The 288358-nt window shown below is 39.2% G+C and overlaps 2 protein-coding genes and 1 pseudogene across 3 annotated transcripts; 2 read left to right on the forward strand and 1 right to left on the reverse strand.

Moving 5' to 3' along the window:
* The first annotated feature begins 16394 nt into the window (after positions 1-16394).
* On the forward strand, positions 16395-232397 carry VEPH1 (ventricular zone expressed PH domain containing 1). 2 transcript variants are annotated; one of them, XM_078069976.1, is made up of 15 exons: positions 16395-16532; positions 34217-34432; positions 46579-46753; positions 70853-71019; positions 84428-84637; positions 114067-114280; positions 131787-131821; positions 132783-132788; positions 133036-133211; positions 134032-134429; positions 182618-182757; positions 185642-185776; positions 209146-209263; positions 226304-226440; positions 230830-232397. In XM_078069976.1, exons 1-15 carry the CDS (start codon positions 16395-16397, stop codon positions 231064-231066), a joined length of 2502 nt encoding a protein of 833 aa, XP_077926102.1. In that variant the 3' UTR covers positions 231067-232397. The 2 variants fall into 2 exon arrangements, with proteins under 2 accessions (XP_077926102.1, XP_035978293.2); XM_036122400.2 differs by lacking the exons at positions 131787-131821; positions 132783-132788 and having other exon boundaries at positions 114067-114287; positions 133002-133211.
* On the reverse strand, positions 56397-62772 carry PTX3 (pentraxin 3). Its single transcript, XM_036122398.2, has 3 exons — positions 62497-62772; positions 61643-62044; positions 56397-57587 (listed from the first exon to the last, which is right to left on the reverse strand). Exons 1-3 carry the CDS (start codon positions 62624-62626, stop codon positions 56974-56976), a joined length of 1146 nt encoding a protein of 381 aa, XP_035978291.1. The 5' UTR covers positions 62627-62772; the 3' UTR covers positions 56397-56973.
* LOC118554667 (large ribosomal subunit protein uL24 pseudogene) lies at positions 215148-215672 on the forward strand (annotated as a pseudogene).
* Positions 232398-288358: the final 55961 nt, after the last annotated feature.

Raw genomic sequence — 288358 nt, forward strand, 5'->3', positions numbered from 1 at the left:
AGAAATGATACAAAAATATCAGTGAATAACATTTTAGTACAATCTCAGGGCATGTAGACTAATTTTCTAATCTTATGAAAAAAAAACAATACATTTTAGAGATGAAAACTTAACTGTTTTAGGCTTCTACTTTCTTGGTCTAGGTAAATCTGATCAGTCCACCTGCTGAGAACAATAAAATCTGGACAAAATATATATTTTTAGGTATTTGGAAAAAAAAGTGTTTCAAGGCATTGAAAAGACACTAAGAGAATAAAGAATCAAGGTGTGAGCTAAGATGTGGAGGTACACACATGCACACGCGTGCACACACACACACACAGGCATTTTATATATATATACGTATATATAATAGTACACAACTATACTTATTATACTCTCCACAGAAGAGTAAAAAATAGTATGTGAGTATATAATTTCCAAGCTTACTGAGGAGAAAAGAGGAATAAAATATGCTCCATCAAAATAAGAGCAAGGAAAGAGAATCATAAAACAAATAGAACAAATAGAAAACAAATACTAAGATGATAATTTTAAACTCGTATAATTAGATGAAATGAAAATGGTGTACATGTTCCTATTAAAGGACAAAGGTGATCAGACTGAGGAGGAAAAAAGCCATACGATGTAAAAAAGACATAGCCAAAACATAAGGATAAAGAGAGGTTGAAATTAAAAGAGATAGCGCCTGTCTTCTGACCCAGAAATTTCATTTCTGGTATATATCCTAGGCAAATCCCTGCAACTATGCACCAGGAAGCACTTTCAAGGATGTTCCTTTTGTGTGTATTTAACAAACACTCATGTAGCACTTACTACATTCCAGTCATGTTTCTAAGCACTTTACAAATATTACCTCAGATAATCCTCATAACAACTCTAGGATGTAGGTACAATTAATACCCTTATAGATCAGGGGAAAAAAAAAAAAAAGCCTGTTCATAAAAAGGTTAAAATTGTCGCCCGACGTCACGTGGCTAGTAAGTGCTAGGACTGTATGTGAACCCAGGCAGCCTAGCTCAAGCGTGTTCTTCCAACCCCAACCCAACAGTCTCTCAGTAAATTCATGCTCAGCACTGACAACTTCATCAACAAGAGAATGGATTAACAGAAAATGCTATATTTGTTGGATAAAATGCTACCAGCCACAAAAGGGATACATATCTATATATTTATATACCTATAGATAATATATATACAAATAGCTTCAAAGCATCTTATTGTGAAATAAAATTTCTGTAAAAATTTGTATACAGTTAGTATTCTTTACTTTTTCATTTTGAGAGAGAGAGAGTGCTGTGAGCAGTGGTGGGGAGTGGCAAAGGGAGAGGGAAGGAGAGAATCTTAAGCAGGCTCCACACTGGGTGTGGATCCTGAGATCATGACCTGAGCCAAAATCGTCAGATGCTTAACTGACTGAGCCACCCAGGTGCTCCATTATTATTTACTTCTTTTTTTTTTTTTAAAGATTTTTATTTATTTATTTGTCAGAGAGAGAGAGAGCACAAGCAGGGGGAGCAGCAGAGGGAGAGGGAGAAGCAGGCTCCTCACTGAGCAAGGAGCCCGATGTGGGACTCGATCCCAGGACCCTGGGATCATGACTTGAGCCGAAGGCAGACGCTTAACGACTGAGCCACCCAGGCGTCCCAATTATTATTTACTTCTTAAGTGCTTCGTATAATGTACCAGTGAAACTATCTGGACCTTGAATTTTCATCATGTGAATGTTTTTAACTGTGATTCCAATTTTGATTTTAATAATTTATTTACTTTTATCCAAGTATAATTAACATACAGTATTATATTAGTTTCAGGTATACAACATAATGATTCAACAATTCTATACATTTCTCAGTGCTCATGAGGTGTGAGGTAAGCATACTCTTAATTCCCTTTATTTTACATATTCTTCTTGCCCCCCGCCCCGACAACCATGTTTGTTCTCTGTATTTAAGAGCCTGTTTTTCTGCTTGTCTCTTTTTTTTTCTTTGTTTGTTTGTTTGTTTTGTTTCTTAAATTCCACATATGAGTAAAATTATGTGGTGTTTGTCTTTCTCTGACTGACTTATTTCACTTAGCATTATACTCTCTAGCTACATCCATGTTGTTGCAACTGGCAATATTTCATTCTTTTTTATGGCTGAGTGATATTCCATAGTATATAGGTTATATAATATATAATATACATGTATAGATATCACATCTTCTTTACCCATTCATTGATAGACACTTGAGGTGCTTTCATATCTTGGCTACCATAAATAATGCTGTATAAACATAGGGGTGCACATATCTTTTCGAATTAGTGTTTTGTATTCTTTGGGTAAATATCCAGTAGTGGAATTACCAGATCATACGATAATTCTATTTTTAATTCTTTTGAGGAAACTCTGTACTGTTTTCTACAGTGGCTGCACCAATTTGCATTCCCACCAACAGTACACAAAGTTCCTTTTTCTCTACATCCTCACTAACACTTGCTATTTCTTGTGTTTTTTATTTTAAGCATTCTGACAGATGTAAAATGGTATCTCACTATGGCTTTAATTTGTGTTTCCCTGATAATTAATGATGTTGAGCATTTCTTCACATGTTTCTGGGCCATCTGTCTATCTATATTCTGTCTGTATGTTGGAAAAATGTCTATTTTTTTAGATCTGCCCATGTTTTAATTGGATTATTTGGTTTTTTTGGTCTTGAGTTGTGTAAGTTCTTTATATATTTTGGATATTAACCCCTTATTGGATATATCATTTGCCCATTCAATAGGTCACCATTTTATTTTGCTTATGGTTTCCTTTACCATGCAGAAGCTTTTAATTTTGGTGTAGTCCCAATATTTAATTTTGCTTTTGTTTCCCTCGCCAGAGGAGAGATATCTAGAAAAGTGTTTCTATGGCTGATGTCAAAGAAATTACTGCAATTTGTTTTCTTCTAGGAATTTTATGGTGTCCAGTCTCATGTTTAGGTCTTTAGTCCATTTTGAGTTTATTTTTGTGTATGGTGTAAGAAAGTGGTCCAGTTTCACTCTAAATTCCAATTTTTAAGTAAGTAAATATAGGGCTATTCTGATGATCTATGTTTTCTTGAATGAGTGGTGACATTCAAGAAATGGTGGTCCTTCAAGGAATTTATTCATTTCATTTATGTCATCAAATTTATTGACATAAAATTTCCACAATATTTCCTTATTCTTCTTTTATTATAGCTGTAGAATCTACAGTAATGTCAACTCTTTTATTTGTGATATTGGTAATTTGTGTCTTCTCTCTGTTTTTCTAATCAGTCTTGTTAGAGTTTTTCAGCAAAAGGATACGCCCCTTTCTTCTTTACTAGTACTGGGAAATTAAAAAAAAAAATTTGTTACCAACTTAAAAAGAAAATTGTATCTCAGCCAAGTGGATTTCTTTGCCATCTAGCTCTTTATTTCTGAATTCTTTTCAATTGTATAATTTTTTTATTGATGCTTTTCAATTGTATAATTCTTTTCAATTGTATAATTATTATTTTATTGATGCTTTTATAAAGAAAAGCTTCATTCATGTAATTTTGATTGAATTCCCCCTTTGTGCCAGACAATAGCCTCATAGCCTAGTGCTGGAGTTCCTCAGATGAATTAAAACCTTGTCCCTTTGTAGCTCCAGTGTGGCTGGAGTGGTAGGAGATGAAGTTGATGCCATGGAGGGAGAAGGGAGAAGCTATCTTATACAGGGCTTTGCTGATCTTGAAAGAACTTTGGCTCTGACTCAGGTGAGATGGAGAGTCCTTCCATTGCAGAGAACTGGGCAGAAGGGAGTCAGTTCTGACTTGTATTTTCATAGGATTATCTGGATGTTCTGCTAAGACTGCATTTTAAAAAGACAAGAGCAAAAGCCAAGGAGCTATTGCAATTATCTAAATGAGACATGAGATGATGGTGTTTTGATCACAGTAGTAGTGGTAGCAAAGATCGTAAAAGGTGATGGGCTCCTAGATATGTTCTGAAGATATTGACCCAGCTGCACAGGGTTGTATGTACATGAGTGGTGGAAGCAGAGCTGGAGAGGGCTGGGGGCCACATTACAAAATCCTTTGTGTGCCAAGCCAAGAATTTTTTATGACATCCTCAGGCAATGTGTTGCCACCTATTAATTTTAAGTAAAAGAGTTACATATCATATTTTATTTTAGAAAGCTGATTTTTTTTGGGCGCCTGGGTGGCTCAGTTGGTTAAGCGACTGCCTTCGGCTCAGGTCATGATCCTGGAGTCCCGGGATCGAGTCCCACATCGGGCTCCCTGCTCAGCAGGGGGTCTGCTTCTCCCTCTGCCCTCTTCCCTCTCGTGCTCTCTGTCTCTCATTCTCTCTCTCGCAAAATAAATAAATAAAAAAATCTTAAAAAAAAAAAAAAAAAAGAAAGCTGATTTTTTTTAAAGATTTTATTTATTTATTTGACAGAGAGAGACACAGTGAGAGAGGGAACACAAGCAGGGGGAGTGGGAGAGGGAGAAGCAGGCTTCCCGCTGGGCAGGGAGCCCGATGCAGGGCTCGATCCCAGGACCCCGGGATCATGACCTGAGCCGAAGGCAGGCGCTTAACGACTGAGCCACCTAGGCCCCCTAAAAGCTGATTTGATGGCAGAGTTGAAGGGGCTGTGTTGGAGGCAGTGAGACCTGCTAAGAGAGTCCTGTCAAAATCCAGACAGGGGAGAATGAAGAATTTAACGGAAACAATAGCTATCTAGCTATCCCAGTGGAGAGAGGGGAAGAGTCATGTATTAGTTTTCTATTGCTGTGTGACAAATTATCATGAGCTTAGTGGCTTAAAATGACACACATTTATTATTCCACATTTTCTATGGGTCTGGAGTCCAGGTAGGCTTAGATGGGTCCTCTGCTCAGGGTGTCCCAAGTTTGCAATCAAGGTGTTAGTTGGGCTGTGTTCCCATCTGGAGGCTTAACTGGGGAAAGAATCCTCTTCCAACTTCATTCAGTTTGTTTGAAGGATTCATTTCCTTGTGTTTGTAGGACTGAGGACCTTGGCTTCATGCTGGTTGTTGGCTGGAGGCCACCTTCAACTCTTACAGGCCGCCCCTAGTTCTTGGTCATGTGAGCTTTCTCAACATGACCAGTTATTTCGTTGAACCAGCAAGGAGAATCTCTAGAGGGCATCTGTCAGCAAGATGGCATCTTATATAACATAAGGTGATCACAGGAGTAGCATTCCATCATCTTTGTCATATTCTATTTGTTAGAAGCAAGTCACAAGTCCCACCCACATTGAGGGGGACAAAGCCCCAAGGTATAAACACCAGAAAATGGATCCTTGAGGATCACCTTAGGATCTATCCACTGTAGATCATGAATAATGCTGAGGACACAGAACAGACAGGATCTAAGATGTTCCGGGATCATTGGACATGAGTGGGAAAAGAAAGGAGAGAAATGGAGGATAATGTGCAACTTTCTAGTTGGTGTGCTTGGTGGATGGTGAGGGCCCTTCACCAAGATAAGAAACAGAAGGAGGAGCTAATTTAGGAAAATAATGAGTTCTCTCAAATTTGCGAGTAAAAGATATTACTTTTACTATCATATTTTTTAATCAAATTCTTTATTATAGTGAATCAAACTGAATAACTCTTAGCCACAGGTCTCTATTTCCCTGTTCTTAAACAACAACAACAACAATAACAACAAAACAAACAACACTTGATTCTCACAGTCCAAGCCATGTGCTATTTTGTTGAGCTAAAAGGGAGTTCCTGGATATGCCTAGGTATTTCTGTGCCTATAATGAACTTTTGCAAAGCTGGAAGGCTGAACACAGAAATGGTGTACCTGAAGGAGTGTCATTGGTTTCAGGTAGAAAAATCATTACAGAAAATGAAATCATCTAAAAATTCTGTGCTTATATGTAATTTACCCATTTAAAGTTGCTTTAAAATGTATGTATTTTCTATAAAGGAAGCATCTTAGTCCAACTTTGTGGTTAGAGAGAATGTTCTTTATTTCAATTTTATCAAAGAGGACTGGGGAGGGTAGTGACGAGAGTTGTGCAGAAACAGAATGAAAAAAAAAAAGATAAAGCTATATTCTGTGCAACTAATTACCCAAAGGAATTTATGAAAATTCTGCATGGATGGATGGATTCCATGATCAGGTTCATTGAGGTCAAACAGAATGTGGCTGGGAACTACCAGACAAGTCTAGGTGGGTAAAGTGGAAGTATTTGGGGAAGTGAACATGTTGGTTAAGAGAATCACTTTGGAAAGTCACACTTTCAGTTACACTGAATGACTACGGTCTTTCCCAGGCCTTTCCTGCCTCTACTGGCTGTCCGTGAAAGCCTGTGGTTGTCATTAAAGGGACTCATTTGTCATAGTTGGTCCCTAATGCACCTCCTAGTCCACTTCCTTTGCAAGGAGCTGCACTGGGGGGACCCAGAAGAGCCCTCTCACAAACGGGGATTCGGCTAATTTAGCCAAACAGAACTTTTTCAATGGCAAATGGTAGAAAACCCAGCGTAAAATCACTTAAGCTATTAAGGAATTGGCTTACGAGAAAGTGTGGGTCTTGTCAACTTCAGGGACAGCTGGTTTTAAGTGGCCCAAACAAAGTCACTAAGGTTTGGTTTCTTGGTGGCAATGTGGCAAGGGCAGCCATACCTTATATCATCTTGTCATCAAGTCTAACAGGAAAGACTCTGTCCTCTCAAAGCCAAACATCCATCTTTCTCATGACTCCCACTGGCCTGGAAGGGGTCATCGCTCATTCTCTAAATCAATCACCATGGTCAGGAGAATGCGGTCTTTCTGATTGGCTAAGACCTAATGTGTTTATGTGAGTGAACTCTGCCCAAAGAACATCGCCTCCAAAGAGAAATTTGGGTACAGTTTTTACCAAAAGTGGGATAAGTGGATGTTAGGTAGTAAATACAGGAGAAAGTCCCCTTCATCCCAGGAGAATGCCTTTTAATTGAGCCAGCAATTTATTTACATGGCAGCATGATTGCCAACGACATAGAAATACTAATATTTCCAGATGTACACCTTCCACCTTACTCTTCCCCACTGCATTGCCACACACTCACACTTAGTTTGACTGAAAGCTAGTTAGAAGAGTCTCAGAAATATCCTATTGCTTTGTGTGTAGGCGAAACCTCAAATCAATAAGGGGAGAAAGCCCATGTCATACACATAAAAGGGGAGAGGAGAGCCTCCAGATATATAACAATCCACTGGGTACCACCAATTAATTTATGCATTAGAGGTTTGGAGAGCATTCTTCTTAAAAGAGAAAGAGATGTAAGACAGCTCATAAGGGATCCCCAGTGTATTAGGCCTGAGAGGAGGAGTTCTATATTTGGATGGTAAAAGGAAGTGAATTAGCAATTTGGATTGGCATAAGAATGAACAGTGCTGGCTTGGAGAAATCCCCAGTGCTAGCAGGGCTGCTTCATTCAGTCGTTCAGTATTAGTCACCAACAATACCAGTAGCATAGTTAGACTTTGCTCCTTTGCACTAGCCATTTTGTTTCTCTCCTGGTGTTTTCTTCTATGTGTTTGCTTTAAGTATTATCTCCTTCCACTGCTTCCATCTTTCCATTCCTCACTGAGCCTTTCACTGATGCCTGCCTGATAAAAGGCTCCACATCTGATATTAACCTAAAACTTCCTTGATTCCTGAAAGTGAGTTATTCATTAACAGAAGCTAAGTTACTGGTTGTTAGGCAAATCTTCTAATTCTTGCAAACCACTGATCTGCTCAGAGAAGCTTCTCTAAATCTACTGTAGAAATAAGTGAAGCTTTGTGCCAATTGTCCGCGCTAAGCAGAAGGTTGGGGGAGAGAGGAGAAGTTACTCATTTGCCCGATCCCACACGGCGAGTCCAGCGGAGGGAATCAAGTGTACAGCCAGCTGGCTTGACGAGCAGCTGCCAACAGGACAGGACAGGACGGGGCAGGAAGGGGCAGGGGCTACCCGGCTGCCTGCCTCTGAGCTCCATCATGGGTGCCAGCCGAATTACTCTAAAGTCAAGCATTTTGCCTTCTATTTCTTATGATGGCCAGAGTTTCCTGTGCTAAGAGGTATGGCTATCTTTTTCCCTGTCCTTTTGTTCAGCAAAAACAAAAGCTAATTAAAGTAAATGTCAGAAGCTGCAGTGATGAAGGAGTGGGCTGTGGGAGTGGGGCAGAGAAACTTCCAGGGGCTGGCTGATTATGCAGATAAAGCACATCGGGGAGTTGTGTGTCTAGCCCTGTATGCAGGCTTTTCGGTTATTAGGGTAAAAAAGCCACCTCTCTGTGGGTTATTAAAACATGTCTCTAGGCCTCAGGAGCAGAAAATTGTGCTTCTAGATTCATAGTATGTGCATTTTTGTTTTACTCCAAAACTGTCTGGGCTCATTTCTGTTTCACACTTTTGTTTACCTCAAGAAATATCTTGCAACCTGCAAAGAAACTGGCCTTGCCTATGATTTTCAAAGAAAATGCAACAGCATCATTCCAGGCAGGGGGTTGAGCAGGCACCATTACCGTTTATTGTTGCTCTCATTTTTCCTTTTGGTATTTTACTTATCTTACAAATCGTAATTGAATCGAACTATTTTTTTGCTCTTTCAAATACATATTTAAGTTGCTATAGTAATCAACTATTGGATTCCGTGACATTGTAAATTGAAATGTGGAGGTTTTCGATTTGAGGAACAGAAAAAGTACTTAAGGCATTATTTGAATTGGTCAATGCAGGTGCTTAATATATGGAATTTAAATGTAAATAAAGACATGTTAAACATTGAATTTTCTTTGTAATTTGAGAGTTTGGGTATGTTTTCTGTAAAAAGAAACCTACAAAATTTGAATTAAAAAATTTTAGCAAGATTTATGTTGATTATTAATATTTATATTGATATAAGATTTAGTCAATGTATACCAAGATTTATATCAATTAAGAAAAATATGACCTGCAAAGTCAAAATTTGTGAAAATGGATACACTCTGAAATCATTATTACAGATCACAAATTCTCGGTTAAGAAAGTTTGTTAGACTTGAAGATATTTCCCTCATTCCCAAAGAAAGAAAATATTTCCTGTCTGTATTTCAATAAATCGCAATATGTATTCAAAATTAAATGTTTCTTGAGCTTTTGCCTAAACAGGTCACCAAACCTATTTTTTGTATGTGCTTATGATAATTAACCTGCTACAAATTTAGATTGTATGAGTTCTAGAAAAAGACCAAGGGCTGAGTCCTTTTGCATCGTTTGGAATAACCCAGCCTCGGAGGCTTTCAGTAGAAGTGAATGAAGCAACATGTCATGGCAGAGGAAACTGAGAGACGCACAGGGAACAATAGACATCTTGTGGGAAGGGCTGAAATGTATGCGGCCAATTCCCATGGGAACGCCTGTAGCTCTTTCACACTGTGTGAAAAAGATGCTCCTTGAAAAGAATCTTTAATCCTTTCTTTCAAGGGAAAATCTGAGAACTTTATTGAAAGTTTCTAGAACCCAAACGGGTCTAAGTTAGTCAGTGGACATTTATAATACAGGTGAATAAAATAAGATTTTGATGTGCAGTAGTGTTGTCCAAAACATAACGTAAATAAATGTTGCTATTCTGGAATTTTCTAAAGTGAAGAAACCTGAGAACACCCTAACCCCAAGTTGGAAGCCAGAGGCTAATTTTCTCAGAATAAGTTGGCTTTCTGAGTTAATTATGTTTATTGAAATTCCCCCCAAAGAGTTTCAACTTTTTCCAAGGGTGGTATCCTAATAGTGGGGCAATTAAGTCCACTGGTTCATGTGTATTTTTATTTCATAGATCTACTGAAGAATAATAGAGTAAACCGGCAATGTTTTATTAGTGCCCATTGAGTGCAGGTCACCTTGAAAAGTCATAAAGAACTTTTCCCTCTGGTACCCTGGAGGGAATTATACACTCCATTCTCACTAATAAATGTGGGAGTGAACACTACACTTACACAGAAAACTCAGGTATTTGGATTATCCAACCACAACAAGTCTGAGATGCATTGTATTTCAAACCATTTCCACTCTAAAAAAAAAATCCAGTTACTGTTTAGCCATGGGTGGGGGTAAGGCTATCTCTCCAGGGAACAAGTCTGCCAAAAAATCAATAGGGACACTTTCAAGATAGTGCATAAACTACCCAGATTTAAGTTTTGGGGGAGAGTACAGCTAGGATATAAATATGACCCAGATGGAAAAGACCTATGCATCTTTAACATGTGAACTCAGTGTTGGGCAGAAGTATAGTGGCTTATTAGCTCTTAAAAGGGATGGCCTAAGGACATGTTAACAGGGAAATGATCTACAAGAATAATGACATCATTAGGGATGTGATTGCTGTTACTTGTGTGATTGCTATATGCTAGGTTCTATGTTGAATGCTTTATATAATCTCATTAAATCTCCCAACAGCCCACATCACAATCCTCAGGTGCAAATAAGGAACCTGAGGCTCAGAGAGGTTAATTAATGGGTCCTGATTTACACTGCAGGTAATAGCATAGCTGAGCCCAGTCGTGTCTGGGTTCCCTCCTCTCGCCACTCTGCTCTTCTTACTGGGGTCCTAGAAAATGTCCAATTCTGGACCCTAGACTCCTTCAAAAATGTAAGAATATCGGATAAAATCTAGCAATAAGAACAATTAATAATGAATAGAGAATGAAGAAGAGGGAAGCCTAAAGAAATAGAGTGTGTTCCTTTAAAAGAGGAAACTGCATCACCATCTGTAAGCCAGAAAATTACCAATGAAAGGCTACACCTACTCATGGCTGACTGGATGCCCCATTTTTATAAAGCAAACTCTTCAAAGGAATTCTCCATATGTGGATGACATAAAAATGTGATTGATCATCAAATGTCTGGAAAGGTCATTCCCCTGGAGCATAGGACCTTGTTCAATGGCAGGTGTGTCGTCACTCGGACCACATGCCTTTGCAGGGTAGCACTCTTGGGAGTCATATCGTCGTGATCACACAGATGAATTTGTCTGCAGCTCAGCTTCCTGTACATTTTGCCAGCAGATAGGTGGTTTGATGGGCAATAGACCCTCTATAAGGACAAATTAGAGGTAGAGAGTAATACAATTGAAAAACATGTTTTCTTTAAGATTTATTTAAGAGAGTGCAGGTGCGAGGGGCAGAGAGACTCTCAAGCGGACTCCACGCTGAGCACGGAGCCCTACAAGTGAGATCACAACCCTGAGATCACAACCTGAGATGAAACCAAGAGTCCAAAGCTTAACCAACTGCACCCCCCAGGCGCCTCTATAAACATGTTTTCTTAATGCACCATTAAGCGTTGACATCTTTAAGTGTTGAGAGTTTCAGGATCTTTTTCTCCTCTAGAATGTCAGTAAGATGAAGCAAGACAAACATTTTCTCTGAGTGTCACTGCAATATTTAACGTATCTGACTTAAAGTGCAAATCCAAGTGGATTTTTATGAAGAACCTCCCAGAAAATAGAGTGGAAAAAAAGAAGGTATGCATTTTGGTTTAGTGATTTGTTCGTTTTAGTAGCAACTTCCTGCATCCTTAAATTTACAACAATATTAATCTAGAGGCACAGCAAGAGGATCACTGCTTTAGGAGCTGTGACTCACAGGACAAACGCTCAGTGTTTCAAACTCTGGGTGTGAAATCTTGAGAGGGAGGGAGGCGTTCATGAAGCTGCAGTCCTCTCTTCCCCAGGCTTTGTGAAATGGCTCCCAATAGCCATTCCATTCACCTGCTGGAGTTTCTGTTGAGACTGTTTCCTGCGTGGCTTTTTCTACCCCCCCTCCACCCCATTCTTCCCAGGGAAAGTATAGATTTTCACGAACACAGGGGGTTTTGTGTTCTCTGTTAAAAACAACTTTACTTTACTGGGGCAGGCTTTCTGTTTCACCCCCGGAAACAGAGCATTTCTCTGAGGCAACTTTCTACTGGGTGAGGTGCAGCCTGTCACCTGACCAGCTCTGAAGCTGCCGGTGGCATTGGGCTGCATTCCTTGAATTCTTCCACCCGGCACCGGCAGCACAGCAATGAGCAACTTCAGGTTCACTGAGCTGAGTGGATTCCACTCGCTGTGCCTTCGGAGTCCGCTGCTCGAATCTCCCGCCCAGTCTCAAAACATACAGCTGAGTAACAGCAAGCTGCCCGCCTTTGAAGAGTAGCACGCAGGTAAAGCCAGTTTGTGGGGACAGCTGGGACTCCCTGAAATGTGTCAGGCGTGGCGCATAATCATTTTTGTGTGTGGTGTCTGCTTCTCCTTGCAGAAACTTGACTTGTCAACCAATACCTGCTTAAAAAATAGATACTTATATTAAATAAGGAGAAAGTGGGCTTCAGATTAGGGTCCCTTAAGGATTAGGGAGAGAAATTAGGAGAGCAAAAGCTGGGAGTAAGAAGGAATTTTATAAGCCAGTTTTTGTAATTCCAAAAGTATGAGATTTGAGGCTGACCTATCTGGATGTGAATCTTGGCTCTGTGTGTAACCTTCGACGAGATGCCTCACCAGTCCTGTTTCCTCTTTGGTAATAATATCTACCTGCCAGGTTGATGCGAGAACGGAGAAGAAAGTATCTAGCAAAGAGCTTGGTGCATAGAAAGCATCTGAGATGCACACATATGTGCATTCGTGTGCACATGTGTATGCTTGTGTGTATTCGGTGGGCGCATCTGTATATATGGATATAGGCCACAGGACTATGGCATTCGTAAGGGTAGGGAGTTTCGCAGAGGATGAGGTTGAACTTGATCTGTCTCCGACCTTCTCTGCTGTTGCAGAGAGATCAGCCTGGGAAGCCAGACACCTGAGAAAAACATTGACCAGGGCTGCTGAAAAATAAATAACATGCCTTGCTGATCCTTATCCAGGAAGGGGAGGTATAATGTACGATGTGGGGTGCTCTTTACATGAAGACCGATGGAAGCAAGGCAGCTCAATAATTATCACACATGGTCATGTATGCAACTGACAGGGCTTTGTTCTGGGAGACCAACTGCCTTCAGTTCTGACTCTGCAGCTTACTCTCTGGGTGTTCCTGGGCTGGTTACTTTCCTCTCCGAACATCAGTTTCTCATCACATGAAATTGTCGTGAGAATTAAGTGACTCAGTCCTCAGGAAGCACTCATAGTAGTGCCTGCCACATGGGAAACACCTGCTAAACATTAGCTCTTGGTGTCAGTATTTGACAAAGGGCTCTTTTATGTGTTATTAGCTTTGATCTTCAAAACAACCTGGTGAGGTAGATGAGGCATGCATTAGCCCCATTTTGCAAGTAAAGAAACTGAGGCTCAGAGAAGGGAAAAGCATGAACCAAAGGTCCAACAGCCATTGAGTGGCCAGGCTAGGCCTTGAACCTCAGTCTGCAGACCAGCAGCTGACTTAGTATATCTGCAGAATATGTGCAGTAAATGAAACCTAATCCTAAAGTGTCTGGCCCGAACACCATTTCCTTAACAAAGCTATTCCTTAACATCTTCCCCTAGGAGAGATCTCTCTCTCCCTTGTACTTCCCCAAACTTCCTTTTATAGGACAGAGGAGATTTTTCTCTGGGTCATCCTTGTACTGTAGGATGTTTGGTGTAAGTCTCAGCTCTCCCTACCCCACCCTTCAAGGTGTGAAAGTTCTCATGGACGGCGGTGTTTTGAACAATACTGTTTTGTACATGATGGACACTCAAGAGTAACAGCATGAATGTAGGGCTCCGTACCAGGGGTCACTGTAAGTGTGGAGAGCAAAGAAGGAGCCCAGGGAAAGCCTGGGGTGCTCCTCTCCACCAGCACGTATTTCTGCTCATTCTTGGAGCTCCAGCCGCACTATGTCTGGGGCAGCTGACTCCGCTTCAGGAACGATGAGATATTGACCAACAAGCTGGCTGGTCAAGGTGAAATCATTTCCAATGTCCATGCATTGTCTTATTTTCCTGAATATTATTTCACTGAGACCCTGTCACTGCAAATGTCTGAGGCTAGGGGGAGAAATGTGTTCAGGGGAAAATTCAGGAAAACACTGTCCTAATTTTTCCTGTAGATGCTGTATTCCACCCTTCCGCATTTGCAAGGGTGCGTTCTACTTTGTAGGACTCTCACTCTGCTCTCTCTCCACCCCCAAAACTACCCCCCCCACCCCATCCCCAGCCAAATCTCCTGCTTTTCTTTTCCTCTAAGCTTCTCTTCCTTGTGACTTTCCTGCTGTCTTGTTGGCCTTGATCCCAGGGCATAGATGGGCAAGAATGCAGGGTCCCTCCTTCCCTCAGTGTCGGAGGGAAGAGAAATTCCGTTTCATGCTTTATCACCCTACCCATATCTTCATCTTCAAATGTTAATAATGCTCTGAGGGCTTTTACTCCTAACAGTAGCTGCACACGGAGCCCTACGTGGAATCAACATACCATAGTGGTTATGAACCTGGAGCCTAACCCTGGAGTCTCTGGGTCCAAATCCCAGCTCTCCAGTTTGCTAGCTGTGTGGCTGGGGCAAGTTATTAATGCCTTGGTTCCTCACCAGTAAAATGGGGATGAAATATCCTCATATAGTTATTATGAGGGTTAAGTGAGTTAATGTTTGCAAAGCACCTAGGACAGAGCCTGGAACAAAGGCAAGCATATGTAAGTATTGAGTGTCATTTTTCTAGAGCTGGTGGTTAGCACAAAAGTTTCATGTAGGTAATATTACCCTTGACACAACTTCAATGGCTACAAAATGCACTGATATAGCTTATTTAACTGAGCGCCTGGTGCAGGATTTGGCTTGTGTGTGTGTGTGTGTGTGTTTTTTTAAGATTTTATTTATTTATTTGAGAGAGAAAGAATGAGACAGAGAGAGCATGAGAAGGGGGAGGGTCAGAGGGAGAAGCAGACTCCCCGCTCGGCGGGGAGTCTGATGCGGGACTCGATCCCAGGACTCCAGGATCATGACCTGAGCCGAAGGCAGTCGCTTAACCGACTGAGCCACCCAGGCGCCCAATTGGCTTGTGTTTAGAGACCATATTGTGTGGGGAGTATGTATCTTTAAGCTTTAACATTTCATTCAGCACGCAGAGGTGCCTGCACAGTGACAGCTCAGAGGGGAGGTCTGAGATCACCTAAGGGAGCAGCAGACTCCCCTCTGCCTTTCACACTCATCCTGGAGAACACATTCCAAGTGAAATGCTGGGCAGAATTGCCTAGTGTTTAGATGCTTATATTAAATAAGTCACCCTCAGCTCTCACTCTCTGAACATGTGTCTGCATTTGTAAGTTACGTGAGCTGACTCCACTTCATTGTAAACCAGGGAGGAAGCCCACTGGCCTGAAATCAAGAGAACAGCACTGCTGTAGTTACCATGGAGCCTTTGGGAAGTCATTAACTAAATGATGGCTAAGGTCTCTACCAGTGCAAATGGTCTGTGATTTTATTAGGCCCATAAGGGAGCTGATGAGAAAAATCAGATATTTAATTTGTGCCATTGCCCTTCTCTCTGTGGACTGTTAATTGAGTAAGAAGTATAGTGGGACTTTATTATTTCAATTGTGGGAATAGAGGGAAGACTGCCTGATCCCAATGCCTTCCCTCTTTAGCCTGCATCGCAATGCTATCACTTTCAAGTTCAGCGTTCAAGTTCAAATTCACACTCACATTCAGCAGAGATCTATGTAGCCTCATACTCCCAGGCAGAATCCTTTCTTTAGACAGTATATATGAATAAAGCAAGTATTCAGATCACCTATTGGACGTAGGTTTGGGAGAGCTTCTGTTGTCAGTATAGGAAAGAAATCCAGCCAAGGAGGCAAGCACTGGTTTCCCTATCCAGGAAAAAAGAGAAAACCAGGCAGTGGTTCTAAGAGATGTTTCCTGTGTTCCCTCTTTCCTTTCATTGCCCTTTTCTGTTTGGTTTCCATGGGAATCTGGGGGAAATCTGGTGAGTGTTGGGCATATCAGTTGCTCATCCACTTGTTTCCTTGTGGCGTGGAGAGGAGAGGGATATAGAAAGGAGAAAAGTAAGTGTGAGGGTTAAGCAGCTTTTTAAGGTTCACAGTAAATTCTAGAGAAACCTAATAATTTTTTACAAGACCTTTCGGAAAAAAGCAAAACAAAACAAGGGAAGAGCTCATTCGAAGGTCATCAAGTCAGGATCTGTTACTCTATGCACATTTCCAAAGTCTTTCCCCCCCCCCCCCCGCCCCCCCTCTGCTGGGCATCAAGTTCATATTCTGAGCTCATGCCATTCTACTAGCAGTTTTATCCTATCATTTGTTTCTTTTCCAGAGAGAGTCAAAGAAGACCTCAAATTCTGGAGAAAAATGACCTTTCAAGGAATACAAAGTATACTTCCTGCCGCATGTTTTTTGTCTTACTAACTTCTGATGACTGAAACATATGGTCCTGGGCCTGCAGAAAGTCCATTGATTATCAAACTCCTCATCATGCATCAACTGTTCAGACTGGTCTTAGGACAAAAAGATCTTTCACGAGCTGGGGACCTCTTCTCCTTAGATGACTCCGAGATTGAAGACAGCCTGACAGAAGCTTTGGAGCAAATTAAAATAATTAGCTCATCTTCGGTAAGTCAACTAGTTTTTAAACTAGACACCCGAAATGACCTATTCCAGAGCCGAATGACTGTACATATGTTGGGGGAAAGGATCTTTGCATGCGGAAAGAGGAAGGACCACTTAATACTGGTTCCTTTTAACCCAGCTCTGTGGTTTAGTTTGGCGTCTAAGAAATAACACAAGGGCAATCATTGACTTAGGAGGGCAGCGAGGCTGCCTTCTGCCCACCCCTGGAGACCAGAACTCTGGAAATTTCAGACCAGAGTGGAATTATCACAAAAGGCTTATCTAAGGGCTGTTTTTCTAACCTTGAAATGACACGGAGAGGAGAGGGAGCAAATCCCGGGAAAAGCAGATGGGCCAGGCTATACAACAGCATCAGTAAACATAGCAGGGTGTGTGGAGGAGGGTGAATAATGAAAGAAGGCAGGATGACACCTCCTGACATACAGGTAATAGGAGACAAGGACAAGGATCACTCTGTTGCCAGAAGTGACAGTTGCCCAGGGCTTGATAACACTGATTCTATGTATTTCTATATAATCGCCATTAAAAAAAAAAAGTCTCTCATTTTACTCCTTTTTCTATACCCACCCATTTAATTCAACTCACCCATCATTGGCCCCCAGTGTGATCAGACAAATTTAAAATCCCCATCAAACCTCCCATTCCTTTGTTTCTCCTCAATGTCAAGATTATATATTCTGAAAGCACTTCCCAAAGGGGGTGGATGTGCATGCCCAGTGTGGTTTGCTTTTGCCCTTCTTCGTTGTGCTTGGACCCTCCATGACATTAGTCCCATTTCAAAGGCCAACTCTCCCGGGCATCTCTTGCGTCCTCCCAGCTCAATAGCGTTTGCTATCACTTGGCACAAACAGCCCCCCCGGGCAGAGGAAAGAGACGGGACTTGAGCCATAAAATACTGAATTACCAAATGTGTGCACATTTCACAGATCACAGCTTTCTTCCATGTTTTAATGAAGAGATGTTTAAAAGGCATACCAGCATCCAGCGCAGCTTCCTCCCCAAGACAGTCAGCCTGCTCACTTATTGGCTGCCATGAACACACCATGCCCCCCCTGTGGCCAATGAGGTCATTGCCCAAACACTCTTTTCGCAGCTAATGTCTTTGACAGCAATTATGTGTCCACATTTTTTTTTTCCCCCAGAATGTTAATCAGCTTAGTCTGACTCAAAACACAAAGTATTCCTGGTACATTGCCACTTTCCGGGCAGGATTTGTGTGCTATTTCCAGCAGCCCCATCCTTCACACTCTTGTGGAAATGAATTGGCTGAATATGCCACTGATTTTCATCTTATCTAATAGAAAAAAAATATATATATATATATTTTATTTATATATATATATAAGCTCCATATATATAAGCTCCCTGAAGCCTGTTTCCACTAGAGGTCACTACTGTCAGTGATTTCTTTAGTTTTCTTCATCAATTGCTTATTTTAACAGATGTCAAATTCAGAATTTTAGGACCGGTAAGTTCTGTTATATATCCCCACTCTTAACCACTAAGGCAGGCAGGTCCCTTGTCACCAGGAGCACCGTCTGTCCTTTTAGCCCTCCAATCAGCATCCCACCAGACCAGCAGGGCTGGAGAGCTAGTAGTTCTCCTGTGGTCTTCCCCTGCTAACTTCAGTCACCTCTCATTTCTTCCATTTCTCCACCTGTAACAGGGGCATGAGCAGATGGGTGGCAGAATAAAAAGAATTCGTTTTTAGAGGGATTGTGCAGATCAGTCCATTTTTCTGTTACTCAATCCTAGTTATAAGCATGTCTCAGTATAGAATTCCTTCTCCCGCTCCATTCCTTTTAAAGCCAGTTCAAGTTTCATTATTCCTGAAATGGCTTCTAGTGATTCTAGTTCTTAGTGATTACTTCTTTCTAAAAATACATAGTTGTACTTTGGCATTATACTCTGTTCTTATAGAAAATCATCCATTCATATGACCTCCTCCAGGGCAACTTCTACACTAGGGAATCCCAGATCTATGTTTTCAGCCTTGGATCTCTCCCTCAGCCTCAAGCCCCCAGTTGATACCCATGATCTCCAAACTCAATCTATCTGAATTAGAAGTTATCATCTTTCTTCCAGCTGTACTATCACTTTCTTAGATCTCCAGGTTTGCAACCTGGAGTTACTCTTGACCTTTTTCTCTCACTCTCTCCTTTCCCTGTTGTTCTGTGGATACTGCCTGAGAAATGCCTCTTCACTGGCTCCTTCTTTTCCCTTCCTGCTGCTATCCCCCTGGCTCAGGCCATCAAAACAGTTTTGATCTTCTTGCCTTTGATCTTACTGTTCTCTAGTTCAATGTACTAACAGTTACCTGATCAAACTTCCCAAAGAAGATTTTATTGCATGTATCCCATTGTTCAAAACCTTTCCATGAAGCTTCAATGCCCATGACATTCAAATGACCAGTGCCAGTGATCAGTCCACTGAACGACCATGTCTACTCTATGGCTCACGTCCCTGTTACCTGTATCCCATATTTCCCTTATTAGGGCTTTCCTAATGACCCTGGATCTCAGTAATCAATTCTACTTCTCAATTCCTCTTTACAAACAAAGAACTGGAAGGGATCTTCTAAATCATCTTTTCTAACTTCTTTCCAGCACAGAAATCCCTCCTTTAGGATTCCTGACAAACAGGTGACCTCTCTTTCTACTCTTGCAATGATGAGAACATAGTAAGTTTCTGATATTTTTTTCCTACTCCTCAATTTTCCTTTTATAAATTTCTCCTTGCTGTTGCATGAAGCCTCGTTGGAGCCTTCAGTCAGTTTTCTACCTTGTCCTTGCCAGGAGAGCAGAGAGGGAAAAAGTGGGGGCACCTGACTATGCCAACCAGATCTTCTTTCCTGGTAGTTCTAGAAAAAAGTCAGCAGAGGGTTATTTGTCATGGTGATGGTGCTCCAAAGAGATAGTCCTTTGTTACGGTTATCCAAACTTTTTCTGTTGCTTATGACCAATCCTAACCTACAAAGAGACCATTGCTGCACTGTCAGAATTTTAAATTGTTAGTGTGCTCCTCCTTTCAGCCAGATGAAATCTTACTCTTTGTATTTTCTATACATTGTTCTTTGGTCTGTTCATTGCCTCAACAATCAAAAGAGCATAATTCTATTCCTATAAGAACTTTAAACATATGAAGATAGGTATCAGAGATCGCCTCTAGCTTCTCTCTACTCAGCTACACATCCTTAGTGTCCTAGTGTCCCTACGTTTTTCCATGACAAAGAAGGAGCCTATGGCAGAGAAAGGTTACACTACCTCACTTTTCCAGACTTAGGTCTGGAAGCTCAATTTTGTCAGTACGTGACAAATACTATCCTAGTGGTGCTATCCAAATGCAAGACTGAGTGCTGGTTTACCGATTTACAATGAAAATTATAATTCATGTCAGTCAGAATTTGTGTGCTTCCATCCGGTCTATTTACCCAGTCTTTCTCTAGACAATGGATACTATCATTGATTAGGTTTCCTCCTCTACTAAAATTACATCCAGTCCTATCTCCCTATATTTAACTCACCTGTAGTCATGCGTGTACAGATAACATGTTGGGTTAGCCCAGTAGCTGGTTAATCCCACTCATACGAGGGGATTTTTTTTTCACTTAATCCTCAAAGGGCAATCTTGTTTCCATATTCTTGGAGGACGTCCTATTGTAGCTCCCAAGTACTGCCTACATTCTCAACATTCTGGTTTCTTTCCCCTGGAATCTTCCTAATTCATTATTGTAATTTTTCAAGGCCAAGTACTGAAACCAACTGCTTGGAACAATTGCTGGTAATAGTCAGATACTCTGTTTCTAAAATTCCTTTTCGACAGTAACATCACACAATTGGCCACATTTATCCTGCCATGTACCAGAACCCTCAGTTCGAATCAAGACTTGTAATTAGAGAACTTGAAAAATAAATTGTATGTGTATTGTGTCACATTTTAAACCAGTATAATAATATTCTTGTCTTCAGGCCCTCATTCCAGGATATTCATACCTTTTAAAAATTATGATTCTGTCCAATATATTAGTTCTCATTCCCGTCTTTGTAGAATCTGAAAATTTAGCAAGCAAGTCTTCAATCCTTTCCCTGAAGTCACTCGCACAATCACTGAACCTTCCTAAATTCCATTCTACAGTCCATGCCCTCTTTTCAACTAGTTAGTCCCAAACACCGCTGGGAGATAGTTTGTCCTTATGCTTTGCTTTGAAAATGCGACTGCTCACTCAAAATTCTCTCCAAGTTCCCCAATGCCCTTAAGTTTTGTCTTTTCATGTCAAGTCCTTTCTGGACTACTTTCATCTCCTACCCATTTCTTCTACTACCCTGGCTCTCCTCCCAGACTACTTCATCCCTATCCACTCATCCTCTTTTCCCACTCCTCCTTCCCCACCACGTTCCCTTTGCCTAACCCATACACCCACCTTCCAGTTCTCTTTACTGTTTTTTAAAAACCAATAAAAAATGTTAAGCACACACAAATTGCCCAGTTTTAAAAATTAGATAGAATTGAAATCACCTGGATGTTTCTCTCTGCTTCAAATTTCCTCCCTTTCCTCCCTAAGTAACCAATATCCTGACTATGGTATTTATCCATGAATGTTTTATTTCTTTGCTACACACGCATAGCTCAAACATTATTTGTAGCATTGTAGTCCATGTTTTTAAATTTTATATAAATGGTATCATAAGTTTCAATATAATGTTTCTGAGGTTTATGATGGTACAGGTAGTCCTAATTCATTTCTTTTTTGAGGGATGGAGTGTTCCACTCAATGACTATGCCTCAGTTTGGTTATCCATTCTTCTTTTGATGGCCATTTACTACTTAAACAGTGTTATAGTGAACATTCTTATAATCAGTGTTTTAGGCAAATGTGCTAGTATTTCTAGCAAAGACAACTAAGAGTGAAACAACGTTTTTGGGGTTTTATATACTTCCGGTTTCTGATATGCCACCAAATTTCTCTCCGCTGTAGTTGTGCCTACTTACATTCCCATCAGCCGTGCTTGAGCCTCCCAGTGGCTTTACATCTTCACCAATGCTTGCTGTGATCAGATTTTTTCAGTTTTTGTCAATTTAAGTGAACCATATCAATTGTTCTTTAAGTTTGCACTCCCCTCATGATTGGGAAGGGCAACAGATCATTTTTTCGTGTTTATTCGCTATTTGTCATTTGGGCTTCCTCTTCAGTATAGTACCTGTTCACAATTTAAGTTTTTTTTCTTTCCATTTTTCCATTGAGGTTTTTAAAAAGACTTTTCTTATTAATCTGAAGGAGTTTTTCTATATTCTTGTACAGATCCTGTCATGTATGCATGTTGCATGTCTCCTATTCCTAATGTAGCTTGCCTTATACCTTTTACTGTAATAAGTCCTGATATCTGGTAGGACAAATATCCCCAAACTTCCTTAAAATATTAGCTTCTCAATTTTGATGAATGATTCTGTCACTATCTTGATAGGAATTTTATTATATCTATGAATTTATTTGAAGAAAATTAACATCTTTATGTTACTGTCTTCTTATCTTTACTTAGATTTTCTTAAATATCTTTCAATAAAGTTTAGGATTTTTTTTTCTTAAAGATCTTAAAAGTCTTATTAGTCCTTCTGCCCTTTTTTATTTTATTTATATTCAATTAGCCAACATATAGTACATCATTAGTTTCAGATGCAGTGGTCAGTAATTCATCAGTTGCGTATATCACCTAAGTCCTTTTTAAAATATGTAAGTATTTTAGATTTTTTTTTGCTGAGATTATAAATGCATCCTTTAAAAAATTATTTTCCAATTATTTTTTCAGATGATTAAAACAGAAATGATACTTGCATCATGATCATATATCCAGTAAATTTACTCAACTCTCTTATTAATCCTAATGTCTTGTTTTTCCCCACTTATTCAGCAATACTTATTAGGCACTTACTATATGCCAGATACTGTACCAGATGCTGGGGATACAAGAGTAAGAAAAATAGAGAAATCTCTGTTCCCTTTTATTCCTGTTTTTCTAGGAATTGATTAATTTTATTAACTGCTTTTTCTGCTCTTTTGAAGTAATCCTATTTTCCCTTTTAATCTTGTTAATGTGGTGCATTATAAAAATCAATTTTTAAAATATAAAACCATTATAACATTCTGGGATAAAGTGAAGTTTGACATTAATTTTAGTACATTTCCTGATTTGGTTTGATATTTTTAAAGAAGCTTTGGAACCATGAGATTGGCCTACAATTGTCCTTTCTTCCACTGTATTCCTTGGCTTTGGTATCAAGTTATATGTACTTGGTCATAAAATGAGCTGGGAAAAGTTTCCACATTTCTGTTATCTATAAGACTTTTATAAGATTGTGGCAATCTATTCCTTAATTTCATAGAAAACTATAAAACCCTCTTGGCACCATGCAGTTTTTTGGGGGGCGGGGTGCTGGTCAATTTTTAAATTACTGATTTCATTTCTTTGAAGAAAATTGGGGGGGCTTGCTTCAGTCACTTTTGGTAAAATATCTTTTCTAGGAAATTGTATATTTTATCCCAGTTTTCAAATTTATTGGCATAAAACTTTTTTTAAAATTTTTTTGTGTGTTCTGCTGTATCTGTATTTAAGTGCTCTTTTTCACTGATTTTTTTCATCAATACATTCAGAGCTTTGTCTTTTTAAAAAGCTTTTAGTTTATTAATCATTTGTATAGGGTCTTTTATTCGATTTCATTAATTTCTTTTTAAATGTTCACTTGTTTTCCTCTTTGATCTTTTTCTGGTTGTTTTCTATTCTTTTTCTAATCCCCTCAGTTATAGGATTAGCTTATTGTTTATTGTCATTGTTTATTTGCTTTACTTTCTTATTTTCTGGTATAAGCATTTGAGACCCTAAATTTCTTGCTAAGTACCGCTTAACATCATCCCACAAGTTTTTGAGATATAGTATTTTCATTATGAATTCTAAATTCTTATTTTGATTGTGATTTCCTCTTTGACTCATAATGACTTAGAAGTTTGTGCTTTAATTTCCTGAAGAATTTTTGTAATCTTTTTGTTGTTAAGTTAAAATTGAGCTGCATTGTTGTTGGACAACATGAATGGCATGATACCACTCTTTTAGGAGCGCTCGAGAATTGCTTTGTCGCACAGTTTATGGCCAATCTGTGTAACTAATAATGTAGCACTTACTATGTTCTAGGACTTTTCCTAAGAGCTTATCACATGTTAATATATTCAGTCCTTTCAATACATTTCTGAGATAAGTGTATAATATTATCTCCATTTTATAGGTAAGGAAACTGCAGCACAGAGAGGTTAATAATCTAACTTGTCCAAGATTATATAGCTAGTGAATAACTGGGCCAAGAATCAAGCCCAGAGAATTTGGATTCAGAAACCTCTAAGCCACCACACTATCCTGACCCTTTAGATGTTTTGTTTGTGTCTGAGAGGAATGTGTATTCTTGAATTAGTGAGTATAAGGTATTAAGTAAGTTGATGAAAGACCTCTTTTTGATTGTATTGTCTATGTTCTCTATATTCTCAATAAATTTGTGTTTGCTTAGACAGCCAAACGCTAAGAGAGGTGTTTAAAAATTTCCCACTATAATTTTGGGTTTGTTGATTTCTCCTTGTAATTTTGTCAAGATTGCTTTATAAATTTGGGAGCTTTTTTTAAAAATTGAAGTATAATTAACATACAATGTTACATTAGGTTCAGTGCACAACATATTGATTCAATAATTTTGTACATTACTCAGTGCTCCCTACAGTAAGTGAAGTCACCATTTGTCACCATACAAAGTTATCACAATACTGTAACTACATTCCCTATGTTGCACTTTTCATCTCTGTGACATTTATTTTATAACTGGAAGTTTGTACCTCTTAAATCCCCTTATTTTACCCATCTTCCCACCCAGCTCCTCTCTAGCAACCACCGGTTCTCAATACTTGAGTGTTTTTTTGTCTGTTTGTGTTCATTTGTTTAGTTTTTTAGATTCTACGTGAGTGAAATCATATGGTCTTTGTCTTTCTCTGGTTTATTTCACTTAGTCCATCCATGTTGTCTCAAATGGCAAGATCTCATTCTTCTTTATGGCTGAGTAGTATTCCTCATGTGTGTGTGTGTGTGTGTGTGTGTGTGTGTGTGTGTGTGCTTATTATGTATTAATACGTTTAGGATTGTTATTTATTCCTTGGAGAACTTTTGCTCTTATTATTACAAACTGTGCAACTTTATTCTGATAAGTTTTGCCTATTTTCTTTGGAGTAGTTGCCTATTTTCTCTTTTTCTAGCCTTTTATTGTTTACCTTCTCATGTCCTTATGACTTAAATGTAATTTGTAAACACCATATAAGTAGATTTTTTAAATAATTCAAATTGAAAATTTGCCTTTTATTGGTAAATTTAGTCAATTTATATTTATCATGATAAATTATATATTTGGATATATTTCTCCATTTTACATTTCCTGATTTTCTAAATTTCTCTTTATCTTCTTTTCTGCATTTTTTTAGTTGAGTGAAACTTTATCCTTTCATTTTCTACCTCTATTGGCTCTGTTGGTTTGAAAGTTACATTCTATTTCTATTTTTTTGGTAGTTACCTTTAAAATTTTAGCAAATATAGTTGCCACATATTATCAATTCCAAGACAGTTTTCACCTATTTATAACTCTGAAACAAGTATATATTTTATAATTGATTACAATCTTACAATCCCTGTTGGCCAGGTATTAAGCATAATAAAGTTGCTACTGCCTACATGTGCATAAATTTTCCATAGCTTTTCATATTAACCTTCCAACTGAATTAGGTACATTATTGTTACTCCAAGCATCAGGTTAAATGTCCACTTAAAATGCTTCCAAAGCTTCTAGATTATAATGTGCTACTGAAACAAACACTTATTGGGTATGCAGGAAGGCATAGAAGGAAGCACTAGAGTATAAATTTTATATTAGTGAACAAAATATTCATCATTGCAGGAATGATAGGAATTCCATGTTTTCTTGCAAAATAATAACTGGGAGCTTTATGGAACCTAAAAAAGGATGTACTTTTTTGTTACTGAGATCTTTGTAAAATACTGTCTATTATACCACAATAAGTAATGCAACTGAAAGCAGGAAAAACAGGCAATTCTCTTGGAAGACATGAAAGAAATTTCAAAGAAATAAGAGGCTAGCCAGAACTATCAATTTATGTCTTGCATAGAATTCTCTTTAAGACCTGATATAACCCACAATTTAATTGGCAGTCTTCTCTCTTTCTTCATAATGGAAGATTTATAATTGACACCATCTTACATTTGATGGATTACGATGATGTCTAAAGTTATTCAATAGTTCTCTTCTCCTATTACCATCAGGACCTTGGAATACTTTCATGCCCCTCTTATATATTAGTGTTAAGCAGCACTTTTTATTTCACCTTAATACCCTTGAAGCTATTCTTTAAAATTACTGATGTTTAAAAAAATTCACCCAATGTTTGTTTCAAGCACCTAATATTTCCCCATTTTTTCCTCACTGTTCTTTTCCCCCATTGTCTTCCTCTCTTTTTTCTTCTGCATCCAAGTTTCCACTTTCTGAAGTATACATATTAAATATCCCTTCAGTGAAGATCTATTAGTGATAAACCCTCTCAATGTTTGTCTTTTCCGAAAAGATCCTTGTTTGCCCTTAACTTTGAATGATGACTACCTGGGCATGGATTTCTAGCTGGATAGTCTTTTTATTTCTCAGTAACTCCTACCATTGCTGTTATAAAATCCTCTGTCAGTTTGTCATTCTTTATACCTAATCTACTTTTTCTATGCTTTAATATTTTCTCTGTCTTTGGTGTATTCTATGGTTTCATTATTATGTGTCCAGATGTGGTTTTATTTGTATATCCTTACTCAATCCTCATTGCATTTTGTGAGATTGAGGTTCATGTTTTTGTCATTTTTGGAAATTTAAAAAAAATCCTATATCAAATACTCTTTTCCATCTCATTTTTCCTTCTGGAAATTCTATTTACTCACTCATTTATGCATCCCACAAGTATTTTTTTGAGTACCTATTATCTTCTAGACATTGGGAATATAATCATAAACAAAGCAGACAAAACCACTACCCTCACATCCTTCATATTCTCTGAATTTATCCTCCATGCCTTTTGACCTCTTGTATTTTCCATCTCTATGAGATACATTATGTTTTCATTTCCTCAGCTCTATATTCCAATCCACTGAGTCTTTTTTTCAGCTGGATCTTATCCACTATTTCATTCATTCACTGAGTTTTTCATTTCTAGAAGTTTCATTTGTTTCTTGTTTCTTTTTGATACCTTTTGTTCCTCTTAAAAGAGACTTGGTTTTTGTTTATAAGAAGAATTTTCCTTGATACATTGAATCATTTTGAACATCTAAGTGCATAATTTGAGGTCAGTAATTCCATTATCTGGTTTTTGATAGTCTAATATGCCCCAAGTTGTACATGCTGACATGTGCTCATATTGTCTTCGTTCCAATGTTTTATAAGTTTGGATTTTTGATTTTGGTTTAAATAGAGTTTCAGTCATGTGAGTACTGGATGGTTTTACCTGAGTGTTCACCCCTCAGAGTAGTTGTATGTTTGTTTCTGCTGGGAGCCCCAGTGATGGTATCAGCTCTGGGATCATTCGTCCTGCTGGTGTTGTTAGTGCCTCCACCTTGGAGATTCTTAGAAAGGTAGAATAAGTAAGGTATGTATACATGCGTGCTCTTGAAAGCAGGAAAAATGATACATATATAAATATATTATTAGTATGGATGCCATGTAGAATGTGACAGTAAGAGGAGAGTAAGTGTGTGGTCTTTTTGTGCTGTACATTATGAAGTGGTTGTGAAATGAATGTATAAAAAAATTGTACACATAAGGAAATATTTGTAACTCACTGTACGTTATAACATTTATCTGCACTTACTATGTGCCGGATACTGTTGTAAATCCTTTCCCTACATTAACTAATTTAATCCTCACAATAGTAGTAAGAGATAGATATTAATAATATCCTGATTTTAAGGATTAGGCAACTGAGGTACAGAGAGATAAGTGATTGCTCAAGATTGCAGAGCTGGTAAGAGCAGAATATGACTTTGAGCACAGGCAGTCTGACTCAAGTCTATACTTTTTTTTATTTAATTTAATTTTATTATGTTATGTTAATTACCATGTTCCATGATTCATTGTTTGTGTATAACACCCAGTGCTCCATTCAGTACGTGTCCTCTTTAATACCCATCACCAGGCTAGCCCATCCCCCCACCCCCCTCCCCTCTAGAACCCTCAGTTTGTTTGTTTTTTTTAATTTTTTATTGTTATGTTAATCCCCATACATTACATCATTAGTTTTAGATGTAGTATTCCATGATTCGTTGTTTGTGCATAACACCCAGGGCTCCATGCAGAACGTGCCCTCTTTAATACCCATCACCAGGCTAACCCATCCCCCCACCCCCCTCCCCTCTAGAACCCTCAGTTTGTTTCTCAGAGTCCATATCTCTCATGGTTCGTCTCCCCCTCCAATTTCCCAACTGCTATGATATGCTCTCTCTCAAGGAAGGGAGGGAGAAATGATCCTCAAGACGTTTTCCTTCTTCTCTTCCAACTTCTACTCTTATGCCATTCCTACCACTAAATACTTTATTTCAGAGGTTCCACATAACCTTTAGCCAGCGGGTCATCCCCTGAAGACTGTTTACAGCATAAAGAAGTCTGATTGGTTTATGGTTTATGGATGTTGATGTGGAGGTGTGGTGTCTATAGCTGGGTAGGGGTGACCTATCCTGGTAACTAGACTTGGAGCAGCACAATGTGTCAATTTTTCATTGTCCCACCCTTATAATTTGACCTCCCTACCGCTTTAGAGTAAGTTACTTAAAAATTAACAATGACCAGGTTACTGTGAGAATGAACCTCTAAACCCAGTTTGATGGGTTTGATACTAAATAGATCTGGTTCTCAGAAGTTACTGATTTTAATATGCACAGGTACTGATTCAATGTTGAACTCAAACATAAACACATATGTATGCACATATATATTTCATAAGAGCAGGGTGGAATGTGAGTCAGGAAAACCCTAATTGCAAAGCTGATCCCATGCCAAAAAGCTTTAGACTATTCAATTACATAATTAAATTTTTTAAAAAATTTCTTTTGTCTTTTTAAATATTTGTTGAAGGAAGCAGTTAACAGCCTTTTGGGTTTTCAACCTTTTTTTGAGGAAACCTCCTTTTTGGAGAATGCTTTTCTTCATGTCATATGTAGGAATTTAAATTTATAATTTTTTTCAAGTTAAAAAATCTTTTCTTCTTAGTAAAGTGGCATGTCATAGGAAACTCTTATCTACAAGAGATTCACAGTAATATCAAAATTCATAACTGATGCACCTATGCCTAATATATTAGTATGTTCACTAAAATTGTGACCAGTGTACACTGGTTTATCCTTATGGACAGCTGCTTAACTCTTCTAGTTAGAAATCTTAGAATCAGGATATATGCCTTTTGTTAAACAATTTTGCTGACACACTAATCTCTCTGTATACTCCAGCTTCATTCCAGAGTGCTCCTGTCAGAATTCTCCATCAAAGCTGTTCTCTTTTAAGCAGGAAACTGGAATCTTGGTGTTCATGAACCAAGACACTTACGTATGTCATGTACTTTTCACTGAGTTGCACCTTCCACTTTTACTGAGGCTTATTTCATCCAAATGGAAATCTCTTTGCTATTTATTGTTAAACTGTTGTTTAGACATGGTTTATTATGTTTCCCAAAGTCATCTATATAAACTCTGTTGTAACTGGTTTCCCAGGAAAGCAGATTTCAAAATGGCTGTTCCAAGGGAGGGACAAACCCCTGAGAGGGGCCATTCCCTTTGACAAAGAACAGTTTCTGCAGGCAGACTTGGGTCTGGACTGACAGCCGAGAAAATGAGTGCCTTTGTCCTAAAGGGGTCTATGGGCAATGTACCACAGTATCTACTACAGTGTACACCTCTCACCATTCAGATCTACCTGCTTTGTATAATAATTTCATTCTGTATGGAAACAGCTTCTCTGAAATGCTTTTCCTAACAAAATTTACAAGAAGGTTAGTGAGAGGATCTATCATCTCTACCATACCAATTGCTATCAAGGCTGCAATTGGTACTCTGTGGTAGGCTGGATAATGCGCCCCCAAAGACATCTACCTGTAAATTTTATTTTGCATAGCAAAAGGGATTTTTCAGATATAATACAGTGAAGGATCTTGAGATGGGGAGATTATCCTATATTATCTGGGTGGGCCCAATATAATTATAGGGGAGCAAGAAGGTCAAGGGCCTTCTTTGAAGAAGAAGGAGGTGGGCTAATGGAAGCACAGATTTGAGTGATGCACTTTGAAGATGGAGGCTCATGGAGGTCATGAGCCAAGGAAAGCAGGGAACCTCTAGAAGCTAAAAAGATGTGGAAATGTATTCTCCCCTCAGAGCCTCCAGAGGAACCAGCCCTGCTGACACCTTGAGTTTTGCCCAGTGAGACTAAGTTTCAACTTTTGACCTCTGGAACTGTAGGTAAATAAATTTATCAACACAAATTCTTGAGCCGCTTAGCATGTGATAATAAGTTAGAGCAGCAACAAGAAAGCTAATACAGTGTCTCTCCTCTACCACCTATTCTAATTCTTACACCTTCAGCTGGCATCTCTGCTGATTTAAGTTGCTTCCTAGTTCGGTGACTCATATGCATTTTCCTGAGGGATCCGAGTCCCTGGTCCCCATGCCTCTCTCAGACTGTGATGGCTCCCTTGTCCATTTACCACCAAAATTGGGCAGGGAAATGCCTAGAGATGCTCCCATTACTTAATAGCAGCCCCACCTTTTCCTGATGATGTGGTCAATTACCTTTGCCAAGATGGGACTCTATTTTTTTTTTTTTTTTGCTGGTCTTTTGATACAGGAGCTCGAAGTGACTGAGTTCGCAGGTGGTTCAGTATTCTACCCACAGGGAATTCAACACCATGGAATAGTCATTGTTTTAGTATGTATATTGCCTTCTAGAGGATTGTTCCTCATCCTCATAAGATATTAGGCTGAGTTGCTTCTTTGAAGACCTGCTCCATTGAACTATTAGTCCAGCAGTTTCAGGGCAGGGGAAAGAGATGTTATCATATGTGATAGGACTAATACATCCCTGATCAGGTGCCCACTGCTCTATCTCCTTTGCTATAAAGTGGTTCTGTAGTCTGAGGCAATGTTATGTGGGATCTTGTGTCAGCACACCAAATACTCTGTGATCCTTCAAATAGGAGCTCAGGCTTAGGCCCTGTGGGCAAGAAAGTCAAACCCAAACCTGGATCACATGTAAATCCCACTCAATGTAACTGATGTGCCTTCCAAGGTGGAAAAGGTCTTATGTAAATAACTTGCACCAAATGATTGATTGGTGTTCTTGAGGGATAGTGCCATTCTGGGGGTTCAGCATTGACCTCTGTTGCTAGCAAGTTGCATGTTTAGGTAATAGCAATATTAATAAGATCACCTTGGTGAATGGGAGCTTATGCTGTTGGGTAATGCATAGCTCTTGTTCCTCACACCAAGATTATTCCGTTTGTTCACCTATTGGATCACATTAGGGTGGTTATAATAAAGCCTTGGCTCATGTCACTTGGAATATAGTCTTCCTTTTATCAATGGCATTGGTTCTCTTTTCTATGTATCCTTATGTATGTATTCTCTTTATTACATAAAATACTCTTCATTACACATGATGCTGCTTGATATTTGAAGATAATGCCATTAAAAGTAACTTCTATTTACAAGGGCAATTGTGACCAAAGATAAGTGATTTTAGCCCAAGAGTATTCTCTGTTATTTTTCACCCTGAGAATGGCTTTGGCTTTTCTATTGCTGCAGAGATTTTTTTTTTTTGAGAAGTTAGAATCATTTTTTTTGCTCATTCATATTCTGTTTTGTCTCTATGACTTGGCTCCATTAAGAACCTATTTACTGCATAGCAGGATTCTGTTCTGGCATAAGTAATAATTCTGATGCAGTAAAATAAAGAATACAGTCACAAACAAAGGAGGAAGGTAAAAGAAAATATTCTAAAACAGTCTGCCAGACCAAGTGGTGTTCATTCAAGGAATGTGGGGGATGGATTAATATCTGGAAATTTCATATTATACGTTTACATAACACTCACATATGTGTGCTGGCTAAGAAAACATGCTTGGTTATCTCCGTAGATGCTAATAAGACAGTTAAAAATTAAAACAAATATATAAACTTTGACAATAGGAAGAAAGTGATGCATCCTATATGATTTTAAAATATTTACAGCATTTTCTAGCTTTTGACCATAAATTTTAAATCAAAAGTCAAGAACTAAAACCAAGAACTAAACCAGTATTCTTGCTTTTATCACTTTTATGTAAAATAGCTTAGGAAATTCTAGCCAACACAATAAGCCATGGAATATATAAAAGGTATGGATCCAATACAGAAATATTACTAGAACATCCAAGAAAATGATCTGAAAAAATATCATAGTCAAGAATTGAGCTAAACAGCTGGGTACAAAATGATTAAAAAAAATGCAGTTTGACTTAATCAGCAATAACTAATTAAAAGTTCTAATGAGGAAAAAATACAGATTTTGTTAACATCCACAACAGAGACATAAAGTACACTGGGAAACATCTTTAAAACTCTGTGGGGTTTACATGAAGAAAATGGCAAAATTAGTATTGTAAAAGAATTGGAAAATGGGACAAGCAAACAGAAAAGACAACTCTGAAATACAAACTGATGTGTATGAAACAATAACTAGGAACGGAATTATTCAATAAATGATGGTGGGAAAATTGATTAGCTATTTAGTAGAAAATGTTCATCTTTACTTCTATACACAGCAGATAGATTTAAGAGCTAAATGAATAGTTAAAAGATTAATTTCTAAAGTACCATATGTTAAATGTTTTAAGTTTTCTTTTTCTAATCTAGAAAAAATGCAAGAGAATTTTTATTAAACCTTTGGATGAGGAAAGTTTGAAGTTAAAAAACAAAGCCATTAAATGAATCACAGGAAAGCAAGGAGTACATATAGGGGGTTATTTGCATGCTTAGAGTCTCTATGCCCAATACATAGAAACTGTGAACATGATTTTCCCAGGGCAGGGAACAGGGGTGAGAGGGAGACTAACTTTTCACTGTGAACCTTCCTTTGTATCTTTTGTTTTTTTGTACTGTGTTCATGTATTACTTTTTCAAAAAAATAACTCAAATTTCCAGTTTAAAAAAGAACAAACAATGAAATCCCAAAAGGTTGACAGATTTGGCTCTTTAAAAACTTAGCACGTCAATAGATAACAGCAAAGAAACTAAAAATGATGAAACATGGAGACATATTCACAATCAATATGCCAAGTATTAACTTAATAGCCTTGGTAGAAAAAGATATCAAAGGAGGATCCCAAAACTTGAAGTCATCTCGGGAAAACCTGACACAGGATACAGTGGGCAATTCCCAAAGGAAGAAATACAAATGGCCAATAAGCATGTGAAAATACTCAACCTCACTTCTGACCAAGGAAAGTCCAAGTAAAACAGTAATGAGATAACTGTTTTTCACTGATCAAATTAGCACAAATTAACAATACTCTGTGCTTGCAAAGGCAATGGGGAAAGCATGTTTTCACCCAGCTGATGGGAATATATATACATCAGTAAGACCTTTCTGGAAAGTAGTTTGGCAGTATGTATCATGAGCCCTAAAAATGTTCCTGTCCTTTGTCTCAGAAATTTCCACTTCCGGAGAATCTAGACCATAACAAATCTAAGTATGGAGAGGGCTTCATGCATAAGATGTTTACTGCAGAATTAGATACAATAGCTAAACCAGATTGTTAGGCTGGAGCTTTCAGTAGGACAGAGAAGCCCCATCACTTCCCATCTCTAACAGTACATGATGGTGTAAGGATCAGATTGCTTCACTGCTTGATTATATTTTCATTTTTGTCAGTCTGCCAGGCCATGGACCGACCAATTTTCCAAATTAAAATGATGGGCCTATTTTTCACATTTAGATGTTCTGGAGGGTCATATTACCTCCCGGTAAAGATGATTAGATATTTGAGGGAGAATTAAATAGTTCAATGAAGGGAAATTTGGTTGGGGAAAGCTAACGTGGATTTGGTAGTTATTTGAACTGAAAAGAGAGAGCTGAGATGATGTGTTCTGTTGTGTAGAGAAAGAGAAGGGATGTTTATGAGGGGAAATTGGAGGATGATTTGAAACATTTCACAAAAATCACTGAAATGTCAGAGGAAAAAAAGTCAACCCTGACCTGTAACAGACTTAGAAGCCGAAACAGCCTGAAAATTAAACCCACTTGGCAAGTGAATAATTAAGCTCCTTTGGACTCTCCCTGCTCCCTGGCTGTGGATCTGTGACAGCAGGAACCTGCTGTTTCAGCACATTTGCATATCACCTTGTCCACCAGATTCTCACCTCCAAGGAAGAAGGCCCTCATCGTATTGGGGCTTTCAACCTCACCCCTTAGCGTACGGTATGGCATACCCATTTGCCAAGTGAATAAGTTGATATGTTGTCAGTCCTTTGAAAGATAACTTTCCAGAGTGTTATTTAACATGAAGGTTTTCTTTCAACTAGGATTACCAGACCAATAACAATGACCAAGCTGTGGTTGAAATCTGTATCACGCGAATCACGACAGCCATCAGAGAGACGGAGTCAATTGAGAAACATGCCAAGGCCCTTGTGGGGCTCTGGGATTCCTGCCTGGAGCACAACCTGAGGCCCTCTGGGAAAGATGAAGACACTCCCCATGCAAAAATTGCTTCTGATATCATGAGTTGCATTTTACAGGTATGTCATTGCTCATCATCATGCTCTTTGATACCGGTTTGCAACTTCGGTGAACACATGGTATCTCTGAACCAAGAGCTAATGTTTCTCTAGCCTTTAGATCCTGTAAAAAGATACCACAAACCATCAATAGCTGAGCCCCACAAGGCTCTAGAGAGCCTCAACTGTCTGCAAGACACACTGTGGGGAATTCAAAGTAATACCACAGCAAGCTCCAATCTATTTAGAGAGATAAGACATGTGCATATCAAAACCTAACATTAATGTATGCCAAGATCCAAATGATGAATACTGGAAAATTCAGAAAAAAAGACTTCTTTTATCCAAGGAGACCAAAGAGGGGGTGGAGTCTGAACTGAGGGACCATGAGCTTGGAATATGTGGAGAGAAGTGACTAAGTCATTTTTACATGTACTTCTATATGCATTGTGAATTTGCCATGATAATACTATTTGCCTATTCTAACTGCCTGGCTGGCTCAGTAGGTAGAACATGCGACTCTTGATCTCAGGGTCATGAGTTCGAGCCCCATGTTGGACGTGGGGCCTACTTCAAAAAAAAAAAAAAATTCCTTCTTCTGGTGTAAACATGGATTTGGAATTTGGGCTCAGCCACAAACCAATTATGTAAGATTGAAATGGTAGGGAAGTCACTTAACTTCCCAAGCCGCAGTTTCTTGCCTATAAAATACAGATGAAACGACATTGTTTAGGACAAATTTTACCAACCAGTAAATGTTGGTGATGTTGATAGGTGTTTCTCAAAAGAGAATTCTGTGGTCAAATAAGTTTGGAAATACTGAATTCATTTTTCCGTTTTGGGCTATCATATGTTTCATAGCATATTAAAGGCTCTGAAAAGTCCTGCGATTAAGAAAGCTGGTTAATTTTGTTTAGTACAGTACTTTTGATTCTGATGTGCCCATGAAACTTCCTTTCCCCTCCCTACCCCCAAAACAATGGTTTCTGAGCACAGCTCAGGAAATTCTGGTTATGTGGGAGTGTTGCACTGTGTGTGACATCTAATATCAGCCTCTTTTCTTCTTCCTCCTCGTCCTCCTCTTTGTTCTCCTCTCCCTCCCCCTCTCTCTCCCCCTCCTCTTCACAGTGGTCTATACTTAAGTGGACCATGTTCCATTTTGTCTGTCTAGACCAGACACTGCTCTACTGAACAAAAGACTACACACCCTGTCACACTGTTTTTCCTTTGCCCCCAGGGTTAGGGATAGGAGGGGAGGAAATGGGGATTTCAGAAAAATTAGTGAAAGATTAATGCTGCATGGATATACAAAACAAAGACCTAATACACCTGTTCTTCGCTGATTACCTTAAATGTTATTGACATTCATCAGAAACATAGATTATCTTACTCCAAAGTGCCATTCCACAGACATTCAGGCAGAAATTCACAAATCATCCATACTCTCTAGCTCCCACTGTGATTTCAAAACCATTTTTGAGTCTGGACTCTAGAGTGGCACTATCCAATAGAAATGGACAATAAGCTACAAACAGAAGCCACATATGTAATTTCAAATTTTCTAGTAGCCACATTAAAAAGAAGAAAAAAGGAACAGATGAAATTCATTTGATAACATATTTTCCTTAACCCAGTATATCCAAAATATTATTATTTCAACACGTAATCAATATAAAAAATTAATGAGATATTTTACTTCTGTTGTATACCAACTCCTATAAATCTGGTGTGTGTTTTAGCACATGTTACTTTGGAGTGGTCACGTTTCAGGTGCTCAGTTGCTTCCCATGGGTCGTGGCTCCTGTGTCAGCAGAGTTCTAGAGAGTCAGGAAGTCTTTCTGGATGGAGACCACATTTGAAAGGGTTATGAGAAAAGAGTGGCAATTTCACCAGGTAGGAAAGGTGAAGTGAGAGGACATTTCAAGCAGACAAAACATTCCAAGCTTGTGCAAAAGTCCAGATTTGTGAACTGAGATCAAGGTCAAAGAATTTTAAGCAGGCTGCCCTTCAAACCTCCCCAAATTTAAAAATAAAGGGGATGTTTCATTCTGGGCGAAGGCATTAGGTCTCCTACTTAAAAAGGGGGTTGGAGCACTGGGTGTTATCCACAAATAATGAGTCATGTAACACTACATCAAAAACTAATGAAATAGGGGCGCCTGGGTGGCTCAGTCGTTAAGCGTCTGCCTTCGGTTCAGGTCATGATCCCAGGGTCCTGGGATCAAGCCCCGCATCGGGCTCCCTGCTCATCAGGAAGCCTGCTTCTCCCTCTCCCACTCCCCCTGCTTGTGTTCCTTCTCTCGCTGTGTCTCTCTCTGTCAAATAAATAAATAAAAATCTTAAAAAAAACAAAAACAAAAACTAATGAAGTACTGTATGGTGACTAACATAACAATAAAATAAATTTTTAAAAAGGGGCGAGGGTTGGAGGTGGGGAGCAAATAAAAACACTAAACTTGATGCTGATCAGTGACTCCAAGGAAATGAATGTGTAAGACTATTGAGAGCACGGCCCTAAGCACAGGCACTGATATTTTAGGAAGGGACAGAGAACGGGGTTACAGGATAAGCCTCTTGGTTGACAAGGACAAGTGAGTCACAGAAAGGGGCAACTCCAGGGGCGCCTGGATGGCTCAGTCGTTAAGGATCTGCCTTCGGCTCAGGTCATGATCCCAGGGTCCTGGGATCAAGTCCTGCATGGAGCCCCGCATGGAGCCCCGCATGGAGGCCGGCATCAGGCTCCCTGCTCCGCAGGAAGCCTGCTTCTCCCTCTCCCACTCCCCCTGCTTGTGTTCCCTCTCTTGCTGTGTCTCTCTCTGTCAAATAAATAAAATCTTTTAAAAAGCGGGGGGCGGCTCCAGCCTGAAGGGCCATTGTGGACACAGGCTGTTCACTGTGCGCTCTTGGAGGAGGCAGAAGGTATTAAATGGAAGGCTGGGAGCCCTAAAGGCAACCTTGCTTTTTGGCAAAGTTCAGTGATGTGCAGGCCACCCTTGGGGATGTGATTCCAGAAAGTCAGCCCCAAGATCCAAAGGCAAGGCTGTGGTTGCAACTTTGCTGTGTAGCTTTGATCAAATTTTAAGGGAAAATTTTTGGCCTGTGGTAAATATCAAAAACACGATTTTGTATTACATATAATTTAGGATCTTGTGGGAACCATGTAGAAATCCAGATGACTCATATTCGGTTCTGTTTTTTCAGTAAAATAAAACCGTAGATTTTTTTTTAAAACTTTAAAGCCAACCTCTTAGCATTTGAGCTTGCACAAAACCCCCAAAACAACAAAACAACAAAGAAAGAGTGATTCCTTCTCCGCCCATCTACATCCCCAGATAAGCGATGCCAGAATCACACTATCAGGTGTGGACCTACCAGTTCTTCCCACATCCTTGGCCACTTTAACTCAAATTTTTTTTTTCTGGCCATTTCACTATCATTTCAAGCTAAATATTTTCACACACATAGAAACCTTCTGTCTTTTTTCCCCCATATTGCTTTTTTAACCTACACTCCAAACCTACTTCAGGTGACTCCTTCCTTTTCCACTTTTAATTAGTAATTATATATTTAATTATTTCTTTTCTTGACCCCCAACATTTATGAACTTGCCACATTGACCTTAAAGCAGTTTTTAAAATTCCAGTATTCACCTTCCATCCATTCCTCAGTCCAAAATCAGTACCAGTACTCACATGCACTTGTGAGTTCTGGTTTCTTTTGCCTTGGGTGACATGTTTTTACGAACTTACCCCATGTCCTTAAACAAGTCTCACAACCTGTCCTTTATAAAACAGAGGATGAACCAGATGATCTCTCAGGTCACCTTCCGGTCTAAAATTCTGACTCCTGTAGGAGATGCTGAGAGGTAGATTAGCAAAGAGCTTTGGAGCTTGAGGGCCTTCGAGTCAAATGCTCTTGGTCTTATATAAATGAGAGCTTGGCAAGTCATCAGAAAGTAATTATTTTTCTTTTTTGTAGATGGACCAACTGTCCATTCACCTTGATTCTACACTTCAATTTTCTTATTCCCTCTTCAGTTAGTGCTATATAAGATTCAAAGTCCGTCCCTGGCTGGCCTTGCATGCGAAGTGCCTTGGGCATTTTTGAGAGCATTTCCTTTGCAGCTCTTAGAGGCAGAATTGGTTATCTTGATCCAGAAGTTTATTCAGTAGGCAATCCCAGCTCTACCATTTACTTGCAGTGTGATCTTGGGCAATTTTATCTTTCTGTGCCTTGATTTCCTCATCTGTAAAATGCTGCAGCTGTCTCATGAGTTTGTTGTGAGGATTACATCGTCATTAGATAATAGACGTAAAATATTTGGGACACAGGAAATGCTGCATGAGTATTAATTCTGGTTGGCATTATCATCATCTGTAGAAAACTCTAAAATAGCACTCAGTGCTTTCTAACAAGCTATTCATTTCATTATTTATTTTAGCCATTGTTCATCCTTGTCTCCCCCTCCCCAAAATAGCAGCTCTGTTTTATTGATGTAGTCCCAGCACCTAGAATAGTGAACAGCACACTGTAAGTGCTCAAAATAATATTTATTGAATGAATGAATGAATGAATGAATGAGGATTGAATAGATCAGGAGATGTGGCTGCCCTCTGGATTCTGCAGAACAGCTATGTTTCTCTCTAGAATGGGTCCCAGTACTTATTCGTCAGTTAATGCCACACAAGACAATGGCAAAAAAATGGGAGGAGACTGGGACACAACCTCCCAGGTTACTGAGACCCACTCTCTTATTACCTGTCTGAAAATACACTGGGAAAATTTAGGTGTATGTGCCATTTAGATTATATATATACCCATGCTGCTAAGAACCAAGCATTTTATATATAAATCCAAAATTTGCTTGATTATCTGATCAGTGATGCAGGGTGAAAAGCCATAAAACAGTGATTTTAATAAGTGACACTTAATATTTCTTGAGATTACTCTTTTACGGCTTTTAGTTGAATTCAAAGCCCAAGAACCAAAGAGCTTTTTAGTTGCTATCATCTCAGATAGATATCTTTCACTTCGCTTTATACTTTTCAATTTCAAAACTCTGGGAAATGTTCCCAAAGCCCATGTTTTCAAAAGGAAAACCTCCACCAAAAGCTCAAATTGGTGCTAATCTAGTTAAGAAATATAATTCTTGGCATCCATAGAACAAAGATCTTTTGTTCTGCTTCTATAGCTAAAAATAACTGTCCCCATGAGCAAGTTTTTTTGTTTTTTTTTTTTTAATCTACCCTGTACCTCACTGAATGTGTTCCCTGAGTACTGGGCACTGAATTGTGTGTAAGATGATATGCATATCAACAGGCTCACATCTGCACTGAGAGGCAAGGGCCATCATAAGCTCCAGCATTAACAGCTGCTATTAACGTGGTTTATTTGTACAGGTGGTCATTGGACTTTCTCTGCGTGTGTACCATTAACATTCCTGTGATCTAAATAATCCTAAAGATAACATAAATTAATGGGCCTGAGATCTACTGTGTTAGCAACTCCTTTTTCTTCACTTAAGAGTGAAGTTCGGCCATTAGAAGGAGGTTGTATGGTACCTGTTAGGTCCATGGGACCTGTGTCTTTCTAGCCTCTTCTTGGCCTCCCAGGCCCTCATTCATATCCTGTTTCTGTCATCAGTGCCATGGCTTCTTGATACACTAGAAATGGTCTAGACACTAGTTAGAGATTGAAAGCCTTTGGTAGTAATTCCATGGTGTTTATACAAACAATTTGCTCTTTGCTTAATGTTTTACTCCCCCTGTCATTTGTGAGATATCCAGATGACATATGTGGGAGGAAAATAGAAAAGTTGAGTGTGTTAAAGTTTTGTTTTGTTTTTTAATAATGACGTTATACTTTTATTTTATATTTGACTTTATTTTATTATTTATTTAGTTTTAGTAGTTTCAGAGGTTGGATTTACTGATTCACCAGTTGCATATAATACCCAATGCTCATTACGTCAAGTGCCCTCCTTAATGCCCATCATCCAATTACCCCAACTCCCCTCCAGCAACCTTCAGTTTGTTTCCTAGAGTTCACCATCTCTTATGGTTTGACTCTCTATTTTCATCTTATTTTATTTTTCCTTCTCTTCCCCTATGTTCATCTGTTTTGTTTCTTAAATTCTACATATGAGTGAAATCATATAGTATTTGTCTTTCTCTGACTGCCTTATTTTGCTTAGCATAATACCCTCCAGTTCCATCCATGTCATTGTAAAGGATAAGATTTCATCCTTTTTGATGGATGAGTAATATTCCATTATATATATATACATATATACCACTTCTTTATCCATTCATCTGTCGATGGATGTCTGGGCTTTTTCCATATTTTGGCTGTTGTGGACATTGTTGCCATAAACATCGGGATGCAGGTGCTCCTTCAAATCACTATGTTTGTATCCTTTGTATAAATGCCTAGTAGAACGATTGCTGGGTTAGAGGGTAGCTCCATTTTTAACTTTTTGAGGAACCTCCATACTGTTTTCCAGAGTGACTTCACCAGTTTGCATTCCCACCAACACTGTAAGAGGGTTCCCCTTTCTCTGCATCCTCACCAACATCTGTTGTTTCCTGAGTTCATTTTAGCCATTCTGATGGGTGTGAGGTGGTATCTCATTGTGGTTTTGATGTCTTCTTTGGAGAAATGTTCGTTCGTGTCTTCTGCCCATTTCTTGACTGGACTTTTTTGTTGTTTGGGTGTTGAGTTTGATAAGTACTTTATAGATTTTGGATACAAGCCCTTTATCTGATAAAACATTTGCAAATATCTTCTCCCATTCTGTAGGTTGCCTTTTAGTTTTCTTGTCTGTTTCCTTTGCTGTGCAGAAGCTTTTTATCTTGACGAAGGCCCAATAGTTGATTTTTGCCTTTGTTTCCCTTGCCTTTGGAGATGTGTCTAGCAAGAAGTTGCTAAATCTGAGGTTGAAGAGGTTACTGCCTGTGTTCTCCTCTAGGATTTTGATGGATTCCTGTCTCACATTTAGGTCTTTCATCCATTTTGAGTTTATCTTTGTGTGTGGTGTAAGAAAATGGTCCAGTTTCATTCTTCTGCATTTTTAAAAGTATACTGTCATTATTAAAAAACAGTGACATACTTTTAAAAAAATTTTACACATTTCACTTAGAATCACACTTCAAAGACTTTAATAGCTGCCTGCTATTTTTTTCTAGAACATCTAGAATTGTTATAAGAAGAATGTGATGGAATTGGTTAAGACAACCTGTTCTTTCATGGTTGTTGGCAAACATTAGCTCACCCCCAAGGTTTAAAAATATCAGTTGCTGGGAATACTGATTTTCATTGATCTTTCACTGTCTGTGTTCACAATTAGTAGGAACATGAGTTGTACTTCCCAATGCTACCATCTGTGGTTTCTAAGCAAATTACAGGTAAATGTGCTTGGAGATGTAGTCCTATAATGGAAGATGTGTACTTCTCTAGCTGCAAGTTGTTCTTGGCTAAAGACTCGGAGTAGAAAAAGTAAACCTGGGCACAAAGTTCTTTGTTGGAAAGCTCTGAGAATTGTGTGATTGTGTTCCACTCTCAAAACTAGGGCTTTGATCAGTGCTGACAGGGATAAAGATGTGTCATCTAAAAGTTAAACTAGCAAAAATCTACGCATAATGGAAAGATTGGCTGTCTGTAGGGGCAACCTAAAAAATTGTATAGGTGAGACTGAGGGGTTTGGGAAATACCCAAATGCTATAATTCAAGTAACTTAACTATTACCTCAAGGGAGCAGGGATAGAATAAGATTATAATAGAGAAAAAGGACAAATGAATTGGCCTTGGTAAACACCACTTCCTAAACATACTCTAAAGAATATGTCAACAAGGGGCACCTGGGTGGCTCAGTCGGTTAAGCGGCTGCCTTCCGCTCAGGTCATGATCCCAGGGTCCTGGCATCGAGCCCCACGTCGGGCTCCCTGCTCGGTGGAGACTCTGCTTCTCCCTCTCCCTCTGCCTGCCTCTCTGCCTACTTGTGCTCTCTCTCTATCTCTCTGTCAAATAAATAAATAAAATCTTTAAAAAAAAAAAAGAATATGTCAACAAAAAGGAGGCTGCTCAATAGGGGGTCATTATTATGGCACAATTAGCAAAATTACCCAGCACTGTTTTGTGTGTGTGTTGGTAGGGGGAGGGCGTAATGGGTAGAGACTGAATCTGATGGACAGGAAAGTTCCAGTCAGTCACTAGAGATGGGGATTTGGTTATGGGGTAGGATTGTGATTTTAGTTGGGTTTCACCATGGCCTGAATGACTTAACCCTCAGGATCTCTCTCTGCTCTTATCTGATTTTGTGCCCATCAGTGAACATTCTGGTTAGTCATCTGGTTCCTGATATCCTGATAATGTGAAAGAGTCTGACCTAGGAAAGACCCTCACTGTAGATGAGTAAACTGGCATGCCTGATTATGCACCTAGCTTTTGGAAATCCCTTGGTGTGAGTTAGCATCAGTGGATCCAAACAATTCTGTCTGGCCTGACTAAGCACACACTCAGACTTCTAAAGCTGAAAGGCAGGGAGCAGCCAGCCTCCCAGGGAGGCCTCACAGCTCATCACATCAGTAATGGCCCAGTCCAATCAGGCCTAATTAAATTCACCAGGAGAGGAAATACTCTAGATAAAGTCAAAGCCTGGTATCAGAGAAGTCTGGCTGCAAGCCATTGTCCCAATAGGAACCATGTTAGGAACTCTAAGAAGGATAGGACAGAAACCTAGTGAGTGGAACTGCTATAGAAGCACAGATTTGTCACAAAGGGATAGATTCAGAACTTGCAAGATGGCTGACTTAAATGTGGGATATCAGGTTAGGTTTTTGAATACTTACTTTCTCTGCTCAGGAGTCAGATTGACCCTTGAATCTAGAAAACGGGTGGAACTACAGAAATGGATTAAGGCTTTATAGGTCTATTTTTGTTTCTAGGGACTGAGAGGGGAAAAAAGCTTAAGCACAAAAGAGTTAATTGACTCATTTGGAAAAATTGGAGGCTAATATTGGCCTCAGGCACAGCCTAATGCATGGGGCACAAATGATGTCACCAGGACCTATTTTCTCTCAACTTGTCTCTCAAGTAGATGCATGTTGCCTTGACTCCCATACAGATTCTCTCCTACTGAGGACACAACCTGGCAGCGGCTACTCTTAGTCTTCCATTCTCACCACCTTGGATTCAATAGAAGAGAGAATCTCTTTCACAGAGCCTTTTAATGATTCCTTAACTGTAAATGGGTAACTTGCCCATTCTTGAACCTACCATTTGGACCAAAGAAATGTGATTCTCTGACTGGTCAATGTCTGAGTTATTTGATGACTCCTGAAGCCAAGGGTGCAAATGCCCTCATTAGAAAGAAGTATCATGGCACCTTGGCCATAGAAGTAGGAATCTGCTAACGAGTGTGTAACAACTCACCTGCCCAATCAACTAGGACTGAAAATGGATGGCATTGGAGGTTCAGACCCATACTCAGCCATTGCTAGCAGTAACATGAGCAAGACACATGGGAGCAAATGGGCCCCCCACCTCCGTGCCTCCCTTCCCATCACATTATGTTCCTGATGACAACTATCACAATAGATTTACATTTTCTTCATTAGTTATTCAGTTCTCAGATATTTATTGAACACCTACCCCAAACCCAGAATTGTGGGAAGTATTAGAGGGAAAAATCCACAGGTGGAAAGATATAAGCACTTTTCACATGAATGGTTACAGAAAAACAACTACCTTTTATTTCTGATATAATAATATTAAGTCACACATAGTGTGCAGTGTGCAACCTTTGCCTTATAGTTAGGCTAAAGGATGGGGTTGATGGTCAGAATAGTTGATGGTAGTGAAGACAAACCGTTCTTTTTTTTTTTTAAGATTTTATTTATTTAATTGTCAGAGAGAGAGAGAGAGCACAAGCAGGGGGAGCAGCAAGCAGAGGGAGAAGCAGGCTCCCCGCTGAGCAAGGAGCCTGACGCGGGTCTAGATCCCAGGGCCCTGAGATCATGACCTGAGTCGAAGGCAGACACTCAACCCATTGAGCCACCCAGGCATCCCAAACCATTTGTTTTTAAGAAAATAATTTGTATTTTTAACTATTCCCTAATTAGTCAATTAAATGTTGATGGCACTATTTTATATATAAGGATATTGATGACCAATCACAAACTAAATCAAAAAGAGAATTATCTTACGACGCAGAATTTCTTTAGTTTTTAGTCTTATGTTCATTCACTTTTTTCTTCTGAATCTCACTGGCTGAAACTTTAGCTTTTAAGATATAGTCAGAAAGCAACAGTCAACAAAACCAAAAGACAACCGACAGAATGGGAGAAGATATTTGCAAATGACATATCAGATAAAGGGCTAGTATCCAAAATCTATAAAGAACTTATCAAACTCAACACCCAAAGAACAAATGATCCAATCAAGAAATGGGCAGAAGACATGAACAGATATTTTTCCAAAGAAGACATCCAAATGGCCAACAGACACATGAAAAAGTGCTCAACATCGCTCGGCATCAGGGAAATCCAAATCAAAACCTCAATGAGATACCACCTCACACCAGTCAGAACGGCTAAAATTAACAAGTCAGGAAATGACAGATGTTGGCAGGGATGCAGAGAAAGGGGAACCCTCCTACACTGTTGGTGGGAATGCAAGCTGGTGCAGCCACTCTGGAAAACAGTATGGAGGTTCCTCAAAAAGTTGAAAATAGAGCTACCCTATGACCCAGCAATTGCACTACTGGGTATTTACCCCAAAGATACAAATGTAGGGATCCGAAGGGGTATGTGCACCCCTATGTTTATAGCAGCAATGTCCACAACAGCCAAACTATGGAAAGAGCCAAGATGTCCATTGACAGATGAATGGATAAAGAAGATGTGGTATGTATATACAATGGAATATTACTCAGCCATCAAAAGGAATGAAATCTTGCCATTTGCAACGACGTCGATGGAACTGGAGGGTATTATGCTGAACGAAATAAGTCAATCAGAGAAAGACATGTATCATATGATCTCACTGATATGAGGAATTTTTAATCTCAGGAAACAAACTGAGGGTTGCTGGAGTGGTGGGGGGGTGGGAGGCATGGGGTGGCTGGGTGATAGACATTGGGGAGGGTGTGTGCTATGGTGAGCGCTGTGAATTGTGTAAGACTGTTGAATCACAGACCTGTACCTCTGAAACAAATAGTTAAAAAAAAAAAAAAAAGAAGATAGCAGGAAGGGAAAAATGAAGGGGGGGGAAATTGGAGGGGGAGACAAGCCATGAGAGACTATGGACTCTGAGAAACAAACTGAGGGTTCTAGAGGGGAGGGGGGTGGGGGGATGGGTTAGCCTGGTGATGGGTATTAAAGAGGGCACATACTGAATGGAGCACTGGGTGTTATACGCAAACAATGAATCATGGAACACTACATCAAAAACTAATGATGTAATGTATGGTGATTAATATAACATAATAAAATAAAAAAAAGATATAGTCAAAAGCACCTTGTTCAACATACCTTGGGTTGTTAACTCAAGTATAAATCTGATGAGTTATTTTTGTCATCAGTGACTCCTGATCACCCTAAAGATCAATTCCAGACTCCTTGGCATGGAATACTAGACCTTTCATAATCGCGCCTCTTTTACTTCTCCTGTCCCTATGCTCACCTCCCTACCCTAACGTTCCCACATGTACCACACTCCCACTGTGCTGAACTAGTCACAGTTCCAATGGTGCATGCTCATCATCACCTCTGTGCCTCCACACATGCTTTTCCTGCTGTCCATCCCTTTCCTTGCCATCACGCAGCCATCTCCTGTTCATTCACCAGGTCCAGCTAAGATCACTCCCTCCAGAAAGTCTTTTCTTGACACCCTCCAGGACTGGGTTAGGTGTTCCTCCTTTGTTCCCTCAGCATCCTGCACTTTGCCTGTCCGTGCCCTCATCAGCCTAGGCTGTTTTCTGCCTGTTTGCCTCCAAGGCTCCCCAACAAGGGCAATAATTCCCAGAGGCCCAAATACAATGAAAACAGGGTGGGGCCTGTGTTTTCACAGCTGTACTCTGGAGATTAGCTCAATAAATATTTTTTGGATGAATGAATAAATGAATGAATAATGAGCCACTTATTATTTGTTGCTTTCTTATGTTTCCTCAGAATTACAACCGACCCCCTGTGATGGCATTAGCCATCCCCATAGCAGTGAAATTCCTCCACAGAAGCAACAAGGAACTGTGCAGGAATATGTCCAACTACCTGTCCCTGGCTGCGATCACCAAGGCAGATCTCCTGGCTGATCACACAGATGTTATAGTAAAGAGCATACTCCAAGGTATGGTGCAATGGCTGAGCTTGGGGATGTTTTTTTAGGAGTGGTTTTAAAGTATTTTCATGAACCATTTTTATGGTGTGTGGAAAGGGAGACCTAGAGTATTGAGAGGTATGTTAGATTCTCTGCTTTGCCACTAGTTGGCTGATGAACAGAGGTGAGGTTTCTTGGGCGGGCTGAATCTATGTCTCTTCACTGGGCAGATGAATTATTTGGATTCACAGGGGAGTTGTAAACTCTCTCTCTTCTAACTGTATGTCTCTCAATTTGGAGAATGGTCTTTTCCATGCTTCTGGTTACCTTGTCCAGCTACCAATTGTGAAGAATGTATCTGTCTGCACTGAGTGGAACATATCCCACTGTTCTCAGTGGCAGGGGGAAAACCTTTTCTGCCTTTGGTTTCCAAAAGCAAGGAATGTTAGATAAAACACGCCAGAGAACACATGAAGACTTCTTAAATGTTAACATGTTGGGACTAATTTGTAATTGTGTTAAATACCACCATAAAAAATCAAATTAGGTCATCTCTGTTAATTGTTTCACGTTTGCATGAAAGAGATCAGGTTAGTCCAATCAAAATATTCTCTTTGTCTTACGTTTTTTCCTTTGGCTTTAGATCTATCAGAAACCATTTTATTTTTGTTTTTTAATTTGGGATCAGAGAACAGTATATGTATTATGTGATATGCACCCAATGTCCCCAGTTCTCATTAATAAAAATGTATGAGGTCCATGAGTATCTTGGCCCACATTTTACTGTCACATACCCCATGTGCTCAAGTTGAACATCAACCCTCCCAGACCAAGTATTTCTTAGAGTCCCCAAGGGTCCCCACAAATGTTCTCTTTCTTGGTATCCACACCAGTCCATAAGCCCATGCTGTTATTGTCTCCATGCTTCCTGGCACAGCATGCTGTGGTGGTGTCCACTTCCACCACGCTAAGCCCAGCAAACTCTGTGGCTGCTACCCTGGAGGGCCCAGGAATGGATTTCACTGCACACTGTCTTGCCAGGGATGGCAACCTCTGTTCCTTTGTGCTGCTACCCCCGAAGCTTCAGTCGGGGTACATTAATTTCATGTGGCAGCCTGTGGCAGGATGCGGTGGGGGGAGAAACACCTGTCTTTCTCCTTGGTGTTACACTTTGGTAGAGAGGCCCCAGAGCGGAGTTGCTTAGCTCCCAATACCAACCTGTTCCCAAGTTTGCAGTAAAATGTATCCATCTGTCCTAAAATGGTCTCTCTCTTTCCTGGGCTCACCTATCCAGCTAAGAGTCAGGCTAGCAAGAAATCAGTCATCCAGTTCTCAAAATGACTACGGCCCACCAAGGACTAAGGTTTTTTTCATTGTACCAGACATTCCCAAGAAGAGTTCTTGGCACTCCCCTCTCCAGAACATCTGACCAGCCACCCCAGTGGTCTACCAGATGCCCGGATATGTCTGAACGCCAGCCATGACAGTGGGACTTCATCACTCTACCTGTGTTCCCCTCTAAAGATCTGTCATTGATATTACTAGTCAGTATCATTCATTTCTCATTTTCTTTGGCTATAGGATTGAATTGCTAATTTAACTTTTAATCATGAGACTAAATTTTCTAGAAGTCCAGAAAAGCAGTTACACTTTTTTCACCACCTTGGCTACATATTTGGAACAGATACTATATGATATTACAAACACGTATACACACCACACATTTTAAAACCATGATAGTTAGACTTGCAAGGAACAGATATATTGAAAAAAAAAACAAAACACAAAAATGAAGTGTTTCTTTACGGCTGCCAAGAACTTAGCTCATGTATTTGGTTTTTTTTCTTTTTTTGAAATGCACTTTCAATGACAAAGAAATCTTTTGAAACAAAATGCACTTTCTGAATTCACTGCAAACATTTTAAATAAACAAATGATTTGGTTTATTTGATCTGGCACTCTAAAAATTACCATAAAAATGATAATTTGACTAAAAGAAGTTGGGACTACATATTTCAGGGCTTAGATTTAGACTAATGTGTCTGTAAAACTACAACCATTCACATGAGCCCATCAAACTTAGACCTGCAAAGTACAGGGGATCTTACTGTCTCTCAGTAAGTTTTCTGCTCTGCAAATCTTTGTCATATATTCCCTGCAATCAGCTTTAGGAGCCATCATTAGGATTTCTTTTTTTCTTTACCTATAGTTTTCTCCCCTTTAGATCTTCCTCCTTGACTTATATTACCTTTCTCCCCTTTAGATCTTCCTCCTTGACTTATATTACCTTTCTCCCCTTTAGATCTTCCTCCTTGACTTATATTACCTTAATCTGCATTCTCCCATTTTTTCTACTTCTACAAAAAATGCTAAAGTATTGCAGTTTCTTGATTTGATTTATTTTTTTACAAGACTACAATTAAAAAATTGTAGAATCTTACGTTGGGACATTAAACATGGTTTAGCTCAAGTATCCAGGCAATGCTTGAATCCCCACCCAATGGTCATCCTCTCAATGATAATAATAATGATTATAGTAACAATTATAACTACAATGGCTAATATTTATTTCATGCTCTCTTTATGTCAAATACTGTATTAAGCACTTCATACAGATTATAGGATTATATCATTTAATCCTCACAAGAATTCCATAACAAAAGTCCTATTATTATTCCCATGTTTCCAATTAGTAGTATTTTAAGTAATAGAAAACCCAGGTAAAAACAACTTGATGATGATGACAATGATGGTGATAATGAAGATGAGGAAGAAAAGAAAAAAGAGGAGGGGGGAAAGGGGAGGAGGAGGAAGAGGAAAGGAGGAGAAAGAGGAGGGGAAGGAGGAAGAACTTCTTATCAGAACACAGGACTAAGTGCATAAGTATATCAGACTTCCCATATAGCTTGATTCAGGGCTCAATGGCAGTCGCAAAAGTCATTACTCAGCTCTGCTTCCTTTGGATTGGATTTTCATGCTCCATGTTATGGCCCTCTGCAGCTTCCAACTCACATCATCATGAATACCAATTAAGCAAAAGAAACATATTCAGTCTCATTGTCTCTCTTTGACCTGACATGGGTCACATGCCCATTTCTGAACCAATCCATCATTGTTGTCAAGGAATACAGTATTTCAGTTGACCAGGCTTGGATAATGAACCACTGTCAAAGCAGGAGATGGGGGTCAACTGCAGTAGAACCACATGAATAGGGTGCAGATCACCCCCCAACCAAATCCAGGGCTATTGCCAGCAATGGCTAAAATGAATACTGGGTACCAACAAACAGCTTTATGTATTTACTTTTATCCTTTTATACTTTCTTTTTTAGAGATTCAGCCCATTGCTTTGACATAACAAGACCTTATTGGATAATGATTCTTCCATCTCAGTGTATCTGCAGTTCTTCCCAGGTTCTTGGCATCTGTAAATTTTATGAATAGAACCACTCTCCTTTCATTTTAAAACACTAATGAAAAAGTAGATCAGACGGGGCCGGGCAAGACTTGTTGTATGCTAGTGGTGACTGTTCCTTATACTTGATTGATATTACTCCATTGGTTATATTTTTCAGTTGTTTTATTCAGATGTCTGTCCCTGATTCCAAACGAAATGCCTCCTTTATGCTTGTAAGTCAGTCATGAGAGACTGTTAAATGAGCTTATGTATCTATCCTTAAAGGCAAATATTTCAGTAATTCCAAGCCAATTTTTACTACTTTTCATTACTAATAGTTATATATAAGTAATAATGTGACTTTTACATCAAATGTAAATAGAAATTGATTTTATTTAAATTGCTTAGGCTCCATTTGTCTGTTTTGTATTCTCCAAATTCTTTCAGTGAGAAGGAAACTGTGAAAAGTCCTTCCATTTGGAGAAAAGATTAAAGGCATGGGCAATATTGCCTTGGTGCATACTTGAGAGCTAAGGGGTTAGAAAACCTGAATATACCTATAACAAATAAGACAATTATATCAGTATTTTTAAATCACCCCCACCCCCACAAAAGAAAAAAAAATTGTCCAATTTAGTTTTATAGACCAATTAGAACAAATATGCAAGTAATAATTACAGGCTTGACTATACTTTTTTCAGATAATTAAAAAACATTCTCCAACTAATTCTGTGAGGCTAGTATATATGTGATATCAAAACAAGAACAGGACAACATAAGAAAGGAAAATCAGGCCCATTTTAATTATGAACATAGATGCACAAATCACAAATCATGAATCAAAATGACTCCAGCAATGCTTAAGGAAAATAATAGTTCATATTTGCTGAGCACTTCCTGTGTACCATTTTCTGGTCTTTTAAGTCATATAATTCTCCCAGTATCTTATGAGGAAAGAACGACTGTTATTCTCATTTTATAAAATTCATAATGATTCAGTGGAGTTTATCCTAGGAATGCAAGCATGTCTTTTTTTTTTTTTTTTAAGATTTATTTATTTGACAGAGAGAGATATAGCAAGAGAGGGAACACAAGCAGGGGGAATGGGAGAGGGAGAAGGAGAAGCAGGCTTCCCACTGAGCAGGGGCTCGATCCCAGGACCCTGGGACCATGACCTGAGCCAAAGGCAGACAAGGACTGAGCCACCCAGGCGCCCTGCAAGCATGTCTTAATATTCAAAATGTAATTCCCCCCCAGTAAAAGACTAAAAGGTCAAAAAGTCATCTGATCAGTAAGAGCATCGCATAAATTCAGTACCCATGCATGAAAAAAAAGTTTTTTGATGGGGCACCTGGGTGGCTTAGTCAGTTAAGCAGCTGCCTTTGGCTCAGGTCATGATCCTGGGACCCTGGGATCGAGCACACATGGGGCTTCCTGCTCAGCGGGGATTCTGCTTCTCCCTCTCCCTCTGTCCCTCCCCCCAGCTCTCTCTCACACTCTATTCTCTCTCTCCCTCTCTCAAATAAATAAATAAAATCTTTAAAAAGAAAAAAGTTTTTTGAGAACTAGGAATTTTGAGGAACTTCCTGAAACTGATTAAGGGGATACTGTGTATGTATATATGTGTGTCCATAAAATTATTACATATAATTAAGAGAATATTATATATATATATACCTATATACATATGTATATCCTCTTCTTTTGTAAAATTCCAAGTCTGTTCATGACCAAAAAAAAAAAATCTCTCCACAAACTAGCAATAGAAGGGAACCTCCTTAATCTAATTAAGGATATCTACAAAAACCTACAACTAAAATCATATTTAATTGGAAATATTAAATTCTTCCCTTTGAATTAAAAAATAAGACAAGGATATCACTTAGGTAATAAATTTGTTTTCTGCTTAAATGATATCAGAAGTAATTTAATATTTTGTGACATCACCACCTTTTCAGAGTGGGAGTCATTTTTCAGTATTCCTGAATAATTCTCGAAACTTGTTTTTTAGCCATGTAGATGCTTGTAAAACCTGCCCAGTGTTGGCATACAAAAGCACAACCAGTGCTTAATACAGCATAATGTAGCACATCTTTTACCCAGGAAACTGGCAATGTTATTGGAGATCCTGAAAATGAGGATGTCTCCAACTGTAAGGGATTATTTGAGGACTTATAGGGAAACCCTTTCCAAATTTTGATTTGGAACTCTGTGATGCAATGCACATCACTGCTATCAAAACTAAAAGCAGTGATGTCTCTTCCCTTACGTTTCTGAATCAGTGGTCATAATAAGGACATATGCCTTTCTGTCAGTATGCCTTTTATATGGTCCTCTGGCATAGATCACAAGATGACCTCAAATGATTGGAAACTTAAGTTGAAAGTCTTTGGAAAGAAAATGTAATATTGTCTCAGCAAGAGTCCAAATTCCTTTCTGACTTACTGGCAATAGTCTAGAAGAGACTGTCTAGTTAATTATGATAAATTCACTTCATTTCTTTCTCTATGTGAGACAAAATTCAAACCACTGATGGGTGAGCTGTCTCAGAAAATAGAGAGAGAAAATTAACCTCTCATTTATTATGGTAGTAATAATATGTACCACATAGGTGAGGTGAGGCTTAAGTAGATAAAGCAGTTATACTTTGCACAATGCTGGGCACATAGTTCATCAATGCTTACGATGATTCTTCTTATTGTCATTATCATAATCAACATCATTGTCATTGTCATCCCTAATTGAGCATCTGCCATGTACCAGACCCATATTAAAATATTAAAGGCAGAACTAGATTCATCTGTGGAGTTTTATACTCCCTGGGGAAATACTTAGCCATTAAAAATTCATGATACAATTATTCTTAAGAACAAAGTTTTAAGAATTTCACCCTATTACAGGTTGTTGAGAAAGAATTTATTAATCCAATTTCTAGGAAACAGGCTGCTAAGCAATCTTATTAAGAATATTCAAACTGAATAATAATACACATAGGGAAATATTAAAAATGATATTCTAAAAACCAACCCAAATGTGGATCAAGAAATAGAGACACATCTTGAAACAAAAGAGGCCCTCTTCTGAGTTGTTAACTAAGTCTGGGATCAGTTGTACTCCTGAGTTTGCACCTTCTTGACTCCACCAGCAGATGTTGCTGTGAAGTAAAATAAGGCCTGCACAGAGAGGAACATCCCCGGGAGGGCCTCTGAGAATGGCTTACCCACAATATAAGGGAATCTTTATATTCGCTTATTTGTTTGTATTTTTGCATGTTTGCTTCTTTTTTATTTAATGCACTGGGAACAACTTGGAAAAACTTTTTTTAAGACTTACTTTTATTTCAAATATTATTTTATGCTTTAGAAAGTACATTTAGATACATTATCAGTTTTTGTCATTGTCATAATAATCCTTCAGCAAGGGAGGCGAGTCTGTTATCTCTAATTTCCTGGCTAATGTGAGACCCATAAAGATTAGTTGGCAGGCCCAACTTCTTGTAGTTGGTAGGTGATGGTGCTCTAGGATTCATATGGTGAATTTCTGAGCCCAAGACCAGCACGCTTTCTTACACAGTCCAGATTTATAAAACGGAATGCAAGCCTCAGTAATCTCAGTTTTCCAGTTCATTAAATCCATGAATATAGATGTGAATGTTTATAATTACTTTGACCAAGATTTTTAACTTTGTGAATGCTATTTATTAAGTGGCTAAAGAGAGTTCTGGAAACTTTTGGCCTTAGTAAGCTTCTCAAAGAAGAACTTCCTAACATAAAATTTAATAAAAAAGTAAAAATCAGTGATGATTTCTTCTGTTTGCAAATGTAACTGTTAAAATGAAGTTAACTAAGTAATTGTAAATACCAAACACTCAAATTCTACAATATAGACTTAGTAGTAAAACGTTCTCAATATATTTTAAAGAAATTAACATTTCACTAAAAGCCAATTTATATTGTAATAGACAAGGAAAATATATCAACTCTATTTTGTTCATATATTCATATATACCTCTGCAAAAATATTGTACGTACGTACTAGAGTGACAAAGTGACAAACTGTCACTTTGCCTAGAAATGAAGATTCTTCACACTCCCAGTGCTAAAGCTAGGACGATCCCAGGCAAACCAGAACAGTTGGTCACTCTAGCACACACATACCTAATATTTTATACTTTATATAAATATATATATAATGCATTTTTTCCTCCTAATAAATTGAGTCATCTTGCACAATTATTTTATAATGCCATGATACAGTGATGCTTTAATGGCCATTGTGGTGAACGAAACTCTGCCAATGTGCCAGACTAAGCCAGCATACTGATATTTTTTTTTTTTAGATATTTTATTTCAGTTTTACACATTTCTTACTTCCTTTTGCTGACACTATGTATTCCGAGACTCATTAAATGCTATTAGGAAAAAAAAAGCCAGAGAGCCAACTTCCTGAGAATTCGGAAAATATATTTTCTAAGTATAGCCTATGAATGTTTTGAGGAAATAAAGTGTGTGTGGTCTTTTCAATTTTTTAAAAAAATTGTTCTACTGGATCAGATTAAGTGGTCAAACAGTAGTGGATTTAAAATGACAGAAGTGTGGTTTTCTTCACGTTAGAGAAGTGCAGGAACAGGCAGCCCAGGACTGGCAAGGCAGCTTCAGAACACGAACAGACCCAAGCTTCTTCTATATTCCTACACCGAATTTCATGATCTGAGATGGTTGCTGAAACTCCTGCCATCACAACCATATTCCAATCAAGTGGAAGGAGGAAGAGAAAGAGAATCACGTTCAGTATTTCAACATCAGTTAGCACTTAGTCATCTGGCCACACACAGCTGCAACTGATGCTGGAAAATATAGACTTTGCTCTGAGTGGGCATACCTACCATTGAAACCGGAATTCTGTTCCTTTGGAAAAGAAGGAAAATAGGTATGAGGAAACAATCAGAAGTCCCTTGAAACACTTATCTGGATTTATTGCTGTAGCAGATGAAGTTTCTACTTTTGTAACCCAAGAATTACTTGTTTTTCTTCTATTTTCTTCTTCTTTACCCTCAACGTGTAATTCCCATAGAGAAATTAAAAAGACCCTTATGTTTAACTCTGTCAGCATATGAGTTTGAATGTATTTTGTCCTGCATCATGTTGGATCTTTTGAACAGATCTAATTCATGCTGAGATGTGGAAATTGAAAGCATGCCTTACTCTCTGCTTACAGTTGGATCCAGTATTTCATCTTTCAGTTAAGCATTCAGGTCATAAAGATAATGGATAAAGAAGGACTTACATATGGCCACTGTGCCCACAATCTTGAATCATGTAATCTCCAAGGGTCTGGTGACTGGCCTATGACCTCATAACTGTGAACACTCTTCTTCTCTAAGAATCAGCCTGATTTTGGGGATCTCACAAATGGGATGAAGCTATACTGATGCCATGACCAAAGATTCCTAGATTCTTGAGATTTTATTGCTAAAGGCACTGAGAGACCAAGTCCCTTCTTTAACTGAGAAGACCCGGAGAAGTTAAGTAACTTGTCTAAGGACACTCGACTAGTTCTAAAATGTAGTTTGGTAACTGCTCCTGGCCCTATTCTCCAAACCTCACAAACCGGAGATGACCTGTGGTTGTCCAGGCCCTATCTTTAGGTGGACACATTATCCCTGTGGCTCAACCACATTTGCTGCTGACATTCAGAAGCAGCTTTGTGGCTGGTCTTCTATTAGCCCTGCATAGCCTTTACAGGAGGAGAACACTAGTGTGGTTGAGAGGTACCTCCCCATCTGCAGGGTGAAGGACCTTGACTGCCCTCTCCTTCAGGCATGAGTAAGAGAATGGGGTATGTTTTAAGGGCAGGAGTCACTGTTTTTCCAGATTCTTAGATCTCCCTAAGGAACAGTCCTCGTCATGTATATTTGGGGAACTCTGATAGTTTGATTCTGTGTTACATACGACACAACATTGTATATGATCATAGAAACATCAAATTGGGACTTAGAGATCAATATTTCCTCAATTCCTTGATTTCTCAGTTGAGAAAACTAAAACCCAGAGAGATGAATTGACTTAGCCAAGATCAAATTTCTTGCTCATGATTTATAGGAAGCGAAGTTTAAAACAACTCTACAGTTTATTTCTAACAATATTAACTATTACTATTTACACAATAGTTAGTATCTGAAAACTAGTTCCTACTTTGAGTGTAGATTTGCTCCAAAACATCTTTTAAATTTATAATTAGATGACATGGGGTAGTTTTATAAAATATTTTATTTACAGTAGAGCTTTACAAAAATAGTCTTAATAAAATTAATACAAAACCATTTTACAATATAACTTATATAACTATCTTCTCAAAAAAGTGACACTCGATTATAACACATAAACTACATTTGCATTTGTTAAGTCACATTGTAGTATAAATATGTTTTATCATTTTTTAATAATAAGGTACATACCAATAACAATGAACAATGGACAGCAAATGTTATTTTTCTTCCAATGTAAAAGTCATCTCTGGCCAAAACAAAATTAACCAAAGAAAAGTAAAACAATTGTCCTTCTGTTCAACAATAGTCCTTTTTAATTATTTGAGAGTCTATCTGACAAACACACAGCATTAATCTCAAAGCACCATGGCATAAAATCTAGTAACAATATCCGGAAAAGCATTCTCCAATGTTTTCTCTTCAACTGTTTATTCGGTATTTTGCCAAGATAAATATTGATCTCAACTCTCCCCTTCATTAGTCTCAAGTGTTCTTAATATGCACTGAGGTTTTTAGACTGTCCCAACTGGCATATGTTTAAAATGTGAGTTTCTTTCTTTGGCTTCAAGTAGAGTGTCACAACATTTATGAAACATACTGAGCTCCTCCGTGTGGCTGAATCTCTGTGACTCCCCACCCAACAATATTTCCCCGGATGTGACAAGACTCTGCTCCGCCAGTCTCTCTTATCTCTTCATTGCTGAGAACGCGATCCCAGATATTGAAGGCTGTGAGTCTTCCAGAAAAGGCTAGGGTTTCATCAAAGCCACCACCCACACAGCAGCCGTTCTTTTCTTGGCCAATCTGCAGGATTCCTCCCTCGGGAACAATGTGACCTGTGGCCATCTCGACAGTGGTAGCCATCAGCTCACCGTTTACCCACAAGGACGTGCGTCCTCTCTCAGAATTCCAGGTGCTGCACAGATGGGTCCACTTTCCCAGGGAAATCACAGTATGGGCAATCAGTTTGTTCTCCGCTCCACCCACCACAAACACTATGGACTGATAGCTGAAGTACAGCTGGATCTCATATGGATTTCTCTTTGTGCCATAGGAAAACAGGATGGTTTTGTTTAATACATCTGTGGCTTTGACCCAAACGCAGGCACTAAAAGACTCAAGCTTCATTGGTGTCACTGGATGTACGCTTCCAAAAATCTTCTTGGAACGCATTGGGAATAAAATTGCTATTTCACAACCTAGAGGAGCAAGAAAGTGAGAAGGATGTGAGAGAAAATATAAATTCATTCAGAGATGATTCCAGCGTTTACGTATTTTAGCATAGGCACTTTAACGACCACAACTGAAAATTATATGCTGTATCACATTATGACTTGAGGAGCTTCAAGTGTGATCTCGATAGCACAAAGAAAACGGGAATAAAGAAAGTCAATTGTCAGGCTTACTCAATGAAGCATCTAAGTGAAGGAGGCATGCAGAGTAGCCAAATTGTCCAAACTCAGAAAATAAGGGAAACCTATTTTAACCATTACTTTCCCTCACAAGTAGTTTATTTTCTGTTACTACTTTTTTTTATATATAAATATGGTTGAATCACTATGCGTTAACTTCAAACAATGACACTGTTCATTTCCAAGAACTTAGAGCCAGACTTGTTTCCCTCTTCTTGACTTCACCAAACTTCCAGAATAAAAAACAAACCAACCAGCCTATGAAATTCAATGGACCTAGCTCACCCATTTACCCATTATTAACATACGTTTTTAAATGAAACTCTAGGACAGTCATATTGTTGCTGTCCACAGAATTATAATTTGTCTCTTTGTCACTCACATTGAGGATCTATCGTATATTTGATTTTATGCTTTTTCAGTCTCTGAAACCGTAGTGAATATTCAAGAAAATATGCTCAGCACTGATAAACGGTCCTCAAATATTTAGGAAAGACTGATAACTGTTTCTGTAATTTTAAATGAACTGATTTCCTGTTTAAATAAACCCACCATATATTTGTTAACTTTGCAAAGTTTGTAGAAAACTACCTTTGAAAGGCAACAATGTATAATAATGATGACTCACTCTTATTGGGTATTCACTGTGTACCAGATATTATTCTCATCACTCTGTATCATTTTATTCCTCCTTATCAACCCTAAGAGATAGTCTTAATATTCCCATTCTACAGATGAGAGAACTGAGGCATAGAGCACTAAGTAACTTGGGTCTGCTTGCTAGCTGGTAAGTGGTAAAACTGGGGGTTTGAACTTGGGCACTGTGGCTGCAGAGGCCACACCCTTAACTAAAACACTGCATTGCCTCTTAATGGGAAAAGAACCCCTCGATTTGGCTAGGAGAGATGGAATTCAGTTTGTTTTACTATTAGCAAGCATGCAGTTTTTGATGAGCCCCATAATTTCTCCAGGCTTTCCTGTTATCTATAAAAGCCCCTTCCATTCTCCTTCTAATAGTCTATGAGTCTGTAAGCAGGAAGTGTGTAGTACTCCAGAAGAACTGTGTAGACCAAGGCTATTCTCAAAAACTCTTATTTTGTCCACATGCTTATGATTGCTATTTAGGCAGCAATAGAAAACCTTTAAGGAAGAGTGAACTCTTCCAAGGGGCCTGGTGGAGAACATATTTCTGCTAAAGAGCACTTAGAAGGAGACATTCAGACACCGGGGTGGGCGCATAGTAAACTCCTACCTCAGTTCATTTCCAGGTCCCATGTTTGGTCAGGGAGCTAGAGATGCTGAAGTGAAGACCTTCTAGGTGTCTCTGGGAAATGTGCTAAAACCTTTCATAGGTGAGCTCTGCTTTGTGATAACTTCATATGTTTATAAGAGACCAGAAAAAGAATTTTTTTAAAAAAAATCTAAATGAGGGCTAGGTATTCACTTTATAACAAATTAAAGATTTATCATAAAATAGCTCTGACAAGCAAGCTTCCAGAGCCTTTAAAGACTAACTGGTGAATATAGGAACTTGCAGGCACCAAGCATCCATGCAGTGTGTTAAACTAAGCTAAATGCCTGCAAGTGATTGAGGGCTAGGCTCTGTCCTAAAAAATTAAACAGATGTGGACCTAGAAATAGTCGAAGAAATACTGAGATTCAGAAAATCGTATAAAAGTAACTACAATACCAAAGCACAAATTGGTCCTGTCACATTTTGGTATTCGCTTTTTCACTGAATCATTTGAATTTTTCAAGACTTTTAAGATTCATTCTTAATGAGGCATTATTGTTTCAAATGAAATTGGTAGATACTTTTTTTTTTCCTAGTTGTGTTAATTAAATCAAACAAAGATCACGGAACAAAAGATCACCATATGCATGACCATTTGAGATAGTCTCTGAATGTCCCAGTAAAGTAGTGTTCCAGAGGGGGCCTACTGCAGTTCAATGAACCGACTTCCTGTTTAAATAAACCCAGGCAGTCAGGACTGCATTCCGAAGCATTCTTTGATTGCCTCTCAGAGACCCAGCTTCCCCTGCAGGCTACACTGGCTATGTGAATTCATGGAGTTGGAATTTTCGTGTTCACAGGTTTTTTTGTGGCTTTTTTGGTGGGGACCAGTGATTGAGGCTCTTGATATCTCTTTAAAATGTCAGAAATGTCAGAAACTCTCTCATGAAATGGCTTTTAACTAATAGGTTTTTCTGATTATATTATCAAAGACCAAACAAAATTAAAACCAGGTTCTTAGGAGGCTGACAACAGAATAATTAGGAATCCCTTAGGAACCAAGCTGGCAGGAAACCAAGAAAGGAGAAATCAAACCATGTGGGTAAAATAAATATATATATATAATAAGAAATTAACATTTTAGAACTCAGAAATACATCCCTCTCTGCTCTAACCAGTATACAGAGGTGAGAGTGAAAATTAGTGTTAATCCTTCACTTTTGGGGGTACACTATATGTACTATCATTTCTCATGGTTTGCCAAAGACAAGACAATTTCATCCATTAAAATAGCCACAGAATTATAATTTGTCTCTTTGTCACTTACATTGAGGATCTATTGTATATTTGATTTTATGCTTTTTCAGTCTCTGAAACCGTAGTGAATATTCAAGAAAATATGCTCAGCACTGATAAACAGTCCTCAAATATTTAGGAAAGGCTGATACTCCGGTATGGTTTCTGTAATTTTAAATGAAACATGCTCTCACACATGCTTATGATTCTTCCTCCTACCCCAACAGATGATTTGCTTTATTGTAAATATAAAGAGGGATGGCACTGTTTGTAATGTTTTCTGTTCATGAGATTCTCAGGAACAGTGTAAGTTATATTTTCTAACTAAGTCACTGATTTTCTAATATAACCCACAAAAGATTTTTGCACTACTACCTCTTAGAAATTTTGATTTATAAAGGAGGGTTATTTGGCTCCAAATCGTCTCATTTCGTTTAACTGTCTTTCAAATGTATTATTCAAATGTATTCTTTCAAATGTATTATTTCGAGCCCATGTGTGTTTGGAGATTCATTCATGTCACAGGGGACTTCAACAAGTTGTATCTGGTTTGAACCGCCTCTCTCCTGTTTGGTCCTGGCCCCCTAAATCCCTGGGGAGGGGGGTTACCAATTTTCTTCTACATCAGACCATTTCACTGTGGATCCCGCCCAGCAGGTTTATCCCAAACCTCACATACTCAGAGCTCCCCTCTAGCGGGCTAATTCCACAGACCCCAGGGCCTGGGGGACCCCTCAGGAATTCCACTAATCCTTCAGGAGATGAGGTTCAGTCTCAAGTCTCCAGCCAGAACCAGCGGGGATGAGGGGCCGGCCCAGGGATAGGAACGTGTCCCTAAAAATTAGGCTGGGCCCTGAAGTAGCGCGGGGAACCAGAGCTCCCCTAAAGAGAGAGACAGGCTAAAATTAGAAGAAGTGGAAATCCCTAACGGAGGGAAGCCAGGCAGCTAGAGAGGTCACGGTTATAACCGGCCAACAGAGCTCCCGCACCGCCTGGTCGGATCAGGTGTCAGTCAGGGGCCCCTGATGTCTATGTTCAAGACTGTGATGTTTATGTCTATAGCTCTCTTCTGGGCTCCTCGGGGCTGGAGAATACCTTTTAAAGCCAGTTTTTGCGCCTTGTATGGTGTGTGTGTGTGAGCCCTGTTAGCGTCCATGGAGAAACAGAGGCGTGTGTGTCTCCACTGAAGCTGCCCCTAGAGGGCTGCCACCAGGCTTCCCGCCACGCGCGTTCCGAGGACAAAGACGCAGGATGTGGGGGGGCTGGGGGGGGGATAGTGGGGGGCGGGGGCCGCTCCGCCCGGCGTCCTTACCTGCGGGCAGCCAGCGCCCGGCAGCCCAGCCCTGCACGGCGCGGAGATCGGCTCGCGTCCGCCGCAGCTCCTCGAGCACGGCGCCCAGGGCGCGCCCCGCCTCCTCCGGGCGCGGCGTCCCGGCGCTCTCCAAGCGCGCCAGCCTGCGGCCTGCGTCGCGGCTCGCCTGCAGCAGCTCGTCCAGCGCCCGGGCCAGCCGGGCCTCCGCGGGGCCGGGCGGCGCGCACGGCCTCCCCAGGCTGCCGGCCAGGCGGCCCAGCTCCGCCCGCAGCCTCTGCAGCTCGCCCCGGAGGACGTCGTCGGTGGCCTGCAGTAGCATGCCCTCTCTCATCTGCGAGTCCTCCAGCATGATGAAGAGCTTGTCCCACTCGGTGTGCTCCCGACGGCAGTCACACGGCGTGGCTAGAGCGAGGGACACACACGTTACTGATCCGCCCAGGCCTTCCTTGGGTGCGCTTTGTACAAAGGTGACCTCCCTCGGTGGTCCCAAGTTCCTGCCCATCCCCAGCACCCCCTTCCCTTTAAGGACATCTCGGAAAAACAGCGTGTGAGTATCTCGACAATGACAGGAACCGTTCATGCAGATATATATTACGTGGAACTCTGTGAAATTGCCGTTCGTGAGGCTCAAAACAGGCAAATATCGGCGATTGCATGCGGTTCAAGCCATTATGTATCTGTGACAGAAATAACTTTTTGAAACCTCCCCCTTTCCTAAAGTGCTTCTTTCTTTTGCAAAACAAACTATGATGTTTAGCACATTTCCTTGGCTACAAAGTGTATGTATAATATTTGGACCCAAAGAGGTGCATATGTAGTTAGGGTTAGCAGAGAAACAGTTAAAAAGAACTTACGGTCCTCCGTGGGATGGAGTCCATTGTCTATTTCGTTGTCCAGATTCACATACATGAGTTCATAATCATCTGAGGTCTCCGCCGACACCGCAGACCAGAGAGCGCAAAACAGAATCACAGGGAGATGCATAGCTGGAGAAAGACAAAGTTCTTTCTTCTGCCACTTCCCACAGCTGGCCCGAGGGGACGAGGCGAGAAGCGCTCAAGTGAGCGGTGTTTGAGCAGAGGAGAGTGAGAGTGAGAGGCAAGAGCCCAGAGCCCTTAATAAATGCTGGGGGAAGCCTGAATGGAGATGAATGAGTAATGCCGGTGGCACTGCGGTAACGGGAGTTCCCCTAAATTTGGAGGGGAGGGGGCTGGGTGGGAGGGTGAGGGAAACGTGAACGTTGCACAATAATAGACCGCAAAGTTTTACGCTGCAGTCAGATTAATTGGAGGAGGGTCAGAGGGGAAAGAGGTGGGGAAACTGGGCTAAGACTGTCCCCCCGAGGATTAGCTGTTGTAACTTGAATTGGTAGCACTGAGGGATGAAAGGGAGGGCAGGGGAGGTAGGGGGAGAAATAAGTCAGCCGGCGTAGAGGCATGGAAGCAAGATCATCGTTGCAGCATTTTGTGTGGTGCCTTTACGGTTCCACAGTCCTTTATGTATAGAAAACTTGCCCCACTTTTCCTTTGTACACAGTTTTAGAGGTCTAAGTTGTGAAAGTTACTCCCCTGATTCCAAGATAAACCAACTTAGAGTAAGAATTTTGATTGCTCTAGAAGCCAAGTCCATTCCTAGTTATTCCATCTTTAATCCTTCTGGAGTTGCAACTATACTTTTATAAACACACATTTTTAAAATGACAGACAACAAAGCAAAACTGGTAAGTCTAAATTAAGAAATTGCTAGGGGAGAGGAATAAGCTGACTTTAGGAATGTTTCTTTTCATAAACTGGTATTATGTGGAAATTGCATTATTTCACTAGGTGTAGAGTCAAAGATTATGTTTTTAAAGTTTTAAAATTTAGGGATTTTTCTTCCTTCAAAACTCTCCTGCACAAAACACCTAGAAATGCATACATTATAATAATAACCTTAAATGTACAAATGAACTACCAATAAAGTAGGGAAGTATCCAGGGGCCAACGTAGAGGGGGGAACCAAAACCAAACTTGTAAGCCTGAGAGCTGATGCTAGGGCTCCCCTGGAGGGACATAGAGGGAAGTAAGGGTTACCAGTTCTGTAACAACCAAGTGTTAATGACCATGTGGGAGCAAAGCTTAGGCCGGATTAGGAGTTGGAAGTAAGAGCCTCACCTAAAGCCAGACCCTCAGAGAGTTACATATTGCATTTCAGTGGATATAGCCCCACCCTCTCTCCTAACACAAATAAGTGAGAAGTAAGCATGTCTCTCTTTGACTGAGCTCTGCAGGGTCCCTAAGTTTGTGATGATGGGTCCGCCCTCACACACATGTTCAGTATTCAAATGTATACCACCTGCCACAGTAAAAACAAATTCACAATAAAAATATTTAAACCTATGAGGAAACAACCCACTACAAATGAGAATCAGCAGATACAAAAAAAGGATTAGGTACTCCTCTCCTGAGAACTTCATATATTTAAAATACCAGCTAGGAGCTAGAAAATAAGTGTGTTTAAAATTATTTCCCACAAGGAGTTGGAAACATGAACAAAGAAAAAGACATTGTCAAAAGAAAAAGACTAGGCAGATTTTTTTAAGGAACGTATGTAACTTGTACAAATAAAAAAAATTAATTGAAATTTTTAAAACCTCAAGGAATGGGTTAAATGGCAAATAGGCAAAGCTGAAGAGAATATTAAAGAACTGGAAGAAGGATCTGAGAAAATCATCCAAAATGTACTCTTTAAGTTCAGTACAGTATTCTCAAGTCCTTTCATTGTTCAGGAAGATGATAGAGAAATTAATTTTGCTTCGTTAGTTCCAGAATGTTTATCTTTTTAAAGACAGCCATGAAAACCAAAAGGAAATAGAATGTTCAAATAGAAGAAATAGAATTAAACAAACAAACCTTTTTCAATAGAAAGCAGTAAAGAAGGGGAAACAAACATAGACAAAGCAAGATGAATACAAAACACAACACAATGTAAAGATAAATCCAAATATACCAATAATCATCATAACTATTAATAAAACAAACTTTCCAGTTAAGAAACATAAGATGTCAAGTAGGAATATTTTTAAAATCCCAGCTATAGGTCACTTACAAGAGCCACACATAAAACATAAAAATCTAGAAATGTCTAAAGTAAAAAACTTGAAAAGAGCAGGGAGTGAATATACCAAACACGTGCAATTCAAAAAAGCTAGGATAGCTATAGCTGTATCAGTTGGAAATAACTTTAAGGGAGAAGAGGATAAAATATGATAAGCACTTTATTTAGAATTATTTAGTAACAGTTTCAAATTCAAAAAAAAAAAAGAAAAAACTGCTGAAGGGTACAAAAACTTAAACTACATAAATTTTGAAATAATGAAATATATAGAGCACTATCCAGAAAGTTTGATAAGCAAGTTCTACCAAACATTCAAGGAACATATAAACCTCACTTTTTTTTTTTTTTTAAGATTTTATTTACTTGACAGAGAGAGACACAGTGAGAGAGGGAACACAAGCAGGGGGAGTGGGAGAGGGAGAAGCAGGCTTCCCACTGAGCAGGGAGCCCAATGTGGGGCTCGATCCCAGGACCCCGGGATCATGACCTGAGCCGAAGGCAGACGGTTAACGACTGAGCCACCCAGGCACCGCTAAACCTCATCTTATACAAACTCCTTCTGAGAATAAAGTGTGCAGGAATGTGCTAAATACTTTCTATATGTGTAGTAACTATGATACTAAAAAGAGACAAGGACAGTACAAGAAAAGAAGGCCAACCTCACTCAAGAACATAGATGCAAAAGCTCTAAATAAAATATTAGCCAAACAAACTTAGTAATATATGCATAAAAATACATTATAACCAAGTTGAGTTTATTCCAAGACTGCAAGATTGGTTAAACATTAGAATTATCTATTAACTTACTACATGAACAATTTAAAGGAGAAATCATAATCATGTCAATGGATGCAGAAAATCATTTAATAAAATGCAACAGTTATGTCCAAACTAGGAAACAGAAACTTAAACTAATAAAACAGAAATACCAAAATTGATAGAAATCTATATATACATAATGATGAGTCCTTAGAAACTTACTTCTTAAAAATAGGAGAAACAAAAGGATACCTTGGACACTGGTTCTGTTCATTGAAGTATTGGAGGTTCTAGCTAGTAAAGTAGGACAAAAAAAAGAAGCATAAGATATAAGAACAGAAAAAAAGAAACAAAGCTATCATCAATTATTATGAGTTGATTACCTATATACAGAAAATCTAAGAGACTCTGAAGACAGATTGTTAATAAGAGAATTGAGCAAGTTTTGCTGGCTGAAAGATCAACATAAACATCAGTTGCTTTCTTAATACCAGCAGACAATTGATAATACATTTTTATAGTTTCTATTTACAATAGCAACAACAAAAATGAGATACCTAGGAATCAATTTAATTAAGAGATACATAAGACACAGCTAATATCAATGGACATCTTGGCTCTTCCATAGTTTGGCTATTGTGGACATTGCTGCTATAAACATCAGGGTGCATGTACCCCTTTGGATCCCTACATTTGTATCTTTGGGGTAAATACCCAGTAGTGCAATGGCTGGGTCGTATGGTAGCTCTATGGATAAAGAAGATGTGGTATATATACACAATGGAATATTATGCAACCATCAAAAGGAATGAAATCTTGCCATTTGCAATGACGTGGATGGAACTGGAGGGTATTATGCTGAGCGAAATAAGTCAATCAGAGAAAGACATGTATCATATAATCTCACTGATATATGAGGAATTCTTAATCTCAGGAAACAAACTGAGAGTTGCTGGAGTGGTGGAGGGTGGGAGGCGTGGGTGGCTGGGTGATAGACATTGGGGAGGGTATGGCTATGGTGAATGCTGTGAATTGTGTAAGATAGTTGAATCACAGACCTGTACCTCTGAAACAAATAATACATTATATGTTAAAAAAAAAAAAAAGAAGGTAGTAGGAAGGGAAAAATGAAGGAGGGGGAAATTGGAGGGGGAGGCGAACCATGAGAGACTATGGACTCTGAGAAAGGGGGGTGAGGGGATGGGTTAGCCTGGTGATGGGTATTAAAGAGGGCATGTATTGAATGGAGCACTGGGTGTTATATGCAAACAATGAATCATGGAACTTTACATCAAAAACTAATGATATAATGTATGGTGATTAACATAACATAATAAAATAAAAAAATAGGATTAACTGAAAAAAAAAAACACAGCTAATATCACAAAACGTTATTGAAAAACATTTTTTAAAACCCTGCATAGATGGAAGGCCATATGTTTTTGGATGGGAAGACTCAATTTCACAAAGATGTCAATTATCCCAAATTAGTCTGTACATTCAGTATGGAGGGAAAAATAACCTCATTTTTCAAGGAAGTTGACAAACTAATGGTAAAATTTATATAAAGGGGGGCACCTGGGTGGCTCAGTCGTTAAGCGTCTGCCTTCGGCTCAGGTCATGATCCCAGGGTCCTGGGATCCAGCCCCGCATCGGGCTCCCTGCTCAGCGGAAGGCCTGCTTCTCCCTCTCCCGCTCCCCCTGCTTGTGTTCCCTCTCTCACTGTGTCTCTCTCTGTCATATAAATAAATAAAATCTTTTAAAAAAATTTATGTAAAGGAACCAAGAGGAATTTGAAGTAGAAGATAATTTGCCCCATGAGATATAATGATTTATTATAAAGTTATTAGAATTAACAAAATGTATAATTGGTAAAGGTATGATAAATATCCAGAAACAGACCCAGACATATGAGAAACCTTATATGTGAAAAAGGTATTAAAAAATCAGAAGGGAAGCAACTGACAACTTGATAAATGCTAGGACAATTGTTTATATACACACAAAAAATCCATTCCTCATGTACAAAAGTAAATTCCAGATGGATTAAAGACAAATATGAAAAACAAAACCATAATGCTTTTAGGAGAAAATTTTTGTGAACCTAGGGTAGAGAAAGCTATCTCAATGACAAAAAATTATAAACTATAAAGAAATTTTAAAAATCAACTATATTGACATTGCAACTTTAGACGTGATTAAAAAAACTAGTGTCTAGAATAAATAAATAGCTTCTACAAATCAAGAAGAAAACACAAACATCCCAATTGAAAATAGGCAAAGGATACAAATGGTCAAATCGTGGAAGGGGAAATGACCTGTAAACATATTAAAAGGGCGCTTAACTGCACAAGCAGTTAAGGAAATGAAGATGAAAACAACAACAAAAAAATGAGATACCATGCCACACTCCACCAGACTGGCAATAACCGATGTCTGTCAAAACCAAATGTTGGCAAAGATAGGAGCAACAGAAACACTCATGCTGCTGGTGGGTGTGTAGATCATTATAATCATGATGATAGGCAGAATAATGCCCCCCAAATGTTCACGTCTTCATCCCCACAACCAGTGGACATGTTATGTTTCATTGCACTGAAAATGCAATTAAGGTTGCTACATATAATATGGAGATAATCCTAGATGATACACATGGGCCCAGTGTATTCACAAGGGTTCTTTAAAAGTGGAAGAGAGAGGCAGAAAGGAGAATCAGAGGAAGAGATATGATGATAGCAGCAGAGTCAGAGAGGTGCTCGCTCTGTTGCTGACTTTGAAGATGGAGGAAGGGAACTCCAAGGAATGATGATGGTCTCTAGAAACTAGAAAAGTCAAGGAAACCAATTCCCTTCTGCAACCTCCCAGAAGGAGCTCAGCCCTTCCAATGCCTGGATTTTAGCCCAGTGAGACTCACAGAAGACTTCTGAACTATAGAAATATAAGGTAAGAAATTGTGTTATTTTGGGCCACTAAGTTTTTGGTAATTTCTTACAGCAGCTATAGAAAACTAATATAACCACACTGCAAAGAAATTTTGGAAGATCTAGAAACTTAACTCCCAGGGACATAGCCTCTGCTTTGCTACTTAATTATGTGGTCCAGGGACCATCAGCAACACCTGAGAGCTTGTTAGAAATGCAGATTCTCAAGCCCTGCTGAATCAATATCTATGGTTTAACAAGATACCTGGGTGATTTCTAAGCACACTAAGCTCAGAGGCAGTACCCTAAGGAAGATCTCCCATTTATGAACAAAGAAATAAGTATAAAAATTGTAGCACTATTGGTAAAAAGTATCATCATCATCATCTTCATCATCATCATGGTAATGTCTTTCAACCATAGAGTATATGAATAAACTGTTGCCTATTTATACAATAGAATACCATATAGCTGTGAGAATAAGTGAAGGAGAGCTTCTTGGAGCTAAAACTTCAGCACAATGTTGAATGTAAAAAAATTAAATGTTGCAAAGAGATTTGTACAGTATGAGTACTATTGATACAAAATTTTATTGCATGCAAAACAACACTATAAAATGTTTGTTGGTAGATACACATGCAAGCAAAATGTAAAAACATTCATGAAGATGATGAATACCAACTTTAGGATGGTGGTTGCCCTTGGGGAGAAAAGGAAATGAATGAGTGGGATAGGAAGCGATTTGGGCACGAGGTTGTTTTGACAAAGCTGGTTGGTGGGCACAACCCTATTCTTTATATTATTGCCTCATTTGTCTAATGGTTTCAAATATTCCATAATGTAAAAAAATATTAGTTTATAAATGGAATTTATAGGATTTCTCTTTTTTCTCTGAATTTATAGGATTTCTACATCAAAGTGTCTTCATCAGTTTGTAACTTAGAAAAAAATTTTTACACATTTATTTTTGCATCATTTGACCGAAATTCAAGTCAGCTGAAAATGACTAATCTGGAGTCTTTCCCTTCAAGGCTCTCAGGGTGTTTAATGAGTATTGTACCAAAAGCCTTACACCAGTTTCCTGTCTTCAATTCCAAAGAGAGTGTTATTTATCATGAAATTCTTTAGAGATTGATCAGTATGTCTACATAATTAAGTTCTAGGATCTGTTGTACCCTGTACAGACTGGCTGGGCATTACATTTAAAATTCCTGATTTTTAAGGAAAAGCTCTTGGTTAAAAGAGACAGAAAACAAACAAAATAAAGCAATGTGTTGTGTATGGACACAACATTTAAAAAAAAAAAAAAACAAACCCTGAATATTTCTAATACTTTGCACTCTGTGGGCATATGACCAAAATCTGCTGGAGACTAATTCTATGAACTGCATGTGGGAAAAGCAATTCTCATTATTTATCATCATCCATATACATTTAATTTGATCCAGAATCACCCTTCTATTAATATTAGTCACTGATATTCTGAAAATGATAGCCTTTCATCCTATTCTCATATCTAAATGTCCTTTATATATGGACATCTCCCTTCTGTTTGAGAAAGGTCTATATATGTGTAATCACTGCTGCTTATTTGATTCCTTCTGTGTCTTTCTTCTATATACAAAGCCAAATTTAAAGTAAATAGACACCAAAAAAATTTTCTTCAAGAAATCCCTAGAAACCAATTCTCCTGGGACATTTAAGTACTTGAGAGGATTTTAAGAAAAAATCCATACTAAAGTGATAAGCAGATGTTTCCCATATGTTGTTTGCAGATAAGCCCCTGTAGCTTATGCAATATCTTTTTTTTTGAGATTTTGCCATTTTAAATCCAGTTGTCCATACATGTCTTTGAGGCAAATCATGTGTGACAAACAAGCTGAGTCTAAACTTCTGTTGAAATAGTACAGAAATTGGGGATTTAAATTTGCATTGCTACTTTTCTAACTATTCATAAAAATAAGGCAGCGTTGCTATGTGTCAGTTGTCTAAATCATGCCTCTGTATCTCTCAGGAACGTGAATACATTCCTCTGCACGTTTTTCAGTTCAGGTTCATCCTTATGGCACTGCTTAGTTTTCATTTAAACAGCATCCAAATGTTGTTTCTCGTCAGGAATTCTTTATCAGAATTGTTTCCTTCTTAAGGGTGTGGTCTGGTTACTGTCAAATTTTCCTCTTTCCCCATGTTGCATTACTCTGGAAAACTTTTTCATTAGATAATAAATAAATAAAATATTCACTTTTACGGAATCCATTTAAGTCATGCTTTAGTGATTTTTCAGAATAAGATGCTGTGTTATTTTTAGCGGAGGACTTGGCCATCACTCCACACTATTTAATGAATAAGCGCAAAGATTATTGTGTTGATAATAAATGTGTTTCTACTGACTCTGAGCTAATACTCATCATTCCCGGTATTGTTCCCTCAACAGGCAACGCCATGTTGTTGAGGGTGTTGCCCGCTGTGTATGAAAAGCAGCCTCAGCCAATCAACAGACACCTGACAGAACTCCTGGCCTTGATGTCTCAGCTAGAACAACCAGAACAGTACCATCTTCTCCGGCTTTTGCATGTAGCCGTGAAGAGAAAGCAACCAGAGGTAAAAAGCAAAAGCATATCACATATTTGATGGTCCACACAACCGGGCATGTTTCTGGGTATGAGGACAGGATGTGTGCTCCAGATTTCCTCCCTCCTGCGCCCAAACACACCCAGAGAAACAGAACCAATAGGACACATATATCGTGAGCAACTGGAATTGGCTTATGCAACTATGAGACTGAGGAGTCCTGCCATACACCATTTGTAAGCTGAGGACCCAAGAGAATGAGTGGTGTAGTTCCAGTCTGTGTCCAAAGGCCTGAGGAGTGGGAGAATCAATGGTGTGAGCATTGGGCCAAGTCTGAAAGCTTCAGAATCAGATGGCTGATGGTGTAAGTCACAGTCCAAGGGCAGGAGAGGACCAATGTCCCAGCTCAACCCAACCCCTCATATTCAGGCCCTCAGCAGTTTCAAGGAAGCCCAACCATATTGGGAAGGGCAATCTGCTTTACTCATTCTACCAATTTAAATGCCAGTCTCATCTGGAAACACTCTCACAAACACACACAGAATAATGTTCAAGCAAATGTGTGGGCACTCGATGACCCAGTGAAGTTGACACATAAAATTAACCATAACAGGCACAGTACTAAAAACAGAACAAAGGTAAAACCTGTCACTATGGCAGAAAAGCTTGAATTGAAGTTGAGTGTGGCCATGCAGTCCCAGGAATCTGTGGTTTCTCAGAGAGGGCCAAGGAAATGACCTGCACATGGGGAAGTCAGCCTGGAGTGAGAGCAAACAAAGGCTCATTTTCTAGATAGCAAGTTAGTTGTTGGTTTTTTGGAATCAAATACAAAATTGTAATAATTAGGATGATTGTGATGATCAGTCACAGAATACCCAACCCATGCTGGTTTAAATGATAAAAGGAATTTATTAGCTAATGGAATGGGGAAAAATACCTTCTGATGAGGTGGTTGATCCAGCAGTCAAATAATACAAACAGAATAGTTTTCCTATTCTCTATTTCTCAGATTTGATTTCTGATTTTTGGCTTCCATTTTCAGCAGGCTTTCTCCTTGTGGATTCCGTACAGGTCCAGGGGGCTCTCTAGGCACCATGCTTCTACCTCCTCTCCCCACCCCACCAACATCCAAACAAAAGTCCTGATATTCTCTGTTTAGGACACACAATGTACCCCTGGTGCTTCTGCTGACCCCCAAAGATATTCAGATAGAGTCCAAAGACTGACAGGAGGGGGAAAGTAGAAATGGATTATGGAAGGTACCCAAACATGTGCACAAGTGAAGATTAAAGGTCAACCCAGGGTTTTATCAATTATGATTGCAACTCTGTTTCATTTCCTGAGTGAACATTAAGGTGAATAATGGAACATTTGAAGTCAACATTCAAATTGTTCAAAGAAAAGCAGGCAAGAATGGTCATATGCATGACTAACCACAATAGGCTACAAATGCCTGGTGGTAAGGAACGATTTCTTCTTTTCTTCCGTATCCCAGACCTTGGCATAGTATCTGATAGCACTCAGTAAACATTCACAAAACCAAACAGAACAAAACAGGGTGATAAATATTCTGCGGATGGTATAAACAGAAGGAGGGGCAATGATTTCTGCCTTAGGGAGAAATAGGTAACATGAAGATTCACAATGGGAGTGGCATCAAGGCTAACCTTGAAGAATGGGAGTTTTGGTCCAGGTGGAATAGAGGGGCAAAGGGCCTTGAAGAGATGGACAGGGCTGGGAGTCCTGGACATTGGAGCGTAGACTTGGGCCCTATCCCTAGAGACTTCCAATTCAGTAGGTCTGGGAAGGGGCCCTGGATTCTGCCCTTTTCCAAGTTCTCAGGTGATGCTTTTCCTGCTGCTTCAGACCACACTTTGAGCAGCTAGGTAGGAGGTTGGGCTGAGGACTGGGGACATCTGTGTCACCTGGTGTGCATTTTTGCTTTTGCTCTTAGAGCAATATATTGTCATTATTTTTGCATGACTGTCTTTCCCAGTGCACTCTAAACTCCTTAAGGGACCTGTGTCTGCATATTTACATGCACTCCCTAGCATAGTGCTGCACACACAGTAGGATTTCAATAAAAAGTTGTTGAATTCAGAAATGAATAAATGACCAAAAGAGACCAGATTGGAGACCATGGAGAACCAGGGAAAAGATGTTGCAGTCTCCAAAGGGTGTAAAGTGCCTCAACAGGATCAAGATCTAGAGAAGTAAAGGAGCCTGGAGAGGGGAACTGAACTTAGATTTGGCAACTGGGGACTCCCCAGGGCATTGCCTGGGTGGGTGGGGTGAGGAGTGGTGATCATCTATTATGGATTGTGTGTGGAGGGAAGGTTAGGAACTGACCGCACGAGTGTAGAAGTTTAGAGGAAGTAAGGAGAACTAAAATAAATCCTTTGGAATGCCTTGATCTTTCCCAATTACTTCTGCTAAACACATACAAATTGAACCTCACAACTATTGACCCTTTTCACTAGTGGGGCATTTGGGTCTTTGGTCACCCCTCCCTATCCCCCATATCATCTGGTCCCCAGGCTCTATCTGTGGTAGGCAGAATAATGAACCCCCAAAGATATTCAGATATCTTTGATATCTCAAAATTGGTCCAGGTGGAATAGAGGGGCAAAGGGCCTTGAGGAGATAGGGACAGGGCTGGGAGTCCTGGACATTGGAGCGTAGACTTGGGCCCTATCCCTAGAGACTTCCAATTCAGTAGGTCTGGGAAGGGGCCCTGGATTCTGCTCAAAATCCCAATACATTCATAAAGGAGGGGAAGCAAAAGCATGTAGTAGGAGCTGCCAGATCCTAGGCCCTCAATGAATGTTGGTTGAGGTACCAAGATGCACTGGACTCCTGGCTAGGGTTGGAGATTGGCAAGGCTTCAAGGAGGACAGTTTTGCTTTTAGCCATTTTAGCTTGTTCTGAAGTTGTTTATTTAAATTCCTAGCTCTTGAATCTCCACATTTCTCATTTTCTTCATCCATAATATAAGAATAATCACCTTCCTGATATGCCTTGCAAAGATTTTGTGATGTCTAAATCATGTAAAAATATGTAAAAATAAACCAATCTAGGCCTAAAAATTAAAAATAAAATAAAATAAAACCCAGGAACAATGAAGAGATTGAAGATGCGGAACAAAGTACTAGCTGGAATCAGGAGCTAGAGAAAGTGAGAATGAATACCAGAGCGTAAGTGGAGGAATCCATTTGGGAAAGAATTAAGGACAGAAAGTTAGAGCAAGACCATAGTAGAGTTTGGGCAAGGAGTAGAGTTGGGGGATCACTGGATCACCCAAGCGGAGGCTTGGAGTGAAGGGCACAGAAGGGGTGAGGTACTTGTTTCCCATCCCCGCTGAAACAAATGACCATAAACTTGGTTTAAGACAGCACAAATTTATTATCCTCCAGTTCTCGAGATCAGAAGTCCCAAATGGGTCAGCAGGGCTGCACTCCTTCTGGAGGCACTGGGGAGAAATCTGTTTCCTTGCCCTTGTCCAGCTTCTGGAGGCTGCCTGCCCCGCTCAGCTCCTGTCCTGCCTCCCTCTGACCTCTGCTTTTCTCATCACATCTCTGACTCTGAGCCTCCCCCCACCCTTCTAAGGGCCCATGTAATCACCTTGGTGTCACCCAGATGATCCAGGACTATCTCTCCATCTCAAGACCTTAACTTAATTATACCTGCAAAGTCCCTTTTGCCACACAAGGTAACATCATCATGGGTTCTGGGGATTAGGGTGTATATACATCTTTGGGGAGTCATTATTCTGCCTACCACAGATAGAGCCTGGGGACCAGATGATATGGGGGATAGGGAGGGGTGACCAAAAGGCCAAACTTGGTTTCACAAAGGAGGCAGCTGGCATGCCATTTTATCTGCAGCCTGCAAGCAAGAGCAAAACATAGTTTTTGGAAAGGCAGGTTCAATAAAAATTCAAGGGGAATCTAGGGAGAGTAAATTAATTCAATTAATTTCCCATGGGCTAAGGCTGGACATAAAGGTAAATGAAACCAGCAGGAGGCTCACTTATAGGAAGGGGGAGGGAAAAGACTTGGGGGTCTCCCCACCTAAAAAGATGGAGTCCAAGAGTGAGGGTGGCACCACGTGTGGCATTCAAAGAGGTCCCATCAGACACCTGGTTACAGCCCCTCTGTGGCTGAGAGACTCAGGAAAGGACATTCATAATCAGGCCCCTGACCACTGTCTGTTCTCACAGGGTCTCTTTAACTCTAACACCTTGAACAATTATACGGTCCTAAACACCATAGATGGACACTCTGCTCTCAGTGCACTGAGTTTTTATACATATATGCTATGTTCTTCACCTAGAATATTCTTCCCTCACCACTACCACTCTTCCTGCGCTGACTATTCCTAGTCCTTAGACAACTACTTAGCTATCAGTTTCTTGGCAGGAATCTTCTCTGACTCCTTCCTTCCCCGCCATCTCTGCCATAGCAAATTTCACATTGTAATGAATCTGTCTCTACTGGTCTCTCTCTCTGGGCCACCTTGGCTGTGATGCAAATGCTGGAGACATGAAGACCACCTTGTTCACCACTGTGTCCCTGATGCCTTGCATAATATCTGGCACACAGAAGTCACTTCACGGATATTTCTTAGTATTAGTGCCTAATTTTGCAGAGGACTTTCTCATTCATAAAGGACTTCTTTTTTTTAGCATCTAATCCTACCAATTTAATTTACTCTTACCAATAACTCTAAGATGCGTTATTTTTTTCTCTGTTTTTCACCACTCAAAATGGGTATTCTGGGAGGCTAACTTGCCCCTATCACACAGGTAGTAAGAAGTAGGTGACAAGTCCAGGACTCTGACTCCCAACCCCTTCTCCCTCCTCGGCCTGGGGAAATAAGCAAGCAGCCAGGCACACCTTGTTTTGTTGTGCTTCACTTCACTGCACTTTGCAGATATTGTGTTTTGTACAAAGTAAAGTTTGTAGCCGCCCTGCATCAAGCAATGCAATGGGTACTATTTTCCCAGTAGCATTTGCTTACTTTGTGTCTCTGTGTCACATTTTCATAATTCTCGCAGTAATTCGAACATTTTCATTATTATTATATTTGTTATGGTGATCCATGATCAGCGATCTTTAATGATACTACTGTAATTGTTTTGGGATACCCCAAACTGCGCCTATATAAGATGGCAAACTTAATAGGTAAGTGTGTGTGTTTTGGCTGCCCCGTCGATCCTCCATTCCCCATCTGTCTCCCTCTCCCAGGGCCCCCCTATTCCCTGAGACACAACACAATTGACGTTAGACCACCTAAGAACCCTAGAAAAACCTCCAAGAGTTCAAGTGAAAGGAGGAAAAGTAGCTCTCTCACTTTAAATAAAAAACTAGACTTGATTAAGCTTAGTGAGGAAGGCATGTCAAAATCCGAGATGGGTCAAAAGTTAGGCCTCTTGTGCCAAATATTGGCCTCTTAGCTAAGTTATAAATGTAAAGGAAAAGTTCTTGAAGAAAATTAAAAGTGCTACTCCATTGAACACATGAGTGATAAGAAAGCAAAACAGCTTTATTGCTGTTGCGGAGAAAGTGTGAGTGGTCTGGATAAGTGATCAAACCAGCCTGACATTTTCTTAAGCCAAAGCCTAATCCAGATCAAAGCTCTAAACTCTCTTCAGTTCTTCAAAAGATGAAAGAGGTGAGGAGCTGCAGAAGAAAAGTTTGATGTTGAAGCTGTAGCAAGTTATGCAGAAGATCATGCTAAGAAAATTCATGAAGGTGACTACACTAAACAACAGATTTTCAGTGTTAATAAAACAGCCTTCTCTTAGAAGAAGATGCCATCTAAGAATTTCATTGCTAGAGAAGAGAAATCAATGCTTGGCTTTAAAACTTCAAAGGACAGGCTTCTCTTTTGTTAGGGGTTGATACAACCGGTGACTTTAAGTTAAAGCCAATGCTCACTGACCATTTTGAAAATCCTAGAGCCCTTAGGAATTATGCTGAATCCACTCTGCCTGTGTTCTAGAAATGGAACAACAAAGCCTTGTTGACAGCACATCTGTTCACAACATGGTTTACTAAATATTTTAAGCCCACTGTTGAGACTTACAGCTCAGAAAAAGTGAGAGAGAGCAGGAGAGAGAGAGAGATTCCTTTCAAAATATGACTGCTCATTGACAATTCACCTGGTCACCCAAGAGCTCCGATGGACATGTACAGTGAAATTAATGTTTTCATGCCTGCTAACACAACATCCATCCTGCAGCCAATGGATCAATGAGTGATTTGAACTTTGAAGTATTACTTAAGAAATACATTTCATAAGACTGTAGCTGCCAGAGATAGTGATTCCTCTGATGGCTCTGGGCAAAGTAAACTGAAAACCTTCTGGAAAGGAGTTACCATTCTAGACATCACTAAGAACATTCATGGTTCATGGGGAGAGGTCAAAATATTAACATGAATGAGTTTGGAAGAAGTTGATTCCAACCTTTGTGGATGACTTTGAGGGGACCACAACTTCACTGGAGGAAGTAACTGCAGATATGGCAGAAATAGCATGAGAACTAGAATTAAAAGTGGAACCTGAAGTTGGGACTGAATTGCTACAACTTCATGATAAAATTTTAAGGTATGAAGACTTGCTTCTTTTGGAGGAGTGAAAAAAGTGGTTTCTTGAGCTGGAATCTACTCCCAGTGAAGACGTTGTGGAGATTGTTGAAATGATAACAAAGGATTTAGAATCTTACATAAACTTAGTTGATAAAGCAGCAGCAGGGTTGGAAAGGATTGATGCCAATTTTGAAAGCAGTTCTACTATGGGTAAAATGCTATCAAATAGTATTGCATGCTACAGAGAAATCATTTGTGAAAGGAAGAGTCCATCAATGTGGCAGATTTCATTGCTGTCTTATTTTAAGATATTGCCACAGGACCCCAACCTTCAGCAGCCATCATCCTGATCAGTCAGTAGCCATCAACATAAAGACAAGACCCTCTGCCAGCAAAAAGATTAGAACTCATTGAAAGCTCAGATGATGGTTAGCATTTTTTAACAATAATGTATTTTAGCTAAGGTATATACATTTTTTAGACATAATGCTATTGCACACTTAATAGACTACAGTAGAGTATAAACATAACTTTTATATGCACTGGGAAACCAAAAAAGTCATTTGAATCTCTTTATTGTGCTGTTCACTTCAATGTGGTGGTCTGGAACCTCTCCAAGTTACTCCTGTAGTGTTCCCAGCTGGTTACAGGAAGCAAAGGAGGGTAAACAAGGGGCACTAATAGTGGTTGAACTAATGTCAAGTTCTGGTCACTGTGTAGGTGTTTTACAACATTATCTCACTTATTCCCCACAACAATCTTTCCTTTGGTAAACAGAAAAGTCAAAGTTTGGAGGGGTAACAACTGTGGTGGTACAAAGGAGTGACAGTGAAGTGGCTTTCCACACCCTCTTCGTCTTTACCAGCCCCTCCAATTTTCATATGGGCAATGTCTGTGTCTCCCACTGGTCATTACAGTCACATTGCCCTCCCTAAGACTGCCACTTACAGAAAATCTGGGATGTCACTGGTTAGGTAACTTTCCTAAAGTCATACAGATAAGGCTGGGCTACATCATAAACCCAGTCTAATTCTAGCCATTGAGACTTTTGGCCTCAATGCCCTGAAAAATTGAGGCTGTAAGGCTGTGGCTTGTGAAGCAGATGGGAGTTCCAGAGGGCACAATAGACAATGGCAGTCAGAAAGGTGAGCTAGATAGGAGAAGTAGGAATGGGGAGGACTGAATGAGGAGGAGAGAGTGAAAGAATTGTGGGTGCTGAGTGTGGATCCCAGAATGAAGCAAGGGTTTAAGAAACAGCCATGGTGATGTGAATGGACCCTACCTGTGCCAGGGCCCTAGTGGGGGAAGAAGTTATAGCAGGGGAACGACCCAAACCTTTGTTTCCCATCAGCACTCCCCATCATGTTAAAGCAGGCCGGCACCTGCCTCCTATGGCTTATCACGCAGCTCTTTGTGAGCTCACACTTGATTACTGAGGTGTGCAGGCAGTGAGCCAGAGAAATGCTGGATTCACCTCCTCTCTCTCACGTTCCTTAATGAGACAGTGGGCAAAAAGGAAGCAGGGCAGGGGTGGGGGTGGATGTTGTGGCTGACCAGGCAGGTGGGTCCCCTTCCTCCATCACTGCCCTCTGGGTATCCCTCTTTCAGGAAACCATCCTTCCTAGCTGGAGGGAGGCAGTTCCTGGCTAGTGATTCAGGCTGGAACCTCCAGAGAATCCTCAGGGTCCATTTATAGGAAAAGGCTGGGTGGTCAATTTTCCAAGTGGCCTTTTGGGGCTAAGTCTGTATTCTTGGCTGCCATAAACCATGCTGTAATCTAGCCAACAAAAGAAACAGAATTTAGTAACACATAAGAGCCCATCTGTTATTATCCCCAGGACTTGGGCCTCTAGCCCCAACCATACAGGAATGAGTGGCAGAAAATAGCAGTGTCAGCCCTCTGTTGATTAATGTCCAAACCCAGAGGAACTGCTTTGTGGTCTGGTCCCTAGAGGAGAGAGTCATTTTCTTGGATTTTCTCTCAACAGCTTAGACCATTCCTATTCACATACCTAATCCTACAGCACCTAACCCAGCATCATCTGGCTGACAATACTCAGAGGTCACTTTTGGTACTTATTTAAAATAAGAAGCCATTTGCAGAACATTAAGAAGATGGAGTGGTGGAATATATAAACTGTTCTACAATGGTCTCTGGAGCAGACATATGGCTTTAAGAATATATATTTTGGGGGCACCTGGGTGACTCAGATGGTTAAGCGTCTGCCTTCGGCTCTGGTCATGATCCCAGGGTCCTGGGATTGAGCCCCGCATTGGGCTCCCTGCTCAGCGGGGGGCCTGCTTCTCCCCCTTCCTCTGCTTCTCCCCCTGCTCATATTCTCTCTCTCTCTCTGTATCTCTGTGTCTCGAATGAATAAATAAAAAAAAATTTTTTTAAAGAATATATATTTTGTCAGTATGGTAGGAGTAATTAGCAAATGAAGAGTGACAGTTATTACAGAATTTTGGAGATTAATAGATTGTTAATGCTGGCCAAATTAATTAGAAGAGAAATTGAGCCTGAGGACTAATTTAAGAGGGACTACATAACCACACATGTACACACGTGTGCACATACACAATAGCTCTAACTTTTATTCTACGCATAAGAATTGAAGTGTCATTTGCTGCCAATTAAGTTATGGTTCTATGTGTTCAGAGGCCCTACCCTCAAGGTCCCCATGGCCTGGGGTGATGAGACGCATCGACAGAACTTCAGGTCAATGACAAGATGCTAAGCCTGTCAGCATACTGCTTTGGGAGCACAAAAAAGGCAGTGATTAATTCTGCTCTGGAAGGAGTGGAGAAGCCAGAGATAGGTGCCTTCCCTGGGCTATTTACTTTAGAGGATCCTGGTCTGGCCCCCATCTCCATCTTCCCCCAGTTTCCATGCATTCCTTCACCTACTAAATGTAGTCCAGGTAACCGGGACCTTGGAATCTTTTCCTGTGTATCTCCTTCCTGCTCCCAGGGCTTCAACAGGCCTGGTCCCTGGATCTGTTCTCCCAAGGACAGGCCATGCTGACAGTGTGACCCCACAGGCCTAAAGGGTATCCCAGATGAGCTTGCATATGTGGGCTGGGCTATTCACATACATGCATGCGAGACTCCTTGCAGGGCAAAGCCAGGGGCAGAAAGAGAGAAGAGGGGCAAGAAATGGGGTCTAGGGGTCATTTCTCTCTGTTCCCTCTATACAGGCCCCAAATTCCAAATTCAAATCAGGCCTCCTAGATTGTTATAAAGGTACATGTGTCAGGCAGAGGCATAGTTGCTGAGTATTTTAGTGTGTGGTGTGGTGACCTTTATTTGTCCTCTAGCTCCTGGTCCTGCATGTGTTAGAGTGGGCTATGGGGAAGGCCTCCCAGCAGTAGAGCCATTTGAGATGGGCTCTGAAAGCATCAGAGTTCTCTCTGTGTTCAAGCCAACTGTGGGTGATTGGTGGCATGTCTCTGGGTCAGAGTTCATGGTGGAAGAGGCAGCAGATATGGCCGTCAGTGAATGCCATGGCATTGAGATTCCAGCCATGGGCCATGAGAAATCTTTGAAGTCTTGACGTGATTATAATGGGGCTTTAGGACAATGACAGCAGAATAGAAGGAAGAGAGACTTGAGGCCAGGAGGCCAGTTGGGAAGCTCTTTCAGAGGTCTGTGCCACGAGGCTTATGGCCTGAATAAAGGCCATGTCGGCTTGCTCTCCGCCAGCCATGGGTGCTGTCTTAGTGGCTACTCTGCTCTCAGTGATGACATGGCTTCCTCTGAGAGATGAAGCAGCTCCCAATGAAGCAACATGAAAGAGAGCAGCCTAAGGAAATGCCCTGTGTTTAGAAAATAAAATTCCTTCTTATCCAAGAATAATCTATCTAAAGTGCAAAGCACCACTTGCCTTTCATGTGTGTGATAAACTTCAAGAAATATCTGTCCTTTCTATCACCATCATAATAAGCTTTGGGCTATCAGGAAATTGCAAAATAATCAACTTTTGTTTAATTGGGAAAATTACTTTGTTTATACTATTCAAGGCTTCTCTTTGCTTCTATGGATTCAACTCTGCCTAAGCATATATATTCGCCTTGCGCCAGCTAGCTTGCTTGCTTGCTTGCTTGTTTTTTTCTTTTGTCTTTTCCTTTATGGGACATGGATACAATATTCTCTTGCATGGCTTGGGATGTATGGCTGGAGTTTAAATAAAATTGGCATGACTGGAAGCACATGTCATAGAGACCTTCATGTTCCAGGAATAGGACATGAAGAGTAAGGACTAGGAAATGGAATTTTATAGAATGGGGCAGGAAATGTGTAAGCATTTTCCATTCCTAAAAGACTCAGGTTAGGTATGCTGCCCTGACCCAGAGCAGCTGGCTGACACTTCTGCTTTATGTGCCAGGGATCTCTTGTGGTTTCTCCTGAAGGACATACAACCACTCCCAAATGCACAGGAAGCACTTATGGAACTGTTCATTCATATGTGCCATATACCGGAAACTAGCCATGGCCCTTCCTTCACAAGTACTGGATATGAATATCAAGTTTAAATTTATATGTAGGATAATTTTAGTCATCTCAAAATGTCTTTTTTATGTCCCTATTAGTTATCTTGTATATGACATGTGACAATATGTACGTTTAAACATTATGTACAACTATTCAACACTATGGGGAGGAATGTAGAGGTTATTCAAGTGCTACCCTGTAAAATCATCTAGACTTATCTTCCTTTGATTTGTTCCTCAAATATTTATTGACTCATCTTCTGGCCAAGCTCTGTGCTAGGCTTTGGGTATACAATGGAGTACAAATTAGAATTGAGTCTTGACCCTGTAGAGTTTTTAATCCAGCCTGCAAAACAGACATCTAGACCAGCAATATGAAGAAAGCGTGAGAAGGATTTGCTGGGAGCCATTTAGGGTATGATAGGGGCCTCAGCCAGGACATTGGACTGAGTGGGGAGAGAAGGGAGTAGAGGAAGGTTTTTAAGGGAAACAGCAGCTAATCTGAGGCCTCAAGAATGAGGAGTGTCCAGCAAAATAGGGGCAGTAAGAATTGTAGGCAGAGTGGATCACATGAGTAAAATACTAGATGCAAGAGAAAACTTAGCAGGTCCACAATCTTTTTTTTTTTTTAAATCAACAAGGTTGAATATGATATGTGATAGAATCTGGATGGGGAGGGTAGAATAAGTAAGATAAGTCTAGAAAGATGGATAGGAGTCCATTCAGAAAAGGTATGTTAAACCTCTATCTGGAGAGCAATGGCAAATTAGTGAAGTATGTTAAGCAGAGGAAGGGTCACCATCGTGGCCACAAAGCAGAAAAGGAATTGAATGGACGAGATTGAAGGCAGAGAGAATAATTAGAAAGCTGTTGGCATAATGCAAGTTTGGGATGATGGGATCAGTGGTCTCAGCTTAGATGTGCCTGCTGAGAGAGTACTTCCCTGACCCCAGCCTAAACTAGGGCCCCAGGACAGTCTCTCACAGTACCTTGTATTTCCCCGGTATGGTATTTATTAGAATTTATGATTATACTTTTCCTTTGTAATTATTTGTTTTACCAAATGTCTCCTTTACTAGACAGTGAAGTATTCCACAAAGGCAGGAACCTGTCAGATTTATTAGCAGCTGTAACATTGGCACCAGAACACTCCCTTGCAAATAGGGAGGACTCGATAAATATTTGTGAGTGAATGAGTTCTCGGAGAAATGAATGAAAATGAAGGGAAGTGGAGAGATCTGTGGGATACTTGAGAGGTGGAATCAATAAAACTTGGTGGTTGCTTGGATGAGGCTGCTGAAAAGGGAGAGACAGCAGTCAAGAGTGACTCCCAGATTTCTGGCTTGAGTAGCCAGGCAGATAATGGTGCCATTTATGGAGAAAAGGGATACTTAAGGCTAGAAAGGGAAGTGGGAGAAGTAGGTTTTTGGCAGGGGGTGGATTATAAATTTAGCAGGTTGAGCTGAGTATCAGATTCTCTTTTAACACTGGAAGCTACATTTCAGGTCGACCTTACCAAAAAAAGTAACAAACCAAAAGAGCAAACCAACATCAAAAAAGAAATCAGCAGAGTAGAACTATGGATGGGCAAATTGTTTTTACTTTATTGTTCAGTTTTCCATGGGTCATCCTTTCTAATTATTTTATTTTAGCAGACAAAACAATTCATTAAATTGTCAGTGTGCAACGTGTCTATGTATTAATATTGACATAGTGACTTTATTCTACAAAAGGTCACATTTTCTCTAATATGAATTATTGTATCTTTGTATTCACAAAAGCATTCCAAGTCAAGAAAGCAACATTAGGGTATCAGGAATATGGTAGAAATTATTTTACATTGGTAATCTTTTTTATCTTAGTACATTTTTGTGATCAAAATGGAAAATTGAAGAAAATGTAAAAGCTCTTTCTTGCTTTCTTATTTTTATTATTAAATATTTCCAAGGCATACTTCTCCAACTTGAAGGCTTTCATTAAAGTCATCAAGGATCTTTGACATACTTGTATCATATTGCCCTTTAGATTACAGCTCTCATGGTGGGTTAGAGGAAATGTAATATTCCTGGTGAGGACATAACACATCAAAACTTGATTTATGATTAGCGGTATCTAAAAATTTTTGTAAACTTTACTCTTCAATAGCAGAGCACAGATGAAAAGAAACTGAATCCTCTGAAACTTTATTATAAATTTTAAATTCCAGACTTGGGGGATATGCTTGAGTTCCGGCAAGGGCAATAATCCCAGAATGTGTTGACTTTAGATTTCATGCAAAAAATATTAGATTGATTCTGGTTTAATTAATTTTCCTCCTTGTTTCTCTTTCTTCTCTTCTCCTCTCTTTTCTTTTTGTAGGTGGCTCAGAAGTGTATTCCTTTCCTAATCGGGCATTTGAAAGACTCAACCCATAATGATGTCATCCTAAACATCCTCACAGAGATAGCAGGCTATGAACCTGTGGCTTTGAACAGTTTTCTTCCAATGCTGAAAGAGATTGGTGAGAGATTCCCCTACCTCATTGGACAAATGGCAAGAATCTATGGAGCTGTGGGCCATGTGGATGAAGTAAGTTTGGCTTTTTTCTCTCCATTTCCCTAAATTCCTTTGGTGCTTCATCCATTGGGGCTCTCTGACCTCCAAATTTGTCCTGGAACTTCTGAGAGTTCCCATTTTCTCTTTTAAAAACTTTTGCATGGACAGTGGCCTTTGGATCAAGGGCACATTATAGCAGGGCTAGGTGGAAGGTTCAGGAAGTAAGGATCTCATTGCTGGCCAAGTGTCACCTGAGAAAGGGGAAGGATTAAAATGGAGGGAGCACTATGACAGTTTCAAGACCACTTTGTAATAACAATAACCAATAAAAGCGTTGTGTTTCATTTCTGGTTGCAGTTTTGCTTAACTGAGGAAACCATCAGGAAGCATAGGGTTAGGTCTTAGACATACCTATTAATAAGATCATAGCTATCCTGTCAATAAATGCCTGGATTCAGTATCGTTTGAGCCCTCTGGATGATGTTACTTGGAAGAGTGAAATAAATGTTCATGCATGCTTAAAAGGTGTAGCCTAAATATTTGCATAATAGAATCTTTTGGCAGGAACAGCAGAATGCCATCAGTTTGTGGGGATTAGGCAACCAAGAAACCATTTCCAGAAATTCGGGTTCTAAAGGGTGTGCATGCGTGCATGTGTCTGATGATTTTACATTGGGATTTAGGATTTTTATCTTTTCAAAATAAAAGCAAATATATAATTGATAAAAGGAAGCTTTTACTTTCACCCACTTACGTATAATGCAGTTTCCTATAAGATAAATATAAAATTGTACAACTCTTAAAAGGGAGTTCACAGTTCATCAAGTTCAACCCCTTGATTCTAAAAACTAGAAAAGTTGAGTGGCTTACCCAGACTGAGACTGGGTTAGTTGGTGACCCAGCTGGAGTTAGGTCTTTGCTATCCTTGCCACTCTTCAAATTTGTCTTAGAATGGATCTTTGGTTCTGTTTTATTTTATTTCTGCTGAGTTTTGCCAATGGCCTGGTGAATGGGAGGCTTCCTTCTGGTGGAAGGTGTTTCTCTAGCTTCCCAGAAGAAGGTGGGAGACCAGAGCTGCCAAGCAGCCTGTAACTGTCAACATGACGGGGGGATCTTGTAAAAGGATTACTTTGGTGTGGACATGCTGCTTAATATAATCCCATTCTATCCACTGCTGTTGAGAATGTCTCACACCGGCCACGATCTGCCTTCTGGTAACACTTTGCCATGCCTGTCACCTTTACTGCCAGGAGAACCTGCTGGTGTGCCCAAGTGCTTTTAGAACAACTTCAGCTGACAGCTGTTTGACTGAATCTGCTGACCTTGCATTTTGTAGGTACCAAAAATTCAACCTCTGATGTGTGAGGCCCTGGAATCTTGAAAAAGTGAACTCTTCCTGCACGTTAATAATAGTTCTTTTAATCCCAAATGCACTTATGATTCATTAATGTGTTATAATGCATACTGGAAGTGAATAAACTTCCCACAGAAAATGTAATCTGTTAAAAAAAAAAAACATCAAAACACCAGCCACATACAATTATATCATTGAAGTTTACCTGAACTAAGGCTAACCTGATAGAGAGTGGCCTGTTAGGGTGACATTTGCATGGCTCTGGTTGGGTGCAGGGAGAAGGAGAGGGGATCCAAAGAGCCTAAGGAATCACTTATTTCAGGATTCACAGTATCAAAATATTTGCACCTCACTCTCCCCCCAGTCTCTCATTTTCATGTGTCCATGAAGGCATCTATGTTTGAGGGAGAAAAATTTTTTCTGGTGGTTCTGACTCACCTCACCAACAAAGAACAAGTCTAGATCAAATGCCTTCCAAATGTACCTAGATGTCAGGATTACATGGGGAGATTTTTAAATAATATAAGTTCATGAGACTCATAGAAAATCTATTAAATCAGAATCTCCAGGGGCGCCTGGGTGGCTCAGTCGTTAAGCGTCTGCCTTCGGCTCAGGTCATGATTCCAGGTCCTGGGATCGAGCCCCGCATCGGGCTCCCTGCTCTGCAGGAGGCCTGCTTCTCCCTCTCCCACTCCCCCTGCTTGTGTTCTCCCTCTTGCTGTGTCTCTCTCTGTCAAATAAATAAATAAAATCTTTAAAAAAAAAAAAATCAGAATCTCCAGGAAAGGGACCCAGGAATCTGGATTTGTAGGACCCTGTGCCAGGTAATTCTTTTTTTTTTTTTTTTTTAGATTTTTATTTATTTATTTATTTATTTATTTGACAGAGAGAGAGAGACGCAGCGAGAGAGGGAACACAGGCAGGGGGAGTGGGGGAGGGAGAAGCAGGCTTCCTGCGGAGCAGGGAGCCTGATGTGGGGCTCGATCCTAGGACCTTGGGATCATGACCTGAGCCTAAGGCAGATGCTTAACCGACTGAGCCACCCAGGCGCCCTGCTGTGCCAGGTAATTCTGATGCAGCTGTTGGTGGATCAGTATGTGAGATCCCTTGATGTAAAGTATTTAAAGCATTTTCTGTCTTAGACTTAGAATCAGGTCTTGTCCATCACTCTTGCTGCCTTCCTCCATCAAGCCATGTGAATCAATTAAAACTTTTCCAGACTACTGATCTAGCAGTTTAGATTAGGTATGGTTGAGAGTAACACAAAAATTCAATGCAATAGTGGCTTAAACAAAGACTGTCATTTATTTCTCTCACACTTAAAGAAGTCTAAGAAGCAGTCAGTCTAGAAATCTATGTTTCAGAGACCCATCCTTGAGCACACCAGAGAACACATAACTTCTGTGTCGTGGTCCAAGGTGGCTACTTATCTCTACCCATCAAGTCAGTGTTTCAACCAACAGGAAGGTGAAAGGAAAGAAGAACTCTTCCAGATAGTCAAACACAACCTACTATTCATATCCCCTTGGCTACATAGAACCAAGCTGCATATGTCCATACCTAGCTGCAAGGGAGGCTGGAGCATGTAGTCTGGATTCAGCTGGTTACATAGCAAGAGAAAAGGGCAGAAATAATGTTGGAGGGCAAATAATGCCTCTGTTGAAGCTTGGCAAGTCATTTCATTTCTCTCACTCTCTTTTCTCTCCTCAACAAGAACATCCTTGCACAGGTTTACCTCCCTTCTGCTCTGATATTCTTGATTTCATTATTCTATTTCATTTAAGACCAGCCTGACCATATCACCTATAAATGTCAGTCAGCCTCCTTTACTGAGAAATAATGATCCTCTTATTTGTTTCTAACACTTAAAATACCACCATTAGAAAATCTTTCTTTTAGCTTTGAAGAACAATAAAGTTCAGATGTCCCAAGAATAAGTATAGTCATCTAAGCAGCTCTTAACAGATTCATTTGAGTGAGCCTGTTCAACTCCCTAAAAATCTTATGGAATCATATTCCCAAAGACCAAAACCAGCAGGGAAGATATATATGTATGTGTATTTCTACCCAGCCTCGTTCTAAAAGGAAACATGAAGTTACTGAAGTACATTGCCAGGTGGGTCTGAGGGCAGAAGTTAGGGTCCTGGACACTTATGGAGGAGGGAATTGCAGTAAAGAGGGAGCAACAGGAACTTTGTCCCGAAAAAAACCCACCATTTTCTGTGTGGAGAACTTGGTCTATGGAGATAAAGAGACATGGTAATATACGACATGGAAATATTTCGGGTATTAATGATAAGACAGCCATGGTACCTTATGACCTCAGGCCCTAGGATTCTCTCTCATCCTGTCCTGTCTAAAAATTGACTTCATTTAGGGCGCCTGGGTGGCTCAGTTGGTTAAGCAACTGCCTTCGGCTCAGGTCATGATCCTGGAGTCCCGGGATCGAGTCCCGCATCGGGCTCCCTGCTCGGCAGGGAGTCTGCTTCTCCCTCTGACCCTCCTCCCTCTTATGCTCTCTGTCTCTCATTCTCTCTCTCTCAAATAAATAAAAATAAAAAAAAATCTAAAAAAATAAAAAAAAATAAAAAATAAATAAAAATTGACTTCATTTAGAAATTTTTCTCTTTGCACCAAAGTAGGATTTTCGGATGTATTTAGGGTTTTCAAGTATCAGATGATGACATTGCTAGGATTTAAATGATTTTAGAAATGCAGAAAAGCCAATCCAACTTTGAGAATCTTGCTCCAACTTTTGAAATGCACAATCTGTGACTGGTTGGAGCCTACTGTTCCATCCCTCCCTTGTTGCCTGGCCTCCAGAAAACTGAATTGTTAGATCCTTAAGAGGAAAAGGTGAGTCTCCTTGGAGTATGCAGTCATCAGGCCAGGGAAAACATTGGAGTAAAGCTAGCCTGGAATCAATTGCATGAATTATTAATCACCTTATGCCTCAGCTTCTGTGCTTGCATGAGGCCAGGTGTGAGAACTTCAAGGCCTGGCTACAGGGAACCAGACCAGATGTGCCTGTCTTTCATATCAGGGCCCATGTGGGTGGGCACACTGATTTCAGCAGCTTGAGATCAGTATCACGGTGTTTCCATCTACTTTGCACATAGCAGAGGAGAGTGGTATATATAAACCAAAAACTAAAACCCTATAGATCCTTATTCTCTCTATCTCCCAAATTACCTCAGGGATCTCTTTTTCTTTTTCACCCAAATTTAAACGAAACCATACTTAGTAGCTGTATGGTGCTTGTGTCACTATAGGAGGGAATAGAGTGCCTCACGAGCCATTTTCAGGTTTGTGCTGACACCCAAAGCACATCTACTGGATGGAGAATAAAAAGAAAGGACTGTAGGCCAGAGAAACATGCTTCTGGGGCAACTGATGCATTGTTGCCCTTGAGGTGCACCCTCCTTGGCACTATCAAGTAAGGGACACAGATGGTTTCCATCATGCCAGGATTCACCCCACTTATGTGGGACGCTCAGTTGAAGCAGTTGCACAAATAGGAAATATTACTATATTAGATGTGCCCTCACATTGGCAAAAACGCACAGGTCCTTTTGTCTTTGTCCATTGAGAAGACTGCAATGGAGACCTTAGGAGACAATAGCAGCTCCTAAGAATCCATCCCCAAAGTGCCTAGCAGTTTGGTGCCACCACATCTCTGGCAAACTCAACTCAAGCCCAAGGCAGCCCCAGCCTGACCCAATAACCACACAGGGACCAAACCCTGCCCATAACAGGGAAAGACAGCCATTGCAGATCACTGGACTGAAGGCAAAAGTGGCACAGGCACAACAGTAGGGCACACAAAGCACACACAGGAGACACTCCTGAAGCACCAGGTTCTGGTGAACAGGGGACAGTGCACTGCATCACACTATAGAACCCCTTCTTCATAAGGCCACTACTTCCAAGAACAGATGTCAGTGACTTTCCTAACACATAGAAACAGACACAGAGTTAGAAAAAAATGAGGAGACAGAGGAATATGTCCCAAATGAAAGAACTGGACAAAATCACAGCAAGAGAGCAAACGGAACAGAGATAAGCAATATGCCTGAGAAAGAATTTAAAGTAATGGTCATAATGCTACTCACTGGACTTAAGAAAAGAGTGGAGGACCTCACTGAGATGCTTAACAGAGAGATAGAATGCATAAAAAAGAACCAATCACAGATGAAGAACTCAATAACTGAAATTTTTAAAAATACAAGAGGAAATAAATAGTAGACTAGAGGAAGCAGAAGAACAGATCAGCGACCTGGAGGACAGAGTAATGGAAAGCCATCAGGCTGAATAGGAGAGAGGAAAAAAATAATACAGAATGAAAATAGACTTAGGGAACTCAGTGTCAGCATCAGGCATAATAACAGTCACATTATAAAGATCCCAGAAGGAGAAGAGAGGGAAAAGGGGGCAGAATATTTGTTTAAAAAAATAATAGCTGACAACTTCCTGAATCTAGGGAAAAGAATCCAGATCCAAGAGGCACAAAGAGCCCCTGACAAAATCAACACAAGGAGGCCCAGACCAAGACACATAGTAAGTAATTAAAATGGTAAAAAGTGGTGATAAAGAGAGAATCTTAAAAGTAACAAGAGAAAATAAAACAGTTACATACAAGGGAAACCCCATAAGGCTATCAGTGGATATTTCAGCAGAAACCCTGCAGGCCAGAAGGGAGTGGCATGATATATTCAAAGTGCTGAATGGGAAAAATCTGCAGCCAAGAATACTTTATTCAGCAAGGCTATCATTCAAGAAGAGATAAAGAGTTTCCCAGACAAGCAAGGTTAAAGGAATTCATGACCACTAAACCCGCCCTACAGGGAATGTTAAAAGGCACTCTTTGAGTGGAATGGAAAGACCATAAGCAGGAGAAAGAAAAGTAGGAAACACAAAAGCAGTAAAATTAAGTATATCTATAAAAATCAGTCAAGGGATTCATAAAATAAAAGGATGTACAGTATGATACCAGATACCTAAAACATTGGAGAGGAGGAGAGGAGTAAAGAATGAGTTCAAACTTAAGCAACCATCAAGTTAATATACACTGCTATATGCAGAAGATGTTATATACAAACCTAATGGTAACCACAAATCAAAAACCAGTAATAGATGTGCAAAAAATAAAGGTCAAGGAACCCAAATATATCACTAAAGAAAACCAGCAAACCATGAGAGAAGAGAGCAAGAGGAGAAAGGAACAGAGAAGAACTACAAAAACAACCATAAAGCAAGTAACAAAATGGCAGTAAATACATACTTATCAATAATTATTTTGAGTGTAAATGGACTAAATGCTCCAATCAAAAGACATGGGTGGCTCAGTCAGTTAAACAGCTGCCTTCGGCTCGGGTCATGATCCCAGGGTCCTGGGATCGAGCCCCGCGTCGGGCTCCTTGCTCAGCGGGAAGCCTGCTGCTCCCTCTCCCTCTGCCTGCCTCTCTGCCTACTTGTGTTCTCTATCTCTCTGTCAAATAAATAAATAAAAAATCTTAAAAAAAAAAAAAAAAGACATGGGGTGATGGGATGTATTAAAAAAGCAAGACTCATCTAAATGCTGCCTACAAGAGACTCATTTCAGAACTAGAGACACAAGCAGATTGAAAGTGAAGGGATGGAAAAGCATTTATCATGCAAAAGGAGGTTTAAAAAAAGCCAGGGTAGCAATACTTATATCGGAAAAAATAGACCTTAAGACAAAGATTATAACAAAAGATGAAGAAAGACACTGTAAAATCATAAATGGACATTCCAACGAGAAGATATAACAATTATAAATATTTATTCACTCAACTTGTGAGGACCCAAATACCTAAAGTAGCTATTAACAAACATGAAGGAAATAATAGATAATAACACAATAATAGTAGGGGACTTTAACACCCCACTTACATCAATGAACAGATCATCCAAACAGAAAATCAACAAGGTAACAGTGGCTTTCAATGAAAAGCTTCCAAATTCATTTTATGAGGCCTGCATTACCCTAGTACCAAACCCAGAGAAAGACACTACATAAAAAAGAGAACAACAGGCCAATATCTCTGATGAATATAGGTAAAATCCTCAAGAAAATACTAGCAAACTGAATCCAACAGTACATTAAAAAAATAATGCACCACCATCAAGTGGGATTTATTCCTGGGATACAAGGGTGGTTCAGTATTCATAAATCAATCGAAGAGGTACATCACATCATCAAGACAAAGAATAAAAACTATATGATCATTTCAACAGATGCAGAAAAAACATTTGACAAAGTACCACATCCATTCATGTTAAAAACTTTCAGTGAAGTAGTTTAGAGGGAACATACCTCAACATAATAAAATCCATGTATGAAAAATCCACAGCAAACATCATACTCAATGGTGAAACACTGAAAGCTTTTCCCCTAAGGTCAGGAACAAGACAAGAATTTCCACTCCCACCACCTTTATTCAACATGGTACTGGACATCATAGCTACAGCAATCAGACAAAGAAAAGAAATAAAATGGGGCACCTGGGTGGCTCAGTTGGTGGAGCATTTGACTTAGTTTCAGCTCAGGTCATGTTCTCGGGGTTGTGAAATCAAGCCCTGCATCAGGCTCCATGCTCAGTGGGGAGTCTGCTTGAGATTCTCTCTCTCCCTCTCCTTATGCCCCTCCCCCCCCAAAATAAATAAATAAATCTTTTTAAAAAAGGAAAAGAAAAGACATCCAGTTTGGTAAAAAAGAAATAAAACTTTCACTATTGCAGTTAACATGATACTATATATAAAAAACCATAAAGACTCCAGCAAAAAAATACTAGAACTGATAAATGAATTCAATAAATGTTGTAAGATACAAAATCAATGTGCAGAAATCTGTTGCATTTCTGTACACTAATAATGAAGTTGTAGGAAGAGAAATTGCAAAAACAATCCCATATACAGTTGCTTGAAAAATAATAAAATACCTGGGAATAAACTTAAACAAGGAGGTAAAAGACCTATAGTCTGAAAACTATGAAACACTGATGAAAGAAATTGAAGATGACACAAAGACATGGAAAGATATTTCCTACTCATGGATTAGAAGAACAAATATTGTTAAAAAGACCATACTACCCAAAGCAGTCTACAGATTTAATGCCATCCCTATCAAAATATCAATAGCATTTTTCACAGAACTAGGACAAATAATCCTAAAATTGGTATGGAACCACAAAAGACCCTGACTAGACAAAGCAATCTTCAAAAAGAAGAACAAAACTGGAGGTATCACAATCCCAGGCTTCAAGATAACACTACAAAGCTATAGTAATCAAAACAGTATGGTACTGGCACAAAAAATCATAGATTTTTTGTAGATCATAGATCAATAGAACAGAATACAGAACCCAGATAGAAACCTACATTTATATGGTTAATTAATCTTTTCTTTTAAAGATTTTATTTATTTATTTGACAGAGAGAGACACAGTGAGAGAGGGAACACAAGCAGGAGGAGTGGGAGAGGTAGAAGCAGGCTTTCCGCTGAACAGGGAGCCCGTTGTGGGGCTCAATCCCAGGACCCTGGGATCATGACCTGAGCCGAAGGCAGACACTTAATGACTGAGCCACCCAGGTGCCCCTATATGGTCAATTAATCTTTGACAAAGGAAGCAAGAAGATGCCATGGGAAAAAGACAGTCTCATCAATAAATGGTGTTGGGAAAACTGGACATCTACATGGAAAAGAATGAAACTGGACCACTTTCTTACACTATACACAAAAATAAATTCAAAATGTATTAAGGACCTAAACATGAGACCTGAAATCATAAAAATCCTAGAAGAGAGCACAGGCAGTAATTTCTCTGAAATTGGCTGTAGCAACAGTTTCCTAGGTATGTTTCCTGAGGCAAGGGAAATAAAAGCAGAAATAAACTATTGGGACTACATCAAAATAAAAAGCTTCTGCATGGCCAAGGAAACCATGAACGAAACTAAAAGGCAACCTACTGAATGGGAGAAGATATTTGCAAATGACGTATTTGATAACAAGTTAGTATCCAAAATATATAAAGAACTGGTACAACTCAACACCCCAAAACCAAATAATCCAATAAAAAATGGGCAGAAGACATGAGCAGACATTTCTCCAAAGAAGACATCCAGATGGCCAACAGACACAAGAAAAGATGCTCAACTTCACTCATTATCAGGGAAATGCAAATCAAAACCACAATGAGATATCACCTCACACCTATCAGTATGGCTAAAATCAATAACCCAAAAACAACAGGTGTTGGCAAAGATGTGGAGGAAAAGGAACCCTTGTGTACTGTTGTAGGAATGCAAACTGGTGCAGCCACTGTGGACAACAGTTTGGAGGTTTCTCAAAAAATTAAAAACAGAACTACCCTGTGATCCAGTAATTCTACTACTGGGTATTTACCCAAGGAATAAGAAAATATAGATTCAAAGATATGTGCACCCCTATGTTTATTGCAGCATTATTTATAATAACCATATTATAGAAGCAGTCCAAGTACCCATTCATAGATGAGTGGATAGAGAAGAAATAGGATATAAAAATATAATAGAATATTACTCCACCATAAAAAAGAATGAAAACTTGTGATTTGCAGCAACACGGATGGATCTAAAAAGTATAATGCTAAGTGAAATAAGTCAGTCAGAGAAAGACAAATACTGTATGATTTCACTTATATCATGAATTTAAGAAACAAAACCAATGAAGAAAGGAAGAAGGAGACAAACCATGAAACAGACTCTTAACTATAGAGAAGAAACTGATGGTTACCAGAGGGGAGGTGGGTGGGGGGATGGGTGAGATAGGTGATGGGGATTAAGAGTACATTATCTTGATGAGCACCCAGTAATATATGGAATTGTTGAATCACTATATTGTACACCTGAAACTAATATAACACTGTATGTTAACTACACTGGAATTAAAATTTAAGAATAAAATTAAAAAATATAATTTTTTTTCTGTGTAAAAATAAATAAAAGGTCCAGTGAACCCTCTCAAGATGAGAAATCTTGCGGGTGGGTGTTTAGTTTCTATCCATGTTAGTCCATGTATAGTCACCAAATAAGTATTTCTCTGATTCCCTGGAACCTAATCACATTTCAAAAATGAAAGATACCTTGGGCGCCTGGGTGGCTCAGTTGGTTAAGCGACTGCCTTCGGCTCAGGTCATGATCCTGGAGTCCCTGGATCAAGTCCCGCATCGGGCTCCCTGCTCGGCGGGGAGCCTGCTTCTCCCTCTGACCCTCCCCCCTCTCATGTGCTCTCTCTCTCTCATTCTCTCTGTCTCAAATAAATAAATAAAATCTTAAAAAAAAAAAAAAAAAAAATGAAAGATACCTTTACTTTTGAACTTTATTTCAGAAATTTCTATAGCTGGGATTATTGAAACTTAAAAACATGTAAGGCACAGAGTATATCCCAATATGCATTTATCAGACATGGAGCACTACACAGATTTTTAAATCTCAAAACACATGACTGTTAGATGAATAATTTCTCACAATTTCACTAGTTTTTTTTTCTTCGTACATGAAGTTCTACATTATAACAATAGTTAAAGCATTTTTTAAAAGATTTTTTTATTTATTTGAGAGAGAGAGCATGAGCAGAAGGGAGCTGCAGGCAGAGGGAGAGGGAGAAGCAGACTCCCCACTGAGCAAGGAGCCTGATGCGGGACTTGATCCCAGGACCCCGAGATCATGACCTGAGCTGAAGGCAGACACTTAACCGACTGAACCACCCAGGCAACCCAAAGTAATAGCTTGTTTTCCAAAAACCTCAAATTTCATGTGATTACAGTATATCTCCCTAGATAGTTTCATTGGATCAGTTTCTGACTCTTTAAATAATTTTTTTGACTTACAGATACCTTTACTTTTTGTACTCTTTATATCAATTTCCCTATCTATAAAATGGGGAAAGTAACTGTACTTAACTCATAGTGTTGCTGTAAAGATGAAATGACAGAAGCAGTGTGAAGCACTGCCCCTAGCCCATAACTATGCTTGGGGGTTAAAGAGGACACTTACCATGATGAGCACTGAGTAGTGTATAGAATTATTGAATCACTATATTATACACCTGAAGCTAATATAACACTGTATGTTAACTATGCTGGAATTAAACTTAAAAAGAGTCTATCTACAAACATACACCCAGATAATTCATATAAAGCCTTTAGCACAGTGCCTGGCATATAGTAAGTTCTTGATGATACATTTCAATGAATAATATTAACAGCAGCAAATTATATCACCTCTCTTGGCTCAGTTTCCTCATCTGTAAAATGGGAATAGCAATATTATTCACCTCATAGGTTTTTGTGTGGATTTAATGAATTATGCTGTATGGAACAGTGTCTGGCAAATGGTGAACAGTCAATAAATACAAGCAATCTAATTAACTTATTATTTCCTCAATGTTGCTGAAGTCTTTCTCACTGCATCTTTTTGGAGATAGACTGAAGCTTAAGCCTAACAGACTGAAATTAGGGAAGACAGCAACCAGGGAAATGGTTTGCCTCTTCCCTGCTTCTCCAATGAAAGAAGCTGAATGGATGTGTATCCATGGGACAAGTCCAAAGAAGGACAGATAGGAAAGGAATGAGTTACGAAAGGTAACTGCATGTATCTGAAAGGTGCAAAGCAGAATTGACTGTATCTTTTTTCTTTTTTAGAGAATAACTGGTCTATGTAGATATTTTTTTTCTGAGTGGAATGTATATCTGCTTTATATTTTGCAGACAGTTATTCCTGAGGGGAATAAGAGTAGCAAAAACAATAATAAAACTGCATTTTGTAAAAATTTTATAATTTAAGATAGGCTGTGTATTCTTGGGGGCGCTGGAAGTACACTGCTTTTCATAAAGAGCATGTCGTCCCCAGCTCCTCACCTATAAAAACAGCGAAAATAGTTTTGCAGCATTTTTTTTTAAAAAAAGCTCTTATTAACTAAATATGAAGTGGTTTAAATTAAACCCAGGCCAGATTGACTTTTTTTTTTTTTTTTTGTCCATGGAGAACTGAAATAGAATGTTTCAATTCTAGAGGCTTTTATTTTTTCCATCATTTTCTTGACTCATTGGACTGTGTCAGCCATGCAAGGGGCCTCAGCCCCCTAGGTTGGGTACAGCAGTTATTATAGACCTCTTTCCTAACGTGGGTCAACATGGAAAAGAGACTCCGTTAGGAATGGCTTTGATTTTTTTTTTTTTTTTTTTGAGAAGCTGAATTGAATTTATGTGTTCTGCCTATTTACTTAAGGCTCAAGTAAACAAACTGAAAACAATTTTAGTTTACTCGTCAAATCCTAATGGGGAACCCAGCCTCATTGGAAGGTACACACTGGTATATAGCACACATTCCATAGCCATGTTTTTTTTCCCCGTGCCAGAGGCACAAGGCAGCAGACCGATGTGGTGGAAACAGAGACGGGATGCTTTAAAGTGCTCTTTAAAATGATCGAGCACTTGGAAGGATGCTATGGCCAGTTGTTTTCCCTAGCTCGAGACCAACAGTCCGCACCTGTGAAGAATCAAATGGCATGCCCTGCCAGTGCAGCCGCTGCCATGTGGGTGTTAAATCCTGTGTCTTCTGCCTTGTTTTTCTAACTGGCTGGAATATGCTGGCCAAGCACCATGGTGTGTTTATTACATCCTCTCTGGGCTCAGAGTCCTGGACCCTTTTCAAGTAAAGAAGAGACACACATCTTGCCCAGGTCGCATTTCTGTGACATCCGGCAGGGTTTCCACAAAAACACTTTCAGGAGGAAAAGGGAAAGAATGACAAAGTCAACTGACAACCCCATTACTGTCCTCATCCTGACTGTGGAAAAACATCCTGGGAAATAGGAGCTGGATGGATGATTTGCTCCTTTAACTTGCAAATCAAGACTAAAGGATCTGGGGGCCACTCTACAAGAGGAAGAACCTGTGACTTAAAATGACACTTTCCCCAAAGATGGAGAATTTAGTTAAAACTTTGGAAGTCTCAGTAATGTTGGAGATTCGTTTTCTTAAGCCTTGGTTGGTGCCAGCGAGCTGCTGCTGAACACTACAGAGTTGTCATCAGTTGGGGAAGACATTTCCCCCCAAAATGCTTTATTGTTTTTTATATTGTGAAAAGATGACATGCTGATTGTAAATAGTATCAATAATAAACCTCTTCCAAGTGTAAGGAAAACAAAACCAAAAAAACCTTTGAATATATACAAAATATGCTTTCAAATAATGGTGCTGATATTCCACATCCTCCCTCCCTCCGTGGTACAGGTTTGAGTTGCTGATTCCTTCTCAGTACAAGTCCCAGTGCTGATGATGGGGACACAGAGAAGAGAAAAATGTGGTCCTTGCCCTAGAGGGGCTCTCAGCGAATGTGGGCCAAGGGAGATGTACAAACAGATGATTTGAATTTAATTTGGTGTGTGTTACTACTTCATTCTGAACTGGATCAAGAAGGAAGCAAGTAACTGCATGGGGGAACCTAGGAGAGTGTTATATAAGCTTGGTTTGCCAGATGATAGGATCATGTCATGGGAGGAAGAGGAAGGTATCCACGGGAGTACACAGCACGTGCAATAGCAAGCGGCTGGGGAAAGACCTTGAGTCTCTTGGAAACCATGAAGAATTTCGAGTGCCTGGAGCACTGAATGAATTATGGAGGAGAAGATGAGGCTGGTCGGTAGACTGGGGCTAGATTATGAAAATTCCTCATTGATTAACAGATAGTTCCTGTCTTCTACCTTGTCTCTCCAAAGTTATTCATCACCGGTGCTCAGATGACCTTGGAACCGTATTTTGTTTCCCTTCATATTGCCGACAAGTAAACGAATACTGTGTACCTCAGAGTTCCCGAGAAACTAAAGAGCCTGGTAAAAGGACAAACAGTCCCCACAAATAGTTGCAAACGCAGAGTAGTAAATAATGGTTACAAAAGTTACATGTTGCAACAATTTTCAACAATGTCTTGTAATGATCAACTGTAATTTAGGCCAACTGACCCAATCCACAAAGGGCTCTCAGTTCCTCTGTGAGCTGGGCAACTTGACCAACCTAATGATACAGCAGCAATACCTAGAAGTTACCTCTGCCTGACCAGTCTCCCCTTAGGATTGAACCCCAAGAATGGCAGCGCGGTCCCCACAGATCTGATCTCCTTTCTTCCAAAGAGGACATTTGACTTTCTTGCAGAGATATCTGTGAGGAGGTAGGTGAGTGTATTTGCCCCAGGAAAGTAGAAAACTCCCACTCAGTGACTTTCCCTTTAGCCTTGAACTCAAGAAGTGATGGAATCCTGGGTTCACCCGAAGGACAACTGAGCCTTGGCAGCAGGAGGGTTGAGAGGATGAAGTAGTTGTTAATTCCAGCTCAAATCCTGCTGCTCTTTTAAGAAGGCAGCAGCAGTCCTGACCCCATCCATTTCCTCTCAGACTTTAATCACTTCAGCTTAAGCTGGCTACTTCACCTGCCCCTGCATTTCTTTGCCTATGGCTTTCCTCACCTTCACAAGCCACTGTGCTAACATGCATGACAGGATGGAGATGTGAGGAGTCAACACTCCCCCAGCAGCGCTCACCAATGGTTGAGGTATATGCCTCAAATGAGATCTCCTTTCCCCAGAATTCCCAGGTACCCTTTGTGAGCTACTTTCCTTCTGTACTTCTCTTCTACTCCCGTGCTGATCTCCTGCAGTTTCCAAGTAGTTGATTGGCATTTCGATCATCTCAGGGATCCCGGTCCAAGGAAAAGGCATTTCCATGCCTCCCCAGGCCATTGAGATCTCCCCTGCTCTGAACACATCTGTAACATGGAGCTTAGCATTTGATTTTCTTCTGGTTGCATTTGCTTTTCATTCATTTAGACTGGAACTTGACTTAGCATCAGTATCTTTTACTAGTAAATGGCAGCTGATGACATGGCAGGTTGTGTTTAAGGGGGGCCAGGAGATCTATAGGCATTGAGTTCCAGTCATGGCTGGTGGCTACTGGTTTTCAGAATCTGTCAGTCTGCTTCCTGTGTGGTGGCCAAAGCATGGTCCCCAGACTAGGAGCATTGGCCATCACCTAGAAATCAGAATTCACAGTTTAGATCCCCAGGGAATGTGTACACACGTGAAAGTGTAAGACGCACTGGTCTCAAGGAGCCAGGTCCTGCAGGATTTATCTGCTGTAAAATCCCTCAGAGATTTATTTATCAAAAAATTTAAGCCTGGGTTTATTTTGTAGCGAGTAGGAGTTGGGACCTTGATATTGGTTCATATGGACTGAGCTAAAGCCCCTGAGAAAAGATACATCTGACAGCTGACTGATCAATGGACTATCACTGAAATGTTCATGTTAGAGTTCTTAGCATTAACCAGAATGATACTTGTTATCTACATGAATACATAAGTACGTGAAGAGAACACATAAGAAATGACACTGAGAAGGGTGTCTTGACATTGTTTTATTTCTTGTTAAGTAATAAATCTAAAGTAAAGACATAGTTGTTGCAATTTAAGACTAGTTCATTTGAGATGACTGGAAAATAAATGTTCCCAGAACATGAGTAAATGGAAATGATCAACCATCAAGGCTATGTAGATCCCATAGAGGTTCAAATATCTGGCAGTTCACCCAGAAAAGTGGAAGACAAATTTTCCTAACTATCTCACCATTGAAATCTTTATTTACTAAGTATGGTTGATTTTATAAATCCCAGAATTATGCAAAACCCCTACTGCACTCTCCATTCTCGTGGACTATTTCTTGTACTGACTTCTGCTTTGGAGGGCAAACTTCCTTCAGCTGCAGGTAGAATTCTTTGTGATGAGGGTCCCTATCTCATTCAAAAGTCCCTTTCTTCCTTCAAAACCTTCCCAGAGCCCACCTTCTCTATGACAGTTCTACATTCCTGAAGCACTATTTGGTTACAAACCTTCTTTCCTTCATGTCTCGTAGATACAAATTCAATTGGCAGGGAAGGAGGGTGATGAAAGGAAACAGTAGAAGTTACAAAGATTTTCTGTAGGAAATATTCTACCTTCCCTCACCTTGGAGAGTGAGAATGACCTTGAAAGCAAGATGCATGGATTTTAGTATCCCATTTAGTAGATAAAATGGACACAGTAGATACCATGAGGTGACTCTTCTGTTCTGCTGTTGAGAAATGGCAAGATTAAACCATGCTATGATCTGAATGTGCAGCCCCCACCCCACCCAATTCATATGTTGAAACCTAACCCCCAAAGTGATGGTATTAGGAGGTGGAGCCTTGGGGAGGTGATTAGATCATGAGGATGGAGACCTCATGAATGGGATTAGTTCCCCTATAAAAGAGGTCCAAGAGAGCTCTCTTGCCCCCATCCTCCATGGAACCAAGTACCACATCTACCAGCACCATGATCATGGACTTGCTAGCCTGCAGAACTGTGAAAAATAAGTGTTTGTGGCTTCTAAGCCACCTGGTATGTGATGTTTTGTTATAGCAACCTGAACGGATTAAGACAAAAGATGAGTCCATCAAGATCTCAACACAACCCCATCTAAAAATCCTAAAAGGCTGTTGTACTCTTTTGCCACTGTTGCTAGAAGTCAGCTCACAAATAAGTGGAAAACAATTTGGAAAGTAATCCTTTTCTTCAGTCCAGTGATTTTCAAAACTTTTGGGCACACCATGGTCTGACATACCTTCAAAACCCCATCCTATTTGCTGCAATTTGTTTGCATATTTTTATTTACTTGTTTATTTATGCCAGTTAAGTTTAAATAAATTAAGTTAAATAAATTTATTTATGTCAGCAAGAAGTTAAGGCAGTTCACAATGAAAACTATGAAAACATAGTTGCTATGAGACCAAAAATACTTAACCCAAGGCATAATCCAATAACTGAGAGGTAAGCATTGGGAGGATGGGGAGCAGGGTACCAGAAAAATGATATCAAACTCTCCTAGCCAATCTCAGGCAAGATTCACACTTTTGCAAACTGCATTTTTCCATTTATTCTCTGCCATAAGTAATGAAATAATACCCATATATTTCTGTCTAACCTGTATTTTAGGAGTTAAATCTCAGCTACCATGAATAAAACATCTTGGCTATTTCTTATGAAAATAAGTAGGTGCAAAGAAAGATAGGCATCTAGTGTTTAATTATATAATGAATAAATTATGTAATGTAATGAGTAAATTATGGAAAGTTCAATTGTAGCTGATGTGTAGTTCAACTGAGTTAAATCTTACCATATTGTTCCTTTTCTAATGAACAAAAGCATTTTTTTTTTTTCCTGGCAAAGGCTCAAACACAATTTCTCTTTTTTTCTTTTCCTTTCCTTTCCTTTTCTCCCTTCCTTCTCCTCTTCTCTTCTCTCCTCTTCTCTTCTCTTCTCTTCTTTTCTCTTCTCTTTTTCTTTTCTTTTCAGGCCCATAATATGCATCTTTCTTCAAAATGGTTTCCATGATTGGGCCAGAAGGTCTGTGGTTACTTTTTCTATCATTTTGTGATTACACTACATTTGCTAAACAGATATTGTGTAATTAAAGATGGTCTGCTTCTTGAGTTCTCTAGAAATGTTTCAATGTTAAAGGCCCAAGTGGTCTTTCAAAATGTTTGCTTAATTGAAGTGAAAGAAATAGTGGAAGCATTGTTCAGGGTAATCAGTGAAAGGTCATTTACATGAAGGGACCATGGTGTAGTGAGAAAAGAAATCCTGGCTCAGTATAATTCATTCTGGGTCCCTGGAGTCCACACAAAAGATTTACCTTTAAGAGGCTAAGTTCCCAAGCCCCCAGTTTTTAGAGTAAATCCAAACTATAGAACCTCTAAATCTTTTATCAAGCCACAAAATAACACTATGTTAGAAGCTCAAATTAGAAGGACTTCTGCAAGCTTTAACATCTGTATTTGGGGGTCAGTGCAAAGAAAAAATGTTGGAAAATAAACCCTCAGGACAAATGGAGACCGATTTGGGTTTTCAAATATAACTGTGGCCACACTGAATGCTATTTTGGGAAAAACAAATTTATTTTTAAATTGGACAACTTTATCTGACAGCAGATCATGTCCAGTGTTTTGCCCTTTAAAAAAATCAATCATACTAAAAACATAATTTATTTGGCTACATTATTGTCTCAAAAAGCAAGACATAAAGATAAGCTACCTTTCACATTCTCTGATTTGTATTTTAAATCCTAAGTCTTTCTAAGGAAGACATACTAAGTTTCGCATTTAAATAAAAGCCATAATTGGTTTATAAATACAAAAATCATACTTTTTTTAAATAAGGGTGGAGTTTACATTCTGTGCCAAATGTATGCAGTTGAACTGAGTCCAATTGGTCCTTAATTTTTGCCATGTTACAAACTTCCAGGTTCATTCAAAACAAAGGATACATCTGTTTTCATCAGCTGTTTCTTGACTTTTATTACGGGGGTTCATTTTTTAAAATTGTTTTGCCTAGATGGCATTGTTTTTTACTAGGCATGATTTATTACTCTCCCATGTGCCCACAGAAACTATGTGTTCCTGAAATAATGCAAACTGAATCAAAAATGAGAAGAAAAAGAGGGGAACTTATTTCATTTACATTGAATTAAATAATCATTTAGAATATGTGAATACATTTACATTGTAATTGAGTTTTTATTTATCAATGGGAACAAAAATATGTTCAGTTACTCCAAGCTGATATACAGAAAAATTGAGGCATGATCAGAGGACAAAAGGAAGAATTGAAGAATGTGACTTTTTGGAATGCTATTTAAAAAATCAGCTCAAAATTGAGGATTATCTGCCTAACAGAACATTAACAATGTTTTTATTTATTTATTCTCTACTTTGTTCCACAAAAGAAGATTTCAGGCAGCTTGCCCTCTCAATGTTCTGCTAAAAAATGTATTGAATTTTAGCTTTTGATATTTATGAACTAACGACATTTGATGCCTACTTACTGTGCAAGCATTATGCTAATTTTTAAGGCTAGAAGGGCATATCTCTGGGTAACATAACATTTAAAGAGTAAAATTTATTAGTTGTACTGTTATCTTGGCATTTATAGATTACTGGATAGCTTGACCATTACTGCCTTGCCTACTTCAATAATAGTAACTTTTTGCAGGTTTGGAAACGTTTAAATAGTAGAATATTTTTACGTTAGACACAGGAAAATACTGGGGAATAGTTGCAGGAAAAGACTGGGGAATAGTTGCAAAGAGAAAAAGCTCTAGATAACTATAGATAATGAGCTAAAACTTGGCTCAAATCACTAAGAAAATCTTTAATTGTGCAGTGTTTTTATTTAATCATGTAACATCTTAAAAAAGGGAAACAGACTTTTTCAGTAAAATGTAGAGCATATTTCACTTCTAGGTAAACTTTTTTTATAATTACTGGTACACTGGCTCATATTTGCTGATACTGAGCTGATATTGGGGTTTTGGACGTTTCTAGAACTTCCAAACCTTTGTCAATTCACAAAATAAGTTAACCAGGAAAATTTTTTTTTTTTTTTTTTTAAAGATTTTTGTTTATTTGACAGAGAGAGAGAGAGCACAAGTAGGCAGAGAGGCAGGCAGAGGGAGAGGGAGAAGCAGGCTCCCCGCTGAGCGGGGAACCCGACTATGCGGGGCTCGATCCCAGGACCCCGGGATCATGACCCGAGCCGAAGGCAGACGCTTAACGACTGAGCCACCCAGGCGCCCCTAACCAGGAAAATTTGAGGAGATCTATTGCTTCTGAGACAGCTTGTTTTAGTTTTTGTGATAATTAAAATATGCCTGCATTTGCATTTACAATTTTTGTCACTCAAGCAATAATAGCTAACATTTATTTAGCATTCCACCTGCCAAGCATTGTTCTGAATGCTTTGTTTTTAACTGATTGAATCCTCATAGCTGCTGGATGGGGCAGGCAGTGCTTATTAATGTTTTATAAACCAAGCCATTGAGAGTTAAGTAACTTGCCCGAGGTCCATGACTGGCCATCACAGTGCCAAAATTCAAACTCAGGAAGGAGCCTCTGAGCCCACTTTGTGACCACCAGGCTACCACCCATGCCTGCTCAGACAAATGAGGTATCGCTGTGCAGGCTTTACGTGGTACTGCCACCAATCTGTTCTGTGAGGGTGGGGTTTTCTCTGTGAATATTTATCCAAAGAAAATCTTTCACATTTATTGACAATTTACACAGTCAATACTCTTCTTGTTTGCCTTGCTAGTCTCTTACATTTCTATTTTACATGAAGGAAAGAAAGCTTCTGGAAAGCCAAATACTTAACGAGTCCTTTTTTCAAGAGATTTTATGCAGTGAAACAATTTAGGTCATTGCTCGAAGATATCTCAGAAAGAGCTATGAATCTCCAGCTGTGCTGGGAATGGAGAAATTTAACACATTGCTCAGGCAGACCAGCTGAACCCAACAGAAAAGCTATGCAAACAGGTCTCTTATGACTTGGACTCAGTCACCATTTTGGATTTTCTAAAATGGGTGATTATAAACTCATCAGTGAATAGAATATTTGGAATTTTATCTTAAAGGTTAATACCTCAAATTCCGAATAGAAAACAGAATAAAAGATACCAAAAATCTTCTAGTATAATAGGACAAAGAACCATACACCGTCTTCCTGCTCCAACGTGATTCCCACTGATTAAATTTTTTTCTCATAAATGAGTTATAATTCTCATTCAGGGAGGGCTCCATAGTGTAGTATCCCAAACCAAATGGATCCCCTTTTTTTTAATGGCATTTTTCTAACATCTTTTTTTTCCTTTTTATATGGAGAACCAAGAAAGATAGAAAAAAGGATTTCGGAATTTCAATGTTACCCATATTTTCATCTTCTTTTATAAATAACTGAGTTGTAAGCAAAAAGCAAATGGCTATCCCCAGTCTTCAATCTGCATGCCCGAGTTGGGTCACATATACAAAACAACTTATAATGGGGAGAAGAATTAATATGTGGTGAAAAACACATTTCAAATGGATTTGGATGTGTAGTAACTTGCTACTTAAAGAAAATTTCAATTAGTTTAAAGGCAATAAGAGAATCTGCTGATGATGGAAGTACAAGAAAAGACAAACTGGGAGATGTGCTAGAGACTAAACTCCATCTGACCTTAGTAAAGGTGAACTAGCATTTCTCTGGGCATGATTGCAATGGCTTACGGAAAGTCTTGTGTTAACCCAATTTAGAATGTCTTTCAACTCTGACCAACCAAGGTAAAAGCAGATATTTCCTTTTATAGGAGATCCACAAAGATCTGAGATAAATTGATAGATCATCCTACTAGCCTCCTGACCGATTTCCCTTCTTCCCTCCCTCCCTCCCTCCCTTCCATCCATCCATCCATCCATCCATCCATCCTTCTATCTTCCTCATTGGTTTCATATTTCTGAATTCACCCACCTGTAAAATGTGTTTGTAACACCAGATCAATACTTGAGGTGCTTCTGAGGTCATCCACAGACATGCACAGAACAGCAAAAAATTTGAGTCACCCGACACACAGGTTCCCAGTTGAGGTGGAACAAGGTGCTGTTTTGCCTTCTTGTTTCAGCTCTCATACTGTAAACAAGTGTCTGTTCTTTTCATGGTCTATTTAGTGCCACATTTTTCTCATCTTTTTGTTTTTTGCTGGTGATTTTGCTGTTTAAAATGTCCCACAAGTGTAGTGCTAAAGTGCTGTCTAGTGTTCCCATGTATAAGGAGGCTGTGATGTGCCTTATGGGGAAAATGCATGTGTTACAATAAGCTTCATCCAGGCATGAGTTACAGTGCTGTTGGCTGTGAGTTCAATTTAAATGAATTAACAATATATATTAAGGTGTCTTTAACACACATAAAACAAGGCTATGTACTCATCAGTTGATGAAGATGTATGACCAGAGGCTTGTGAGAACCTAACTCTAGAAACAATGCTTCTGTATTTGCTAATTCAGTGTTCACACTGACTTTATAGAATATAACCACCATGAAAAATGATAATTGATTGTGTGTATACACACAGACACACACAGATACACACCCAGAGAGAGCTATATACAGTGATATATCATCATATCACCAACAATGTGAGTCTATGGAGCAGAATCCTCTGAGCTGAAATAATTTCCCACCTTCTCTCAGACTGCAGAATAAGGTGACAAACTGTCTCAATTTGCCCATTTGCCCTTAATTGAGGGGCTTCCCAGGATGAGGGACTTTCAAGTGCTACGCCTGGGAAAATCCCAGGGCAAACTGGAAAGAGTTAGCCCCCTACTCTAGAATTTCTCTAAGCCAAAGAATTAGGGTGGGGGTGGGGCCCATACAAACCCTTCAAATCTTGCTCTGGAACTACTAGTAACCCCACCATCATTAGGAAAGAGACTCATGAAATAAATATACCCCAAGACATTAAGCACCCCTGGCCCCACTCATGCTTCTAAGGGTTCATGAGCAAAACCTGAGGCCTCTCTGGCAAAACTTTATTGAGAAAGCATTAACAATAAGTTCATTTGATTTGCATTTCTAATGGCCCCTGTGTCTCTTTGGTGTGTAGAGACTTCAGAGTTGAGCTGTGAAGAAATATAATGCCTTGACCCAATAAAAAAGCAAAAATAGCAGATGCCCAAGAAATTAAATATTTTATTTTTTTATTAAAAAATAAATAAATAAAAATAAAAAAAATATGTTATGTTAATCACCATACATTACATCATTCGTTTTTGATGTAGTGTTCCATGATTCACTGTTTGCGTATCACACCCAGTGCTCCATGCAGAACGTGCCCTCCTTAATACCCATCACCAGGCTAACCCATCCCCCCACCCCCCTCCCCTCTAGAACCCTCAGTTTGTTTCTCAGAGTCCATAGTCTCTCATGGTTCATCTCCCCATCTGATTTCCCCCCCTTCATTCTTCCCTTCCTGCTATCTTCTTCTTCTTCTTCTTTTTTTTTTTTTAACATATAATGTATTATTTGTTTCAGCGGTACAGGTCTGTGATTCAACAGTCTTACACAATTCACAGCGCTCACCATAGCACATTCAGGCAGCTAACTATACCATTTTCCATTACTTTCTGTACATTGATAAATGATAGAGGAGAGAAAGTGTGGATTTTAGGATTTAATCCACATTTCCTAAACAAAAAATCCTCAGCTTTTCAGAAATTTGTGGCTCTATACAGAATAGTGATTCTCAACCCTGAGTACACCTGAGAATTATCTGGGAGGATTAAAAAATCCTATGCCTGGACTCCACCCACTACAATGAAATTAAATAAGAATGGGGGTGAGGTGGGGGTGTTACTGGGCATTGGAATTGTTCTAAAAGCTTCTCAGGTACTCTAATGTGCACTCTGAGCTAAGAAGCACTCACAGGGAAGACGGTGTTGAGAAAAGGTCTTGGGAAGGTTCTAGGTTCAGCAGGGAAGAGCACTATAATCAACCGCTAGTGCCTGCCATGGGTGGAAGACAGGGAAGGTTACAGCACACAGGGCTGCACTACACACCATCTTTTTCAGTCCAAGCGAAGTGGAAACATTCAAACTCTGGAATCAGGCAGTTCTTGATTCTCTCTTGGCTCTGCTATTATGACTTACCTGTGTAATGTCGGTCAAGTGATTAGCCCCCTTGTCATCGGTATCCGTCTCCTGATAGCCATTTTGCAAGATTTGTTGTGAGGACCGAGGAAGCACATGCCAAGTACCTGGCACACGGCGGATGCTTAATAAAGAGAAACTATCGTCATCACTACAGGCAGCCACACTCTCATTTTTGGCCACATTCTGAGCTGCATTCTGTGATTCTGACAAAGAATACCAGAGGAGCTTTATGAGGTGGGAGTAGAGTTATTTTAAAAACAAAATGAATAACACTGATAAAAATGAATGGTATGGCCAAGGCAATTTTGTAAGCACATAATCTAGTTCATGGGTCAGCAAATGACTGCCTGTGGGCCAGATCCAACCATACCCATTCATTTACTTATTGTCTGTAGCTCTTTTCCCATGACAGAGATCATATGGCCCCTAAAGCCAAAAATATTTACTATCACGTCCTTTACAGAAAATGTTTGCTGACCCTTGATTCTAGTTCATCAATTCTCAGTGTGGTTCCTGGACCCCTGAGACCCCTTCAGGGGATCCGTGAGGTCAAAGTTATTTTCACAATAACACTCATACATCATTGACCATTTGCACTGTGTTGACATTTGTGCTGGAAGGACAAGAGCAATGGCGGATAAAATGCTAAGGCCTTAGCACCCATCCGGACAAGGGCACCAGAATGCGCTTTATGTTTTTTACCAGCACACACTCATAGGAAAAAGCAAACAAAAAGCCAGTTTCACTTAACTCAGGGTTTCTTAGCTTTGGCACTATTGACATTTTGAGCCAGATAATTCTTGGTGGTGGGGGGCTGTCCTGTGCGATGTAGGATGTTTATCAGCATCTCTCACCTCCACCCACTACGGACTACCAGTCTTTCCTCCCATTCCTCAGCTGTGACAACCCAAAATGCCACCAGATGTGTTTGTTTTTTTTTTTTTAATTTCTCAGTTTTAACTTAATATATGTGACAATAGAGGGCACATAGGAATGGATAAAACTCAGATAAACAAAAATTCGTTGGGTTCTCCTATAATTTTTAACAGAGTAGGAGGTTCAGAGACCAAAAACTTTGAGATCTGCTGCTCTATTTTGTATTCACAGTGCATTTTTGATGTCTATATCACTAAATCAAAAATAACGAAAGGAAAAGGACCCCATAACTGATGATGAAAAGGATGTAGAAACAAAAAGTAGAAAAATAAGTGTGTGGGTGGGTTGGTGTTTTTTGACGGGAGGGGCTGCGTGTATCACCAGTGAGTACACAGCTTTTAGAGACAGAGAAGGCATATGTGACCTTGAGCAAGTTAGTCTTCTGTTTGTGCCTCAGTTTCCTCCTTATAAAATGGCAGTGATCACAGTACTCACCTCAGAGTATTATTGGGAGGATTCCATGAATAAACACATAAAATGTGTGCCAAATAGGCTTGGCACTTAGATTAAGTATCCCCTGTGGGTCAGCTATTATTATTTTTATAATAAATAGTTTGTCAGAAGGGATGAGGTCAGGCGTGCAATTAAGGCATACTGGTGCTGCTGACCTTACCCCCAGCGGAATGACTGAAAGCAGAAAAAATGAAGTCACTGGCTCCCCAGAGATAAAATATCATGGAGCTGAGAAAGAAATCAGACTCTCTTAACCCCCTTCCTACCCTAACACCACACTTTCTGATCCCAAATCACATCTGTTACCCTTGTGAGGTACATGGACTTTCTCCAAGGTTTCAAAATAAACGATGTGAGGTTGGCTTGGTTTCATATGTTAGTTCCAGAGCAGTTATAATTTTTCTTGTTCCCACACTGTGATTAATTTTCCCTTCAGCTCACTTTGGCTGCCAGAAGATCATCCAGAATTATGTTGGTTTCAGCAAATACCCACACAGTCCCTTTCACCTTTAGGAAGACACATGCTTTAAAGAAAGGGCTTGCTAGGGACACCTGGGTGGCTCAGCCGGTTAAGCATCTGCCTTTGGCTCTGGTCATGATCCCAGTGTCCTGGGATTGAGTCTGTGTTAGACTCCTTTCTCAGTGGGGAGTCTGCTTCTCCCCCTGCCTGCCACTCCCCGCCGCCCCCCCCCCCGCTTGTGCTCTTTCTCTCTCTCTGACAAATAAATAAATAAAATATTAAAAAAAATTAAAGAAAGGGCTTGCTAATTTTTATATTGAGAGGAATCCTTAATAACCATAGGGACACTTCTTGGATAAGCAAATGAAATGTTTGTGGCATAGCTTTAAAAAATGCTGAGGAAGAATCTGATTCTGAAGGTGAGGAAGGAAGTTGCTTGAAATTTGAAATTACGTTCTCAGTAGTAAAGTGCCCCATCTCCCAAGTTCTCATATCTTCCTAGCCTCCCTGTATCAAACAGGACAAGTTTTACTGTAGTTGTTTTCTGTGGCTACTGAGAATGTTGGGTTTAGATTCTAAAACCCAGTTAAATCCAAATGTCACCTTCTCTGTGAGATCTGACCGCCCTACACTATTTAACCTTGACTCCCCTCCCTGCGACTCCCAATCCTGTTTCATTTTTCTTTGAGGCATATTTCTTCGTCTAACACATGATATATTTTACATAAGTATTTTGTTGATTGTCTGTTTGCCTTATTATGATGGCAGGGGTTTTTATCCTTTTCCTTCAGTAATGTGCTCCTAGCTCCTGAAACCGAGCCTGGAACATGGTAGGGACCCCCACATTCAGCTTTTGCCTTTAAACGGGAGATGGAAAATGTCCCTGTGATACATTGCATACTGTGAATTCACATATGGAGACCTTGCATGAATGAAAATATCTATGTTTTGCAAAATAACCTATTAGACTCAAGAGCATTTAACTGTCATTCTGCAACCTGGCAATTATATGAGCCAAAGTATAAAATGGGCTGTCAGGAAATTGTTCCAATGGTCTCTACTTTTTAGTCATCTAATATTCTTATCCTTTAATGAATAAATGTCTCTTCATTAGATGTCCTGCTCATGAAGTGTGAGCCTCTTCCCATATACCCAGATGGAGCACTGTGACTTAGTGGTTCTTAAGAAATAATTATTAAGGGATTGATTGGCAGCTGTACTCCACATCCCCAAGAGATATGTTCCAGTGCAATGGTACATGAAATCTTCGAAAACCTAATTAAGTATTAAAGACTAGGGAACTTCACTACTTAAATCTGTTCTGTAATAAGTATTTCTTGTAAAGCACAAAATTCCTTTGCAAATACATATTTTGTTTGTAAAGTCATATTTTGGCATATAAGTTTTGCTTAAATGAGCAAATCAAGACTTATACACTGTGTGTAGACGCTACAGGCTCAATTCTGTGCCAGGCTGATGATTGATGTTGAGAAATAGCCCCTTTAGGAGACCTGACTGGTATATATAGCCATTAGTGAATTATAAATGGAAGAGGGAATTGCAAGTCCCTCCAAGGCAGAGTCTACCTCTTATTCACCTTTGTCATCTAGAATCTAGCACAAGCATATTTTAGGCATGCAATACCTACCTGGTGATTAAATTAAAGCATGAATATACAAATAATCAAATGCAAAGTACTAATGAGATTTTTTTAAAAGTCTATAACACAGTGAAAATTCAGACAGAAAAGGTCACTAAGAATGGCTTCATGGAGGAGATAGGGTAGGAGTTACGTCTAGAAAGAAATTAAGGCTTCAAGTGCTAGAATAAAATGTAGAAGGGAATATCTAGATAGAAAAGTAATTTAGACCTATATACCTATCAGTCAAAAGGATTTTGAACATCAACTTCCAGCATATATTTATTTAAAATTATATGTATATTCTACTACATTAACGTAATGACAGTTTTTTAATACATTTTAAAAATAGGATTTTAAAGGGGGAATTAAAGATGAAATAAACCATATTTAAAATTATCTTTATAAATTGTATATCATCATTTATATTGGGTACAAATCTACGGTTCATCTGTGCTTTGATAATTTTGAATTTTTTGGCTAACTTCCAGTCACGTTGGATTAATCATGGTGCCTTATGGTTCATGAAGAGATAGATAGACCTATCGGCTAAGACGTTTGCTTGTTACTCACTCATGCCTGCATTAATCATATTGTCTTTCATCTTCCGTTTCTCTGAAGGAACCAATTTAACTCATTTGTGAACATTAACTTGATTAAAGGTAGATAATATGATCTGCTCACTTGACCAGGCACATAGAATCCATAATATGTTGAAAGATGTTTAAAATGAACAAATGAGTGAGAATACCCTGTGGAGAGGAGGTAAACCTTGCACACCATGGCACCGTCTGACAGAAGGATGGATTAAGGGTGCCACTGACCAACCTCCCCCTTGCCGGCAGAGTTATTGAGTCACAGACATGGAGACTGGCCTGAAGACGCAAAGCTGGGAAGAGTAGATGCATGGGGTGAGATCTTCAATGGTATTCAAGAGGTTTTGATCTGACAAGATAGGCAAATGAAGACTACTGATGTATTTTTAAGAAAGGAATAATGAGGGGAAAGTTTTAATTTTAAAGAAGTTTGTCCTGAAAATCAGGAAAAAAGTTAAAATCTCAAAGAAGCCAATTCAGAGGCACTGTGAATGAGACATTATTTAGCTTTAGCTAGCTCTCTCAGCTCCCCATAGAAATGTCATCTGCTGATCAGGGGACTTTGTTTTTCTTTTAAAATACAGACTTTTGTTTTTCATTGTTCTTTTGTTCCCCTCCAGCCTTAATTGATGTATAATTGACTGGTACAATTGTAAGATATTTAAAAAGTGCAATGTGATGATTTGATGTACATATTCATTATGAGATGATTCCCCCACATTGAGTTAATTGATTCATCTATCACCATACATACTTACCTTTTGGGGTGGAGGGGGTGGTAAATGAGGACATTTAAGTTCTACTCTCTTAGCAAATTTCAATTATACAATACAGTGTTATCAGCTATAGTCACCATGTTATACATGACCTTATTCAACTTACAGCTAAAAGTAAGCTTGCACCCTTTGAACAACTTCTCCCTATTTCTCCCACCCACCCCAGTCCCTTCAGTCCCTGTTTCTATGAGTTCAACTTTAACTTTTTGTTTGTTTGTTTGTTTGTTTCCACATATAGATGATACCACACGGTATTTGTCTTTTTCTGTGTGGCTTATTTTACTTAGCATAATGCCCTCCAGCTTCATCCAAGTTGTTGCAAATGGCAAGATTTCCTTCTTTTTTAATGACATGATTATGGATGAATAGTATTCCATTGTGTATATATACCACATTTTCTTTGTCCATTGATCCTTTTATGGACACATTGGTGGTTTCCATGTCCTGGCTATTATGAATAATTCTACTATGAACATGGGAGTACAGAAATCTCTTTGGGATAATGATTTTGTTTCCTTTGGATAAATACCTAGAAGTGGGATTGCTGGCCATATGGTAGTTATATTTTTTCATTTCTTGAGGAACCTCCATACTGTTTTCCATTATGGCTACACCAGTTTATGTTCCCACCAACAGTGCACACTGTCCTTCATTGTTCTTGGCAGGAGAGAGCCAGGAGCTGCCTGCCATTCCTGGTGAGTCAGTTGGCCAACATGGAACATTCATTTCATCATATTCTCCTGCTGGAGATTAAGAGCATCACTGACGCTTTCTCCTCCATCCTGGGCCCTCAGAGCAGAGATATATTCCGCATGAGCAACAGCTTCACCACCATTGCCAAGCTCCTTACCCAACAACTGGAAACTGCCAAGGCCAGAAGCAGCAGGTGAGCAGGAGTTCCTGTGTACCTCAGGAATATGTCATAAACCCATGGAGGTGTAGCACAGACAGTAGGCACTCAACTTCCCAAAGAAAACCAAACCTACTATCTCAATGCAGAGCAACTTTTGAACAAATAATGGCATTTGCCAGAATTTTTTCTAAATCTGTGAAAACCAGAATGTAACAAAAAAAATTTCTAAAAAGTGCACAAAATGTAGCAAAGGAATAAGAATGAGTACAAATAATGCTTATATCACTCAGTCAAGAAGCATTTAGCAATTGCTTACTCTTCCCAGGAATTCTTCTAGAAGCTAGACATATAGAGAGAGATAAAACATATTCCTGTACCCAAAGAGCTCATTGTCTAGTAGAGGAAATAAATATTTAAGTGGGTAACTAGAGAATAATGGGAAGGTCGTGCTTAATCAAGATGTGGCCAAGGAGTCTGGGGACACACAGAGAGGTATATCTACTTCTGCAAGGAATGAAGAGAAATAGGAAGCTTAGATCAGGGAAGGCTTCCCAGAAGAGATGATATTTTGAACCAAGTCCTAAAAGGTGACCAGATTGCACCAGGCTGTCTTTTGGGGAGCATGTGAAAGAGCACAACACTTTCTAGAAACAGAAGTCATTTTGTATGGGTAGGGTGTGTGTTAGAAGGAGAGCAACATTAGGTAATGCCAATGAAGGGGTCGGCAGGGACAGCATGATGGTGGGCTTGACACCTTCCTAAGGAGTTTGAATTTTACTCTGTAGGCTATGAAGAATCATTGTGGGGTTTTATACATGGCAGGATATTATCAGAATCCATGTTTCAGGAAACTCACTCTGATTCCAATGAAGAGAATGTCTCAGGGAGAGGCAGACTGAAGTCAAGTCCAGTGAGAGAAGGACAGAAGAGTGTCCATGGGTATTAGCCATAAGTATTGAAAATTGTGGTGAATGAACCACCAGTGGTATGGGTGGAAAGAAAACAGAATGCTTGGGTTTGAAGGGAGAGAGTGGATACAATGCATCAAACTGGCCAAAGTTTGTGAAAAAATTTGTGGAAAAAAATAAAGATCATGTAAGATTAAGGGAAGGGTTGTATTTTATTTTGCTATATTTTGAATAGGGAAGGACTTGGAAAGTTTTATAACCCTTAGAAGTTAAAAAACAGTTTCCAATATGTAGTCTCATTTGATCCTCATGATCACCCACAAGGTAAGAAAAGCAGGTATCTTTAGTCCTATTTTACAAAAGAAAAAATACTTCTATTTTTGAGGTGAGAGGTGAGTTAAATGTCTTCCCAAGGTTAAATAGTGACTAGGTGATAGAGGATGGACTCAAACCTTATCTTCACACTATGCACTGGAGGGTATTCAGTTCTAGAGAAGGGTCAGGGCCCATTTGAGACCACTGTCAAATTTTGTGAGTTTTTGGGATATCAAATGATGCCTACCATTTCCAGTGTGAATCAAGGATTCCAAAAACATAAGAAGCCACCTTGACAAAATAGTGAGCATTGAATCATCAGGGTCCACTTTATGCCCAGTTTGGCACAGAGTCTGGAGGTTCCAAGAGACATAAGACACCATCCCTGCCCTCAAGGGATTCACAGGTATGTGAAGGGATTTGGGTAGAAGTGCATACAATGGGCTGTGGAGCATGAGAGATGTATTAACTAACAGCCAGGAAATTATAGAATGTTTTACAGAGAAATTGAAATTTAAGTTCACCCCCTATTTATTGAGTAGCTTCATGGCCGGGCATTTCTCTAGGTACTAGATTAAGTTGCACAGAATGAATGAGAGTTCTTCAGATAAGGGTAGAAAGGAGACTTCAAATACAGAGAATAGCATGTGCAAAGTTATAGGGGCTTAAGAGTGTGTGACCCAAACTAAGGAAAAGGGATTGGTTCATTGTGGTTGGAGCAAGTACATCAGGGCAGGGTGGGAGAGTAAGCTGAAATGTTAGGTCAGAGGCAGATTATCAGAGGCTTTTACGTGCTGTGTCAGGAAGTGAGGGGTTCATCCCTTAAGCAATATGGAGGCTTAGAAATGTTTTAAACCAGGGAATGATCACAGCTCCTAACAGAGTAATTAGCAGATAGGCACTTGATAAATGTTTCTTCACTGAAGGACCAGGTAAATGAGGAAGCGGCTAAAGATGTGGAACACTGAATGGATTTGGCTGGAGCAGCAGGATGGCAAGAGAGTGACCAGGATAGTATTATTGGAAACTTAATAAACAGGCTCTTTCAACTGTGAGGGAGGCCTGAACTAAACCAGTAGTATTTAGACTAAGAAGTCAGGGAATATCATTATAATTAGGAGAGCACAGAATTATGAGGAACTGATTACCAACGGGAGGCAGGGTGAGGAAAAGGGGAGGATTGTGGATAAAACCCAAAGATACATAGTTGGAATGACTGCATACTCATGGAAGATGATGCTAATAACCATGAAAAGAGGAGCAGGAAGGCCAAATGGCAGGATCTCTCAGTCCACTATACAGAGAATATTATCTGGCTAATAGGGTCATCAAAGTCAACAAAAGCTATTCATCCAAAGAAGACTGCTTGCAAGTGCGCTTTTGCTCTCAACACCATAGTTTTGATCTGTTGTTGGCTGGCTCAATATATAAATGCCTACAAACCAGGGTTTCTAATTTTGGTACTATTGAAAATTAGGCCTGTTAATCCTTGGTTATGGGGCTGTCCTGTGCCTTATAGAATATTTGCCAGCATCTGGACTCTACCCAGTAGATGCTGGTAGCAGTCCTCCCCCTCAGTTATGGCTACCAAAAATGTATCCAGACATTGCTAAATGTCTCCTGAGAGATAAATCTCTTACAGTGAGAACTACCCCTACATACATATTCTATTCAAAAATAGTATTTTTACAGACCCATGACCTGCCTAGCAACAGCCTAAACACAGCAGTATCCAAGAAATCCAAGGCCAGCACCATGAAGGGGTGATTTGTCATTTGTATGCAAGCACAAAGTCACTTTTGGCCAATTTTCATGATGATGTGGTTTTAGAAATTTGATTTCGAGCCTCTACAGCAGGTGTTTGGGGGAGCCATTTTGTATTCTGTGCAGAGCCAACCTGCTTAGTTCTTCTTCCAGTGATGAGCGACATGTGCATCAGATGTGAAAGCTTAGGCACATGTTCTGGCCAGTGTTCTACACACTCTCTATTGCCTGTACAAATGCAAAGTTGCAAGACGCCAGTTGGCATCTGCAAGAGTATATATGTGAAAAATATTTACATAAAGGAAAAACATGTTACACAAGGGTGTTACCTTGGGCATTCTAACAAGAAAATTGATCCTTAATAAGTAGGCCCAACCCAGTTAGCAATAAACAATTTCCCCATGAAAAGAAGAATTTAGGAGATATATACATAGGAGGAAAAAAGATTTTACTATTAAAGTATGAATCTGTAGGTATGAGAATGCATTTAAGTTTTCCTCCTTCAATTTTTCTGGGGGAAAAAGACACACAGAGAGAAATTAAATGTAAAGAAATAAAAATGTCACCACTCACCCCACGTACCACCACCACCACCACCACCATCTTCACTACCTCAACCTTTCTCAATTCAAAATCCTCACTTTACCAGTGTTCATCATTCACTGTCAATCTCCTTCTAGTCGATTGTAATTATTCAGTGGGAACCTCAAAACACTGGTGTGGACAGCCAGCCTTTTGTATTAGCTGCTCATCCTCTCTGGGATGGTTGCTAAGGCTTCTCTCCCAACATCTTTTTCCTAAATAGCCTTCATTGTGACCACTTAGCTTCAGTAATTTTAATCTGTGTCCCCCAAAGAAGAAAGGTCTACACTTTTGTCTAAATCACCCAGCAAAGTGTGATCCTTATAATTAAAGGGGAAATGAATAAGTGAAGAGAGTTGGAAAGAAAATTAAAGATGATAAAATTCAAAACAGATGTCATCTAATTTACAAATCTGACACATAGCCCAGCAGGCCAGATTTTAGACTTCATGCCAAAAATACAAGATTATCAGAAGAAAAACAATTAGCATCCTAGAGAAAATGAAAACTGAAGCAGACAGGAGCCTTCTTTGTGCCAAGCCATTCTGAATTAATTGGGTGAGTTTTATTAGATGCACCAGGTACACACTTGCACTTTTCTTGTTCCTGTGTTTTAGAAAGAACGTTTATATCTAAACAATAAACCAACAGGAGCTAAACAACAGGACAGTCAAGAAAGCATTTAGATTTTGAAACTAATTCTGGAGAAGCAAAAAGAGGTAACAGCAATTGTGGATTAAAAAGGAAGTGACAAGATAAGGGAAAAGATCTATACCTTTCAGAATCGTGGGAGCCCTAAGTAGCCTTCTGAACAGCCACTAACCATTGAACCTTATGCCACCAGGGGAATCTGGGGAAGGAGAGGGTGAGCTCCTGGCAACTCTGTGCTGGCTGAGCATTCAAATGGTCATTCGACTAGAAGACACCTTTGCCCAATGCATGTGGTTCCAGAGAGACTGCTCTAATCAGGCACCAACAATTTGGGGACAGTTTGTCACAGGTGGTCTTAGTAGGTGGTTAAGCTCAGGGCCCCAGTTGGGGATGGAAACTTCGAGATATGGAAATTGTGAAAAGAAACAGGGGTTGAGGGGGTCAATAGGAGAAATGAGAAAAGACAGGAAGAAAGGATGGCTATGGGAAAAGGCCTAGGGAAACCAGAGGACAAGGAGGAAGGGCACCTGCACACAGCCCCAAATCCCAGGCCTGGGTGGTGTGTGTGTGTATGTGTGTGTGTGTGTGTGTGTGTGTGTGTGTGTGTGTGTCAGAGGGTTTACAATTCCCTCCGATCCAACTTTCAAACCCTAGCCAAAGCCATCAAGTCACTGAGGGGGGGCAGGGCGCGGAGTTGCTTATAAGAAAAGTTTTAACACAAAGCATGTGGTTAAAGCTTTCCCAGACCTCTGGCTTGGTTAAGTGGGTGGTATGTTCTTTTGTTGTTTTGGTGGTAATGGTGGCAGTAGTGGTGAGATTTTGTGTTTATTCTTTGTTTTTAAGAATCAAGTCTGGGGGTGGGGGGAGGGGGAATGAAAGGTAAATTACGGTCAAAACAAAATGGGTAGGTATAAATCTGATTTTGGTATAAATGGAAAGAGATGACACCATGGAGGGAAGGCAATAAAACAACATTGTGTCAGGGAGAATTAAAGGAAAACAGAATAAGGAGATGATGTTCATAAGAAATGACTCCAGGAAATCTATCCTCCTTGGAGTGGCCCCAGAGTTTTGGTTTATCCTAAATTTCATGCAATAAACATCAAAGAAATGGATTACAGAGGAAAACCAGGGATTTGAGTGGGCGCGTAGCCCTAATGTGTAGCCAAGCAACATGGCCTGCAAAGACTCTTTTCAAACTGTGAGACCTTTTGCCACCTGTGTTCCTGAGTTCCCATCTTGATATCCTGGGGATCACATCAGAACCTACCCCTGATGTACTACACAATCCCTGAAGGCATTGCCCAAGAGGCTGAGAGTGATGGCTTTTTACTGGGTCCACAACAGAAATTACAGAGAGCAGGGGGCCAAGTTCTTTACAACTTTGCAAAACAGGCTGTTATCTGTAGGTCTGACCATGCCTTTAACTAGCTCCTACCACCTGATAGATTTTGTGCTAAGGGCTTTTGACTATGTTATACTGTTTAATCCTCACAACAAAGTCTTTCAGTATGTATTAGGGCTACAGAGGCTTCACGTTAAAGTGTAATGGGGTAAACCTTGTGGGCAGGCGAGACTAAAGGAGCATTCTCTATCCAATCCTTACTCCCCTGTTGGTCCATGGTAGTTCTTGCGGGAGCAATAGTGCAAATGCCCAGACATCGGCTCATAGAATTTCCAGTCATTTCTTCCTTTGGTCTAGTCCAGTAGATCTCAAATGTCAGTGTGGATGAGATTTACAGTGCTCACAGTACTTCATGGATAATTCAAAAGAATTTTAAAGAAAGGTCAAGGGTGACTTTTGCCTATTCCTCCCCAAAGTGATACCTCCCTAACCTTTATCATTATCTTCCAGAACGCCCTCTTCCTCCCTCTTTTCCCTTTGAACGCTTCCCTTCTCTAAGACTCCATTTTGGTACCACTCTCCCAAGAGGTGTTCCCTACCCAACCCTACCCACTCTGACCTTCTCTCCTCTGAGCTACTACAGTTCATACGGCCATTCCACTCCTCTGCACCCACAGTCCTGCCCTGAAGTGTTAGCTGTCTTTCTGTGGGCCCCTTTAGTCTCCCCCGCAAACTTGAGAGAGCTAATATTCACAGCCTGTGCTCTATGGAAGGAAAATAGAGTCTTAAAAATGCTTATAAGAGTTCCCACTTTTTTAGGCAAGACATGTTTATACAAAGAGAAATTGATTCTTTGAGAGCAACTGTTGGCTCAGGGAATATGAGGAGGTTTGGGATCATAATTAAAAACATGTGATATTCTGGTCAGCATTGCCCCGGGCTTAGGAAAAGCTGAATGTAATTTCGCCCCACCAAGGTAACCAGAGTTTTAATAAAAAAAAAAAACAAGTATATCTTTTCAATCTAGAGAGTTCTATGCTGGTCATTGTATAAAAAGTGAATTGTAACAGCTATTTGTGACAGTAGCTGTGGCTGTTGTTACTCCACACATAGGGAAGGAAGGGCTTTGGGTTCTTTTTTTGCCCCTCTTCTTACTGAGGAGATTAAGTCAGACATGTGGTACCATTTATGCTCCATGTGTTACTCATTTACTCCACCACTTGTCCTTCCTTAAAGCAGCATTTATGGTGATGTGAAGGTCTGTAAAGGTATTTCAGGAATTCGTTTATCAGCAAGAGATGTAGGTGGGAGACATCATTGTCAGCTTTGGAGACAATGAAGCAAGCCCAGGGAATGTGCGGCCCCAGAGGGGCTGGCTCTGTGAGTGTGGACAAGGAGGGGTGGAGATGGGAGGCGGGGCAGCCCCGGCAAGGGGTGTGAGCCCTGCAATTGCAGCTTAGCCAGGGGATCCAGGCTCCTGGCCTGTAACACAGAAGTGTTTAAAAACACAAGACACACCAAAAAGGAAAAGAACTTTTCATCAAGCTCCTATGGCTTGGCTTCCTATTTCAAACAAGGCAGGAAACACCAAAGCTTTAGCCTGGAGAAAAGGAAAAAGTGCACTTGTAGAAGAAGAGGTAAGAGGGACTTGACCCTCTATAGCCTCTTGCAGGAGAGGTAACACTCCCCGGTTCCTTTCTGGGATGAACAATAATTGAATTCGGAGTTTGCTATTCGCATGACATTTTCTGAGTTTTGAACACCTTTTCAGTTTTGGTTAAAGGGGATGCCAAAATTCATTTTTTGGATCCCTGTGAAAGTTGTTCAATGATTATATGTCAACTCTGTTCTGGTGTCTGTTCCCGTAGAATGTTACTCAGAGATATGAGGGTACAATGACTCTTGTTGGTTACTGCATTACCACCAATGCCATTATATGTATTACTTCTGGGGTAGATTCAGATGCAACCTGAACCAAACACCTAAAGAGAGGCAGTGGGAAAGCGATGTGATGCGGGTGTGCTCTGGAGGCAGATACTTCATGCTGGGTTTACTTGTCGACCTTCAGTAAGTTACTGAACTTCTCTGTGCCTAAGCTTCTCCATCTGTAAATGGAGACAGTAATGGGACTTGCCCCACTGGATTATGCAAGAAGTAATACATGTAGCAAATTTGAACGGTGAGTGGCTCATGCATAGAAAGCCCTCAGTAAGTACTAACTCTGTTCCAGGTGGACATTACAGTAGGTGCTTTCACTTAGCATGTCCATTATGCCAGAGCTACTGAAAACATAGCTCATGAACCAACATCAGTCTGCAAACTGTTTCTTACTAGCCTGTGACAAGGTTATTACAGTGATTGAAAATAAGAGTTTAGAACTTTTATAGCAATTTGACTTTGCTGCAACATCCAAATGAATGATCAGTGGGCTTATACTCTGGATGTCTTTGTTTGTGGATCTTGAACTTCTGCCTCTCCACAACTTGCAAGGTGATACTGATACTGCTGGCCCTGTGAACTTTGAGGGCAGGGGCTTTGCCCTTTTTGCTCATCCTTTTTCCATATCCCATTCTCTCTCACACTGGCTGAATGAAAAGTAAGCAAATGGCTGAGCATCTGTGTAGAGCAGTCACTTCCTCATATCAGGGCTTTTAAATTTTATTCTAACTGCAGGGAATTCTCTTTGTCTACAATTGCTCAGAATTTATGCTTACACTACCAAGTGGTTTTTGTTGTTGTTGTTTTAAACAATTTCTATATCCCAGTAGCAAGGGTCACTATCCTTTAGTCCACACTCTTCAGGATGCTGCAGGGGTAAAAGCATTGTATGTCCTCCTGGCTCTGAGCAGGAGAAGCGCATCTTCCAGGTTTGGTATCACCTACACAAGCCGTGTTCTTTTGGTGTCACGTGTCCACACGGGGCAGCAGCCACCCAGGATTTAACCATTTGACTTTTTCATGCCCATTCCGTATGGGCTATGCTGTCAAATCCATTATACAATGCTTTCAGCAATCTGCTGATGCGCCATCATTAATCCCATTTTTATATGACAAAAATGAGACTTAGATGTATCAAGAGATTTACCACATCACAAATAAACAGGAAATTCGAGTCACAAACTTTCCCTGTAAGGCTGTGTTCAGCTCATTTCCCCACAACTATCTCTTTTTGAGAACCCTTTAAAAAAAATCTTATGTGAATGAAATAAACCATAGAGTCGTTTCATTTTAGGCAAAGTTGTACCAGTGGCATGACTGGTCCCCATATAACTGGGCATCTACTGGTCCCTACTCTTGCCCATGAAGCAGGTCAGAGGCAGACAAGAATACCAAGACCCAGACTTATCATTGTCCTTTCCCATAGTATTTGAGTGTGGCTATTCTAGCACTGTTTACTTATTACAGTCCCCAAACAGATGACACACTGTGGAGCTGGGGAATCCTCTGTCATTCTCACGATGACCGATGAGCCAAGAAATTGCTGAAGAAGGAGGAACATAACATCCTAAGAATTTAGGATGCCAATGTGGATTTGATCCGTCATGTTCTCCTACTTCTCTTCTAACAAACTTAACTTTGCAGGAGTACATATTCTGGACATGGGATCATAAGCCAAGATCGTCAAATTTTAACTAACATTATTTTTCTTTGACTTAAGGAGCCAGGAAGAGAGGCTGCCAGTCTCTCTACCCCTGCCAGCTTCATAGTCTCATCTTCAGGCTTAGTGAGAGCAGTGAGCTAGCTGCCCAAGGGCTAATTTGTTTCCAAGGGGAGTCCTGCTCACACAAGAGGGAGGTAATTAAGCCTCCCCCTGAGCATCCCTAGAGGTACTTTTAAAAACTTTACTTTGGCAACAAGACCAGAAACTGTTCAGACTGGAAATCATATGAGCCTCTTAAATGTGGTATGTTGAGTTAAAGCCAAGTTAATATTTAGGGGATTATAGAACTCTGACAAAGATTTCTGTAAAATTACCTCTGGAGTTAAAAGTGACAAATGGAAGAGAAATAACAACCCCCTGCATGAGCCCAACCCACCGGCCCCCACCCACACCCCCCACAAGTAAACACGCACAGGACCAATGGTTCCACCAGTGCTTTTGCATTTGGGATGCATTTCCTTGCTCTCCATGGAAAACAGAGTTTATCTCCAGAAAAAGTTTTGGTTCTGAACAAATTCTCTCCTGTCTTTTTAGACCAAATTTAAAAACTAGGAGAAGTGAAGAAGCATGAATGTTTATTATAAACTCAGACTTCTGTCTACCATTTCGTGGACTTTTCAACCTTTTGGAACCAAAGCGTGTCCTAACTCCCTGCCAGCAAAATTCTGTAACAAAACCCAGGTGGATTGATGACCAGTGACAAACGTTCTCTTTGGTCCGTCTTGTGGCTCTGGCTGCCTTGGTGACTCTTCCTTACCATCCCTGTCCCCTGACTTCTATGTTAACGAATCTCCAAATCATAAAAACAAGGAAGATCATGTATAAAAGAAAGTCTTTGTGGTGAGAATTCTACTTATCAGTAATGCTCATCAGCCTCATCATATGTAGAGATCACTTCTCTGGCCCAGATATTTTATTGTCATTCCTTCACTCTTATTTACAAATCCATCATTTTACTCCTACTCTTGCTCCCTGCTTCTCGACATTTGATATTTACCAAATGATACCACCCCACCCTCTACCCCCTATAGGCCAAGAGAAGTGGCCAGTGCCTCATGGGCATCTAGTAGAACTCAGGAGGATTTGGGGGCACAGAGAGTAGGCTGGCTTAGGAAACCAAGGTGGTCTGAGTTCATTTATTCCACAAACACTTCAGGTACCTGTGTGTGTCAAGCACTGTGCCAGATACAAGGGAACAAAGATGAACAGTATAGGTCCCTGCCCACCGAGTAGCAGAGATTTACCCGAGACAGATTTAACAAATAGAGGTACAGGACACCCAGTTGAATTTCAGATAAAGAACAAATAATTTTTTAGTATAATCATTTTAGTATAGTATAATACACTTTTTGTTTATCCCACTAGGGGTATACTTATACTAAAAAAATTATTTGTTGTTGATCTGAAATTCAAATTTGGTTGAGTATCCTGTATTTTATCAGGCAACCCTACCCTAAAGGCACCTGCCTGACTTGCCCCCCTTGGGGTCAGTGGATGTGTAGGGATAACCCATAACTTCTCTCATGCCCAAAGTCCCCTCCGAGGGATGTTACAAGGCAATCCAAGAATGAAAGAAGGCATGCTTCCAGCTACTAGAGGTCTGACTCACTCAGGCCATGGCTTCACAGCCAACACCTGGTAACTAGAGACAGGGTCAGGGAAAGGGAGCTGAGTGTCCTCTCCTAAAATCTGATGCCATGGCATTCTCCAGGGAACATTAGTTCCCTCCAGGGTATGGAATATTGGTCTGTCTGTGTCTAGACCACTGATGTGTTCTCTATATATTAACACAAGACAATGCTGAGGAAGTTTCCAAAGGAATAATAATAATATCAATTAATAATAACAATCATACTAATAATAAAATCTAACATCTATTGAGCAGTGTGTTATCTGTTAGGAACAGTGCTTCACACTGATTCTGTCATTTCACTTTGTAACAACACTGTGAATTAGGTACAGTTGTCTTCCCTATTATATAAATAGGGAAATTGATACAAAAAGTACAAAAAATAAAATGAAGATCTCTGTAAGTAAAAAAAAATATATTTTAAAAAAGCCAGAAACTGATCCAATAAAATTATCCAGGAAGATTTACTATAATCATATGAAATTTGAAGTTTTTTGGAAGAAAATGCTATTAACTGTTGTTATAACCCAGAGCTTTATGTAGAAAGAAAAAAAAATTGTGAATTTGTGAGAAGTTCTTCTTCTAACAAGTCATATGTTTTCAGATTTTAAAATTTGCATAATGCTCAATATCTGATGTATGCATATTTGGTGTATTTTATGCCTTAACAGATTTTTAAGCTTTAATAATCCCAGCTATGGAAATTTCTGAAATAAAGTTCAAAAACTTGAACTGAGTAATATTCTATTATATGTATATGTATATGTATATATACATATATATATACCACTTCTTCTCTATCCACTCATCTATGGGTGGATACTTGGACTGCTTTTATAATATGGTTATTATAAATAATGCTGCAATAAACATAGGGGTGCATATACCTTTAAATCCATGTTTTCTTATTCTTTGGGTAAATACCCAGTAGTGGAATTACTAGATCATATGGTAGTTCTGCTTTTAATTTTTTGAGAAACCTCCAAACTGTTGGCCACAGTGGCTGCACCAGTTTGCATTCCTACAAAAGTTCACAAGTGTTCCTTTTCCTCCACATCTTTGTCAACATTTGTTGTTTTTGGGTTATTGATTTTAGCCATACACTGATAGGTGTGAGGTGATATCTCATTGTGGTTTTGATTTGCATTTCCCTGATAATGAGTGAAGTTGAGCATCTTTTCTTGTGTCTGTTGGCGATCTGGATGTCTTCTTTGGAGAAATGTCTGTTCATGTCTTCTGCCCATTTTTTAATTGGATTATTTGTTTGATGTTGAGTTGTATAAGTTCTTTATATATTTGGGATACTAACCCTTTACTGGATACGTCATTTGCAAATATCTTCTCCCATTCAGCAGGTTGCCTTTTAGTTTTGCTGATTGTTTCCTTGGCTGTGCAGAAGCTTTTTAATTTGATGTAGTCCCAATACTTTATATTTGTTTTTGTTTCCCTTGCCTCAGGGGACACATCTAGAAAAATTTTGCTATGGCAGATGTCAGAGAAAATACTGTCTGTGCTCTCCTCTAGGGCTTTTATGGTTTTAGGTCTCATTTTAAGTCTTTAATCCATTTTGAGTTTATTGTGTATGATGTGAGAAAGTGGTCCAGTTTCATTGTTTTGCATGTGGCTGTCCAGTTTGTTCAAGAGACTTTCCTATTGCATCTTCTCACCTCCTTTGTCAAAGATTAATTGACCATATAATTGTGGGTTTCCTTCTGGGTTTTATTCTGTTCCTTTGAAGTAAGTGTCTATTTTTGTGTCAGGACCATACTGTTTTGATTACTACAGCTTTGTTGTATATCTTGAAAACTGGGATTGTTATACCTCCAGTTTTGTTCTTTTTCAAGATTACTTTGGCTGCTCCAAGTCTTTTGTGGTTCCATACCAATTTCAGGATTATTTGTTCTAGTTCTGTGAAAAATGCTATTGATATTTTGATAAGGATGGCATTAAATCTGTAGACTGCTTTGGGTAGTATGGATATTTTAACAATATATGTTCTTCCAATCCATGAGTATGGAATATCTTTCCATTTATTTTTGTCAACTTCAATTTCCTTCATCAATATTTCATAGTTTTCAGAGTACAGGTCTTTCACCTTCTTGGTTAAGTTTATTCCTACATATTTTATTGTTTTGGTGCAATTGTAAATGGGATTGTTTTCTTAATTTCTCTTTTTTCTACTTCGTTATTGTTGTAGAGAAATGCAACTGATTTCTGTATATTGATTTTGTATCCTTTGCCTTTATTGAATTCATTTATTAGTTCTGGTAGGGTTTGTTTGTTTTTGTGTTTTTTTTTTTTTTTTTTGGTGGCATTGTTAGACTTTTTTATATATAGTATCATGTCATCTGCAAATAGCGAATGCTTTACTTCTTCCTTACTCCTACTTATGTCTTTTCCTTTCCACTCAAAGAGTCCCCTTTAACATTTCTTGTCAGGCTGATTTAGTGATCATGAATTTCTTTTACTTTTATTGGGAAACCCTTTATCTCTCCTTCTATTCTGAATGATAGCTTTGCTGGATAGAGTACTCTCAATTAGAGATTTTTTCCTTTCAGCACTTTGAATATCTTATACCATTCTCTTCTAGTCTTCCAAGTTTCTGCTGAAAAATCAGCTGATAGCCTTATAGAGTCTCCCTTGTATGTAATGTTTTCTTTTCTCTTGCTGCTTTTGAAATTCTCTTTATCACTACTTTTTGCCATTTCAATTACTATGTGTCTTTGTGTGGAACTCCTTGGGTTGATTTTGTTGGGAGTTCTCTGTGCCTACTGGTTTTGGATTTCTGTTTCCTTCCCCAGATTGGGAAATTTTCAGCTATTATTTCCTCAAATAAAATTTCTGCCCCCCCCCCCACCCTTTTCTCTCTCTTCTCCTTCTGGTATCCCTATAATGTAAATGTTACTGTGCTTGATGGTGTTGCAGAGTTCTAAGTCTTTTTCACTTATTATTATTATTTCTTCTCTCTCCTCTTCAGCTTGATTGCTTTCTATTACTCTGTACTCCAGTTTGATGATCTGTTCTTCTGCTTCTTCTAGTCTACTATTAATTCTCTCTAGTGTATTTTTACTTTCAGTTATTGAGTTCTTCATCTCTGACTGGTTCTTTCTTATGTTTTCTATCTCCTTGTTAAGGGTTTCACTGAGGTCCTCTACTCTTTTCTTTCTTTATGAGCATTACTTTCAATTATCTATCAGGCATATTACTCATCTCTATTTCATTTAGCTCTCTTGCTGTGATTTTGTCCTGTTCTTCCTTGGGAACATATTCCCCTGTCTCCTCATTTTGTCTAACTCTTTGTGCTCTTTCTTTTTTTTTTTTAAAGATTTCTTTATTTGAGAGGGGGGAGGGGCAGAGGGAGAGAATATTTCAAGCAGACTCCCAGCTGAGTGTGGAGTCCAACATAGGGCTTGATCCCATGACCTATGAGATCATGACCTGAGCCCAAAACCAAGAGTTGGACACTTAATTGACTGAGCCACCCAGGTGCTCCTCTTTGTGCTCTTTCTATGTGTTAGGAAATTCAGCTTCATTTCCTGCACTTGAAAGTAGTGGCCTTATGAAGAAGAGGTCCTGTAGTGCCCTGCAGTGCAATGTCCCCTGTTCACCAGAATCTGTTACTTCAGGGATATCTCCTATGTGTGTTGAATGCACCCTACTATTTTGGCTGAGCCACTTTTGCTTTCAGCTCTGTCTCTCTTTGCCTGTTGTGGGCAGTGTTTGTTCCCTATGTTATTATTGGGTCAGTTTGGGTCTGCCTTGGTCTTGAGATGAGTCAGACCAGGAATTTACCAGAGATGCAGTAGAACTGATCAGCAGTGTGCTTTCCCTGTGTTGTCCCTTGAGATGGTTTATTGGCAGCTAGGGCCTGCATTAAGACCAGATGTCTGCCCAGAGCCCACTGGGGAGAGGTCTGTAGGAGAATGTGGGGATGGAACTTGTGGTCTTAGCATGCTTCATGCAGGAGTATTGTGGGAGTGGACCTTGAGTTGCTTTAGACAACTGCAGCAGGACTAGAGGGGGTGTGTCTGCAGGAGAACACAGGGGTGGGGCACACTGTCAGCAAATTAGGTGAGAGTGTTTGTGCTGTGCTTGTTCCCACAGGTGTCCATGTGTCTAGCCTGGGGAGCAGGGGAAGGAAATGGTGCTTGTCAGTTCCTTTGTTCCTGGAGAAGTCTCCTAAAGATGTCTGTCCCTCCAGCACATGCTCTGAGATTAGTAAATAAATCTTCCCATATACCCCAAACATTTTTCAAATTGCTACTTCTAGGCTGTATCTCTACAGAGCTGTTTGTTGTACTGTGTCTTTAAGGGCAAGGAATTTGTTTCCTCTTGCCCTCTGGCTCTCCCAGAGTGGAGCCTGCTGATTTTTAAAGTTCCAGGTGTTAAGCCCCCATTGTAAGAATGCACGAAATTAGTCCCCTGTGGTTTCCAAAGCCAAATGTTATGGGGATTCATCTTACCTGTGTGGGTTTCCCATGCCTGGGGTACTTGCTGTGATGGTTTGTTTCTCCTCTTGATGCCCATGGTGTCCCTTCCTCCATGGACAGACCCATGGGTCCATTTAGCCTCCACCATGTCTCTACCCCTCCTACCCTCTTCAGTGTGGCCTTTTCTCTACATTTAGCTATGGAGAAACTGTTCTGCCAATCTTCAGGTCATTTTCTGGGTAATTTACATCAATGTGGGTGTTATCTAGTTGTATCTTTGAGACAAGGTGAGTGTAGGATCTTCCTACTCCACCAACTTCCCCAGAAGTCCCATTGGATCTTTTAAAAGTAACCTTGATAATCATCATGGTTTGTAAAATACCATCCAGTGATAGTACCATCTTTGTTTCATTTGTAATAGGAGTAAAAGTTCAGCTTTTAGAATCATCTGGCTGGAAGATGTCAAAACCTCCCATCTGTTTGTGGGCAGCCAGTATCATATGTATCATAAAGGGAAACATGTTTGTGATTAGCCTTTATTCCCATGTACTGATTCTTGAAATCTACTCATGTATATTTCAGTGAAGCATGGTATAGATTATAAATTTTGCATTATGTATGCAAAACTATAGGAAGCCTATAAAAATTATATAGATATGTATTTAAGTTTTCTCAGTAATAACTTATTAGACAATAAACAATATCCTGGTTACTTAAGTGATGATCTACTTGCTTTTCCAGTGGCACCATTTACATCTGTCCCTGGGCTGAACTAACGGGAATTTTAAAAATTGAGGGCCCCAAAGCTATGAACCCTCGCTCAAAGCAAGTATCCCTCTCTGGGCCAGCCAGGAAACCTGCCAACCAACCTCTCCCAGTGCCCACCGCACACATGGCCCCAGAATGGGTGGAATATAATTGAAAAAAGTATCACCAGCACTTTCTTGTTGGTTTTCCCTAAAAAGCAGTGCCATTAGAAAAACCAGAATTGTATTTTCTCATTCCCACCTATGTACTATACCAGGTTTACCTTGTCCCTTAGGGGAAAATAGCCATATGCTTGAAAACGCCAGTGTTTTGTATATTTGAGGCCCTTTTCATGAACCTCTAGGAAAAATAGTAAAGAGTGCCAGGTAAATACACACAGACAAACCAATAGAATTATTAAGCCATCTTGATGAATGGATTTTTGGGATTATTAACCCTTATATTTATAAAGAAGAATAACCCCATATTATATTGATAGTGATTGTTTAATAAAAATTTGGGACCCCTGGGTGGCTCAGTCGGTTAAGCATCTGCCTTTGGCTCAGGTCATGACACTGGGGTCCTGGGATTGGGCTCCCTGCTCAGCAGGAAGCCTGCTTCTCCCTCTGCCTGCCACTCCCCTGCTTATGCTCTCTCTCTGGCAAATAAATAAATAAAATCTTTAAAAAAATTCAAAGTAGCTCTAGGCTGACTCAGGCAGGTAAGGGAAGATAAATACACACTACTTTTCTGTAATCACTTAGCACCTTAGCATCAAGTGAACTATTTCTGCAGCTTATTTGTAGGCTCTTACTATATCTAAGGCACTATGTTAGTCCTTAGAGGGGTTCCAAATTTATTCTACATATAACCCCTGCCTTAAAGGAGGTAATTTTAATGACTCACCTAGTGCTTTATAAATTCTACTGTAAAAAAAGATAGTTGAAACTATTAATATCAGTCATGGAAAATCTCTTCCCTCCAACATATTAAAATCAAAAAGATTTTTTTTATTTCATAATATAAAAGAATCACACTGATTACCATAAAATTAAGAAAACCATGAGTTTATACAGTCCATTTGAAATGTTCTGTCAATTTCAGCACAAACAAATCGCCTCTTAACAATTTTCCAAAAAAATGTCTGGAATGAATTTCATGTGAAAGCCATACTTTTGTAGAACTGGATAAGAATATGGTAGATAACCATATTCAGATAACACAGATACAAACTGCTTTTTATTCTCTGAATTCTTCAACAACTCCTTCTAATGTAAAGTTGGCACACACACACCAATGTTTATAAACTTCTAGCAGAAGAAGTTATAGAAACAGTTTCAAAGATCTATGTCCATTGTTCACCTGAAACTAATGTAACAATGTGTGTCAACTATACTCAAATAAAAAAAAAAAATTTTTAAAAGAGAAGGAAGTTTAGCACACAGATCAATTCGCTATTGGCCGCAACAAAGAGCCCTAGAGTGTGGGTATCAGTGCAGGCAAGATTGAGCAAAGGGTTCAGATCATACCTAGAGTGATCTGTGATGTTAGAGCTAATTGGAAGCTGAAGAGGATCTGTGTGGTTGCATGAAGAAAGTCTCCCACCCACACCATTCCCATTAGCAGGCCACACATCTGCCAGTTCATGATGGTTGTATAATACAAGGGCTTACAAATGGTCACATAACGGGTGTAGGCCATCACACTAAGTAGGATGACCTCAGCAGCTCCAAAGAAATGTTCTCCAAAGATTTAGGTCATACACCCATTGAATAGAATGGTCTTTTTTTTTTTTTTTTTAAAGATTTTATTTATTTATTTGACAGAGAGAGAGATAGCGAGAGCAGGAACGCAAGCAGGGGGAGTGGGAGAGGGAGAAGCAGGCTTCCCGCCGAGCAGGGAGCCCGATGTGGGACTCGATCCCAGGACCCTGGGATCATGACCTGAGCCGAAGGCAGACGCTTAACGACTGAGCCACCCAGGCGCCCAGAATGGTCTTTTATAGAGTAAATCTATAATCATTTTAGGGGTATTTATAGAGGAATAGCAGGCATCAGTAAAGAAGAGATAGGCCAGGACGCTTGGGTGGCTCAGTCGGTTAAGCGTCTGCCTTCGGCTCAGGTCATGATCCCAGGGTCCTGGGAATGAGCCCCACATCGGGCTCCTTGCTCAGCAGGGAGCCTGTTTCACCTTCTGCCTCTGCCTGCCTACCACTCCCCCTGCTTGTTCTCTCTCTCTCACTATCTCTCTCTCTCTGTGTCAAATAAATAAAATCTTAAAAAAAAAGAGAGAGAGAGAGATAGGCCAGAAAAAGGTACATGGGAGACCCCAGTGATGGGTTGGCAGTGATGGTGACTACAATGAGCACATTTCCTACCACAGAAATGATGTAGATGACAGAAACTAGAACAAATATAATTTTCTTTAAAAAAATGGGGGCACCTGGCTCAGTGGGTGGAGCATGCAGCTCTTGATCTTGGGGTTATGAGTTCAAGCCCCATGTTGGGTGTAGAGATTCCTTAAAAATAAAATCTTAAAAAAAAACAAAAACCCTATGTCCATTGTAGTTACTCAATAAACATTTGCTAAATGACTAATAAAAAATTTATCAGGTAAATTTTTCTGTTTTGAGTAAGAAGCAGTTCAATAGAGAGTAACACTGTCTTGAGGGTACATGTGACCACCATCTAATGCAATGATTTTTATTCCTTTAGGAAAAAACCAAGCAGTGAGTTTGAAATCCCTGAGAAGCTGGAAGAAATTAAGCTCACATTGACTGAAAATGAAGACCATGAAAAGCTACAAGTTAAAATACAGGCTTTTGAAGACAAAATAAATGCTGAGAGCAATACTCCTAGCTCTATCAGAAGATATAGTTTGGGCCAATTTTCTAAGGAAGAAAGAAAAGACATTAGATTTAGCAGGTATAAATTTTGCTTGACTGGTTTTTTAAAGTATGCACTTCATGCTTGCTATTAGTTTTGTTATCACTGTTATGGGGTGGTTTTTAAATATCTTTCACCTATAGCATCCAAAGCCCCATCTTTTCATGAATGAAATGGCATTCACCTGCTTCCATTATCCAAGGAAGCTTGCTATAATAAAAAGGAGAATACAAATGGAAAACAAACCTATGGCTTATTTTTAAAAAATACTTTAAATATAGATGTGCTATATATATATATTTAAAGATTTTATTTATTTATTATTTATTTATTTATTTATTTATTTATTAGAAAGAGAGAGCACAAGCAGGGGGAGTGGCAGGGAGAGGGATAAGCAGGCTCCCCGCTGAACAGGGAGCCCGATGTGGGGCTCGATCCCAGGAACCTGGGATCATGACCTGAGCCGAAGGCAGATGCGTAACTGACTGAGCCACCCAGGTGCCCTATAGATGTGCTATATTGAGAATGACTGTCAAAAGCCTCTCTTGTTTTCTGATGAAAAAGCAGAAGCAAAAGTAGAAAAAAAAAGAATATAACTATGTAAGTCTACTATTTTCCAGTTAGTTTTGCCATGAAATTGATTTTTAAATCTCTGTTTTTGGAGGTGGCCTAGATCTTCCAAGGTTTGGCTTATTACATAACTTTTTGCTGCTCTATGTTTTTATCAAATCTGTTAATAGCACCAATTTTCGGTTTCACACTCTAGAGGAAGTCATTTTGCCCCACCATTATTCTTTTCCTTCTCAGTGGATGCTAGCTCAACTTCTTTATCTGTCTTGGCTTTTTGTTTGTATTGCAGGTCAAAGAGTTTGGCTTTGCACACTGTGCTAACAAAGAGCATGAGCTCAGATGATGGGGAAGTTGTAGAGAGTGAAGATATGCCAGCCAGCACCTTTCTTTCAGAAACAGACCCACTTAGCCAAGGAAATGACAAGTTGCCCTTTAAGGCAAACTCTGACAGATCACAGCTGGGAAGTTCTTCAGTTTCACACCCAAGTATTATACATACAGAATCAGAGTATTTGCCAGAAACAGTTAAAGCAAACTGCCAGGAAGAAACTCCAGAAACTACTGCAAGTCCTGGAGAATACCAAGATAAGCTCTACTTGCACTTAAAGGAAAACTTCAGTAAAGTAAAAGCATATGCTGTGGAAATCGGAAAGAAGATTCCGGTCCCTGATCAGTGTACCATTGAAGGTATGTGCTCTAAACACCCTAAACTTGAGAAATTTCAGTCATCGCTGGGGGACAAAAAGGCTCAAATCATAAAAATTGCCATGCCCTGGATTCTTTTTGCAAAATAGATCGTTTGAAAGCACCCTCACAGTATTTTAATTGCTTTTTTTCCCCCTAATAAGTTCAATCATCTTTTTTATTTCTATTCAAATCTACTTAGATGTACTTAAGTTCACCGACTCTGATTTTTTTCAAACCTCAAAATATATTGTTCCTGGTTCTCTGTCCGTAGTGTTTAGGAAACTCCTGGAAGGGGTCCGTGTTCCCTAAAGCAGGCTCTGGGGTAAGGGTCCAGTCAGAGACATTTTTCTAGCCACATAATCATGCAAGGAAGCCATGCACAACATTGCGCTCCAAGAGATTTTTCTCTCAATCATTCAGCAGCGTGTATGAAGCAGCTACTGTGTGCCAGGCAGTATGCTAAAAAAGATGCAGCTTTGTGTGAGATTCAGCTGTGACCCAAACAGATACAATCCCTGGCCTCTGGAGATTATAGAAAAAAAAGAGTGAGATCATAGTCAGGAGGTGATATATGTCAGGACCCAGTGAGAGTGTGAGCTAGTCAGAAAACAGAGAACAAAGAAAAAGATGTCAGGAACCGGGATTTCCCTCGGGTGCACAATTTAAGGAGGTGCCAAAAATTTTTAAGTTAAGACAGGATCAGTATGTCTTGCCAAACCATATTGGAGCAGAGGCAAAAGGAGCAAGAGGTAATATTGATCATGTTTCCACTTACAATTTTGATTTTTGTTCATCATGAACCTTTTGTATTAATTTTGATTTTTTTTGAATATTATGTATTTTGACTACTAAATTTTCTCATGCTTCTTAAATTTTGTGCCCTGTTCCTGGAAAAGAGGATCGGTTTGAGGCACACTTACTAAAATGGAAGAGTGCCGGGGCAAGCTCATCCTCCTGGTAGTGAGTTGAACAGATTTGGATATTTTGAAGGCACTGTCGGCTAATTAGGTTTTTCTTGCAGTCCTTCTCAGTTAGCAGCCATGTTATTCCCTTGAGATCAAGATGAAGGTCCTAGCCCTCTTGTTGGATGTGACAGCTTTTCACAGACTAGACAGCGCATCTTCCAGAAAGAAACAGTGGAAGGATAGTGAATCCAATTCACATTCACCCACGCACTGACTGTCATCCCCCTCAGTGGATGGTACTAGGAGGGTCCCATTTTCCGTACTCTACTTACTATCCCTTCTCCCACTCCAAAGCAGAGAAAAGAATGTATTCTCATGCTAACAAAGGGAAAGGGGGATTCAAGCATTTGGGAATGACAAATATTGTCTGCATGTCTGTAGAATCTGACATTTCCAGAGGTGTTTACATTAATTCGTTGATTAGGATTCTTAAAACTCTTTTTTTAATGGTGACCAAAAAAAGTGATATTGCTCATATTCAATATAAGTTTTGGATAATTAAGTATAACAAGATTTGAGAATAACTAAAATCAATAAAACTCAACACAAACTCTTTACAATTTCGCATTTCATTAATACTCTATGTATTTAATGCACAGGTTGGAGAATTTAATGTAAAAGAGGTTAAATGAATTTCCCAGCTTAAGGGAGGAAGTTTGTAGCAAATGTAAAGTTAGACATATTTCCATCTGCTAGAATAGTTTTGTTTTTTAAGTTTAGCTTAAAACATTGAAGCTGTGCTATGTGGTGAGTTTTAACCTTGTGAAAACCTGTGGAAGTCCTGCAGTTACTTCAAGCGTCTAATTGTCAAAAACACATGATATTTCTTATTGCCTTGAATTATTTTGGGAGTTTGAGGGTGACTTGGGTTTTTTTTCCAAAATATTGAATGAATCCATCATCTTTACTCAAAACAAACAAAAATCGAAAGGTATTTTCTTCTGATGTTTCCTACCGGGAATGGCCTAGAACTGAGTATGTATTTTTTTAAGTTGACATTTTGGAATTTATTCGCATTTTTGTAATTTCCTGGAAGTTCCTGGAAAATTCCTTGTGCAGGGATATGTGTGAGGGATTTATATGACTCACTGTAAATACATCCACTGAGAAAGGACTCGTGCTGACTACAGGGGACGTGTTGTTATTCTTCCCGAGATTGTGTAAACCATTCAGGAGAAGGCCAGCAGTCATCTGGCTGACACAATTTTGCTTGCTGTCATGAGATCACTCAGCTCAACAGTATCACATTTCTTTCCTTAAAAATTTCTTGAAGAGGGCGCCTGGGTGGCTCAGTCGGTTAAGCGTCTGCCTTCAGCTCAGGTCATGATCCCAGGGTCCTGGGATCGAGCCCCGCATCGGGCTCCCTGCTCAGCAGGAAGCCTGCTTCTCCCTCTCCCACTCCCCCTGCTTGTGTTCCCTCTCTCACTGTCAATCTCTCTGTCAAATAAATAAATAAAATCTTTAAAAAAAAAAAAAAAAAAAAAAAATTTCTTGAAGAAAGATTTAGGCTTAGAAACTGTATTATGGTTATTGTGTTGTTGGTGTAAAAAAAGGCACATTTGGCCTTTCTTGCTGAATTATGCAAAGTAATCAAGAAACAAAGGGAAGAAGCATAGAAATCACTTCCACAACATTTAGAGTTAAAAAGAAAAATAGCCAGCAGGAAACAAGAACAACAACAACAATGTGTTAGGACTAATTTTAGACTGATGTCATAATGCCTATACCATAAGAAAATGATAAAACAACACTTTAAGGAAATTCTTTTGGTATCCTTTTGAATCGTATGGAAAAAACCAATACTAATATCTGACTCCCTTACTTTGACCTACGAAAATGTCACTTTCATAAGGTTCAATCTAATACTTTAGTAATAAACTATGTTGAAAGAACAGGAACTTTACTAGTCAGAGTCCAGCAGAATTCAGTATTAGGTGAATCAAGGTCACAAATACCATTCTTATCCTCAGTCAGCCCTCTTTTATTGCATGATATTAATCACAGAGGGGGCAGGTAATGGACTATAAATACAGCAGCACAAATCTATCATCATGTCTGGAACAATTGTCAAACCCCAGGTCTTATTGAGGTTGGGTCAGCAGTGTCATTTTGAGTATGAAAGAGCCTGTTATTCCCAGGTCAGTAATTCTCTCCTGGGCCTTCTAGGCCTCTGGTGCGGATGCAGTTTAGCCAACCATGGAAAGTTAGGTATTCATATTCAGAGTGATAGGCTGACATCACTGCCTGATTGTATTTACGTACAAGGCTGAAGGAATTTAGTTCATCAGCTAAAGGGCATTTTAAATATCTGAATCACTGGAATTCCTTTATGTGAACAAAAATGATTAGAGGTTAAAAAAAAACCCAAAACACATGCTATTGAAATAAATCCTTGAAAATCTGACCCATCGCTGGTGTTCTATAAAGGATGATATAAAAGCTTACAAGAACCCATCAATGCGGTTTTGGTTCACTTTGAAGTATTCCCTGATTGGGTGAAAATACATTCCATCTGTAGAGCATATCAGCAAGCCTGACTTGCAGAAAGCTAATTTTAAAGCTAGTGATGTCGTCCTTTCTCTAACAGACTGACATGAGGTGATTTTTCAACTTGAACCGATATAAGAATATACAAAAATAAAAGTTCATTTAAAATATCAAGAAACAGGTGCTGTTTCATAATTAATTACAAATAAAGTTTTCTTATTGAAATTTTGTATGTCCAACCCCATGCTGGGACGACCAAGGAGGCAAAGCCAACCCAGGCCTTACCTCTTTCTCCTTGGTTGGTCTCGTCTGGGGGGTGATATAACACTCATTCATTGAGTGGTTCTGGAGGAAGTGTCCTTTTTTAAAATAGATTGGTTTAGCTGTAGGATTAGGATCATTTATCCTTAAGGAGAATTGTAAGATTTGGAGGCAGACACAGATCCTCAAGCTTTTCCAAACAATTTCAGAGGAAAAAACAGCAGATAGTAAGATATTACAAATTCCCTGTTGCCTCATTTCATTGATATGGTCCACTGGGGCTCCTGTTTGAAGAACACTAGCTAGGGAAAACTTTTCTAGAGAATTTTTCTTGGTGCTTGGGAATTTATCATGGATTACCTATCTGCCAGTTCCCATTTCTCGCGAGTGGGTTTTAGTCAAAAGAAGATAGATAGATAAAATAGTGGCCAGGTTCTCCCCTTAACCTTATCCTGCCACTCATATCCTGGCTCCAGTCATCCTCAGTTTCCCATGAGAAACATTTAAATAAAAACATTTAATTAATTATAAAACATTTAAATAAGTAAAAAGAAGACCTACAAACCCTTTTGGAAAGATCCCTTCCAAACTCTTCTATTGAGTTAACATCAGTTACTGCCCTTGTTCATCCCCAACAGAGTAGCTGCAAGGTCACTGGTAAAGATGTTACACATTTAAATATACACCTTAACTGTTTGCGGAGTTCCACTAGAGAACATCAGATAACTTTATTTCTCATTAATTATATTTTCAAAAGTTACTTCTAAAAAAAAAGAAAAGAAAAAGTTTGATTTTCTTTGAACATTCAAATAGATAAAGAAAAATGCCCTAACCATGCTATTGAACAAAAAGGTATGCTGATTATCTGCATGTTGGCTTATCTGACGTGTATCTATGAATGAGAAGTATATTCATCCACCTAGGAAACAGTACAAAGTAAAATTGGTGAGCACATGTACACGCGGGCCATTTTGTATGGAAATCCAGGAGTGATTATCTGCCTATAAATCAAATGAGTCATCTAATCCTCCTAATATAGTGCCCACCTTGGATAGGTTTAAAGAGACATTGTTAATAAATAAAGAGAAGTAAAAGCAAATTCATAATGGAGCAAAAATGCACAGGAGTTCATTTGGCATATCCTGCCCGAAATTTAGGCAGCCACATTAAAAGAAGGAGGAGGGGAGATGCTTAGGAGCAGAAGTAGTTTGCTGTGGCAGGTTTCATATTCTTAAATATATTCTTCTAAATGTATTATTTTTATAATAGAAAGATATGGCATTATGTTCTTATATCTGTAGTTAGTATTTTTTTAATCTTTTTTTTAGTACAGTTCATACTCAGAGATTATTATTAATCATCCCTGATTTTTGTTTGGGGGTTGTCTTTACTCCAAAGCATGCAGTGCTGTACGAAATGGTCCTGGACCATGGATGGTCACCAGCACAAGAGTACATTCCAACCCAGCTTGCTACAAACCAAATTTCAGGAAGTGAATGTTATTTTTCCATTTGCTTCCATTATGAAACTGGCAGTATATGCCCTGTAAGGAAACAAAATGGTCCCTGGATATCATCAAATCTCATTTAAAAACTGAGCAAATCTGTATATCTGAGCTCTGTTGATGATAAAGAGCTGGTAGCCAAGGAAACTGAAAAGAAATTATATAGCTGGTAAAGAGTTTTGATATAACATAGGAAAAGGCAAAAAAAAAAATTAATTTTCTCTTGTTTGATCCACAATAGCCATCAAACCCTCAGATGATGGAGTAAGATTTTAAAGTTTTTTTCCAAAAACACAGGCAACTACATAATTGACAATCAGGAGTCCAGGTATTGATAATTTGGGAGGTATTTATTTGTGTTACAGTCTATTTTCATAGAGTTATATGTTTACAAACAGCAGATAAGTCTGTCTAAAGCAGACAGAGTCTCATGTCATGTGCTGGCAGATCCATTTGGAGTGAATGAAAGAGTTACAAAAAGAACACCAAATTCCTGTTTCCTCTGTTCACATTTTTGCCCTATCCATATTAGAGACCAGTAAGAAATTATAAAATGAAGATATTTTCTTTTTTTAAAAAATGATTCGGTGAACTTTTAAAAATAAGTTGCTTTATGGGAAACATCATTTTTCATATGAAATATTCACATTAATTATCCAATAGCCATTAAAATATTATGTCACCATTAAAACAAGCCACAAATGTGGGAAACATAATGCCATTTCAGAAATTCTGAGTATGATTCTGCTTCTCATATCAAACTTCTTAATTTCTTTTTTTTTAAGATTTATTTATATATTTTAGAGAGAGAGAGAGAAAGAAAGACAGCACGAGATGGGGAATGGCAGAGGCAGAAGGAGAGAGAGAGAATCCCAAGCAGAGCTGGCTTGGGGCTCATCGTGGGGCTTGTCGTGGGGCTCAATCTCATGGCCCTGAGATCATGACCTGAGCCGCAATCAAGAGTCTGATGCTTAACGGACTGAGCCACCCAGGCACCCCAAACCTCCTGATTTCTAAGTAGCCTTTTCGGATTGGCTTCTTGCATTTAAGCTTCCTTTACATCTTTTTGTGGTTTGATAGCTCATTTCTTTTTTGCATAAATAATATTCCATCGTTTGGATGTATCTACCATTGTAGAATCATAGAGAATAGTTTCACTGCCCTAAAAATCCTTTCTGGTCTATCTGCTCATCCTGAATATTCATTCTTCATTAATTCTACAAATGTTTCTGAGTGCCTACTCATGTCAGCATCCTTCTAGGAACTTCAGAAATGTCAGTGAACAAAACAGGCAAATATCCTTGGGTTCACAGAGATGATTCTAGTAGTGAAAAACATACAATAAATAATAAGAATGATAAATAAATAATAAGGTGTTAGAAAGTGTTAAGTGCTATAATAAAAGAAAATATAGAGCCGGCTAAGAACCAGGACAGAAAAGATTTACATATATGTATATACAGAAGGGGATGGTTCTAGAAGAACACATATCAAACTATCACCACTAGTTTTCTCTGAAGAATCAAATTGGGGATGGAGGTGGAGGAGAAGTGGAGGGTGAAGGTGAAACTTGCACATTTTTAAAGTACACATTTCTGTAAAGTTCGGAATTTTGCAACAAGAGTGGTTGACTTCAGTAATAAAGAGAGATGCTGGTAACTTGGACCTGGGTGATAATTCCAGCTTCCCAGCATCCTGCTGAACCAGAGTTTATAGAACTGAGCTTCAGTGCCAACTCTGTTATTGGGCAGTTTCAATTCCTCAAACAGGGTATTTCATCTCCATGTACTGCCTCTTCCTCACCCTCATTCCAAGAGTATATTACGGGCTCATGGGTTCTTAATCTGTGCTCACTAAAAACTGTCAGGGATCCCTTCAAAGAGCCCCAGATCCCCTCTTTCCTCCTTTCCTTGCCCTACAAGCAGAGCAACTGTGATAGAGCTGGTGTTACACAGTGGCCTTCCTGATAGATATTTAAACCAAGAACTCCACAGCTTAAGGAAACTTGAAAAGCGCTTAGCTGGATCATTTTTAAGGTCCATTAAAAGAGCTTTTTATGCTCTAAATGAATTGATTCTAAGTGTATTATGTCAGAGCTGTAAAAATGCAAATGTTTGTTATTTGGCCAAGTTTTTCATCAGCCTCAACTTTATTGCTAATTTTATATCTCTAATGTAAAGTTAAAAAAACACTTCTCTTTCATGTTAGTTGCCTGTCCTTTCTCCAGATATCTGTATTCACCAATTTACAATAGTTTGTTGGGAGAAAATCGGCCAGATTCTTCAATAATTTTGAAGCTGGTCTCACTGTCTGTTCTGGATTTATTGATATCTATCAAACAGCAAATGACCAACCATGATTAGCAAATTAATGCATTGTGCCTGTACAGACTGGTCTATATTTTTTTTTTTACCTTTCTTTCTATTTTAATTCCAATATAGTTAACACACAGTGTTATATTAGTTTCAGGTGTTCAACATACTGATTCAGCACTTACATACATCACCCAGTGCTCATCACAAGTGCATTCCTTAATCCTCATCACCTATTTCACCCATCCCACCACAACCTTCCCTCTGGTAACCAGCAGTGTGTTCTCCATAGTTAAGAGTCTGTTTCTTGGTTTATCTCTCTCTCTCTTTTTTTCCTTTGCTCATGTGTTTTGTTTCTCAAATTCCACATATGAGTGAAATCATATGTATTTGTCTTTCTCTGACTTAATCTGTTTAGCAATGTACTCTGTAGCTCTATCCATGTCATAGCAAATGGCAAGATTTCATTCTTTTTTATGGCTGAATAGTATTCCATTATATATATATATATTTATGCACATTTATATATATATATAATGGAATACATATACCATATACCACTGGTATATATATGTATATACCACTTCTTCTATCCGTGAACACTTGGGCTGTTTCCATAATTTGGCTATTGTAAATAATGCTGCTATAGTCATAGGGGTGCATTTATCCCTTTTAATCAGTATTTTTGTATTTTTGGGGTAAATGCACAGTAGCATCATTGCTGAATCATAGGGTAATTCTGTCTTGTTTTGAGGAACCTCCATACTGTTTTCCACAGTGGCTGCACCAGTTTGCATTCCCACCCACAGGGCAAGAGGGTTCCTTTTTCTCCACATCCTTGCCAATATTTGTTGTTTCCTGTGTTTTTGATTTTAGCCATTCCGACAGGTGTGAGGTAATATCTCATTGTAGTTTTGATTTGCATTGCCCTGATGATAAATGATGTTGAGCATCTTTTCCTGTGTCTGTTGGCCATCTGGATGTCTTCTTTGGAAAAATGTCTATTCATGTCTTCTGTCCATTTTTTAATTGGATTGTTTGTTTTTGGGATGTTGAATTGTAGAAGTTCTTTATATATTTTGGATACTAACCCTTTATCAGATATGTCATTTACAAATATCTTCTCCCATTCAGTAAGGTGTCTTTTACTTTTGTTGATTGTTTTCTTGGCTGTGCAGAAGCTTTAAATTTTGATGTAGTCCCAATAGTTAATTTTTGCTTTTGTTTCCCTTGCCTCAGGAGACATATCTAGAAAAATGTTACTATAGCCGATGTCAAGGACATTATTGCTTGTGTTCCTTCTAGGATTTTTATGGCATCAGGTCCCACATTTAGTTTTTTGATCCATTTTGTGTTTATTTTTGTGAATGGTGTAAGAAAGTGTTCCAGTTTCATTCTTTTCCAGATAGCTGTCCAGTTTTCCCAGTACCATTTGTTGAAGAGACTGTCTTTTTCCCATTGGATATTCTTTCCTACTTTGTCAAAGATTAATTGATCATATAATTGTTGGTTTATTTCTGGGTTTTCTATTCTGTTCTGTTGATCTATGTGTCTATTTTTGTGCCACTACCATACTGTTTTGATTGCTACAGCTTTGTAATATAACTTGAAATCTGGAATTGTGATACTCCAGCTTTGCTTTTCTTTTTCAAAATTGCTTTGGCTATTCAGGGTCCTTTGTGGTTCTATACCAATTTTAGGATTGTTTCTTCTAGTTCTGTGAAAAATGCTGTTGGTATTTTGATAGGGATTGCATTAAATGTGTAGATTATTTTGGGTAGTATAGACTTTTTAACAATATTTGTTTTTCCAATCCATGCACATGGAATGCCTTTCCATTTCTTTGTGTCATCTTTGATTTTTTTCATCAATGTTTTATGGTTTTCAGAGTACAGGTCTTTCACCTCTTTGGTTAGGTTTATTCCTAGGTATCTTAATATTTTTGGTGCAATTATAAATGGGATTGTTTTCTTAATTTCTCTTTCTGTTGCTGCATTATTTGTGTATAGAAATGCAACAGATTTATGCACATTTATTTTGTATCCTACAGCTTTACTGAATTCATTTATCAGTTCTAGTAGTTTTTTGGTGGAATATTTTGGGTTTTCAATATGTAATATCATGTCATCTGCAAATAGTGAATGTTTTACTTCCTTCTTAGCAATTTGGATAACTTTTATTTCTTTTTGTTGTCTGGTTGGCTAGGACTTCCAATACTATGTTGAATAAAAGTGGTGAGAGTGGACATCCTTATCTTATTCCTGATCTTAAGGGTAAAGATCTCAGTTTTTTCCCATTGGATATGATGTTTGCTGTGGGCTTTTTATAGATAGCCTTTATTATTTTGAGGTATGTTCACTCTAACCTACTTTGTTGAGGGATTTTACCATGAATGGATATTGTACTTTGTCAAATGTTTTTCTGAATCTACTGAAATGATCATATGGTTTTTATCCATTCTCTTACTAATGTGACATATCACATTGATTGATTTGCAAATATTGAGCCACCCTTGCATACCAGGAATATATCCCACTTGATCATGGTGAGTGATTTTTTTTTTTTAATGAGTTGTTGGATTTGGTTTGCTAGTATTTTGTTGAGGATTCTTGCATCCATGTTCATGAGAGATATTTGCCTGAAGTTCTCTTTTTTTGTGGTGTCTTTATCCGGTTTTGGAATCAGGATAATAATGACCTCCTGGAATGAATTTAGAAATTTTCCTCCTTCTGTTTTTTGGAATAGTTTGAGAAGAATAGATATTAACTCATCTTTAAATGTTTGCTAGAATTCACCTGTGAAGTGGTCTGATCCTAGGCTTCTGTTTGTTGGGAGGTTTTTTTCTTTTTATTACTGATTCAATCTCCTTGCTGGTAATCAGTCTGCTCAAATTTTTTATTTCTTCCTGCTTTAATTTTGGTAGACTATGTTTCTAGGAATTTATCCATTTCTTCTAGGTTGTCTAATTTGTTGGCATATAGTTTTTCATGATATTCTCTTCAGTTATTTGGTTTTTTTGTTTGTTTGTTTGTTTATTTCATTATGTTATGTTAATATTTCTGAGGTGTTGGTTGTTATTTCTCTTCTTTCATTTGTGATTTTGTTTGAGTCCTCTCTCCCCCTCTGTGTGTGTGTGATATGAGTCTGGCTAAAAGTTTATCAATTCTGTAGATCTTTTCAAAGAACCAGCTCCTGGTTTCATTGATCTGGTCTATTATTTTTTTAGTTTCTGTATCATTTATTTGTGCTCTAATCTTTATAATTTCCTTCCTTCTACTGGTTTTGGGTTTTGTTTGTTCTTCTTTTTCTAGCTCCTTTAGGTGTAAGATTAGGTTGTTCATTTGAGATTTTTCTTGCTTCTGGAGGTAGGCCTGTATTGCTATAAACTTTCCTCTTGGAACCACTTTTGCTGCATCCTAAAGATTTTGGACTGTTGTGTTTTCATTTTCATTTGTCTCCATATATTTTTTTTAATTTTCTTGTTGAATTCTTCTTTGACCCATTCATTGTTTAGGAGCATATCATTTAACCTCCATGTATTTATGTTCTTTCCAGATTTTTCTTGTCATTGATTTCTAGTTTCACAACGTTGTGTTCAGAACAGGTGCATGGAATGACTTCAGTCTTTATGAATTTGTTGAGACTTGTTTTGTGGCCTAATATGTGATTTATTCTGGAGAATATTCCCTGTGTACTTGAAAAGAATGTATATTCTGCTGCTTTAGGATGTAATGTTCTGAATATATCTGTTAGATCCATCTGGTCCAATGTGTCATTCAAAGCCACTGTTTCCTTATTGATTTTCTGTTAGATGACCTATCCATTGATGTACATGGAGTGTTAAAGTCCCCTACCATTATTGTATTACTATTGATGACATCTTTTATGTTTGTTATTAGCTGCTTTTTTGTATTTGGGTGCTCCCATGTTGGGTGCATAAATATTTACAACTGTTTTATCTTCTTGTTGGACTTTTCCCTATAATTATATAGTGTGCTTCTTTGTCTCTTGTTATAGTCTTTGTTTTAAAGTCTATTTTTTCTGATATAAGTATTGCTGCTCTGGCTTTCTTTTCACTTCCATTTGCGTCATAAATATTTCTTTATCCCTCCACTTTCAATCTGCAAGTGTTTTTAGGTCTGAAATTATTCTCTTGTAGTCAGCATATAGATAGGTCTTGCTTTTTTATCCACTCCATCACCCTGTCTTTTTATTGGACCACTTAGTCCATTTACATTCAAAGTAATTATTGATAGATATGTATTTATTGCCATTTTGCTACTTGTTTTATGGTTGTTTCATAGTTTTTCTCTGATCCTTTCTTCTCTTTCTCCCTTTCGTGGTTTGCTGGGGATTTTTTTTAGTGAAATACTTGGATTCTTTTCTCTGTAGTCTTTGCATATTTGTTACTGGTTTTTTATTTGTGGTTACTGTTAGGTTTGTATATATAACATCTTCTCCATATAGCAGTCTATATTAAGTTGATTTTTATTGCTTAAGTTCAAACCTATTCTTTTTTTTAGAGAGAGAGAGGAAGAGAGAGTGAGTAGGGAGGGGCAGAGGGAGAGGGAGAGAGAGAATCCCAAGCAGGTTCTACATCCAGTGTGGAACCCAACACGTGACTTGATCTCATGACCCCAAGATTATGACCTGAGCCAAAATCAAGAGTCAGCCACTTAACCAACTGAGTCACCCAAGTGCCCCCAAAACCATCCTTTACTCTTCCCCCCTCATATTTTACATCCTTTTATTTTATGAATCCCTCAACTGATTTTTTTTTTACAAAAATACTTATTTTTACTTCTTTTGTGGTTCCTAATTTTCATTCTCTCACTTATGGTCTTTCCTTTCCACTCAGAGTGCCCTTTAATATTTCTTGTAGGCCTGGTTTAGTAGTCATGAACTCCTTTATTTTTTGTTAGTCTAAGAAACTGTTCCTTTCTTCTTTTATTTCAAATGATAGCTTTGCTGGATAGAGTATTCTTGGCTATAGATTTTTCCCTTTCAACACTTTGAATATATCATGCCACTGGCTTACAAAGTTTCTGCTGAAAAAACTGCTAATAGTCCTATGGGGTTTCCCTTGTATGTAACTATAACTATCTTCTTTTCTATTGCTGCTTTTAGAATTTTTTCTTTATCACTACTTTTTGCCATTTTGATTACTGTGTGTCTTGGTGTGGACCTCCTTTGGTTGATTTTGTTGGAGGATCTCAGTATCTCCTAGATTTAGATACCTGTTTCCTTCCCCAGATATGGGAAATTCTCAGCTATTATTTCTTCAAATAAATGTTCTTACACTTGATAGAGTCACTGAGTTCCCTAAGTTTATTCTCATTTTACAAAATTCTTTTTTCTCTCATTTGTTCAGCATGATTACTTTCAATTACTCTGTCTTCTAATTCGTTAATTTGTTCTTCTGCTTCTTCCAGCCTGCTGTTTATTCCATCAAATGTATTATTAATTTCATTTATTGTGTTCTTCATCTCTGTTCGTTCTCTTTTATCTCTGTGTTAAATATCTCACTGATGCCCTCCACTCTCTTCTCAAGTCCAGTGAGTATCTTTATGATCATTATTTTAAATTTTCTATCAGGCAGGGGTGCCTGAGTGGCTCAGTCCGTTAAGCCTCTGCCTTCGGCTCAGGTCATGATCTCAGGGTCCTGGGATCAAGCCCCACATCGGGCTCCTGGCTCGGCGGGGAGCCTGCATCTCCCTCTCCCTCTGCCTGCCTCTCCCCCTGCTCGTGCTCTCTCTCTCTCTCTCTCTCTCTCTCTCTCTGTATCTCTGTGTCTCAAATGAAGAAATAAAATCTTTAAAAAAAATAAATTTTCTATCAGGCATGTTACTTATATCCATTTTGCTTAGGTCTCTTCCTGTAGTTTTGTCTTCTTCTTTCATTTGTGACATATTCTTCTATCTCCTCATTTTGCCAACTCTCTGTGTCTGTTTCTATGTGTAGGAAAGTCAGCTTGCTCTGAAATTTAGGAAAGTTAGGAAAATGTCTTACTCTTGAAATTAGTGGGCAGGACATGAACCTTTAACTAGGTGGCACAGGTCCTCCTCCACAGGGAATGTGTAGCCATGGTGGAGTCCAGGCCAGCCAGGGCCACTCCACAAAGCATGCATGGGAGGGAGGTGCAGTTTTAACAAGTGCACATATCCTCAGTGGAAGGTCAGGAGATAGTGTTTGCAAGGTTTGTGCAGGTCTTCTGGGGGAGGGGATCTCTGGTACTGGGACTGAGGCAGGTCTGGTTGGAGCGGGGGTTAGGGGTGGGGTAAGCAAGTTAAGTAGTGAGTACAGGTGCCATGCTGATTCCCACAAGTGGCTCTGTGTTTATGATGAGGGGTCGGGGAGGGAATTGGCACCTACCATCTTCTTTGCTCCTAGAGAAGTCCGTTAGTGAACTCTGAGATTAGTAACTAACTCTCTCTCCTCTAAGTCCCAGGTACCTTTCAAACTGCTGCTTCCAAACTGTATCTCCATGGGAAATTTGCTATGTTGTCTTTTAAGGACAGGGGCTCAGCTTCCTATCACCCTCTGGGCTCCCTCAGAGCTGAGCCTGCTGAATTTTAAAGTTCCAGACTTTAAGTCCCACTGGTTGTAAGCACTCACAAAATTCAGCCCCTCTGATTTCAAAGCCAAATACTATGAGGATTTCTGTTCCCCTTTTAGGAGCCCCAGTGTGCTAATTTGTTACGCATCCTTCTCCATGCGTGTGGCTCTCTCCTTTCAGTGGCAGACCTGTAGGGTTTAGGTTCCCACCAAGTCCTCAAGTCCTTGCCCTTCTACCCTCTTCGATGAGGCCTCTTCTGTACATTTAGTTGTAGAGTTTGTTTTTGGGTCCTCTTCTGGGTTGTTTGCTCTATGCAAATTTTATCTAGTTGTATCTGTGGGACAAATGAGTTTAGGGTCCTCCTACCCTGCCGTCTTCCCCAGAAGTCCCCTGGTTGTTCTATTTTTATTAGAATTGTTGGTTTGCCTTATTTAAAGGAAACCAATTTTATTTCAAATTGTATATGAAGGAGCCCATGAAAATATGCAATAAAAAGAGGTGATTTACTCAATGTGAGGGGGGAAAAAAGAGAAATAAAATAAATCTAGTAGTTGAGTTTTTTTTTTTTTTTTAATTTATCCCTGTAAATTTTCACATTTGCTAAAAGTGGTTTGCAAATTTACTTCTGAGCACCCTGGTGACCAGTAAGGAAGGAAATAAAATCAGTGAAAAATCTAGAGTGTCCATAAATAAAAATATTATAATTGCTTAGAGGGGGAAAAAAAGCTGTTTATTTATTTGGTTAATGATGTTGTATTCACTGAAGCTAGTTCATCAAAAGAGGTGTTTATATTATGCAACAAACATTTACCCACTAAACATAAAAATAGAGCACTGGTTCTCAACTGGAAACAATTTTATCCCCAGATTTGGGACTTCTGCTAATGTCTGGAGACATTTTTGGTTGTCATGAGTGAAGGAGTGGAGGCAGGTGCTACTGTCCTCTAGTGGGTAGAGGCCAGGGATGTGGTTAAATATTCTACAGTGGACAGGACAGCCCTCTGCCCAAACAAAGAATTATCCAGCCTGAAATATCAGTGGTGGTTGAGAAACCCTGCAACAGACGCTTGCTTCTCAAAGTGTGGTCCATGAACTAGCAACAACGACATCACCTGGGTACTTGTTAGCAATTCAGATTCTCAGGCCCATCTGAGACCTGCTGAATCAGTATCTATAGTTTAACAAGATCCCTCAAGTAATTCATATGCAATTAAAGTATAAGAAGCACTGCTATGCAGGAATGAGAAATTCCAGTGGCTCCCATATTAGGGAAAATAATTTTATTCCTTACAGTGAATTTGTGATTTAATTAAGTGACTTTTCATTTAATAATCACCTCTTAATTGGGGAGATGACTATTCTTCTCAAGAACACTCAAGGTTACAGGCCTCCAACATCTGGGCTATTCATTGAATTTGTGGTTCCAGTTTTTTTATTTTTTTCTTTGATTTTTTTCTCATGGGATATAGGGTTAAGAAAGGATGAATTCGTTTGTAAGCCAGGAAACTCTACTCCATGGTATATGTTTGAATTTGCATTGTGTTTGACCTTCTGACTTTTTATGAACATGGAATTTAGTTCCTTATGGAAGGTAGTTTTAATATTAAGCTCAGAATATCTTGGAGATCAATATATCTTCAATGATGATTAGTAAACTTGTATAAATGAATTAGAAACATATGGAATATGTTTCTCTTAAAATATGCAGAGAATTTAAATCAAGCAAAAGTGTGCTAGAGACAAAATATGCTTTCTTAAACCCAAAACATTGAAAAGTGGGTTGAGACAACTATCTCCATGTGAACTTACCTATCATTAACATTTACAGATTAATCCCATTGGCCCTCATTCTTTTTAATAGGAAATGATATAATTGTACTTTGGACCATCTTTTCTCTACTGAATCTACCTGATTTTTTTTCTAACTTCTTTTAAAAAGAATCTTGAAAATATTTTTTTAAAAAAGCTCTTTTCCAGTAAATGTAGACAGTTAGGACATTCCTACATCCCTATTGTGTCTTTCTACTGACTTTTTAGTTTTCAGTCACACCAGTTACACCCATGTGTTTTTTGTTTTTTTTGTTTGTTCTTTTAACAAATCCTTTGAACTCTTACAAACAATTGAATCTACAGTAAAAAAAATCAAGACAAATCTTTATATTCTAACAACACTGAAATTGTATAATCTTTCCATAATTCCAATGTCAAATGTACATTGAACACTTGAGATGTTTGCTAATGTTTTCAGAAATTTTATCATGTTTAACTTTGCATTTACTACTGTGTATTTTTAATTTATGTGCAACAGCAAGAATAATTATTCTGTCTTCATAAAGTAATTCAGTAACTTATAAATTAAAGGGTTTATTTTTAAGTACTGAAATACAAGGATATTTCCAAAGCAAAGGATAAAACTAGCATATTGCTATTCTTGGTTTGTTGACGTGTTATCTGTGAATACCTTTAATGTAAATTATAGTGTCCTAATGTGTAAGGGGACCCATCTAAGTTCAACTTAGAAACTGATATTTCAAACTCTTGAGGCTTAAGAAATTTCCAAATGCTTTTAGTCAAGCACTATTATTGTTAACTTTTGAACTCATGCACATTTTAGGGAAATGTAATCCATGTGTTTCAAATTTATTTTCACTTTATCCATCAAGATAGGGTTTGGTAAACTCTTCCTATCCTTATGAGGTGTTTTACTGATAAAAATATCATCAAAAAAGGACCTTTGCTGGTATTAAGAAGAGACCTATACCCAAACTGCCTTAATAATGACCCCAGTGACTTTTGAAAAAAAATTTTTTTCTAGTTTTGGTCACACTTCTTACTGTTAAACAGACAAACAAATCCACATATCTTAACATGGAATCATGGAATCAACTAGTTGTGGGCAGGGTTTGTACAGGGAGAATGTGGATAGGCTACTTTGCCCATTCATGTTAAACAAGGTTGAGCTTGGAACTACTGCTACAATAAAGTAATGATGAGAGTTAGATACACTAAATCAGTTAAAGGGTCTGAGAAGAATTCCCCTTCTCTTTTTCAATCCAAGGTCTATACTACCACCACTTTCTTGAGCAGGTGCCTCAAATAATTTCTATTAGCAATGCATTTCTTTGTGTTATCACCCTTTGACCCTTTCCTCCAGAGAGTCAGCTCACATTCTCCAGCCAGATGAGGGATTGGAGACACAAGAACCTAAAAGGGAGAATGTGGGGGTGAGGTGTCCTGAGTGAATGGACCAGTATGATAAGAACAGTTGGAGCCCTCAGCTGCCTTTGCATCTGCTCACTCAGTGCTTGACCACACCAGCCCAGGAGGAAAAGCAGGGTTGACATCTTTGGTGGGCAGCTGACCAGGACAGAGAAATCCATGCAGCAATGAGTCCCACTGAAGTCAGCCTTTGCGGCCATTGTAGGCCTTCTCAGGTCACAAATCACTGCCTTTGTCAGATAAATGACTTTCCCAAAATACTTGTTTGTGTCCTGGAGTTTTTCACTACCCTTGCATGAGCAAGCAGAAGTCCAGGGCACCAGACATGGTCTTCTCAGGCCCTAGGGGCCTCAGCCAGGCCCAAGGTGGGAAGAATAGCACTTGGAACCTGAAGAGATTCCCTGGGCCCTGGAGTAGGACGCAGGGTGCCTTTTGTTTAATGTTTCCAATAACTTGGCTTTTAGGGCTCTGGCTTAAATAACTCAGTTATCTACTATCCTGTACACTTGCACACCTTGTGAGATACCTGCCGAGAGTGTCAGGGTTTGGAGTCCCAGACATAGAGAGATAGAGTGGGACACTCTAACCACAGCAACTAGAACGAGAAGCTGTTAGCACCTTGGGTCTGAGTCTATATCTGTATGACAACCCTGCAGGCTCTAGACCTTCTCTATCCCCGGTGCCTAGCATAGTGCAGAACAACTGTTCAACATACATGATTGAATGAATGAATGGACAAATAAACCAACAAGTGGAGAACAAGGAGCAGGCCTGCCCAGAACCTGACCTAGTAGACTGTGTGTACCATCAATGTGCAACTGACTCACAATCTTTGTCAAGTGGATTTTAACATTGCATGTGACTTTCCACTTATGTTTAGGTTGATAGCCTTTATTTAACTAGGAAAAGAAAAGTTAATTATCTTGTGCAACACAAAAGGTTGAAAACAGAGACTTCCACAAATAAAGAAACTGTATCTCAAACTCAGCTTTTAAAAAGAGGCAAAATGGTTAGTCGTTTGCTGGGAATATGTGCATGGTATTTTTCAACACTTGATATATTGAAGAATATTAGTTGAAATTGATAGCTGTTAGTTCTTTTAATAAATGAGCTTTATTATGGTTATTTATAAAATCAGAGGAGAAGTTCAAAAGTAAGGCAATTGGGTGGAGTGATTAGGAGCATGGGCTTTGGCAGCCAGAGTAGGAGCCAGAAGTCTCTCTTTCTCAGTAATGGCCTGATGCATCACATATCTGAGGATTAAATGTGATAAGCATCCAAAAATTATTACTCCTAAAAGCTTTTAGTATTTTTACCTGAAATTCAGTCAGTATTCACATTGCAGGCTCCAGCTATCATGGACATTAATTACATATGGATTTTATCTGTAGGAAAATATGGGGTGGGGAATGATTGCACAGTGCAACTCTCTGCAACCCCCCCAACCTCCCATATCCAGGAAAGGCATGGACTGAGCTGTGGATGAAGCAAAGACTTTTATTCTCCAGAGCAATTCCATAGGCTGTGTTACCTGTGGGGAAGATGATGCTATCCTCCAAACTAAAATTGGGACAAGTGAGCTGAAGAAAACAAAACAAAACTGAACTAAATGCCAATTCATTTATGTCCAATGGTTTTCATACACAATTCTTAGTCTCTGAGTATTTTGCACCTCTGAGGCTGGTATTGCCTGAAATTGTTTTATCTACAAAACAAACTTAGCTCATCATTTATCCCTCAGAAAGCTAGCCCCCTGTGATAATAACTTTGTGACAGCTGATAGATAACATCAATTTATCAACTAATAGCACAACCCAATTCTAGTTCACTTCCTGGTAGAAAAAATTCCTTGCGAAGTGAATTTTTTTCCTAATTATAAAAGTGTAATGTCCACTATGAAACTTTGGAAAATAGAGAGAGGGGCAAAGAAAATTATCCTTAATCTTACCATTGTTACTACTGTTAGAAATTTTATGTATTTTCTTCCAGGGCTATGTTGAAGTATTTTGACCTTTCAGGGAAGAGCTATCACTTTTTCAAGGACCATCACTTTTTAAATGCTTTACTTTTTAATCATAATGGTGAAAATTTGGATTTGAAAAGTGTGGACTAGTTTACAAGTACAATTTAAAGATCTAAGCCAACAATGTGCAATTATAGCTACTGTTTACTACAAAATTTTAGCAAGATGACCTTCTAAACGGAGTATTTTTTTCTTGAGGCACTAGAAACAAACAAAACAATGCTAGTCAACTAACAATTCTTTAATTTAATATATAGAGTTGCCAGCTTTCCCTCTATAAGTAACATTATCTCACAACTATAGCAGATACAAGATATTGAACCTAGATCAGTACTTTTCTTTAAAAAGATATTCTTTTACCATACCTTAGTAAAAAATATTTCCTTCCTGCCCATGGCATTCACTTTGCCACTAAAATTAAATGTAATAATTCCAAAAATTTTAACATTCCTCAAACAAGTTTGAAATGAAGAAAAATATTTACATCATCTTGCAATATTAAGCGTTGTTATCAGCCTGCATTGTAGGCCAGAGGTTGGCAAACTTTTTCTGTAAACGGCCAGATAGTAAATTTTTTTGTCAGAGACAAACCATTTCGTCTCATCTGCAACTATTCAACTCTGCCATTGTAGTGTAAAATCATCCGTAGATAATACATAAATGGATGGGCATGACTGTGTTCCAATAAAACTTTATTTACACAAACAAGCAGAGTCAGACTTGGCCCACAGTTAAAGTTTTATCAAGCCTTGTTCTAGACAGTTTTCACTAGCTGCTGCATCCACCTGGATTTTTATGTTAGATGGTGTTTAAGGGTTTCTGACCCTCTCCCCACTCACACCGCGCCCCCACTCACACACACACACACACACACACACACACACACACAAGACTTGCAGTAAACATAGCTGGTTGAACATATGTTTATCTCCACTATCACTAAAATTCCACTTAAATAATAATAAAGAAATTAAAAGGTATAAGCTCAGGAAAATGGAGGTGAAAATAGCACACAAAGGATGTCATGTCAACAAAGTGGCAGAGTAAAGGAGATGCAAAGTTGGCACTCAACAGTGGTGGGTTAGAGGTCCAAGAGGATCACCAGATAGGAGGGATTTTGTACAGTTCTGCTGAGATCTCCTGGTGATCTAGTGTGGGTGGTCCAGCAAACTGTTTCTCAGGAAAGCTGGTCCTAACCTGATGCGGTCACTGTCGGACCTGCCACACTTAGCGTATTTGTAAAACTCAAAGTAACTGATGGGGGGTGAGGTTCGAGGTCTTGACTTCAGCTGTAAACATTCTGGTATTCAGTGGGCCTTTGGAATGAGAAGAATAGTGTTAACAAGAACTAGCAGTTTGACTACTAGTGCTTTTACTGCTATTAAGCTATTTTGAAACCCTTTCTCTCCCGCCTTCTTTCTAAGACCCAAGGGAACTATTTGCTCATATTTGCAGAGTCACTCCTAGTACCCATTGACAAGATTCCATCATGTGAGGAAGCATAGGACAGAAAATTGGAAGGTAAGGAGTGCAGAGAGGAGGCTTCTGATTTGGGATGCTGATTTGCATCTCTGGGTCTCTGTCTGCAGAAGGAAGCACAGACAGGGGCAGGCTGGTAGCTATGGTGCTGGTGGGCTATTCGGGTGTCTCACTCCACAGCCCCGCATGAGTACATCAGACAAAGGCAGTGTATAAGGAAGCTGTGTGCTGTGTTGCGACAGATGCAAACTTCAAGGGTGACTGGGGTCAAATACAATAGGCCTCACTAACTCTGAGCCAATAACTCCCATCTCCTTTTCCGAGCAGAGTATTTGGAGAATTGATGAGAAAAAAAACCATGCACAGTTGACTGAGTTGGGTTTTTTTTGTTTTTTTTGTTTTGGTTTGGTTTTTTTGTGGGTTTTTTTTTTTGAGACAGACACTTTTTGTGTTCTGTTCTCCCCTTTGTCCCGAAGCAGACACTAGTTATGTTCAGGTCTTGTTTGCTCTATTCAGAGAGAAAAATTGGACTTCTTGGGTTATTACTACCACCATCACATTATTGTCTTTCCTTTGATTTGATTTCCTTTCCTCATAATAAATCTTCCTGTCTTCTCCCTCTTTGATGTTCTTATCTCTGGCTCAGTTCTTTGTATTTGCGTTTCCTTATTCCATGCTCATTCCTTTCATTCTTTAGGTTGGTCTACTTTCTTTAAGAATGTCAAAGAAAAAATATCCCTCAATACCCCATACACACAAACTTCTGGCTTTCCAATGGCAGCTTTTCAGAGAACATGGCATTGAGCACAGAGCATCATAATATTGATGAAGGTGATTAGGGGAATGGGCTGGTTACTGATTTTCAGTTTGGATAGAGGCAAAAATAAAATCAAATAAAATTCAGCAGCCCTACAATCCTCACATAGATTAGGAAAGGCATGAAATGCAAGGAAACGTGTATCTTTCCTGGTCGTGGAGCACTATGTCTGTCATTACTTCCTGCCAGATTCTTTGTGCTCATGATGGCATCTGGTTCTCCAACCCTCCCGAATTTTACATTATTGTGGATACCTGAGGCATCCACATAGCCAGGACCCTATGTAAGGACATCTGCAGACAACCTATAGTTGTTTATATTAAATTGATTTATGTTAAGTGATACTTGTATTTGGGGAAGGGGTGAATCAGCAAGTTTAGAGGGAGGTAAACAGTCCACATTTGCCATGTTGGACCTCTGTCTAAAGAGCTTTGGCCATCTCACTTTGAGTGAGGTGCATAGTAGTTCAAGCCAGGAGGAGGCAATATATAATTGTGGTAAAACTAAAATTAACCCTACCACCTGTTGTTACACTCTTTATTACCACTTTATTCTCAGAGCACAATATAGTCACATTGTTTCCTCAATTCACTGAGTCTGATTTGAGTTGCTTTTTAAGAATGTGATCTCTTGAAGCCAGAGGGCCTTTTAATTTTTTTTTTTAAATAAAGTCTCTTTATTTATTTATTTTTGATATGTCTGTTAGCTGACATGCCACTTTCCTGCGCACAAACACCTCTGGACACATGATGCTATAACTCTCTCACCCTTACACAGAAATTAAAATCAGGCCTTCTCATTCAAATGAAAGCATTCACTTCCAATAATGATTATGTTCCTCCTATCAGACTAACTTCCACAGACAACAACTATAAACTCTGGGAAAAATATAAAATACAACTAACTAAAGGTACTTGGGAGCAATCAAAAGCAAGCAGATTCTGGAGGGGAATCAGCATTTGGAAAAAGGGAATACCTGCTAGGTTGGTCGGTTTTTTAATTTAAATTCAATTAACATATAATGTATTATTTCTTTCAGGGGTACAGGTCTGTGATTCATCAGTCTTACACAACACCCAGCATGCACCATAACACATACCCTCCCCAATGTCCATCACCTAGCCACCCCATCCCTCACCCCTCTCCTCTCTAGCAACCCTCAGTTTGTTTCCTATGATTAAGAGTCTCTTATGGTTTCTCTCCCTCTCTGGTTTCATATTGTTTCATTTTTTCCTCTCTTCCCCTGTGATCCTCTGTCTTGTTTCTTAAATTCCACATATCAGTGAGATCATATGATAATTGTCTTTCTCTAATCGACTTATTTCAGTTAGATTAAGACCCTCTAGTTCCATCCACGTCATTGCAAATGGCAAGATTTCATTTTTTGATGGCTGCGTAATGTTCCATTGTGTGTGTGTGTGTGTGTGTGTGTGTGTGTGTGTGTATACATCTTCTTTATCCATTCATCTGTCTATGGATATCTCCACTCTTTCCATAGTTTGGCTATTGTGGACATTGCTGCTATAAACCTTGGGGTGCAGGTGCCCCTTTTGATCACTACATTTGTATCTTTGGGGTAAATACCCAGTAGTGCAATTGCTGGGTTGTAGGGCAGCTCTATTTTCAACTTTTTGAGGAACCTCCATACTGTTTTCCAGAGTGGCTGCACCAGCTTGCATTGCCACCAACAGTGTAGGAGGGTTCCTCACCAGAGGGCCTGTTTAAAGTCATCCTTCTATGTATGCTTGGGGATTAGACTGCCTCTGTTGCCAGAACTAATATTTGAATTTCTATTATAAGAATTGCCAATGGATTTCAAAGATCGTTCAGGGCAAGTTGACTTCAAAGTCATCTATTGTGGTCAAGGTTTATGCAAATTAAAAAATATATATATATGTATAGGCTACCGGGTCTGGCATTGTCTTTGAAAACTGTGTATATCAGGCCCATTGCCCAGGTTCTTTCCCACCTAGGGCCAAGACCTCGACCACTTTGCCTTCACCCTGTACCTCGTTCACTCCTGCCTGTCCTTGATGTCTCAGCACAAACACTGCTTCCTTGGAATAGCCCTCTCTGACCCCCAGCCCAGTCTAAATGAGTTGTTCTAATATTGTTCTTTGGGGAATTTTACTGTTTTTTTTTTTTTTTTCCTTCAGAGCATTTATCACATTCACTTTTTTGTGTGTATTATTCTTTATTGTCTCCTCCACTAAACAAAATAACACTTATTTTATTTACTACTGCATATCCAGTGTTTATACTGTAGGAATTCAGTAAATGCATGCTGAATAAATGATCTTTTGAAAATTCCTATAAGTCTATGTCTATACTATATATTTTTTTTATGTTAATATTAACCCCCCCTTTTTTGGGGGGGAACACAATCCCAGGGCCCTGGGATCATGACCCGAGCCGAAGGCAGACGCCTAACAACTGAGCCACCCAGGCACCCCAATATTAAATACCTTTTAATACTTATTTTTTTACTGCTTAGAAAAACAAAATCTTTATAAGCTCTATTAGCCCACACTAACCTTTGTATGTCTGGATACTTTGGATTTTATTTTTATAGCTTTGACTACATTCTTCCCCAGTCCCTATCTTTGTAAAAACAAACAAAAAAATAGGGAATTGCCTGTAAATTATTGAACAAAGGAATATGCAGATTATAAACAATAGAAATAGACCACAACTTGGTTTTTGCTATTGGTTTTTCCTTGTATCAATGTTAGTATTTAGGGGTTACCAATTGATGGTGACTGTCATTTGTATTTAGATGCAGCTTATGCCTCTAGTTTCAGGCTCCAGTAATTTCCCACATGGACTTGCTCTTTCCAAGTGAATCAACTTATTATTTGTAAGAATAGCTAACTTTATTTAAAGTGTACTATAAGGAATATTAATTGAATAAAAAAATAACTGAATAAATTTATTTATTTAACCATGATGAAAAGCCTGCAATCTAGTTATGATTGTCCTCATTTTATGGATGAGAAAGTAGACTCAGAAAGTCAAATAGCCTGCCAAAGGTAAAACAGCCAATAGGGGGCAGAGTCAGGACTCAACCCTGGATTCAAGGCCATGTCACTGCCAGTCTATCCCACACTGCCTTTTTGGATGTGCTGTTTTCATCCACACCTCTATGCCTTTGCCCATATTATTACTCCACTAGGTGCCCTCTGTTCCATTTCTCTAGGCTCAACATTCATCAAATCTAGATCAATCTTACTTCCTCTGTCCTCAGTGATTCCAGGTACTACCCATCTTGTATTTTACCTTGGATTGCTATCTTTTTTTTATATTCCTATATTCCTAATATCTCTTTTTAAGTGATAAGACTCTCAATGAGTCTTTTTATAGTTTCAATACCTAGATCAATGTTCCATACCTGATAAATTGCCAAAATATTTGTTAATGATGATAACGTTGCTAGGTGTTTCCTTTGTACAGAATAACAAATGAAATCAACTCTCTTCAAGCTTAATAGCTATCTATATTGTTAGAGTAACTACACCAATGAAAGGTAATCTGTAACATGTTTCAGAATTTATGCTCTAAGAGTATAGTTCATATGAAAATGCCTTCCTCAAATGCTTTCAGTCATACTTACAGACTGCAGTACTGAGTTTCTCTTTTTTTTTTTTTTTTAAAGATTTTATTTATTTATTTGACAGAGAGAGACACAGTGAGAGAGGGAACACAAGCAGGGGGAGTGGGAGAGGGAGAAGCAGGCTTCCCGCGGAGCAGGGAGCCCGATGTGGGACTCGATCCCAGGACCCTGGGACCATGACCTGAGCCGAAGGCAGTTGCTTAACAACTGAGCCACCCAGGCGCCCCCTGAGTTTCTCTTAAGACTAGAATTATGTTCTAAAATTAGCTTCCAAATTCATGGTATATCCCCAGAACTGGTTGCACAAAATTAGCAGCTTTCTATTTAGTGAGTCCTCATTTAGCAGCAGTTAATGAAACAAAATGCTCCCTAATTTTCCCATGTCAGACACATGATTCTGAAGTCAACTTAGAATAAATCCCCAGTGGACATCCTAGGAAAGCCAGGCTTGGCTAGGAGTTGCTAAAGGCCACTTCTTGAAAGAGCTTCAAAGAGTCTGAGGCAGTTGATACATACTCTGTGGAGGTACCATATATCTTGCACTAACCTATCTGACATCATCAAACCTCTTAGAAAATACGCATCACTCTCCTAGGAGTGTTCTCCTGAGGCTGATGGGTGGTGGCTAGGCCAGAAGGTCTTAGCTCAGAACTGCCAGCTGGAGAGCAGAAAGATGGATGACTCTCATGTAGACAATCTTAGGCTTGTCCTCCTTTCCTCTGGGAGAAAACATGTAAACAGAGTCATTTTAGTGGGGTTTAATAATAAAATTTCCTAAAATTTTCTGTGCCCTAAATCTGGTTGCTGTTATATATTTTGCAGAATCGCAAAGTAATTGGTCGCACATGGAATGGTACCTGCAGGGGATCAAGGCTTGCCTGCCTTGTTTGCCTTTGCACAACTTTTGATAAATCTCTGCTTGGTAGAGCCAAATGTTTATTTATAACACATGGGCTTCCACTGACTCAGTGTTACCACAAAGTGACTCTGTATCATTGCCAGAAATCAACTACATTAGCATCATAAAAAATAGATATGTATGTATTTGATTTAAAATTCATATAAATTCCAAAATTACTTTCACTTCTGCAAATTGTGCTAGCTTCTATGAAACTATCCCAGATTTATTTCTGACTGTATTGATGTTGACTACTTTGTATTCTTACTGTTTGGACATCTAAATTGTTATTTGGCGACTGTCAAGGGTGCATGGTAGGAAACAATTGAGCTCTTCCTAATGAACTTCCCCCTGGAGTGTTTGTGATGTAAAAAGGCTCACGTTCCTCCTCCCAGAGCTGAGTCAAACTCATCATTGTCGTTGGAGGGTGCATTCTTTCTAGTAGCAACCAAAATTTCATTGGAGAAGTAATGAAAGTATCAATATAGTCATTTAAAGGTAAGCTCAAATTTAAGTTAGTTTCATAATTTTCAATTTCATTATTCCTACTTTGGGAGAAGTATTGGCTAAATTCCTGGAAATATTAGAAACAATATTGAAATTAACACAAAAATATGAGTAATGTTACTACAATAACTTTTTCTGTAATGATAAGCAATCAGTCACCTGATCAGAAATAATCCCAATTTGAGGACTATTTGTAAGAGTTGCTGCTCATCTGTCTGTTCAATCAGGGGACCAGGAAAGTGACTGCAGATGTCACTATCTAGGTACATCTCCTTCACAATTAATATGATGGTTTTATTGCTGAGTAAAGTATTATTATTCCTGAATTACAAATGCAGAAGCTGAAATATAAAAGAGAAAACAAAATTTGCCACAGATCACATTACTGGCAGATAGATGGTAGACCTGAGATTGATCCTAGGTTGCCTAGCTGCAGAATCTGCAATGTTAGCTGCTGTGCTGTTAGGCTGAGCTGATCTTGTCCTGTGATAATAAAGCTAATGTGCTTATGGCAGCATGTTCTCAGGTTCTCAGAACAATGCTCATGAAGTTTCAGTTCTTAGTGAATACACTATTTTTATTTGAATCTGCAAAGTCCAAGGATATTTCTATTGGCTTTATTATTTACTTGCCTAATTACCATTAAACATACACACATATGCCATGAAATAACTATAAGAAGTACAGTTCCCTTTCAGTGCAAATTCACTATGCTCTGTAAGGTGATTTGCTGTGGTCAGAGGTATCCTATGACTTTCTGCAGTCTTCTTCTGTTGGAACAAGAGATCTATGCAATTTTTCAAATACATTTCTCCTTCCCTGTCTTTCATTCCTTAGTAAGATAAATTAGGTTTGGTTGAATCATAAAGGGCTTGGCCACAAAGCATGTAGGAGGTTGAGAGAAGTAAAGAATATCATAAGCACAAAGAATGGGAGTCAGAAGTCATGAGTGAGAAAAAACTTAAAATAGAATGTCAGCCTCCTCCAGGGATCTCCAGACCACCTCAAATGATGCTGTCCAAGGAGTGTAGCTCATCCCGAAAGGCCTGGCCTGTGCATTGGCCAACTCCAGAAAGGAACCATTTAAACTATGGCCTGTGAGAATGATAACCCCTGGACTCATGCAGTAGAGAAAGCCTGTGTGGTTATAAGCTGTGGCCCTTCAGATAAGGCCTAAAGTCATATCTAAAAGGATGAGGTTTGCAGAGCAACCAGAACTCTTGGACAGATGCAGTTCCTGGCAGCAAATGAATGCCAAAGGCACGTTTCCAGCATAGTCCATTCAAGTGGACAAAGGAAATCCACAAATAGGGCCAATCTCCTGATGGAAGGGCACTAGCAGCAGTTAAGCAAGATTCAAAGTCAGCTCCCATTACATTGAGGAGATGAGATGGGTCCCAGCAGTGGGGAGAAAGTGAAGACCCATGGCTTACTGTTCATGTTTCTCCATCTTTGTTCATCCCATCCTAGGCTCTTCCCAGCCCAGTAGCATTAGTGGTGACAGAGCCTTCTGGTTAACCACCAGGTCTGCCTCCCTTGGTTCTGAAAGTGGCTTAGACAAAGCCTGTCAATGGAGATTGTTGCTCTTGGTAGGTGGGCCAGGGCCGACATAGTCAAGGGCAAGTGCTGTGATATTTGTACCAGGAGCACTGTGGCCATTTCAGGCTCCTCATAAGTGCAATCAGAAACAGCACATTCGCCCCTTCTTGCCTTTTTGCCGCCCAAATCCTGGGAAAGACCCTTTGTCATTTATCCCACCTGCCCTTTTTCTTCTGCTTCTCTCAAATCAGGAGACCAGCCCAGCACTCAACAATAATGAAATGTTTCCTTATTTTTCATACAGAACAGTACCAGACACTGTATGGTTGCTCAGGTGATTGTGAATTCATGAATATGAAAAGTCCTTTCTTGGGGACACCAGCCCAATTGTTCTCTGCTAAGAGATTTCATTTGAGAAAGACACTATCACACAATATAGATAGGTTTTAAATATCTCAACTGTTTTCAAATACCTCCCATCTTGACTTTCTGATTCTCAGATTCCCCTTCACAACACAGGGCTTTCAGTGAAGGAAAAAAAAATTGACTATAGAGGCCTTGCCAATGTAGAAACATTTAATTTCAAAATCAAGCCATTATGATCTAAATGCATGGGAAAAATTGAATTGTGAGCTTTGCCATGCTTTTAAGTATGTTTGAATCTCAAGATTTTAAAGAAAAGAATAGTTTTCTGAGCTGGTTCCTTTGCAGTCCTATCTTATAAGAGAGAAAACTACAGCTCTGGGACTTTATCAGATTTCCCACACAAGGCAAATATTTGACATGCCAGAGTTTCTGAGGGCAATAGGCCACTCCTGTAGTCTCTGTTGAATGAATGCTGATTGTCTTCTCGCCTCAAAGTTTATGGCTACCCCATGGACTACTGAAAACTAGCCAATTGAGCAGGGATAATTCAACTCTATTCACTCTCACTTTAGTTCTTCAATAAATCTTTCTGTCTTCCTCTATGGAACAAAATATATAACCAGCTGTTCCACATTTACAACTAGAAGGTTGAGTTTCTGGAATCTGAATAATACTGCTACTCTACTTTATGATATAACTTTCTCTCTAGGCAGCAATAAGAAAATGAAGATAGAAATAATTTACCAGAAAGAGTAAAAAATTGACTTTCGTTAATGTTAATTATGATGATTAATATCATTATCCCTGGGTTTCAAGTTACCTAAGAATCAAACAAGTTGCACTTAAAATACAACTTGAAAGAAACAATAGAAGAAACTAAGGTTTTCAAAGATATATTGACCTCTGTCATGTGTAACACCGATTTATAGAAAAATAATTTTAGGATTATGACTTTTGCTTCTACTGTAGGCTTTCCAGTTTCCAAAGCTAACTTGACAGAGGCAATTTATCTCCTTGACTCATTTCTTTGATTGCTATGCTTCCGGTTCAAATGGTTCCCACTAGGGAACAGTAATATCTTGAGCAGGGATTTCATGGGTCAGTCATGTGTGTATCCTTCAAGAGAGGTGTGAACATGAATGGGAAGGTACCACATAATTCATCTAATAATACTATAAAGATCAAAACTGCAATCAAAACTAAAAATTGACTATCAACAGATCTCTAAATACTGTGTAAATGAAGGTGATACACAATTTATAAGATTTGCATAATTAAAAATGCCTAGGTATAAATTAAATCCCTCTTTGACTTCAACTGTTATTAATTGCTGTTTAATGTAAACATAATAAATTACTTAATATCTTTGAACCTCAGCTTCTTTCTGTAAACTGGAAGTATCCATATTACAGGATTGTTGTGAACATTAAGTGGGAATACACACATAAAGCTCTTAGAACAGTGCCCAGCACTCCCTGCTCAACTGGGAGCCTCCTTCTACCTCTTCCTCTGCCCCTCCAACCCCCCACACTCGTGTTCTCACTCACTCTGCTCTCTCTCTCTTAAATAAATAAATAAAAAATCTTTAAGAAAAAGAAGAACAGTGTCCAACATATAAAAACCAGCCAATTAATGTTAGCTATTTTTTCCTTATTCTGCTGCAAGAAAGTCTTCCTCTCACTTTGCTTTGCAAACAGCAAACATCAGCCTTTTCTCAGAGCTTCCTGGTGGCATTCTTGCCACATTTCTGTGCTTCTGAGCCTCAAAATAGCATTAGCGTAAAAAGCCTCACTTGCTCCTGTCTGAAGTACTAGAACTTTGGAGGATTTCGGAGAGACCCTAGTGGATGACTTCAAGCACTGTTGCTAGATCTTCCTTCTTGCTAGATCTTCTGTCATTTTTCCAGAGAAATTTATTTCAGTTATATAGAATTTTATTTCAGCCTGCACTTCAGTATTAGCTCTGTATTAAGTTCTTTTTAAATAAATGATTAGGCAAAAATTTCAGGACACTTAAGAGACCTGGAGATTCCAGGGGTCATTATTCAGCCCCTTTAATCCAAACAGCATTATGGCAACGTGTAAATACTCCATTTGGCCGAGAAATCCTCTTTTTTTATATTCAATAGTACTAGTTGTAATAGTGATCATGATAATGGTAACAACAATTACTAAGCACTTGCTCTGTGCCAAGTACACTTCTGTCAGAGAACTTTGTGTGACTTAACTCCTTTGTCCTCATATTAACCAGGGTGACCAATGCCTCTTGGTTTGTCCAGGACTTTCCCAGTTTTAGCATGGAAAGTCTCAAGTCCCAGCAGCCACCTCAGTTCCCAGCAAACCAGGATGGTTAGTTACCCTAAACAGCCCTTAGAATTAGGTGTTCTTATTCCCAGTTAAGTCATAGAGAGGTTATGTAGCTTTCCCAAGGACATAAAGCTCGTAAGTAGGAAAGTCTAGCTCAGAATCTGTGTTCTTAACCACCACCTTGGAGAAGGACTGGACTTTGGATGAGGGGTCAGAACAATTGGCCCTAGAATGGCTTCTGAGAGGGGCTTTTCCTCACTGTGTCGGTGCGGAAAGATTGCTTGTATTCGAGCATGCAAGATTCTCCATCACCTGAAAGTTAATGGGCAAGTCTCATTCTGTTCTTTAATAGTAACATGAAATAGTAAGCAGGTATAATTTCTGAACAGTTTTCACATAAGAAATTTGCAAGCATATATGCATCAGAGACATTAACTACATTCCACTGTGTGTGATTGGATTTCAGTCCTCATGTGCCAAGTGTCCAATATCCTTCCTTAAGCTGACTCCCTACCCTCTATCCTTTGCTGCATGACTTTTAATAAGACTTTCTGACTTTCTATTAGGACAAGATTTCTTTCTCCACCTGAGTCTTCTTATTCAGTGAACTTTTATGCTCTATCATTACTTTTCATTTATTGTGATATTACAAAATTTCACAGTATAACTCATACTTGCAGAGAAGATATACTATCATTTTGTCCAGAACTCATAAGGAGTAACTAACCACTGGCTAGTGAGAGGGGAAATTAACTGAGTCCTGTTTAAATTTAATCCCATGTGATCCTAACATTTAGGAAACAATCTCTCATTTGGTTGAAAATGTTCTTTCTCTTACCCCTTCCCATGCTTATCTCCCTAAGGTGGAATCTGGGGGTGCTCTTTCTGTGTGGTGGTGGGAAAGCACTGGGCCTGGGAGTAGAGGGCGGAGAAAGAGTATCTTCTTGCCTAGAGGATAGTGTCCTTTGTTTGCCTGATCACCCTCTCCCAGTTTAAGTTTAAAGTGATGTAACATAATGTAGGAACTGTGCACAAGGACAGGCCCATAGTTCTACCTGGCCACTCTGACCCCATCTCAGCACCCACTGGTGCTGTGGCCTCTCCAAGGTCTGCCTTGGACAGTTCTCCCTGCAATCCACCATGCAGAGCTTTCCACCCTCACCCACATTGTAGTGATTTCTCTGAAAAGCTGTCCAGTAACAGTCTCAGCTCCTTCTTCCTCCTGTCCACTCAATAACAGAGGCAAGGGTTGCCATGAGAGCTGAACCTCAGGCCTTCTTTGCTTAGCTCCATGAGCTGTGCTTGTAACTAAGTTGGCTGCCTTATATTGGTGGTGAGTGCCACCTGGGAATGGATCTCCTTGGTAAAGGTCACCATTGCCCCAAGTGCTACCATAACTTATCTAATATATTCCCTCTTCCCCAGGCTGAAGCCCAAAGATTGGGAAGTCAGAACCTGCATCTGAAGGCTTCACACTTATCTCTCTCCTTCTCTCCACAATCTCCCCTACCAGAACTGAGAAGCCTTCTCTTTTACTTCTAGGTTATGTTCTCCCTACCAACCATAAAACTGACCTAGCTGCCGTTTGCTCCATACCACCAATCTATAATGCAAGTCCTCCAGGCTCAGGGGTTGATAGATTAAAGGGAGATGAATAAATTAGAATATGCTTCATCAAGACAAAAGTTTTGCTAGCAAGGCTATTGTCATGCTACATAATCCAATTTTGGCAACGGAATTCTATTTTACCTTGATCTTTCTCTTTGTACTCCTATCATTATCTAATGTCTACCCCACAACCACTCTCACACCCATCTGACTGATAAGTATGTGGAGGTTCATGTGGATTAGGACAAAGGTTGTGAACTCAGGAAGGCATAAGAGAAAAATATTCTTAAAACTACAAATATTGGCTCCATTGCATGGTAATCCTTATTTAATCAATATCTACTTTTTCATTGTGTATGATCTTTTTCTTTTTAAATTATGTAGGTACACATGAATATAAACCCACGAGGAGACAGTTACAATAATAGAAGCATATGGAATAAAAAGTGTATGTTCCCTATGCCCAATCCCACTTCTCAACCCAGAATAATCACTATCAATGATTGATCTACGGCCTTATAGATCTTTCTCCCATGCATTTATATCAATATATATGTTCATATATGAATATATAATTTTGCCTTTTTTTCCCCAAAACCAGGGTCAAAGAATGGGACTTTGTACACCTATGGTTTGTACATTTCTGATTGTGCATTTATCAAATTTCCCTTTGCTTCTCTGAATTTTATTTGTATTAATAAAGCAATCACTTGCAAAATAACTTTATTTCATTTTTTGGATGATTCCAAATAAAAGTTCTGTCATGCTTGTTTGGCAACTGGCTAGAATTTTTGCCTTGAGCAAGAAAATGAGCCTTGTACTTTGGCTCTGGGTGGGGATGTCACACACATGTGCATGTGTTATGGCCAGTGGCCAGCCAGCTGCTGAGAAGAGACTATGTATTTCTCAACCAATAATGTTGTACGTAGAACTTAGTGAAAATGAGACACAGTCTCCTTTCCCATCACTTTCCTGCCCTAGATTCTTCATCAACTGAGAAATTTGATAATTTTTCCTTAAGCATACATCAGTTCAACAACTCACACTTCTGAGCACCTGCTGCAGAACCAAGCCCTGGAAATACCACAATGATTAAAGCAATGTCTACTCTGAAAGAATTATTATTAAAGCAATGTCTACTCATTTCAAAGTCATTTCAGAAATTCATCTTTGTTTTTCAGAGTCTATTTTTTTTTATTATTTATATAATAATATAATATATATATTGTATGACATATAATTTTTTATTTATTAATAATAATGTCATACAATATATGTAATAATATACTTTATTATTACCTTGGAATATCTTTTCTTCTATTTCCTACATCAAAGTTATAAAATAGTGGTTATCCTGTTCAAAACATGTAAATTTTAATTTGGGAGTGATAGTACAATTTTAGTCTAAAATAAATATATGTATTTGCAAATCATATGGAATTAAAGTTTAATAAGTGGTCCATACAGGTTGTTAAGCCTTCTTCCATTTTTTTCAAACAAAAGCAAAATTATTTTATTTTTTAAAGATTTTATTTATTTATTTTAGAGAGAGAGTGAGGGAGCGCACAAGCAGGGGGAGGGTCAGAGGGAGAATGAGAGAATCTCAAGCAGAATCCCCCCTGAGTGCGGAGCCCCACATGGGGCTCAGTCTCCCAACCCTGCGTTCATAACCCTGAGCTCATGACCTGAACTGAAATCAAGTCAGACCCTTAACCGACTGAGCCACCCAGGCACCCCAAAAGCAAAAATAATTTAAAGTAATAAGCATGTTCTACATTTTTTTGCAAAATTTTAATTTATGGTGGACTTCAAAAACATGCTTTATTTTACCTGCTTTGGAAAAGCTCCCATGAGACAAATTACCAATTTCATTTCCTCCTACTTTTTTTTTTTTTTAAAGATTTTATTTATTTATTTGACAGAGAGAGACACAGCGAGAGAGGGAACACAAGCAGGGGGAGTGGGAGAGGGAGAAGCAGGCTTCCCACGGAGCAGGGAGCCCGATGTGGGGCTTGATCCCAGGACCCTGGGATCATGACCTGAGCCGAAGGCAGACGCTTAACGACTGAGCCACCCAGGCGCCCCCATTTCCTCGTACTTTTTTTCTAATTTAGGATATTTACACAGTGAAATGACAGCTTTATTTATTAATTCTGATTTAGTATTTTGAATTTCATGTCTTTGAAATACATCAGAGGAGAATTATATGGGAGATAGAAGAAATGGCATCATTGGTTCCTGTCTGTCTAGTATCAGGTAGGAGGAGGAAATCTCTCACAGACCCTGTTGTCATCTGTCCTGCATTGAGTACTGAGAGCAAGTCCTGATAGCCCTGGGCAAACATCCAACCTTAATTTGGGAGGTCATCACAGATACCTTCATGGGCTTCTGTAGCCCTTCACTGAATCATAGAATTTCAGAGCTAAAACGTACATTCTAGTATGGTGGTTCCCCAAAAATTAATCAGAGAATTACCATGTGACCTTGCAATCCCACTTCCGGGTACGTACTCAAAAGAATTGAAATCAGGGTCTAAAAGAGATATTTGTACACACATGTTCATAGCAGCACTATTCACAATAGCCAAAAAGTGGAAACAATCCAATTGCCCATCAGTGGATGAATGGATAAACAAAATGTGGTATATACATACAATGAAAATTATTCAGCCTTGAAGAGGAATGAAATTCTGATATAACCTAGAACATAAATGAACCTTGAAGACATTATGCTAAATGAAATAAGCCAGACACAAAAGGATAAATATTGTATGATTCTACACGAGATACCTACAGTAGTCAAATCCATAAAGACATAAAGTAGAATGGTGGTTGCCAGGGCCTGGGGGGAAAGGGAAATGGGGAGTGTCAGTTGGGGAAGATGGAAAAGTTCTGGAGATGGATAGTGGTGATGATTGTACAACAATATGAATGTACTTATTGCCATTGAACTGTATAGCTAAAAAATGGTTAAAATGGTCCATTTCATGTTATATACATTTTACCACAATAAAAGAAGCTTTACCCTCATAGAGCTTACAATCTAGGAGAGAGAAAGATAATAAGCAAATAAAAATGTAAAATTTAAAAAGTACTTTCTGGATCAGCTTTTGGTTGGCCCCCGTTTTACAGATAAGAAGCCAGAGGACAGAGAGAAAAGATAATAGGAGGCTACCCACTAAGACCCTGGTGGTCTGACTTCTAGGCCAATGATCTTTCCATTGAACCATACTTCCTTTTTGAGGTACTTCTATTACTTCTGTTTTATCTGCACCATTCAATAATATAGTGGAAAGAGAAGGGCTTTGGAACCTGGGTTCAAATTTCAGCTCAATTGCTTCCTGGAAGTTTGATCTTGAAATTTCCTTCTCCGTAAAATGGGGATAACAAGATCTACTTCATAAAGGTCTGATTTGTTATGTACACCTTTGTACAAAGTAAGGAGTCAATGAAAATTGGCTCCCTTGATGCTAAGTCCCTCAAAATGCCTTCTCTCAATTTGTTGCATATATATGTTATATTCAATGTGTGAATACTTTCAGTCTAGCAATTTCAGCAAATATATCCTTGTGTTTGAGTTTTTACAAATCGTTCTAGAAATATAGTTTGGATATGGAGACAAATGGCTCAACTAAAATACCTGGGAAATGAGCCAGATACATTTATTTGATCCTTATTTAGCTGGGAGAGAAGTTTCCAAGTGGAAGTTCAGTAAAGAATTCAAAACAAGGGCTAACTTGTTCTTTTTTTCCAAAAAATAAAGCCAACTCTTTGATATTTCTACTAGCTATATAAAAAAGAAGTCAAAACTGTATTCTCTATTTATTCTTAAAAGGCATTTATTTCTAAATAAAAAGTATATAATGGCATAGATTATATATAAGAACCACCCTGGGTGACGTGTTATAAGTATCTAGTCTCCCAAGAAGAATGACGTGTTTCTCAGATCCAATATAGATATTTAGAAAAAGGTCGCACTTGTCAGCTGCTAGCAGAGGATCATGGGGCATTAAAGTTACCACCACAATCCTCTTTCACCTGATTCCACAGTTTTGTCCACCTCAAGGAACCCTAAGCATAGTCATTTTAATTATTCCAATGGGGTTTAGAACCTCTCCTGCTTATTCTTAGCACATCTGAAGATAAAAGAGACCAATTATTCCCATTTTACAAAGGCCTGTGAAGAACTTCTCTTTAGAGATTTGCCACAGCTCTTTAGATTTATGAAGATTTGTCCTACTTCCAAGTTAGAAAATTATGTTGACTATATAGTAATTGCATAGAAATTAAAGCCTTAGGTTACATTTCTAGAGCTGGACAACTTATGTGGTCTTGTTAAAGATACTGGAAATTTATTTTGGATTGTTCATCCTGTCCCTGCAAAAATTATAGATAGCTCAGCTGTGGAGGCAGATTCAAGTCTATTAGACAATGTGACTTTGAAGGAGGTAGTATCTCTTTATGAACAAAGCATGGTTTTGGCATTATAATAAGTCCAAATCATAGTTCCACATCTTACTTGATTAAGTCACTTGACTCTGACCCTTTAATCTCTTTAAGTGAAAAGAGATAATCATAGATAATTATAAGGATTGAATGGTTGATTGAATTATATAAAACATCTAACAAAAGATTGGTACAAGAGTAAATACTCATTTAGTTATTTCACACATTGACTTACTCTAATATTTCAAGTAATTCACATATACTCACACATGCAAACTAAAATCTAATGTTTATTTTTGATTATAGTTTTGCTTGATTTAAAATTTCCACTAGACTTTTAAAATATTACTATAAAATTATAACTCCTTTCTGAAATTTCAGGATGTCATTTAGGACCATTTCTAATTTTATGTTTTCTAAAATGTTAATTGGTATACTTTTTAGATATTTTTTTAGCATTTTACAGCCATGAATCAAATAAAGAAGTATTTATTTACCAAGATCATAAGATACTGGCATCTGGAATACAGCTAAAATACAAGTGGCTAAACTAAGGTAGAATGTTCACATTAACAAATGTATCTTTCATGTTAGATATGACATTGTGGATTGTTCAAAGTGAAATAAAATTTCAATGTAGAAGCTAATATTGTATTATTACTGTTATAATTTCTCATTATGTTCATAGGGTTATCCTACTGATTTTATCTTTGTTGTTCCAGAAGGAACAGAAAGAGTGTAATAAATTATCATTGTTATGTTTTGAGGTAAGCCTCTCTATACCAGGCGCTATAGTAGATGCTAAATATACAAAGATTTTTAGGAAAGAAAGACAGAAAGGAGGAACAGAAGGGAGGGAGAGAACTCTACCTTTTCTAGTAGACAGATAAAAATGCTAACAGAGTGAGAGCCAGGCACCTCACTGTTGAAGTGGGAATTTTCAGATAAGCAAGGAGAGGAGGCTAGAATGACCCATATGGTAATGAACTGAAGTCATTGACATGAACCCATGTTTAGCTTAACATAGATGCAGATGGCTATATATGGAAATACTTATAGACATGTATAAATACCCAGGTTAGTGTACATACATAATTTCCTTGTTTTGTCAGCTGAGAGGGCCAAGGAGCAATGACACCCCAGTAGCAAAAGATATCCTAGTACCCAGATCTTAGTTTTTAACACTATTCTCCAATAAAAAGGACTCCTTAGAGAAACAGTTGATTCTATAACAGGGCAGAAAGCAATCATGATGAGCCTAAAGCGTCTTTTAGTGCCAGAAAGTAAGGAAGTGCTCAAAACCAAAACAAAACAAAACCACACACACACAATGATGGGGGTACATCGAATGAACACAGGAGCCAGCTGAAAGAGCTGCCAATGGCCAAGGCTGAAACAATTAGAGCAACAAGATAAATAAAATAGTACTGAAATATAAATATCCATGAGTATATATGGATAGAAAAAATTAATAAATCATTTGAATGAAATAACTGAAGGAGGAAGACACAGATATGTGCAGAATCCTACATAATTTATGTAGCTATTCTGCCCACAAGGAGGTGGAGCTGACTCCACAGTCCTTAAGTGTGTGCTACACAGAATGACTTGCTTTGAAAGAGTATAAATTGGAAAGTGGGGGGGAAAAAGAGTAACTTTAGAGAAACCTGGTAAACCTTACCTCAGCCAGGTGATCAAGGTCAACATCAGTAGTTATTAAGTTATGCTGATCAAATATACTCTTGATATGATATGATGAAAATAGCAGTTTACCTCTGTGGTCTTCCTCCCCAAAACTCAAAATTTCAATCTAATCATAAGAGAAAAACAGCCAAACCCCATCTGAGGGACATCCCAAAAAATACATACCAAAGAAATTCCTCAAAACAGTTGATGTCATCAAAAACAAGGAAAGTCTGGGGCACCTGGCTGGCTCAGTCAGTTAAGCGTCTGCCTTCGGCTCAGATCATGATCCCAGGGTCCTGGGATCGAGCCCTGCATCTGGCTCCCTGCTCCATGGGAAGCCTGCTTCTCCCTCTCCCACTTCCCCTGCTGTGTTCCCTTTCTCGCTGTGTCTCTCTCTGTCAAATAAATAAAATCTTGAAAAACAAACAAGGAAAGTCTGAGAACTTGCCACAGCCAAGAAGAGCCTGAAGATACATAATGAATAAATGTCACACAGTATCTTGAATGGGATCTTGGAACAGAAAAAGGACACTAAGAATAAACTAAGGAAATCTGAATAAACTATGGACTTAAGTTCATAACAGTGTATCAAAATTGGTTCATGAGCATGGAATATCTTTCCATTTGTTTGTGTCATCTTCAGTTTCTTTCATCAGTATTTTATAGTTTTCAGAGTGCAGGTCTTTTACTTCTTTGCTTAAGTTTATTCCTAGGTATTTTATTCTTTTTGGTACAATTAATAAATGGTGTTAGTTTTTAAATTTTCCTTTCTGTGACTTCATTGTTAGTGTATAGAAATGCTACTGATTTCTATGTATTAATTTTATATTCTGCCACTTCACTGAATTTATGTATTACTTCTAGTAGATTTTTGGTGGAATCATTAGGATTTTCTCTATATAATATGTCATCTGCAAATAGTGAAAGTTTTACTTCTTCTATACCAATATGGATGCCTCTTATTTCTTTTTCTTGTCTGATAGCTATGGCTAGGACTTCTAGTAATATGTTGAATAAAAGTGGTGAGAGTGGACATCCTTGTCTTGTTCCCTGACCTTAAGGGAAAGCTCTCAGTTTTCACCATCGAGGATGTTGTTAGCAGTGGGTTTTCTATATATGCCTTTGTTATGTTGAGGTGTGTTTCCTCTAACCCCATTTTTTGAGAGTTTTTATCATGAATGGATGTTGAATGTTGTCAAATGCTTTTACTACATTTATTAAAATGAGCATATGATTTTTATCCTATGGATCTTTCGGGGGTTTGTTTTGTTTTGTTTTGTTTTGTTTTTTGCTTGGTTTTTTAAGATTTTATTTATTTATTTATTTAAGAGAGGGAGAGTGCACGGGTGGGGGGAGGGGCAAAGGAAGAGGGAGAAGCAGACTTCCCTGTTGAGCAGGGAGCCCAACCACGGGCGCGATCCCAGGACCCTGTGTCTTTGGGGTAAATACCCAGTAGTGCAATTGCTGGGTCATAGGGTAGCTCTATTTTTAAATTTTTGAGGAACCTCCACACTGTTTTCCAAAGTGGCTGTACCAACTTGCAGATGTAGTGAAAAGAAGAGCTATATGCACCCCAATGTTTGTAGCAGCAATGTCCATAATAGCCAAACTGTGGAAAGAGTCGAGTTCCCTTCAAGAGATGAATGGATAAAGAAGATGTGGTCCATATATACAATGGAATATTACTCAGCCATCAGAAAGGATGAATACCCAACTTTTACATCAACATGGATGGGACTGGAGGAGATTATGCTAAGTGAAATAAGTCAAGCAGAGAAAGTCAATTATCATATGGTTTCACTTATTTGTGGAACATAAGGAACAGCATGGAGGACATTAGGAGAAGGAATGAAAAAGGAAGGGGGGGGAATCGGAGGGATAGATGAACCATGAGAGTCTATGGACTCTGAGAAACAAACTGAGGGTTTTAGAGGGGAGGGGGAGGGGGGGATGAGTTAGCCCAGTGATGGGTATTAGGGAGGGCATGTACTGCATGGAACACTGGGTGTTATATGAAAACAATGAATCATGGATCACTACTCAAAAACTAATGATGTATGGTGACAAACATAACATAATTAAATTAAATTAAATTAAACTAAAAAAAAGAAATAATAACTTTATTACCAGTTCAGTTTCATTACCTATAATCAGTCTGTGAGATTTTCTATTTCTTCCTGCTTCAGTTTTGGAAGATTATATGTTTCTAGAAATTTATACATTTGTAGGTTGTCTAGTTTGTTGGCATATAATTTTTCATAATATTCTCTTATAATCCTTTGTATTTCTGTGGTGTCTGTTGTTACTTCTCCCCTTTCATTTCTGCATCAATTGAGAGGACCCTATGGTTCTTCTCCCTCCTCTTATTAATGTGTTCTATCATATTGATTGATTTGCGAATGTTGAACTACCCTTGCATCCCGGGGATAAATCCCACTTGGTCATGGTGGATGATCCTTTTAATGTATTGTTGAATCCTATTAGCTAGGATTTTGAGAATTTTGGAATCCATATTCATCAGGAATATCGGTCTGAAATTCTCCTTTTTGATGGGGTCTTTGACTGGTTTGGGGATTAAGATAACGCTGGCCTCATAGAATGAGTCTGGAAGCTTTCCTTCTGTTTCTATTTTTTGAAACAGCTTCAGGAGGATAGGTATTATTTCTTCTTTGAATGTTTGGTAGAATTCCCCAGGGAATCCACCAGGCCCTGGACTCTTGTTTTTTGGAGGTTTTTGATCACTGCTTCAATCTCGTTACTGGTTATTGGCCTATTCAGGTTGTCAGTTTCTTCCTGTTTCAGTCTTGGGAGTTTATAGGTTTCCCGGAAGGCATCCATTTCTTCCACATTGCTCAATTTATTGGCATATAGTTGTTGATAATAATTTCTAATAATTGTTTCTATTTCCTTGGTGTTAGTCGTGATCTCTCCCCTTTCATTCATAATTTTATTAATTTGAGTCCTTTCTCTTTTCTTTTGGATAAGTCTGGCCAGTGGTTTATCAATCTTATTAATTCTTTCAAAGAACCAGCTTCTAGTTTCATTGATCCAATCTACCATGTTTCTGGTTTCTAATTCATTGATCTCTGCTCTGATCTTAATTATTTCTCTTCTAATGCATGGCTTAGGCATCATTTGTTGCTTTTTCTCTAGTTCTTTAAGGTGTAAAGTTAGTTGGTGAATTCGGGATTTTTCTATTTTTTTGAGTGAGGCTTGGATGGCTATGTATTTCTCCCTTAGGACCCCCTTTGCAGTATCCCATAGGTTTTGGACCGATGTGTTTTCATTTTCATTGGTTTCCATGAATTATTTAAGTTCTTCTTTGATTTTCTGGTTGACCCAAACATTCTTGAGCAGAGTGGTCTTTAGCTTCCAAGTGTTTGAATTTCTTCCAAATTTTTTCTTGTGATTGAGTTCCAGTTTTAAAGCATTATGGTCTGAGAATATGCAGGGAATAATCTCAATCTTTTGGTATTGGTTGAGACCTGATTTGTGACTCAGTATGTGGTCTATTCTGGAGAAAGTTCCATGTGTGCTCGAGAAGAATGAGTATCCTGTTGTTTTAGGGTGGAATATTCTGTATATTATCTGTGAGGTCCATCTGGTCCAGTGTGTCATTCAAAGCTCTTGTTTCTTTGTTGATTTTCTGCTTAGATGAACTGTTTATTGCTGAGAGTGGAGTATTGAGGTCTCCTACAATTAACGTATTGTTATCAATATGACTCTTTATTTTGGTTAACAGTTGGCCAATGTAGATGGCTTCTCCCATGTTGGGGGCGTAGTTATTTACAATTGTTAGATCTTCTTGTTGGAGAGACCCTTTAAGAATGATATAGTGTCCTTCTGTGTCTCTAACTACAGTCTTTAGCTTAAAATCTAATTTGTCTGATATAAGAATTGCTACCCCAGCTTTCTTTTGAGGTCCGTTGGCATGGAAGATGGATCTTCCTCCCTTCACTTTCAGTCTGGATGTATCGTTAGTTTCAAAATGGGTCTCTTGTAGACAGCATATGGATGGGTCCTGTGTTTTTATCCAATCTGCAACCCTGTGCCATTTTATGGGAGCATTTAGGCTATTCACGTTGAGAGTGATTATTGAAAGATACGAATTTATTGTCATCATGTTGCCTGTGAAGACCTTGTTTTTATAGATTGTCTCTGTAAATTTCTGTTCTATATCACTCTTGGGGTCTTTCTCCTTTTATAGAACCCCTCTTAATATTTCTTGCAGGGCCGGCTTAGTGGTCACATATTCTTTCAGTTTCTGCCGGTCTTGGAAGCTCTTCCTCTCTCCATCCATTCTAAATGACAGCCTTGCTGGATAAAGTATTATTGGCTGCATGTTTTTCTCATTTAGTACCCTGAATATGTCTTGCCAGCCCTTTCTGGCTTGCCAGGTCTCTGTGGATAGGTCTGATGTTATTCTAATGTTCCTCCCTCTGTACATAAGGAATCTCTTCCCCCTAACTGCCCTTAAGATGGTTTCCTGGTTCTAAGATTTGTGCGTTTTACTATTACATGCCAGGGTGTTGGCCTGTTTTCCTTGATCTTGGGAGGGGTCCTCTCTGCCTCTAGGACACGAAAGTTTGTTTAGTTCCCCAGATAGGGAAGTTCTCAGCTACAATTTGCTCAAATATATCTTCTAGTCCTCTCTCTCTCACCACCCCCTCAGGGATCCCAATTATCCTGAGATTGGATCATTTCATGGTGTCACTTATTTCTCTGATTCTATTTTCATGGATTTTGAGTTGTTTTTCCCTGGCCTCCACTTTTTCCTTCTTTTCTATTAATTTGCCTTCTAGATCACTAATTCATTCTTCTGCCTCGCTTAGCCCAGCTGTTAGATTATCTAGATTAGATTGGATCTCATTGATAGCATTTTTAAATTCTTCCAATTCAACTTTCATTTCTGCCCTTAAAGACTTTATGTTGTCGTTAATTGAGTTCTCCATTCTAGCTATTGTCTTCACAATTGCTACCCTGAATTTCATCTCTGACTTCTTGGTTATATCTGTATCCATTTGTAAATCTGTGGCAGAAGTCACAGTCTCTGAGTCTTTCCTATTTTGGGGGTTCCTCCTTCTAGTCACTCTGTTGACAGGTGGTTGCGGGAATGTACAGAATCCAAATTATTGACCACAACGCAAGCAAGATGCACCTGTTCTATAGGGACCTTAGGGTTCCTGGCCTCTTGTTTTCCCAGCCTGTCTTCTGGGGGAGGGGCCTGCCGCACTGTTACTCAGGCAACCCTGTTTGGGCAGAGTTGCCCTGCCTCCTGTCAGGGGGATGGGCTCAGTGAAAACTGGTTTTTGGGGGCTTTTGTTCTCTGGTGGCTTTCCCTGGCGGATTTCTGCATCTCTTCGGAGAGTCAGAGCAGAAGAGATCATTTCCAACCCTCTGCCTCAGAGCAGAGAGATCACAGTCTGTTCTTCAGTGAGCTTTCCAGGCCACACTATCTCCATTTCTGTCTATAAACTGCAGCATCCTGGGTTGTGTGCCCTTCAGCAGGGCTCCCAGTCCTCACCTCCAGGTCCAGGCACAGGGGCACGTCTCTGCCCTTTGTGCGTCTAAAACCGCCAGCCATCCCCAGTTCACAAGCACAGCCCCACCACTCCGGGTTTCAGTCCAGGGGCTGCCCTAAAGTCCTTTCCTTGTCGCTACTGGTCTGCGAGTCTGTGCCCCGTCCCCAGCACGGGAGGCTGTCACTCACTGGTGGTGCAGGATCACCACAGCTCCCTCCCCCTGCCGTTTATCCTCTGATATCTGCCCTCAGAATCATGGATCCCCGCTTCATACCTCAAAACCAACCACCTGCGATATTCTGTTTGTAGAGATCCAGATCTATCTTCTTACATCTCAGGCTGATTTTGTGGGTGTTCAGAGTGGTCTGGTAGATATCCAGCTCAATTCCGGGGACCGGTTGGAATAGGTTCCCCTACTCTTCTGCCATCTTTTCCCCTCAGTTATTATTTCTTGACATAAGTTTCCTACACCTCTCTCTCAGTTCTTCAGGGACCCCCTACAATAGGAATGTTTGTTGGCTTGACATTGTCTAATAGATCCCTCCTTAATCCTCATTTCTAAAAATTCTTTTCTCTTTTTGCTGTTCAGCTTGTGTGCTATTCCCCTGTCTTCCAGATTGCTGATACATTCTTCTGCATCTTCTAATCTACTGTTGATTCCCTCTAGTGTGTTTTTTGTTTCAGTTATTGTATTCGTCAATTCTGATTGGTTCTTTTTAATATTTTCTATCTCTTTATTGAAGGTCTCACTTGAGTTCTCCCATTCTTTTCTCTAGCCCAGTGAGTATTTTTGAGATCATTACTTTAAATTCTTTATCAAGCCTATTGCTTATCAGTGAGTTCAGGGTCTTCTTATGTTGCCATCTTGAACTGCAACCTATTCCTGTATTTTGTATCACACCTTTAAATCTACCCATGTGTGTGATGTATATATTTTGGATATTTCAACTTATAATATAATTATATTATACAATTATTGATGTTCATGTTAACTTCAGTGTTTATAAAGACCACAACAAATCCTTTGATTTTTACAAAGATAGACTGTAATCTACCAAAAGAAAGAAATAATCAGACTTGGTGGAATAGGCAAAGCATTCTATATTTAGCAAAGCATGACCTTCAACATTTACTCTATAAAAATAAATAACCCTTTGGACATCAATTGTATAAGCAAAAAATATCATAATGACCCAGATACACTTACCTTACCACCTGGAATTACCTTAAACTTCATGCCTTATATGTTTTTTTCTGGATATTCCATACACTTAAAATGCTTTTCTCCTCCCAACTTTTTCTAAGTTCAAGATTGTGGTTATCTTTCAAAGTGACCTCAAATATTTCCTCTTCCATGAAGATTTTCCTTGTTTCCCAATTAAAATAGCTGCTCATTTCTCTGAGCAGTCAGAATTGTATGTTCCTCCATTATCCCATGGACTTAAAACAATTTATGTTTTGTTTATAGATGTCTCTCCCATTTGGCTGTAAGCTTCTTAAGAGCAGGGTCAACATCCTGGCCCTTCTTGCTCTCCACATAGTGTTTGACATTCATTCATTCATCCAACAACCATTTATGCATGCCTACCATTCAATACCACAGAGTGAACATGAGGAAGAGAATTGCAGAGAAAAATCAGCAATTAAATGTTAATGTTGTAGGGAAAATTTTCCAAGTTAGGAAAGCTCTGAAAAAAATGAGGAAAAAATATTGCTACAGATCAGGTTATAGAAAGCATTAACAGAAGATATCACAGAACTGGTTTATTTTTATAGCTAGCATATATGCTTCTAAGTTAAAGGCCTCTGTTTTCTACTGCTTTGCCCATTTTGTGTGATCTGGGACCTCTGTGGGTTGTGTATAGAAAACTGGTAGACTCGGGGTGAGTAAAATAAATCTAATCAATGTTCATTTGCAAAAGAAAACATGAATGAGTACTGAGAATATTTAAGGAAAAGAAAAAGACAAAAGCTTTTTTCATGGCAGAGGCCTGAAGTCCAACTTGTGACTGTCAAGCTACTGCATAGCTTCTTAGAAAAGAACTTGTTTTCTTTTGAACCCTTCTATTAAAGCAAAACATACTTCTGTCTCAGAGTATACATCACAGCTAGCTTTATTTCAAATACCGTTTGTGTGTGTGTGTCATTATGAAATACTTGGTTTCCTGTTTCTCTAGTATTGACTAAGTTAATCCAATTTTCCAGAACATCTGTACCAAAAAAGGATTTTTAGTTACCATTTCAAGTAATTTCTGATAGGGCAATTTTAAGCCAATACTGTGCTCAATTCTATACATTGAGATCTTTCTTTCTCAATGCAGGGCCTCCTGGTCTTTTCCACTGAACTTTCGTCATTCTTCACATCTCATAATCCATTCACCCACAGAATACAGAAATGATTTCTGATTTTATACAAGGATATTGAATGCTCAACCCCATTTTTTTTTAATTCCCCAAAACAGTTAACTTCACAAAAACATCCTCTTCCATACCGGTGTTTCAGAATCACAGATAGTTGTTAATTGTTAAGATTTCTGTATATATTTCTAAACTGATGAGTGTCTTTATTTTATTTTCAATGCATTCTCCTCTAATGTGTCATCGGTCACTCTTCCTTAATTTTTCTAAGCTCTTCCTGAAAAGCCTGTTATTCCTTCACACCTGAGTCCCTATAGTGCACAGATAGGCCTCCCCAATTCTCTAAGGAACCCAGGGCACTCTCTTAGGTGGGGACTGACTGCTACCTTATTAGGGTCGCCATCAACTTTATTAATAAACTGTAACCCATATTTCCATTTTTAAAAGTAGTCCATACTAAAACCTATTAATATTCAAAATATTTCATTTAAAGTATCAGCTTAATTCTTTTTTTTATTAAAATATCAGCTTAATTCTGAAAGAATAAATACCCCATGCATTATCAATATGACAGATCTAAAAATTCCCAGTATGGTAGAGCCTAAAGCATCTTAATGTGGCATCAGCTCAGCTGAGTTCAAATCCTGGCTCTGCCACAGATTGGATAGACTTGAGGAGTTTTTCTAGACCCCTGAGCATCATTCATTTGTCCAGATGCTCTCTTGAGCACCTCTTGTATATGCCACATGGCAGAGTCATGGTGGTGAACAAGGCATTCATAGTGGTTCGCTAAGCTGACCCCCTAATGCGGTAAGTTTCCTCATTTTTTTTTTTTTTAAAGATTTTATTTATTTATTTCACAGAGAGAGAGGGAACACAAGCAGGGGGAGTGGGAGAGGGAGAAGCAGGCGTCCCCCCCGAGCAGGGGGCCTGATGTGGGGCTCGATCCCGGGACCCCGGGATCATGACCTGAGCCGAAGGCAGATGCTTAACGACTGAGCCACCCAGGCGCCCCATCCTCATTTTTAAGATAGAAATAATAACACCCATCTTGTAGGGTGTAAAAATTAAATGGCTCCTCCTACTTACGGCTTCTTGCCACTTCTGCTCCATGCTGCCACCACCACCCTCCCCCACTTTCTTATCCCTAAAAAATGATCTCATTAAGTTTCCCTGCTTTGAACCTCTTCAATATATAAGATAAACTTTTCAAACCACACCAGGCCAGTTCATAGGAAGTCACACCACTGGCAGAGTTATTCTGGAGGCTGTCTTTGTGGCCCCTGCACAACCAAGAGAACAATGTTACTGGTTCATGGCACGCTATCCACTGCCCAGAAGATGCCTGGGTTGCCTCTATGCATTTGCTTATCCTTCCCACACTATCATTTCAAAGTGCCCAATCAGATAGTAATAACACTGCATCTCCCTTTCTATTGATGAGAGGTTTTCTTTCTTCCAGGTGAGTTCCTTGGAGATTCCTAATGCATTATTAATGAAAACAAGGGAAAGACTGATAGAAAGAATATAACTTGTTGAAGAAATCTTTAGTTAAATCTACATTCCATGAAATGGATACACTCCCAAATACACAGTTATTTGGAGTTATTCATTTGCAGACTGAAACTGAAGAACGTATTTCTAGAGGTGTTTCTATGTTGAAGTATAAAGTACAACTCTGGAAGAATCTATGTGTAATGCTATGTATATTCATTTCTAGATTCTGTTAGAAGTTGCGTAGCAAAGTTGTTCTTTACCTGCTCCCTGAAGGGTCATTACTGCCTCTACAGTAAATCCAGTTTTATTCTCATCAGCCAAGAACCTCAGCCGTGGATCCAGATCATGTTCCTCTTTCAGCAGGTGTGTATATGCATGTTTGTCATGGCTCCTTAGTGAGTTGGTGGGTTATGAGTTTATAATCACTTTTACTGAATTCTTTGATTAGAGTTCATATGTAAATAACAGCAATGCATACACATTTCACTAATAATTTTTAACATGGGTTTTCTATATTTTAGGGTAGTTTCTTTATGAAAGACCTTGGATTAGTGTTAAGGAGGCCAAACTTAGTAATATCTTGAATGTCCTTAGCTTTAAAGAAAAAGAAGAGAATGTTCTTCTCTTAAAAAAAAAAAAAGAAAATATTTTTTTGTTAAATGACAACAAAAACAGCTTATTTGGAGGAATAGCTTTCCTTATGTAGGGCTTGTCTTTATTTCTCTACAGCCTTCCAATCTCCAATTAATTTTAGTGTCAACATATCCTTTTTGACATCATTAAAATACTGGAATGCCATTTTTTCCCATAGAATTTATGTATATAGGTAAAGTTACATAAAGAGGAACTTTCAACTTAATGAACAACTTGATGCAAAGATTTTAGCATCAGCAGGGAGTCTTGAATATTTGGAAATACTTATCTTGAATGCATTAAACTTTCATATAAAAGTTGAATATAGATTATAAAATGTTAGTAATAGGAGGAATATCAGACATCATTTTTACAGATAAGTAAATTAAAGGAAGAATACAGACCACCTGCCCCCTCATTCAGTTGTCTTTTCCTAGTAGCACATGTGTTAAAAAATGAAATGGGGGGTTTCAGAAAGAAGCAGAGAGGGCTGAGGCAGAAAAAACAGATTATGAATGTTATAAAATGAATGTTATAAAATAGGTAAAAATTAGGCCAAGTGATAGTATAGTTTGTTTCTATTAATGAAATATTTCTATAAGAGCCCCTACCAACCAGACAATTACATTCTTTATAAAGAAAAGGTAAGCTTATTAAGAAAAGATGCATTTTAATGCTGAATAGATCATAATCATAAAATGGAGCTATAGTAATTAAGAAAAGAGACTGCTTAGATATACCTTAGGAAAACCATCTTTTCCTATAGGAAGTCTTTTTAAGAACACTTAATAATATCTCATAAAGAACAACTCACATTTTGATGTGAATCAAATTGTGAGTATAAAAAACCAGCATTGATTTTTTTTTCCTTTTCTTGAAATGACCTTATTTTTCTTCTACTTTACTTGTTTTTCAAATAGTTTCCATCAGTGAGTTTGTATTTGGTTTCCTCATTGGCTTTGTTCTTTACTTGTCAGTTTTCTGAAAATAAACCAAAAAACTTGATTTATTTTTGTCCCTTCAGTCATATTTTATTGACTTAGTCTGATTCTTTGTTTTTCTCTTTAAGCAAAATCACCCGAAAGCATCTGTTTATGATGCTTTTCTTCTTTGTTCATTTTACTATGTTTCCTTTCTTTTTCTACACCCTTGATATTGTGTAGTCTGGGTGAATCCTGACTTTGGGGTCAAGAAAAATCAAATCTTTGACTTGATCATTACAAACCTAGTACTAGCCTTGTATGCTGGGTCAGACTCTTTGCTTTAAGAAGGCAAAGTTAACACATTCATGGAATTCAAATAACACAAAGTTAACTGTCAACACATTCATGGAATTCTCAAATTCACAGATTCCAGTCTAACTGGTCCTCTTTGAAATGGTGATTAGTTAAATCCGGTCCTGTTCTTCTTTAAGTGAAAAATCATATGCTGTATAAGTTTCTGATAATAATCAAGAAATTCCCAGATATGTCCACATTATGGGTGGTATAATCAATCTATCTGTTACTGGCTTTTAGTCTTTTTAATCTGTGGACCACTTACTTGGGGTATTAGATCCTCCACGTTTCCCCACTCAGCATAAGAAACAGTTTATCTTGATGATGATAATAACTAGATTTTTCTGGAAAAAAGTTATTAGTTTTCATTTACTAAATAGTTACTTTATGCACACAGACCACCTAAATTCTCATAAACTAATGCTTGGACAGTCATTGACACAAAAAATAAAATTTTGTAAGCCAATATTATTATTTTATCATAACTCACACATAAAGGATAATATGTATGGTATTATATGTATGTAAATAATATTTGATGCCCTATATTATGGCCTATGTTTTTATAAAATTGTTCCCTTGAATTAAAATACTTCTCATTTTATAGACATCATGTCACAATGTTTAAATGACTATTAAACCCGTTATGGATTAGTAAATATACAAACACAATTTAAATCTTCTTGAATGAAATACATGTAAATGTGATTTTCTTTACATGAATAATCTTTTTATCCAAAACTAGAGTATTAGCTCTGGGAATAGTCACCTCTTATACATTTTAGGAAGGCAGCTATGCTCACCACTATACCACCAACGCTCTTATACATTTTAGGATTAAAAGTGTTTTTGTTTCCCCACCATCCGTTCACACTGTTAATATTTCAGTTCTTGAATAGTGTACTCTTAGTTATTTAATTTCTAGCCTTCATCATCTACTCTGCATAAACAGACTTGATATTTATACTCTAGTTTTAATTATATACCATAATTCTCAGATCTTTGAACAAATAAATATGAATATTTATATTAACCACTTTCCAATTAAGTACCATGCTTGGGAAATGATCGAGGTAAACATTACATTACAAAGGTTAGGCATATTTAGAGATCAATATCAACTGGCTTGAAATCCTATTCCGTAATTTTACTTTTCTATTAAAAAAATGAGAAGCCTAAAGTATATCATATGTTTGATCTTCAAGATAGATTTCTTTGTTGTTTTATTTAAATTTAAACCTGGTTGAATTTCAACCCAAATAGTACCTTGTAGTTGATCAAACAATATTGTTAGGACAAGAGATAATGTTATGGTTTTCTCATTATTGCCCTTTCAGAGCCTGTTTCCTGAGCCCCTATCCATACAAAGTCATTCTGTGCAATTTCTCAGAGCTCTGTGGGATAAGACCCAGGCAGAGGGTGCTCACAGCTTTGAAACAGCCATGATGGAGTCCACATTTCCACAGCAGAAGGTAAGTGTTTCTTTCCTTGGGGATGTTATTTTAAACCAATATTCAAGATTATCTTGAAACAGTTTGCCTTTTTCTTAACAGTTCAGTTTTTTTCTTCCTTCCTTTACCTCCTTTCATCATTATCAAAAAACATTGATTAATTAATGATTTTGATGTGGTAATCATTGAAAAGACAGAGTAATATTGGTTGATAGGATTATTGCTTGTTATGACTATTAAATTAATATTTGTTAAATGGAACACAGGGTGCCAGATGGTGAGTCCCGGTTCAACAAAACACCACAAGAGAAATTGAAATAGAGAAATTTATTACTCACAGGTCCTGGAGGAAGTGCACAGCACACCTCTAGGGGCTACAGGGGGAGGTCAAAGCAAGGTGCAGGCAGAGAGAGAGGCAGGACCTGGGACACACGCCTTTATTGCAGCTGTGGGTGGAGGGCTTTGGGAAGTTCCCAGGCTAAGGCCAGATCGGTCAATTCAAACCAAAAAGAGCAGTTTTCTGTAAGCCTTGCCAGAATCTATCTAAAGGGCACACCAGGAGAAGGACCTCAGAAAGAGAGGAAACTGTTGATCACAAAAGGTATTAGAGGTGTCATATCAGGAGTGTGTGTTTGCTTGTGACGCTGCAGGGTGCTATCTAGGGCATGAGTGTGCACAAGGGGATTAGTGTCAGTTTAAGGCCTCTGCAGCCACTTGGCCAAACAAAATGGATGCCAAGGCAATACTACTATGGAGTAGCTTAACCAAATTCTCAACAGTGCTGTTTGAGGCTCACGGACTGACATAACACAGCCCACTCAGAGACACACAAAAACTACACACATGGTGTGTAATAGAAAACGTTTTACAAAAGCAGACCATGGACTCTAGGATTGAAAGGGAAAAAGCATCAAGAAATTGGGCTGCAGGTCCTTGGTGCCTTTCATTTCTTCCTTCCATACTTCCCTTCATCCCTTTGTCCTCTGCAATTGCCACAAAGTAAAAAAATGAAAATAAGGTGGGCAGAAGAGAGGGAGCATGGTCAGGGTGAGAAAGAGCTCTATTGAGACAGGCAAGTATGACTTGAAACACAGCATTTTAGGGGTGTGGAAATAGGGGCAACACTCTCAGGACATAATTGAGACCTCCTGAGCAGACAGTAAATTGGGAAAGGACCAGAATATGGAACTGCACCCATTCACCAAATAGAGTGAAACTGGAAGTGTATCTACACTGACATGATGAGATTTGCATGAGAAAAGTCATAGGCCTGGGTATGGAGGAAACAATTCAAGTAAACCTGGCTGGAGATAGGAAGGCTACTTAGGAAGTATTACTAGAATCAGGTAGGAAATGAAGGTCTGAACTGAAGTTGGAAGTTGTAGGGAGAGGATGGATTCAAGAGCTATTAAAGAAGTAGAACGCACAGGACTTGGTTCTTGATAAAGAAAATGGAAGAATCAAGGATAACTCCAGGTGCATCATATGGATGAGTGGATGATGGCACCCTTCTGAAAAAGAGACCACAAAGGGAGCTGAGGTGGAGGAAGAAGATAAAGCATTCTTGTTTATGTATTTTGAGTCTGAGTTATCTGTGTAGATAACCAGGTGGTGATGGTGGCTGAAATGCCTGTGTGGACCTCAGGAAGAAGGCCATTATTGGAGACATGGATTTAGAAGTCATAAGGTAGCACTTGATGTCATGGCAATAGATCGGATCACTCAGGGAGAATATGTATAATGAGAATAGAGAATGGTTATTGATCTCTCCTTAGTAAATATAACCAGCTTCTCTAAGCTCTTCCCATACTCAAAGATTCTGATTATTCTTATTTTGCCTTCAAGAAAGCCCAGTAATAATTATTGGATGCTTACTGGGCAAGCCAGAGGTTCTGAGAGTAATGATCATGGTCTCTGTCCCTGTTTTACTATTAGAAGGGGAACAAGTATACCAATATTAAATAAATTCAAAGTACAGACAAGCAGCAAATTAATCATTAGATGGTGAAACAACTCAATACCTCTTAAGTGTGAAAAGATTGGGTTAGCCCGGTGTTGGGTATTAAGGAGGGCACATACTGCACGGAGCGCTGGGTGTTATATGAAAACAATGGATCGTGGATCACCACATCAAAAACTAATGATGTATTATGGTGACTAACATAACATAATAAAATAAGATCAAAAAAGAAAGAAAGAAAGAAAGGATTGTAAGAAGGATGACAAATGGGTCTGATTAATCGGAAATTTATTTAGAATGGTCTGAAGATGCATCCAACTATTGCATCACTATTTTTTGGCTTTGGTTTAAGAATTAGACTTGCAGTATTAAGAATAAAGGAAATGCCATGATTGCATCAATGTAAAGTAGAATGGATTTTTTTTTTGCATATTTCATTCAAATTTTAAGCTGTTGCACCATGATTAAAGACAATGCCTCAAATTCTTATAAATTTTTCATGTGAACTGTATTTTAACTACAGGCAACTAGTAAATTAACACTTGGAAGGCTGCTTCAGGTCCTGAGAGATTTTTTTTTTTTAATTGGCAAACCGGTTTTGTGCATGCTCACAAATATACTTCTTCATATTTCTTCTATTTTATATCAATGAATATTCCTCTAGGGAAAAATTAACTGCAAATCAAAATGGTTTTGAAATCTTTAGTTTTGTAATTTTATTTATTCATAAGTAATAAAAAAAAAACTCTGATATCTGGAATGTCCATTATGTAGCAAAGTTATCTGCCCAGGTATTTCTCAATTAAATTGATTTTCTTCTGTATTTTTATGAAGTGTTCTGCCCACTAAATTCAAAATAGCTGTGAGAATAACCCAAAGTCTGCTTTATTTTCCCCACATATGCCAGTATGCACATACACCAGCAATTTGAAAGTGATATACATGTGTGTATCTGTTGCTGGAAATGAGTTAACACTGCAGCCAAGTGGATTCACGTACACCAAAAAGGAATAAACTCCTAAGAAAATGCCTGAGTCTCTAGAATGTAATGCCCTGGAAGTTTTGTTGTTGTGATTGCCTTTTAACAGAGTCTTGGAATTTTAGAACTGAAAATCAACAGTAAGGTAGCTATTAAATTGCCACCCGCTTGGGGGCAGAAGTTACACCCTGTTTATCATTGCATTTGCAGGGTCACAGGGTGCCTGGCATACACTGGACTCTCAATAAATAATGGGTACCAACTGAATAAATAAGTGAATCCTGTCATTGTCCAGATATTAAAATTAGAAGAAAAGGGACCTGTTGAAAGTCACACGGCTAGTCAATGGCAGCAGTAGAACGTGAGCACATGACATGGTGTCATCACAGCTGTCATGGATGTTTCTTGTTCCTCTCTACTCTGGGCACATAAGAAGGTTACGGTTCCCTGCCTCTTGAAGTAAGGCTTGGCCATGTGACTTGCTTCATCCAATGAAATATGAGAAAGGGTACATGTCCCTCCAGGCAGAAGCTTTTAAAAACAACTATGTGATTCTCTGTTTTCCCTCTCGTCACCTACCATAGTGACTGTAGAAACAAATGTTGATATTAAGTTGCCAGCACATGGGCACAGAATTCTGAGCCACCTCACAGAGGACTGGTGCTCTGGAGAGCCACCCAGACCCACTACACACTTCCCATGAAGAAGAAACAATGTTTTGTTTTGTTAAAAACTAAGGTTTTGGTGTGATTAACATAACATAATAAAATAAAAATATTTAAAGAAATAAAATAAAATAAAATAAAAAAGAAACAACACAACATGCCGAAGAACGCCCCCCCCCAAAAAAAACCCAAAAAACTAAGGTTTTGGTATTACAGCAGCATAACCTACCTATCTTGACTCCTCCACCTACCAGAGTAGGTAAGCATGGCTCTGCAGCCAGACTTCCTGGGTTTAAAACGTGGCTCTGCCACTTTCCAGTTCTGAAACCTTTGGCTCTGAACTCCAGTTTCTTTGTCTATACAATGGCTATAATGTCTGTTCCTACCTCATAGAGCTGTTTGAGGATTGAATAAGTTAATACATAGTGTATTATAACATACAAAAATCTCCTGTCCTAAACAAAGTTTAAGACAAATTTTTCTTTATAACCTTAAGAAGAACAATCTGGCAATAGCTGGTGGTATGATAAATTCCTGTACCCTATTATCTTGCGATTCCATTTCTAGGTAAAACTCTCACATACCTGAACCAGGAGACAAGCACAGATGTCAACTGAATATTATTTACACCAAAACATCAGGAGCAGTGCAAATGTTCATCAGTAGAGAAATGAAGAAAATGTTGTGGTATAATCATGCTACACAGACAGTGAAAGTGAATTAATTAGACCTATATGTAATAACATGGAGTCAGTCTTGAAAACAGGATATTAAGTTTTAATAAGCAAGTTGCAAAAGTATAACAAATAGTATGGTAACTTACATAAATTTTTATAACACTCTAAGCAGTATTATGAATGCTTATGGGTACATATACCTGTGGTAAATTTACAATACCATATTTAGAATCACACCAAAATTCCTGATAGGCTTGCCTCTGGATAACAAAGAAGTGGGTAAAGGAGAGAGGGAAATGTTACTGGAAAGGGAAATAAGGAGATCTCAATTTCATCTGTAATTTTGTTTTTTAAAAAATCAGAAGCAGGGATGCCTGCGTGGCACAGTCAGTTAAGCAAGCATCCCACTCTTGGTTTCGGCTCAGATCGTGATCTCAGAATGGTGAGATCGAGTCCCACGTCGGGCTCAGTGCTCAACATGGAGTCTGCTTGAGATTCTCTCTCCTTCTCCCTCGGCCCCTCATGCTTGTGCTCTCTCTCTCTCTCTCTAAAATAAATAAATAAATCTTTTAAAAAATCAAAAGCAAAATATCAGTATTTATTAATATGGTGAGCACATCGGTATTTGCTACATTATCCTTTGTATATGCTTTTCTTTCTTTTAAAAAAATTAATTAAACCTGTAAGTAATGTCTAAGAGTAGAGTGTTGATAGGTTCGACTATATAAAAATATAAAGCTTATAAAAAACAAAACCTGTCATGCACAATAACTTAAAATGAAAATATGTGTAATAATTATGAAAGACAAAGCTTAATATCCTCAAGATACCATAAGTTCATGCTAATCAATCATCAATGGGCCAAGGACATGAGCAAATAACTCAAAGGAAACTCAGTTCAAAAAAAGTATTCTGCTTCATTAATAGTCAAAGATGTAACAGTTGAAATTAAAATAACATTAACATTACCCTTTTTAATCCATTTTTAGAAAGATAATAATCAGTTCTGGCTACAGCAAGGGAGTTTAGACACATTCACACATTTTTAGTTGGAGTGTAAATTATTTCAACACTTCTAAAAAACAATTTAGCAATGCAGGTCAAGAGTCTTAAAAATGTTCATACCCTTTAACACAGTGATTCCATTTCTAGGAATCTATTCTAAAGAAATAATCTGAAATGTGTACAAAACTTAAGATATGCACACCAAAAAACATTGTGGAGTTATTTATAACTAGCCTAAATGTCTCAAGATGGGAGAATGAAAGTATACACATATATACTTTCCATCCATATGGAAGAATATTAAGAAAACCTGCAAAATCATGTTTATAAGAAATGTTTAGTGACATGAAACAATGCTATGTCAAATGCCACATTGCAAGATACAAAATTATTTATATCAAGAGGATTATTTGGAGGATTCCATTAAAGCAACCAAATGGAGATATACTGAAATGTTAGCAATGGTTAGTTCTGGTTGATGGAATTAGCATTTTTGAAATTTTCTGTTAGAAGTATGGTTTCTTTTATAATCAAGGAATAACAGTTACAGAAGTACTACTTTCAGTTACATTGCTTTATGTAAGTAAATGTAAATGAGCAGTTTACTTAAAGAAAAATCCATTTTAAGTTCATCGATTTTCATTATAAAATAAAGATTTTAGAAAAAGGGCAGAAAATCCATTAATTTACTTAGGAAATGAGGAGGATGGACTCTGGGAGCAACTAGAGATACCATTAATAATTTCATTACAGTGCATGTGCGGCCCAGCCCTTCAGAGGGAGTGGCGCTCTGATTATCAGAGGAACAGACAGCTGACAAAGTTGATCTGGGATTGCTAAAGGACTGGAATTTGAGAGAGAAATCTCCTTTATTGACACACATGTTCCAGTTCCCAAAGCATGGAGAAATTCCATATGCCATAGAAATGAAGTCTCAAAACTGCCCATTATGGAAACAAAAAAAAAATTAAATTTACTACTGAAATAAAATGTATCCCATCTGGCTAACATTTGGAGATTTGTTTTCAGTCCACATTGCTACAAACACACTTGACAGTTCCCAGGGTAATTGGCTGTAGTGTCAAAGCATAAATAAAACTGAAGCACCAATTCTGGGTATAACGAAAAGGAGATCTTCTGATGCTCCCTGAGACTTAAATTTAATGTATTGAGTTGCAGTGTTAATATGGTGCTCCAGTAAATAAATGCCTAAGTAAGGAATGGGCTATTATATATAAGCTGTAACTATCCACATTCTTTTTTTTTTAATTTAATTTAATTTTATTATGTTATGTTAGTCACCATACAGTACATCATTGGTTTGTTTTTTTTTTATTTTTTTAATTTTATTATGCTATGTAATCACCATACATTACATCATTAGTTTTTGATGTAGTGTTCCATGATTCATTGTTTCATATAACACCCAGGGAAATTCAAATCAAAACCACACTGAGATACCACCTTACACAGTTAGAATGGCAAAAATTGACAAGGCAAGAAACAACAAATGTTGGAGAGGTTGTGGAGAAAGGGGAACCTTCTTACACTGTTGATGGGAAAGCAAGTTGGTACAGCCACTTTAGAAAACTATCCACATTCTTAAGAGAAATTTAAGTCTATATGTGTGATGTAAGTGACAAGTGATGTAGGTCAGCCTCCAGGGAGAGCAGGGTGAATCACCATGTTGGAGAGAGATTAGTTTTGTTGAGCCCTCCCTTTCAGAGCAAGCTAGGTGAGAATGGGGTAAATGGGAATCGGTTTGTTGATTTCAAAAGCCTAGATTAGGGTGGGGACTTTCAGGCTGCAAGCTGAGAACCAGGAAAATCTGATTGACACTATCAAAGAAGCGAAGGTGAGGTCAAGAAATAAAAAGAAGGTCTGAATAAAATCTAGTGATTAAGAGAGAAACTCCATGAGAATATCATTCATAGTAGGAAGCTGAAGGCAAGGGGGTTGAGAGGGCAGATTGAGGGTGGAATGTAGATGCAAATGTCTGGGACAACCCTGGCTCAGAGAGAGAGCTGGCTGGGAGAAGGATAGACATTAAGATAGAGTCTGGGCTTTTAAATGAAAGAGGGACAGGGCTTCATGTAAGGAGGATGACATGAGCAGTAACATGGAGGAAACAACAACAAAAAATCACAGTGAAGTCCCGATGAATGGAACTGTAAGTTCATTCATTAAGTTACAAATACTTTTTGCAAATGCCTGCTTTATGCCAAGCTCTGTGCGGAGACCAAACATAAATAATCATGCTCTGCCCCAAGGAGACAAGCAATCTGCAAGTAAAGAAATGCACAATGCCACACTGAAAGATACTATAAAAAAATAAAATGCCTAGAGGAAGAGATGAAGAACAGCAGTGTTTGTTGGGTGGTCAGGACCTTCTCTGACCTGGTGTCAGATGAGTTTTCCTGGCAAAGAGAATAATTTGCACAAAGGCCTTGAGACCATATAACAAAAACAAAAATAACAGATAATTAAAAAAAAAAAAGAAAGGAAGGAAGAATGAGAAGAGAAAGACAAAACCTTGGTGCATTAGAGCATTCTCCTCCAAATTTAAATCACACATCCCATCAGAAAAAAATTTGAGCAAGCACCGTCCATGTTTATATTTATTTACTTATAAATAATATACATGTATTATTACACTCATCATTTTTTTTTAAAGATTTTATTTATTTATTTGACAGAGAGAGAGACAGCGAGAGAGGGAACACAAGCAGGGGGAGCGGGAGAGGGAGAAGCAGGCTTCCCGCCGAGCAGGGAGCCCGATGTGGGTCTCAATCCCAGGACCCTGGGATCATGACCTGAGCCAAAGGCAGACGCTTAACTGACTGAGCCACCCAGGTGCCCCTCATCATTTTTATTATAAAAATATTCAAAAATAAAAACCTTAAGGATGGGATGAAAAGTAAACAAAAAGTGAGAGTTCTAATATTTTCTTCCTCCTACAACACTGGGCATGCCCATCCCAGGAATGAACTCTCTCCCCTTCCGCATTGTTCCAAGAAGTAGAAGAATCAGGGTGGAGCCCAGTGAACGAAAGGGAGAGTTGGTCTGGGGTAATTTACCTCTGCCTTTTAAGCCATGGCAAGGAACTTAGATTTTCTTGCTGTCTATGGGAGGTCACTGAAGAGTTCTGAGCAGCAGACATTATTACCCAGCCTATTTTGAAACGATAGCTCAGTACACTATGTGGAGGCTAGATTAGAAAGGGGCAAAAGTGGAATCGGAAAGACCATGAAGACTATTGCTCACCCAGATGAGAGAAGAAGGTAGTTTGAGTTGGAATGGTCCTGGTAGGGATAGAAATGAATGACACATTCAATATAAATTTTGGAGGTAAAAGGGACATAGCAAGCTAATGGGAGAGTATAAGGGTGAGGGAGACTTTTGAATATCTTAAATTTAAAATGTCTGTGAGATGTCCCAGCGTAATTGTCTAGTAGGCAAATTTGTGGTTTAGGCCACAGATGAGGGCACTCTCGGCACAGAGGTGGTGAAAACCATGGGAAGATTAAAGCAATCTGAGAAGACAGTCTAGAGAGTCAAAGGACCCAGTACAGGATTGAGTCCAGAGAGCAGCCAGAAGACAAAAGGAACTCAGAAAGTATAAAAGTCACGCGTCTCAAGGGAGTCCAAGAAAGAGAGAGAATGGAAGTGAATGGGATTTGGCAGCCAGGTCAAGGCAGCAAAGTACAGAAAAGTGCCCATCCGGTTGGGCAACATGGAAAAGGCAGTTTTAGTGGTGTTTTAAAGGCGAGGTTCAAAATGGAGTAGGCGAAGAAATGAGGAGAGAATGAGGAAGGAGACAGCATCTGTAGAGAGCTGTTGGAGAGGTTGGTGCTGAATGGGTTCGTCATGGAGGAAGTATGGAGATGCTTTAGAATGGGAGCCCCCAGCGCATGTTTGCAAGTGTTGGGATGACACAACAGAGAGGGTGAGGATGGTGAACAGATGAGAAAAAGCGATTGCACACAGACCCAGATCAAGAAGTAGAGTTGATGGGGGGAAAGATGAATGAGTTCTGTTTCATGGCTTTTCATCTTTTCAGTGAAGTAAGAGGTGAGGCCATCAGCTGAAAGTGTGATGGGGTGGGGGGAGGGATGGAATGTAGGAGGTTTGAGGAAAGAAAGTCTAAAATGAAATTCTTAGACAAAGGAACTATGTACTTACTAGAGAAATATAGCAGGACTATCAGGCAATGAGAAACATCCATTTGAGATCCAAGATAACAGACTTAAAGCGGAAATATGATTTTCTCCAGTGGTGATCAGCTGTTTAGGTGTTATAATGGAATTCATCCAAGCTTGAGCTTTTGTCTTTTGGTTGGGTGGTAATTAAATGGTGAAATATGTCAAGGTAGGGGAGATCTGTGTTTGAGAAGGTAGAGGGTCAAGGTGCAGACCAAAAGAAAAGACTTGAAAGACCAAAAGAAAACATAGGAAACCCAATTTGAGAATCAGAAAGATAGTCTTTAGAGCCCAGGAAGAAAAAGTTATTTTCTGAATGAAGAAGAGGATGGATTTGTGTTGAGCTTCTCTTCACAAGAACCCTCAGCTTCTCCTCTCAGCCCCAACCCATGCTCTACTACTCACCTTGGAAACAAGGACACAAGCTCATTGATCACGCTGCTGACCAAGGCTAAAGCAGACAGCCGGTGGCCACCAGGCAAGATGAGGCCAGCCGTGACTGTGGCCGAGGGTGTACCCTGCTGCGTGTGTGAGATTTGCGATGCTACGGAGTGCCGGAGAGTGTTAGCTTCAGCACAAGATGAACTTTTATCATAGATATGTGCTATCAGTGGACCCGCACTCCCCCACATTATAGTTCATCAGGGATTAATGTGATTAACATAAGAGGACAGGCTCCAAGGTGAAAAGAGTCCTTGAGAACAGGCATGTCCTCTGGAGACTTGTACAAGCAGGACTTTTATTGGTGCCGTAGGACCAGAGAGTTTGGAAGTCCAGCCAGATTCTCAACTTTGCCTCCCTAAATACTGTCTCTACCTTCCTTCAGATTCTTTTTCCCCCCTTAACAGCTATACATTATAACAATCTGGAGGACCCCTCATTTAAACAATTCCATACACACAACTCATACTAAGTGATTGCACGTGACTTTACAAACACAATGAACCTAAGTGACGGATTCACTGTTTAAAAACTAGAAAATTGTTATCCTTACACTTGGCTAATTAATACACACTATTAGTATCTCCCTAACAACCAGCCACACATATTATACTTATGCTGTACATAAACTTTTTTTAAAGAAATTAAAATTGGCAGAAGAAATATTTTCTCAGTTTAGTTTAAAACTGGGTTGATCACGTGTATTGTATTTCCTTCGTTTTTCACAAGCCAGACTGTCCTATAATGAAGCATGTCAATTTTACTACTGTAGTGAACATTCCTTCACAGTCAGCCAGATGTTCTGCATCAGTCAAGGAAATTAAAAAAAAAACACACACTTTAGAAAATAGTTAACAAAATAACTCTATTCCTGGGGGAACAGAGATACATAGCTCCTCCGAAATGTCTATTCCAATCCAATAGTGGTTTGGGTTCTTTTCTGAAATGATCAGTGCATGAGTAAAATAGTATACTTTTTCCCCTCAGTGCTATCAGGGATATTGTGTGAATGCCTACAAACCCTGGGCACTAAACTATTAGAATAAATAGTACTTTATTTCTTTTTTTAAAAAGATTTTATTTTTATTTATTTATCAGAGAGAGAGAGAGAGCGCAAGCAAGGGGAGCAGCAGGCAGAGGGAGAAGCAGGCTCCCCACTGATCAGGGAGCCAGATTCGGGGCTCGATCCCAGGACTCCGGGATCATGACCTGAGCCAAAGGCAGATGCTTAATGGACTGAGCCACCCAGGCGTCCCTAAATAGCACTTTATTTCAAGCAAAGTGGAAGTGTGGTAGTTAGAAGGTCAGGCTCTGGGTTTGAATGCTGACCAGCACTTATTGGCTCTTTGATTTAAGTCCTCTGTGCTTCCTCTTCCTTGCCTGTAAAGTGCAGGAAACACTTCACAAGGATGTTGGGAGATGTAGAACACATAATACATGTAAAATCCTTGGACCAGCAATTGGCACACCGTTAAGAGCTCAGTCAATGGTAACTAGTATCATTTTATTGTACTTCCTCTGCAAGACCCTTTCAACAAAATGAATGACAAAGGTGTCATCTTTTGAGAATGAGATTGATTTCCACAATAGCCAAAAAAACTTATGTAGGCCAAGGTCCATTATAAAAGGAGACGACTCAAACTGAATCATAGTTAAAAACCGGGTTTCACTAAAGTGAAACATTTTCATATGTGGCTCATGAATATACTCTACAAGACAGTTCTGGGAGAGACTTCTAAAAATGTTTTGAGCAGAGATTGTGTCACTAAAGTGTGAGTTGTCATCCAAGTTTAACATTCATTTCAAATATAGATTCTGGCTTTTTTAATCTAAAAAATCATAGCAATTTAGACATTTCAATACTAGACACATCAAGAAAGAGCACAGTCAGTGGCACTATTCGCTTTTTTTTTGAAGATCCTGTATGTTGCATGTAGATTAGCAGACTTTTGATTCTGGGGACACATTACCAAATTACCCTCTTTCCTTTAGGGATTATGGAGTAGCCTTTATTTTTTTTTTAATTCAGTATACAAACATTTCCTAAAGTCTACTTATTTTCAATACATTATTGCATTGTTCTACTATCTTCATTACAATTTGGGGTTCCTATTGAAGACCATTCTGAGAGGAAGGGGCCTTTTTAAAAAATCTTTTGCTAAATACGGTCAACAGAATCATCTGATGCCTCATTCCAGGGTCTGATAATTCCTTCTGTAGTCTCCCTTGTAACCAACCCAAATTGTTCATGCTGAGTGTAAGCCCCTTTCTTCATGATCTTTTACCAGAGTTGATGGGAAGCATTAGAACACCAGACTCTAGGGCTGCAGAGTAGTTCCCAGACCTTAGCACATGCGAGAGTCCCAGGAGACCTTGTTTAAATGCACATTCTTGGGACCTCTGTGGATTTTGCAAATGGTAATCTTGGGGGTGGGCCTGTGACTCCAACACAGGATCCAGGTGATGGTGAGGCAGGAGGTCCCACTGAGTACTCATGGAAATACCGAAAGAGAGGCAAAGGCAACTGGAATCCACTTGACTTTACTTGAGTCACATCTCTACCACCAACACATTCTGGGAATCTAGGCAAGTTGGTTAACCTCACTGAAACTTAACTTCTTCATCTGTAAACTAGGAACAGATCCACCTGCCTGACAGTGTTGCTAGGAAGGCGGTACGAGCTGATTCATTTTGTCAAACACCCGGAAGAGCCGCTGGTGCAGTGAGTGCCCCATAAACAGCAACTATAAAACCATTGCTTCATAAACTTTGAGGCTGTGGTGAAATCACCTGTTTAGTTTTCTCTTTCTGAGATTTGTAATAATTTAGATATCTTTATGGCCCTGCTCTGATTTTTTTCCATTTTCACCTACTTCGTAAGAACTGAATGCTATGGCCTGTGTCTGATCAGGGCCCAGGCACCTCATTAAAGGCCTATATATGTGTCTAATCATTCCCTAAATGGGCACACCTCATTGCACCCTTTAATTTCAGCATCTTGATAGCGTGTTCCACTTGCCCACCTTGGTATTTCCCATCCCCTCACCAATGTCCCTTTTGTTTTTTTTGCTCTTCCTTTCAGTGCTCACATCTTCTTATGCCCATTTCTTTATTCACAGTAGTAAATCCTTCCTTTTATGCTTGTCATGATTCCTTCCTTTCTGTATAGCTCATTACATCCCTCCATCTGTGGACCTCATTATGCCATCCCATTTTTATCTCGTTACATCCTCATCGTGCACATATTATTAGCTCCTCCATTCATGCGCAGCACTGCATTCTTTCTCTCTGCTTCTTATCACGACCTGCCCTTTCCACCCTTCCCATTTAATGCTTCCATTTATAAATCACATTACATCCCCCCCAAATGCTTTTATCATTACAGCCATCCATTTATGCATCTCATTACACTATTGCCCATGCACATTTCTATGTGCATTTCTATTTGTACATCTCATTATGGCCCCATCAAACATGCACATGGCATTACTTCCCTTTCAAGTGTTCGCGTTGCATTACATCCTTCTGTGTTTGCATCTTATTACGTCCAATATTCTGAGGTTTGACAACAAACTAACAAAGATAAGTATGTTACTTGCTTTTAGAAAACAAAATCTGTTTCTCAGGCACCTAACATCAGTGCTTCTTAAACAAGTCATTCATTTTGGAAAGATTTACATATTTATCTAGCTAAGAGACCCAAAACCCTATATTTTATGTGCAAAAAAACTTATCTCGTTTTGTTCAACTCATCATCATTATCACTACTTTGTATTATTTCTCTACAGTGTACAAAGTGGTGCAATTATCCATGAATTTATTTGCAGTGGCAAGTCTCTGCAGGAGACAGCTTAGGGATCACAGTCATTTTACAGATTGAGAAGTGCATTGAAAGCACCAAGAAATTAAGTTATTTCCCAAGAACTGCTAGTGAATGGCAGTGGCAGGGCTCAAACTCTCATCTTCTGGTCCCAAAACCTACTTCCTTTCTGCCATACCGCTCTCCAGCAAAACAAAACGAAACAAAACACACCCTTATTTCTAAGTATCACTTGCAGTCATTTAGGCCATTCCATAACACTTCCCTAGGACAGAAGTTGGGGTTGGCATGCTTTATGTTTGCTTTGTTTTGTTAACAAAACAATGTAATATCAACACTTTGAAATCAGACACTTTGCATTTCCTGTTTATCTCTTTATCTCTGTGTTTGAAGAGCTAGATTAAAAGAAACTTTCATGTGGAGCCTCTCCCCCAACAAGAATACATGCACATAGAATAAAATGCAAAGATCAGGAGAAAGAGACGGTCCTTTACTGATCTTCAACACCAAGGCCAGCCTCACAAAGGCAAAATAATAGGGACTTCCCTATAAGGGAATTGAGGGGTACCAAGGAAGACCCCCCCCCCCGGCCATATGCAGAACCTTTCTTCCTCACAGACCCTAACCCTGGCCAGTCTCTGCTTCATTGAACTGTGTCCTCTGCCTCACTTTTACTTTTTATTAAACTATGAAATAGCTCATAGATTCAGAAAAGTGCCGAAAGATAATGCCCATTCCCACCACAAGATAGAAGAGATGTTTACATTGCTTCCATATTTACTTCAAATATCCCCCTTGACAAAAAGAAAGAAACTGTTGCAAATAGTCTCTTGAGGTTGGTGTGTATTATTTCCATGGATATTTTGGTACTATTGTTTTAAACTTTTATATGTGTGTTATCATAGTGCACCTATCTTTTGCAATATCCTTTCTCTGTTTACCATTATGTTTTAAAAATATATCTGTTCACACATGTGGAGCTAGCTCATTCATTTTAGTATCTATAAAGTTTTCCATTGTGTAAATAGACCAGAGTTTACTTTATCCATTTCTCTATGAGGGATAATTCAACATCACATCTGCCTTGATCTCTTGTTACTTCATCAGTGCTTAATGCTATGCTCGCCCTTTGAATAACTAAGTGGAGACATTTGAAATTCCCACATCATGGAAAGCAATGCCTCCTCCATACATCCATGGCAGAGTCAGTTCTATCTTCTTTGTAACCGCTCCAAGTAGTAAACACACCAACAAAATGATAGTTCTTAAATAAAACTAGACCCTGGCCAAATTTTGGTATGTACTAGTGTACTAAAATAATTGTACCTAAAAAGGGTGGTCTGATTCCCAGAACCTGGAATGCTGCTTATGATAGGAAAAGGCAATAAAGATGAAGAAAAATGCAGTGTTTGCCATAGAAATGTGGTCGATTTTCCCCCTGGTTTAAGAGGCAATGGTTTATGGTTTAAAGAGTCACAGGAGCCTACTGCTAGTCCCCGATGCAATCAGACCAATATGACTGTGGTCACCAAAATCATGGCCTAGTTCAGATATAAGAAAAGACTGTTAGATAGTAATCCTTCCAGAAGTTTCAGAGCCCAGAAAGGCCTTCCATTGTGATGCAGGAAAGGAATTCTTCATACTGTGCTGGGGGGAATGTAAATTGGATCATTCAGGAAAGCAATTTAATAGAACTTAGTGAAGTTAGGGATATGCATAATGTTAAATTTTTAATGTCTCATGCAGAGCAGATGACTTACAGCAAATAACCTCACCAACTCCCCTTTGCCTCAGTTATTAACCCTGGGACACACAATGAGAGCCTGGTGTCATCCTACACATACTAGGGTCTGTACTGTAGGTAAAAGAACCCTAAGAATATGGATCTGGATATTTATATAGGGGAGGGCCAGCACCCCCACTCATCTGAGAGAAGGGAACAAAAAATTTTGGTCCTTGGGAAGGATTCTTGGTTCTTCTATCTTGTGAGATATAAATAAATCTCTCCAAAGGGAGGATACGACAAGTGTCTCCAGCTTGACAGCTTAAAGATGTCTCCAAATCCTGGGTCTCATCCCCACCTTGAGATGTAAACACATACTTCTGGGAAGATAAATCTCTCTAGATGGTTTCTCACTTTCTAATTAGTCATAAATTAACTTCTCGTGCTTATTCTTTTAGCCCAAGTCCAAGTTTTAGTAAAATTTGTTCAGAAAGCCTATGCAGAAACATAAAAAAATATTTTCTCTATAGTCTTAAACATACCCTGTGATCCAGCAATTCCACTTCTGAATGATTATCCTAGAAGAATTCTTACTCACATCACAAGGGGATATGTATGAGGATATTCATTGTTGCATGATTTACGTAAGTGCAAAGATGGGGGCTGGGGGAATGGTTAAGTAAAATGTGGGGGTGGTGGATGTGCACTATGAGATCACTCTATAGCAGTGATGGCAACAAACTAAGTACACATACAATGACATGTGCAGAGCTTGAGAGACACGAGCGAGAAATAGAATGTGGTCCATGACAGAAAATCATTTATGAAAATGAAAAATACACTAAACATTGCTCCATATTTTTCAAGAATCCAGACATGTTCAAAGAAATAGATCAAACCCAAAAGAATGAGAACTTATGTAAAGGGGAGGTGGGAGGAGCATCTGGGAATGAGAGTGTTATCAGGGATAACGGGGGAAAAATAAGAGAAGGACCTCGCCCCCAACAAAATAACCTATGTGGCTGAAGATTATGGTTATCTCACTAATTGATTTCCAGAGGAGAAAAAGAAAGCCCCTTCACCGAGCATGTTTCCTATCAGCAACCAATGTGGTCTAGTGCCATGTGGTAGTACAGTAGTACCCCACCCTGCTTTATCCTGGGGGATACGTTCCAAGACCCCCAGTGGATGCCCTAAACCATGGGTAGTACTGAACCAAATATAGACTAGGCTTTTTTCCTATACATACATACCTATGATAAGGGTTAATTTATAAATTAGGCATAGAAAGAGATTAACAATAATAAATAATCACAAAATAGAATAATATAATGATGTACTACAATAAAACTTATATGAACAAGGTCTCTCAGAATATCTTATCAAACTGTACTCACCGTTCTTCTTGTGATGATGTGAGATCATAAAGTGCCTAGCGATGAGATGAAGTGAGGTGAAGGATGCACACAGTGTGATGGAGTAGCATTGGGCTACGACTGAACTCTGATGATACATCAGGAGGAGGATCATCTGTTTCCAGACTGGGGTTGACAGTGGGGAACTGAAACTGTGGAGAGTGGAACCACAGATAAGGGGGGACTACTGGACGTTGTGGTGCGAGATGCTCAGTACGTAGTTGTCATATGCAGGTGGCAACCGTCAGTTAGGGAATAAAAAAACACTGCAATTCTTTGCTTTCCAATATGAAAGGAGATCCCGTGTGAATGCTGGCTGTCATGCCAACGGTTCCAGTGATTACAATTTACTGCTGCCACCACTGTAGAAATGTCAAATTTTCTTGAGATTTTTGAACACTGGTAATCTTTTGCCTTTGCTTCCACTCTGATTAAAAATACTTTGCTGCCTTTAATGGGCTCAATTTTAGAAGAAATTTGATTCCTAAAGAAAGTCATTGTGGGTTTATCAAACATTTATAAAGCTTCACCCAATTTTCCACCTTTAGTTTCCGCTCCACCGATACATTTACATTAGCTTTCGCAAAAACCTCTTTATGTAAACACTTGTAACATTTATTGCCAACATTTTATAATCACATTATTTTTTCGTGATCCTTAGGCAAGTGGGAAAACTTGACTTTTTGAATCAAATTAAATATTCTATCATATTTGTTGGTTCTTACATGAAAGAGTTCTTCAGAACCTCTCTGTGAAATGAATCAGACATGTTTTCTTCCAGCCACTTGGAGCCAGACCCATGGTTAGAATCACCCCCACTTGCCAAGAAGCAATTCAGTTCTTCCCAACACGTGGGTACTCAAAGGATAGGAAGAAAGTCAAGTTTATTTCATGATCTATAGTAATAGTTAGAAGCTGGCCACACTGACCTCCAACTCTTGTGTACCTAGAGTTCCCTTATTAATCTGGGATAGAAAAAGGAGAAACAATGGAACCGAGCTCATGCGTGACATCCACACTGAACACTGGAGCACACTGTGTGTCCCTCTGGGGCAGCACCCTCACGGCCTCTGCTCAGAGTCTGTGTCCCACCTGTCGCACACCCTCTCCCCACACATCCCAGCCTGCTGCCAACTTTCAAATAAGCCCCAACAATTTCAATTTTCACGCCTCTTCTCTTCCTTCCAAGTTGCACAATTTGGAATAATAATGTCTCTGATCTTCAAGAATGGAATTTTTGCTCTTGCAACCAGATTGTGTATTTTGTCATTTGAAACCAAACTATTGTGGAGAAGTATGAACATATGCACATGAGGATTGAAAAATCCCTCAAATACCAATTAATGGAAACAAATACGTCATCCTCATCTGTTTCCAAGGATGTAGGATTAATTGCCAGTCATTGCACATCAGAATAACCTGGGAATTTGTTTAGAAATGCAAATTCCCGGGCACAAACACAGACTGATTGGGTTAGGCTTCCAGGGATGGAACCTGTATTTGATGTTTGTAACAAGTTTCCCTGGGATTCTGGATGCTGACACCTCCTGAGAACTGGTGATCTGGAAAAGCTGAGAACAAGCAGACAACACGCTGTTATTGAAGGATTTAGACAAGCATTCTTCAATTACTAACATTTTATTCTAGAAACTTGTTTTATAAAATTAAATAAAATGAATTCCTATAATACCCATAGAAATATAGGTGTATTTTTTAAAAATAAAAATGTTCTGAAAGGGCTTAGTGGGCATAATTAATGTGAAAATTAAAAATCTAAATGCTAGGGTGCCTAGGTGACTCAGTCAGTTAAGCATCCAATTCTTCATTTCAGCTCAAGTCTTAATCTCGGGGTGGTGAGTTCAAACCCCGCATTGGGCTCCACTCTGGGCATGGAGCCTACTTTAAAAAAACAAAAACAAAAACAAAAAAACTAAATGCTACTGTTGATATAAATTACAGATAAAATCTGTGTGTCTCAATTAGCAAAAATTTAAAAAGATTCACTGAACATCTCTTATGGGCAAAGCGTTATACTTAGTATTTTCAGAAGCTACAAAATAACAAATAAATTAGTCTTCTTGCCGAAAGGCTTTAATCCAGTTGAGAGCCAAAAGAGTCACACCAGAAGAAGCTTAGTAACTACCACAACTAAACACAAATAAAGATGTATTCCAGCTTTCCTCTGTGAGGAATACTATGGACCCAGTGCATTACTGTCTTATATCCTGGAATATAAGATGATGTCTCCTTCCTCTATTTATCCTTGGTTCCTGACACTAGGTGCTATAAATACTAATTGCTATGAGTTAAATTCAGTAGTAATATTTTTCAGAAGTTGAAATAAATTTAAAAATTAAATTATAGCATAAATATTCTTTAGAGTTTCTTTTGCTAATTTTTTTTTTCTTTTGCTAATTTTTTCAGCATACAGTATGTTTCTTGCAAGATACTATGCTTGCACAATGTAGGACAATATAAATAATATAGAGATAAATGGTATAAGGATGCCCCATTAATTTTTTTTTACTTCAATAAGTTTATTGCACACCCTGGACTCCATATAGTTAGAATTTGTGTACAAGAAATAACCATAAAGACATAAAGCCCTCCTATTATGTGAAAATATTGGAGATCATTAAAAAAGAAAAAAACCTCTTGTTTACATTTCTTAAAACATACTTGAAGTATGTGCCTAGAGTTGATCCTATTAACCATAGGCACACAGAGCACATGAGGCAATCCTATGTTTTGTATCTGTGCAAAAATAGCTTTAAACAGAATTTAAATGTACCAGAACCCAAAGTTCTTCCAGATGTATGCTTTCACTGATTTCTGGAAAATTGCTTCCCCGTACCCTTTCACAGTACACTGACCACTTTATAAGATCCAAAGGCCACTTTGCACTTTTACGGAATCCATAGCATTGACTCATGCTGTCACTGTCATCAAAATAATGTTGTAAATATCCTTTCATCTTTCCATGCTATCTGGCTTATTTTTCCCCTAAGAGGCTTTGCAAGAGACTTTTTTGTATAGTTCTACAAATTCCTACTCCCATTAATGATTAAAAAAAAAAAAAAAAAAAAAAACAAGACAAAACTAGAGAAACATTCATTTAATCAGCTGTTTAAAAACATCATTTTTCCTCCAGGGGCTTCTATCCCTTTTGAGTTAGATGGTGTTTATCAGGAAAATCTTTCTTAGTATATCTTTATGATTATGTATCTTTCTCTTTATGTTCTTCTGGTTTTATTGAGGCCTGATTTGGAGTGTTCTCAGAAGAATGTGACCCCTCTAAGTAGACTTATCATTTTCATTGAGAATTGGCCAACAGGGTATCTGTTACCTTCCCTTCTTCATGGCACAATGTCGGTATTGATTCTTAATGCTTCATAACAAATCACCAAAACCTAGCAGCTTAAAACAACATCTATTTGTTATCTCACATTTTCCTTGGGTCAGGAGTCTGCTTGTGACTTAGCCAGGTCTTCTGCTCAAAGTCTCCCAAGGCTGCAAAATCAAGCTATCAGTTGGGCTGTGGTCTCATTTGGAGGTTTGAATGCGAAGGGTCTGTTTCCAAAAGTGCTTAGGTTGTTGGCAGATATCATTTATTTGGGATGGTAGGGCTGAAGACCTGGAATTTGTACTGGCTATTGGCTGAAGGCTGCCTTTAGATCCTAGAGGCCACCCACAATTACTTGCCATGTGTAACTCTCCATAGGTATTTCAAAACATGGCAGCTTGCTTCTTCAAGGCCAGCAGGAGAGTCTCCCTATGCATCTGCTAACAAGATAGGTCTGTGTGTGTGTGTGTGTGTGTGTGTATGTGTGTGGTGTGTGTGTGTGTATACATAATAACATCAACATGGGATTGATATCTTACCATCTTTGCCATTTCCTCAGAAGCAAGTCATAGGTCTCTCCCGCACTTAAGGAAAAGGGATTAGATGAGGGGATGAATACCAGGAGATGGGAATTATTGGGAGGGGGTCAACCCAGGGTCTGTCTACCATAATCCCATTGAACTAAAATACTCAGAGAGGGACTGTACTTAGATATGCATGCTTTTTATTACTCTTCTGGAGTCTAGTTGTTTTAAAAGAAGCGTGTAATTCTCTAAACAAATCAACTTTAGTTCTCTTGTATTAAGAAAAAAAAAAAAAGCCATATAAGCAATCTTGGGCAAGGCCTAGGAAGCTATAGGACCCAGAAGGGTAAAGAAGATAAGGAGGAGAGGGAAATAATGACCTCAGGCACAGTCAGGAAACCAAAATTCCAAAAATTTAGGTATTACTAGTTGATGGGGTTTTTTTTGCTTATTTTATGATTGATTTTGCTTTGATTTTCCAACAATATTTGGAGCTACGTGTGTTTCATCTGTCTGTATTCAAAGTTGGCTGTTATTGCTGATTTCAACAGTTCATAGAATTACCATCCTTCTTCTTCAGTCAGTTCCCTTTGTACAACACCTAAATCCTCTGAAGAAGTAAGCCTGCTTTTTACTTCAGAGCTGGAATACCGGAATGTAGCTTGCCATCTGTCCTAAACTTTTCAAGTAACTTTTTGCCAAGACAAATGTGGATTATGGGCAACAACCTGGGATATTTCTGGTCTCAGAACAGGAAAAATAAAGGAATCCTTACATATTATTTTAAGTACTTTGTTAGCAGTATTTGTGTTGAATGAAAAATTGATCCTTAGTTGTGTGAGAAATAGAGAAGTGATCTGCATGCCAATGGCCAAGTATAGACTTCAGAGACTTAACAGTTTTGAAACTGATATTTATAAACATCTGCTTTTTCCCCATAAACTTTAATATAGATTTCATCCTTTGAAACCTGCAAAACTCCCAGGTGCTTCTTCAGTCTTTATCTTGAGAACATGCTTTTTAAAAAAATGGTATTAAACGTTAGCAACTCAAAATGCTGTATTCAGCTTGTTGAGCCTCCAAGATGTCCAATCCCAGAACACAAGCCATAATAGTCTTAATAAAGAGTGCTGAAAAGTATTTATTTCTAGTCCTAGTTTATGCCTTTCATTATTCCACAAATATTTATTTAATGCCTGCTTATGTGATAGGCATTTTTAGTGCTGAGATCATAGCAGCCAATATAACAGAGAAAATCCCTACCTTCATTGTGTTTATGTTCCAGTGAGTGTAAATGTTCTCTTAAAAGAATCCCCTTTAAATGTTCATAATACTTTCATATAGTTCATTGGAAAACTTTGCATTGGGCTTGCAAACCGATGCTGTTAATCCATTCCTGATGTTGGACTAGATTCTGGGGCTACAACTGTGAACAAAGTAGATGTCTATTCTCTCAAGGAGCTTAGAGTTTGGCATATTTCTCACCTCTGTCAAGAAATGCAGACCTGGAAATGCAGACCTGGGAAACAGGAACTTTGGAGCAGGAAAAAAGGAGCCACTTGCCTATTCTATATTTTAGATCCATCATAAACTGCACACACAGTGCCTCCATCCCTGGGCTCTTGGGCTTACTAAGCACTGTTACTCTGGGTAGAAGATCTGAGTGTGTGGACCGGAGGAAAGGGAATAAAATCTCAACTCAACAGAGGACAAACACGTCAGTCAGCTGGGCACGTGTAAGGCTAGCTGGCAAAGACATTAAATCCCTCTTGGGAAAGCAAGCTTTTAAGAGTGCGGTTCTAACCACCCTGTAGCAGAGGCTACAAGTCATTTACATAATAGGAAAGCCTCAGGAGGACAGTAGAGCTATTTAATTTGGTTAGGCTAATCGTATGCCATCCATTTACAGTGTAATGGAACCTCTCTCCTCTGCCTCTTAAACAGGAACACATTGGCACGATGCCACAGGGCACATAAGACAGGGACGGTCTTCTTGGTGTGTCAATTCAACTCAGCTATTGGGAGGGGGAAAATTAATTAATTTATTGATAAGTAATTCAAGACATTATTTTCCATTAAAACCAATACAGCCATATCATGGAATATAATGCAAGACTTGCAGATGCTTTTAAGATAAAAGGTAGAACTAAAACAGTGCCAGAGCCAAGGATTAAGCCCTCTCCCATGTTTCCCATCAGCCCCCTGCACCGCCAACCTAACAAAAATAATTTTTTTGATATGGATATGCGATTCTCAATTTTATGCAAAGTGTAAATACAAGACAAACTCCCCTGCAGCATTCCTTTCAACCACACGGCCACGTGCCTACCCCTCCTTTTTAGAAATTCTGGAGATCCATTAGATGCAAGAAAATGCTGGACCACTTCAGGCCTCACCCCCAACCCTGGGGCTCATGCTTACTGCCCTCCGCATTTAAGAGAACTCCCTCGGAAGGGTTTGAGGTGGCTGCTCTCATGAAGGATGGGCCCAGAGAGGTTTTCTCAATGCTCACTCCTTGTCCTTAGCACTGAGTCTGAGCACTGGCCACCCTACTCCCATATCCCTTCTTTTAGTCCCAGAATGCTATGTAGCAGGCAGATCGGCTTATGAGTTCTTTGTGCTTTGTGTTCCTGAAACAGGATCTGGACCAGGTACAGCTCCATCTGGAAGAAGTGAGATTCTTTGATGTATTTGGCTTCAGCGAAGCAGCAGGAGCGTGGCAATGCTTCATGTGCAACAATCCTGAGAAAGCGACCGGTGAGAGACCCCTCCTGTCCACTTGCTGCTCAGAATTGCTTGTGCCCCTGGGATTCAGAGGGACCTCTGAGCCCTGCTGTTCTTGTTGGCCTTCTTCTCACATCCTAAGTTGGTAATAATGCACAGAGGGATGCCTGATCACCTCTGCCTCATGCTGAGGAAAGTATCTCACCAAAGTGGGAGTTAGAGAAAGGGAAGATGTGGAAAGGGAGAGAGACATAAACCAGAAATGAGTGAAAGAAGCAACACCTTACCTATATGTAGTCATCAAGAAAGCAGTACTGGCTCTTTTGCCCTGAAAGCATTCATTTCAGCCCACATGACCCTGAGGGTTAGAGAAAAACAAGCATCCTCTCAAAAGCCCCAAAGGAAGGAGACCACACTGAAGGAGTGAATGCATGCACAAACCCTGTCATCTTGTGATCATCCCTCACACTCCTGCTTCATGATGGAGCTATGTAAAAAGTGAAACATTTGAAGAGTGAGGAATTATTTGAGGAATACCTTCATAGCTGTTATTCGCCCTCTCCTTCCCTTTCTGCTGCCCAAGGAATTTGGTCTACTGACCTTGCCTAAAAAATAATAATTATTGGGGCGCCTGGGTGGCTCAGTTGTTAAGCGTCTGCCTTTGGCTCAGGTCATGATCCCAGGGTCCTGGGATCAAGTCCTGCATCGGGCTCCCTGCTCCACAGGAAGCCTGTTTCTTCCTCTCCCATTCCCCCTGCTTGTGTTCCCTCTCTCGCTGTGTCTCTCTCTGTCAAATAAATAAAATATTTTTAAAAAAATAATAATTATTATTATTATTAGTGAATATGAGCCATGCCCTATGCTAAACATGTCAGATATATCTCATTAACCTTTACAATGATCTTATCAGGTTGGTACTAATATTATCTCCATTTTACTGATGGGGAAACTGAGGCCCAGAGCACTTTGATTAACTGAGGTCACACAGGTAATAAATTAACAGCAGCAGGATTTGAACCCAATCTGACTCCAGGGCCCATGCTCTTAACCATTCCACCACTCTGCCTCCTTGTTACACTTGTCCCAATCTGACCAGTGGAATTAGGTTGATAACAAGTCTGTCTTCAGAAAGTTCCTCTGTCCTTGGAAATGGAATATTTCATCACTCATTTGCCTTCTGAGAGGACCCAGAGTTCTCAACATGGACGCTGCTCAGGAAGTGCAGTTTCAACCAAGAGAACCTCGTTCAAACCCTGTTGAGCACAAAGCCAGTTCGTAGGCGAGCCATTCTCTAGAGAGCTGCAGGTGACACCCCTCTACCCGTTCCTGTCATTTTAGGATTTGGGGGCCTCTTAAAGATTACCCATTGCGGCAAGTCTATTCTCTTGCTAACTGCCAAGAAGGTAAGGCTGAATGGAAAAAAGTGTGTTTATTTGGCCAGGTGGAGGTGAGAGGGGCGCATGGAGAGGCACCAATTAAAGTGTATTACCGCACGGCGAAGGTGGGGCAGAAAGAAGCTGACAGCGAGGGATGGCGTCCTCTGTGAGGCACAGATTGTTGGCTGAAGACAGAGCGAACACCCCGATTTTAAAAAGTTAATTTGAACAAATAAGGAATCGGGGAATTGGAAGTCTCCATTAGAAAACTTCCCAATTAAGCCTTATTTCACCTGTGAAAAAGACAGTGTGAAAGAAACTTTATTTGAGAGCACGGCGAAGTAAGGTGCTTATCTTAGACGGCTCTGAGACCCTTAAGAATTCTCATTCCAAGTCAGCTGAGTCCTTAGTTCAATAAACATTTCATCCTTTCTGGCCAATGGAGGCCTCAGACAAGGGGCTGGAAGTTAAAAGCACAAAGCGTTCCTTTAATATATGTTTTCTCAAATTTGCTGCCATACACTTGAAAAGAACATTTTGCAGTTTACTCTTTCTTACTTGTGTTTCTCACAGTTAAATATAGACTGAGAACATACAGCAATAAAGATTCAAACAAGGCCAAATATTTTATGGCAGAACATATTGAATCAAAATGCTTGGCCCTGAAAACTTCAGTGTACTTAGATTTCTTTGCTCACTTCCTTCTGCTACATGAAAAGGGATGCAAGTCTGCAAGAAATCCTATTTTAAACTATTATTGTCCCCAAAAACTCTTGATTCCCTGAAAAATTTATGGAGGTTGTTGATCTCATCTTGTTTTTATATAAGCATATAGATTATATATTTCATATAAGGGAAAGGTCTAACATAATACTGCTGACACATTATTCATGGAGACAATGTCTGCATTCATGTTCTTAAATTTTGAGTTTAAACATGATCAAGGAATAAATAGGAATAAATATTTTATTATTTGGTTACGCGCAACAAGCATAGTATCTGCATCCCACGGTTCATTTACGTAACGTATGTTTGTTGCACTGGTTGAAGGTCTTCTACAGGCTGAGGCTTGGGATAAAATATGAGTAAGCTGCAATATCTCTGCTCTGAAAGGATTCATAATCCAGTTAGGGCCAGACGGCATAGATGGAAAAGTCTAGCACACACCCTTGTATATTTATAGTAGGCAATGAATACTTGCTGAGTGAGTGAATGAATGAATAACATTTGGGAATGGCAAAATCAAATATGCCTCGAATGTTAAAATAAGATGTTTCAAGACTGTGATTATGTGTTAATCAAATCAAATATATCACTATACCACACCCAGTGCATTGTGAATCTGGTAAATGGAGGTTGGTGCTTCTTTCCTCCTTGAGAAAAGTCACTATATATAAAACAAATGGCCCACTTCCCTAACTTAGCACCTGACATACTGTGCCTGAGTCTTGTTACCATTCTGGGTTTTAATCAGTGCTCCCATAGGATCCAGATGCCCCTCACAAGGTTTAGTCTCAGAGAGGAGGGGTTTAAAGAAGCAGGATTGGAGTCTAAGACAAAAGAAATTTTAAAATTGGATTTGGGTATTTGTTTGTTTTTTAAGTACTGACAAATGATACAACAACTGCTGTCAAGTATTCATTGTTCCAATATAAAATAAAAGATGCCGTTCAACATCTCCATAAATGAGGAATAAAACATGAGGCATTTAGAAAATTTCAATTAGACATCAGGAAAGACATCCTAAAATATAAATCCTTCTTAACAGTATGTACCCTGAACTATGGGACTCGTTCAGAAATTGACAGCAAATCATCTGGCTTACACAGTCACTAAGTACATTCCCTTCTGCAGATCAAAGTCTTATCACCCACCAACACCCCTATCAATATACAGAAATTCACAGGCGTTTAATATCTAGTAGTCAGTAAAATACACTTTGAATCCAGTTAGGTACAGATGAACTCAGAGGAAAATGAATGCTAGAATAGTCTAAAGGTCCTAAAATTACTATAATTGCTGTCGTTTATCATGCTAACTCTGAGCTAAGCATTTTTCTCATTATTATTGACTCCATTTTACAGATGAGGAGACTGAAACACAAAGAGGTTAAGTAATTTTCCCAAGGTCACACAGCTACCAAGGAGGTAGAACCAAGATTTAATGCAGATTAATTCCTGAATCTGAAATTTCCACTTCTTGGGCAAATCCAAATTAAGGACATGGACTATTTGAAATTCTAAGACCAATTATTCCACAATGTTATAATATCTACCTCCCTGCTGACTTATTCCATTTAAAGAAGAACAGGGGCTTTGGTAAGATCATGTATGGGAAATGATTACGTGAGGGAAATGGTTACGGTGAAAGCTACTTCCAATGTCTCCAATTGTTGATTCAGTTTCTGATAATCATTTTATAAAAGTACAGAGTAGAAGATTAGCAAATCACTGAAGTAACTCAGGAATCCTCTGAGATTTGTCTGGTGGTATTTAGTGCCAATACCATTACTCCACATGAATGAGAGAATCGAGATTGAGCAAGTGAGTAGAACAGAACAGAACTTCCTTCTGGAAAACCATGCAAATCCCCTTTATCAGTTGGCCTCATGTCTTGGAACTGCTAGTTCGTGTTAGCAGTAACAGTGAGTCAGCTGGACCATCCTGGAACGCATCTGGCTCTCTGTTCAGTCACATTTGTCAAAAGGAGGAGGAAGAACGAGGTCGTGACTTTCACTCTTATTTCTTCAGACACATGGGATGCCTTTGTTCTTACACCCTACAAAAAATAACTTAGAGACATCTCAGTTTTGGCACCGCGGTCCTCCTCTGTAAATCGGAGCACTCCCCCGTGTGATTGCTCTCTTAGTCACTAGATATTTAGTTGTTGAATGTGGCTGTCAGTAGGAGGTCTCCTTAGCGTATGAAAGAAAATGAAAGCATGGTTTTTTTCAGATGAACTTCTGTCAGGATTCTTTTTTAGAACTTGATTTCAAATATTTGTGCTATAAAAGCATGCTGTCCGTTTTATCACATGGGCAAATAGAGATGGTTTCCAAATGATATCAAGTCAAGAAAGGCCTCTGTACGGAGATTTTCTTCACACCCTGCTGGCTAACTGGTAATAGCAGTGTGGCTTTCGTGCGCTGGACACCTTCAGTGTGGGCTGGATAACTCTCCCCTCCAGATACCAATGTGAGAACAGGCCCAGAGGCCTCTGAGGACACAGCCCAGAGGCTGCAAATCGTTTTGTGAGTCCATTAAATGAAACTTTTCCATTGAATTTCGTTGTCAGCTTTCACAGTACTTTGGAGGTAACAAAAAGAAAACCCCATTTTGGATTTATGTGGTGGCTAGGTTTGTCGTGTGAGGCCTTCCCTCCTGCTACATGTGTTAGAACATTGTCTTACGTGCTCAGCATTGTTAGAGCACCAAAAGCAGTCCGGTGCTTGTGTTCATATTTATACACTGCTGGTGACTACCGAATATGCGTTCCTTATGTAAAATGGAACCCCAGCTTGTTGTGCAAAGATACTTTCATTAATGACAAAATAAAGACACACATACTGACTCAGATAAATCATTATCCTTTTCCTTTTCCCCCTCTTCCCATTTTCCTGTTTTATGCCTTTCTGGCATGGGCATGCCTCTCTCTTTTAAACCTTCCCACACACTCACATCTCTCTCTCACAACACACACACGCTTGCCCGTGGGCACCCACACTGGTATACATAGACACACCACACCCCCGGAGAATAAATGCCTCTCCTCTGTTCTTTCTGTTCTCTGCCAACACTTCTGGGTCTGTTGTTAATCATCTCCCCCGCTAGACAGCGAACCAGAGGAGATTATTGATCCTTCTATGCCCTACCCAGTCAGTACCCAGCATATAGAAGTGTTCAACAAGTATTTGGCATATGGATGGACTATTGAGTAATTCGTGGATAACCTAAGGGATAGGATGACTATGGAAGATGCAGGATTTGTTTTGAAATTAACTTTCAAATCTAATACTTTCTCAAAATTAAATAAACACTGAACTAAAACCTTAAAGGAGCAACTTTTGCAAAATAAATGTTTATAAGAAAAAATGTTGTGCACAGGATTTTAACATACCCAATTTTAACATTTTACTAAAAGGTTTCAATACACACATACACATAGAGTCCATAGTAAACTTGCTAGTAACACGTGGGAAATAAGCTAAGATCAGTAACCTAGTACCCTTCAGGGTTAATTTCTATTCTTCGTCTCCCATCACTTCCTAATCCTTCTGCCTTTTCATAATGGGTTAACAATCTTATCTTGAAATAGGATAAAAGTGTCTGATAGGCCTTATACTGGCAGCCAAGCATTAGTCACCCCATGGTTCTCCACAAAAAGTCATTGTGCATGGAAATGTGTCCTTTTCCACTTGGAGAATCAGTTGAGTCCAGCCAATCTATGGAGGAGGAGAAGTATGCTTTCAAAAGGCAGACTAGAGTGAGTGAACCAGTCTCTTATCCCTATACAGGCTTAAGATAACATTGATTTAGCCCTCTTGCGGCCATCGCTGAAGCACCAGCGGCCAAAATGAAGTTTAATCCCTTTGTGACTTCTGACTGGAGCAAGAACCGAAAATGGCATTTCAATGCACCTCCCACATTCACAGGAAGATCATGTCTTCCCCTCTTTCCAAAGAGCCGAGACAGAAGTACAACGTTCGATCCATGCCCATCCGAAAGGATGATGAACTGCAGGTTGTGCAAGGACACTACAAAGGTCAGCAGATTGGCGAAGTAGTCCAGGTTCACAGGAAGAAGTATGTCATCTACATTGAACGAGTGCAGCGAGAGAAGGCAAACAGCACAACCGTCCATGTGGGCATTCACCCTAGCAAGGTGGTTATCACCACAGACTAAAACTGGACAAAGACCGCAAAAAGATCCTTGAACGTAAAGCCAAATCTCACCAAGTAGGAAAGGAAAAGGGCAAATATAAGGAAGAAACAATTGAGAAGATGCAAGAGTAAAGTAATCTTATATGCAACTTGAAATAAAAACTGTTAAAATGAAAAAAAAAGATAACATTGATTTAAAGAATTTTTATGTCGCTCCAAAACAAAGCACTTAATATATTTCAAAAGAACTCTAGTCATCACCTTTCAGAGTAACTCTAACTTTTTATTTACCTATATAAACACATTAGGAAAGAAATTTATTTTTCAGCCACGAACTCACCTATATAAAAGACATACAGGTGCTTTTAGCAGCCACAGAGAATAAAGTCATCAAATATCTCAAGAAGGTGGTGATATTTTGCATAGGATTTCATCCTTCCCACCTTCTCCTATACATTACCCTTTCTTACCTATTCTGTTTCTTCCTCCTAACTGAATCCTCCCATTGGCTTGTTTTAACTTATTTTATTTAAACTCAATTAGTTAACATATGGTGTATTATTAGTTTCAGATGTAGAGTTCAGTTATTCATCCATTGCATGTAACACCCAGTGCTCATTACATCACGTGCCCTCCTTAACGCCCATCACCCATTTACCCCATCCCCCCACCCACCTCCCCTCCAGCAACCCTCAGTTTATTTCCTAGAGTTAAGAGTCTCTTATACTTTGCCTCCCTCTCTGATTTTGTCTTATTTTTCCCTCCCTTCCCCATGATCCTCTGTTTTGTTTCTTAAATTCCTCTATGAGTAATACTATATGATAATTGTCTTTCTCTGATTGACTTATTTTGCTTAGCATAATACAATCCAGTTCTATCCATGTCATTGTAAATGGTAAGATTTCATTCTTTTTGATGGCTGAGTAATATTCCATTACACACACACACACACACACACACACACACACACACACACACACCTTCTTTATTCATCTGTTGATGGACATCTTGGCTCTTTCCATAGTTTGCCTATTATGGACATTGCTGCTATAAACATTGGTGTGCAGGTGGCCCTTTGAATCACGTTTGTATCCTTTGGGTAAATACCTAGTAGTGCAATAGCTGGGTCATAGGGTAGCTCTATTTTTGACTTCTTGAGGAATCTCCATACTGTTTTCCAGAGTGGCTGTACCAGCTTGCATTCCTACCAACAGTGTAAGAGAGTTCCCCTTTCTCTGCATCCTCACCAACATCTGTTGTTTCCTCGCTTAATTTTAGCCATTCTAACTGATGTGAGGTGGTATCTCATTGTGGTTTTGATTTGTATTTCCCTGATGCCGAGGGATGGTGGTATTTTTTCATGTGTTTGTTAGTCATTTGTATGTCTTCTTTGGAGAAATGTCTGTTCATGTCTTCTGTCCATTTCTTGACTGGATTATTTGTTTTTTAGGTGTTGAGTTGGATAAGTTCTTTATAGATCTTGGGTACTAGCCCTTTATCTGCTAAGATATTTGTAAAAATCTTCTCCCATTCTGTAGGTTGTGGTTTGGTTTTGTCAACTTTTCCTTTGCTGTGCAAAAGCTTTTTATCTTGATGAAGTCCCAAGTTCATTTTTTCTTTTGTTTCCCTTGCCTTTAGAGACATGTCCAGCAAGAAGTTCCTGTGGCCAAGATCAAAAAAGTTCCTACCTCTGCTTTCCTCTAGGATTTTGATGGATTCCTGTCTCACATTTAGGTCTTTCATCCATTTTGAGTTTATCTTTGTGTATGGTGTAAGAAAATGGTCCAGTTTCATTCTTCTGCATGTGGCAGTCCAATTTTCCCAACACCATTTGTTGAAGAGACTGTCTTTTTCCATTGGATATTCTTTCCTGCTTTTTCAAAGATTAGTTGCCCATAGAGTTGAGGGTCCATTTCTGGGTTCTCTCTTCTGTTCTGTTGATCTATGTGTCTGTTTTGTGCCAGTACCATGCTGTCTTGATGATTACAGCTTTGTAATAGAGCTTGAAGTCCAGCATTGTGAGGCCCCCAGCTTTGGTTTTCTTTTTAAACATTCCTCTGGCTATTCAGAGTCTTTCCTGGTTCCATAAAATTTTAGGATTATTTGTTCCAGCTCTGTGAAAAATATCAATATTTTGATAGGGATTACATTGAATATGTAGATTGCTCTGGGTACCACAGACATTTTAACAGTTTTTGCTCTTCCAACCCATGAGCATGGAACGTTTTTCCATTTCTTTGTGTCTTCCTCAATTTCATAAGTGTTCTGTAGTTTTCAGAGTACAGATCCTTTACCTCTTTGGTTAGGCTTATTTCTAGATATCTTATCATTTTTAGTGCACTAGTAAATGGGATTGATTCCTTAATTTCTCTTTCTTCTGTCTCATTGTTAGTGTATAGAAATGCAATTGATTTCTGTGCCTTGATTTTATATCCTGCCACATTGCTGAATTCCCATATGAGATCTAGCAATTTTAAGGTGGAGTCTTTTGGCTTTTCCACATAAAGTATCATGTCATCTGCAAAAAGTGAGAGTTTGACTTCCTCTTTGCCAATTTGAATGCCTTTTATTTCTTTTTGTTGTCTGATTGGTGAGGCTAGGACCTCTAGTACTATGTTGAACAACAGTGGTAAGATTGGGCTCCCTGTCATGTTCCTGACCTAGGGGGAAAGCTCTCAGTTTTTCCCCACTAAGAATGATATTCACTGTGGGCTTTTCATAAATGGCTTTTATGATATTGAGGTATGTTCCCTCTATCCCTACACTGTGGAAAGTTATAATCCAAGAAAGGATGCTGTATTTTATCAAATGCTTTTTCTGCATTAATTGAGAGGATCATATGGTTCTTGTCCTTTCTTTTATTTATGTAGTATATAACATTAATTGTTTTGCAGATGTTGCAAATGCATTCCTTTGCATCCCAGGAATAAATCCCACCTGGTCATGGTGAATAATCCTTTTAATGTATTGTTGGATCCAATTGGCTAGTGTCTTGGTGAGAATTTTTGCATCCATGTTCATCAAAGATATTGGTCTGTAATTCTCCTTTTTGATGGGGCCTTTGTCTGGCCAACACTACCAGTCAGTCTCCCATGTTGTAGCCAGAATGGTCTCTTCAAAACACAACTCTGATGGTGCCACTCCCCTGCATGAAACCTTACAACAGCTTCCCACAGCTCTTAGCTTAAAGACCAGATTCTATAATATGCCCCTCACAGCCTCACATGCAATGGTCTCTCCCATCCTCTGCAGCCTCATCTTGTCCCATATGTCACCTATTCTCTCTCTCCACTCAGGCTAGAAGGATCTTCTTTCAGTTTCCCATACACACCATGCTTCTTCCTGCCACTGGGCTTTTTATGGAGTGCCCTTTCTCCCCTCCTCATCTAGTTAATAGAGATCTTAGCCTTCCCATTACAGTTCAAATTCACTGCCATGGGGAAGCCTTCTGTGACCTCCCTGCCTAATACTAAGGTCCTCAAAGTCCTTCAGACTTCTTCTCATGACAACTGTTATACCTGCTGTCTTGTGTTTTCATATATGGTTATTTGATTAATGTCTATTTCCTCTGGTAAATAGTAAATTCTATGAAGGGAACTCTCCTCATCCATCCATCTTCAGCCCCTAGCACACAATGCTCAATAAATATTTACCAAATAAGTGAACACCCAAAGTTTTATCATCTCAGAAAATTTTTAGTAAAATTTTTCTCAGGCAAATGATGACAAAAAACATATTAATGAATTCACAGTGATTCGTTTTAAGAGACAAAGGTATTCATATGATAACATTTTGAGTGTAATTTTCCTGCCAAATGTATTCTTTGAATAAATAGTATCTTCTTAAATAAGTTCTTTTCAAAAGTAATATGGGAGATCATTTTATTTAACAGAAAGTCACGTATTGTGTGTGTTTGATATTGATATCTCTCTCTATATATATATGAGATTTATATTTTTTTCTTCCAGAATATGCCTTCTTTTGAAGGTATTTATCTTTAACAATCAGGAAGGAATATCTAAGAATTCAAGTATCACAAATGAAATTCATGACAGTCTCAATTATGGATTTTTCATGCACAGTGCAATGCTTTTAAGACAAAAGTTAGAGAAACCAAAAAAGTACACAGTATAAGGGATTTCTGAATCTGGATGGAAGTCACTATGCAATGTGAATAGTAATTGTAATTGTACGGGGGTTACCATCTACTGTCATAAGAACAAGCAGGATGTCTGGAAGAAAGGGGAGAAACCACAGATGATGTGGAAAACACGCCCAATGCAGCCCAATCCATACTGGATTGGCTTGAAAATGGCAGTCTTGGTGAAGTGTTCACCTCCCTTTTGGGACTCTTTGAATTGCCTGTTACACCTTTCCAAATGTTCATCATCACAACAAAAGGATGATGATGATGATCATTTTATGTTGTTGATGATGATGATATCATGATCATGATGATAGTAGCTCTTTATTGATCCCTTACAATATACCAGGCATTTGCTTAAGCAAGGTCACAGTTAACCTTAATGGCACTTTTGTGTGTCTTTATTTCTGGTGGATGAAATCCACTTGGGGGTGTATGGCTTGAACAGCAAAATACAAGCTGAATTTCAGCCTCTACTCACCACCTTGGCTGCCTGCTTCTGTGCAGTGAACAACCTACACAGCCATTCATGGTGGCCCTGTTGTTAAGCATGACTACTCTAGAGAGGATAAAACTGAAGCTCAGTGAAGTAATTTGCATTAGAATAGTCAGTTGTTAAGTAGCAGATTCCGGCTTCTGCTGAGGTCTGGCTCCAGAATCACTGCCCTTGCCCCATAAACTATAGGCCTATACCAGAGAAAGTTTTGGTGTAGCCCCGAGTGGTCTATTATAGTGGTGAGTAAACATGGTATTCAGCACACTATGTTTAAATAAGTTATAAATGGCTAAAGACATATTCAGAATTGCAAGACACTTAAAACAAGATGGAGACCTTCAATCATTGAACTCTAGTGCTCTTGAGATAAAAAGGGGTTGTGTGACTACAGAAATTATTATTTTTCTTTTTTTTTTTAAAGATTTTATTTATTTGACAGAGAGAGACACAGCGAGAGAGAGAACACAAGCAGGGGGAGTGGGAGAGGGAGAGGCAGGCTTCCCACCAAGCAGGGAGCCTGATGCAGGGCTCAATCCCAGGACCCTGGGATCATGACCTGAGCCGAAGGCAGACGCTTAACGACTGAGCCACCCAGGCACCCAGAAATTTTTCATTATGTTCTATTACAAAGCCTTAGAGTCCACTCTGCACAATGTCTGAGGATCCTTAGGACTGGTCTCTCCTTGACTTTCACACCAACTCTGGCCCTTCAAGTCCCACCAGGCTCCCATCACATAGAATGAGTTAGTTTCTAGAAGGCATTGCACAACCCCTCTCTAAGACTTGGCCTTTTGCCTATGTTTTTTGTTTCCGTTTTTGTTTTTTCAGTGTACCTCTTCTCCCTTCACCTTCCTCACCTCAGAATTCAGCTCAGACACATTTACTCCAGGAAGCTTTGCTGCTTCCCCTGCCCCGTTAAGAAGAGGTGCCTCTCCAGTGTATTCCAGTCTCCCTTACCTCTGGCTTTCAGTTACAGTTGACCACTAGCGACAAAGGCAGAAGATCAGAGGGAGGGAGCAGAGTGAGGTTGGATTATTTATTCCCAGCTTCCCCTCTGCTTGGTCACTGCAGGTTGACTGTGTCCTATGCCCAAGGCCACAGCTCCTGTCAGTCAGTGTTCTCCATACAGGTTTCCCTCTGAGTCCTAACTGTTCTCTCCGCTCCCTTCTTCAGGCAGAGGCGTGTTATGCCTTCCCATGGTTCCTGGCCCCAGAGTACTATAGTGCTTTTTCTACACCTTGCTCACATCTGTGTAAATAGTCCCTTTATTAACTCCCCTCAATTACCCAGCTTGAGGTGTCCTCTGTTTCCTGCTGAGACTCTCTGTGATACATAACTGATCCCATCTGGGGCCCAGGGGGGGCTTCATGCCTGTGCTGGCTGGACCTTCACAGGCTCTAGGCTCCTGCTTAGTCTTTAAGAAAAGCAAAGTCCTTTCTAATGAGTCTTCAAAAGGACCTTCAATTAACGTCCGATATGACCTCACCATGACAGTTTGTTACCCAATCTCTTTCCTGGATCTTACACCTAGAAAATCTTGCATTGTCTTCACACCCTCAGCCCTCCACCCATGGCTTTGTCCCAGAACAACTGCTTTATGAAGTTGCTTCTAAGTTCATGGATCCTTCCAGATTCTTACACATCCCTCTTGTACCTCTGCCCTTTTCTGCCCTCTTCCTAAATACCCTTTTTCCTTCCCTAGCACAAGCCCAGCTCCCATGTCACCTCCTCCTAGCCAGAAGTAGAATTTCCTTTCTTTGAGTGTCGTGGTGCTTGGCTTTTCCTTCTCCAGTGGCACTTGCCAAACTCCACATTGAACTGTATAATTTGTAAAATGCTTGACCTCACCTACAAGATGATAAATCCAAGTTCCCTCTGTACTGAGCATTGTAACCCCCTCAGATCCAAACACAGTGCCTTACAGCTTATCTGTGCTCAAAAGTACATGTGGGATGGCTGGATGGTTGACAGATGAACAGACGACTATTCTTTATTGCTTTGCTCTTCCTGCCATGGGGCTCCTCAGCTTTAAGGTCTTTGTCTGGTATTTCTTCACTCTTATTCACCAACTGCATGCTGAGTAAGATTAATACCTTCAAAATTCATTTTTTAGCAACATAAATATCTTCAACCCTTGGTGCACACAAGAAATACAATTAATGTATAAACATTTGTATTGACACTCAGAAAGACTTTTAAGTTGGTAAACACAGTAACAGTTTGGGCTCCGATTGCTTGAGAGAATTCAGTTTAATATTCCATAGCTTTTCAGCCAACTGACAATTGAAGAGAAGAACAGATCCAGGTTGGTAGAGATGTCTTAGCCAAATTGTGGCACTTTAAATGAACTAATGCATTAATTGGTAAATGAGAAAATATTTATTTATCTTGCATGTGTTACGTGCTAACAAGATAGTTTCAGACACATGATCGTTCTCTCAGTCTCATTCCACATGTTATTTTTCAAATAGATTATGATCATACCTAGAAAAAATTAGTTCCCTGTTTTGATCATGAAGACAGGGTTATCATGAGAATTATTGCTTACAAGGATATGATATGGGCAATAGAACCTTTTAAAATGAAACATGGCCTCTCATGCATATGCTAGATATAATTGCAAAAAAAATTAAGAGATGGGATAGTAAGTGGAAAAATTTTAAGTCTCTTTGTTTTTTGCCTTTGAAACTATTTTTAAACTAATCCTACAGCTACAAATAGCCTGGCTTTTACAAAATTATCTAAAGCCGACTCTGATGACTAAATTGGGTCCTCACATGCAGCTACTTTAAAGTTCTGCTAACATTTCCTTCCTACAACCCTTTCCATGGACTTTTTCCCTGGGATAATTTTGGCTGAGCTATACAGTGATAAGTCTCTGCTTAGCATCATTTCTCGACAGTCCTTCAACCTTTTGTGCTCCAGTAAGCCTGTCATTTTGTCTTGAGTCTTTCATGGTCATTATGGTCATATGGTCATTATGTAAGTCTGTGGGTATGATATCCTATCCACTCTGTGTCTCAAGCAATTCCTTCAGCTATTTTGCCAAGTTCTCCTTGCAAACTTTTGTCACATACTCTTCAAGTACAACATTTTTTTTTTTAAGAGAGAGAGAGAGCAGGTGAGCATGTGGGCAAGTGGGGGAGGGGCTGAGGGAAAGGGAGAGAGAGAATCTTAAGCAGGCTCCATGTTCAGTGCTTGGAGCCCAATGTGGGGCTGGATCTCACGACCCTGAGATCATGACCTGAGCCGAAATCAAGTCGGATGCTTAATCAACTTAGCCACCCAGGCACCCAAGTGCAACATTTGGATCTGCCTTGAGGAGAAATACTTGAAGCTAATTCCTTATGTCAGATCCAGAAGGATCCATGGGCTTAAATATTACCTAAATCAACCATGATTTCTAATCAGCTCAGGTATCATGACTATTTCAAATGCCTCTTTGAGTAAATATAGAAGACTGAGACTAGAAAAATGTACTGTTATGAAGCCATTACATTAAATCATCTTACCATTAAAACCATGGCAAGAAAGCAATGTGATTACAAACTATGAAGTAAAGTCTAATAAAAGTAGAGGGTGGAGGGGGCCATAGTGCTTACTTACTTAGTATCTTCACATAAGTTTCTTAATTTTGACTTTTGATCTCATCATCTTTGTAAATCAGGTGGGATCTTGCTGATCAGAAAACTATAGTTGAAAGAACTCAAATCTAACTCTTCTGAATTCTTATTAAAAAAAATCCTTGACCATCATAATTAGATTAGCAATTTTTTCTCATTTGGAAGCATAGGAAATGGATGTTTTAGGAAAGATTTTAATGTAAGTCTCAGCCTGGGTCTTTCATTATTTGTTTGTTTAGAGTTTGTTTTCTTTTTATCTTGGATCTCCCTTTGGACCTTCTGTTCCTCCTCTCAGACTGCTGCCCCCTTCGTGACTCAAGAGCACGCTGTTAGTAAACACTGAACCCATGGTCCAGGCCACTGTGAGGCTATTCTGGCTCTCTAGGACATACAGCCCAGGAAAGACCTAGCATCTGTCCTAAGTGCTTTATCCGAGGTAACTGTGGAGTGTAGAGGCCGCGCAAAGGAAGCGAGCATCATGTTTATGAGACAATTAAATTTTCAAAGAGCATTACAGTCTTTAATACTCTAAATCAGATGATTCCTAAGTAAAGCAAAGCAAAGCACTGAAATCATTTTCTTTTCTTTTTTTTTTTTAAAGATTTTATTTATTTATTTGAGAGAGAGAGAGAGCATGAGTGAGAGGCAGCGGGAGAAGCAGACTCCCCACTGAGCAGGGAGCCTGATGCAGCACTCCATCCCAGGACCCTGAGATCATGACCTGAGCCGAAGGCAGACACTTAACTGACTGAGCCACCCAGGCGCCCCTGAAATCATTTTCTTGAAATTGATAGTCAATACTTCTTGAGTTCCTGGTTTCCCTACGCTCTGCTGGGCACGATACTAGCTGCCATGAAGATTCTCCAAAGATGGGAGACACTTCTCAACACTAAAGTCTCAGATCAAAGATACCTTCAAATGTCCAAGCTCTTTCCTGACCACCTATGTGAGTGTGCACCAACCCCCAGGTCCCTCCCTACTTCATTTTTTTCATAGCCCTGTCACTATCTAATAATATATTTGATAGTATTTTCAGTTTTTAGCTTTAATTTGGGGCTGACAATAGAACATTCAATTGAATAGACATTAAATGGGGGTGGGAGGGAGGGAGGCCAAAGTAGCCTTAGTAGAATTTTGTTTATGAAAACTGTACATTTCACTGGAGGGCACATACTGCATGGAGCACTGGGTGTTATATGCAAACAATGAATCATGGAACACTACATCAAAAACTAATGATGTACTATATGGTGACTAACATAACATAATGAAATAAAATTAAATTAAAAAAAAAGAAAACTATACATTTCATACATTTCATCATTCTTATCCTGAAAATGCTGTCAAGGTGGAGAAATCCTCTTTGTCTAAAGTAGTTATTTGACCTATATTAGAAAAGAGAAGTGGTAGGATAGGAAGAATAGGTTGTGTTTATATGGTCAAACAGGCACTGTCTAAATTTCCAAATGATGGAACACATTTCATTACTTCCAAAGTGCTATGAAAATTGAACATAATGTATGTAAGTAAATATTGTCATAATCCCCAGAAATCAGATGCTTACCTATGAATTTGGAGAGTAAATCTTAGGTAGTTGACAAAATGAATGAAATTCTTTAGTTCAACATTATAACTTCTGACTTTTGACATTGTAACACATCTTCTAATTCTATGATTATGTGTAATCATACACACTCTACTTCACTGCAAAATTAACCTTTTCACTCAAAAAATACTTACAGATTCCCTGTATTTGCCAGGCACCATATTAGTTGCCTGGTGATACATCGGTGAACAAAGCAAAGGCCCTCATGGAGCTTTCAGTTCAATGGGAAAGACAGACATGAATCAGATAAACACCAATAACTATCTACCAATGATGCTTGATGTAAAAGAAATATGCCAGATGCTATGAGAACATATGGCAAGTGAAGCCACTCTGGTCGGAGTTTGGGGAAGTTCTCCCAAAAGAAGCAACATTTGAGTTGACTCATGGAATGATTAGTTGTTGATTGGGCAGAGATGGGCATATGCAGAATGGAGAAGGAGTATGTGTGTTCCAGAGTGGAAATAACCATGTCCAAAAGAGTTGGGCTTGCCTTTGCAATGTTGTGTCTTCAGGAAAAATACATCTTTGGGGGCACTCCTTTGACTTTTGCTGCCAAATAGTTAAATACACTTGGTTTGTGATTAGTCATAAAGCTGTGCTTCTAAGCAATTCATCTGTACAGACTATCATGAAACAAAAGAGTTAAGAAGCACAGAAAGCTGGATATCTGGATACACCTTAAAAACTGCTAACCAGATCCTCTTTTTGTGAACTATATTCCTTTTGAAAATCTCAGTGAGGGCTTTCAACAGGTTCCCATTATCATATCTAAATTGTGCATTCCTTTAGGGACAAAGGGGGAAAGTTTAACCAAATTCATAATTTATTAGCACACTTTCCAAATATGCCTACTGGGTTCTCGTTCATTGTACAATTCTGACTTTTGATTGCTTGCCAAATAAATAATGGGAAATAAATGGTTTGATCATTCTCTTACCTTCAACAGTTGTAAATCAAGATGGCCAGCCTCTCATAGAAGGAAAACTTAAAGAGAAGCAAGTCAGATGGAAGTTCATCAAAAGGTGGAAAACTCGTTATTTTACACTGGCTGGAAATCAACTTCTGTTTCAAAAAGGAAAGTCTGTAAGTTTCCCCCTTGTCTTTTACACTTGTATTTTTAAGGTCTTGACCTACATTAACCAGGTAGGCATTTTGTCCTGAGTTAAAACGCCAATAATTTGTCCTTTTCCATTAATAATTTCACAGTGTCATTTTTTTTTTTTGCATATGTCCCTTGGACTGTCTATTCTGTTCAGTCCTATGTTAGTTGGTTTACTGTCTCTCTTCAGTTTATTACAGGAGATCTTTTTTAAGTTGACTTAAGTTTAGAAGATGAACTGCCAAAGGACTACCCAGTGAGCTTGATTTGAACCGTGTGCCTTTTGTTCCCTTATAGATCACCTACATAAATTAATAGCTTATGATATTGACCCTGACTTCCTTTATAACTAAAGGTTATATTTGGAGGCAGGGACCCAGGGAAGAGAGACAGCAGGCTGGGAGAAAGAAAAAAGCTGATTTATTTTAAGTACTTTTCATAGTCAACTAAGTTCAGTGCTGGTTAGGGAAAACCACTATCATCTTGCAGTCATTTAATACTCAGTTAAATAGAACAGGATTCTAAAAGAATTAATAAATATTCATTTAATGTAATTTTCAATCTGAACTAGGATGCTCAGTAAATATCTGTACTCTGAAATTTCAGTGAGAAACTTCTGAAATAGCATTTTATTCCAATCAGCAATGCAAAGTTATTCCTTTCTTCTCAAGTCAGTTTTATTTGTCATTAAATTCTATTCATTCAGGATCAGGGAGAAAGCAATCTTGACCTACCTCTTGGATATTTTGAATATAATAATAATAGCTTATCACATGCCACCCTGGATTGCCTTAAAGAATCCTCAAAACGGTCCTTTGAGGTCAGCACTATTGTTCTTGTCATGTTACATATGGGTAAATCTGGGGTGCCTTTCCCTCCCTCTCTCCTTCCCTGCCAGCAGATGGAAGCATATTCCTCTGGGCTGGGTGATCCCGGTGGCCTTCTGCACAGTGCACAGGCCCTGAGAGCTGGTGTCTTTCCCAGGATGGGCAGGCACCAGGTTAGGTCTGACAGAAAGAAAGCCTTGTGGAATCTGACTTGAGTGGGAAGTGGGGGCACTTTCGGTCTTTATCTCACCTGCCAGGCAAGCCAGGGAGAGCAAGACCCTGGCCTTTGGATTTCTGTCTTGTCCCACTCTTACAGGTATTATTTGAGCCCCAGAATCAGAGTGATGGGGAAATATGTGCATATGTACACATGGTCATCCATCCACTCCTGTGGAAAGATGCCCAGAGAACACGCATACAACACCCTGCTGATGCCTTTACACCCACTGTGCCCCACTCATGGACTTTGGGACCCAGGGTCTGTCAGTCATTACCAGGATATCAAAGACATCTGGGAAATACAAAGGAACTAAAGGTTCTGACAAGTCTTGCAGGAAAGAGCCCACTTAATTTTGTTTAACTACTATATCTCAAACTTGTTCCACCATATGGTACTTTTACATCATGTAACATCAGACCCTCCCCACTCCCTTCCCCTTGTGAGAGAGAGAGAGACAGAGACAGAGAGAGAGAGACTTTGATTGGCTTGACCAAAGTTAGAGCCAGTAAGGTAAAAAGGGATAAAACTGGAGTCGGGCACAGGCAGTGTGATATCAAAGCTTGTTGTTAAATGAGTGTACTGTCCTGCTTCCCGGGAATACTGAAAATACAGACCAGTGGCAAACCAAACTGTGTTTGAATTAATTAACGAAAGATTTTAAATTATTTAAAAATTATGAGTCACTGAAAACATATGCACTGTATCTTTAGAGTGCTCATTATAAAATGTATTTGAACTTTTTACTCAACAGGAATAAAGTATGGTATATCCGAATTATGACAAATTTTGATGAACGCTTGTTTAATTAATAAAACGTCATGTTAACTTTTTGAATGAAGAAAAAAAACCCTAAGCTCATGCTACTTTCTTCATCTGCGTGTATTATTAAATATACAGATGGACTTTTCTGTGGCTGAAGATCTTTTTGAAAGGGAAGCATAATGGTTATTCAGACAGTTATTGGACTCAATTCAGACAGTTATTGGAGGTTTAAAGAAACTTTCCTTAGCATAGCTCCACACTGAAGTATTTTTAAAGTGTTTAAAATGACCATCTGAATTTCCTGTTTTTATTAAAGAAATCAGAAGTTAAGATGCAATGATTTCTCAGATCCCTTGAGACAGAGCAGAGTTAGTGCATAAGAATATTTTTCTTGAGCTCAAATAATGACCTTTATACTTCTTGATTCAGAGCTTTTTAATAAAGCTTAGAGTAAGCTATTTTATAATTGGCTAACTTGTTTGATATCTTTATAGGGAAATAATGGTTTGACATTTCAGAGATCTGACAGAACATGTGGCTCAAATATTGAGAAATATATAATGTACTATAAGGACCACAGCAAATTCCCTCTCATCCCCAGGGACGCAGTGACCTAGCAGGGGTCATCAGTCCAGCTGAAGCTTCAACCCCTTTCTTGTAAATGAGAAAAATGTGCATTTTTAATAAGGACTGAAAGACTATGGTGTTATTTTTTTACTTTCGCATTCGTAAGGTCTTGATCTCTACCAACCAGCTAGGCAATGGTGCCCTTTGACTTCCTGTCCACCTCTCTTGGGTAATTCACTGTCCCTCTTTAGAGAACTATGGTAACTTTTTGTTTTCTTGATCAGTTCCTCTATGTATCAATTTCTGTTCTATAGACTAATTCAAAGAAATACAATCTTATTACTGTCAGATATTTACCATAAACCAAATTAAGCTAGCAAATTATTATCTTGTGCAGGTATCTTCAAACTTTATTCTGTCTATTCCCTAAAAGAATTTTGAAAATCTGTGTAATACCTTTGCAGCATTTTAAGTTTATCATAAGTTTAAACAGTCCACAAACTGTAATTTCTGTTGAATTGAAAATATTATCATTTTAAAATAAGAAGTTCACACCTCTCCTTTAAGTATAACCATTGGAATAAGATACCGTAGCAATTTGACATCTAACACCATCCATTAAAGAAATACATAAATTAGTTCATCTTTATTTTTTTTACTATGTTCAGTTAGCCAGCACGTAGTACATCATTAGTGTTTGATGTAGTGTTCAGTGATTCATTAGCTGCATATAACACCCAGTGCTCATCACAACACATGCCCTACTTAATACCCATCACAATGTTTACATGGTATCATTTTTCTTTGAAATCATATTGTTTTCTACCAGTCCCACAGCATTTTATCCTGATCACCCAATCATTTTTTACTGCAATAAAACTATGTATATAAATTGAAATTTAATTATTTTAATATTTTGTGACTATCAGTCTCTAAATGTTAGATATTTTATTATTATATTTTTAAAATTATATCATTTATGAAAAGTCATAAGTATAACACCAAATGTAATAAATAGTTACTAAACACTAAAAAGTGAAATGCTATTGGAAATGCGTCTCTTAATGAAATAGCTGGGGAGTGAGTATGTTGCTTTGTTTGAAGGACACTTCCCTAGCATCAATATTTTGAGTTGCTTTTTTCGTTTGTTTGATCCTCCTGAGATTTTTCCAAGTTGGATGATACACCATGTAACTTCAGGATGAGTGAAAAGGGTGCCTTTCCATTGCAGAGCGAAAGAAGAGTGGGTTGTGTAGGGGAGATGGAAAAGGAGAGTTGGCAAGACCCTCAAGCACAGGCACATCCTCCAGTAGACAAAAGAATTCAGGGATGTTAAAGAAATTGCTGTAAAGAAGTATTTGATCTTTTGAAACTATTCATACTAGCCCATTGGGATGACCCTCATGTTGCAGTGGTGATCTGTAAGCCTCTGTTTTGATGCCAGAAAAATGTAGATCATTAAGTATTCTTTCACTTAATGTTTGTAGACAAATCATACTTCCAAAGCTCCATTGTGTTTCAAAAACAGTTTGATCTGCTTAAACATTAGGATGCTGTTTATTCAATTAATTCATCTTTCTCAGAGATAACACAAAGGAAAATTCAATTTCATGCTTCCCAAATTATTTCAGATCCTGAGTTAATAGTACTCCAATTGTACTATTGCATTTTGCTCTATTGATACAGTGTTGATATCAATCGAACATGACATGAAATCAAAGAAATATTAATTAAACATTTTCCCAAATCCCACCGAATAATAATTTCTTATAAATTGGCCATCTTGTGCCAACTTAATATACTGTAACATAGGGCCAATTGCTCACTCCTTCCATTGTTCTAATGACTCACTGAGGCCTTAGCATTCAAAATAACAAAAGTTATGAACCATATGCAGTGAAAAGATTCTGATCCTCTTGGAAAATTCTCCAGTTGCCAGAGATCTTTTCATGCTCTGGGAGCCAGCTCATGTTCTCTCCTTCCCATATGCATTTCAGAAAGATGATCCTGATGACTCTCCAATAGAACTCAGCAAAGTACAGAGTGTGAAAGTTGTGGCCAGAAAACGCAGGGACCGCTCCCTCCCTCGAGCTTTTGAAATCTTCACAGACAATAAAACCTATGTTTTCAAGGCCAAGGATGAGAAGAATGCAGAAGAGTGGCTCCAGTGCATCAATGTGGCAGTTGCCCAAGCAAAAGAGAGGGAAAGTAGAGAAGTAACCACATATCTGTAGGGATTTGCAAGCCGACCTCACACTGACTGTATACAATGGGCATTGCATTATCATTGCCAATGTCAAGAAAAAGAGATAAATTCACCAAGTCACGTTGTGTTTTTCTAAGTACCAGTGGAACTGTTTTCCCTAAGAAGCAGGACCTAAAAGTGGCAAGATTTTTATGTATTTCATATTCTAATGGCACCTGCGTTAACTCCAGAACATCTGTGTGATGCATACAGGAAAAGGAGCTACAGAAGGTATGGGGCAGAAAGGGGAGAGTGAAGGATCTAGGAACCTCTGTAGATATGCCATTGTACGTTGTAAGAACACAACTTTACAAGATACCTGAAATACCTATCCTGAGGAAAGATTAAGCACTTCTGATGAAAACCACAGTCTGCCAAAAGTATTAGAAGAAAAAAAAAAAGCCCTATTGGGAAAAGTCAAAAGTATTGACCCTGAGGGAAAACATATAACTGACTTACATAGACATACAACTGCCTTTTTTCTCTCTAATGCAAATGAGGCGAACACATGGTAAAATGGTCCTCAAGTGAAGACAGTTATATAATTAAATGTCTGTCTTTCAGAACAACTTCTCTGATTATTCCATTTAGGTTCATATAATATGATCTAAAGTGTAGGTTCTTGGATATATCTCCTGCCTAAGGCAGTAAGTGTAAGCTAGGATAAACATAGAAACCATTTTCACCATCTTCAAAATATGGGCCATTTCCATTAAACTTTGAGATGTTAAAGTTCTATACCTTTCTTCTTTATATTCAATCTTTTAATATCTCAAAATTACATTTAATGGATTTTCCCATAACTCATATTTTTAAAAAAAATTAAGCTGTGGCAGGCAGAATTACAGAATGATTCCCAATGGCCTACACCCGGACCCTCCCCTTGAGTGTGGTGGGACTTATAATTTGCTTCTAACTAATAGAATATGGCAGAAAGAATAGGATAGTCTCTTCCATGATTATGTTACATTACATGGCAAAGGTGAAGAGATTTCTGTTCTTAATCAGGTGACTTTGAGCAAGTCAAAATGATATGACCCTGGGTGGGCCTGACCTCATCAGATAAGCCCTTTAAAAAAGAGTGAACAAGTCAGAGACTCTCTCTTCCACTGGCCTTGAATAAGTAAGCTGCCACGAGTTCTATAGCTTCAAGGGAATGAATTTTGCCAACAACCAGCGAGCTTGGAAGAGGATCCCAGCCCCAGCCATCACCTTGATTGCACCTTTGTGAAACCCTGGGCAGAGGACCCAGCTAAGCTGTGCTTGGACTTCTGACCGAGGGGAACTTTGAGATAATAAATACATGCTGTTTAAAGCTGCCACATGTGTGAAAATTTGTTCCATAGCAATAGATAATACAAACACTAACTTGGTATACATATAAAGGGTCATTTTTTCTTTTAAAATTTATTGACCATATAGTCTAGTATAGAAACCTGGAAAAAAATCTAAGTAGTCAATATTCTTTTTTTTTTTAAGATTTTATTTATTTATTTGACAGAGAGTGAGACAGCGAGAGAGGGAACACAAGCAGGGGAGTGGGAGAGAGAGAAGCAGGCTTCCCGCTGAGCAGGGAGCCCGATGTGGGGCTCGATCCCAGGACCCTGGGATCATGACCTGAGCCGAAGGCAGACGCTTAACGACTGAGCCACCCAAGAGCCCCAGTAGCCAATATTCTTAATTCTACCTTGACTCTACTGCCAACTCACTAGGATAGGAAATATATAAGAGGCCAAGTTTGAGGAGAGAAACAATTGAATTTTAACATGTAAAGTTTGAGGGTATTGTGAGTAACAAAATTTATTACAAGTTGGAAACTGTTCTGAAGATCAAGATTTTGCCTCACTGGATGTATAGATGGTCACTAAAGATATGGAACTAGCTGAAGTTACTCAGGGAGAAGAAGACAAAAGAACAAATAAGGGCTTCCTTGGGATACCCAACATTTAAACAATGGGCCGCTAGATTGGCTGGTCAGTGTTCAGAGATGTTATAGACCAGGGGAAACAATGTCACAAACACCAAAAATAAGGTTTAGGAAGAAGGGAGAGATTAACAACGTAAAACCCTAGAGTAATCACTTAAGATAAAGAATGACTTTTGCAGTTAGGAAGCAATTTGTATCATTGGTAGGAACAATTTCATCAGAATGATGAAGTAAAAGTCAAGTTTCAGTGGGTTGAAGAATCAAAAGGAGGTTAGGAGTTTAAAGCAATAATTGGACAATATTTTCAAAAAATTGGGGCTAAGATACAGAAAATGTTTTGTTTGTTTTAAAGATGTATTAGACTTAAGGGGGAAGAGTCTAACATACAGAAAGAAAGAAGAAAAATAACTTTGCTTGAGCAAAGTTTCTAGAAGTGATGGAAAAGGATTAAAATTCATGCCACAGCAATTTATGGAACATCTAGCAAGTAACAGGTCCCATGTTTGGCCTGGAGATACAAAAATAAAAGACCCAGCTCCTCCCCTCAAAGAGTTTACAGGGTACTGGAGGAGACAATCATGTGCAACAAAGATTGAAATGCTAAGAGGCAAGTGCCTGGATAGAGGTTTGCCCAGGGGCCTGTGGAAATGCAGGAGAAGGCTCCACTGTCATTGACTTGGAACTCAAAGCATGGGCTCCCTCACTGTTTCTCAGAGCTCTTAGAGAAGGGACTTGTCCTAAAGAACTAAGTAAAAGGGTCGTGGGCAGATGAGAAGATGGCCAGTCGAGGGAACTGTGCTGCAAAAGCACAGGCAGGAAAGGGAACAAAACCTGGTCCATTTGCAAAACAGCAAGTCCTTATGTAGGATTGGAACATAAAGGGGCTGTTGAGGAATGGTGCAGAATGATGCCGGAGAGGCTTACAGGGCCACGGCATAAAGGGCTTGGTTCTATGCTAAGGATCTTGAACTCTTTTCTTAAGATGATGAAGCACCTTTAAAGGTCTTAAGATTTGCATTTAGAGAAATAATTTTGATAGTGGTATAGAGAATGGATTGTATGGATGTAAAAAATCATATCAGGGAGATCATTTGGGAGGTTCTTGGAAGTGGTGAGGTCTACTAGTAGCAGAGGAGATAGAAGGGAATGGAAATGCAGGAAAAACATTGAATTAGTAAAACACTGGTGGATTGGATGGAGCCTAGGTATAGGAATGGGAAGGAAAGTGTCTCTGATGATCCCTGCGTGCATTCTTGCAAAGCTTGATGCATGATGGTAGCATTTACTGAGAAAGAAAATTCTAAAGCAACAGTTTAAGAGGTGAGCCAAATGGTAAATTCAATTTCAGTGTATACACTTAGAGTATAGATTGGTGATTCATCTTGGACTAGAGAGACATCTCCTTCTATGAAGTCAGGCAGGAAAAGGCAAGAATAGGTACAGTTGTAAATGAGTCTTTAAATATTATTTTGAAATCTAGCAGCCCATTCTTAAGAGTCACTTGAGTAACCCTAGCTGTTAATTAGAAAAAACTGGTAACAGACAAATAGAATATTAAATGACACTGCATTAGTTATTAATCATTTAAATGCCAACAATGTGCTGAAATCTTTCATAGCAGAGAGATTACAGTAAAACTCAACCTGGTTGTATACCAATTCTGTTTTCACTGAATGCTTGTCCTAAGAAAGAAGAGAATGGCCCTACTAGCTCAATTTGGAAGAAATGAATTATTTTTGTTACTTGTTACAAAGTCCTTGTGATTTAATTAACTGGATGCCTCTAGTTTAGAATGCCACTCTCAGAGCCTTTGAACCAAATCTAAAAAGAAATAAATGTATGAAGTGTGAATAATGACTTTTCTGGTTTCATTCCCCGCGGTAGTAGTCATTCCAAATGCAAGCAAATTCTCCTGGGTTTAGAATCACACAAGAATCTCAGACTCGTCAGCTTCCCCCTGACATTTCTGGCACTTCCATCCCTGTTGCCAGCTAGCTTACCACAGACTGGCCTTTCCCAAGAGGACTGCAGTTCCTGATCCTGATCTAAGAAGAAACTGCTTTTCTAAACATGTTTAAACCTTTAAAAATGTTGGGATGAATACAATTATAATCATGGTTAGAAATTCAAGTGGTTTTCATTTTTATTTTATTTTGGTTCTTTTTTCCCCTCTCAGAGAGCCGTGGAAACAAACTTTTATATGTGAGACTCTCATCTGGTTATTTCTTGAGAACCTGGAGTTTGGTAAAAATAAATGTTCAGTACTTTTCTAACAGGAGTTTTCTGGAAAATCCTTGGCTGTTGATGTTGAGAGACATATATTGGGTTATCTTCAATCCACCTACTTTCTGTCGGCACTTTTGGGCCTATTATTGTAACTTTATTCTCAGGCATAAATAAAGAAGACCCAGTTGAAAAACTACCTTTGAGGGATTTATCTTTAAATTTAAAGGTAAATTTACATTTACAAATTGCCTTTAGGAAACCATTGCAAGATGAGGTAAGAGGATATGTGAGAGGAATTCATGGTACATTGCAGAAAAGTCAATGCCAATAGTACCCTAGTCAAGATTTTAAATCCTAGGCTTAAAAGCCCAAGCCAGGATTCCCAGTCCCAAAATCTAAGCTTTTAGATGAAAAACCAAGAAAAACCCAAAATGTCATCTTGTTCCAGAATAGCTCAAGTTTATAGGCTTCTTGAGACCATTCTTCCCCAAAGGTACTTCTGAAAGACAGAGGAGTTGGAAAATTGGGATGATTACTACCAAGGCAGTGAAGGTTAGAGAAGGTGGCGCAGGCTCTGGTCATGAGCACATGAGGATTCAAGTCCTATCTCTACCAAAACTAAATGAGCCACCTGAGTAAATGACTCATCTTTTATCTCTAAGTTGGGGATAATGATGTTGATGGAGCAGAATTGGTGTGAGGCTTAAATGTCAAGTAAAAGCATCCAGCAGAGAATCTTTAATTGAATAGGTACTTGATGGCACACTGTTTCTTACACAACACCAAAGGAGGAAAAAATCCTACAAATGAAATTATGATGCCATGTCTTAATAATAGTCTAATCAGTGGTGTTTTACTTCCAAATGTCTTTTATCTATTCTGAGAGTTTGGGCAGTTTCTTCTGACTTTGGGTACCTTGAGTGATGTGTGATAGGTAACTCTTTTGTATCTATTTCAGCAACAAAATGAAACCCAGCCTTCTCTACATGTTGATATCTTCCTTCATTAGGTAAAACATTTAGTGGCTGCTTTGCAAGTCATATGGACCTGCAGTCATTCCTCCAGTGATGGCTCTTTGGTTCCCAAATGTCACATTTCATCCCACTCTTTCTTTGCTTCTCTGTGTACATGGTAACTTTTTGTCTCAAAGTCCAATCATATTATAGTTTTTAAGACATACTAAAGAGTAATTAACACATATAGTGTCGACCATACAGGTAACTCAGTTGAAGTGACAACACGAAGAACTGGGACCCAGTTTGAGTGACACTTGGTCACAGTCATTCCTAGTGGATGACAACTGCCAAACACCACTGATTATAAGACAACTCCCAGTTTCAGAACTGAAAATATGGGAGAAAAAAAAATGTAAGTAAATAAGCAAAAGTAAGTATTAATTTAAGAGTTCTACATGGATTTGTTTCATAGTAATCAAAACTGTATGCAAATGTTTTTGTGAACAATACAGCATATTGCATATGTAAGAAATTTTAAAATATTTTAAAATGGTTAAAATGTGCCCAATGTATCCATTCTCAAAGGTATGGGATCAGCCATTTCTGTGAACGCTTACCTTCTGTATTACCAGGGTTCTTCAGAGAAATAGAACCAACAGGATATATAAAGATAGATATGTAAGAGGAGATTTATTATAGGAATTGTCTTGTGTGGTTACAGAGGGTGAGAAGTCCACAATCTGCCATCTGCAAGCTGGTGACCCAGGAAAGCCAGTGGTGTAATTCAGTCCAAGTTGAAAGGCCTGGGAACCAGGGAGGTACTGGTGTTAGTCCTAGAGTCTGAAATCCCAAGAACCAGGAGGTCTGATGTCCAAAGGCAGAAGAAGATGGACATCCCAGCTCAAGAAGAGAGAAAGAATCCATGATGCCCACCCACATTGGTGAGGCTGGATCTCTTTACTCAGTCTAATGATTCAAAATGCTAATCTCTTCCAGAAACATCCACACAGACACACCCAGAAATAATATTTTACCAGCTATCTGGGCATCCCTTAGGCCAGTCAAGTTGACACATAAAATTAACCATCACACACTCTCTTTTGATGGAAATAAAGATGGTTAATATCCGCACACAAGCCATGTTCCCGATGCCTCTATTTCTGCCTTCCTGTGTTCTCCTTTATCCAAATTCTCTTTTTTGGCAGGGAAGCTAATAGGAAATGGGCCAAGGTGGCAGGAGTGAGGGTAGGGGGCACTGGTATGTCTTTTAGCCATTGTCACAGATTGGAGAGCCTGGAGGTGAAATTAGGATGGTGTCTAAGGAGGAATTCCAGACCGAGTAGGAGGAGCATTTCCAGAAGAGGCCCTCAAGGTCAACCATACCAGAGACAAAATGAGGGAGGCAGGGCCTCGAGCCAGGTTGGAAGCTGGGGAACCAGGAAAGAGCAGAGGGAGGCACAGGGCAGAGCAGATGGAACTGAGGAAGTCTGTAGGACCTTAAGGGAGCACGCTAATTCCCAGGGCTGGCTGTTCTCAGGTACTTGCCCAGGCGAGGAGAGTTCTATTCAATGTGCTTTGATGAGACATTTCTCTACCTCCCTGTGTGTGTTTTTCAATTACCAGGTTATGTAAGGCCCCATAGCCATGTACTTGACAGAACAGGCGCCCCTCCCCCAGAGGCCTTAGGGAGCCTGGGTCCCACCATGAGACTCCAGCCTTGCAGAGCACTTTCCATATGGACATTCTTCTCATTCTATACCCCCAACCCAGTACATATTGAACTTGTCTACTTCAAAGAAAAACTTTCTGAGGGTATGATGAGGGGGAGCTGGAAATCCTGAAACTTTCTTGCACATTTTTCTGTAAGATGATAATCAGACACATTGTGTTTACATGGTTCCTTATGGCTTTGTGGGCAAACCTTTTTAAAAGCTTGCATCCAATAGAAAGAAAATGCCTTTCCTCTTTCAATCAATAAAATGATTAGAATTCACTTTGGTACTGAGAACCTGGAAGAGTTACAAAGAAGTCAAATAATGTAAAAATAGAAAGTACTCATACAAGTGACAGACCCTTTTGTTCATTGGAATAACAGTGCTCCTCAAGATCTCACTGGAAATTAAGGAGTAGGGGGCGGTAATAACAGTGACTTCTAATTTTTCCCTTTTGAATTCCTCTTTGCCTTGTTTTATTCTTTGACTACCAGTCCGCTCACATCAGTGATGTCCATAGTACACATTGATACACATATACACACGCAAATTCTTTTACACTGGTGTGATGACAATAACACAATGGTTTTCACACATGCGTTATAGAAATCAATCTTATTATTTCATTATCTCAAATTTCTCTCTCTGTCTGTCTAGGCTGGGATTTCATGTAATCAGAAGACCTTTATGTGTGTTCCATTGTTTTCTGGACAGAGATTCACTTCTACAAACCAGATTTCCTCTGGGAGTATTCTGTTCCCTCTTAATTCTGAAACTATTGTAATATGGAGGAAATCGTCTAAATGCCCTTTCTCTTGAGAGAGAAAAACAACGGTCCTGTTTGCCAAACTAACCTATAAACCCAAAAATCAGAATGGAGCCCATCTTTTTAATTTAACCAAAACCACAGTTTGGAAATGTCTATTTAAAAAAATTAACCATTAAATATAATACTTAGGGTACGTGTGATCCAAGTGCTGATTTGAGAACATTTTAATCAGGATTCACTCAAACAATTAAGACAGAAATCTAACGCTTCTCAACACCCCTCACCTCCATATTCATGCTCTTGGCATCACTAAATCCTGCTGTATATCAGCCTCAGTTGAATACAAATCAAATTCCACTGCCGCTTATCCTGTCATGGTGAGGTTCCAATGTAAGGAAATACTGGAAGCATGTAAGACAGCCAAGCACACTAGACCAAGTTCTTCCAAGAAAGGGGACTCAGCATCTATCATTCAGGCAGTAGTATCATGGGCTGGGGCGCCTGGGGAGGTCAGTTGGTTAAGCCTCCTTGACTCTTGGTTTCAGAGTCCTGAGATTGAGCCCCAAGTCAGGTTCCATGCTCAGCTCGGGGTCTGCTTGAGATTCTCACCCTCACCCTCCTCTTCTGCCCCTCCCCCCGCTTGCAGTATCTCTCTCTCTCTCTCTCAAATAAACAAATAAATAAAATCTTTGGGGAAAAAAAAACAGTATCACGGGCTATTGGTGTCAGAAGAATCTTAGAGCATGTGAGCTCCAATCTCCCCCTTCCCAATGGAGAAGTCCCTTCCTTGTCATCATTGGCAGGTGTCATTCCTGGCTGCTCAAACACTCCTAGGGACAGAGAGCCCATTATCTTGTCACCTGTCCATATCTTTTAAAAATAATTTTGTCTGATTTAGTTATTGAATTTACCTATTTACTGTATATTAAAACAATATAATATTGTAGAAAAATTTAGAAAACACAAGAAGACTACTATTACCCATAATCCCAGAACCCAAACACATTCAGTAGAAGTGTTCGGATGTGATTCCTATTAGGATAATTTTATTAGTTTTTTATTAGTATTAGTTTTTAGAAAAAAATCTGCCTTTCCTTAATTTTTAACCTTAAGTCCTGGTTCTTTCCCCTGCAGCCACACAAAATGTCTGTTCCCTTTTCCCCACCCCCTGCCCCTGACAACCCCTTAAATAGTTAGATTCAGGCATTCATTTAACAAATACTTAGAGCATCCAACATATGCTACATACTATGCTAGGGCATCAGGGCTCAGAGGTGACTAATAAATTGTCCATGCCTTTAAGAAACTCAGTAAATAAATACATATTTATCCAGTAACTAAATCAAAACATAAAGCACCTCCTATGTCCTGGACTAGGGATTAGGAATAGTAAGGTGATCCAGGTGTCCCAACCTTTGTGGAATTTATATTCTAGAAGAAAAAGATGTTAAAGTCTTTTCTTAATTAACTATGAAATTGCCATGTGACCAGTACAACAAAGAAACACAATGGATAGAGATCCATGAAATGAGACACGTGACCTAGTCAGGAAGTTAACGACAGCTGACCTGAGATCTGAAAGATGAACAGGAGTTTCTAATCTGTGGGAGAGGTGGCAGAAAAGCAGACAAGAAAGAACACAACGAGAGACAATCCCAAGGAGAAAAGGTGCACAGACCATCAGAGAAATCAAAACAGGCCACTGAGTCCAAAAAACAGCAGCAGGGGGAAGAAAACTGATGAGGGTAGTGAGGCTAAGGAGGTGGACAAGTCATGCAAGCCCAGAGGGGGAGCTATTGACAGGCTTAAAACAGAGTGACACAATTTGATCAGCATTTATTATTATTATTATTACTGGAGTATAACTGACATGCAATGTTATATCAGTTTGGGGTTTATAACATAGTGATTTCAACAATTCTTTACATTCCTCAATGTTCACCACGGTATGTGAAGTCACCATCTGTTGCCATGCAATGTTACTACAGTATTATTAACTATGGTCCCTATGCTGTAATTTTCATCTCTGTGGCTTGTTTATTTCATAACTGGAAGTTTATACCTCTTAATCTTCTTTATCTATTTCATTTTTGTAAGCCCTCTAGCTGCTGTGTCAAGAATGGGTTGTTGGAAAAGCAAGACTAGAAACTGAGAAAAAGATAGAAGGCTATTAAGATAGTACAGACAAGAGATATACTGAAAGCTTGAAAGGAAGGAGTGGCATCAGAAATGGAGAGAAATGGAAGGCCAGAGAGATATTTAAAACAATATAGGGGCACCTGGGTGGCTCAGTTGGTTAAATAATAAGCCTTCGGCTTAGGTCATGATTCTAGGATCGAGCCCAGCATCAGGCTCCGCGGGAAGCCTGCTTCTCCCTCTCCCATTTCCCCTGCTTGTGTTCCCTCTCTCGCTGTGTCTCTCTCTGTCAAATAAATAAGTAAAATCTTTATATATATATATATATTGCAGGACTTGGTGATGGATGAGAACTCACCCTCAGGTGAAGGGTGGGAACTCACCCTCAGGATTCTGGCACTGTAGAGGCACTGTTCATGATAAAGAGAACACCAAAGAGGGTGAGGTTTGAGGGGAAGGCTTGCCAGTAGAGAAAGCATCACAGCACTGTGATGTGGGGGCCATGGCTGAGACAGAGTGGGAAGCAGATGGCCCTGCCCGGAGGGAATCATCAAACCCTCCACTGAAGAGGTGATGATATTCTGGGCCTTGAAGAAGGAATCCACTTTGCTTCTTTTATACATTCGCACTTTCTCAAAGAAAGGAAAGGGCATTCTAGTCTTAGGGAACAGCATATGCAAAGATTCAGGATCAAAGTTAAGAGACAACATAAATGGGTGAGGATGAGAACAAGGGTCACTCATTTTTAGCTACTTATTTTATTCGTGCCCAGTTCCAAAAATTATCTATCATTCTTTTAAAATAAATACTAGATTTAAAAAATAAGTGAGTATCTTAATCCATTCAGGCTGCTATAACAAATTACTCCAGAATGGGTGACTCATAAACAACAGAAATTTCTTTCTCATAGTCCTGGAGGCTAGGAAGTCCAAAATCAAGGTGCCAGCAGATTTGGTGTCTGGTAAAACCTGCTTCCTGGTTCATAGATGGCTGTGTTCTTGCCGTGGGTCCTTACAAGACCAAAGGGATGAAGGAGCTCTCTGGGGTCTCTTATATAAAGATACTAATCCAATTCATGAAGGCTCTACCCTCATGACCTAATCACCTCCCAAAGGTCTCACCTCCAATACCATCACTTTGGAGACTGGGTTTCAACATGTGAATTTTGGAGGACACAAACATTCAGTCTATAGCACTGATGTATCACCAACCACCCCTCCAATGAAGAATTTAGTGCTCTAGCTGCAAGGAGTACTTTTGGTAAACACCCTTTCGCTGTCATTCCCTTCAAGGATTGCCTCAGCTTAGCCAATGTCACAACTCTTCCCAGAGCATTTGACATCTAATGAATGGTTGCTGGAGGAATATAAAGACCTGGCTATTCATGCTCAATTTAGAACAACCTTGAGGGGCCATTCTAGTTCCAGAGATCCCTTTGAGGTCATCTGAGGTTACTATTGGGACAGCATCAAAGCTCAACTTCTTCCCATCCCCAATCTTGATTCCTCTTCACTCCTTCCATAGGTGTTGATTTTAAAGGGACTCCTTAAGAAACATTCTGCACCTTAAATTCTGTCTCTGAGTCTGGTTCCCAGAAAGTCCAACCATACTGAAAGTAAATAAAGGCCTAGGGCAAAAGGAAACAAGACAGGAAGAATAGTCACCAGAATGAGGTAAGTAGGTAAAATGCATGCCATGAGGTTCTACTCACTAGCAAAAGGTAGGTAAGGTTCAGAGCAGCTGACTCCATACTTTCGTGCAAGCAAATTTGAGAGATGTTCAGTCAGATTCATGAGTCACAGTTTTCCAGACTAAATATAAACCAGTTACCCAGAGGAAGAAAATACTCCCAATACTGACACCCAAGAAATTTTTCCCATAGGGCCTCACAAAAAGAACACCATAATACATTAACAATGGCCTCCACAGCAACTTCTTGCTAGACACATCTCCAGAGGCAAGGGAAACAAAAGCAAAAATGAACTATTGGAACTTCATCAAGATAAAAAGCTTCTGTACAGCAAAGAAAACAATCAACAAAACTAAAGGAACCCTATGGAATGGGAAAAGATATTCGCAGATGACATGTCAGATAAAGGGCTAGTATCCAGAATCTATAAAGAACTTATCAAACTCAACACCCAAGGAACAAATAATCCAGTCAAGAAATAGGCAGAGACATGAACAGATATTTCTCCAAAAAAGACATACAAATGGCTAACAGACACATGAAAAAATATCAACATCACTCAGTATCAGGGAAATACAAATCAAAACCACAATGAGATACCACCTCACACCAGTCAGAATGGCTAAACTTAACAAGTCAGGAAACAACAGATGTTGGCGAGGATGCGGAGAAAGGGGAACCCTCCTACACTGTTGGTGGGAATGCAAGCTGGTGCAGCCACTCTGGAAAACAGTATGGAGGTTCCTCAAAAAGTTGAAAATAGAGCTGCCCTACAACCCAGCAGTCTCACTTCTAGGTATTTATCCAAAGAGTACAAAAATAGTGATTTGAAGGGGCACATGTACCCCAATGTTTATTAGCAACAATGTCCACAATAGTCAAACTATGGAAAGAACCGAGATGTCCATCGACAGATGAATAGATAAAGAAAAAGTGGTGTGTATACACACACACACACACACACACACACACACAATGGAATACTACTCAATCATCAAAAAGAATGAAATCTTGCCAGTTGCAACGATGGGGATGGAACTAGAGGGTATTATGCTAAGCGAAATAAGTGCATCTGAGAACGACAAATACCGTGATTTCACTCATATGTGAAATTTAAGAAACAAAACAGATGAACGTAGGGGAAGGGAAAGAAAAATAAAATAAGAGGAAAACAGAAAGGGAAGCAAACCATAAGAGACTCTTAATTATAGGGAACAAATGGAGGGTTGCTGGAGGAGAGGTGGGTGGGGGGATGGAGTAACTGGGTGATGGGCATTACAGAGGGCACTTGATGTAACGAGCACTGGGTGTTGTATGCAACTGATGAATCACTAAATTCTACCCCTGAAACTAATTATACACTATATGTTAACTAACTCGAATTTAAATAATTCGGTAAACTCAGAGGCTTCTCCACTTTTTCGGGTTTTTCCTCATCCTCCTTCTCCACGGTACTCCCAAATGTATTATTTGTGCCACAAAGTTCATACCCTTGTTCTTCAGGGTCATGAATATTTTTAACCTCAAAATCTTTCCTTCTGAGACAAAATCCCATTTTCTCCAAGTATTACCTTGGCCGTGAGTCTCAGAAATCTATTCTGAAATTCAAAAGCTGACAATTCACTGTTCTTCTCTCTAACTCCTTTTCAACTCCCCTCTTCTGAGGCAGTGGATAACTCCAGTCTAGGGTGAATGAGGGGGTAGGGGTGACAGAAAAGACAAAATGGTCTACAGGATTTTTTTTTTTAAGCATATTAGTTAATTGATTGTTACCATTAAAAAAAGTAATAATAACATTCTACAGTGAAAACCAATAGCACAACACTAGTATATGGAACAAATAAAAGTAATTTGGGTGTGGGCTCAGAACTATGTAACCCAGACAGACAGCATCTGTAAGCCATAATTAAGGCAGGAATACATTTTTGAAAAGAGGAACGGACACACTGTACAACTTCCAAGCAACCTTTCACAAGGACCATCCAAGTGGAGTGAGGATTCTCTATTATTTATTTATACAATATTTCCATATTTAGGGTATCTGCTTCAAAAAAGCAAAGAATTATAGAGGTTTGTCTTTGTCGTTTTAAATAAAAGCCCCTGAAAGAAATGTGAGGTTGTCCCCACAAATGAAAAAGTCATCCTGAAAATTTTGTTTATTTTATTCTCTGCTTCTGCTAACTAAGTCCAGCCAGTTTGTTTTAAATTTCAAACCACAGGAGAGGACAGGCTGTGGGGGGACGGGGCAGTGGTAGGTGAAAGTCCAGAGCTGCCGAGGTTACGCTGACGGTAACAGAGCAAAGTTCAAGAGGGCAGGGGGCCCCCTGAAGATGGAATTAAAATAGCAGATGTACACAGAGCTCTCTCTGCTGAGAATGCTGAAAACCTGAAGAGACTAAGTTGATGTTCTGGAACATGGTGGGAGCAGACACATTAGGCTAATACCTGTAACCAAACGGAGAGGTTAAGAGATGCTTTCTGTGGATGAGAATGGATGCCTTGAAGGTAATCTTAAACTATCTAAATAATGAGTTTGCTAGTCATTATCTCAACAAGCAAATCCATATAGCTGAATATTTTGTGGGGGAAGGTGCTGTTACAGAGAATTACACCATTACTGTTGAAGTTCGCCCCTGACTTCGTATCTGCTTGCCAAAGTTGGAATTGTCATTCACCTATGTGATCACTTAACTCCACAGCAAGAAAGAATATGATTGTAGATAGCCTGTTATTTATTATGAAATTCTTCAAAATAGAGAGAGCTATAAAGAATAATATAATAAACTCCTTATAACCACCACTCAGCTTCAGGAAAAAAAAAAAAGCACTGAAAATGCTTTGGAAGCCCTCTGTGTATCTCCTCCTTAAATGCAATTCCTTCCCTACCTTACAGGTAACGACTGTCTTGAATTTGGTAATTATCATTCCAATGAATTTCTATACAAGTTTACTACATAGGTATACATTTCTAAAAAATACATGGTGTTGTTTTATACATATTTAGACTTTACATAAATGGTGTCATATTGCATGAAACTTGCTCTATTTTTAAGTCTCATGTTTGTGAGACTTACCTATCTTGATATATCTCTAACAGATTTTCAGTTTCATTATTCCTTTGCATACCATTCCACTTCTGTATTCATTTTCTGTGTGGTGGCTGTCTCTGGTCTTTGCAATGACCAAAAATATGAAAATACATGAAAATGCCAGTTCTTTGTGTGCAAAGTCAAATATTTCTTTGGCCAGTGATTCTCAAAGTGTGATCCAAAGACCCCTGATGGGCCCAGACCCCTTGCCCCCACCCCCAGGCAATCCATGAGGTCAAAACCATTGTCCTAATAACGCAAAGACCTGTTTACCACTTTCATTGTGTTGTCAATTGTACTGATGATATTAAAGCAATGGTAAGCAAAGCTGCTAATGCCTTACACGAATCAAGACAATGGCACCAAGCCGTACTCGTGGTCGTTGTATTCTTTACCACTGCACACTGGGGATTTTAATAAATCACTTAAGAATATTAATTTTATTAGAATTCAACTCTTATGTACTCATCTATTTAATATTCCATATGTCAAATGGGAAGTAAGCACAAAGTATTCCTATTGCCTACTGAAGTGCAATAGTGGCTCAGAAATCACTGCAGTTGTTTGAGCTGCAAGATGAACTACCACTTTGTCATGGAACAGCATTTTCATTTGGAAGAACAATTGGCAGGCAAACTACAATTCTTTCAGTCTCAGGTATCTGGCAGACATTTTCTCAAAATATTGATGACATGAGCTTTCAAGCAAAAATTAGAGTTTTTGAAAACTTGAATCCAAATGTGAGCTTCACAGCTTCTCAATATTTCAAAAATTCTCTAATGAGATGGTGGTGATTTTCCGATATTGTATAATGTAATTAAACATATCAACATTTAGAAAATCTGTATAACTCAGTAAACCAATATTTTCTTTCTTTTTTATTATTTTTAACATATAATGTATTATTGTTTCAGGGGTACAGGTCTGAGATTCATCAGTCTTACACCATACACAGCGCTCACTACAACACATACCCTCCCCAATGTCCATCACCCAGCCACCCCATCCCTCCCACCCCTCTCCCCTCCAGCAACCCCTCAGTTTGTTTCCTGAGATTGAGTCTCTTATGGTTTGTCTCCCTCTCTGGTTTCTTCTTGTTTCATTTTTTCCTCTCTTCCTCTATGATCCTCTGCCTTGTTTCTCAAATTCCACATATCAGTGAGATCATATGATAATTGTCTTTCTCTGACTGACTTATTTTGCTTAGCATAATACCCTCTAGTTCCACCCACGTTGTTGCAAATGGTAAGATTTCATTTTTTGATGGCTGCATAATATTCCAGTGTGTGTGTGTGTGTGTGTGTGTGTATGTGTGTGTGTGTGTGTATCACATCTTCTTTATCTATTCATCTGTCGGTGGACAACTGGGCTCTTTCCATAGTTTGGCTATTGTGGACATTGCTGCTATAAACAATGGGCTGCAAGTGCCCCTTCAGATCACTACATTTGTATCTTTGGGATAAATACCCAGTAGTGCAATTGCTGGGTCATAGGGTAGCTCTATTTTCAACTTTTTGAGGAACCTCCATACTGTTTTCCAGAGTGGCCGCACCAGCTTGCATTCCCACCAAAAGTGTAGGAGGGTTTCCCTTTCTCCGCATCCTCACCTACCTCTGTTGTTTCCTGACTTGTTAATTTTAGCCATTCTGACTGGTGTGAGGTGGTATCTCATTGAGGTTTTGATTTGGATTTCTCTGATGCCAAGTGGTGTTGAGCACCTTTTCATGTGTCTGTTGGCCGTTTGGATGTCTTCTTTGCAGAAATATCTGTTCGTGTCTTCTGCCCATTTCTTGATTGGATTATTTGTTCTTTGGGTATTGAATTTGATAAGTTCTTTATAGATTTTGGATACTAGCCCTTTATCTGATATGTCATTTGCAAATATCTTCTCCCATTCTGTCAGTTGTCTTTTGGTTTTGTTGACTGTTTCCTTTGCTGTGCAAAAGCTTTTTATCTTGATGAAGTCCCAATAGTTCATTTTTGCCCTTGTTTCCCTTGCCTTTGGTGATGTGTCTAGGAAGAAGTTGCTGCAGCTGAGGTCGAAGAGGTTGCTGCCTGTGTTCTCCTCAAGGATTTGATGGATTCCTGTCTCACATTTAGGTCTTTCATCCATTTTGAGTCTATTTTTGTGTATGATGTAAGGAAATGGTCCAGTTTCATTCTTCTGCATGTGGCTGTCCAATTTTCCCAACACCATTTGTTTCCACTACAAAATGTTACAAAATGATGCATGAGTACAAAGATCCATTCAAAGTGCAAGATAGATCATGGATTTTAATTTAACAGAGTATGAAAAGTTCATTGACATGATTTCAAATTCCAGTTCAACTAACCTTTAAGAAACTACTACTTGTTAGGTTTCCTGGGTGGCTCAATCGGCTAAGCCTCCAACTCTTGATTTTGACTCAGGTCATGATCTCAGCATCCTGGGATCAGGCCCCACTTCAGGCTCCCTGCTCAGCGGGGAGTCTGCTTCTCCCTCTCCCTCTGCCCCTCCCTGAACACTCAGGCCCCCCCCCCCATCCCTATCTCCATCTCTCTCTCTCTGAAATAAATAAATTTAAAAAAAAAAGAAAAGAAACTACCACTTGTTGAGTTTGGGGTATAGTATCAAAGAAAAATAAAAAAGGCTATTGAGATACTACTCCCTTCTTTGATTCCATATCTGTGTGAGTCTATTTTCTTCACATACTTAAATCAAAACAATACACTATAATAGATTGAATGCAGAAACAGACTCTAGTTGTCTTCTCTTAAGCTAGCCATAAAGGTATTTGCAGAAATGTAAAATAATGCCACTTTTCTCACTAAAATTTTTGTTTGGGGAAAATATAATTATTTTATAAAAATATGTTATCCCTATTAACATGTAATAGGCTTGTTTTGTTTTTTAAATGACAATGTATTTTTAATTTCTTGATTTTATTTTCTAGTATAGTAAATATTGATAGATATAACTCATATAAATGAAATCTCTTCAGCATCCTTAATAATTTTTAAAGGTCTAAGGGTCCTGGGACCAGAATGCTTAAGAACTGATGTAGGATATACCCAAGAGTGGAGTTGCTGGGTTGTAATTTATCTTTGCTAAGTATTTCCAAATTATCTTTCATAATGATTGCATCTAAATTCCTACTTGCACTATATGAGAATGCCCATTGTTTACATCCTTACCAGCATTTTGAAATTGGCTCAGGCTTAAATCTTTTTTATACCTAATGGGAGTCAAAGTGTTGTTTTAGTTTGTATTTCTCCAATTATTGGAGAAATTATGCATTTTCTGTGTATTTATTGTCTCTACAGATTTTCTCTTCTTTGAAAATCCTGCTTATTATTTTTTTGCACATTCCTCTATTGAATTGTCTTTTCACATTAATTTTCGAAAAAAAAATTCACATTTTCCAGACATGTATCCTAGCTGGTTTCTCTCCTTTTTTCACCTTCAAGTTTTTAATTTTTTTATTGAGATATAAATTACATGCAATAAAATGTACATATTGTAAGTGTTGAGTTCATGAGCTTTGACAATTGTATAAGCCCATGTTATCAACACCCAGCACAAGATATAGAATATTACTCTCATTCCAGAAATTTCTTCATGCTTCTCTGCAGAAGCAACCACTATAGATTAGCTTAGTCTTTTCTATAACTTCAAATAAATAGGATCATATCCGCACATGTTCCTTTGTGTCTGGCTTCTTTCTCTCAGTATGTTCTGACATTCACCCATGTGGTATGTGTATCAGTAGTTCATTCCTTGTTACTGCTGAATACAGTTCTGTTGTATAAATACACCAAACTTTGTTCATCCATTATTCAGCAGATACACATTTGAGTTGTTTCTAGTCTTGGGCTATTGCAAATAAAGCTGCCATGAACATTCTTGTACACTTTTGTTTTGGTTTAGTTTGGGTTTTTTTGTAACATGTTTTCATACCTTTTGGGTAAAACACTGAGGAATGGAATGAAACACCTTCTAAATAGATGTTTGACCTACAAATGTTATCTTCCATATGTTTTGATTTTTCTTTTTTTTCCCACCTCTTTGTACTGTTATACAGAAGCTCTTTAGATTTATCTCCTGGTTGCTTATCGCATATACCAAGTTTTCGTTTAATGTTTATATTATCATTTCCAGGATTTCTCTTTCATTTATTTCTTGAATATTCTAGGTATTTTTAAGTAGTATCTTATTCTTTTCTCTTACTGTTTAGTCCATATTTCACTGCCTTAATTATTTAAAATAAAATATCTGTACTCAATGTTTTCATTTTCTGATTTGGGGTGAGCTCTCATCACATTGTTACTGTTTCTATTAACTTTCAGTCTTAGTAGGTTATTTCCTCATGGAACATAAGTTCATGTTGGTAAAGTTTATCTGTGGGATTTATGCTGTTATTTTGATCATGTATATGTGTGTGTGTGTGTGTGTGTGTGTATACATATCTGTCTATCTATCTACATTTTTTTTTAATTTACTGTTTTTCCACCCCATTCTGGAACTGGAGATGCAAAGTGAGGCTTGGAACCTGCCACAGGAAGGTCTCAAGCTAAGCAACAGGCAGGATTTCCTAGAGGTTCCCTCCATCCTGGAAGCTTTGTCCCTGGTAGGCAGGGAAAGGGGAACAGTGGGGAGACCAAACTGTCACTTTGACAGTGCTAGTACCCATCATAGTAGCTGACCCCCATTCTGAACACTAGGACTCTGCCCTAACCTAGATTCCCTGAGGACCTGAGAGATTTCTTTGTTGAGAGAAGGGAAGCTTGGGATCTGGCCTTTTTAAGGGTGGAGGTGCCCCTAGATTTGAGCTTGGGGATGAGAAGCCCATGTGCACTCCTTCTCCCCTTCCTCTCTATCCACAACATGGGATCACCACACTCCAGTCTTCATGGGGCTTCCTCAGGGTGAGAGGTGACCAGAATAGCCTTATGGTGGAGTTTTGGTGGAGAACAGGGCGGGGAACCCTTGGTTAACATGTATGGCTGCCAGAAGAAATTTTTTTCACTTTCAAGTTCTACCAATTGGCAGAGGAGCTAACAAACAAGAACCACTTCATTTTAGTATCTTAACTCAGGATTTCTGACCACTCGGGGTGTATAAATTCAAATCTCAAAACCATGTATAGGCACATCTGAATTTTTTTTTTTTTTTGGACCTAGAGCCCAGATGAAGCAGACAAGTTTTCTTGTTATTTCACTTTGCCTAGACATCTTTTTTCTGGTGGTATAGGTCTTTGGGAGTCCCAGCAATTATGTAGAGCCTCACTTCTACCTCCCCAGCATGGTTCAAGGCCTTGCCTTTTGTCCCCACATGTCAGAAATCCAATGCCAAGATCACCAAATGTCCCCAAAGCAGGGTTGGGGCTAGAATTAGCACCACCTCACCACTTTTGGTGTCTGGAAGTTTCTCCTGTTTTCTTGGGAGCTTGATAATTGTTTTTATTTAAATTTAAGTTAGTTAACATATAGTGTATTGTTGGAGAGCTTGATATTTTAAAGATTATCTGTTACATTTGATCCATAATTTCTAGGTGTTTTGTATTGAGAGGTTCTTCAGGGTACCTAGTATGTTATGATGACAGAAACAGAAGTCCTGAAGCTGCTGTTTCCTCCCACCAAAGTCATCAATGAGTAATGACCACCATTATTTCTGCAAGTCAGAAATCAACTGCTTTGTGATTAGGAAAGGCATACTATCCTGATAAAAGACATACATCTTCCTCATATCTGAGAAGCTCCTGCATAATTCCTTTACTTTATCAGATTCTAAGGGTTCCTGGATTACTGAAAAAGTTGATAAATATGGAAAGCATCCTTTGGGAACATTCCAGGAAGTTTAATTGGGAACAGCAAAATATGGAGCCATTTGAAGCGATCCCAGTTCTCAAGCAAGTTCCATGTTCTTTCAATGTAAGAACACACTCACTTAAAGATTATACTCCATGTTTGTTTTGTTTTGAGTCAAAGAAGCAGCTGAGCCAAAAAGAAAAAGGAGAAAAGATTAAATCCTAGACTTACAAAAAAAAGACAGAATTTTCCTAGTAGATCTCATGAGACAAAATTTGGGAAAGAGAATATTATTATTTTGGAGAAAGTGTGCCCTGTTGAACTTGATCATTTAGCAACATGCATTGGTCTGAGGAAGAAGACTGTGCCATTTCCCTATAATCTCCCACCCCCACATGACATGTTTTCTTTCCTAATTATTGTTTCAAAATCAAATCTTCTGTGTTAAAGGCCTTTTATGAAATGGCAAATAAGAGAACAAGCATAAAAACAAGTGGTCAGAGAAGAATGGTCTTTAAAAGTCTTATTTACACAGGTCTAGAGAATAAGATCAAGCCATTCAGGGCACAAAAACAAAAACAACAAAAACCTGTGACAGCGGCTACTTACTGATAGGAAGGAAGATCCCTATGACAACTAAATACTGGGTTAGACCTGAAGAATATCCAAGCGTAGGAGATGAAATGGGAGGAAACAGAGTAATGTCATGAAAAGAGTCACTAACCACAGACTACATCAAAGCAATAGTCTGTAAGAAATCATACACTACCCCGGGCTCAACTGGGTAACATTATGATGCTTTGTTCTCAGTGATCCACCTCTGCCCATGCAGAGTTTCTTGCAGTAATTCTCCTTGGTGTCCTCCTCACATACTACTTCCTGCCCCCACCCACCCATCCCACATGCCTTCCTGCTACATTAGAACACTGTGCCCTCCTGACAGGCAGAGGTGCTAAATGATTTAGGGAGATAATCTGGGAAAATCCAGCAGCTGCAACAAGAGGCAGATGGAGAACTTTATCAGGAGGCTCCCAGAACGGAGAGTAGGCAAACATTTGAAAGGTGGACAGCTCTGCAATCAAAATGATGGCCCAGCCAAAGAGAGTAGATTCTGAGACTTTGCTCCCTGGGAGGATTGGTGGTAGGGAAAGCCTGGCAGAACCCCCGTTCAGAAAACAGTAGGGACTAAGCAAGAGCAGAGGAAAGGAACTGGGAGGACCAGAAGGCAATTAACTGAAATAGATCCCTTAACCAGTGGAGTGATCACAAGGATGGAGACAGCAGTCTAGATGCCAGATCAAGGATTCAGTGTTGCAGGTAACTTTCCGTGATATTAACAAAGACTCCTCCTGAGCATCCTTCCCCAGGGCTTCTTTCTGCCCATTACTCTCTATGATTCAGCAAGAACAAAGAATCAAATTCTTGTCCGTGAGTTCCAAAATAGGCTCTTAAAATTCGTAACAGAAATGATCTTATTAAAAGCCAAAATATTTTTACTTGTATGAATTGGACTTTTGAGAGACAAAAGATTGTTTTGGTTCCAAAAGTGTGGCTTTGAATATCAGGATCCAACAGCCTGAACAAAAAGTTTATACTATAGTCAAAGTTCGTACTATAAACAACAGAGTTGGAGAGATTGCAGGGTGATGAATAAGCCATTTTCCTCCTCCCACTGCAGCCATTGTCCCCACCCCCAAGACCAGCAGAAAATCTCACAGGTTGGAGGTAAGAAGATGTTTGGGGAAAGAGAACAAGATATGAGTAATTGATATGAATTCCTGAGAAGGGGGCCTCCATATCCTACACATCCCAGGTTCAAATCCATGGCGCTGGAGTCAGGACCTCTAAGAGAAATCCCAGATGGGTTTTTAGGAGGACCTGAAAGCACAAGAAACTTCTGTCTCACTTCGCAGGCAGTAGCTCAGAGACACGGAGCAAACAAAGGCCCATGGCAGGATCATAAGCAGCTGCCAGTGCACAACGATAAGGACCAGGCAAAGTGAGTTATATCTTGGAGATGCCAGCAGAAGACAGACGAAGAAGATGGCTGTCAGAAAATTCACTCCCTTCAGCAGAGCCAGGATGAAAGAGAAGCTGTTTTCACCCCAACACTGAGAGCTTAGATCGCTTACAGGAGACAGAGATACCTTGAATTGGCTGAATCCAGTGTTCTGCCACAGGATGGACATGGCGCTCAAGGGCTAAACTAGATTCAGTTACAGAGAAATAAAGGTACATCTTTGCCCACCTGATTTTTGTGACTGTGGTATTTATACCTGTTAAAAGATCCAGATCCAGAGTAACAATGATCTGATGCCGGATCTCCTGAACTGGTGTTTAGGGAGCTACACATTGTCTCTAATTAAATTGTACAGAGTTCGGACATACACCTAACCATACATCAGAATTTAACATAAAAACTACACTTCAGACCAGTGAGGAAAAGATTATTCAGTAAGTGGAATTGGCACAACTAGGAACCATTTGGAAAATAATTAAGGAAAATCTCCATCTTGCTCTTTATACCAAAGTAAATTTCATGAAGATCAAAGATTTAAACTCTGCAAACCAACAACAACAACAACAACAACAACAACAACAACAAGAAAAAAACCCACACAAAACTATGATAACACTTGAAAACTGGGTATATTTATCTGTAATATTAGAATGGGGAAGACTTTTCTAAGAATGACACAAAACTTAGAAGTATAAAGAAGATTGATAAATTTGACTACAAAGATTTTTTACATTTCTCTACAATAAAAAAGAATAATGAACAAAATCAAAAGACAATTGGTAAACACGGAATACTATTTACAATCTGTATTGTAGGGCTAATTTCCTAAACTTACAAAGAACAGGTATAACCAGTTAAGAAAAAGATGACCGACCCAACAAAGCATTAAACAAAAGACATGAACAAGGAAGGCAGAAAAAGATATAAATGGCTAACGCATGGATGAGAAGATGCTCCACCTCATTAACGAGTAAGGAAACGTAAACCAAAATAACAGTTTTTCCCAACAGTGATCATTTTATTATTTGTAGGCACAAATGAGTATTCCGTGTGTGCATGATGACACTTAAGAGGAAATGGAGAACTCAGAAGTTTTTATTGCTAATTTTCACAACTGTAACACTCTAAGCAAGCTTACAAACACAAATGATTGTAAAAACTGAGTAAAGATTTACAGATCTTTGAATTAAAGAGAATTTCTCACAGTTTTTGACAAAATGGGGTTACACTACATTTTCAAAAAGCATATTATGAATGAACTCATATTTAAAAATAATCTGCTTACTATGAATTTCACAATGCTATTACAAGTCAATGCAATGCTTCTCAGTTTGGATGCTATCACACAATACACCAGCAGTTCTTTCAGAAATACCTCCTGCCTTCTTTTGTGTGTCTAGGCAAATCATCAGGGTCTTACTTCTAGGTCATTGATATTTCCTTCTGCAAGACATGCAGAAAAATCCTTAATTCTAGTGAGCCAAAATAACACTTTTTAATCTATGAAATTGGCAAAAACCTAGGCTTGATAATACTTTTGCTAAGGTCACGGACACCAGACATCTTCATACACCTTTGGTATAAGAATAGTTGCTATGTCAACACATATCAAGCAATTTAATTCCCCTTCCTTTTTACTCAGGAATTTCAGTGCTAGAAACTTACACTACAGATACACTTGAAAAAGTTCACAGAATATGTTCATTGCAGTATTGTTTTTAGTTAAAAAAATAAAACAAAAAGGAAATTCTCTTTAAGGAGGGATCTAGGGAAGTGATTGCTCAAAGCAGGCTACACCATCGCAGGAGCCTGGGGCGAGGGGAGGGGTCACGGACAGGAAACTTGATTACATCAAAGTTAAATCAGTTCTCTTTCTCAGCTAATGAAATGGTCCCCCATCTTTTATTTGTACCATGAAGTTTTTGTGTTCTCTTCTTCACTTAATTCAGCCCTAAAAATATTTATTAGAGTCCTACTATGTTCTACACATATTTTATTAGGTCTATCATGGAGCTGGAGCTTGAGGGATTGGTATAATCTGAACAAGCAGAAAAGGCAGGAAAGTCATTCTAGGAGGGGAAACAAGCGCGGAGCCATGGAAGTTTATGATGTGCTTGATGAGCAAAATATGGCACATCTGAATTGCAATGTGAGAAGAGGAGGAGTATAGTTAGAAATAAGCCTGTATGGGGACACCTGATGGCTCAGTCGGTTAAGCGTCTGCCTTTGGCTCAGGTCAGGATCCCAGGGTCCTAGGATTGAGTCCCATGTGGGGCTCCCTGCTCAGGAGGGGAGTCTGCTTCTCCCTCTTTCTCTCCCTCTGCCCCTCATGTACTCTCTCTCTCTCTCTCACGCTCTCAAATAAATAAATAAAATCTTTAAAAAGAAAGAAGAAAGAAAGAAAGAAAGAAAGAAAGAAAGAAAGAAAGAAAGAAAGAAAGAAAGAAAGAAAAGAAAGAAAGAAAAGAAAGAAAGAAAGAAAGAAAGAAAGAAGCGTGTGGCCAGACTGTGCTGCAGGAGCATTGCTTTATCAGCAAATGATCGTTATTATTACATTTGTGTTTTTTGCAAAACAACTCTGGCAGCCAAATGCAGGGTGGAATGAAGAGGGAAGGAGGCAAGGAAGCTAATTAGCTGGTTGAGGCAATAGGTCATGAAGTCAGAACGAGGTCAAGAGAAGTTAGAATGGAGAAGGTTGAGAGGGTTGGAAACAACTTAGAGATGGTTTAGACACAAGATGGCTACTTATCAGACGTGGGAAGGGGAGGAAGTGAAGTCATTTGAGATAGCATTAACAGAACCTGGTTGTCGATTGGAGATGGGCGGCAAAGGAGGTGAAAGCATTTCTAATTTCGTAGCCTAGGAAAAGTTGATCTGGTTAAACAACATAAGGAGCCGGGAAGAAAGGCATTTTGGTTGAGGGCTGGAAGACACGCTAAATTTTGGAGGTATTGAGTTCGAGGTATCTATGAGCTGCCCGGGTACAGATGTCTGAGTGATATTTGGAAAATATAGTCGGAACCTCCTGAGCGAAAAAGACTGCTCCATGGGGAACACAAGAAGAGAAGAGAGTAGAGGTAGAACTTTGGAGAATACCTGCATTTCAGGGCTGGGTCAAGGAAGGGGAGTCAGCAAAGGGATTGGAGGAGGAACGGTCAGAGCCCCTAGAGAAAAAGTAGTGCTTCGAAAGCCTCAGGTGGAGGCAGCCGTGAATGCCGAGCTGCAGGGGGAGCCGCGCAGAGCCCCCCAGAAGTTCAGCTCCTCCAGCTGCCCCCAGCCCCACTCCAATTCTCTCCAGCTGCTCTCTGAAGTTTAAAGTACAGCAGTCGCCGCTTCTCCAGCTTCGCTTTCTGAGGTCTGGCAGCAGATAATCCTCCTCCTGACGTGTCTTCTAATGTTACAGCACGCTGCCTCCGTCCTTCACCTCATTCATCTCGCCGCGTGGGCATTTCGTCGGCTCTCAGCATCACAAGAAGAGGGGTGAGTACAGAACAATACGATATTTTGAGAGAGAGAGAGACCACATCCACCTAACTTTTATTACAGTACATTGTCATAATTGTCCTATTTTATTACTAGTTATTGTTGTTCATCTCTTACTGTGCCTAATTTATAAATTAAGCTGTATCCTGGGTATGTGTGCATAGGAAAAAAACATAGTATATATAAATATCATATCTACATATATATCAGTGTTATCTGTGGTTTCAGGCATCCACTGGGGGTCTTAAAATGTTTCCCAGGCAGATGAGGGGGACCACTGTATTGTTCAGCTTTTTATATAAAAACTCTCAAACATTTTCTAAAAAACAAGTGCTGTAATCCCCTTTGTCCCAGGATTCACAAATATAAAAAGATACAATTTCCTTACACCTCTAGGCAAGTCAAGGGCAATGGAGCTCACAGTTCTTCAGGCCTTACTTAGTCCAAGGCCCCAACAGCCAAAACCTTCCAAGCAAATAAACAAACAGAAGCAACAAAATACACCAGAGTCGGCAGAAAGTCATGCAAATTGAATTACATTTCTTTTTCCATATAAGAAAACTTCCTTCTGACAAGAATATTGAGTTCCTTTCCTAGGTTTTATAGCATAATGTTCCTGTTCTTTTTTAAAAATTCTAAGAATTTCCCAGCAATCTTTATGCTCCTTAAATCCCGACAAAGCCAAGGACATTCCTCAAGGCTGGCTTTAGTTAGAACTACCTAGGGGACGATTTCTAGACATTTCACTTCATTGAGTTTTTTGGGAGTGTTACTAAATGTTTAAGCATGTAATTAATCCTAAAGCCCTTCTGATTAATTGCTTGGAAAAAAAAAATGATTTAGATTGCAATGACAGACTCCTAGACATGCCTTGGAATTTATATAAGAAACCAGTGAGTTATTACAAAAACAATTCAAACCTGTATATTGTCTTAAAGTTGCCAAAACAAATAAACTTAAGATGCAAAGATGTTTTTAATAAAGAATGTTTTTAAAAACAGCTGCATAAGATGTATTTATTAAACAGTATTTTTTTTAAGTCAGAATGTAAAGCAGGCACTGGAAGTGAAACCAGGCTCAGCAGGTGAAGGAATAGTTGTTTCCTGAAAAAAAGTACTAAGGACTCGAGAGCATAACTTGGAGAACTTTTATAATTTTGTTTTATAAATCCAATTTTATAAGGAATAGTCCTCACATTCTCACAAACTGTCAGATACTTTAATAACTAGAAAATTTAATTCTGAGCTAATCTAATTTAGAATTGACTTTATTTGCTATCAGCGTAATAAAGAAAACTTCAGTAAATTCAAATACATTGAATAATACCTTAACTCAGCTTCTCCTTCTGGTCTGGAAATAAGCGGTTGTCCTTCTCCCTTTTAGAGTTAGGCCTTCAGATCCCAGACTTTAGATCCAGTCTTTCCATCCTCCTCAAAAACTTACCAACTCCATTGGCATCCTCTTTGTGACACCTTCATTCTTTGGCTCTACCGAATCCTTCAGTTTTGTCTGTAAGTGGTCTCTCTGTCTTGGAAATAAATACACCTGTGAATGTAGTCCTGCCATCCCTCTGGGATCTCCTCCTTTCTCTTGTTCCTTTCACCAAACATTTCTTGATTGGCTGTCCTACCAATTCCATTCTTGTCGGTGCCATGCACTCAGGCCTTTAGCTCCTGCTGCAAAGCTCCTGTCCGCCATTCTGCTCACAAATTTGTTCATCAAATCAATGGACTTTTCTCAAACATCATTCCTCTTGAGCTCTTTACTATCTGGCCAGCCCTTCCTCAATAACAAGCTACCATGCATGGATCGGTGTAAAACAGATCACGTGAGTTTTTGCAATGGTTAAGAACATAGATTTTGTTGTCAGGGAGACCTGACGTCACCATTTTGTAGCTCTTTAACCATTGGGGGAAATTCTTAAATTTCTCTGTCTCAGTTTGTTCATCTGTAAAATTAAGTAACTCTTCCTCCTAGGTAAGGTATGAGGATTAAATAAGAAAATACATGTAAAATTCTCAGTATACAGTAAGCACTCAATAAAGATTACCTCTACTACTCACCCCATCTTCCTGACAACTCCCTAGTCTCCTTGCTGACTCCTCTTCATTTCTCTGTCCCTAAATGTGGATTTCTCCCAAAGCTTTGTGCTGCCCTCTCTCTACAAGCTCTCCCTTAGATACCCCATCTCCTCATTGTTTCCAGTATGACCACTACACTATAACCTTCTAGTTCAGGCGTGACTTCTCTGCCAAGGTCCATCCAGTCCCACTTTCACAGACTGCCCTTAAGCACATTCCTCCCTGAATGAGCTGTCCTCCCTCAAATTCAACTCATTAACAAAAGGATCTTATCTTCTACCTCCTCTAAACTACCCCAGGAGCATCACAGGTGTGGGATCTCAGAGTCAGTTTTAAATCATTCCTCTTCCACAACTCCCTGCCCTTCACATACACAATATCCTGTTTTATTTTCTAATCTCTCTTATTTCTGGTTATGCCTTCTCTTTCCAGTGACCAGCATTCTGGCCTAGGTCCTAATCTTCTCACACTTCGATTACTGAAATAGCCTTTCAGATGGTCTTCTTCCACCATCAACAGATTAATTTTCCTGAAATGACAATTTAATAATTGTCCTATTAAATTGTCCTATTCAAAATCCACTGACACTCTTGCCCCCCAACATTGTCTACAAGATGAAATAAAATTCTTTAGTCTTTAATTCAAAGTCCTCCACATGCAACAATTATCAACCTTTCTAATTTTGCCTTCCAACTAAAATCCTCCAGGTTAGAAGGTATGTCTGATTCATCTTTGTATCCCCCATGTAAATCACAGTCCCAGTCAATAAATGTTTGCTGAACTGAGCTAATATAGCTGATGTCCTCCCACAACTATAGGCATTTGTTGATTGAATGTTCAATTCATTCTTCATTCAATTCATTTAACTAATACTTATTGTCAAAGTGCCTGAAACTATACAAGCACTATAATTACACAGTATTTATAATGAGTAAGCATATTAATCAGGATAGGCCACTTGATGCTGTGGTAACAAAGAATCCCAAACTGTCAGTGGCTTCACAGACAGTATGTTTATCGCTCACACAAAGCTGGGCAGGTGACCTTCAGTGAAACTGCCTTCCATAGGGTGTCCTGGGATTCCTGCATACTTGAATTCAATGGATGTCCATATCAAAATATCCTTCCACAATCACCATGGCCAGAAACAACAGCATGGAAAATCATATGCTGGCTCTTACACACTTGCACCTGGAAGAGACACGCAGCATCTCCATTCACATTTCATTAATCAAAGCAGATCTTATGCCCAATGTCAAGGAAATGAAGAAGAGATATCCTCCCACTTGTCCAGGAAGGGAAGAAGAACCAGAGGACTGATGCATTAGGAATGAGAACAGTGGGCTAGTCAATGAATCAGAGTTCAATACAGCTGCTCTCCAGCTGTAGCTTGTGTCTGAATCACCGCAGAGTTTGTCCAGTCAGAGATCACGAGGCCTCATCCCCAGAGTCTCTGATTCAGGAAGTCTGGGTTGGGACCAGAAATTTTGCATTTCTAGCAAGTTTCCAGGAAATGCTGATGCTGCTAGTCTAGGGACCTCACTTTGAGAACCACTGGGTCAAAATATACCTAAGCAATCTTTTCCTATTTTAAATGGTCCCTGCTCTCAAAGAGCCCACAATTTAAATTGAGTTGGAGTGAGAAGAAAATGTTCCTACTGAACTGAGATAAATATTGGCTTCAAGTGTTCAGGACTGGCCTAGAACAGTAAAAACAATAGCTAAAGTTGTTGCATCTCACACCTCCTTCCACTTGCTGGCTTCCGCTCTATCTTTTTCGCTTCTTCCTTCCCCATTCTCTTCCTCTCCTTTCTCCCCTCTGACAGGGGATTTCTCCCTGCCCTTATTGCTCCACCGTCCCATGGATCCATTTCTAGAGTCCTAAATTTTCCTTCCCAACTGGTCCCCTTTTCCTCTCAGTCACCGTGAGCTCATAGTTTTGACATTTACTCCCACCAATGACCATTCATAAAATGTTTGCTGTTATCATTGAAAACCTAAAAGAGTACATACCCACTCTGATCAGTTCAGCCTAAGGCCCAACTGGGTGCTTCTGCGTATGAGTTTCTATGAATCACTTTTTCCAAAATATTTCTCTCTCCTAACCAGTGTGGCTCTCTCTTTGGGAAAGGTGGACACGAGATGGAGGAAATATGAGAGTGTACAAAACTCAGGACCTGGTGGCAGGGCAGGTTGGAGACAACTCAAGTGAGTAGGCCATCACTACTGCTCCCATGACACCATCCATCACTGATCTTGTGGACCAGATATTCTGTGGTCTTGTTGGAGACTTTCTCCAGTCTCCCTGGCAGGCATGACTATCCAGTATCAACCCAAGCTCTGGTCATCTTTGCAGGTGTCAGGACAGAGGTAGTCCAGGTAACAATGAAGACTTTCCCCACACCATCAGTGAGGCACCATCCATGTGCCTCAACCCTGACCTGGAGGGGTGACCAAGCTGCACCAAATGGAAATGCAGAAGTCTTATTTCCCTGTGTTATGTGACTGTACCAGAACTGTGGAGCCTGATTCAGCTCACCAGGGATAAAAAGCTATTGGGTCTAATTGGATGCTCCTGCATTTGAGTTCCCATGAACTCACTTTTCCAAAATATTTAGTTGGCCGCATAATCAGGAGTCAGATTATCAAAATTCAGTGAGATCTGTCAAATACCTGAGGAACAGTTTCAAATTAAGTCTGCTGCCAGCAGGGGTTCCTGGGTGGCTCAGTTGGTTAAGCTTCTGACTCTTGGTTTCGGCTCAGGTCATGATCTTAGGGTCCTAGGATCGAGCCCTGTGTGGGGCTCCATGCTCAGCAGGGAGTCTGCTTAGAGATTCTCTTCCTTTGCTCCTCTCCCCACTCACATGTTGGGAGGCGCACATGTGTGCTCTCTCTCTCTCTCTCAAAAAAAAATGAATAAATCTTTAAAAAAATTAAATACATACATACATACATACACACATAAATCTGTTGTCAACATTAACCTGACCCATAGGGGACACCCAGAACCCCTTCTGCTGATTACCACTCAAAATCTATCTGTAGAATTTCTGAAGAGTCAGCAATTCCAGATTTTAAGTAGTTTATAAATTTTAAGTTTCTACATTATTACCAACTTGTGATATTTTAATTAAATTATTGTAATAGCTTTTTATGTTCAGATGTTAACTAACATTTACTTTCCTGCTTAGTTTTTTTTTTAAGAATTTTTATTTATTTATTTGACACAGAGAGAGCACAAGCAGGCAGAGTAGCAGGTAGTGGGAGAGGGAGAAGCAGGCTCCCCACTGAACAGGGAGCCAGATGTGGGGCTCGATCCTAGGACCCTGGGACTGTGACCAGAGCCAAAGGCACTTGCTTAACCAACTGGGCCACCCAGGTGCCCCAACTTTCTGCTTAGTTTTATAACCTTTTTGTCATTTATTTTAGCTCTTGCCCATGAGTATGATTTTTTCTGTTTTGTCATAAAAAGGTGATAAGGGACTATTAATATATTTTGCTTTGGTTCTATAATGTCAAGAATTTTTCAAAAAAAATGTAAAAGATGGGCTAGAAAAGAAATTGAGGGGAAAGTATATATAAATCAATGTTATTCTGATCTTAAAAAATAATATTTATTCTCCAAGCCAACAAGTAAAGTTGTACAATTATGTTTTCAAAATGGTGACAAGTAAGGGATAAAATCCACTCTCCTGGTGCCAGTGGGGCTGTGTTTACCTTACGGTATGTAGATGACTTTTTCTGATTTGCCCAAAAACTCCATATAGGCTTGCTTCTTCTACAGATTCAACCTATACAGATATATACAAAGCAGAAAACCAAATCCCATCTTCCATTCCTCAGGAAGTATCCCCTATTAATACTTTTGTGTATGTGCCTCCAGGTCTTCTTTTTACTACTCAATTATTATATCTGAATAGGTAGATTTTTTTTTAATAGAACCATACCAAAATAGTCTCCTTCAATTTACTTTTAAAAAAAAATAATATGTCAAGAACATCTTCCCTAGAAACATGTTTATATGAAACTCAATACCAGGCCTTCTTCTAGGGGTTAGGGATATAAAAGTGAAAGTAAAAAGGAGAGCCATTGAAAAGTGTAGTTTTTAGAGGAGGGGGCAGAAAATAAAAAGCAAAATAATAGTAATAATAATAACTTTCAGTTAATAGTATGTATTATGAAAAAAAATAGTTAAAGGGATAAAAAGTGGAGAGGAATGGTATTTTAGACAGGGTAGTGTGTTGATCAGCATGCCAGCAGGAAGAAGAACTTCACCCTCAGATGATTCAAATAGAGCCTTTGACTGACAAAGGGACTGTGTACAGAGGCATGAAGGGGAATACAAGGCAAAAGAGGGAAGATGACACTATCCCAAGAGGAAAAGAAGGAACAGAGTCACAGGAGAGCCTAGGGCAACTGGGGCATGGAGGAGGGGCCTCTGGAGTTGGGGGGATGCAGCTATGCTAGAAATACAGGCCTGAAGCAAACGGGGAGTGGGGAAGAAATACCCTGGCCTTTCTCTCTTCCCACTCACTGCCATCCTGCTGGGGCCACCCATTAGCTAACCCAGAAGGAACCCGGAGAGCATGGGAAATGCTGAGCAGTAATCCGACTTCAGATAATTTGAAGGTAGAGCCAATAGGCTTTGCTGGTTGGATATGGGGAGTGAAGGAAAGAAAAGTACTAGAGGTGACACTAAGATTTTTGGCCCAAGCTACTGATTGAATAGAAATACTACTGCTGAGATGAGGAGGGCTGGGGAAGAAGCAGATTATGGAAGTTAAAAGTTTGGTTTTGGACATGTCTGATTTGAGATGCTTATTAGATATACAGTGGAGATGGCTTGTAGGCAGCTAAGTGTATGAGTTCAGAGTTTAGAAAATATGTAAATTTGGGAATAATCTGCAAACAGATGACCATGGGGCTGTTTAAGATTGTCTAGAAAGGGTATGACAGATAAAGAGAATCAAGGGCACTGTCCCTAGGGTCCTCCAACGTTTAGAGGTCCAGGAGATCAGATGGAACCAGCAGAGATGCGGAAGTGTCCAGTAAAGTGAGAAGAAGCTGGGAGAGAGAAGTGAACTGGAACCCAGTGAAGAGAGTATTTCAAGAAGAAAGGAGTGGTCAGCAGGGGACAAGTGACCTGATGAGGTCCAGTGACCCTGATGAGAATATTTTCACGGAAGCAGAGGGGATGAAAGCCAGATTGGAGAGAGTTTTAGGGAGAATGGGGAGGTGAGGAAGTGAAGACAGCAACTACAGGCAACTGTTGTAAAGAAGTTTTACAATGGAGAACTCTAACGGAGGAGAACTTGGATAGAAGGTTTTTTAACATGAGAGATCACACATTTGTATGCTGATGGGAATGATCTGTTGAGGAGGTGAAAATTGATAGTGCGGAAAGGAGAGGGCATGATTGCAGAGGCAAAGTTGTCAAGGAGGCAGGACAGTGACCCTGTACACAGTGGGAAAGTTGTCCACACAGGCACAGAGACTACTGGAATGATAGGACAAGAGGGAAGATGATATAGACAAAGAAGTAAGTAGAGTTGGAAGTCGGAAGAGAAGTTGGATCTCTCCTGACTGCCTCTATTTGTTCAGTAAGCTAAGAAACAACATCATCAGCTGAGAACAAGGCTGGGGAGAAGATGTTAGAGGTCTGAGAGGAGACCTGGACCTGGATGGAAGAAAAGATAACTTACCATCCCAGTGCGGTACGACTGTCTGACTGTGGTAACAGTAAGTACTAAGCGAGGCCAGCCAGCAGAGTACAAGTTCTCCACCTGTTCCCTCTCTCCACAGGCTGCTGCTCAGGTGCAGGTGTGGCCAAGGGAGAGAAATGAGTTGCCCCAGGGTTTTGTGTTTCCCTTTATAATGGCTTCATGAGAGTCTTCTTTCTGTGTGTAAAATGATTTCAAGCTTTGACTTCGGGAGTCCAGTTATGGTTTATTTATCCATCATAGTAAGAAAGTGAACTGAAATGTTTAAGCAATATTAAGCATAACTTAACCTAGGACTCAATTATATGTTTATATTTAGAGGCTTTGAGACCATTTATTTTGAAAGAACATTAGAAATATGTAAGGTTGATGATGTCGTTGTTATATCATTTCATTTTTAAGATTTATACTAACAAGTAAATTTTTAAATTTCTTTAAATTCCAGTGTAGTTACCATACAGTGTTATATCTGTTTCAGGTATACAATATAAGTGATTCAATCATTCCATATATTACTCACTGCTCATCAAGATAAGTGTACTCTAAGAAGTAAATTTTGAAAACAAGCTTATGAAGTAATTTGTTAGTCAGTGGCTTAGCAACAAACCTTTATATATCCCTACATTGGTCTGCAATGTGGCTGAGCTCGGAAGTGGGGGCGGGGGGCGCAGATTGAAATGGGGTCTTTTAGTTGGTTCAGGTGTGCTCCTCAGATCTTCTTTCTCAGCCTGAAGGGGCTGCCGCCAGGTATGGTATGTTTTTCTCATGGCAGTGAAAGAATACAAGAGGTGGGGCAGAAGCATGCAATACCCCTCAAAGCCTTGGCTCACCACTGGCACATTGTCACCTCCTCCCACATTCTTTTTTTATTTTTTATTTAAATTTAATTTAATTAACATATAGTTTATTATTAGTCTCAGAGGTAGGATTCAGTGATTCATCAGTTGCGTACAACACCCAGTGCTGATTACATCAAGTGCCCTCCTTAATGCCCATCTCCCAGTTACCCCATCCCCCCACCCACCTCCCCTCCAGCAACCCTCCGTTTGTTCCCTATAGTTAAGGGTCTCTTATGGTTTGCCTCCCTCTCTGTTTTATTTTTCCTTCCCTTCCCCTATGTTCATCTATTTTGTTTCTTAAATCCCACATATGAGTGAAATCCTATGGTATTTGTCTTTCTCTGACTCACTTATTTCACTTAACATAATACCCTCTAGTTCCAGCCACATCATTAAACAAATAGCAAGAGTTCATTCTTTTTGATGGCTGAGTCATATTTCATTGTGTGTGTGTGTGTGTGTGTGTGTGTGTGTTTGTGTACCACATCTTCTTTATCCATTCACTTCTCCCACATTCTGTTGGCCAAAGGAAGTCACATAGCCAAGCCTAACATTAATAAGGTGTAAAAATATAATCTGTGGGAAGCATTTCAAATTTCAATGGCAGATGACATAGGTATATCATGTTACTATAGGAGAGAGTGCAGAGCTGAGAACAATAATCCTTATTACTGCTTATAGGATGACTTCTTGTCATTGGGAACCACAAACTTCATAGACACGTGACTTGGGTTTCATATGTATGAGAATTTGATATTATCTGTGATATAGTCTATCTGAAATCTCATTCTGAGTTCAGAATGATTAGTGGTCTGAACCCCCATCTATCCCTTTCTCAGTCTCCTAAACTGATATTGAAGTATTATCAAATGGGCCCCAGTGGTTTTATATTTGTGAACTGAACAAAAATTGGCCCTCACAAAGGCAACCCTTTCTTCCTTCTTAATCTGTTTTTTTTTTTTAAGATTTTATTTATTTGTTTGAGACAGAGAGATAGAACATAAGCAGGGGGAGAGGCAGAGGGAGAGGGAGAAGCAGACTCCCTGCTGAGCAGGGAGCCTGACGCAAGACTCAACCCCAGGACCCAGAGATCATGACCTGAGCTGAAGGCAGATGCTCAACCATCTGAGCCACCCAGGCAACCCCCACCCCCCACCCCGGTCTGGCTTTGTGCTTGGAAACATTCCCTGTTTAAGATCCTTAAGCTCTATAAATTTAAAAGAACTCAGTTTCCTCAGGCAAGCATTTTTTAATTCAGACACAGTTTCAGAATGGGGTCTGCCTGGACATGGTTCAGGAGGTGCGGGGGGGAGGTAGTGGGGGTGGTGGGGGAACAGGGACTCACAAGGAATGTTGCAAATGACTGACTTACAGTACTGAGCATGAGGCAGTGGCTCCCAAAGTCCACTAAGCCATTGTCAGATACAGCTCTGTCACCGGGTTCTTAATGATTTAAACAAAAAGAAATGAAAGAGGAAGAAGGAAAATTTTTTTCTTTGAAGTCTCAGAGGTGTTTGCTTCTGCAAGCCAAAGTGTTATTCTCGTCTCTTAGCAAAGAACTCTTCCTATCCATTCATCACTTTGTTGCTTTTCTGTCTCCCCAGAACTCAAATGGGGGTCTCATTCAGGGGGTAGTAATCTTTTTTCTTGACTATTTCCAGAGACCGTGATCTTTTCATCCTTGTGCATAGTTTCATTCATTTTATTTCCTTTGATTCTATTATTCGATGCTCTTCAAGGATTGTTGGATCCTTGAAACTATATTCCGATGCTGTTTAATGTTTTTAAATACACACATTCATATAAAGAAAAGTGAAATGTATTTTGATGATGAATCACTAAACTTATTGTAGGTATTTTAGTCATTTTCCTTTTCAGACAGAAATCTTAGCTTCCTGGATGCTATGTATTCTGTAGAAGCACTTACTTGTGAGGACCCCTCCAAACCCTCTCATTGCATTACCAAGTGCATAACATCTCACTTCTTTTTTGGTCTGTGAATTTATGAGACAACAATTCCAGAATCATGTCTTGCATTAAAGCCCTGCAATTCTTCCATGTTATGGTTAGTAGGAATCCTGAGCCAGAATCCTAAAACATTGCAAGGTTAAGCCAGTCAGAGACAGAAAGCCTGTATTTTCTGCCATGTTATTATTTAAGAAATTGCTTGGCTTCTTAAGTTTTAAAAGAAAAAGAAAGTAATGGGCTTGTGGCCATTTTTAAGCCTTTTGGCTTGAGGACATTCAACTTAATTTAATTTGACCTTGTTACTACTTTTTATATAGAAAATAGACCTTGGGTATATAGATGCATTTTTTTGAAATCCAGTTTATTAGCTGGATATTAAAATTCTCAGACAAGGCATTGGATTTTTCAACTTTTTAAAAAATTAATTTGAGATGTTTGCCATATTAAGAATTTGCATAAATAAAATTGTTATTTATTTCTCCTAAAGCCCCCTAGCTCCCAAATATTTAGAAAAACATTTTATTTAATGGACACTTATTAAGTGTCTTTTTATTTAGGTGGAAAGGATTGTTCCTCCTTTATTATCTCACTCCAGATATAATTTCTTGAAGGTAGATATTTATATCCTATTCAATTAATATCCTAGAACAGTTTTATTAACTCAGTGGTTATTCAATTAATAATTACTAAATGAATTTTTTCAGACTCAATCACTGATCCCTTGGTAGTAATTACCTCAGTAGAATGGCAAAATGGAGTCAGAAGTAACTGTTAGACTTCATCTGGATTAAATCAATAGGGTTTACAATGCATTTCAATAGATAAAGACAAGGATAAATGCCTTTGGGGCAAACTGCAGGAGGGATTAAAGGGAGCAGTGTTGACCCTTATTTTAAACTATAATAGCTTTACAATCTAGTCTCTTCACCAATAATTGTTAATTCCCACCATTTTCCAATCCTTCTGGGCATATTAAAAAAAGGAAAGGCTATATATTGAAAGAGACTTCCCTTCTGGCCCCAAGTAAGAATATAAATAAGGAACCTGAGTCTAATTATCCAGCATTACATGAGTCCCCAGAAAAAAAATAAATGTAAAGCTTAAAAACATTTTAATCTTTTAGTTTTTTTTAGAAGACCTAGAGAAAACCACACTTTCTTTGGCATGGAAAACAAACAAATAGTGTTCATTGTTTTATTTCCTTCACATTTTCTAATTTAAAATAGAACTTACTTTTCCTTTTCCTCCTTGCCGCGCCCCCTTTCCCTTGCGTGACGACTCAGTCCTGAAGCCATGACGTGGGGCAGAGTCAAGTAGGCACCTGCGCCTGGCGGGGAGAACCACAGCGCCCAGAGCGGTGTGCCTGTGCTCAAGTCAAACGAGAGACTGACCGCACAGGATGGCAGCCCCATGTGGGTATCAGAGTCAGAGCTGGGTGAGGAGGGTGTCCATAGGAAAGGGGCAGCCTGGTGTAGGCTGTCAGTGCAAGCAGAGTGAAGAAGGCATCCAGGGCATGAGGGCTGCCCAACACGGAGTGCTGAAGCCCAAGCGGAGTCAACAGGTGTCCACGAGGTGGTGACAGCCCAGTATAGAGTGAGGTGAGCACCCTTGTGGGCCAGAGTATGGCAGCAGAGTTGGGTAGCGGATGAGGAGGTTGATGGAATAATTAAATAAGGATACTAAGAGTCAGCTTCCTCATTGTCAGAGAAGGGAGAAAACTAGAATGAAACCCATGGTGTTGGATTGGAATTGAAGGATATCAGTGTGAACTCATAATTTTCAATATATATATATATGGGTATAGAGATACAGAAAAGCCTATAGATGCATGCAAATTGTCTTTATGTAAAGATGCAAATGTGTCTATACACATCTTTATACTTTGTATGTATACTTTATCAAACATGTAAGTCTAATTACCAACTGAAATACAATCTTAAAGGATGTATTTCTAACGTATCATATGTGCTCAAATGTGTACACATACATACAAACATACATACATACATACATATGCTAGCTCTGTCTAGTGAGAGGGCCTGGGAAGTAGCCAAATTCTAATAGCAATGAACACACCCAGCAACCAGATCTTGGGTTATAAATATGATTCTCCACTAACAGCAACCTAGATTTCTTGGGGACACAAAGGATTCTAGAGCTGGAGTGGGGAGAATATATGATGAGCCTATAACATCTTATTATATCAGAAAGCAAAGAGATGTGCAAAGAATGATGGGGAAATGACAAAAGGATACAGAAGCCAGCTTGGAGGAGCTGCCACTGCCCAAATATCCCACTGCCCAGGGATAATCTGAGCATCAAAATAAAAAAAAAAACCATAACCTATTGAATAAAATAGGAAACCATGAATCCAAACAGATTTAAATAATGAATGAATTGAAAGTCTGATGAGAAACATAGTTTCAAAGTGCCAAAAGGAGTAAGAGTGACTTTCAGTGCAAAAGCCCAGCAGATGTCATCAGGTGATCAAAGTGAAATTCATCAGTAATGAGACAAATCTAAATTGTACATCACCCGATAAGATGCAAGAGAACACCATGATAGTCCTACCAATGATGCATAATCTGAGTGTAATCTTGAAGAAACATCAGACAAAACTAAGGGACATTTTATAAAATAATTAGCCTGTGATTCTGAAAAGTGTCAATGTTATGGAAGGCAAAGAAAGATCGAGGGCTTTGTCAAGACTGAAGGAGACTCAGGATGCCCGGGTGGCTCAGTTGGTTAAGCATCCGCCTTTGACTCAGGTCATGATCTCAGGGTCCTGGGATTGAGTCCCGCATCGGACTCCCTGCTCAGCGGGGAGCCTGCTTCTCCCTCTGCCTGCCGCTCCCCCTGCTTGTGCTCTCTCTCTCTCTCTGACAAATAGATAAATAAAATCTTAAAAAAATAATAAAATAAAAAAGACTAAAGAGACTAACGTGACTGTTAAATACAACATGGGATTCTGAACCAGAGCCTTTTACTCTAAAGTACATCGTTAGGACAATTGGTAAACCTTACATGGGGCCTGAGGATTAAAAGTTAGCAATGACTTAGCATTTGTTTCCTGATTTTGATGGTTATTTTGTGGTTATGTAGGATAATGTGTTTGTAGGGAAATGTACACTAAAGTATTTAGGGATGATGAAACATCAGGTCAGCAACTTCCTCTCAAATTATTCAGGAAAACAGAGTTTTCTGTCCTGTATTGTACTTGCAACTTTTCTTAAAGTTTCTTTCTTACTGTTCCAAATTTTTAAATAAAATATGTATAAAATTTTATAAAACATTTATTTTAAAAATAAAATAAATCTCATTCAATTTGGACTGTTCCCACATTTTATTTTTGTACTCTCAGTATTATGCCCAATGCACCTGGAACTTCTCAATGGTAAAGACAGCATCTCAGTCAATGTCACCCCCAAAGTGTCCGGAATATACTAGACACTCAGTAGCATTGCCTGGACTGAGAATGAAGAGCTCTCTATTGACCACTTTTATTTATGCTTTTAATTGTTGTTGCTTTTTCCTGTCAACTTTAATAATGCTTCAGGAAAAATATATTAAAATGGCAATGTTCTGAGAAATATTTCTCACTTTTCTCCTATTGCCTCAATAGATGTCTCATACCCCAAATAAAATTAAATTAGGTAATAGCCCATATCCTAAACAATGAAAGTCTTTATTATACTTACAACTTAATCATTTTGTTGTGGTGGTGGGTTAGATTTCACCTTTAGGCTCTTATGGTTCCCCCTAATCCATCTTCTTGTACATGTGGTCCTCTACTTTCTTAAATTCAACTTCCATATAACTCACATTTTTTTAACATACATTATACATTAGGGCCCTCAAACTGAGCATTGTTGGCCACATTCTGAGTTTTTTTTCTTGGCTTCCAGACAAACATTTTGAACCATACTATGGGGAGCTGCCTGAGGCCAGTCAGCCACTCACTCTGGCCAGCATTTGTCAGTGGAGAGTGCTTTCAAAAGAGTTTGACCATTTTATTATATTTTGCCATTAGTATTTTACAAAAAGTAGTGGAAAATGAGAAAATGGAATGGTTGATATTAGTGAAAAATATAGGTTTCATAAAAGTAATACTATTGAGACAAAGATGGAAATCAGTAGACATGCCAAAAGCTGTAGATTTCAACCTTATTCAGATGTTCATTGGACCTAACCCAGGTAACAGCATGTTTTATTATAGGAGGAAAAACAAGATAAAAGTTGAGCACATATATGATATATTAGAAATACATCTTTGAAGATTGTATTTAAGTTGGTATAATTAGACTTATAATGGATGTTTGATAGCCCATTTTCTTTCCTGCTCTCAGGAAGACTATATATACAAAAGTAGCAGGTTCATGAGAGAACAAGGTCCACTCCTCATAAAATTCAGACAACTTTCCAAGGTTGTAATTTTTAGCAGCAATGGCCTTGGGACATTTAGCAGCAATGGAATTGGAACAGAGGGCCAATTGAGAGCAATCACTGAGGTGGCCAAGATGATCACCCCCACCCTCAGCAGTGACACGGAATTATAGATCACCCATCCACCCATAAATCTCACAGACAAGTGTCCAGAAAAAGGACCATTGTTTTTTTTATTTTAGCTGTGGCCCTGATTAACACCAAGATTGTCAAGATTTTATCTAAGTTTTTCACTGGGATACCAAACTCAAACTCCACTCTCAGGGCTGTATCCTACCTTTGTCCTCCCCAGTTTAACATGTCTAGAATGCAGGGCACATTAAGGTAGAGGAGAAGGAACAGAGGGAGGAAGGAGAAGAGGGGGAAGAAAGAGAGGAGGGAGATGAGGAAGAGAGAGAAAAGGGGAAGAAAGAGAAAATTGGAGGTGGAGGCGAGGAAAGAGGAGAGACATGCTGATAAGGATAGAAAAGAAGACTGACTTGGAGGAGGACAAATCTAACTACATAATGTCTAGATCTTGTTGTCCATTTGGAGAGTGCCTTCTAATTTTTCCTCTTTTTTCCTCCTGTTTTCCCTCGGTATTAAAGGGTCAAGGGTACATGGGCAAGTCCCCAGCCAATAGGCTCTTGTCCAGTTTTCAAGCCACCGTGTTAGCGAACGAGGACAGTAGCAGTTGCATCTGCACAGCGCATCCCTCTTCCTGAAACACCATCGCTTTGGTACCATTTGTACTTTGTGGAAACGGAAACCTAAAGGGATTTAATTTTAAAAACGGGGGAGGACGAAGCGCCAGTTGTGAAGGTCAGGTCTCTGGCCTCGTATGCAAAGCTTTGTTTTTGTGTTTTTCTTTCCATTCCACAGTATCTTCAGAGAGTTCTGTGTATTCAAAGTAAATTAATTTCAGAGAAAATTAATAGTTTTACTTAATCATAAGCAGAGAAACTGCAGTGCTAGTTTCTATGGCTGTGGTTAGGTGACCCTCATAAAATTAAGAAAGTAAGCCAATGCATACACTGCACAAACACATATATTATATACATGTGCATTTCAAAGCTATTGCTAGGTGGTGAGATTTGAGGCCATTTGTCTGTATTTTCTATATCTTCCGCGCTGAATGTGGATCACTTTCACAATTTTTTTAAGATTCTAAAGCAAACACAGGAAAGGAATTTTTTAAAAACTTCTAACCTCTGCCCTCTTTCCTTTATACACATACTAGATGGTATAAGAAGAATATTCAAATAAATAACGTCAAGTGACAAGCAAAAGGTACTCAGTAAGGTTAAGAAAAATTCTATTTCTGGGATTAAAATATAAACGCAATTCTTCTGGTTAGACATCGGCTATACATCCGCTGGCAAAGTATTATTGCCTCTTTTAATCTAGAAAGACAGTATGTTGCCATCCTCCCTCCCTCAAAGATTCCCAAGTCCTGGTAAACCATAAGCAGCTCCACAAATGGAAAACAGCTACGTGGGGAGGAGTATCGAGCAGCCCCAGGGCGCGCATGATTGTGGGACAGCCGCAGGAGCCTCATCACTGTGCTTCCGCAGGAAATAGTGCGGAGGACTTTGTTATTATTCTACAACACCCTTTTAAGAGGAATTCCTCACTGTTCTTAGAATTAAGAGTGGTTTTTCTCCAGCTAAGTCAGCATGAGGCCCATGTCTCTCTATTTGCTGCTGAGAAGTTTAGAGCAGAATTTGTAGCCCAACACGAGCAAAGAGACCCATCCTTACAGCACACATTGTGTAGGCTGACCACGCTCATCTTTAGCTGGGTCGTTCCTACCCTCAGTTGGACCTGGTACCTTCATTACTTGTTTTTGGTTTTTTGTGTTGTATTTTTTAATCTCTCTGTATTGTGTATATTTTGGAGAATCTGAAATCCTTTCTGGGATATGAAAGGCCATAAATAAATAGAGGTACACATTCTAACTCAAGTTTTAATTGTGAATATGTGAAGCATTTACTTTTGGCTGCGTCAGTCATGTTTTTCACACTGTGTCTACCTACCATAGATAATGCTCAACGAGTAATTCAAATATAGTAGCCTGAATTCTTGTTATTTATCATCTTTGTAGTCCATAGCCCTTAATATGTCATATACAATTAGTGGGCAAAGTCATTTATAATCAGAGTAACTACTTCAAGATCTGAATTCAACCGTATGATCCCTTTGGCCTTGCTGTACTGATTCACACCTATGAGTGTGTTAGCAGAATTTACTAGATTGCCCTCAAGAGGAAATAGAACTATTTCCTCCCTCAAGGTACTCCTTGACTATGAAAACATCAATGGTTTGTTTCCAAAGTTGGAAGTGGGGGGAGAGCGGGGGCAAGCACAGGAGGCAAACAGGGAGAGAGAGAGTAATTTTGCTATAATTCTATCTAATCATAGAAAGACATGTGTAATTATTCCCAGTTTTTGAAAAAGAAAATCGGATGCAAGTTAGGTAATAGTAAAATGAAAAAGCATGTTTACCATATTGGTGAGTCAGTAAGTGTTGACATGGGGACTGACCGCAGGAGACTGGCATTTTCCCGAAATATTCCAAACAGAAACAAACAACACAAAAGTGTGTGTGGGGGGGGGGGGGGGGGTGGGTGGGTGTGTAATAGGGCAGAACCAGCCAGGGGAAACGACGATCACAAGACAGTCAAAACTTGTTGTAACGCAAAGCCCTTTTTGAGTATAAACAAAATAAGGAAGATCCCCAGCTCGGTGTTCATGAAGAAATGTTTCCTAAGAAAAATATGGTTTTGATTTTTTTAAGCTCTGATGATGACTCCTCCATGGAGCTAACACTCGGTAGATTTATTTCTAACCAGCCTTCACTTAAAATGAATGTTTTTTGAAATGCTTCAGCTCACAGGGAATATAAAATTGTGATCTTAACCCACCTTCCTGAGATGTGGCTGAGAGAAGAGTCCAAGACAAACTGCTGACATTGCAGGTAGCGGCATTTGCTTCTACTTCCAAAGCCTCGAAAGCTGTCTTGTTCTGTTTTGGGTTTTTTTTTTTTGGTGGCATCTGCCCCTGACCTCAGGGCTCTAGGACAGGTAGCACAACTGAAATCTCAGAGGTTAGCATGAGTAGGCAAACCTTGAATAGGCACAACTAAATCGTATTTCCTAGAATCATAAGAACAGGGTGCAGAGGGAAATTGGAATCCTAGAATCCGCACTTTGTCATTCAAAGAAAATGTTAAAAATATTCCAGGAAAATGTCTAAAGATATCTTACACAAAAATTTCACAACTTGTTCCGCAAGGCACAGAATGAAAAAGTTCAGATTTCCGCTAGCAATTAGAGGCCACAGGCTACGTACCTAGAGAAAGTCATGGGGTGATTCGATGCGGCATCACCTGGCTTAGCACACAGTCCTAGGCACCTCCTCCCGCTCTGTTAGCTACCATTTGCTGTGCTGTTCCTGTGTGCCTGGCCCCGGTCCAAGCTTGAGGGACACAGAGGTAAGTAAAACTCTGTCCTCAAGGCCCTCATAGTCTAGAGAAAAAAAGACAATTTAACCAATAATTAATGCAAGAGACAACAAACATAGTGACTAAGAGTGTAGATGTAAAAGTCAGATAACCAAGTTCAAATCCTGACTCTGGTTTATGGCTTATATTGACTGTGTGACTTTGAAAAAGTTGTTTAACTTCCGTGCTTCAGTGTCTTATGCCTACACATACATACATACATTCAGCTATACACACACATCAATACTTCCCTCCCACGGCGGTTGTGAGAATTAAAATATGTTCATTGCAGGAAACAATCAACAAAACTAAAAGACAACCTACTGAATGGGAGAAGACATTTGCAAATGACATCCGATAAAGGGTTAGTATCCAAAATGTATAAAGAACTTATACAACTCAACACTAAAAAAACAAACTATCCAATTAAAAAATGAGCAGAAGACGTGAATAGACATTTCTCCACAGAAGACATCCAGATGGTCAACAGACACATGAAAAGATGCTCAACATCACTCATCATCAGAGAAATGCAAATGAAAACCACAATGAGATATCACCTCACATCTGTCAGAATGGCTAAAATCAAAAACAAGAAACAAGTATTGGTGAGGATGCCGAGTAAAAGGAACTTTCGTGCGTTGTTGGTGGGAATGCAAACTGGGGCAACCACTGTGGGAAACAGTATGGAGGTTCCTCAAAAAGTTAAAAATCAAAGTACCATATGATCCAGTAATCTCACTACTGGATATTTACCCAAAGAATATAAAAACACTAATTCTAGGGGATATATGCACCCCGGTGTTTATTGCAGCATTATTTACAGTAGCCAAATTATAGAAGTAGCCCAAGTACCCATTAATAGATGAATAAAGAAATGTATATAAAGGCGAAAGATTTATATGATCTGAAGAGAAACCAGAGTATAAGAAGTGTATATAAAGAAGTGTATAAAGTGTGTATATACATATATATGTATAAAGAAGTGTATAAAGAAGTATATATACTTTATGTATATATATATACATATACATATATATACATATTACATATATATAATGGAATATTATTCAGCCATAAAAAATAATGAAATCTTGCCATTTGCAACAATATGGATGAATCGAGAGAGTATAATGCTAAGTGAAATAAATCAGTCAGAGAAAGACAAATACCATATAATTTCACTCATACGGGAAATTTAAGAAACAAAACAAACAAAGGGGAAAAAAGACAAACCAAATAACAGACTCTTAACTATAGAGAACAAATGGGATTACCAGAGGGGAGGTGGGTGGGGGGAGGGTGAAATAGGTGATGAGGATTAAGAGTACACTTATCTTGATGAGCACGGAGTAATGTATGGTATTGCCAAATCCCTATGTTGTACACAAATATAACACTGTGTTAACTATACTGAAATTAAAATAAAAAATTTTTAAATAAAATATGTTCATCACTTAGAAGGTTGCCTTGCCCTTAGTAACTGCTATATATGTTTATTAAATAACTAAGTAGTGAAATTTATTTTTTTTTTTAAGATTTTATTTATTTGTGAGAGAGAGTGCACACAAGCAGGGGGAGTGGCAAGCAGAGGGAGAAGCAGGCTCCCTGCTGAGCAAGGAGTCGATGCAGGACTTGATTCCCAGGACTTGGGATCATGACCTGAGCCAAAGGCAGACACTTAACTGACTGAGCCACCCAGGCGTCCCAGTAATGCAATTTAAACAAGGTACATAAGAGAACCATGCATGGCTCCGAGAATGAAAAACAGGTATCTCTACCAGGAAGAGAACGTCAGGAATGGCCTCTCAGAAGATACCAGGCTGGAACAGGGTCTATATTGCACTCAGTAAGAACAAGTCCAAGTTAAGTGAGACATGTGGTCCTTCTTAAATCTTCCTCCAGTGTATCTGAAACAGCAAAGGAAGCCAAACTAGAAACAGAGCAATACTTCCACCCAGTTTACAAACGAAATTTTCGTGTGGTTATAGACCTAAAATTTAAGGGGATTTTACATCCTATTCCCTAACATATTTATGTTTGTTCTAAAATAAAAATAATAGCCTTTATTTCTTTTTTTAAGATTTTATTTATTTATTTGACACAGAGAGAGAGAGCTCAAGCAGGGGGAGCAGCAGAGGGAGAAGAAGCAGGCTCCCCACTGAGCAAGGAGCTGGACCCGGGCTCCATCCCGGGACTCTGGGATCATGACCTGAGCCGAAGGCAGACGCCTAACCGACTGAGCCACCCAAGTGCCTCAGCTTTTATTTCTTACTAGTGAGTAAAATTGATCTTGAGGCAGAGCTGCCATGCCTCTCCTGGGGGTAGATGTGCCCTGATCTGAGAAGCAAGTGACAGAAAGATTAGAAGATATAACAGTATGGAATTATTAGAAAGGGTGACACATTCAGAGTGAGTATTAGAGGGTAAGCCAGCTGGAGTATTTATGGTTATGGAGTGAGTGCAGGACCTCCAGGCCAATGCCACTGGTTACACCAGCAGGAAACTCCATAGCAGGCATCCTCCCAGAAGCTCAGTAACTGCTGTGGGGCAAGGACAAAGAAGGCTGCTAGGGATAACTAAGGATGATTTGAAAAATCCATATAAATACTCTGCCCCCAGGCTCTTAGTATTGAAAACCAGGCTAAGATTAGAAAGAAAAATTACATTACAGAACTTGGTGCAATTCTAAAATGGTACCAATTGTGACTGAGCAGTTTCACCTCAGAGCTGACTGCCCCCAAGACATGACGCCACTAGGTGGTGTTTCTAGGTGGTTTCTAGATGGTCTTTGTACAGACCCAGAAATGTGGTTTTATTAATACTCTGAGTATGAGGTGACCTCTCTGACTTTGGCTTGCATTAACCAAACTCACAGAAATATCTAAATATCAAGTGGAATGCTAATTCATCAACTGACCATGAGAAAAACAACTTTTAATCAAATTGGAATATGAAATAATTGCTGAGAAAATTACCTACCAAGCTTTACAAATTTTATTGTATTTAATTCTCAAAACAATCTTACAAGGTAGATATTGAAGAAACTGTTAATGCTCATCAATATCTCTGTGTACCTCTATATTTCCCTGCCTTCCTTGCAGCTCTACTGGACAATAGAATGTGAGCAATTTGTGTGAGTCACTTCTGAGCAGAGGTGGTTAAGTAGATGATGTACCTTCCCCATGCACTCTCTTTCCCAAACATGCAGTTGGAAGCAAAGGAAATGGTGGGCCAACAGACTAGAAGAAGAGAGAGGTGTTAAGGGAAAAGACATCACAATGAGGGATCCAGGCTGTTCATTTTTCTAAATTCACATTCTCAAGGACCAAGTCTGGCCCAGACAAGGTTCTAGACCCCAAGTGAGCAGAGAGAGAGAGAAGCTGGAACAGACTTTCCACGGGCTACACAGAGAAGTGCCAGGGGTGAATGGAAAGAAGAACCATTTCAGAGGGGTTGAGAAATGAGGAGGGGGGTGGGGGTGTTGAAGGAGAAAAGACTATGTGGCCAAAGGAAAAAAAATGCAGGGGTGAAGTATTTCCAGGTGATGACAAGGTCTAGCGTATGAGGATACCAAGAGTAGGAAGAAGTGGAATAGAGGCTTGGAATAGTCAAAGAATGATGAAGAAAGGTTCTGGATGGTAATTAAAATATCAAAAATTTAAACCCAAGCCAAGGCCTTAGACTTACGAAATCACAAGTCCATTTTTTAACATATACACCAACATGGACATCTGATACCCTTGGTATCCTGCCTTAGTTTCCTTAGTGACTTTCTGCATCATACCCATGTGTCATCCAGGCTAGTTTGTTTTAAATCCTATAGGACATAGGTTTGATACAAAACTTTAATTCAATATATTTACCCTTGTCAAGAATAAATCATAATGGAAACTGACAAATCCTTGGAACAGATTTAATGAATTGATATTTTGATTTTGAGATATGTGATCATGAAAACATAAACTTTGCTATTGTCGTCAACCAAGTATTTCCTTTTTAATTTTACCAAAGAGTATGGGTGATGTTTCACAGGTATAATAGAGCCATTCATTCTTTTAAAACAATGTTCTTAACTAGCCCAGACATTTAGCGTATTCTATTTTCCAAATTTGCTACTTTTTTCTTAAATTAAATGCCTCTCCCAATATTTTTGAGGTGAGATACTGAGGAGGAGTTGTGTTGCTAATTCAGTAATTTATTCTCTGCAATATTGCCAGAAGACATGCTAGTGAAGACTTCTTGGCTTATGTCGTGGAACAGACAAAAATTCTGTTAATAGTTGATCATCTCAAAGTTAATGGATGAATTTCCACTTGATCAACTGAAACTCTTTACTTTTTTTGTACCTGACTTATACAAAGATATATTTACAGACAAAAACCATCAATACTTACAGATGAAACAAGCAGAACTGCACTAGAAAGGACTCTATTTCCAAAAAAAAAAAGTTCTTCTTTACTCTCTCTGACTTTGAAATTCCTTTTACTAAGGACAGAGCTTATCTTTCACAAAGAAAGGGAAGGCTTAAAATATAAATACCTCTGGAAAGGGTAATATGCTAAAACTTACAAATTGTATTCTAGAACATTCTTAAGAACAGATTTAAAGAAATACAAAATTTTTGAGCTGGTAGGAAGGGAAAAGAGCCAAAATGAAATAAGGTAAAGACTTGTTAGAGTCACATTTCCAGATTTATTTATTTGGCTAATATCTTTATATTTACATACATTTCTCATTGATTTCTATATTTCTTACCAACTACCAGTCTCATTCAGTACTCAAAAATGCTCTTAAAAGCTACTTTAATTCCTGCAACTCACTATTTCTACTTACATAAAAACAGCACTATAATAGCAATGCTATTTCTTGAAAAATTTCTAAGATACTTAGACCAAAATTGTTATGCAAATGTGAAATATTATAGTGGTGGCTATGCTATGCTAAGATTTATTGCAAGGTCAAGGTCCCCAAAATAGATGCACCATTTGAAACTGCTTTCCTCTGTGTTTACAAGATTGCTCTCCCCTGACCTCAGGTCCAGCTCTCCAGAACTGTGCCCCACCTCAGTGCTAACCAATCACGTTGGTTATACTTCAAATGTGATGTCACCTCTGATCTGCTTAGAATGGTGGAAAAGACACAATTTCATGCCAGAAGAGATAGGAGGACTCCAGGTAGGTGGAACTGTGTCATACTTTTCAAGATGTAATTTATCATTCATGTGATTTAATGAATTTGTGGGATTGGGTGTTGGCAAGTGTATGCTGCTAGATGTGTAGATGTGTGTGATCTGGGCACAAGCATGTTAATTTTACTCTGAGTCTAATATCACCACCGTGCATTGGAGACTGAATCTGCCCAGTCTTCCTTCTGTGTCCTCATCTTTTTATTTTCTTTCACACTGCATATCTCTGGTTCTCTCTCACCAAGGATTGTATTACAATTAGTGATTTCACTGACATTCCGATAATAAATAGGCAAACTTGAGAACTAAAGCATACCCTTGACCATTCTCTTTCAATTTTGAATAAGAGAATTAATGGAAAGGAATAAGACAAGAGACGAAGAAATTAAAATAACCAAAGTCGGTATTTAGAGAAAACATTTCCTAATGCCTAGGTACTCCTCAACTAAGTCAAATAATCTACCAAAATGGTGCTCACAAACAAATATCCTATCACTTTCCAGTTTTGAGACTGAGTCTCCCAAAGTAAACTAAGTCAACTCAATAAAGGGTTCTTTCCAACTCATTTTTGCTTCTAAATGAATACTTCAGACTTTTATAGTTGCATTACTTAGATAATCAGCTCAAATTTTCACTTTACTTTGCACTGGTAACACATTCTTAAGCATGGTTTTACTTTTCTATTCTTTTAGTCACAATAAAATAATGTACTTGATATTTCAAAATACCTTTGACCTTGTCCAAAAAATTTTGACATAGCCTCCAGAAAGCCTCTTAAACTACTTCTAGTCTTTGTGCCTGGGATCATGAGTACTAAAGCATTTGACAATATTCTTGAACATCCCAGGACTTATCATCTCTAGATAGTCTTTAACAATGAAAGATGCCTCAGTATAGCTAATCCAATCAGCTTTTTGTTTGCAAACACTATGTAAAAGCTTTAAAGCGGACCACAAAATCTACTCTGAGACATAAGGCAATGTATTTTATACGTTCTGGAACTTTTTCTCCTACTTTTCTATGCAGAAAAAAAAATCGTCTTTAATTTTTTTCCCTGGAAGCTACAAATTTACCATTTCCTTCTTCCCATCCCCTTTTAACTGTATGGAATTTTCCCATTTTCTTATGCTGACATTTAATCCTTCAGAATTCCCAATTTGTCCCACGTGGTTGAACGGAATGTTCAGCATTTTTTTATATCATGCCTCATTGGGCAAGTAATCAACCAAAATAGACATTTATGATAGATTTAGAGTTCTCTTGTTTTAAGTAAACACACACTCTAAACTCTGTAATAAGCCAAACTTCTAAGTATTCACTAAGAGTTTTACACTGAAAATAGACTATCAGAAAAAAAAAAAATCATATAACACCAATGTCCTCTAGCCAATGCTGTCACAAAAGGCAGTGAGATTTAAGTCTAAAGGAGTCAGAACTACACAGCAGATAGTTTGAAATCACTGGGACCATTATGACTAAAATTTGACCTTTTATTTAACCAAGCAAATTGTCTGAAGAAATAAATGTAAAGTCATTGAAAGAGATTGAGCATGACTCCCAAGTATAGGAGCCAAGCACTGTGTGTGGTGTTTGCTAATCCTACTCCAGGCTAATTAGATAAGAGGTACGTGGCAAATCCAGTGTAAGCTAAAGATACTTAAAATTTGACTTCGAAGGAAAACCTACAGCAACCTAAGAGAAACAAATAAAAAAACTGGGGGTATTACAGCCAGAGAAACCTGGAGGCTGATTCCCTATTAGACTTCAGTTTACGATGACTGTAAGCAGGTCAGGGGCAGACTGCTCTCCAGTGGAAGGGATGTCATAAATGCCAACGTAAGAGAGTAGACACAAGACAGACTTCGTCATAATGGGAGCCTATTAAACTGTGGCCTGGGCCAACACTGCGCCGAAAGTGTGTGACCTGAAGGCCCCCAGGTACCAACACGGAGGTTATCAGAATGAACACAGGAAAGCAACTGCAAGGGTGCAAAAAGAATGTCTTTCTTGCAGAAGGTATCTCATGGAGATTAGGATGGTGTCGTAGCAGACATTGCAGAACAAGACAACCTGAGAATCCTGACTTCCAGTCCCCACCCCCCAATTCCCAGTCCTTCTGGCAAACGCCACTGCTCTAGCGGATCTGAGTCCCTGTCGCCTCCCTCCTTCCCTTCTCTCTGCCCTCTCCAGGGCACTCCCTCTCTCCTTCTTCATGTCTCTCTCTCTCTTTTTCTCCTTCAAGCCTCTTTTTACTTCCTCCTTCCCCCTTCCCTATACCCTCTCAGTTTCTTTCTCTGCCCACACCCCTTGTTCCCATGGCTGGAGAGGTGGGGCACTGGAAATACTTGTAGTAGGATTGATGTTTTCAGGACACGCTGTAATTTATGCACACCAAAAGATTGTGGCATCGTGCTTTTCTATAAATGATATAAACTTCCTCCCAAGCCCCCTGCTTTGGACTTGTGTGTCCCCACCAAAATTCTTATGTCAGAGCCCTCATACTCAATGTGATGCTTATTTGGAGGTGAGACCTTTGGGAGGTAATTGGGTGTAGATAAGGTCATGAGGGTGAAGCCCCCTTATGGGCGGGAATGGATGATGCTGGATGATGGGGCTCCACCCTCATGACCTCATCTAAACCTCTTCCTCTTTTTAAAAGTATCCTTATAAAAGGATAGTTTGGTGACAAATAAATCAACTCTCTACTATCCAGAGTATCCTTATAAAAAGAGGAAGAGACACCACAGTTCTCTCTCTGTGTCATATGAAGACAGTCAAAGGAGGCAGTCTAAGAGGAGGGTTCCCCCCAGGAACCAAGCCTGTTGACACCTTGATCTTGGAATTCCCATCTCCAGAATTGTGACAAAATAGATTTCTGTTGTTTAAGCCACTTAGTCTATGGTATTTTGTTATGGCAGCTAGACCTGACTAACACATTTCATTCCCACTTCTTGAGGTTGTAGGATGGGTGGAATAAGAGGAGGTACAACTTGCCAGTTAAGAATCAGTCAGCTACTTGGCTTTAAACAGTCCCTTCCAGGTAAATATGCAGCCAGTTTGAAGTTCAAACTCCCTCTAAGATTTGTCGCTCCTCTCCTGTTCCTCCCACTTCCCTCCCAAGATGGGGACTTGAAGGTAGGACAAAGATTACATATTTCTGGGGACAGTGAAAGGGAATGTTGAGCCCAAGGCTGGCCTCCTCAGAGATGTCCCCTGCATTCCCTGGTCATACCCTGCTGGTGACATCCATGATCAGTTCTTTTGGCAAAATGGGGTTCTCAGGGTCTTTTCTTCTGTTACTGGCTCTACCTTAGCTCAGGTTGGCCCTGTAAGTCTTCTTGAGTCTGTTTCTACCTCTTCATCCAGCAGTGCCCGAGAGAGGCCTATGCTGGGGGTCCTCCCACTTCTTGCTACCACAGCCCTAGCAGGCCTATGGTTTTTTGTTTTTCATTTTTTTGTTTTTTAATTGAAGTATAATTGACATATAATATCCTATTAGTTTCAGATATGTATCATAGTGATTCAATATTTTTATATATTACTAAATTATCCCCATGATAAGTCTAGTTATCATCTCTTGCCATACAACAGTATTACAATATGATTGACAACATTCCCTGTGCTGTACTTTATATCCTCGTGACTTACTTATTTTATAACTGGAAGTTTGTACCTCTTCATCCCCTTCACCTATTTCGCCCGCCCCTCCAATCCCTCCTCCCACGGGGAACCAACAGTTGATTTCCTGAATCTATGAGTCTGTATCTGTTCTGTTTCGTTTTGTTTATTCATTTATTTTGTTTTTTAGACTCACATATAAGTGAAATCACATGGTATTAGTCTTTGTCTGACTTATTTCACTTAGTTTAATACACTTTAGGTCCATCCATGTTGTCATAAATGGCAAGATTTCATTCTTTTTTGTGGCTGAGTAATGTCCCATTATATGTATCACATCTTCTTTAACCATTTGTCTGTCTATGGGCACTTAGGTTTCTTCCATATCTTGGCTATTGTAAACAATGCTGCAATGAACATTACAGTGTATATATTTCTTTCAGTTGGTGTTTTCACTTTCTTTGGATAAATACCCAGAAGTAGAATTGTTGGATCGGAGGGTAGTTCTATTTTTAACTTCTTGAGGAACCTCCATCCTGTTTTCCATATTGGCTGCACCAACTGACATTCCCACTAACAGTGTAGGAGGGATCCCTTTTCTCTACATCTTCTTTACCAATACTTGTTATTTGTTTTTGTCTTTTTGATAATAGCCATTCTGACAGGTGTGAGGTAATATTTCATTGAGGTTTTGGTTTCCCTTCCCTGGATGATTAGTGATGTCAAGCATCTTTTCATGTACTTCTTATCCATCTATATGTCTTCTTTAGAAAAATGTCTATTCAGATCCTCTGCCTATTTTTTAACTGGGTTGTTGTTTTTTTGTTGTTTTTGTTGTTGTTGTTGTTGTTGTTGTTGTTATAGTAAATTGTGTAAGTGCAGGCCTCTGGTTTCAATTGCTGCATCAAAGCATGTAAGAACTGCTGGATCTTTCCACATCACACACAAACCAAAGGATTTTATATTTCCCTCTCTCTATGCTTAAATACTCCATCTTTTGCCATTTCTACTTAGCTGCCTGGATGGTTCCATATTGGATATGATGATTCTTTTAGAAGGCTTGAAATTTTCCCAGTCTGTATCCAGGGACACTAGAAACAAAACTCTTTGCTCTGTGAATAATAGCCCCCACACGATGATAAAAAAGGTAGGGTTATTTCTAACTCCCTCTCTCCTTTGGCCATGAAGGTATGAAGCCTTCTCATTTGTCCACTTATTTGACCCTTTATTTCCCTTCCTCCTCCTGTGCTCTCCTTTCTCTCTTTGTCTTGGGTGTGTTGAGTGTGAGCACACATGCGTGTGTCTGTCTGTCTCTCCTCCCACCCTCCTCCGACCACACATAGCTTCCTAGAAATTAGAAGTATTATCTACTTTCTCTTCCCATTGGGTGGGAAACAGTGTCACAATTTCCTTCAGAACTTCTTTGATACTGTCCTTTCCCTCCCTGGGAAATAAGCCTTAATGGTGAAGGGTGGAAAAATTAAAATTATATCATTTTTTAAATAACATTCCCATTAATTACAGACTTATGAGGTCAATTTATCTCTACTCAGTGGGGCATAAATATGAAATAATCTTTTTCCTAATCCCTGCTGTGATATTGTGATTTATAATAAGAAATATATAATTTGGTCTTGTCTAATTCCTGGCATAGAGTTCCTAAAACCCTTGGAGTTTCCTAAATGATGGGAGCCACAAAGGTGTTTTTATTACGTTAATGGTGACTTTGGGACAGCACCTCTGGATGGGGCTAATTGCCAAGGGAACCAGCCACGTGATTAGAGGATTGGAACTTTTAGCATTCCCTGCCCCACTTCCGGAGAGGGGAGAGGGACTGGAGATCGAATCTAACACCAATGGCCAATGATTTAGTCAATCATGCCTATGTAAGGAAGCCTCCATAAAAACTCAAAAGAATGGGGTCCAGAGAGCTTCCAGGTTGGTGAACCAGAATGCTTCCTTGTGCCACTGTACTGGGCTCCAGAGTCTACAGGGACAGAAGTTCCTTTGTTTGGGACCTCACTCTATATATCTCTTCATCTAGTTGTTAATTCATATGCTTTTAATATCCTTTGTAATAGACCAGTAACCTAGTGAGCAAACAGATTTCCTGAGTTCTGTGATCCACTCTAACACATTAATCGAACCCAAGGAGGGGCTTGTGAAAAACTATGATTTATAGCCAGTTGGTCAGAAGCACAGAGAACAATCTGGACTTGTGATTAGCTTCTGAAGTGGGGGCAGTCTTATAGGAATGAGCCTGTGGAATCTGATGTTATCTCCAGGTAGTGTTACAATTGAGTTGAATTGTAAGACACCTAACTGGTGTCCAGAGCATTGCCTGGCGGTGTGAGGAAAAACCCACACATTGGAATTGGTGATCAGAATTGTCCCTGCCTTCACCTTCACATTTTCCTTCCCTATCACTCCATTGCATCCTGTGCAGATTGCATCACTTTCTATTAACTTTTGGTTATTAAAAAAGAGATCATCTAAAACTTCATTTTCAAGCTCTATGTAAATTCCATCTCCTCCATATCCCACCACTCCAGAGAAGGCATGAGTTGGGACCTTGACTGTTTGAAGTGAGATGGGGTTGGAAGGAGTCTTGGTTCTGAAACACCCCTTCCTCCCTGTCCCAGGCCTGGCTCCTCTCCAGTATGGGAATCAGGAAGAAGCAAAGAAGGGGAGAGCTGTAACCCTCTCTCTCTTGGCTGCTCTGCTTCTCCAGTGAATCTGAGTGTGTATGCTAGTATCTGAAGTCTGCCACTTGGGGAGCACATGTGAAACTTAGTCATAGAGGTCTTCCCACAACACAGTACCCCATAGGAAAGATTCAGCTCTAACTGGACTTCTACCTACCCCCTCAACTATCCCAGTAATATACCCCAAGTCATGGTGCACAGTCCTGGGGGAAGGGGGCTAGGGAAGGGAATTGTACAGTAAGGTGATTAAAGAATAGCTATCTTCTTGTCCTAAGGAATTTCTCGCACCCTGGCCATGACATAATAAGTGGGCAAGCTGACTGTTCGACTGTCACCTCTTCTACCTTGCCAGCCAGCTCTCCCCAGCTTCCATCTTCTCTGCTCGGAGAGGAATGGGTAGCCCCGCAAATCTGCTGCCTAAGCAGAAGCCACCAGAGGCAGTCCCTAAAAGCCATGGTCTTGGAGCCTCTTTCTTCACTTGGCAATGCCAGTCAGAAGACTCTCACCAATGGGAAGGGGGAGAATTGTCCACCCCACTCCTTCCCTGGCTTCTTGTATAGACCAGTAACTGGGTATTAAGGGGCAGGCGATGGAGGCGGGGACTGACACCCAGTTCTTTAGCCTCTTCAGCAAATTTGGAGAAAGTGTCAGACCCCAATTGCTGCTTTTAGTTCTGGGCCCTTCTGTCAAATACAGGGCAACAGAAAAGTCCCCCTAGCATGCCATCTTTCTTATAATTGAATTTCCCGTATCATGTTGGAATTCCTTTCTCCCTAATTCTTTGAAAGCAGATAGACTCACTTCCCTAAATGGATGAAATGGGTTCTGATCTGCAATCACTGAGCTGTACCACATGATATTTCAAGGTCCCTTCTAAAGACCCTGTGATCCTATGAAAACAAGGAAAGAAGAAGCAATTTACATTTATGAAATTAGGTAGATGATTAAAACTATTTCATTATCCTTATTTCTGAGTGAATTTAAGGGTTTTTTTTTTCTCTAAAGTTGATCTCTTATTGACCAAATACTTAAGTTCTACAAGTTGACAACGATTGAATCATTCGTTTCACCCTTCTTCTACTCCCATCTTCTTTGCAACTCTGTATTTTGATCAGTGTCTTTAGTGCAAAAACAGTTCCTGCCAATTAATTCGGCCTCCATGTATGCTAGTTGTAATTTTAGATGCATTTGATCTGAGTAGGATTTGGATTTTATAACTATCTCAATATGCAAAGCTCTAGTGATATCTAGGAATCTTCACCCTGAAAGGTTTTTGGATGTGTGATTAGGTAGCCTATATTTTTAGAGGGGAAAAAAAAACAACAACTTGTTAGACTCTTTGCAGAAGCATCAATTTAATAGTAAAATGCTGCCTCCTTCTGGATAAATTGCATTAGGCATGATAAGCTTGTAAAACTGTTACAGAGGTGTGCCATTTTACGAA

This window comes from Halichoerus grypus, chromosome 1 (assembly GCF_964656455.1).
Source record: "Halichoerus grypus chromosome 1, mHalGry1.hap1.1, whole genome shotgun sequence".
Lineage (NCBI taxonomy): Eukaryota > Metazoa > Chordata > Mammalia > Carnivora > Phocidae > Halichoerus > Halichoerus grypus.

Excerpts from the sequence above, each read along its gene's own strand:
- VEPH1 (XM_036122400.2), top strand. The coding sequence starts at position 16,395 with ATGCATCAACTGTTCAGACTGGTCTTAGGACAAAAAGATCTTTCACGA. Across the intron at positions 34,433-46,578 it reads TCATGAGTTGCATTTTACAG|AATTACAACCGACCCCCTGT; the intron begins GTATGTCATTGC and ends ATGTTTCCTCAG. Across the intron at positions 182,758-185,641 it reads TCATGTTCCTCTTTCAGCAG|AGCCTGTTTCCTGAGCCCCT; the intron begins GTGTGTATATGC and ends TTGCCCTTTCAG.
- PTX3 (XM_036122398.2), bottom strand. The coding sequence starts at position 62,626 with ATGCATCTCCCTGTGATTCTGTTTTGCGCTCTCTGGTCTGCGGTGTCG. Across the intron at positions 62,045-62,496 it reads ACTCCATCCCACGGAGGACC|CCACGCCGTGTGACTGCCGT; the intron begins GTAAGTTCTTTT and ends CCCTCGCTCTAG. Across the intron at positions 57,588-61,642 it reads CGGGCGCTGGCTGCCCGCAG|GTTGTGAAATAGCAATTTTA; the intron begins GTAAGGACGCCG and ends TTGCTCCTCTAG.